This window comes from Peromyscus eremicus, chromosome 3 (genome assembly GCF_949786415.1).
Source record: "Peromyscus eremicus chromosome 3, PerEre_H2_v1, whole genome shotgun sequence".
Taxonomy (NCBI): Eukaryota; Metazoa; Chordata; class Mammalia; order Rodentia; family Cricetidae; genus Peromyscus; species Peromyscus eremicus.
The window spans coordinates 104,904,979-105,193,336 of record NC_081418.1 but is presented as its reverse complement, the minus strand read 5'-3'; the positions used below and the strand labels follow the sequence as shown (position 1 = coordinate 105,193,336).

Below are 288,358 nucleotides of genomic sequence, written 5' to 3'. Positions count from 1 at the left end.
ATACTGGTTTCCTTGGTTAATTCTGCATCCAGGATTATTAGCCTTTGAAAGGACACTCTCCTTTTCTAGCATGGCTTTTATTGTTTGGACATCCTTGGTGTCAGGCTTGTGCTATTGAGTCATGGCTTTACAAGCAAGGCATCACCTTGGTTTTAAGGAGCTTCCTACTCAAAAGTTGGTAGGTTATTTCCTGCAAAGGTTTCCACACTTCGGGGGATATCTAGAAGGTAAAAAGGAGGCAGGAAATTGCTTCTCATGGACACATTCTCTAAAAGCAAATTATTTTCCATTGTATTTTATACTGATGTGTTGATAAGACAATTGCACCCATTAAAATAAGAAAATGTTAAAGAAGTAGCACCGTTGTGGAGGGAAATGTATGAAACATCAATGGCCACATGGCAGAAAGCTAGGGAAGGTGCCCAGAGTCTCTTATCATCTGTGAGCTGTACTCCTCACTCTACAAATATTGTAAAGGTCACCATCCGTGTTATGTCCCCTGATGCTACAACTGTTCGTGTGGCCCACCTGATCCTAACAACTGATTTGACCATCCAAGGAGCTAAGGAATACCAATTCCTGGCACAGAGCAGTACGGGGTGATGTTCTGTCCACTTTGATTCCCCCAGATGATCTATTCTAATTTGGCCTCTGTGCTGTGACAGTTTAATTGACTGCTCAGAGCTCCTTTGTTTAACTGTACTCCGGCCAGCTCCTGAAGGAGAGGTCATTCTCAAGCCTCTTTTGTAAACAGAAGCATTTACTCTTCTATTAGCTAGCTTCTCTGTGTTTTGTCTGGGAGCTAACCTGCATGAGGTTTGTGGGTCTTTGAACTATAGTGTCTGCACCTTTGACCTATAATGGCCATATTTCAGCTCTCTTTCAGCTTTTAGCCTTCAGAGGATGAACTGCAAGAGACTCAGAGGAGACCAGAAAAGGCCTGGAAGATCCTACAGCCAGTCAAGCTTAGGCATCATATTTCACCCTCCCTTCCATGGACCTTTCTCTTTATCTCCCAAGTATGAATTTCTAACATCTCTAGATACCCGCCTTGTACTGAGTATAACCCTTTTCAGGTTGATTGAAATTCTTTCTGTACGTTTGTCCCCAACTATATTTTATGGTCTAGAGGACAAGGATTGTGGTTAGTGTTGAAGGATATATACTACACCTTATGCAGTTCCCAGGAGACATTTACTCTCTATAGCAGTTCCCCCTTATCCATGAGTTTACTTTGCACAGTTTCAGTTGTGGCCGACTATGGTCCAAGAATGTTAAATGGAAAATTGCAGAATAACATGTAAGTGTTAGATTATGCATTGCCCTGACTTAATGAAATCCCAAGCATCTTGCTCACCCGTGAATCAGCTTTGTCTAGCATATGTCCATCCTGCATTCACTACCCATTTGGCATCCAGACGCCATCTTGATTATCTGGTTGACAACCACAGTGCTTGAGTTCAAGTAACTGTTACTTAATGGTGGCTCCAGAAATAGGAAGCAATGATGCATCTCAGATGGGGTGGGGATGGGGTATAAAGGGATTCTATTAACTGAAAAGGTGAAAGTTTCCTATTAAAGAAAATACGTGCTGGGATTACGAAAATTTATCTTAAGAATGAATAGAAACTATGGCATGGAGGGCTGTCTTACCTGTGTATGGTGAGAGTGTTTGCAGTGTGTTCCTGGTGGTAAAGGAATGTCTTCCTCACATGCTGTCACCGATGAACCTCCAGCAGAACATTGTCACTGAGTCCACACTGACACCTTCCTCTCAGAGCCAGACTGTTCATGACCGACTCCAGCTTACTCTGCCCTGTCTTCCCCTCACTGCTTGCCAATGTTAAGGTTGACCACAAGCTGCCCCTCATCTTCATGAATATCTTGGCCTATGAACTTTGCTATCATCCTGAAACTTATTTACCACTACTAAATGATAATGCCTGTCCCAAAAGGAATGTATACGGAGTGCTGATCACACAGCAAGCTGGAGGTCATGGGCTTTGCGTGTGCGGTCTCTTCCCATAACCGCCTTGCACAGTGGTTTTGATTATCCTTTCAGGTAAGAAATCAAAAGCTAAAGAAAGTTAATTTCCAAAAATATATAGACCCAATAAGGCATAAACTCCGCTTTCCCCCCCTCACATTCTCTTCTCTTTACACTCTGAGTTAAAATGTTAACTGAGTTAACCAGTGTGGGGGCGGTTGGCTTTATGGAGAGTCTGGCTGGATCTTTGGACCCCGTTGAGCACCCTATAGCTGAAGGAAGCAACAAATAGTGAGGAGCACATGGACGCAGGTGCACGTGGCCAGGAATGGTCAATTACATAGTCCTTCAAGCTGCCTTCCAAGAAGCGCCTTTCAACTGAGGGGGAACCCGAATAGAGTCATTTTGTAACCCCTCAAAGCAAGCTTTGATTTCTGCATGCTGGCAACTCTGAAACAACAGAGCACCCTTAGCACTGTCCACACCAAAGTCTGGATAGTTAACGTTTGTGAAGACACACAGAGTGTACTCCGCAGCAGCCTTCGCCACATAGTGCGCTATGACGTGTCTTCATGTACCAATGTATTCAAACACTTCTGTCTGTCTCCCAGTCTCCCACCTCTCTTTTCCTTCCTTTTCTCCCTCCTTTTTTTTTTCATGTAGTATTGGGAATACAGACTTACTCAAAGGCCCAACCACGGAGCTAAACTTCCAGCCTCCGCATTCCCATTGTATATAGAGTAGGAAGGAAAAGAGTAATGATAGCGTGTATCTCATAGGGTGTATTTGGGATTAGATGAATCGAAGAAAACCGTGACCTTCACTGCTGACGACAGTGCATTTAAACCGTGTGAGGGGACAGTTTTAGTTTTCTTACCACGGGAAGCCTAACAGGTGTCTAGTTTGAAGAGACAAACGGTGGTGCTGAGCCTCCTGACACGCGCAGGACGAGCCCCTCAGGGAAGAATTATCAGGGCAAAGCTCGCATCGTGTTCGGGCCAAGAAAGCATGGGGTATATCTCAGAAACACCTGAAAACCTCCTTGGAAATACGGGCTTTGTGACACTCAGATGAAAAGACAGAGGGGACTATGACTGTTTCACTCTTTATCTAAATATTTTGAAGTCATGGAAACTACATTTCTGTCCCTCTGCTGGAGTATGCGGAGTTTTTTGTCCGATGTTGAAGAGCTTCGCAAAGCTGGCCTCTCTGCCTCTCCCATTTCCAAAGTCTCTTACCATGTGACATCACTAGGGGAAGTGGAGTTTTATTTGTTTTTATCCATTTTGTGTGACTTAAAAGCATCTTGAATTATTAAACCAGTTATTTTCCAGGCCTGAAAATGTTTTCAGTGTGTTGCCCCACATTTCCTGAGTCAGCACATGGACTGATCTTAAAAGACCTCAGGCAGGCAGGCCTCCTCCTCATACTGGTATGCTTTTTCTGGATTGATATTTGGGGTGTCCACACAAACTGGAAAGAACGTATGTTTCTCCCAGACCCCCATGGGGCTTCTGCTCAGGACGAAAAGTTTTACCACATTATTTTAGTCTAATGAAGAGAAGAAAGAGGGAAGGATCCAGGCAGTCATTTAACATTTTTCCCCATGCCTTGGACTTAGTCTAGCCAGAAGCCAAATGGTAAGGTAAACCCTCTAACTCATATTTTATGGGAGACAATAAGAAAATACTTGGAATTACAATGAAAGAACTTTTTTTCCTTCCCAGAGTCAAATGTTTTTAGAAGAGGCAGAGGGAAAAATGAGAAAGAAAGGAAGAAAAATTACTTGAGTTAAATTGAAAAACAGTCAAAATATGGCCTTGTTGCGGCTGATACACCTCGCCTGACTAGTCCCGAAACACAGAAGGCATTTGCAGGCACGGCTTTCTTTGCTAACTGAATGAGATATCTATATCAAGAGCTTGAACGCTGCAGTATTTAGCCCCACATTTCCTGAGTATATTATTGAAAATTATCAGATCTGTTTTGTTCATTACTAGGAAACTGAAAAATGACTTGAAAGAAAAGGCCACAAGGCATTCTGTAGCTGGCACAGGCTGACTCTTAAACAGATGTCTCTAGAGCTCTTGAGTCCATCATGGAGGGTCTTAAGCCTCAGGAAAGTCATCATTCATAATAACCCCGTGGGAACTTCTACTAAAACCCACTGGCTCCTAAGGGATGGATAGTTTCCCAGCCAAGTGTACTTGCTTCTGAAGTATTCTGGGCATGTAATTTGCTTTCCAGGGGTAAATGTAGGCACTCTTGGTTATTGTTTTACTGACAGACAGTCAAACTAAATAATGCTATCTCCTCATGTCTATCTGAATCCTGGATATTGAAATCCAGCAATTATATCCCCAAAGAACTAGGGAGGACATAACATAAATCCCAACTGAGATTTACAGATCCAGGGAGGCCCCTAATCACCTGCATGGAGCATCAGGGACCCCAGACAGGGGCCTTGTGCCGAGATACATATGGCAGCTGAGTTCTTGCTCCTATTGACTGGTTGGCTTTGTTGTTTCTGTCTAAGACGCAAGTGCACAGCTCTTACTTCTCCTCTTATTCCTAACAGTTCATTAATAACCCTGGTTCCTTCTCCCCCAACTGACTTTGAAGAACCTGAATTCATCTAGGCTTTCATTAGCGGTAATTCTTTAGCTGTCAGAGCCCAGCTGGACTGCATTGCTGAAGGGAGTCACATCACTTTGCTTCTAAGCACTGCCTCCAAACAATTAAAGCAGAGGAGCACCTGTGTAAATAATGCACTATTCGGCGATAAGAAAATGATTAGGCAATAGAATCTGAGCTGAATTTGTTAAAAATAGTATTTCCCTGCTGGGGTGTTTTATACAACAGGCCTTTAAGCTGCGCTGGTCCCAAGAACAAGGTCAAGTTTTTCCCACCCGTCCTCCACATTGTTTGCTGGGAAGCTAAGCTAACTGCTGTCCCTAGATTTGAGTTTGGTTGTGAAAAACTAAAATGTTAAGGAACTGTCTTGTAGATAAGCTGAAAGTGGGGTTATAAGGTAAACCATTAAAGAGTAATTTTTCTGAAGCCAAAACATCTATATCAACAGATTGAGAATGGAAACTGATGCTGGACAATGGTCTTTGTCCTTGTTTATATTGGGGACCTCTGTAGTGGCAGTTGAACAGTAAAAATAGCAAGAACTTTGTAGTCAGAGAAGCCAGGTGTTTGGATCCTAACTCACCTTTGGGGACTATGTGATGTGTGACACAGTGTGAGCCTTAAGTTCTAGGTCTGTGAGAAAGTCATCATCCTAACCCTACTCCCGCACCACCCCTCATGTCCAGTGGCAGGCCTGGTGCCTGGTGGACAACACACACATAACAGTAAGTCAGAAAACCCATCACCTTTAGCTCGCTCACCATTCGGAGGCTGAGTTTGTTTGTGTTTCAAGTTGTTCTTTGGTGAAGAATACCTTTCAGCAGTGTGAAGTGCCATCATGAAGGGATTCTGAAATCCCCTCAACTCTCTTATGGTGCTCTATCCTGTTTCAGAAACTTCTTTTCTCCTGTGCCACAGGAGTCTGTGTAGACTAACCATCAGAAGACATTTTTCAGGCCTGCCGTTGGACACTGAAAAGTGTCGATCCTTCCTATCCATCTGTTGATGCAGGTTTTGCTTTCACTGAGATATGTCTGTTTAGCTGAAGGACATCCACAAAGGTGTGCTTTTTGGACTTTTTTCTTTTTCTTTTCTTTCTTTTGTCCCCCTCCCTCATTCCAGTTGTCTGTGTGGATATCATGTTTTTGTTTTTTTTAAAAACTTTCTTAGATTCTTGTTTTTAATGTAATTCTTTATTGATTCTTTGGCAATTTCACATCATGCACCCCAATCCTGCTCAGCTCACAGTCCCTCCATATCTACCAGTCACTCCTGCAGTAATGTGCCCCCAAATTAATTAGGTGTGTGTCACACAGCATACCCTTTTGTTCAGTCAGCTCCACCCACAAAATGTTCATTGGTCTGTATGGTAGTTTGAATGTAATTGGCTCTCATAATCTCATAGGGGGTGCCACTATTAGGAGGTGTGGCTTTGTTGGAGTGGTATGGCCTTGTTGAAGAAAGTGTATCACTGTGGGGCAGGCTTTGAGGTTTCCTGTGCTCAGGATACCACCCAGTGTCTCAGTTGACTTCCTGTTGCCTGCAAGATGTAGGACTCTCAGCTACTACTTAAGCACAATGTCTGCCTACATTCTACTATACTCCTAGACATGATGATAATAGACTGAACCTCTGAAACTATAACTGAGCCACCCTGATTAAATGTTTTCTTTATAAGAGTTGCTATGATCATGGTGTCTCATGACAACAATAGAAACCCTAACTAAGACAGACTAGCTCAAAGCATCTGGCACATCATCATCCCTGGACTCTCACCGAAACTCCTCTCAGATAACCTGTTGTTGCCTCCAGCCATGGAGATCCTGTGGTTATCATTCCATGGGACCAGTCCCTTTATCCACTCCAGCAGGTCATAGATAGGGTAGATGTTAGAGTGTGCCAACCTAAGGCTCAGGATGTGGGTCTGGGTGGTAGCTGAGCTGGTCAGTCAGGGCGATTGGACTGTCCCCTTCAGGCAAGAGGCAGAGCCAGCTCTCCAAAACCCATGGGGAGGGGTGAGGCCTTCTCTCCCAACTAAAGGGGCAAACTCTCCAATGAAAGGCAAGACCAGAGAGGGGCTGGGCTAGCTCAGCATAGCCTTTAGATTTCAACACACATGGTTCCTATGACCCTCTGTGGTAACAAGGATCATGGACCCCAGCTGCAGCAGAAACATGGACCCAGACATGGCCCTCCACAACAGCTAAGGCCTGGAAGTCACCATGGCCCCCTGGTGGCAGCACAGACCACCCAGGTCAGTCTGGCCTCAGTGGCAGCAAGGCCCTCGAACACCAACATCATCTCAGGTGTCTGTCTAGACCCTGAGCATCTGTACAGCACCGCACCCCCACCACCACCACCCTCGCGGCAACAGGACCAACCAGATCCTGGCTGCTACTGGGCCACAGACACAGACATGACCCACAGCAGCATTGTGGGCCCAGATGACACCATGACTCCATGTGGAAGTGCAGGCCACCCAGATCAGCATGGCCCCAGTGGTGGTATGGCCCTCAGACACCAACGTGGTCACACGTTGCATCCCAGATCCTGGACATCTGTTGGCCTTTGGTGGTACAATGGACCATAGACACCAACACAGAGCCCAACTATGGTAGGACTATGGACCCAGACATGGTCCTCCTTAGCAGCCCAGGTGCAGATGTCATCATGGCCTCAGGGGGCAGCACAGGCCACTTATTTTGAAAAAGGCCTCACGGTAGCATGGCCCTTGGACTCCAACATGGCCCCAGGTGGTGGCTAAGACCCCTGGCATGGGCATGGCCTTTGATGGTATCAGGAGTCATGGACATCAACATTGTTTGGTTCTTTTAAGGGTCAAAGTTCATTCTTCATGCTTCAGTTTCTCCATGTTGAGTGATGACAGCTAATAAACAATATTATTCAGAAAATTCAATGAGTTGAATGTTATTTGAAAAGAGAAGCAGCCATAAAAGCTTGGTTGTAGTTGTGGTTCTTATTATTACTGGGAGAGATGGAGGCAGCCAACAGTACAGCTGGTCTACTGGAAAGAGCTGGTGTGTGTGACATAACAATCAACCCTCAATCAAGTCTTCTTGAGTCAAAAAAGTCAGTATTAAACATGGTGTTCTCTTTATACAAGTCAGACATGGTTTGTATCAGATTTAAAATAGTGGTTTATACTCGTGGCTTCTGAACAAGACAAAGAGAAGTGGGAAATCCTTCGTGGTGATGCTGAATTATTTCTACAGGAAGATTCAACGGGGTTTAGACCTTGAGTCTAAAATTAAATAGTCACTAGCTTGAAAATTCACACGATTTATTCTCTGACTTCAAGTTGATATATTTACAAGGCTAGGGAAGGGGGAATAAACAGAAAATGGTTGTAAAAAGTCAATATTTCTTTACTCTCAGGTTTTAAATACATACGTTGAAACAGCAGAACGTAATATTGATGTGAGTAGACACATTGTATTCTTCAGAACTGTGTACCTAAGTTGCCTTAAACCTGGTTATGTAGTTACTTTAATGGCATTTTCTAATTTCGGTGACCCCACTTGCTAATTTTCACTATGTGATATGAGCATAAAACATGAACAACCTAAACAGTTAAGAAGTCCCTGAAGACAAAGATGGCCTCTTCAGTTGAGACAGCGGAACTAATACAGATCTATAGAAGACTGAAAAGAGTTCTAAACACAAAACTTACAGATAAGAGGAAACATCACTTGATTTAGCCTGAGCACTTTTACTTCCTAATTCTTTAAGCAAACTGATCAGTACTGAATGAAGAGACAGGCTGAGATGATTCTCGCTGGAACAGGAAAGGCACTCTTAATGATTAAGCTTCTTCCACATTCAAAACATAAATTTTCCTTAAGATTCCCCTCAAGTCATATTGAATTCACTGAGCGATGAGCTTGCCTTGTTTCTTTTAATGGCTGTATATTCCCAAGGGTGTTAACGACTCATTGTGCTGGAGTACAGCTCTAATGTGCTTCTTCCCTGGGGCCTTATCACTTATCTAGCCTGTTGATTAACTTTGTACATCAATATACCATGGTCCAATTGAGGAGGCTATATGTGTGATAAGCATGACAATGATAACCCTGTAACATCTAAGCTGAGAAATGGATGGTGTGTTGATGAATGCAAGTGCAGGGAGTGAATTTCCAAGATGTGTTTACTTTCTGTTCTTTCAAAGCCATAGTTGACAAACCCAAATGTTCCTTTCCTTGTATTTGTCAATGTATGATTCTTAAGGTTTGTGCCACTTTCATAAATATTGGTTAAGTTTTCCGAGGAAATTGAGGAAGTTATTACTCTAATTCTACTTTTTTAACACTTTATAATTAAACTTAATTGTTTTCCCCAATCTGGTTTAAATATTCTGCCTGTACCTCTCACACCTGACTTCCTGGTCAATTTCCATTTAAGTCTGTGCAGCTGCAAACTCTCAGACAGCTATTGATTCAGAGTCTCCTTGCTAAAGGTTACTAACTTTATCCTCAGTGATGCTGTAAATCACATCTGGTACTATCTTCTTATTCCTTGTCAGTGGCTTACAATGAACTTTTAGTTTCAGGCTGTTTAATGTGTTGACATCCATTCAACTGTCACTCTTCAAAGACCTAAACTATTACTGGAGACTATTGCTAAATTAACACACCTTTGGCTACTGGATCATAAGTCAGATTTTTTTTGTTGGTTTGGGTTTTTTTGTTTGTTTGTTTGCTTATTTTTTGTTTTGGTTTTACATCCTGACCAAACTGCTTCCTCCCCACTCTCCTTCCAGTCCCTCCCTCCCACCCTACCCCCATTCACTACTCCTTCTTTGTTTCTCTTCAGAAAAAGGGCAGGCCTCCCATGAATATCAGCCAGCCATGATTATATCAACTTGCAGTGAGACTAGGCACCTCCTCTTCTATGAAGGCTGGACAAGGCAATCTGGTAGGAGGAAAGGGTCCCAAAAGCAGACAACAGAGTCAGAGACAGCCCCTGCTCTCACCGTTAGGAGTCTCACAAGAAGACCAAGTTACACAACTGTAACATATATACAGAGGGCCTATCTCAGTCCCATGCAGGCTCCCTGGTTGTTGGTTCAGTCTCTGTGAGCCTCTATGAGCCAAAATTGGTTGGTGCTATGGGTTTTTTTGTGGTGCCCTTGACACCACTGGCTCCTACAATCCTTCCTCCCCCTCTTCCCAGGATTCCCCAAGCTTTGCCTAATGTTCAGCTGTGGGTCTCTGCATCTGTTCCCATCAGTTGCTGGATTAAGCCTCTCTAATGATTGTTGGTCTAGGTACCAGTCTATGAGTATAGCATAATATCATTTTATTGACCTTTTTGTTGTTATTATTGTTTTTGCCAGTCATGTTTGGTTCTATCCTGGGTTTCTGGGCTATCAGGGACCTCATGAAACTTAAAAACTTCTGTAAGGCAAAGAACGCTGTCAAAAGGACAAAATGGCAGCCTATAGAATGAGAAAAGATCTTCACCAACCCCATATCTGACAGAGGGCTGATATCTAAAATATATAAAGAACTCAAGAAACTAGCCATCAAAATGCCAAATAATCCAATTTAAAATGGGGTACAGATCTAAACAGAGAATTCTCAACAGATAAATCTCAAATGGCTGAGAATCACTTAAAGAAATGTTCAACATCCTTAGCCATCAGGGAAACACAAATCAAAATAACACTGAGATGTAGTGGATGTCTGTTCTGCCTATGAACTTAAAGTACAGGCCCTAGAAATGTAGTAGGTATCAGTTCTACCTATGACCTTGAAGTACCAGCACCTGGGGTATGGCCTTGGGGCTACCCGTAAGACCAGAGAGGCATGTAGAGTGCTCTCTTCACTCTCCCTTGTGGACATGGATGGTGTGGACTGACACAGGCAACCGAACAGCATGGGACAGTACCTCAGCCTTCCAAGACCCTATGACAATTCTCTTATTCTGTTTAGTGAATTTTCTTTCCTAATAAATTCCTTTAAGCAGACTCCCATGAATTTCTCATTACACTGAGATCCCATCTTACACCTATCAGAATGGCTGATAAAAAAACACAAGTGACAGCTCATACTTGTGAGGATGTGGAGCAAGGGGAACACACCTCCACTGCTGGTGGGAGTGAAAATGTACAGCCACTTTGGAAATCAATATGGTGGTTCATAGCAGCTTTATTCATAGTACCCAGGAACTGGAAACAATCTAGATGCCCCTCAACCAAAGAATATTTAAAGAAAATGTGGTACACTTACACAATGGAGTGTTACTCAGCTGTTCAAAACAATGACATCATGAAACTTATTGGCAAATGAATGGAACTAGAAAAGATTATCCTGCATGAGGTATCTCAAACCCAGAAAGACAAACATGGTATGTACTCACTTATAGGTGAATATTAGCTGTAAAGGAAAACCATGCTATAATCCACAGACCCAAAGAAGCGAAGAAACAAGAGGGCTCAAGAGGGGACATATGAATCTCACTGTGAAGGGGAAATAGAATAGACAATGCTGTTGGATGAGGGGAGGGTTCTGATGGGGGAGTGGGAATGGGAACTGCTGTGGAATAATCCTCTTGTGAACTGTAAAGATTGTCACTTGAATTGGTTAATAAAAAGCTGACAGGCCTATAGCTGGGCAGGAAATTAGTCAGGAAAGCCAAACTGAGAATGCTGGGAAGGAGAAGGGCAGGGTCAGAAAGTCACCAGCCAGACACAGAGGAAGCAAGTTAGAATGCCATGCTGAGAAAAGGTACCAAGCCACATGGCTAAACATAGATAAGAATTATGGGTTAATTTAAGTGTAAGAGCTAGTTAGTAATAAGCCTGAGCTACTGGCTGATCATTTATGAGTAATATTAAGCCTCTGAGTCATTATTCAGGAACTGGTGGGCAGAAGAGAACTGTCTGCTTATAGGGAACAGGAGGGATAGGTGGAGGGGATAGAAGGATGGAGTGCTGGGAGACACAACTGGAATCCGGGGGTGAGCTAGAAACCTAGAGCAATGGAAACTCCCAGGAATCTATGAAGTTTACCTAAGACTCTTCATAAAGAGGATCCAGAGCATGAACTGGTCATCTCCTGTAGCCAGGCAAGACTTCAGTGGAGGGATTGGGACACCAACCCAGGCACAAAACCTTTGACTTACAATAAGATGTGCTGGGGTAAATGTGGCATAGACATTGTGCGAGTGACTGTCTTCTAGCAGCCATCAATTGCCCATAGCTCCTCAGATAGGAGTGGGATTTCTTGGCCACTTCCTTGCACCAATGCTGAGATTTTTTTCTGGCTTGATCTTGTGCAGGTCTTATGCACACACCCATAGTCACTGTCAGTTCATATGTACAACTGCCCTGTTGTGTTCAGAAAACATTGTTTAGCTCTAGTTATACACTGCCTCTGACTCATAATTTTTCTGCTCCCTCTTCCATGATGATCTCTGAACCCAGAAAGGAGTAGGTCTAATGTAGAAGCCCACATTCAGGGCTGAATACTTTGAAATCTCTTATTCTCTGCATATTAACCAGTTGTGAGTCTCTGTTAATCACTATTTACTGCAAAAATAAGCTTCTTTGATGAGGGCTGAGACATGTACTAATCTGTGAGTGTAATGATTGGACATTAGGAATCAGTTTAATACCATGTCCATTTAGCAAAGTAATAGTAATAGGCTCTCCCTTCGGGTCTGTGATCTACCTAGCCTTGGGTTCTTAGCCTCTTTAATGGTACATGGCATGAGTTCTCTCTTTTGGAGTGGCCTTAAATCTACTCAGAAAGTGTTGGTTACTCTAATAACACTTGTACCATATTTGCACCACTGGACATATCTTACCGGGCCAGTCTTTATTTGTAGTTCACAGCATTCACAGTTAGGTAAGACTGATGATCTCTTTTCTTCTCTGGTAGCATGCATATCAACTTCTACAAGAGCTAGCCAGTAAGGAAAAAGCTTCCAGGTCAGTATCAGTTTGATTTCTCCATGTTCTAGGACTCAGTCAGGTATGTGCTGTCTTCAGGATTAGGGTCTTACTGTCAAGTTTGGGGAGGTAACCAAAAGCATTGTCAATAGACTGCAATGTTCACAGGTTGAAGGGACCCTACTGACTAACAACTCCAAGAGAGCTAACCTGAAGGCTTTGGAAAAAGCAAAATTAGGCAACATCCAAGAACCACAGATGGAGAGAGATAATTAAAACTAGGGTTTAAATGAATGAGGTAGAAGTGGAAAAACAATGCAAAGACTCAATGAAACAAAGAATTAGCTCTGAAAAGATTAAGAATATTGGCAGATGGGCTGGAGAGATGGCTCAGTGGTTAAGAGTGCTAACTGCTCTTCCAGAGGACCTGAGTTCAATTCCCAGCACTCTCAAACTGCAAGACCTGACCCCCTCACACAAAATACACGCAGGCAAAATACCAATGCAAATAAAATTAAATAAATTACCAAAAAAGAATATTGGCAGACTTCTATTCAAATTTTTAAAAAGGTGAAAGAAGATCCAAATGAATAAAATCAGAGATGATAAGGGAGACATTGCATCAGACACTGAGGAAATAAAGAGAATCATAAGGACACACTTTCAAAATCTCTATCAACTAAACCAGAATATCTAAAAGAAGTAGATGAATTTCCGTATGTATGTACTTATCAAAATTAAGTCAATATGAAGTTAATAATTTAAACAAACTCATCAAAACCAATGACATAGTGGCAGTATTTGAAACTGCTACTACTAAAATGAGTCTAAGACCAAATGGATTCAGTGCAGAATTCTCCTAGATCATCAAAAAGATTAAAACTAATAATCCTCAAAATTATCTGTAAAATAGAAAATAAAGGAACACTTCTAAATTATTTTTATAAAAGCAGTATTACCCTGAGACCAAAACTGGATAAAGAAAAAAAAACGGGGGGTTAGGTCAATCTTTCTGATGAACATAGATGCAAAAAATGAAAAATCTCAAAAAAATTCTTACAAACCTAATTCAAGAACCCATTTCAAAAACTCCTGCACATGAGCAAAATCCCAGAGCTGAAGGAGGGCTGACTCAGCATGTACAAAGAAAGCAACAAATGTGATCCACCATGTAAACAGACTGAAGGGCAGAAACCACGTGATCATCTCATTAGATGCAGAAATGGCCTTCGACAACATTCACAACCTTTTTATGGTTAAAGTTCTGAGGAGAACAAGGATACAGAACACATCTCAACACAGTAAAGACAATATATGAAAATCCCACAGTTAATATCATGCTAACCTGAGAAAGACCTCAAAGAATTTCCATTAAAATTAGAAACAAGAAAAGGATGTCCACTCTTTCCCCTCCTGTTGACACAGTGTTTGAAGTCTTAGCTAGAATGAGAAGACAAGTGAAGGAGATAGAGGGATACAAGGAAGAAATCAATATGTCCTTATTTGCAGAGGTTACGGTTCTATAAATAAAAAACCCTAAAGACTTCACCAGAAATTTCCTTCAGCTGATAAACACACTTAGCAAAACAGAAGATGCAAAGTTAGCCCACAAAAATCAGTAGACTGCCTATTTAACAGCAACAAATGTATGAAGAAAGAAACTGGAAACAATCCAGGTAGTTTTAACTCATGTTCCTTCATGGCTAATGAGGTTGACCATTAGGGTCTCAAACTCCAAGCTTGCCTCACATGGCTGGTTTCCCTAACTAGCTTTCTCTGGGGATTCCCCTTCTCTGTCTTCTGAGGCTGGAATTATAGGTGGCTGCCACACCCACCTGATATTTATATGGTTTCTTGGGAACCACCACAGGGGTGCTAGGAACTGAATCCATGTCCTCTATAAGACCAGTCAGTGCTTTTAACCTCTGAACCATCTCTCCAGATACATGGATTCTTGGCATATGAACTCCTGCCCTTGTGTTTGTGAAATACGAACTTTAACCAGCCAGTAAATCTATTTTTTACTAGTTTGGGTCCTCAGATGTCTTTCCTGCTCAAGTTCATAAAGTTTTATAGTTTTGGGTTTTATGATTTGTTTGTAGTGTATGTTGTGTATAGTAAGAGGTAAGAGGAAAGTTGATAGTTTTCAATGCATGTTTCATTTTTATAGCATTGGTGGTTGGAAAGAGCATATTTTGCCTTTTGTGTTCCATTCAAGATTATTGACTTTCTTTGATATTGAATTGCTGTTGCAAGCTTCCTGTGCATTTTTCTAATTGTTTTTCATAGGTGACTTCTTCAATATAAGTTTGTGTCTATGGCCAGAAACAGAGCAAGTATATTTTTTGAATGCACAAAAAGGGATATAGGGTGCCAAAAGATCCTCCAGTTACTTCAAGTGCCACTTCAAAGCTAATCCAGCACCTTTGAAAATACTAGTCACAGTCAGGTTTGAGGAATACCAATAGAGATAGCTCTTTCTAAAATAGTAATTGTTTTTGTTGATTTATTAATATGTGTGTTTCATTTGAATTATAATTAAAATAGCTTAGTTCACTGACTCATAATAAAACATTTGAAAAGTAAATTCTTCAATATTATCCTAATTGGAATCAAGAAAGTCATTCTGTTTTTCCAGCAAACGTTAAAATCAACAAGGGACTCTTTACAAAGAAGCAGATATGTTTAAACAAATGATGTGTTCTTACATCCATTGGGCCCATCTTCCTACACATAGCCATGCTGTAATAGCTCTCACAGTCAAAGAATGAAGGGCCCAGTGACCGATGGGATGCAAAGAGGAACTGTTACTTTTTATTTGTACTTTTAGCCATTAACATTTCATCTAGAATGAGCATAAAAAAATGCCCAGGCAAGATTCTTTCTCACCCAGGGTTACTAAGTGCTGAACATTTCCTCAGAGCTGATATCGAAACAGCAAATAAAACATCCCCCCCTCTCTCTCCTTGATTTCTTGGAGTTTGTTGTCTAATGGTGAATCTTTCTTTGATCCCATGTCTAGTTTCATATTATCTAATGGCCTACTGACTACTGACCACCAGAGATACTTCCTGTTTACTTATTCACACATTGTCCCAAACACTCAGGAAAGTAAAGATTTCTCTACAAATAATTTCTTAACTATATTAGCGTAATCCACTGGAAACACCCTAAGTTACTTCATGCTTCCTACTGAGGCCACTCCTTATGCTTTTAGGCAGTAGTTGTAATGTTTGGAGGAAGGCCTCACTTTCTACAAGAAAGTACCCACAATCCACTGTAACCACATAACCTCCAATCTTTCTAGAATGCAATGTATGTTGTTGCTGGTAGACAGCCTTGTTGGGTGGGTACTTCTTCCATTCAGCTTTATGTTCATTTTCTTGCTTTATTTTTTTCATCTCTTGGTAGATTACTTGCCCTAAGTGTCAGTGTCCATTATCTGTATCAGTTATCAGTTTCTCTCTCCCTACTCAGCTTCATGCAGAGCTGGAAACTCTTCCTCCTTAAGCTCCTCTGGTATAAGGAAAAGACTGTATTCTGACATTCCAGTCCTGAAAGGTGACTCTCTCTGAAATTTTCAATGCTTTTCACAGGCACAGCCACCCCCAGAGTGGCTGCGAGGGGAGGATGGAAGAAATCCTCAAAAATGTGTTTGGGCACACTTGACTCTCTTTTGACTTACGATCAGTGGAATTAGTGAAGACTACTATGAACTCATGGAATTTTCAGCCTTTAGAATCCCCAGATGGCTTCAAGTTGTCTTTGAAGCATTCTTATTTTACAATGTGTGTTTTTCCTTAGAGAAGGAGAAAAACAGATTGGGTCTTGTTAGAGGAGTTACTGAGACTTGAGGCTAGCTCCTTATTGTGGATTCGCTGTATCCCAGTCGTTCCATTATTCGCTATGGGTTTGACCTGGAAAACAAAAAAATATCTAACAAATGAGAAAGTAGGATTTTTTGGGAAACACTTAATTTCCCTGAAGCGGAGTCAAGACCCAGTTCTGATTGGTACTAATAAAGCTTTTCTATAGTAAGCTTGTTAATATTAATGTTGGGGTAAAAATCATGAACACAAAAATATATAGAATTTTCCTTCATACATTTGTTTTGTAGCTGGACAAACTGAATTAAACAGTGTTGGGTTTGCCTCAAATTAACTGTGTGTCAATATGAATGAGAACTCCAGGTCCTTGAATTTTATTTATTTCATACACACACACACACACACACACACACACACACACACACACACACACACATACACACACACCACATACATATGCACAAACATTCAAATCATTCATCATTGATTTGGGAAAGATTGCTTAATCAAACTGAGAAGATCAACCATTACAAAGAATTCTAAGGGCAGAGTGATAACAGTAGCCTTGCAAAGATACTTAATTTCATTTTAGTCAACCAATGTTTATTTCAATATTAAATTATTATATGCTCTGCACCTTGGCTGCTCAGATATCCCAAATAAACCAGACAAAAATAAATGTTAAGATTCCATCTCAAACTCAAGGAGAGTTTTGGTCTGTGTAGATTAACTATGACATCAAGAAAAATGTGCAGATGGGCAGCAGGTGAAAATACAAGAGAAAATGTCTCTTTAATCAAAATGTCCTGTTAAGAGAGCTGTTTAAAATGTAAAAAAAAAAAAAAAATCTAATTAGAGGAGGTACATTGTCATGGAAGACCGGCGTGTTCAGTCACTCTCACTGCAAATGCAATTATGGCCAATTCCCATGAGTCTACCTAATAGGAGGAGGGTGTGTCGAGCATGGCTAACAAGGGAAGCCAATCATTGTAACTTCTTTTCAACATTTCCCTCGGCTAAACCTGTTTAGCAGAGTTGCTGCAAGGACTGAGACTGGCTGGCTCTAGTTCCTTCCTTTCCCCCCCCACACCCAGCATCCCTCAGCCAGCCCCCTTCACCCTTTGATGGAGAAGTTAGGAAGCCATGCAGTAGCCAAAACTGTGGGAGGAAGAAGAAGGAAGAAAAGTCGGCCAAAACCTTGAAAAGAAATGCAAGCTATTTTTATATATGCAAAATGGAAATGAACATACTGTTTTTATATCACTATTCTGATCATACATACACGCACAACCAACACTTTGCAAATACAATTTATTAAAGCCCTGTGTATAAGTGAAAAAGAAATCCAGTTTTGTTTTAAAACATGAAAAAATATAGATATGGTGGACATTTCCTTTTGATCTTTATTCTAAAAATTTAGATCAGTTGTTTTTCTTTCAGCAGGAACTCTGCCATCTAGACCCTTGCTTATTACACCAAAATGCCCAGTTTTGATGCAGTTTTGATGTTTACATAGAAATTTAGTCCGAGAAAATGACTATGTTCTTTTCTTGTACGGTAGTAATTGACTTCCTACGAAGCACAGCAGTGCACGATCCAGCTGCAGTGACCAACTCATTGCCTTAGCTGTAAGTGTTGCCAACAGATGTTTTCAGTTGTGCAGAGAGACACCAGAGCTGTCTCCTCCTCTGGGAGTCAAGTACATCCAAAGACTGACCCAGTTTCATTTGATGCCCATGCGCTGGCTCTTCAAGTTCGTATACTTGCCTTGCTGGGATAGTCCAAGTTGTCGCAGCTTAAAAGGACCTTCTCAGCTCCTGAGGACCCTGTGGGGTGACAGCCTACTCCTGGTTCTATCCACAGCTCTTGTCCCCCTGCCCAATTCTGCCTCTTCAGATGCTGACCTTAAGAATATTTCTAATAAACATTCTGAACAATTTCATTTTGTAGTCCACTTTCTGAGGGAGCTCCCTCTGAGTTGCTTGTTCGTTTTTCTGTCCAGTAGAGTGTCTTGTAATGCCTGTTCCTTAAGAAACACAGATCCCTCTTTTAATATTGCAATGTCTATGTCAGAATTTGATAGTTTTCTGTTTTCCTTTCTCCCTGAACCTCTATATAAACTACGTTGTGATTGGATGTGTCTAAATTACCAAGTTCTGACAGTAAACTGTGGACGAAGGAGACAGGTGACTCTTTCTGGCCTGGTCTAGTAAATGCTCATGAGGGCCCCAGCACCCCTTCTTCTGCCCTGGTCAGCAGATTGACTGAAAGGACCTAGAGGAGCTTTCCAAAGTCTGGGGGATAACAGGGGTAGAAGACGGAGAGAAGGTGGATCGATGAGACCAGGATGGATTATCACTCTCTTGAATTATGTGAGGGTACTTTTTATAGAAATTAGCCTTATTTACTCATTTATTTCTACATTACATATGCTAGGCAATTTCTTCTATCCCCTTAAAAGCTAAACAACTCATTGCTTCCTGTATATTATAAACCATACTTTCCTGAGTGTGTTATCATGCCTCCTTAGTTACAAGCGTTTGTCTCTGATGTAAATTCAGAGAAGTGAAGCTGCTAGGTCTGGAGATGTACCAGGTTTAAAATTCAATCAGTATTTTTATACAAATTTTCAAGGCAATTGTAGCAGCTTATATTTTCTCTAGGAGTATGGTAGAGCACCTCTCTCTTGTATTTTCCAAGCATGGCATATGCAAGGTCCAGTGCCAAGCGTTTTACCTGTATGAACTTATTTGAGCCTTGCCAAAACCTCTGATACGTCACCTTCTATTGTTTGCTTCTGCTTCTCAGATGAGTAAACTGAGGTCAAGTTAATTTAATGTACAAATGAAATAGCGAAGAATATCCTGAGGCTTAGGGCTAGCTCTCTTTTTAGTCATGCTATATTGCTAATGAGTAACACTTGTTCAGAGTCCAAGGCTGTCAGATAGATTGTTTAATCAAATTATACTATATCTCATTTTTATGGGGCTAACATGGTTATGAATATATATTTCTTATGCATGCCCAAAATATATTTTCATGGGTAGAAACACATATAGGAAGGTTAAACCTTTTCTCTCAGCTTTGAGGAAAAAAATATAAAACCATAGAGATCTATAAATTGTTTAAAAGTTTAAAACAGTGAATAAAACACAACCAGCAATAAAATCTGCATCTGCATATCTATTGTCAAAACAGCTGTAATCACTTGGCCACATCACAACTTGCTCAGTGTTTCTCCCTGAACTTCCTTTGTCCTAACCCTGAACATCATACAGGGAGGGCTGTGTGAGCCTCAGACAAGATGGAATTTGGCCCAGCTGTTTTCAAAGGTTACACTAGAAACTCAAAAGGCCCAAAAGGGTTGCTGTGAAAACTGTCTTTGAAACCTCCATGCCGTGTCATGTGTCTGTTCCAAGAACTGTGGTGAGGGTAAGATGGGTAGTACACAACACAGAAGAAGTCCTTGGGCCCATCCTGGAGGCCCAAGAACACATTTGACTTCTCAGATTTCTCCCATTTTTGTGGTTTTTGAGGTTGCAACAGAATTCAGCCCTCTCTGGGTACAAGTTCACGCTGTCTTGACAAACTATGACTTCCTATGGCAGTGAAAGGAGGTTTTGATTTTTTTGTTAAATGAGGATAATTTGATGAAATAAATAGTTTTTACCGACTGTAAGTGAATTGAGATTAGATTTTGTTAACATACACAGGGATGGATCCACGCGGGAATGAAGCACAGGCAGGGACCCTATTTGAGGGTGCCTTTGCTTTGTCATTCCAGAAAATTCAGAATTCCTGTTTCAAACTTGGTAAGGTAGCAAAAGGGCACAGAAAAAAAAAAAAACATAGGAGGTTAAATGGGCATATCATTCATTGTCAGTCAGGGGACTTAAGTTTGAGCTCAGGTACCCAAGTTGTTACCTTCTTTCTGGGATGATATGTATTTATTCATTAAATCCAGGGCTTGTGTTGACTCATGAATGCGTTAGAAATTTGCTCTACAGTGGGATGGGAAGATTTTGAAATACATTAGTAAGTTCAATTCATAAACTGGTCTCTATAAACTGAAAGAGCTGCAAATAAGATAGTAAGTGGACTGTACCAATCAAGAATGAGAGGTAGCCTATGTGGAAAAGGTTCTCCAAATTCGTAAGTGTGAAGGGAAATGGACTACACTAACTTCTCAGGAGAAACAAAGACAGAGAAGGGTTGGGGCCATTTGGAGTTTGTAGCTAGAGTATCCTGCAAAAATCATTTAGGATAACATTGAGGGTAGCATTGACTAAATGATCCCAGACAGTGGAATGTTACTGGAGAATTTTAAGCAAGGAGACAATGAGGTCTGATTCACTCTTCAGAAACCTTATTCCAATGATAATGCATATACTACATTTAGAGGAAGAGATGAAAGAGAAAAGTGGGAGGAAGCAGGGGAGAGGCGATCTTTAAAAAGCGAGACAGGCAAGAAACAAAAGCAAAGTGCACGTATTCATCTGTTCCTTTGCCATTGGCTGGACTCTTTTGGAACTCTGTCCAAACTGACACGAATATGCAGTGTTTGAATCCATGTAGCATGGATTCCATTAGTACCCTTGGTAAATTACAGGCAGGCTGGGAGGAAATTTTAACGTTTGTGAATTGTTTAAGGCCACAAGAATTCAAAGTATCTTTGTCTGTGGTTATATCAATGTGCAAAAATATTTGAATATCTGTGTTTGGGCCAGTGTGTACACATGTGATGCTGAAGGTCATCATGATAGTGGGCCCCTCTGACAGGAGTGTTAGGAGATGCTCTTGGCCTTGGACCAGTTACCATTTAATGGAGAAGCCAGTCAGTATCAAGTATAGCGAGTTTCTGATTGTTCTGTGTTTGTGTTTATAGAATATATGGAAAGAAAGACATGGCGTCTGTTGCCTAGTGGCTGTGCTAGAAGAGTTAAGATCCTTCATGGAAAAGCTCTAGTGGAAATTTTTGACTGGCTCTCACATGTTCCACTGTGTGTAGATATGATACACCACATGGACACACTGGCATAAGTTGTGTTGGGCTGATTTTTCTTTTAAGTATTTCACAGTCCTCCATAGATATCTGTGACATTGCTTAGGTTTATCCATGGATTAGCTATTCTGGACATTGAAAGTCTCATGTTGCTCCTATGATCTTGACAAGTGCTGCTGAACCCCCATTTGAGATCTGTGTCTGTAAATTTCAGGTGAAACCAGTTGCTTTTTTAAAATGTTAAGGTACCCTAGACCTAGAGAGACAAACATCATTTCTTATTTGTGGATCCTAGCTCTGGTTTGGATATTTAACCAGAAATAACCCTTAAAGCCAGGAAAGTAGAGGGGCACCATGGGGAAAACAGGGAAGAGGGATTGTAGAAGACAGGTGGATGAAAAAATGGGGAGGACTTTAACTGGAGAGGAGTAAATAACACAAAAGATAACTGGAAAAATCATAGGGAAACATTATTTACTAAGCATACTTAAAATACATATATGTGCATACACATTTGTACTTATACATGTGTGCATAATAATGTTGAATTAAACTTAAGGTCCCTTCAACAGGAAGGAGTTTATGCCTGTTACTGTAAGCACAGTCAACTACCCATGGCTAGAGAGGTCTTAGACCCTAAAGGAGAACATTATATTGCCATTTTCCTAGAGCAGTATAATTTCTAACTGTATTCTAAACACTTAACCACAAATAAGTGTGATGCTCAAAGAAGCTTCTTTTGCAAGAGAGACTACTACAGAAACCCCATAACTGGACAAAATGCAGCAAATAAATGACTGTGGGGTGCCCAGCCCCAATGGACATATTTACAGTGCACCCCAACCCTGATTGACATGTCTACAATGCAACCCCCCAATCCCAACGGACACATCTACAGTGCCACCCCTCAACCCCAACGGACACATCTACAGTGCAACCCCCCAACCCCAACTGACACATCTACAGTGCACCCCCCAACCCCAACTGACACATCTACAGTGCAACCCCCCAACCCAATGGACATATCTACAGTGCACCCTTCAACCCCAACGGACACATCTACAGTGCAACCCCCCAACCCCATGGACACATCTACAGTGCACCCCTCAACCCAACGGACACATCTACAGTGCACCCCCAACCACAACTGACACATCTACAGTGCAACCCCTCAACCCCAACGGACACATCTACAGTGCAACCCCCCAACCCAATGGACACATCTACAGTGCACCCTTCAACCCCAACGGACACATCTACAGTACAACCCCCCAACCCAATGGACACATCTACAGTGCAACGCCCCAACCCAATGGACACATCTACAGTGCACCCCTCAACCCAACAGACACATCTACAGTACAACCCCCCAACCCCAACTGACACATCTACAGTGCAACCCCCCAACCCAAGGGACACATCTACAGTGCACCCCTCAACCCAACGGACACATCTACAGTGCACCCCTCAACCCCAACGGACACATCTACAGTGCAACCCCTCAACCCAACGGACACATCTACAGTGCAACCCCCCAGCCCAATGGACGCATCTACAGTGCACCCTTCAACCCCAACAGACACATCTACAGTGCAACCCCCCAACCCAATGGACATATCTACAGTGCACCCCTCAACCCAACGGACACATCTACAGTGCAACCCCCCAACCCAACGGACACATCTACAGTGCACCCCTCAACCCCAACGGACACATCTACAGTGCAACCTCTCAACCCCAATGGACACATTTACAGTGCACCCCCCAACCCCAACTGACACATCTACAGTGCAACCCCTCAACCAAATGGACACATCCACAGTGCACCTCTCATACCTAAGTGTCAAGGAGATTTGTCACAGAAGGGGAAGAATGACTGACTATAAAGGACAAAGACAAAATTGCCTGTGGCATCTATGAAATCCCAACAATATGGTTGCCTAAACAAAAGTGGCACAATAATGTGCTGATGTGCTAACATGGACAGGGGAAAATTGACAAGGTCCCACACCTAGATGAAGAGCTGCAAGGAATCATTGGGTACTGAGAAATGGAGACTGTTTTCTTCAGGGACAAGCTTCCTGATATCCAATGCAGTCCCAAGTGGTCAAATGATTAGTACTAGATGGACTAAGATGTCTGTACATGTATACATATATGCATATACACATATATGAATTCCTATGTAACAATAATAACTAAAGAGGAAGAGGTCATGAATTTGAGAGGGAGTCAGGTGGATGGGAGGTGTAAGGGGGAAGGAGGGAAGAAATGGTGTAAATACAGCACCCACAGAAGAAATTCTGAACACAAATGTAAAATAAAAGTCTCAATATCATGTTCTTGCAAGGGAAAAAAATATATATTCAATAATGAGTTTGTTTAGGACTGAAGAGATAACTCAGTCAGAAAAATTCTACCTCTGGAATCCAGATGTGGTAGCCTGGTAGTTCCAGCATTGGTGAGTGAGGCCAAGACAGGCTGATCACTGGCCTGGTTAAGTTAGCTCCAAGCCGATGAGAAGTCCTTCCTCAGAAAAGGAATAAAGGAGTGGACATGGATAATGACAGAGAAACAACACATAAAGCTGTCCTCTGGTCTCCTCATGCATGTACACATGTGTATGTGCACCTACACATATGTACCTGCACTCACGTGTACACACACACACAGTTTGTCTAATTTATTTCCCTTAGCTGTGGCTCGGGTCTTTCACTGGGCTGCAGTCCTTGAGCGCCTGTTAAAAGCTAACCCTGCAGATCTCTGTGAGTTCGAGGCCAGCCTGGGCTACCAAGTGAGTTCCAGGAAAGGCGCAAAGCTATACAGAGAAACCTTGTCTCGAAAAACCAAAAAAAAAAAAAAAACAACAAAAAAACAAACAAACAAACAAAAAAAGCTTAACCCTGTGTGGACGGAATCCCCAGCATTAAGCGAAGGGAAGCAGAACTAGGGTCGGGGGAGACAGAAGTCACGAGAGAGATGGAAATAACATAAGTGAAGGAATTCTAAATTTCTTCCTCTTCACTTCCTCTGTCACTTCCGGTCTAGTTGACATGAGTGACTCTTTACTTCATGTTTATGCTGCCTTTTTAAAATCCGAATGCTTAATTGGGTATGATGGCTCATCTCTTTTTTACTGCAGGACTCGGGGAAAGGCAGGCAGGTCTTCGTGAGTTTGAAACTAGCCTGGTCTGCATAGCAGAGTTCCAGGCCAGCCAGGGCTTCAGAGTGAGATCTATCTCAAAACAAATTCAATTTGGAGGTTTAACGAAGCATCTGAGTTCTTGGCAGGTTCTGAGGGAATGGTGTGATCCAAGTGGTACTTACAGCATAGTTCATATCCCCCAGAGCACCGAAACAAGTAAAGCTTAAGGATTTGAACATCTTTTATCTTTACAATTGCATTTCTCTCCATCCTCCTCCTCTTCTACCTCCTTCCCCCTCTCTCTCCCTCCTCCATCACCTCTCCCCACACTCCGTTCATGCGTGTGTGTGTGTGTGTGTGTGTGTGTGTGTGTGTGTGTGTGTGTGTAGAAATCAGAGGACAATTTCATGAGTCAGTCCCACCATATGGGACCTGGGAGTCCCGTTCAGGTTGTCAGCAAACTCCTTTACCTCTTGAGCTATCTCACTGGTCTAGATTTAGGCAGCTTATTTAATAAAAAACAACAGCTAATAACTTTGATAAAGTTCTCCTCAGATGCTATGTCCTGAGCTCTCAGTGACATCTTCTCTTCCCAAGGGATAAAAAAAAAAAAGAAAAAGAAACTGCTGTTCAATGGGTTTGTGTGCTACAACTTTTTGCTGTCTCGTTGAGAAAGCAATCCCACAATTTGGATATTCTCTCTCTCTCTCTCTCTCTCTCTCTCTCTCTCTCTCTCTCTCTCTCTCTCTCTCTCTCTCTCTGTAGAGTTCTATATAATTTGATGCAATTTTGACAAAATTATTAAATATTAGCAGCAGTGGCCTCAAAGCCCCCTCTCATTTGCATTTTCTTTCGTCTATTTCTAGCTCTTTGCATTGGTGCTGTTCTTGATGGTGATTTCATCAAGTGGGGCTCATCTAGGCACTAACAGCAGCAGGCCACAGGCCTCTGTAGGGAACTTTCGGACGTCTCTGCAGTTTTCCCAGGAGAATGATGAAAATGTCCCTCCTGTAAGGTAGAAAGAGCATGGACAGATCTAAGACAGAACTTTCTGGCCCCCATGGTGAGCCTTTTACAGTTCGTGTAGGCCTGCATGTTCTAGGGAACAGTGCTTCTTAGTCTGAGGCAACAGGGACTCCCAGAGGGTGAATGCAATGCCTAGACATTTTTTGATTGTCAAGGAAGGGAAGGAAATGTAGGCAGAGACCAGAGGTGTGGCTAAATTTCCCAAATTGCACATGGCAGCCCCCGACAGCTAGAAATTATTTGATACAAAATGTAGTGGTGATATCCTCCTCACTATTTGAATGTGTTCCCCACAGGACAGCGTGTGGAAGGCTTGTTCGTCAGTCTGTGAAGCTATTAGAGGGTCATAGAGCTGTTGAGAAATAGAGTCTAGTGTGGAGAAATGAAGTCACTGTGGGGGGAGCCGTTGAAGGGAGTGCTGGGACCCTCACCTCTTCACCTATCTTTTTTTCCTAGCTGTCATCCGGTGAGCAATGTCCCTCCACTGTGCACTTCAGCCGGGAGACATTGTCTCACCACAGATGCCAAAGCCAGGTGACAGATCTGAAGTGAAACACCCAGAATAAGTCTTTCCACATAAAGTGAGCTAGGCACAAAGGACAGTCATTGCGGGACTCTGCTTTTACAAAGGGTCTAGAGTAGACAAATTCCCAGAGTTAGAGGCTGTTCCCAGGAGTGAGCTCAAGGGAGAGCACAGAGTAATTTCTGATGGGGCCAGAGTTTTGGTCTGGGGTAATTAAAATGTTCCAGAAGAATGGTGTCAAGGGCTTTACAACCTCAGTGTCCTTATGCCACCGAAGTGTATGCTGAACAACAGGTGCCTCGTATACTTTCTTACGAATACTTATTCTGGTAAAGTATTTTAAAATAATCATAGTATAATAATAAGATTATTTTTTAAACACATATGCTTGAGGAAATAAGCATACCATAATTTGTTGGATATATGCTATATACCATGCTGATCATTTTAGATAGCTTAATTAATTCAATCCTTTAAGTAATTAATGATACATTAACTAATTTACTTCAAGGATTCAAACACTCTTGTAGATCATTATTCCCATGCAGCAATAAGGTAACCCCAGTTCACACAGGTAGGAGGGGGTAGATCTGGGATTAAAACATAGTTATCTACTTCCATTTTTTTTAAAGACAAATGATTTCTTTTTTAAAAGGTACTTTAAAAATGCCACACATGATTATTCACTACAAACTCTGAAGCAATGTGAATGAAGATTAGAAATGGATGAGTTGAAGATCCATACAAGCCAAGATGATCCCCAGTTGATGGAAAACCTCAATCACAATGCTGTCAGTAGTGGAAAGGGAAAGAGACGAAATGTAGGCCATAACTCCATTGAGCTCTGTCCACCTCACCCTCACCAATGGTGCCGGTCACATACTAATGGTGTTGGAGAGATCTGCATTCTTCACTCTGGCTTTAAACTCCATGGAAAACACTCTTGAATGATGTCAAAGTCACCAACAGTCTGCAAGGCGTATATGGTGTATCCAGTACCATTCCTACTCTGATGTAAATAACCTATCTGGCTTGGCTTAGCACACAGAGTTAGACTAAGTACATTTAAAAGCAGTGGTGGTTACAGGGAGGTCTCTGAGGGCAGACAGAACCCAGCAGGTCTTTATTCTGCATAACAACATTGCTAAATAATGACTTCTTAGGTACATTATTTGTCTTCTGGCTTAGATGAAGACCAAAGAATGTCCTAACCTCATTTCCATTTGGTCTGTAAGACTGGTCTATTTGAAGAACATAGCAGTTTCCTCTTTTTAAAGGATATTTTCAAGTGTTTTTCTTCATACCCTGGGGCAGGAAAACCATCCCACACTCTCAACAGATGATTTTGCAGCTCAGTCATCACAAATGTCAGACCATGCAAGAAAATTATCAAATGGAGACCTCCTATGGCCTGACTTGCTCTTGACTACACAGTGGATATAGACACGAGGGTTGGGCAGAGGTCTTAGACCATGTAGACTCTGGCTGTCCCTTCTCTGAATGGAATTCCCACAGCAGCACCTACTAGGCTGATTAGCTGGAAAGGAACCACAGCCGTAGTGTCCAATGCTTCTCTTGAGTTCCTTCACCAGTGGCCTGGCATCCAAAGCACCACATGTGTTTATGGATCTTGGGCATCATTGAGAACTATGATGGGGACCTTGGCCTTCAGTACACACAGTTGGGCAGGAGTCTGATGGGGTTTCTTTGCTCTACTCTTTCCTGAAGATATCTGAAATGCTTTGCCATATTAATTGAGTGTGCTTTCAAGGCTAAGTGGCATCTGGTATCTGAAGTGTCCTTGCTATTGGAGCTCTGCATCACCATGGACACTGCCACAGTCCTCCAGTTCACAAATGACTTCCACTCAGCATCATTTTTGGATGCAGCTCTCCATAAGGTTACTCTGCCAACGTTGATTGGCTCAACAGCTACAGTAACAGCTATATCTGGAGAAGCCAGGATCTTCACGAATGCAAACAGGTTAAAATAAAGTCTGGCCATATTGACATTATCTTCTGGAATACTGTGTGCCAGCATGGACTGAAAGCACCACCCACTCCCCATTTTAGGAAACCCCATTTAGCTCAGATACATTTCTGACTGCTAGGCCAGCATCCCGGAGAGCTTTTTACCATTCCTCTAGATTCCAACTAACAGAGGCAAGGTTTCTGGAAAATTCTAGGAGGCTAGTTTTGTGAGACATTGAACAGAGAGAGGTGGCTGGGAGCCATGGCGGGAGGTCTGAGGACCAGGCACACAGGCCACATACACATGCAGGCAAGCATTGCTGCTCCACCTTACAGTTCAGGAAGTGGGGGGCGGGGCGGGGCGGGGCGGGGCGAGGCACTATGTTTACTTCATCGCCTGGTCCCTATGTGTACATATAGTCCCATGTTTTCTGTTTAGTCCAGACCTTAGAAGAATATTACTTCTTGCCTCCTGAAAGTAATTGGGAAGGAGTTCCCATGTTCTCGACACAAAGGTGAGCACAGAAGCTCTGGAAGGGAGAAAGACTTGCTCATGCCTCATCTGGAGCAGAACTGGGATTCCAACCCAATTTAAAGCCAGAGTCTTGATATAACTTCCAACCTGAACAGCTCCCTACTCAGATATATTCTTTTCACATTTAACATTTTCTGAGCTGCAGATTCACCTTATTTCATCAACACAGTACTTTCCAACACTCCGATATTAATTTGCTTGATATCATCAGAGAGTTCGGGAGTGGAGGCCCACGAGTATAGGGCATTATACGTTCGCTTTAAAGTAGGACCTGTGTGAAGAGTACCAAAAGCTAGCCCTTCGGTGACAGATACAAGAGGAAAGAACTCAGGTGACAAGAATGGTTGCTGGAGAGAACCTTCTAAAATCCTCCAGTGAGGTGCTGCTGAGGCCAGAAATCTGTGCTCAGGCTAAGATTAGGTCATATGCCAATTATTTCAACATTAGTACTCTTTAAGTGCATATGATATGTCTAGATGAGAATATACATAATTTGAGAAAGTTTAAGTCTTCCTATGGTCCCTCCAGTTACTGTTCCCTGAGCCCCAGTGTGGTACTTTCTCTCTTTGTGGGGTTATCTTTGCCCCACTCTTGAGGCCCCTGACAGAGAGAGAGCCCTGGGTCTTTGCATACACATTGTTAGCTTGCTTCTTTTAGAGGTTCACAATTGCCCCCAGATTACAGGAAATGGGGCAGGACAACTTGGAGCCAAGTAAGAGGCTCTACAGCCTATATCCTTGACCTGTGCAGATCTTAAGACATGCCCGGGAAAGACCAATGACTCAGATTTGTTTTGCTGTGAGTTCTCTATCAACCCCTGCTCCTTAGGCATCATAGGGAAGAGGCCAGTTTTCCTACAGCAATGCAACCTTTTATTAAAATCAAGTAGTCCCAGTGTCTTGACTAGAAAGAATAAATAACCTGAATGCAGCAAAAGAAATAAGAAAAAGGTTAGCACAATCTCTCCGTCCCTCCCTTTCCCTTCTTCCTTCCTTTCTGCCTGCCTTCTTCCTGCCTGCCTTCCTGACTGCCTGCCTTCCTGCTTTCCTTCCTTCCTTCTCTCCCTCCCTCCCTCCCTCTCTCCCTCCCTCCCTCCCTCCCTCCCTCCTTCCTTCCTCCCTCCCTCTCTCCCTTCCTTCTTTCCTTCCTTCCTTCCTTTCTGCCTGCCTCTTTTTCTCTCCTCTTCATCGCCCCCCACCACCACCTAGAATATCTTTCAGGAACCCACAACTAGATCTTGAAAATTTTACTTAAGAGAATAATTGGGGCTGAGCGGTGGTGGTGCATGCCTTTAATCCCAGCACTCGGGAGGCAGAGGCAGGAGGATCTCTGTGAGTTCGAGGAAAGCCTGGTCTACAGAGTGAGTTCCAGGAAAGGCACAAAGCTACACAGAGAAACCCTGTCTCAAAAAAAACCAAAAGAGAGAGAGAGAGAGAGAGAGAGAGAGAGAGAGAGAGAGAGAAGAGGAGAAGAGAAGAGAGAGAAAGAATAATTGGGAATCCCTTGGCAATTAAAATGTTTAAAAACTGCTGGTAGAAAAGGGAATCGCTTCCCAAGGACAATCATTTTTGGTGGCTCTAGAAATCAAATCCAGGAGCTACATCTCCAGTCTTTCTATTGTTGTTGAAAAAAATTATATCATTTCACAAAATACAGCCCAAGTTTGGGTGGCTAGCTTAAAGCACTCCCCAAATTTCCAAAGTGTTGCTGATACTGTCAAGCCACAGTGCAGCTGAGATTTCAGGGCTGACCCCGCTGTCCTGTAATATGAGCCTATTTCCTGCACAGGGTTTTGAATTATCCTCATCATCTAATATTCATGCTATAAAAACTCTGCAAAATGCTATTTCCTAAATAAATGTCAAGAGTCTAGGTGGCATTCAGTGAGTGATTCCGAGAAGAGTGCAAACAGTGTTTCCTTAATTAAAAGCAAGCAAAAATGATAGTTAATGAAATGTCATCATGTGAAAGGGAATGAGTAGGAGAAAGAAAGAGCTCCAGGGGAGACCGTGTCAGAAAACGGGGTGCAATTCTAAGATGAGCCCACATGAGAGGCTGGGAGAGAGTACCCTAACTGCTGTAGGGCCACGTCCAACAATTGCCCACATGCTAAAATAGGAGTCAAAACTGAGTCCTCAGAGGAATGACCTGAAGTACACATCCATCCACCCACCCCTCCCTTCGTCCCTCCCTCTGTCTCTCCTTATTTCCCTAGTGAGACAAGATCTCACTATGTGGGCCAAGTTGGCCTGGAATTCTTGATGCTCCTACTTCCAGTTGCTGGAATTATAGGTATGTGGCGCCCTGTTCAGTGTTAGCATCCTTTTAAAGCAAAGCAAACCGTAGTAAATTACTGGGAGTCTATGCTATTCTTATTAAAATAATAGCAAGCTACACTGGGCCACTATGTTTTCTGTGCTGAGGAATTTCTAATCGTGTTACTGAACATCATCATTTCACCAGATGAAGTTTGTGAAGGGGGCCAATACAGCACACCAAATCTTTTTTTTTTTTATTTATTTATTTTTTTTTGCCAGAAATTGGTGTTTTGTGTTTCCTCCAAAGCATCAATCCACATCAGAAGAAAATTTAAGACATTGCTGAGGTTGTCTGGAGGACACTACCTTCCTTCCCATTTTGAATCAGAACTGTTATTTCACATGATGTAATGGGTGGGTAGGCAGTACCACAATCTTTTTAGCATTCCAAAGCTCCCAAGCACTAGCCAGAGCCACTGGGTCTCCAATTACCATTTCTCTGTCTGTAGCAGCCACCAGGTACTTCCATGGACAGGAGAAAGAAAGGCACATGACTTTGCATTAGCTTGTGTGATGATCCTGGCAGGAGTGAAGATATTCTAAAGCAAGTGACACCTTGCCCTTGGCTTTGGCTCCCAAACTATTGAAACAATGGTCCCCAAGGAATTAGAATTTCCCTAAAAGTTTCATGCTGAGAAAAGGAAAATGCAGAAATCTCCTGCCAGTCAGAAGAAACGCTATGTTCTGGAAAGAGATTTCATCCAGTTCTGACTGCTGCTCAGGCCACTTTGCAAGACAGACCAAAGCTGAGACACCGATGGGTCAGTGATGGGCAGGACCACACCTTGATCAGCACTTCACGGTTGTACATACCCCTCTAAGCCTTTGATTTAAACCCAAACCCCAGGTCAGGATCCTGAGATTGACTTGCTGGTGGTGGGAGAGCCACTGGACCTCTTTGCTTCTCTGGTTGCATTGAATAAATTCCCTTCCTCTGATATTCACTATTGTCTTTCACCTACTGAGGCTGAGCCTAGCTTGTTAGGGTTGCCTAGGCCCGGACCCTAACAGCTCTGACAGTAAGACACGATTCTCCCTCCAGGCCTAAACTTGCTCTGAGCCACATGACTGTATAGTGCCGGCTGAAGGTTCCCTTTGTTGTTAGTCTGTGCCCTTTGTGCCTCATTCCATATCATCACTCAGGCTATTTCTTCCCAGGTTGCAAACACACATCCTACTTCCAGGCATCTGCCTCGGGTTTCCTGGATGGCCGGGTGATGCGTTTGCATAACTCACTTAGCCTTAGACCATAGACTTTGCCAGTGGCCTTTGGCACACCGGCCTCAGGATGTTTGTTTTTGTAAGTTCTGCCTTATCTTTACTTCCTCTGAAAAAGTCTCACTTTTCACATCTCAGCTGAAGCTTGAGCCAGCAGCTAGCTCTCCGAGCCCTGCCTAGAGAGCTTGCCCAAGTGTGAGGCTAAAAGATCTGCAGTTTGAAAAATCATAAGCTCTCTGCCTTGTAGTGTTTCAGAAGGTGAGAAGACCAACCCAAGAGTGCGGTTGGGACACAGAGACCTGTATTAGCAGCATTCTGTTTCTGCCCACGGCTTAGTCTCTCTCGCCAGTGTGGGGAAGCTGGCTGAAGTTCTGAGATTCTCATAGACATGGGATGCATGTGGGCAGCATGATAAAATTCAAATTCCCAACTCACATCTTCTGAGAGTCCAACTTCAAACAGCTGGAGGGGTCTAGGGCAATTATTAATTGATTCATAATTATTTTACTTCTTCTGGGCGGTGTCTTTAGTTGAAATATTCCTCTACCAGTCATTTTGGTGAAATATAGATCTGAACAGGAGAAATCGCAGTAAAGTGGTGGGAAACTGGCATTTGAACATCTCCTACCTGACTCTGAACCCTGTGTTAACTCCTATCCAAATGACCGGAACCCATCGTCTTCAAGTGTGGACAGAAGTTAATGTTGTATGAGGGTCTCGTGGATTTGGCACAGTATGTTCAAGAGTAGTTTTTACTTTTATGTTGTTTTTCAAAAGCAGCACAAGAGAAATGAAAACAGATTTTGAATGTACAGATGGTGGGCCTAGAAACTAAAAGTAACATGCACAGAGACTGCAGTATGAACGACAGAATGAATTGCCTTCCTCTGCCATTTCTGACGATCTATAGCGCATATTTCTTCTTGGCTTGGCACTGTCGTGAGCATCTTTCAGTAGTCTCCACTTCTTCAGGGAGGGGAGCTTCTAGACACCTAGGTTAAACCGACAGCGGTAGTTAATTCTCTCCATGTGCTCCTCAAGTCTTACTGCTGATTTCTAACTTGATGTCTGTCTTCCTGGTAGAGACTGAATTCCATGAAGGGATGGGATCTTGTTGCCCACATTTGCCTTCATTCCCGATGAGCCTGGTATACAACGTCTGGGGATAAAAGTGTTTTAGGATGTGCTTTGCAGAAAGTCATCAGTGCTGTTCAGCTTTGGAATGGAAAGTCTAGAGACATCAGCTTGCCTGCCACAGCAGGTTCATTCAGATGGAAGGCTTGGATGTCCTTGCCATGAACTTATTGACTCTTAAATTTTCTTCCAGCCAGCCCAAAAGTTTTCTGGAACATCTGAAGGAAATTTGGGGCCATTTATTAAAGAAGGGCAAAACCATAATGAGTTGGAGGAGTTAGACAAACTGCACAAGGAAACCCCAGATAACAACATCAATTTTTGTTCATTTTCCATGGATGAGCTATCTAAATGATGCATTGCTACAGCCCACAGGACCTCTCAGGGGTGGGGGGAGAGTTAGTGGGGTTCAGACAAAATTATTTTATTTACCAATCTTCAAAGCTTCGCTGGGTTTCAATTCTTTCCCCTTCCTCACGTGGAGAAATTTCCTATCAGTGTTAATATCCCTCAAAGAAACAGCGATTCACTGGGAGATTGAATTAAACATTATGACAGACCCACTCTGAAATGTTGGGAGAAACAGCAAAATTCACACATCATTTCCAATCTAGAATAGCTGAGCTGGAGTTTTTCTCCGTTGTCTTTTGATTTCTGGTTCTAGCCCCAAACAGAAAGGCACTTTTATATCCTTTGACACATGTTTCTTGTGAGGAAAGAAACCTTTCAAGTGGAAGTAGACTCAGGAAGAAATATGAAGTCCTATTTCTTTTGGCATGGAGTCTTTGTTTCAATTCTGTTCATCTGGCTGAAGTTTACGTTGCTACGCTATAGAAGGACACCTGGGATAAAGTGAGGGAGGCTATGTAATCCTTTACCCTGTGTTTTCAATCAGCTTAGTTCTTACTATAATTTAATCCACGAGACAGTCCCTTAGACTGAATGTTTACTCTTCGTTATGAGTAAAGAAATCAGTACAACGCCATAAAGACCCCCAGGTCCATGTTAACAAGTATGTGAATGTGCACACAAGTACACCTCCATTCTTTGTTTATTTTGCAAAGCCATAGAGATGCCATATTTAAGGTTTTCTACAGATTTCTGTTTATTTCTTTGAACCCTTTTGTTTTCTTTCTTCCAGTAAAGAAAACACACTGAAAGGGAAGAAACGTTTTAGTCTCTGGCCAAATGCTGACAGCTTCAACTCCAGACTACCCCCAAGTTCTGTGAGGTCATTTTGCAGAGGCCGGGAACTCAGCCAGATTGATTAAACCCTACACTCTTTGTTGTTGTTTCAAGTTTATCAGGCTTGCCACTCGCCACTAGTAAGGACCAAGCCAGTGTGGGCTTCCCCTGCTATCAGATGGGCTAGGGTAGGATGCTGTGTGGGGACAGTTATGCTTTCTCTCACACCTTTAAAGAAGTCTACCAGGGAAAATATCCCATCCTTCTCTAAGTGGGTAGAGAACTAAGATGCTTTCACTGTAGCAATTTGCAAGGTGTGTTCTTCAAGTGATAGTTCCCAGTTAGAGTTTCCTGCAATAACCCCATACTACTTTTACTTCTGGAAGGCACAGTGTGTTCTACTCAGTTCTGAAACAACATATGTTTTATTTAAATTGGCCCTTTCCAAATTCACTGGCTTCAATGGGTCAGCCCACCTGCTTTCCAGCATATCTCTTAAAAATTACAGGCCTCCATTGAAAATTCCTGTCTCAAGTCACCAGCCCCTTCCTTACTCACCTACCCTGTCCTCGCGTTAGGCCTTGTTTATTATGAAGATTAATCATGATAGTCTCCGAATTGCCAATATTCTGCAAGTCATAGAAGGCCTGATAAAAATGGGAACTCTTGCTCATTTCATACACTGTAATAGTTACTTATCAATACCCCTTCTACTTTATGTCATTCTTCTGTATTGCCTTAGTTTCCTTATGTGCCATAAAACTGTTAATTTTATAAATTCTTGATGTGTGACATGCTTTGCTTTTAGAAGTGTTGGCCTGAAGGTGAGGCCACTCTCCCTAGAGTCAAGAGGACCCATCTCATGGGGGGAAACCCGTACACACAACTTACCAATTGGGAAATTCTACCCCAAGGAGTTAGCAGATGTGTAGAAGGTAACCCCCATTTCATCTGCTGAAAAGATCCAGGCGGATAAAGGGGTCCTTTCTACTGACTCATTGCTGGCTTCCTGTCTGTGCCAGATACCCACTGTGAAGTCAGGCACTGGGCTGACGTCTTCTGGCTTGTTGCCCACTCCACCTGAAACTGTTCCCAGAGTAGCAATGCTCTCTGTCATGGGAATGACCACCTCTTTGCTGACACGTGTCAAGCACATTTCATCTTTCCTGTCTTGGTCTCTGCTAGAGGGAGCAGAGAGAGGAGGTCTGAGGGAGGGTCAGTCCATTCTCTGCCATGGTTAGGGACTTTTCATTTCCTTTCAATTAGAGTCAGGCTATCCTCTCTGTCTCTCGCTCTCTCTGTTTGCTTGTCTACCTCTCTCTCTCTCTCTCTCTCTCTCTCTCTCTCTCTCTCTCTCTCTCTCTCTCTCTCTCTCTCTCTCTCTCTGTGTGTGTGTGTGTGTGCATATGAGCCCCACAAAAATGTGTGTGCAGGTGCACTTGTGTGTGCACATGTGTGTGGACATGAGAAGACAATCTCAATTACTGTTCCTCAGTTGCCGTTAACATTGACTTTTTTGAGACAAAGTTTCTCACTGTCCTGGAACTTTCCATGGGGGTTAGGCTGCCTGGCCAGTGTGAGCCCTTTAGGGATCTTCTAACATTTGTCCTTGTGTACCTCCAAACCAACAACTGGAGCTGATTTTCAATGCCAGGATCTGACTGCAAATGCCAGAGACAAACATAGCCAGGTGGGTGGCCCTTGGCAGAGAAAAGTCACATTCAGATGGGCTTGTGGGTATTGGTAGGATTCCAGGTGTTTTCCAAATATGTCTTTAAACTCTAATTCTTGCCCCACTTTTAAATCTCTAGACTCTTTTGTCATTATTGTTTTCAATTAAATAGTTTATCTTCTTTTCATTTCTGTCCAAAGTAGCCCATACCCATTGCTCTGAACTCATCTACAAATGAGCAAAACAAAATAAAACCCAGAGCCACCGATAACACCATCATGTAACTAGAACTCTAGTTAACACTATATGTTCCTCCCAGTCTTCCCATGCATAAGATGTTCATAATGGGAACATCTGTGTATAATGTATTGGAAACATCTCCTACTTGCTGATGCATCTTGACTCCTTTTAGAGGCTGAGGAATGCTATTGGGTGCTATCACTTCTGGAATCTGGGTTCTGCTCTGTGGCTCTTCATGTGGTGATATATTTGATTCATATACTGTGGTAGCATGGCATGCTGTGGCTTAATACCTTGCAGTTTTCCTCCTGCTATAAGATGAGGGTATAGCTAGTATCTTTATAACAACATCTTTACATTGTACCCTCAGGTTTGTTCTATCTTTTTTTTTTTTTTAGTCTTCTTTAAAATATCAAAAGCACAGGATGTTATCATTTGATTCTGAAGTGTCTTCCACATGCTTGAGTTTTAAATGTGTCTTTCTCGGTGAGTGGCAACTTAAAGAATGTGGACTCTTCAGCAGGGCCTGGCTTGTGGAAGCAGGTCACTAGGAGTGAGCCTTTGAAGATCACACCCTGCTCCCCAGTTCTGGAGCTCTCCTGCTTTGCCCTGGTGTCAGGAGTCTCTGCCATACACTGTTGTTGCCGGGAACTCTGTTGTGTATTTCCTGCCATGATGGACTGAGTCCTTCTGAATCCAGAGGGCAAAGTATACCTTTCTTCCAAGCTTGTCAAGTATTGTGGTTCCCAGGGACACAACAGACCACATTCAGTGATGTTTCATATCTCATCTCACACGACAGGCCAAGGTTAAAAGTCAGGTGCCCCTGGAATTGGTGCCACGTCTATTCTACCACTTTCAATTAATTAAAGTAAGTCAGAGGACAGCCCAGAGTCAGTGAAGAGCGCGTCAAACAAGGCTTTGGTGCCAGCTTCCATGTTTAGAGTGAGTGGCCTGTATTAATATAGCTAACTGCATCAGTTTTATTCTCGAATGTTTACTTGTTCCTTTGATAACTGCAAGAGACCAACTTAACTTTGTCACAAGGAATTACCTTCTGTATGTATGGTGTGTTTGTGTGAGTGCACGTTTGTGTGGGTGCACACGTATGGGGAAGCCAGGGGCCAACCTTGGATATCGTTCCTCAGAAGCTTTCAGACTTCTTGTTTTTGTGAGATGGAGTATTTTATTGGTCTGGATATTAGGAGTAAGCCAAGTTGGCTGTTGAGTGGGCCCCAGGGATCTACCTGCCTCCCTAGTGCTGGACCTGTAAGTGTGCACCATCACACCCTACATTTTTGTGTGGGTTCTGGGGATCAAACTCAGATTTTTATGTTCAAGCAGCAAGCACTTTCCTAACTCTGTTATCCCCAGGTGATAGTGAATTATTTTTTAAGTACAGTGTATTATTTGCTTGCATCGTTTGTTATATTCCTTCTGTCATACAGTTTTAATGATGAGTTATCTTTTGCTTAAAAAGAATTCAGTATCACCCTTATATGCCAGTAGTTGAGGCACTACATTCTCTCCTTGCCCTATGGACATCCGAAGACTGGGTTGCCTTGATCTTTACGTCCCATTGAGCCAGCCCCACTTCTCTGAGGCTGGCAGAACCTTAGAAGCCATGATTTCACCCAGTGACTCATTCCGTTCCTTGTGGACGGTGCCACCTTCACACAAAAGCATTCATCACACCCATCACAGGCAATGAAATGAATCTCCCGGGAAGCCCCCTCTTCTATACAGCCCCACAATAGCTGCATTGGAAGGATTCTGACAGCAGCTTCCTGCAGTCTGATGCTGCTCAGCAAATACAGGGTGACTAATGCCTCCCACAGGGAAGGAGATGCTTTTTTCAGTGATTACCATGGTCTCTCTCTTTCTTTTTATTTACTCATGTGCTGATCATAACTTCCATTAATTTTATGAAAAGATCAGAATACCACCATGATGTTATTATAATACCATTTGGTTATTGTTACAATAGATGCTGTTTGAAATATTATAATTTAATATGCTAGACATTTTGCCACATGCTTTATAAATGATGTTGGACTAAACACAAAACTGGAGCATCATTCCTCCATTGGAGAGGTGACTGTGCTGGACAGTTTTATGTCAACTTGACATAAGCTAAAGTCATCTGAGAGGAGGGAACCACAATTAAGAAAATTCATCCATAAGATTGGATCATAGGCAAGCCTATAGGGTATTTTCTTAATTAGTGATTGATGTCGGAGGGCTCAGTCCATTGTGGGTGTTATCATGGCTGAGCTGGTGTCCTGGGTTCTTAAGAAATCAGGCTGAGCAACCCACGAGGAGCAAACCAATCAGTAGCACTCTGCATCAGCTCCTGCCTCCAGGCTCCTGCCCTGTTTCAGTTCCTGTCCTGACTCTTTGATGATTGTCTTAGTCAATGTTCTATTGCAGTGAAAAAACACTGTGACATATAAAGGTCTTAGAAAGGAAAGTCTTACGAAGGGGAGCATGGTGACATACAGGCAGGCATGGTGCTGGAGAGGTAGCCGAGGGTTCTATATCTGAATTGGCAGGAGAGAGAGAGAGAGAGAGAGAGAGAGAGAGCGCCTCCAACAAGGTCACACCTCCTAGTCCAAATGACCAAGCATTCAAATATATGAGTCTATGTGACCATTTCTATTCAAACCACCACAATGATGATGGAAGTGTAAGCCAAATAAACCCTTTCCCCCCAACTTCCTTTTTTGTCATGGTGTTTTACCACAGCAGTAGAAACTCTAACTATGACACTCTTATGTCTGCAAGGTACTGGAACTGCTTTGAGCAGGAAAATAAGAAGAACGTGATATTGAACCTATTTGTAGGTCCAGGCCTTAATAGACTTAAATGTCTACTTCCTCTCCCTTAGAGTCCTCATTCAAGGGTGAGGCTAGCTTCCAAGTGGGAAGTTCAACATCCCATGCTTTGGGAAAGCCCACATTAGCCACAGACAGCAGACAGACCTAACCAACCATGATCCACCTACTCTAGCCATCTGTCTTAGGGTTTCTATTGATGTGAAGAGACACTATGATCACAGCATCTCTTATAAAGGAAAACATTTAATTGGGGCTAGATTACAGTTTTATAAGTTCAATCCATTATCATCATGGTGGGGAGCACAGGGGCCTTCTGCAGCAGACATGGCCCAGGCTACATCTGGATTAGAAGACAACAGGAAAACAAAGCTTGAGCAAAGGAGACCTCAAAGCCCAACCTCACAGTGACACATTTCCTCCAGCAAGGCCACACCTACTTCAACAAGGCCACACCTCCTAATAGTGCCACTCTCTTTGGGATTATGGGGGCCAATTACATAAACTACCACACCATCTCGGCCCAGCTACCAGGCTTCCTAGTGGAGAAGCCCTCGGATGGGTCAGCTTTACTGCCTTCCGACTATGTCCTGGAAAGGACTTGTGGGGAGGAACACCCATGATCCCACTTGTCAATGTATGTAACTGAACAAGCTCATGAGAAAAGTCTTCCTTAAGCAACTACAGGCTGACTTAACAGGAAACACGATAAGGTATCATCTTATTTAACTTCTGTTAAATCTTTTGGAGGCAGAGGCTACCATGATGACTATTTCACAGATCAACAAAGAGAGATTATATGTTTGCCCACATTTGGTCTAGAAAGGCACAGCATAGAGAAAAGCTGCCTCCATGACTATACCACCTTCAAGTGCTCAGGAGGTCAGGGCACATGTTTTGATGTTTCTTTCTTCATTGGAACTAAAAGCATCTGTTTTATGCTCACAGAACTCTTCCAGCATAATAAATAAAAACAACAGTAGTAAAAATAAATGAGGCAATATCTAGTGAATGAAGTCGATTGGTTGAACAGAAATAACCTGTGTCTAATCTGAAACTTTTTCCTGAGAGGTCCCTGACAACTCACAGGTTCAGGAGGTGGGAGGGGAGGTTCTTGGGCCACAGTCGTTCCCTGTGTTCCATATACTTTTTCTTTAAAACCATGGTATTCCCATAGTCAGTGGGAATTTGATGCTTAAGATAAGTATCAGCAATTAACTCTCTCTTTAGATCAGCTATTTTGGGAACTTCTTCTGTGAGTAACATTGCCTGGTAGCTCTAGAGTTTGACTGAAGTCATTGACTAGAGAAACTCGGTGCTGGAGAGGCAGAGACAGATGAGTCCCTGGGACTTACTGGTGGGCTAGACTAGCCTTGTTGGCAAGCTCCAGGCCAGTGAGAGATCCTCTCTCTTACAAAATGGGTAATACTCGAGGAATAATACCCAAGGTTGTCCTCTGACTGCCACAATGTACATACACACATATAAATGCACACTTGTACACACACACACACACACACACACACACATAAGAAATTGCAAGAGGCCCACGCAATGATGGCCTCAGTTTCAGTAACTCCTGGATAGCTGCTTTCAACTGGGATGCAGAAGACAATCCACAGGGAAATCTTCGAATAACCTGGACACCTGGACTGTATCCCATCAAACCACATCAGGAGTGGAGGAGATGATTCCATTATGCAGGTGAGGTTGAGGGCTGCCCCCTTGAAATAGGCCCAGAAGTGCTAAAGGCATCCTTCCCTGGCACACTACTTTCCAGCCCTCCTCCCTGCCTTATTCTCCTTTTCATTTGGTTCCAGAACTTTAATTTATTAACTTGTTCATTCAGATGTCTGATGGTTACTGACTAGACAGGTAGCCTGTACCAGTGTGGTGCCATATTGATGCCTGCTAACATGGACAATGGAGAAGAATCTAACTTGTTTATAGACAAAGACAAGTTGGATTTTGGTTGCATTGTGTTTGAGTTGTTGCCTTCATAGAGTAGAGATGCTTGAGATTTGAGCTGAAGGTTAGGGTGAATGAGCCCCCACCCCACCCCCTGCCCAAGTGTGCATATGGTTGGCTTAGGCACTGTTGGTTGTAGCCCTATCTTGTAGGGAAAGATTGTTCACTGTGAACAAGGGTTACATTATAGTGTAAGAGGTTCAGATAGAAAGGGAGAGGGAGAGAGAGAGAGGGAGAGGGAGAAGGAGAGAGAGAGAGAGAGAGAGAGAGAGAGAGAGAGAGAGAGAGAGAGAGAGGTGATACACTTCACACAACTCTACCCATTCCCAAAGCAATTCTTGTGTCCCCAAGGAAAACTATTAACTCTGCCACTCCTATAAAACTAAAGTGAAATATAAAATTGGAAAGCACTCTTTTAGAACATTGGCCACTGCTTATGGGAATGGCATGGTCTTTTGTGCAGACATTTTTCCCAGGGTGAAGCTTATTTGAAAAGTTATTGCTTCCTGCATCTTTTTTCATGGCTTATGAAGACCTACCCAATACAGTCCTTGACTTTTGATGGGGCCTCATTTACTTCCACAGGTGTCCCTCTTCACTTTTCTCTAGCCACCCTGAGCTTTCAGGACGCATGGCTCCTTCCTTCTTTCCTCCTTCCTCTTCTTTATTTTTGGAGAGAGAGAGAGGGAGGGAGAGAGAGAGAGAGAGAGAGAGAGAGAGAGAGAGAGAGAGAGAGAGAGAGAGAGATCGTTCATGTATGCATGTTCATGTGTGCTATGTGTGTGGTGTATTTATGCCAATGTGCACATACATGCAGAGATCAGAAACTGATGGTTGATATCTCTTAGCTCAGTCTCCATCTTGCATATTGAGACAGTGATCCTCATTTGAACCCAGAGATCAACCAATCAGCTGATCTAGCTTTCTCTCTTACTCTGGAGTTCCCCTGCCTCAGCCTCCCAAATGCTGAGCTTCCAGGTGGGCCACCACACCTGCCCAGCATTTACCCAGGTGCTGGGGATGTGAACTCCATCCCTCATACTTTCAGAGTATTTATCTTTCCCACTGAGCCATCTCCCCACAGGCCTTCCCAGGTGCCTCTTGCTAAGCCAAGAATGAACCTAGAACAGAGCTAGCATCATCTCAGAGAGGCTGTGTCTACACTTAACAGTCACACTTGCCTTCCATTTGGAAAAAGCATCTGTTTGTCTCTGACACTTTCTTTGTATTTGTCATACTGTTACCTCTACAATGTCGGGACTTTAGAGATTCTCATTCCTGGAAACTAACTGTACATAGGTGTCCAGTAAGTAGCTTACCTGAAGCTCCCTGCTGGTGAGAGAGATCCCCTCCTTAGTAAAACGGGATGCATTTTTTTCCTGATCCTCATGTAGCATCCTTCATAAGCAATATAGTCTTCTGAGAGACTATAACAGTAGTCACAAGGCAATGCCAATCACTAAAGATACCCCCCAAATGCTTAGACTAGGGGTAAAACTGGACTGCTGGTGTTGACCTTAAGCATCAAATTCCCATTGCCTGGTGAGACTGTTTTGTAAGAAAAAAAAGTACACAGAGCTTTTGCTGGAGGGCAAAGCAGGGGTGGTATATATGCCAAATTCAGAATTTTCCACATTAGTGTCTTTCTTGGATATTACATGTTAAAATAAGATAGGAAAGTAACTGAGCCGTCCTCTTGGGAACAGAGATTTTGGCATTTTAAAGGTCACATCTGTACTCCAAGGGAAGTGTATAGAAAATAGAAGCAGGTTCATTCCCCAAGCTCATGACTGGGGCAGTTTGTGGACCATGCTAATGTGACTGATGGACAATGTGGAACAACACAGGTTGACTAATCAGCAAAAGCAAAGCAGATATATCTTCTTCTCAGAGGAAATCAAACTGTAATCCCAGTCCTAAAGCTGATCAAAGCATAGGAGCTCTGTTTGAAGTGGATTTGTAGCCCGGAGGCCCGGCTCTGTTGGGTAGCCTTACACAATCCCCATCCCCAGGAGACCCTGGAGGACTGAAGCCTCGTGCTCCACTGAGTGTGATTTGGAAAGCATTATCCCAGATACTGCTTCTCAGATCTCTCCTAGCTAAGAAAACCTGCTATAAGGAAGTTTGAGCTAATGAATGGCAGATACAGCAGGAGTCTGCTTTCTTTGGTTTCATTATCACCGGTGACACTAGATTGGCCAATTGGATCCTTCAGAAGGCATCTCGGTGTGCTGAAGCATCTTCTGGAGAGCCTCGATAGATCTGAGATATGGCCCCAGATCTGCGTTTCTGACTAGCTGCCAAGGCCTGCTACAAGATTGGGCTCACATATTGAGACATCATGAGGCAGAGAGAAAGAAAATTGGGAATGTGTCTGGCTTTTGAAACCTCAAAGCTCACCCCTAGTGACACACCTATTCCATTAAGACCACACCTCCTAATCCTTCCCAGGCAGTTTTACCAACCAGAGACCATGCATTTAAACACACGAGCCTATGGGAGACATTCAAACTTCCACATTCCACTTCCTGGGCCCTGTAGGCTGGGGGCCATCACTGGGGGTGTGCTTTGAGAGTTCAAAGGCCCACGTCATTCCCAGTTATCTCTCACTTTTTGCCTCCTTCTTGTGGATCAAGACGTAGCTCTCAGTTTATGCTCCAGCACCATGCCTGCCTGGCTGCTGCCAGGTTCCCTGACTATGAGATGGTCATGGACTCACCATCTGAAACTGTAAATTCCTGATAAACTCTTTCTTCTAGAAGTTGCTTTGGTCCTCATGTTTTGTTGTAGTAGTTAAAGAGTAATTAAGCATGAAGCTTTGCTGTGACTGGCCGGACCACCTGTGTTTGGGAGGAATGTGGAAGGCTTTGGTATTTTAGGCTAAGAAAGCAGTTGAACTCTGTAAGCAGGGCTTAACTGGCCATTGTCATAGGAGCTTGGAAGATGGTCATGCTAAGAGCAATATGGACTCTGGAGGCCCTGCTCAAGAGGTTTCAGAGGGGAAATTAATATTAGTAACGGGGCTAGAAACGGTTGTGATACTTTGCCAAAGAATGTGGCTGCTTTTTGCCCTTGTCTTAAGAATCTGCTTGAGGCTAAACTGAAGAGTTCTGGATTAATTTCACTGGCAGAGGAGATTTCAAGACAGCCTAATAATAACTCTGTCACTTGGTTATTAGTAATCACTCCTGTGAAGATCTGCCATGAAAAAGAGCAGTTAGGACAAAAAGAAACACAAAATGTACAGTTTAGAAAAAGGGCACCAGGAAATTTAACACTGGAGACAAGGCTTGGGCTAAGGAGATGAGAGGCTTGATGGAAAGTGGAATGAAGGAAGTGGTAACCTCAGGGCAAGACCCCACCCAGCTAAACCTCTACCTTGTAATAAGAAAAGGCCTAAGGAAAACTGCTACTAAAGCAACAACCAAAACATATCTTATGTAATTCAAGGAGATGGCCAGGTTCTATCCTAAACAGAGAGTGGAACATGACAGCTTCTGCCACGCGGTTCTGGGTTTAGAGTCATGGAGAATACAGGAGCAAAGGTCTTGTAGAATCTTTCCTTGTAGATGAGGAGAGGCACTGAGGCCAGACATGTAGGGGGGCATCCCCTGCATTCAGGCCCAGAAAGCCCATTGCATGAAGCTGCGAAAGTGAAGCCTGGATTGTGTTAGAGATCCAAAGATGTTGGAGATGCCAGAGCTGTGGGATATCTGCCAAGGAGAGTTGCAGACAGGGTGTAGAATTAGACTAAGAGAGGGAAGCGTGTTACAGTCAGCAAAGCTGTAAGATAGAGCCACCCATTAGCCTGTTAGCATTCAACGTGGAGCTGCAGGATATAGTTTTCCCTGCTATGGTCCAACGTTTCCTGACTATGTCCCCTTTCCTCCCTTATGGAATGGCAATATATATTTTGTGTCATTATATGTTGGAAATGTGCAATTTGCTTTTTGATTTTTACAGGGGGTTATAATTAAAAGAGTGCCTTGAGTTTCAGAAGAGACATTGAACTTTTAAACTTTGTTGAGATTGTGAAAAACTATGGGGACTTCTGAAGTTGAACTAAATGCATTTTGCATTATGATGTGGCCACGTGCCTATGGGGGCCAGGGAGTGGAATGTAGTAGTTTGAATCAGAATGACCTCCATAGGCTCATAGATCTGAATTTTTGGTCATAGTGGTGCAACTGTGTGAGAAAGATTAGGAAGTGTGACCTTGTTGGAGGAGGTGTGTCACTGGAGCTAAGTTTTGAGGTTTCAAAAGTCCAAGCCATTCTCAGTTAGCCTTCTCTGCCTCCTGCTTATGGATAATATGTAAGCTCTCAGCAACTGCTCCAGCACCATGCTGGCCTGCCTGTTGCCAAGCTCCTGATCACGATGGTCGTGGACTCTAATTCTCTGGAATTCTGATCCCCCAAATTAAATGCTTCCTTTTATAAGTTGCCTTGATCATGGAGCATTGTCATGGCAATAGGAAAGTAACTAAGACAGAGTCTTACCTCCTACTTCTAGGGACCGAGGAAGGGCAGCAGCAATAGTCTGTAATGTTTTGGGAGTCTCTTGGACAACCCTGGTCCCTACCTACATTCTAAATATTTCTCCTTGTATACACAGATAAGTGGTGTCTTCATCTTTCATCAAGGAAACTTCTTTTTGCAACAGATGGAAACCATTACAGAAAGCTACAACCAATAAAATGGTTGGCACTGTAAAAATGAGATCTGAAGTTGTCCTCTGGCCTCTTTGTGCATATGTGCACACATGTACACATCCCCATGCACACAAGTACATCCACATCCGCACCAACATACATACCCCACTATAATGAGTCTTTCTCTGGATCGCCAGCTCCCAAACAACAACATGGAGTTATGAAAGCTCAGACTTAGCTTAGGCTTGTCCCACTAGCTCTTATAACTTAAATTAACCAATTTATTTTAATCTACATCCTGTTGCATGGCTCATTACCACACCTCTCCATACTGCTCATGCTGCTTCCTCTGCATCTGGCTGGTGACTGCCTTCTTCTTCCCAGAGTTTGCTCTCTGCCCTGAAGTCCTGCCTGTACCTTGTGCCTAGCTATTGGCCATTCAGCATTTTGTTACACAAATCACAGCCATACATTTTCACACAGTGCACAAATATCCCACAACAGCCCACACAAAGAGTGGAAATACAGTAGGCATAACAACAATGGCCTACAGATAGCAGGGGAAATGAACTGGAACCTGGCTCTGTCTCCCCATTTATGCAGGGTGTAATCTTAATTTTGCTCCACTGCTTTGACTTTTTCTCAAGAATGAATTGGAGACACCAATAGATGTAATGTCACGAGGTTTTGTGACTGCTTACTTAATGGTTACTGTAAAATGTTTAACCCGTAGTCTACAGTACACAGTCAGAGCTGAATCCAGTAGTAGCCCTGTGGATGACCAAAGCAAGACAAATGATGCTATCAGTGCCAGCAAAGTCCACCGTGGGGGCTCCTATTAAGAGTTGCAGGTAGATTAGCTGTGAACCGCCCACGTCCTGGGCTTATGTAACAGGACAGAGTGGACAAACCTGGTTTTGCACAGCTTCCAGGTAAACCTTCCTATAAGGTAAATGATGTTACTACTGTAGGGCCACAAGTTTATTGAGATACTGAGGAATGGAGTTACTGCTTGGAGGCCAGAGGACAACCATATAGAGACAGTCAGGGGGTGGAAACAGTAGGGTGTGTAAAATGAATTCTCCATAGGCCTCTTTCTACAAGGTCCAAATATTGGCAGCCCAGCTTAGAGCCTGCTACAGATAATTGGTACAAGGGTTTCTGGGGTAATGTGTTTCAATCATCGGCCAGACATTGTACTCAAGTTATTTTTAGCCTGATTACTAAACGGAAGAATGTGACTTTGAAAGGCATGCCTTAAGAGTTCTCTTGGGTAGCCAAACTTGTGTGATCATTACTAGCAGGAAGTGTGTTTTCTCAAGTGTTCCAAGTTTTTGATATAGTTGTGATCTTCAAACACTCTGCTCCCTTACTATGTGAGTAAAATTCTGTTGGTCTAATCAGATACCTTGAGTTTTTGGGGAAGTACTTGAGGAAATATGAGCAGCATAGACTAACATAGATATTACATTAAATATTCTAGGTGTGTTGAGGTAAAAGTACTGCATATTATAAATCTGCATGACTTTTCCTGTACCTCAGTTATGAGTCAGAGTTGCTTTTTGTTTTGTTTTTGCAGTTGTAAGTGATAGAGACTAATTCGAACCAGCTTAGACTAAGGAAAAGTTACCAGATTTATAACTGAAAAATCCTGAGGATTCATGGCTGGCTGGCTGCATGCTCTCAAACAATGACCTGGTTAATGGACCTCTTTACCTCTTGGCTTCCTGTCCACTGTGTTGGCCTTACACTCTTGTGTTGACTCATCTTTGAATGTCCCCAGAAGACCTTGGCATAGTCTACCAACTTAGCACCCACACAAGAAAAAACAAAACCAGTAACTTCTTGAACTGTATCATCACAATCTCTGGCTGAGCCTGGTTCATTTGGTGTCCTTCTGTCAGTCAGAGAACTGTGTGAACCACACAGAAGACACATCCCACTTCCCACCATCAAAGATACTGAGCCTGTGGTATCTGTTAGGATTTGAATGAGAAATGCTCTTTACGGGCTCATGCATAGAATACTCAGTCACAGCTTGTGCCATTGTCCTTGATGGTTATAGATCCTTTACTACCTAGGACATACCAGGCAAATATGGGCAAATAACAAACTTTGAAGCTGAGAGGCCATCCCTTGCTCTCAGACCCATCTCTGATTTCCTGATCTGCCAAGATGTGAACAAACCAAGCTACGTGCCTCCCCATTGCCTCTTTCTGCCAGGATGGCTACACTCACTGAGATCATAAGCCAAAATAAATCCCTCCTTCTTTAAATTGCTTGAGTCAGGATATTCTGTCACAGTAAAAACATAATACCCAGAGAGGATGGCATGGTCACTAGGAAGGGACCCAGTATATCCCTCCCTGGGTATCCTTCCATCCCTACCCTGGGAGTCAGAATTTCTCATTGCTTCTTTATGGCTAGTTTTCCTGAAGTGAACTCCCCCTCTCACACCATTGTGATCTACCTGCAAGAGATCTGCCCCTTGCCCACTGATGCTACTCCTCTGGCAGCCGACTGTCTGGAGCACATGAAGCCCTTTGAGCACTGTGCTCTGGATGCTGACTGTCTCTATGTGAGTGAATATTCCTTAGAGATTTTCTTCCTGACACGTTGACTTCCTTTGGCTTCCTTAGTCTCCATGAAGGTCTGTCACTCAACTCCTGCAACCCTTTCACGGTTATAGAAAGAAGGGAGATGCTTGCAGCTGTGGGCTGGAAATAAGTACTGCTTCTGGGCTTTCCTAGGAAACATGGAGATGTTGCTCTGCATCATCTATGCAGTGTTTCCTGCAACATAAGAATGGGCCCACAGTCTGTCTTAGCCAGAGCTTCCAGAACGATCTACTCATAGCCAATCTGCAAATGCATTTACAGAACTAATTACTGAGGCATTTTCAAATGAGAATCGTTGTCTTTATGTGGAACAATTTACTTTACTCATTGAGTACTGACATAGTACATGGAAAAAAAAAACACCACCTTCGCGTATTAATGAGGCAGAAGGAAGAATTCCATTTGTCCAGTGTTTAACTGAAGATCTGAGGATTTAGAAAGGGCCTGAGAGATAAAACAGGGACACTTCAATAAAATGTATACTTTTACTTAATGCAGTGAATTAAGCCTCGTGGGAGGCTGATTGTAAAGGACCAACATTAGTGTTGTGTGTTGTGGAATATTCTTTACACTGTGTAAAGATGTGTCACTGTGATTGGTTTAATAAAAAGTTAAACAGCCAATACCTAGGCAGGAGGTATACCAGGAACATCTGGACAGAGAGAGCTCTGGGAAGAAAAGAGGTGGAGTCGCCAGCTAGATGCAGAGAGAGAGAGAGAAAGAGAGAGAGAGAGAGAGAGAGAGAGACAGAGACAGAGAGACATTGAGAGACAGAGACAGAGAGAGACAGAGAGACAGAGACAGAGACAGAGAGATATGCAGGAGGAGAGATAAAAGCCACAACTCACGTGACAAGCATATGAACAAGTTAATTTAGGTTATTAGAGCTAGTGGGACAAGCCTAAGCTATAGGCTGAGCTTTCCCAATTAATAATAGGTCTCCATGTAATCTTTGGTGAGCTGGCAGCCCAAAGAAAAAATCCATCTACACACTAGGGGCTGAAGAGATGATTCAGAAGTTAAGAGCATTTGGCTGCCCTTGCTGACCACTCAGGTTCAGTTCCCAGCACTCATGACAGGCAGTTCACAAACACCTGTATCTCCAGCTCCATGTGATCTGATGTCCTCTTCTGGTCTCTTCAGACACCCATACTTATGTGTGCATATGCACACACAGACAGTTATACATGTATTCTAAAATAACAATAAATAAAAGTAATTTTAAAAAAAGTCAATAGTTATGTACTGCTTGCTGTCTGTCAACCCATTCACTAACTCTACTTTTTGGAAGGGAAAATACTATTATTATTTCCATTTTCTAGTTAAGGAAACTGAGGTACTATGAGTGCCATCTGCAAGAACAGCACTGCATGGAACCTTCAGGCCATTGTTATTTGGATCCTGGGCTCTAACACACTAGGAATATCAGATAGTTTGGCAATTCATAGGCCATTTATTTTTAAATTTTAAATTAAATATTGAAGGCCTTTGCAGTGCCAGAGATTAGATGTGTGTGATACACTGAGAATTTTTGAAAAATAATTTCCAGATAGTACCTGAGAGGAAAAGCAACAATACCTAAAACTTACAGACACTTTGAGGTATAGCTTTTATAAAAACTTCACAGGTTCCATTCTCTGACCTCACCCAGCTTCCTGAGTTAGGGACTGTCCCCAGTTTAGAGTAAGGAATGAGGTTCATTGAGAAACTTACTGATGAGGTCTGTGGAGTGAGGGGTGGAGCTGTGAATTGAACCACCCAGCTGCAACCTTTGCCTTTGATTTCTTGTTCTATGACAACCAACTGGATCCTGTCATCTCCTAGCAGAGACAATCACACCCTCTTAGGATCCAATTACTGTGTGTGTATATGTGTGCATGTGCCTGCATGTGAGCATGGGTGTAGAGGTCAGAGGTCAACCTCAGGTATCATTCCTCAGATGCCATCCACCTTTTTAGGGGTAGGGCAGGGTCTCTCGCCAGCCTGGAACTCTTCAATTTAAGTAGGCTAGCTGGCCAGAGAGCCCCAGGGATCTGTCTGTCTCTACCTCCCAAGCACTGACATTACAAGGGTGTGCCACCCTACCAAGCTTTTTCATGTGGCATATGAGAATCTGAACTCAGGTCCTCATGCTTGTTAAACAAGAACTTTACTGACTGGGCCATTTCTCTAGCTCCTAATTTACCAGGTGTTAGTCATCAAACAATATTATTCCCTGCTGAGAGAAGGAGAGAGAGTCTTGCTCAGTAGCCCAGCCTAGCCTCTGATTGTGATCCTCCTGCCTCTGCCTCCTGACAACTGAGATTCACAGGTGTGGATCATCACATCTTGCTTAATCTTGAAATTTTTTTTAAAGTCCTTCAAAACAACCCACGATGAATGTTCCATATTAAAATTCAATTGTAAAAAGAAATGAAGTGGAGTAAGATTTGTGTTGTTGAGGAAAGGGGCAGTGCTGTGTGCTGCAGAATAATGCTTTTGTACACCGGTTTAATAAAATGCTGATTGGCCAGCAGCCAGGCAGGGCGAGCAGACTAAAGGGATGCTGGGAAGAGGAAGAGCAGAGTCAGGAGTTGCCAGCCAGACACAGAGGAAGCAAGAGGACAAGGCAGAACTAAGAAAAGGTACCAAGCCACATGTCTAAACATAGATAAGAATTAAGGGTTAATTTAAGTGTAAGAGCTAGTCAGTAATAAGCCTGAGCTAATGGCTGAGCAGTTATAATTAATATAAGCTTCTGAGTGATTATTTTATAAGCAGCCTGGCCGGGCAGGGTCTGGCAGGGTCGGGCAGGACTGAAGGAACTCAGGAACTGAGAAACTTTCCAGCTACAGCTGTGTTTTCATTCACCCTACACATTTCCCAACAGCTTTGGCTATCATGGTCTGTGTGGGGTGCAAGACGCTGACATGTATTCATAAAACACGCTCTGGTGACAGGCATCTAAAGAAGTACAGGACCTTTGCTACATTTTGACCTAGAGGAAAGGTAGCACCGCATTGGGAGGTTTGCCAGATGCACTTGTCCGAGCCAGTGAAGGCATCTTCCAACAGCTGGTTATGGAAGACGTGTTCCACCAAAGGAATATGATACTTATAAAACTGTCTATTGGAGAACAACTTCAACTGCACACTTTAAAGAATATCACCTAGCAGATCCTGAAACAGTGCACCATCGGGTGGTTTCCAGTACTGGCTCGGGGCCCCCTGGTCCCACCAGGTCCTTTATGTCTGCTGTGTTAGTCAGTTGTTAATAATTTGCCATCCATGCATCTTCCCCATTATCACAACATGGCTGCCGTTACTCCAAATGACATCAAGGTAGAAAGTGGGCAACAGAATGGTGGTGGAAAAAAGTATCTCTCTTGTGATGGTACTCTCTTTTTATCAATGAAGAAGGAAGTTGTACCAGAGGTTTCCCAGAAGACTTCACAGTAGATTGGTTATAATTGTGTCACACAATGACTTAGACCCACAAAGAAGGCAGGGAAAGAAGTGGGTGCTCAGCTTCTTCCTAGCTTCATTGGGAGAGCTGAACAGGAAGACACTATTGTGGTGATATATTGTGTACCCTAATAAACTTGCTGGGGACTGGAGGACAGAGTCAGGCACTAGATTAGACACAGAGGCCAGGCAGTGGTGACACACACCTTTAATCCTATCACTTGGGAGGCAGAGATCCGCCTGGATCTCTGTGAGTTCAAGGCCACACTGGGGACAGAGCCAGGCGTGGTGGCACACATCTTTAATCCCAGCACTTGAGATGGCATGTCTTTGCTTGGGAAGGACACATGCCTTTAATCCCAGGAAGTAATGTGGTAGGACACAGAAAGGTATATAAGGCATGAGAAAATAGGAACTCATCCTCTTGAGGCTGAGGATTTCATAGAGGTAAGAACGTGGCTAGCTTGTTCTGTTTCACTGCCCTTCCAGCTTTCACCCCAATATCTGGCTCTGGTTTTTTTTTTTTTTTTTTTTTTTTTTTAATAAGACCATTTAGCAGTTCGTGATACACACCACAGCTGACTTGGCCAACCTAGTGGTTTCTGCTACAGAGTGCAACAGTGTGATCTACTGTAAGCATCTTCAACTGATGTAACCATGAGTACAGTGGCCACCTACTCACTGCCATGCACCCAGGTAGTTTGGTGAAGTTAACCATGAAGAAGTGGCGAACAAGTGGGAGACAGGGAAACATATGTGCTATTTATTGCCTGTGAGGTTTGAAACTCTCCCCAGGGAAGTTAACAGACTGAAATCTGGGGGCTTACATCTTCCCATGGGATTTAAAATAAGACATGATTTTTGCAGTGGTTTGAATGAAAATGGCCCCCATAGACTCATAAGGAGTGCCATGATTGGAGTTGTAGCCTTGGAGTAGGTGTGGTCTTGTTGGAGGAAGTGCGTCACTGGGGGCAAGCTCTGAGGTTTCAGAAGCTCAAGCCAGGTTCCTGTCATTCTCTCTTCCTGCTGCCTGTGGATCCAGATGTAGAACTCTCAGTTCCTCTCCAGCACTGTGTCAGCCTGTGTGCTGCCATGCTTCCTGCCATGATGACAATGGACTAACCCTCTGAACTGTAAGCCAGCCCCAAGTAAATGTTTTCCTTTTTAAAAGTTTCCATGGTCATTGTGTCTACTCACAGCAATAAAACCCCAACTAAGACAAATTTAAAAACAAAATTGCAGTGTGGGACTGGGTAACACACTGCTAGCTTCCAGGAACTTCCTTTAGTCAGCAGTTGGCCTGAATTAACTTTCAAAGCTTCATGTCAGTTGTGATTTACAAGCTACAGAAAGCTCTGACTGGAGTTGGTGAATCTCAGAGAAAAATGAAAACTTGGGGCATCTCAATAGGAATGATCAAGAGTTTCAAGTCTGTGGAAGCAGTGCTCTATGGCTAACACACAGCCATATGTAATGCCCAGGTTCCAACACTGGTGGAGGGCTTTTGGTTTGCTGCTGGTACCTAGATGTGGGAGGATGGAAGATTATTGTGGAGTAGTTATGGAGGTAGGGTCAGCTTTTCAGAGGTACCATATGGTGGCTAAGAGTTCAGGCATCCAGATAAGATTATTCTGGATTCTGTTCTCTGCTACTTAATTCTACAGTGGTTTTAGAAACTTTTTCAGCCTTCCAAAGCATCTCTTCACTCTCTATAAAGGTGGTCAGGGACAGAGAATATAGCTCAGTGACTAAATACTTACCTAACATGTACAAAGTACTTGGTTGAATCCCTACTATTGTAAAATTTAATTTACTAATCAATAAGTAAAATAAATAGCCATGCATAGTGACACACATCTTCAATCTCAGCACTCCAAAGGCAGAGGCAGGAGGATCTCTATAAATCTGAGGTCACCCTCATCTGCATAACAAGTTCCAGGCCAGCCTGGGCTGCACAGTGAGACTCTGTTTCTAAATAAAGAAATGAATAAATAGGTAGATGGAATCAACCTATCTGCCATGTATAATTTAGTAGAGGGATGAAATAATAGCGTCTGCCTTTCTAGCAGCAGATTCCAGCAGACACTGTGCTATGCTCTGTCAAGCATTGCTACGATTTGTAACTTTGCTGATCTAAGAACTCAGTCTGGTCATGTCATATAGAACATGTCAGATTCAGAGGCACAGGCCTTCTCAAACTAAGCTTATAAGAGAGTGGTTTACAAATCTAAATGTCCATGGATTCTTATGGCAAGAACTGGTTGGACTCAATGTGGCACATAATGTTAGTCTTTATTCAGAATCAACTTTTATAAATGTTGTTTAGATTGGTAAGCAGGTTTCTCAGCACAGAATCATTATTTGCCTCAAATGCACATGTCTTGAGGTCCCAAGGATTAAACAGTCTGAAATACTTTGGCTTTAGTCAGTTTCCAATCACTTTATAACACTTGTCAAAGCCTTTCACATCTCTATCAGCCTTCTGAGTTCTCTAGAGGACTTCCAAACTTGCCTGTGTTACAGGATCATGTGGGGATTAACTTAAACGTTACCCTCAACATAAACAGGATAGTGTTATATGTAGGTGCTTGCATGTGTAAACCCAGGAGGCAAACTTAGGTAGCATTTAAAGAACTATCAACAAGAATCTTTTCTCAGATGTTTTGGATGCTTCTGCTCTAATGGTTAACACAGACTTGGTTAATTTGCAAATGAGAAATTATAAATACATCTTTTATAGTTAAAGGCAGTGATTCATGATGACTGTTCCTCCTTCCATAAACACGGTATGTGAGTGGGAAAACCTAGCCACCTCTGTCTTCTGGCACTTAAGATGAAGTTTCTGGACTTAATGTAAGACTGTCACCTGACAGAGTTCTGTGTTCAGCTGCCCCACCCACCCCAGACATTCATAGGCAAGGTGAACATTTTATGAAAGAGGTGAGGTGAGGTTCTGAACACTGAATAGGGTTCTCCTGAGCTTGTCACCTTCGTGCTTATCTGCTAAGATATGCATGTGCATGAGCGTAGGCTTTGATCTAAGACTTGCTTGCACAGTGACTTCTTATCGGGAAACAAGTTTGAATCATAAAGAGCCCGTCTGAAGGATAAAAGTATTTATGAAAATAACTATGTTGTTCAGCCAAGTAGGCTGAAGGCTTTCGCCATGGAACTGGCGTTCTTACAACATAATTTAGAGAACAGAGGTGATAACTCATGAGCAGGGAGTTCAGAGAATACACATTTGGTTCTTTTTTTATTTGGAATATTTCCCATTTTCTGATTTATTGGGTAATCTGCAAGGAAAATCTTAGCTATCAAAATGAAATCCCATTTGATTTTGTATCTAATGGCCTGATTTATTGAAATTTTTGAGGAAATTCAGGGGAAAAAAATCAAAACCAGTTGCTCTACCTCTTCACTGGTAATGGTGATTTGCTAAGACGCTAGGCTCTTGGGCATCAGCTAGACTCTTCTGCAGGCTTCCATGGTTTCCTGTTTATAGAGTATCATTTAACTGATTGGGGAAATCTCAATTTTAGAGGCATGGTGCTTGCTGTAAGATGGATGCTGGGCAAGAAAGTCCTTTGTGGGAATAACACTGCTTTTCTGTAGCATCCACATATTTAGTACTCAGCTGGAACATGGAGAGCCTCTGGGAATAAATGCAGTAGTTGATCCTGCCCAAATCCTTTTGAGGAGAGGAAGTGGGTCCTTTCTAATCTTTGACACACAAAAGCACATTGCTTGATAACGGATATTCCACTGAAAAAGCAAAATCCAAACAAACAGCTTCATTTTGCTCTAGCCTACATACAGTGTGAGTGAGATTCCAACTATGCGAATGGTGGGAGGAGACGAAGGGCTTTCTCACTATCCTAGTCAGTGGCCACTGTCCACAATACGAGCATTGAGCTCACAAGGAGTCATCCACATCCACTGCCACTTCTTCCTGCACTTGCTCCGGAATTTGGACTTTAGTCCGTGTTTGTTGTTCCTGCTGTGGCTGTGGTGCTTGGGTGGGGGTGGAGCAGGGCTGCACTGGTGCTAGGCAGGCACTCATCCCTCAGTCTAACCTTTTCTTTGTGTCTGTGTATCTGTGGTGTGTATGCGTATATGTGTGAATGCACGTGTGTGTGGGTGCCTGTGCACATGAGTATGAGTGCATTTAGAGGCCCTGGACCTCATAGCTCGCCCCTTTATTCAATGAGGCAGGGTCCTTCAACTGAATCCAGAGTGCACCAGTATGGCTAGTTTTGCTAGCTGGCTTGCTCCAGGGATTCCCCATTGCAGCCTCCTGAGTGCTAAACTTCTAAGCAGGCCTCCACACCCAGCCAGCACTTATGTGGGTGCTAATGATCCATACTTTAGTCCTCCTGCGTGCTCAGCAAGCACCTTATCCACTGAGTCATCTCCTCAGCCTCCTCACCCGTCTGACTTTTTATCTTCTATATCTTCATGCTCTTGTTTTATGTGTGTACATGTGTGGGTGAATGGGTGTGTGTGTGTGCGTGTGGAGGCTAGACATCAGCATCAATTTTCTTCTTCAGTTGCTTCTGTTTTATTTTTTAAGATTGAGTCGCTCGCTGAATCTGGAACTCACCCATTGTCTAGAGTGTCTGGCCAGCAAGCCCCAGGCATCCTTCTGGCTCCACATCCTCAGAGCTGGGATTCCAAGAGCCCCATATCACCAAGTGCAGCATTTTATAGAGGGTTTAGGAGATGCAAAAACTCAGGTTCTCTTGCTCATGGGGCAAGCACTTTACCAACTGTGTTACATCCAAAGCTCCTTGATTGCTCTTCTACAGAGAACTATAGTGTTCTTTTTCTAGACAATTTATCTTTGTGTCAGTACTTCTAAGGCTTGGTCTTGTCTGTCATGAGCATCATTTTGAAGGCAAGTGTTACCATAGTCATTTCTTCTGGTTAAGGTATAAATGAGATCTGTGTCATTTTACCTCAATGTTGGCCAACCAGGTGCTCCTGTGCCTAGTTTGGAGCCACGCAGCTGCAGACACATAGTCTTCTGTCTTCCCATCACACCAAGCCCTTGACCAAGGCCTTTCCTTGAGTTAGGTTCTATGCTAACATCTTCACTTTAGACAGGGACCTTGAACACTGGCCTTTGTGTCTCGGGCCCTAAGGATGTTAACCAGAGCTTTCTCCCAAGGAAACATCAGATATTCATTAGCCATATAAACTCATTTTTAGCACTGTTTAGGGCACTGTTGAAGGGGAAAGGCGTTGGCTTTGCTGGAGCCATACATAGGGGAGGAGGCTTGGTCCTATCACTACAGCAAAGTGAAGTGCCAGGAAGAAGACTGTTCAGAAAACTGGAGGTAGAGAGTGCAGGGTAAAAAATGGTGTGTGGGGATGGAAACAGAGGTGTAGCTCTGTCTTTGGGACTGAGCTCATTGAGGTTGTATGTGAACATCAAGAATTCAACAGCAGTAGGATTTCAAATGTCTTGGACTTCACTGTCTATCATAACAATCAGTAGCCAGATGTTATTTAAACTTAAAATTAATTAAAATGGGATGAAGTGAAAAATCTAGTTTGTGAGTTGTACTAAGCACCACATATCAGATACTCAGTAACCCCTGGGGACTAGGAACTGTGCAGAACAAAAGCACAAACAGCATTTCCACTTTCCCAGAACATGTCTGGGACAGCATTACTCCTGTTTGCTCTTGATTCTAGAAGCATTAGTTGAGCATCATCTTTGTCCTTGGCCCCGTTCCAAGGAGGGTTTCAAAGCAGAAGTTCTGCAGCAGTCCAGTTCAGGTACTCACAGCATGACCACGGGCAAGCCACTTATCTTTATTTTTATCAGCTATACAATCAAGAGTAATTTATGCAGTTCAGGGAGTTGTTGAAGGAGTGTGTTTGTCTAATGTGCCTGTTTATGTATACACATGTATATGCATATATTCATGCAAATATATTTAATGCATTTGTGTGTGCTTACACATAGATATTTATATGTGCCTTATCACAGTTTCTGAATGGATTCACTGATGGCAGAATATGAAGTCTTATCGTGGTGTTTCTTAGAGTGATGTTGATAACAACTGTGGCTCCCCCTGCCCAGTTTATCATCCAGCAAATTGATAATTGTACACTAAGCCAGGCATGAGGCCCACGACTGGAATTCTAGTGTTCAGGATGCTTAGACATGAGGATAACCATGTGTTTGAGGCAATCCTAGACTATCTGAATTTGAGGTCAATCAGAGCCACTCAGTGAGACTATATTTAAAAAACAACACCAACTTAATAATGATAAACCATGTAATGTAGAGGAAATGAATGGGCTGAAGAAGGAGAGAGTGCTATAGGAAAAGCTTTTTAAAGGAGGTGCCATTGACACTGAGACGAAGTGAGGTGGGGGAGATGCTAGCCTTGCAGAGCGTGGAGGAGTGGAAGAATGCCTGGAAGGGGGAAGTGCAGTTACTGCACAGGAGGACGTTGTAACCATAACACAGGGAACAGTGTGCAGTAGCTGGCTGGGGTGGAAGGTGATGCTAGAAAGCCTGCAGCAGAGAAAGGTGTCTAAATGTTCCTCCCCGGGCTATGTGAGGCCCATAGTGGAGGAGAAGCGAGAATGAACTTCAAAAACTTCAGGAGAAGGAAGAATTCAGACTCAGCTGAAAGCATGGAAATGGAGAGAAATGGTTAATTGCTAAGCATGTTTGGGGTAAAGAGCCAAAGAGACTTGCTGGAGAGTTGGGAAGCAGCATTCAGGTGATATTAGTGTTTGACCTAATAAACTAGGCTAGTGGGATTTTCATCTCCTGAGATAAGACTTGCAGGGAATGTTGTTGAAGGAGAGCTAAAATCACTTAAAGGCAAGAGTCTACAAAATCTGGTTTCCAGATAAAAGTCTTCGGCTAGCTGAAGAGGATGTCGGCATCATTGGTGTCTAGGTGACACTGTGCATGAATGACATTTCATGAATGACATATTGTAGGATAGGGGACTGGTTTTCAACAGTTGGGCTAAAAGTCAAAGAAGGGAAAAGGAAACCAGTGGAACATAAGAAAATGTCATAAATAAAAACCTTGATGGAGATATGCTTAGTATTCAGGATGTGTCAAAAACCTTACAATATAAGAGCATCTCAATTAAGCAACAGAAAAAAAGACTTGAATGGTTATTTGTCTAAAGAAGATATACTGTCTTTGTACATTACAAAAACATAAATGAAAGTCACAAGGAGATGCCAGTCCACTAGGATGCTGTCTTAGTTGGGGTTTCTATTGCTGTGTTAAAATACCATGGCCAAAAGCAACTTGAGGAAGAAAGAGTTCATTTCAGTTTGCAGTTTACAGCTCATCCTCGGGGCAGGAACTCAAGGCAGGCACTCGGTAAGCAGTAACTGAAGCAGAGATCACAGAGGAACAGTTTCCTGGCTTGCTCCTCAGGGCTTGCTCAATTTGCTTTTTTATACATCCAAAGGACCATCAACCTCACAGGTGGCATCACCCACAGTGGTCTGGGTTCTCCTCTGTCAACTAACCACAAGCAGATCTGGTAGAGGTGTTTTCTCAATTGAAGAATTCCCTCTTCTCAAAGGACTCCAGCTTGGGTCAAGTTGACAATGTGCTAACCAGGACATATGCTGTCAAGAGTAAATGTTGGCAAAAATGTGAAGATGTTGGAACCTTTTTCAGTTGCTATAGAAGTGTAAAATGATTCTACTGCTATGAAAAGAATTTTAATCAAATCATTATAATTCTTATTAGCTATCATACTAGTGGATTTCTGTTAAGTCTTCTTCATGTATCGAAAGGCTAAAAATGGTGGTCTGAATGAAAATGGCCTCCTGTAGGCCCATAGGGAGCTGTGATGTAGGAGGTGTGGCCTTGTTGGAGTAGATATGGCTTTGTTGGAGGAAGTGTGTCACTGGGGGTGGGCTTTGAGGTTGCAGAAGCTCAAGCCAGACTCATGTCATTCTCTTTTCTGGCTGCCTGCTGATCCAGATGTAGACCTCTCAGTTCCTTCTCCAGCACTATGTCGGCCTGCATGCTGCCATGTCCCTCCATGATGATAATGGACTAAACTTCTGAAACTATAAGCTAGCCCCAATTAAATGTTTTCCTTTATAAGAGTTTACTCTTGATCTTATTCTTTACAGCTGAGTAATATTTCGTTTGTGTATATGAATCACATTTTCTTTATCTGTTTATCAGTTGACAGACATCTTGGTTAATTCCATTTCCTGAGTACTGTGAACTGAACCACAGTGAACATGGATTTGCAAGTGTCTCTGTGGTAGACTATAAAGTCCTTTCTACCCAGGAGTTACATAGCTGGGTCCAGTGGATTCTGTGTCTAGGTGTTTGTTTGTTTCTTGTTTATTTAGAAACCTCCAGAGTGCTTTCCCAGTGGCTACAGTAGTTACTAGTTTACATTCCCATGAACACTGTGTATGGATTCTCCTTTTCTCCATCCTCATCAGCATTTGTTGTCATTTGCATTCCTGATCTTGGCCATTCTGACTGCCATGAGATTAAATTTTAAAGTAGTTCAAATCTTCAGTTCCCTGATAGCTAAGGATATTAAAGACTTTTCTTTCTTTCTCTCTTTTTAAAAAATTTTTATTTTATGTACATCGGTGTTTTGCCTGCAAGTATGTATGGAGGAGTCAGACAGCTGTGAGCTGCCATGTGGGTGCTGGGAATTGAACCTGGGTCCTCTGGAAGAGCAGCCAGTGCTCTTCACTGCTGAGCCATCTCTCCAGCCCCCAATTTCTTTCTTTAGTGTCTTAAAGTTTCCATTGTGGAGGTCTTTCATTTCCTTGGTTATGTTTATTCCTGAGTTATTTTTGTTTGATTTTTGGATGGTGTGGGTACTGTGAATGAGATTATTTCCCTGATATATTTTTTTAGTGTGTTTGTCATTGGTACATAGGAAGTCACTGATTTGTGTGTGTTAATTAAAAAAAAAAAAGACGGGGCAGTTGATGGATGGAGAGTATGAATTGAAGTACCCTGCACGGGTGAACAATGCTGCTCCCAGAGGACATGGATTGTTAGTGAAAATTTCAGAGCCAGGCATAGGTTACCTCCCTGTGGGTTATCCTACAGGATTGGATAGGCCCCAGAGGCACCCAAACAGTACAGGATATTGCCATTGTTCCTGGATGCAAATGAGAACTAGATAGTAAGACCCTGTTGCTGAAGACACCACTCACTTTGAATCAGTACAGAAAGAGACCAATTTTGAATTAATCAGAAAATATTCACCTTGCTTACTAGTTTACATAGTTCCAGAATATGCTATGCAGGCTGCTGGGGGAGAAAAATCATTGTTCTTACCCTGCTCTGGACCATTCATGATACAATACCAACCTGCTGGCAAGATGTGTCCACTGGTGTGAGAGTGGCATGATGGGTCAAGGGTTAATTGCCTGCTTTCTAATTGGATATGAGGCATGCCCTATAGGAGGGATTTCATACCTAGTACTAGAAACATGGACAAAAGCCCATGACTGGGAGATCATGGGCCCAGGGAACCTATTGATGTTTTGTTAAGTGATCATGCTGTGAAACTACCTTCTTTGTGTGAATATGTGTAGATTTGTGCTGCTGTCAGTTTTGATCAGAGAAGCTTCTTTTTGCAGTGGGTGGTGGTTCAAATGCCCATTTGTATATAACTGAGCACTCAGCTTTGGATGGATCATCTGTATCAATCTCCTACCATCCAAAGCTCTAGGAACTTCACAGAAGGAGAAGAACACAAAAGTGAACAGAAGGAGAGAGCTATGAAATGCTTTCTCTGGACATGACCATGCATGCATCAAATCAAAGCAGCTGCAGTTGCCTGCAGAAGACCCATACATGATCAAGCCAGTACATTTCCAACATGGTTGGGGGGGGGGGCTCCTGAGGCTCTATCCATAGCAGAGGAGCTATGGGCAGTCAGAGCTGCTGCAGGAAGGAGAATCACTCTTCTTTGAATATAGAACCACTGCTAGGGTGTTTGTGCCCCAGTGAATGGCCGTACACACAAACACACACACACACACACACACACACACACACACACACACACACACACACATTCATATGGGCACTGACTGGACTCAGGGGAGGACTTATAAAAAAATTAAAAAGAGGACATAAATTTGGGAAAGAAATGGGGTGGTCCACAGGGAGTTGCAGGGAGGTAGTGGTGGATGGATATGGTCAATGTACATTGTATGAATATATAAAACTTTCAAGGAATAAAACATTATTGTTTTTAAACATTAAAGACAGAGTATCACATGATCCAGCATTTTCACCTGTGTTTCTGCATTCAAGAGAAATAAAAACAATTGTTTGCACAAAATCTTGTACATGAATGTTGATAACAGCAGTTATTCATCATAGCCCAGAGGGAAAAAGACCAATGCTTATGACCATCAACGGATGAACAGATAAGCACATTTTGTTATATACATAAAGTGAAATATTATCCAACCATAAAAAGGAATGAAGTACTTATGGGTGAACCTTGAAAACACTCTAAGCGAAAAGCAGACATAAGTCACATAATGCATGAATTTTTAAATAAAATATCTATAATAGATATATCGCAAGGCAGAAAGGCTGGTGTTTGCAAAGAATTCAAACTAAAGAATGTGATGGTTGTACAACATGATGAGTGTGATAAATGCTATTAGATTCTACATTTTAATATGTTTAGCACTATATGAATTTCACCTCAGTTAAAACATGATTTAAAAAAACACCATTGGATGTGTATTCCTGGCAAGAAATGCATAATAAAACAGTATATATATAAGTGCTATCAGACTTACAGTATGCTGAAATGTCATACATTTGAAAATAGCAACATAAAGGACATGGACAAAAATTAAACAGCTTATAGTTTAAATAAAGATATCAGACAGCAACTGAAATCTCCAGGAAGAAATGGAGCAAATCAGACACGGTGAATGGGAGGAACAATCTAATACTCTGCAGACATGATCTTACTTTATTCTAGAGCCTATATAATACACACAACTATATGATTACTAGAATGCATATGGGTTTGGTAACATGTAAATAAATGACAGTATATAAAACAATAAGGTTACAAAATCTGGGAAGGGTGGTTATATATTAGGTACAAATATTCTCCACTGCATTAGAATCAAATTAGTATGAATTTGATATTATATTTTAAAAAGCTAAAATGTATGTTGCCAGAAAAACTGTAACTGGTCTGAAAATGATTTTTAAATAGAGTTAAATATTGAAGAAATTGGAACACTAGAAAAATACCCATTTGCTATAAAGGAAGACAGCAAGGGAGGGATGGAACCAATGGCAACATTATACTGAGGGTGGTGGCCCAAGCACAGAAAGAGAAGTGTTGATGTTCACAGTTATACAGATCTTTACATCAAATCTTTAGATCTGTGTGTTTAACTTGGAATAGCTGTAGAATCCAGGAAAGGGGTCATCGGTGGGGAGGAGGAAGAAATACCATATGGAGACAGGGATAGTAGAACACAGGGGATATGAAGAAAACAAAGGGAATAACAGCTTTAAGTGGGGAGAGGGATGGGAGGGTAGGGCAGAGGAGGGGTAGGCAGAGGGATAACTAACACTACAGATATATGGAAAAAGCCATATGGAAGCTTAATAGTTAAAACTTTATATATATATATATATATATATATATATGAATACGGATATATATGAATATAGAAGGATTTAACTGGAGTTACTAAGAGGACAGTGCTTCTCTAAGAACCCAAGAGTTACCAAATAAAAAGCCATATGTATATATGTGTGTATGTGTGTATGTACATATTTAAAGAACACAAAGTTGGAGTTGTAGGGAGGAGGCTAGATTTGGAAGGAGTTAGGGAAAAGGAGGGAGTGACTATGATCAAAACATAGTGTATGAAATTGGTAAAAAAAAAAAAATAAAAATAAAAATACTTTAAAAGAAAAATAAAAAGCTCAAGTACCAGGTGAGGTCAGGGGTGTCCTGGGAAATCCCCAAACATAAGAGGCAACTGCTATTACTCATACTTGTCCACCAGAACTTGATATTAAGACCCTATTGCTGAAGACGCCATACCCTTTGGTCACAGGACATGGAGAAATGAAGCTGATACTGACCAGGAAGCTTCCTCCCTGCTGGTGAGCTCTCATAGTCTTGGAAGATGCTATGCAGGCTGTTGGGAGAAAGAAGTCATCCACACTCTTACTCAGCTGTGAACATCTGGAGCTACAGGAACAGCTGTGTGACAAGAAATGTTGATGGGTGAAGTAGTGGTACAAATACTATGGCATAAACCACTGCCTTCTGATTGGACTTCAGGCCTGCTCTAGAGGAGAAATACCTGCCTGAAATTATACATCTGGCCAAGAACCCATGGTTGGGGAGCTCACAGGCTCCATGGGAGAACTTACTACTATTTTTTTTTCTAGATGGACATTGTAGTAAATGGACATCTTTATACCCCACAGTTCTCACATCTCACAGGAGAAGTTTCTTTGTGCAGTAAATAGCAGTTAATGTAGAAACTCACAGTCAAAGTGCAGAGAATAAGAATCTGTGGAGTACTCAGTCCTGAGTGGGACACCTGTATCACATCCATTTCCCCGGAGTACTCAGTCCTGAGTGGGACACCTGGATCACACCATTTCCCCAGAGTACTCAGTCCTGAGTGGGACACCTGGGTCACACCCATTTCCCCAGAGTACTCAGTCCTGAATGGGACACCTGGGTCACACCCATTTCCCCAGAGCACTCAGTTCTGAGTGGGACTTCTAGATCACACCCATTTCCCCAGAGCACTCAGTCCTGAGTGGGACTTCTGGATCACACCCATTTCCCTAGATCACTCAGTCCTGAGTGGGACTTCTGGATCACACCTATTTCCCCAGAGTACTCAGTCCTAAGTGGGACACCTGGGTCACACCCATTTCCCCAGAGCACTCAGTCCTGAGTGGGACTTCTGGATCACACCCATTTCCCCAGAGCACTCAGTCCTGAGTGGGACTTCTGGATCACACCCATTTCCCTAGAGCACTCAGTCCTGAGTGGGACTTCTGGATCACACCCATTTCCCCAGAGTACTCAGTCCTAAGTGGGGCACCTGGATCACACCATTTCCCCAGAGTACTCAGTCCTGAGTGGGACACCTGGATCACACCATTTCCCCAGAGTACTCAGCCCTGAGTGGGACACCTGGATCATACCTCTTCCCCCAAAGCTCAGGGTCCTTTGGCAGAGGGAGCAGACGGGTTATCAAGGCAAAAGGTTGGGGAGGACTGGAGGGCGACAATGCCTTCTGGATATGACAAGACCAGAGCCCTCACAAACTCGCAGCAGCTACGGTTGTCTGCATAAGACCTGCACAAGATCAAGCCACTCAACATTCCAGCATGGAGAGGGAAGGTGTCCTGAGTTCCACCCCTCGACGAGGAGCTGTTGACAGCTGATGGCTGCTGGAGTCTGTTTTCTTTGAGGGTGTGACTGCTAGTGTGATAACCACGCACTGGAGTGTGCTTCCACACCCATGGGTATATAGGCAGCATCAACTGGACTGTCTATTATTAAAAAGAAGAAGAAGAAGAAGAAGACTTCAAGTTGAGGGAACAGAGAGTGGAAATAGGTACGGGAAGAGGTAGAGGTAGGAAGGGTGGTAAATATGATTGAAAACACATTGTATTTATGTATGACATTCTCAAAGAATTAATAAAAACATACTTTAATTTTTTAAATCAAAGAAATGAAAATGCCATACTATACAATATAAAATATCTACCCTTTATAAAGGAAGACAGCAAAAGAGGGATAAAAATCTATGAACAACATTTGAAGCTTTGAAAGCCAAAAGCAAAGTGGCAGAAGTAAATTGAACCTTAATTACAAATAATTACCCAATCCAGTCAGAAGGCAGGGATTATCAGACCATATTAAAACATGAAACAAGACCCAAGTATACGCTGCATAAAGGAAACACACTTTAGATCCAAAGATACAAATAGGCTGAAAGCCATAAGAAGGGAAAGATAAACCATACAAACAGCAACCCTGAGCAAGCTGGAGAGGCTGCATTAATATCAGACAAAGGGGACTTTGAAATAAGAGCTAGAAAAGGGGAGACCACCCAGGAAGAAGACGGTAGCAGCAAGGAGCAGAAAGTTTGGGGTGAGACTCTGGGAATTCTCAAATTAAGAAGTAGGACAAAGAGGAAAGATTTTTGCAAAAGAAAACCCATATGATTGCATTTCCCTGGCCATGGTATGAAGTACGCGCATTAGAACCCCTGGCCCCCGCTTGCTCGCTGACCCTGCTGTGTTTGACAAATGAGGAAAGGAGAAATAGGAATAGTGACTTCCCAAGCCAGAGGAACAACAGCAGAGCTGAACCTAAAACTTTCTATTTTCTTTCTGTCTCTTTCTGTTTTACCCTCCCTCCCTTCTCTCTGTTCCCTGCCCACCCTGCTTCTTCAGATCCCTTCCTCTCTCATGCTCAGAGGTCTTTGTGTTAGCCAGGGTGCTCTAGAGGAACAGAACTTACAGAATGAATCTCTACTTATAGAGAAAGGGGATTTATTAGAACAGCTTATAGGCTGTGGTCCAGCTAGTCCAACAATGACTGTCTATGAATAGAATGTTTAAGAATCTAGTAGTTGTTTAGTCCACAAGGCTGGATGTCTCAGCTGGTCTTCAGTAGACACTGGAATCCCAAAGAAGTAGGCTCTAATGTCAGTGAAGGAATGTACTTGCTTCAGAGGCAAGGGCAAGCAGGCAAAGAGTAAAATCTTCCTTCTTCCATGTCTGTATATAGGCTTCTAGCAGAAGGCATGGCCCAGATTAGAGGTATCTCTTCCCACCTCAAAGATCCAGATTAGAAGGGGATCTTTGACTTTAAGCAAAAAATCCCTCACAGATGTTCCCTGTTTAGGGGCTTTAGTTAATTCTAGATGTAGTCAAGTTGACAACCAAGAACAGCCATCACGGTCTATCCCACTGTTTTTGGACCCACGAAAGTATACAGGTGCAGTCTGCTGGGGTCTTTGTAGAACATTGTCAAGATTTCAAATCAATGGAAGTAATTCAAGGTGTCCTTCAATTATCTGTTCCTCCATGGATGACTGGCTAGCTTCCCTGGGTTTTAGTTTCCTTATCTTTCAAATGGAAAGTCACACTCCTCAAGAGATATAACTGCTAAGGATGAATAAGGAAAACACCCTATTTTAGGAGTCCGTGCACTGGATTGAAGAACACAGCCACCTTATCAAAGATCTTGAAGACCTGGGGAGACCCTAAGGGACATTTAAGAAGTAATGCTCCTGCAGTAAAAACTTGCTCCATGGGCAGAAAAAAACAATTAGGGAGAGTCTAGAGACTCTATGACGTTGTGGTTTAGATGCCAAAGAAGAGCCATTGCAAATATCCCAATGACTCCAGATGTTAGAACCCACCAATGACTATGGGAAAGCAAGTGCATGGCCACTATCTTCTGGAAATGCCAATGACTCCTTATGGCCTGGACACTGCAAGTGTTTGTTGATGTTGACGCATGACATCAGTGCCCTTGGGTGGCTTTTATTTGGGAAAACCATCAACAGACAAATCCTCTCATTCTCAGAGGTCCCTGAGAATTCAACAGAGATAAGCTAAGTTTATGGTTTATATCCTTCATAATGGTTTCCATGCTTCCTCACTGGCATTATCTGCGATAAGAATCTGACCCCAGGGCTAGTCCTGAGTCACCACAGTAGAATCAAATTCCTTTATTTAAGGAGGGGGAAAAGGAGGAGGAGGGGATAAAAAGGCTCTTATATACAGAATTGTTTTTAGTAATGGTAAATAGTAATTGTTTAGAATAGTAAATCATTGTCACAATAAATACAAATGGAGCCAGCTCCTCTTGGAACATAAGCAGTGATGAGGAAAAAGATTAGGTGACTTGGGAAACCATAGAGCTTGAGGGAAGGTCTTAGAGCAGAAGGTCTCATCTAACTCACAAATGAGGAGTGAATTTGACATGGGACAATGTAAGGAGATTTATTGGTATCTTCCCACTGTTATGTGAGCATGGGAGGTTGAGCTAAACATTTTGTTTATTTATAAACTCCCTGCATGTTATGCTATTGCTCTGGGCTCAAGTTGCATTTCACACATCTCACTTCCTTTTTCAATTCTTAGCATTTGGGCACAGTAAGAATTCTGACGCTCAGTGGAAGGTGACCTTGAGGGTTGTTGGCAACTTTCCTTATTACTGTCAATAGAAGAAAGAAATTATAGATGCATAAGTCTGCTTTTCTGCTGATGCCATATAGAAAACTCTCAGATAGCTCGGTGCTCATGAAAGAAATGAAGTTACTATTGACCATGCTCTCTGTAGGACATTGTAAGTCAACTAAATTGGACTACTTAAGTGCCCTTAGTGAGATACGGGTTTGCATGTTTATGTGAGTGCATATGGGCACCTGCACATTCGTGGAAACCAGAGATCAACTGCAAGGATAAGTCTTCAGGAGGCATTCACCTTGTTTTCTGAGACAAGACCCTCACTTGAACCCGTAGTTCATCTATTCAATCAGATTGGATGGTCAGCAAGCCCCAGGACCCAGCTGTCTCTACCCACTCAGCACTGGGATTACAAATGCATGCCATCATTCCTGACTTTTTTATGTGGGTTCTGGAAATGGAACTTGGGTCCTCATGCTTATTCTTCACGTACTTTACCAACGGAACCATCTCCTCCACCCCTCAGTCCTCTCTCAGTTTGGCGTTCATGATGTGGAAAGTAAGGAGCATCATGACTTCTTAAAAGAAAGTATAATGGTGGAGGGGGAATGGAAGGTGGAAACCCTAATCACCCTCATTGCTATAATTCATCACCTCTTTAAATGTTTAAAAATCTTTGGTTTTTTTTTCTTTTTAATTAAGCATGGATGGTACTATGAAGAAAGAGAAAACAAACTTGCTGGCATTTATAGTCACCTTCTATCACCAAAAGTGTTTACTTCTGTGTATGCAACTTATTCATATTAAAGTATAATGTCCATTCTTATTTCTTGAGGACTACAAGCCAGCTAAGTATAACACATTTCTCTAAGTGTAAATGAAAGCCAACAGTGTTGAATATAGAAAACCACTCTTAAAACCTAACTTGCTTTTACTAGAGCCTAGTCTTTTCTTGAGACCTTATTTCATTGTAAAGATTTTATCCCCTAAAACTCCATTCAGAACGCACTAAGCAGAAAGTCATTAATGAGGGCCCTGTATCGTGGTACTCTGCTGGACTCCACACTGGAGCTTTAGAATGGTGGTGCTTCCCAGTCACAACAGCGGTATCCCAAACTGCTCACACGGATGTGCCAATGGGCCTGTGGCATATCACTCTAAGTCCCCCAAATCTGAGAACCCACTGATTGTATCTATTCAACAAAAACATTGCCTATTTAGAGAGATAACCAGAGAAGCAGAAGCAAATCAGTTTCCCAAGTGCTTTCCCCGACACTATCTAGTTATTCTCTGTAACCTACCACAGAGGCATTGCTAATGCGGCTACTTAAAAAAGGAAGCGGGGGTTATGTGTGTGAGGGGGTAGTTTCCAGAAAGGGCTGCTATATCAGGAACTACTCACTGCCCATGTCAAATTGGGATGAGCAGGAAGTGCCTTTCAGTGGTTTGTCCCTGGGAATGGGCGTTTCCTCCTCAGCACTAATGATATGATCAACAGGGCTTCTTAAACTGTCCAGGAATCCCAAGCTGCATTGACAGGAAGGAGTTTCTTTTCTTCTCATTCTGACAAATAGAATAGCCATAGGCTTCCTACAAGGAGGCAACATCAGTAAATAACACAGTAGTGTCAAATAGTCCAGGTGTCATTCCAGCTTTGGAGGTCCTCAGGATCTCAGAATTACCTCTTCTAAAGTAATGGAACATGACCCACTGGTACCCATCTCATCTTGGAACATGGACTCCTTTGAGAATCCGCAGAAGTAATGCTTAGCTTCTCCTCCCTGAAAAACACACAAAAATAAAAAACTTCCATTAATTATTCCTATTCACAAAACCTACTTTTGCCTATTCAGGTGAGGGAAAACAGACACAATAACGCCAAGTTGCCTGCCCGTGTTCCTGTAAACCTGAACTTGGTCCTCTTCCAATTACTCATCGCTGCCTTTTACACTGGATTATACCCGGGGGTCCCACAGCCACCTGAGGAAGTCACATCCAGGTTCTGTGTGGTCCAGCTTTCTTCATCCCTGGAACAATGTCTCTTGAATGTATCTATACATCAGGTACTATGCCAGCTCATTCTTTTCTTCTATATCCCTGACCTCAAACCAAAGAATCAAAACAGAAATCTTGCCTATTGGTTTCACTGTTGGAAAAGTCCCACAGAATATTGTTTTGCTGGTGTCTTCTGTGATTAAGGTGAAGCCCTTTCAAATGGTTATGGCTGTACCCAGAACACTCAGTATTTTTCTGATCAAACCTAGTTCCCTTCTCAGTACTGGAAGCATGTGCTTACACTCGACATTTGTGTCCATTTTCATGTTGACAGAGTTGTGACCTCCACATGACTTTCCCGAAGAGACATTTCTACATCACACTATTTTTTTCTTTAAGTCAGTGCAATTGGGCAGGGAAGATCGACAGGTGGGTAATAGCGCTTATATTCACAAGCAGGAGAACTTGAGTCCAAATCCCTGGCACTCACATAAAAAGTGGGGTGTGACTGTGTGTGCCTGTCACCCCAGGCCTGGGGTGGCCAATGACGAGAGGATCACTGAGGTTTGCTGGTCACCAGCCTCACTCCAGGTTTGATAAGAGACCCTGTCTCAAAGTAATAAGTCTGTCTCAAAGTGATAGACACACAAAGGTCTCCTTTACCCTCCAAACATATACAGTGTCCTGTGTACCAGCATACACACACACTACACACACACACACACACACACACACACACACACACACACACACACACACCATGCACACAATACACATTATATAAACACACACAATACAAAACTAAAAAATATCAGTACTGCTGCTTAATCAAGCGGTTCCCCTTCAGAAATACAGTTTTATCCTTTTTTCAAAGCAGAGATCACTTCTCCCTGGATCCTCCTTTGATTGCCATGTTAAAATCCCCATCCACTTTTCTTCTTCCCAATTCTTATAGCTCATGGTGCTATGTTCATGTGGGGGTTAGTGGTTGGTCCTGTTTTTCTCTTCATGCATCCTGTCACTTAGTACAGTCAGGTAGGTTTACAGCTCATTGTAGACTCCCCTCTTGATGGGTCAGTTTAAATGAAGGTTGGTTAAAAGAAAGAAAGAAAGAAAGAAAGAAAGAAAGAAAGAAAGAAAGAAAGAAAGAAAGAGAGAGAGAGAAAGAAAGGAAGAAAGGAAAAGAGAAAAAGAAAAGAAGAAAGAAGAAAAGGCCATTCTTTAAATGAGCCCAAATTCTCAGGTGTTTTAGTAATGGACTATTAACAGCAGCCCAGTTTGTCCCCATACATGCTGAAAACACGGAGCCTGCCTTGGATATGGAGGCTTTAGCTAAGAATATTCCTCTCACTTCTATTTTCTTGCACTGCTGAGAAGACTTTAGAAGGTTGCCTTTCAGAGTGATAGCATGAATACTCCGACCAAACCAAGCAGGCTCTTTCTATAAATGAACATTCCACGAGCCTAACGTGGAGTAGCATCCATTTCACAGCTCAGCCCTAAATGCCTCCTGGTTGTAATTAAGTACTTCAAAGTCTTCCAAACACCCTTTTAGAAATGACTGCCCCAAACACAAAATGATGTCCAATCAGATGTAAATCATCCCACAGCAGGGAGGGAGAGGCATGGGAAGCAGTCATCAGCACTTGGACTAATCAGAAAGTCTGGTCCCCTGATGAGGATTTGCGTCTTCTCATTTGTCATTCTAGCCACTGAGGTCTCAAGTGGCCAATTTGCTCCCTATTGGCAATCAGCTGGTTATTTTTACTCATTGCTCCCTCTGGGACTGTCAGACTACTTGGAGCAATTCATCACCCATTGGGGCCAAACTCTTGTATGACGGGAAGTGAGGGAAGAAAGATAGTATTCTGAGAAAGAAAATCGAAGAGTATTTCATCATTTACATTCAGTTTTTAAACAATGATTTCCCCAATGAGGTAAGTAAAATAATGACACAACCGGGTAGATGGGGCGGGGGGGGGGGGGGGGGGGGGGAGAAAACCAGCTCCAGGCTAAACACATTATGCAATGGAAATTGTCTCCGGCTGTGAAGTTTGTTACTCTGAAATGACGTGTTCCTAGATTGTCTTTACAACTCCCCAAAGAGTGTCATCTTACATTCATTACTTACTTTGCAGGAAGCTGCCTCTATGAAAATTAGAAATGCAGAAAGGAGCCTATTAAGGCTGTAGGAGACATTAGTGGTTATCCTAAACCATGCTACCCTGCCACCTGGGAGGAAGGTAGCCTTTGAAGGTTATTTGGTCCGAAACAGGACAGTGACTGTGTTCCAGAACATCCCTCCTTCCACTGGCCCCCACCAGGACCTCTCACTTACAGCACCTCACTTGAGAGTGTCTCCTTCATTTTCCTCCTTACCTCCAGCAGTTGCTGTCTCTAACAAAATCACTTCCAAACACGTTTTTAGGTGTTTCATTTCTCCGAGGTCACCTTGGGAGCCACACCAAGGTTGACTGTGCTTCTCATTGCAAAGGTGTCTCTGATGTCGGTACACTTTCTAACTAGTGGGTGTCTGTGTCCCTCTCCTCTCCGATTTCCCTCAGCCATTCTGAAGAAGCAAATTTCAACCCCTCAGGGCCGACTGTTCCCCATAGCCAGTGGTTCATATTCCCCTAGTGCAGGCTCAGCCTTGAAAAAGATGTTAGTATGACAGAAATTGGCATTTTTCTGGCATTTCCTTTGCCCATAGCCAGCTCTTTATTCCTTGGAAGGAAGCTAAGAGTTGAACAGCTCTTCTAGCTGTTTCCTTAGAGACTGCATCTGGGCAGCAACATGATCTGAATCTTGAAATGCTTGCCTTCCTCCACCAATTTCACTGTCTTGAACCTCTTCTTGTGTCTTTACACTCTATAAATGCTGTCCTGGGTGACTTTACTTTTAGGTGTGCCTTTCTATAAAGGGAATGCAAAGAGACAGAGAAAGCACGTTTACACACCCATATCAAGTGTTCTAGCTTTTCATCTGCTAATTCCCTCCAAGCACGGCTGTTTGCACACTAAGTGATGTCACCCAGCAGCTGTCTTGGACTAGAAACTGAAATGCCTGTGGATTTCCAGTCTTTTGTCTTACCGATCCAACGATCTGTCTCCTTTCCAAAATACTAGAGTAATAAAGAAATGCTTGGCTCTCTTTGCTGAGAATTGAATCCTACAGCTTTAAAGAAAATCTTTCACAATTTACTCACCTAATATCTTATTGTAATTGTCTGATTCAGTTTGTAATTGTCCAATTTAATTCTAAATTTGCTTTCAAGAATCATTAACTATGATTTCTTATGGAAATGAACTTTTATATTTAGTGAAAAATAGATTTTTATACAAGTCTATTTTCCAATTTGCAGTTTTGGGAGAGGAAGTTTGTGTGTGTGTGTGTGTCCCCATTAGAAAGTGTACATTAGGGTGGAAGAGATTATAATTTATCTGCCCAGTGTCCCCAGGTTTACCTAAATGAGAACCTTTATATCTGGTGTAGTATAGGCTTGTGGATCTCTTAGTACAGTGAGCAGAGCTCTCTGTATCCCATTTTACACAAAAATTAGTCAGTTTAATTACTTATTATCTTTTAATGAGTATCCTTATTATTCATTCTTACTAAATGGCATACTATTACACACACACACACACACACACACACACACACACACACACACACACACGCTTTACCAGTGAAATCCCGATGTCTAAGATTCTCTCCCTTCCTCCTGATCTTCTACATCCTGGTCTCTGTCACCATGACAATTTGCATCCTCTACTCCTTGGCCCTGTTTTGGTGATTGTGTTCATTCTCTATTCCCCCAAATGTTTGTTTATGCAAGACTGAGACAGTTGCCAGTGAGTGTTTCTCCAGACTGCATTGGATTACCTGGGGGCCATGCAGACACTGCTTGAAGCACAACACAGTCTTATACACTTTATCTGTTTAACCAACACCCAGACTGAGGCAAGAATCCTGCAATTGGAGGGCACTTGACCTAATCATAACAAACAAAACAGGAGCTCCTATTTTGCTATCTCCCCACTCCCCTTTAGGTCATCCATCTTTTATAGATGTAAAACAAAAACTGTTAGCTGGTGAAGGTTCAGAAAGAACCATCCAAGCCAAATGAAATGAAAGAACAGGACCATCCTTTGTCTCAGATCAGTTGAAAAGAACTCACGCCGATGACCTAAGATCCTATCAGATTTTGTGCCTGGCTATTCTCAGTTGCCAAGGGAGCCTTCCTGTGAGATGGATCCATCCTTCGCAGGGAAGCCAGCTCTCCCGAACAGTCAGGAGCACACCACTACAAAGTGCTTCCTCACAGGAGGCTGTCACACTTTCTACAAAGCCATTTCTTTGCGTTTAGATGAAGTTAAAATAGCATGTCTCTTCAGGGACTTAAAATCTTGCTTTCCCTTGGGATCCTTGCCTTGAAAACGTCAGCGAAGCTCAGAAATGACTAGGGAAAGGCTCCCTGGCTGAAGGCCAACCTCAAGTACAATGATTACATCATGAGCTACGCCATAGGAATTACCTTCCTGGTTCTTGTATAGAAGCTGACACACAGGGCTGTGCTTTTCCTCCTCTCGTGTTACGATCATCTGCAGATGTCAAACTTTCCTGTCCTGAATGGGTACAAGCTGTGATATTACCATTCAAGGACTTCCAGTAGCAGCAAAAGGAAAATTACGAACCAACTCCCCTCGGAGAGGAAGTGCCTATTCAAACAGCCGATGTTGGCCATGAGCACAGGCAGCGGCTACCTCCTTCCTACCAGGAATGGCCCAGTCTCCAGCGCTGCTGCCTCTCCAATCACGGGCTGTTAAGATTGGCATGGTCGGAGGATGCTTGGCAAAAGCAGTATTTGGCACAGTCTCACTTATCCCATAAGCACTCAGGGAACGAATTGGCTACGTGCATTTCCCCCAAAGACAGAATTGTGCTTGTTCATTGATTCTGTTTAATTTATAACAAATGCCTTAAAAAAAAAAATGGGACGCACACAGCTTGGAAGTCTTCTGCACATTCTAATGACAAATGTCCCCAGGATTACAATCTGCTTTCCTCTACTGGAATGGGTTGTGGCCAGGGAAGAGGTAGAGCATATACTGCAGACAGGAAGGTCCTTTGCTGGGTCAGCTAATACATCCTTCTCTCATTTTGAATCCAAGACTGAAGAGAGCGTCATTGGTGCTACCATTCTGTTCATATTTTATTATCTCCCAAGAACCTTAATTTCTAAGCTCTGGTGCCTGCTCTTTGCCCAGTTCACATTTGGGATGGAATAACTTGAGGTTCCCAGAAGGGGAGCCCCTCCCTAAATGCCTTTCCCTTCACCTTTCCCACACTCCTTGTTTTTAGGGTCAGGACAAGACACTCTTTTTTTTTTAATGGCTTATTTATTTTTATTTTAAGTGCATTGGTGTTTTGCCTGCATTTATGTCTATATGAGGGTGTCGAATCATTTGGAGCTGGATTACAAACGGCTGTGAGTTGTCATATGGGTACTGGGAATTGAACCTGGGTCAACTGGAAAAGCAACAGTGCTTCCAACCCCTGGGCCATCATCTCTCCAACCCCAAGACAAGATACTCATGTTTAGAGTGGTGGGGCTGCCTTCCTGCCAAGGGCTCTGCCTGGGTGACACTTGAAAAATACTGGATAGTTGGATTCTTCTCATTGCTAATAACTCCAAATGGAATGCCTTCTGTGACAATAGTGATAAAGGTTCAATGTGACCTTTTCAAATCTCTTTTCAAAACACAAGTAACCCTGATGAAGATCGTGCATTACTCTTGTAGTTGTGTGAGGAGACACCCAATAAACAACTTAAGAGAGGAAGGCTTTGTTCGGCATGGAGTTTGAGGGTGCAATGAGTTCATCATGGAAGGTAGTGTGGCAGGAGATCAATGCATCCACAGTCAGGAAGCAGAGAGAGGTGGAAGCTGCTGCTCTGTCACCTTCTTCTTATGGGCGGGGCTTTCCACCATCTTCACCTAACGTAGAAGCTTGCTCACAGACATGCCCAGAAGTTTCTCTCCTGAGTCCAGATACTGGCTAAACTGGCACTATTAACTGTCCCAGATGGCATGTAAGTCATTGATATCAACATCATTGCTTTACTCCTTCGTGCAGTTTACCCTCACATTTGTAGGCCTATGCTCTGCACCAAGAGGACAGCTTTTAAGAGGGTTACACATAGTCCCTTTCCTGTACAGCCCCATTTGCTAGGACAGACACTGGAACAGCAGATATATCAAAGTGTGATATGTGTAGGAGTCTTAGCAAGAGGGTCTTCTAAAGACTGGGCCCGGGACCTTAACTACACAACGTGGGTCACCTCTCTCTGTTTGTTATCAGATTCTTCCCTGTGTGCTGCCCCTGATGAGGATGGTACCTACTGGCAGGCATCAGGGCACACAAAGGCCCTATTACCATGTCTCCCCTGGGATCTCAGCTCTACTATGACACCTTAAGTTGGCCTCCTAACGAAATTCACATTCCACCTTGGAGTAAACATAAATTCAAATTAAGATAGAGGAAGGGGAACAGACAGACAGTGACAAGAAGATAAGAGAATCAACAATAGAGACCCAGGGGAAAAAAGATACATGGAAACGAGAGAGAGAGAGAGAGAGAGAGAGAGAGAGAGAGAGAGAGAGAACATGATCATGCTGAACTTTCTAGTAATCCTACTGACAGACATTCTTCTTTATCTAGGAGAACACATATATAAAGCTTGACACAGGACACCTGGACATGAGTCATATGCCACACTCTCATCACACACAAACTGTCTTTAGACACATTGTCTCTGTATCCTCATTTGCAAAATAGGGGTTGTAAAGATTCAATCCCACAGAATGGGCTGTTTCGGCACTGGAATAAGATCAGCAAGTTCCTGCCCACCAGCCGGGCTCTCAGTGGGTAGAAACGCTTTAAAACACTCCCACTCGTTGCTCTTCATGTAAGTGTGCGTATGCACAGCTCATATCAAGGACTACTCTCTGCCTTGGAGTTGCTAGAGTTAAAAGGTAAACCAAGGCTGTGAAACTCTGGGGTACCAGAAAGATGGGATGTGGACATTTTTCTCTCAAACGTTTTCTTTCTCATCATCTCCAGTGTGCGACCATGGTGTTCCTAATGTCTCCAAGCTCTCACACATCAGTCATTTCCCATCTGTGCTGGTCTGTCTTGATAAGCTTGTTATCTAGTGATCACATCCAAGTTTGCAGGAGTCTACATGTGTGTTCTTTGGCACGTGTTCATGAACATCCTCATGAGGCTGTAGGGAGATCGAACATACTTGCTGTCTGAGTATACTTATACTTGGCAGGCAAAGTCCTACATTGTGTGGCTCTAAGAGCCCATGGGGAAGGAGAATTGCAACATGAGGAGATGAGGTCAGACTTAGGGGAGACATCAATGAAAGCCATGCTTGCCAAGTCGAAAGCAATCAAGTTTGTGAACAGTTGGTTCCTGATGAGCACCTAGAAGGATGATAAACTAACTTCTTACCTTTGGTGCCTGGGAGTCTACAGTTCATCAGCAGAAGAGAGTTCATCTTAGGAAACTGAGAGCAATGAACTTTTAGAAACTGTTCCAGGTTGGATTTCAGGTAACCCCCCAAAAAGACTCATTGTAAAAGTTTTGCTCTCCAGCTTCTAGTGCTACTGAAAGCTGATTGGACCACAAAGACTTCATAGTCTATTGATGGATTAATAATGTGAATGACATGATGCTATCATTGGGAATGGCAGAGACTTAGAAGGTGGAGCTGGCTTGGAGGAAACAAATTTCTAGAGTGTGTTCTTGGGGGCCATGTCTTGTCGATGGGTCACCCACGAGGTGAACAGCTGTGTTCCACTATGCTCTTCCACTGTGACATTCCATCTTACCACAGGCCCATAAACAATGGAGCCAGCTGAATGTGGACTGTAGCATCTTAAACTGTAAGCCAAAATAAACCTTTCCTCCTGTTCAATATTCTCTCATGCTTCTCCACACCTGTTGTCTGCCCCGCTAAAGAACAAGACCATTAGGACCATGCTGCCAGAGAGCATGAGCAGGAGGACTGAGCAGGGAGAGAGGCAAGCGAACACCCAGGTTCAGATCTCCTGGTCTCTCGGGAAGTGAAATAAGGTGACACACTCGAGTCAGGGCCGACAGTGCACAGTTCTTCCTGGATTTACAGTCCTCATCAGTCCAGGACAGAGGAATGAATGAGGAATGTACTAGAAGGCAGAAGGTCGGCATGGTAAAGGGGCAGCCAGATAGGAGAGAAGGCAGCTCAGTTGAAGGAAGGGCAGGACAGTGGCAGGCTGAAGAACAGCGATGAGCTGGACCTGAGTTTACAACCCAGCCACACATCACTTATTAACTGAATGATCTTGAACAGTCTGTGTTATTCTTGTTGAAACCCAACTTCCTCAACTGAGAAATAAATGATACTGTTCTACAGCTACTGTAAGAATTCCAAGAGAAACTATGAGAAAGTACTCAATCTGTTCCCTAATTTGCAGTAGGTCTTTATTTCTCATTAATCCACTTGAGAGGGTTAATGACCACAGTATAATTTAGACCTCTTAAAAATCTTTCCTTCTTTCCTCAAAGGTGACTTTATTACTGACTCTTGTCAAAATTGCTCTATTTAGACTGTGAGCTTGTGTCATAGGCTCATTGCCACAGCTACTCCACCCCCAACCAAACTCTCCACCCTTTGGTGCTGCCTTACTTCTATCCCGTGGGACCTTCATGTCTGGTGGGTCACATAGTTGACTTAGATTCATTATGTCCATTCCATGTCATACTGGCATGAACTTTTGCCTCTAACACATTTTTTTTTGTAAGTAGAAAGCAACATGACAAATAGTAGATGCTAAGCAATATCTACTGGATACATCACAGAATAATCAAATAATCACTTAGGTATGGGTCCAAGGCTGGTGTTTCCTGGCACTATGAATGTAATGTTTTGGAAATTCCTGTTAGAGCCTGTTTTCTCCCCCACAAAATAATAATGATGCTCTTTTTCTCAGGCTAGATTCAGAGCATGGCAGACCAAGCATGCCTACCAAGAGCAGCCTACCATCTTTCAAAATGAGAAGAGGATCTGGCAGAAAATAGCAAGGAGAAGCTTCCTCCATACTGCAAGAACATCAGTGTAGGCTTCAAGATGCCCAGGGAAACAACCAAGACACATACACTGACAAGAAAACTTCCTGCAAATGTCTCCAACTGAGGGAGGCTCGTGTCCGGTATGGTGACCAAGACGAAGAGGCAGAGGGGCGTTGCCATCTTTCAGGACCATCTCCACTGCATCCATAGGGAGGGCTGTTCCAGGAGACAATGTAAGAATGTGCCTGTGTGCCCTTTGCCTGCTTCAGGGAAGTGAAGATGGGCAACATCGTTACTGTGGCCCAGTGCAGGGTCCTGAACAGGACTGTATCCTTCAATATCTGGGGTTACTAAGGGCACTGACACCAAGAAGCAGTTCTATGAAGTCTGAGACCCAATGGTATCTGACCCCAAACAGAGTTATTCTCCCACTCAAAGAAAACAAAAGAGCAACAACTATTGATTGTAGTGGTTTCCAAGCTCAGAGAGTGAAGTGAGATAATCCCTGAGGAGCACTGGGCAGTACCTCCGGGGTGTAATCACTACTAACCAGAGCAACTAAAATACATGTTGAAGAGTTTCTTGATTTACACGCTAGAATCTACAAGAAGACAATAAACTTTCTTTCAGACTTCTGGACGCTGGGCCTACACAGTCAGTCATATGACTGCCTTTCCTCTGCACCCCTTTTTTCACACACTCCTCCAAAACTGCATACCACGTGGTGGCCAGTGGGAGGCTCAGGGCCTGTCACAGGTTTGTCCCACTGTTTGACTGGTGCTGGGATCAGGTCAGTGCAGCTGCCCACAGCTTTGTCACGCTCCTATGAGTCTATCTTGCGATGGGAATGAGAATCATTGTCACCGGCCTTAAGAACCTGATAACTCCACATTTTCTCAAACACAGACCAAGGCTCTTCATGCCAGCAGACATCATCATCTGGAAATGTGTGTGTGCTCATGCACGATTGCATCCCTGAGGCTGGGGATGTGCAAGAGCCACATAAGTTTCTGGCTAATGGGGAAGGCAGCTGTCACATTTTCCTACATCCCTTCCACTCATACATAAACCTTAAGGTAGATTACTGGAATGCATTAAAAATGAAGCCTGAAGCCAGCTCAATTCTTAGCTGTTTTGCTTCTTTGGGGAAGAAGCTTAACCTTTCTAAAAGTAATTAAAACTAACATTTGTTTACGTGTCAAGTACTTTATATGTATTAGTCATCCAGCCAGCCATTTGCTTGTTTAACCAGCATTGATTGAATGCTAGCTTTATGCCAGGTCCTGTGGACACAACGTTGAATTGGACATCTTTGCATCTTATATCATAAAATTTTAATATTGATGATGGAGGTAGGGAATGAGCAGTCATTTGCATATCTATTTAATCATAATTTGTTGTCAGTTCATTCATAAGGACGTGGTAAGCTTCAATTGCTTGACTGATGAATTGTGATCAATACTATAAAGCAGGTTCTAGGGTGATTTCTGTTTCCAGGTTGGTAGGCAATGGCCTAATCTGAAAACTTGGCCAAGACTTCTAAGGAGAAATAACCTTTGCATTATAAATTTGAAAATTAGATGAAGTTTATATGTGTAGTCTTATTTTGGAGATCAAAAAATAGTAACTCAGAAAGGTCATATAACTTGTTGAAAGAGCTGGAGTCTAAAACAAAACAAAAGAAAAGAAAAAACAAACAAACAAACCCAGGACTGAGTACTTAGTCTAGAGGAGACTGCAGTTCTAGAAGTAGGGAAGTTCAAGACCAGGGACAACCTCTGAGGGAGCACCATAGCATGTCATAAGATGGCGTATGGCATCACATGGCAGAGCAAACGTCAGAGCTGAGCGACACTCCTGCAGGAGACAGGGTTGCATGGCGAGAAGGAAGCAGCTGAGCAATCCCAGGAACCTGATGTGCTTTTACAGAAACCAACTCAGTTCCTTGAGACTCAGCCTAGCTACAGGCGAGCATCCATCCTTCAGGAATGGATCTGAAGGCTCAGCTGGGAAAGCACTTGCTCACAAATACAAGGGCCTAGTTCAGATCCCCAATATCCACATAAAAAGCTGTGCCTGGAATCCTAGCCCTGGGGAGACAGACAGGAGAATCCCGGGGGTTTCTGGTCACCCAGTCTAACTGAATCAGTGAAGTCCAGGTTCAGTTAGAGACCTTATCCCAAAGATAAGGTAGAGGTCAAAAGAAGGAGATGCCCAACATTGACCTCTGACTGCCATGAACATACCCACATTTGTGCATAGGCACCCATACAGAAAAATATTCACATACATGAATACACACACACACACACCACAAAGAACTGAGCCCCATAATCTAACCACCTATTCTGCTCCCATCTCTTAAACGTTCCAACACTTTTCAACTGGGGGCATGAAACCTTAAAGGAACAAATAAGTCCTGAGCCCTAACACACTGTACTTCCTGGTGTCCATTTTTGATAGATCCAGTTCTAACTCCAGACCTGGTGTTCTTTCTGGCTGGCTGTGGCTGATGTAATTAGAAATATATTTTAATATTGCTAAAAAGATTTTTTTTCTGAAGCCTATAAAATCTGTGGCTGGGGTCTCTGAAGAGATTCTGGTGAATCTGGTCCAGTAGACTAAGAAAAGCCAGTGCACATTTGTGTGGGCTCCACAAGTGATTGGGTGCAGAACACTGGGGGAAACGTTGTCTGGGCCTCCCCGCCACTCTACTCCAGGACTTACAGCCCTTCACAGTGAAGGAAATACTACCATAAATCAAGGCTCTCAACGTCCCTCTCAGCCCCAGCACTCTGGACCTTGGGATCTCTATGAAGCTATGGCTACATCAGTGCTTCTCAACCCTCAGTAAACGACGGTCATCTGCCCCAGTCTGGACAACTGGCCCTGAATCTCCAGGGAAAGAGTCCAGGAATAGGCACTTACTGGAAGTTTCCATTTGATGGAGTCGTAGATGATCTCAAAGGTCCCTTCTGACTTGGAAATCCTCTGCATCTACGGAAGAAATAAGTCAACACTCCAGAACAGTGGCGAACACAGGCAACACTTGAGAGAGCTCAGCTCTGGGGAGTGGGGCTGGGTGCTGACGCATTGCCAAGACCCGCTGCTCTCCTTGGCAGTGTCTTTGTGAAAATAGTAACCCTTTTTTTTTTTTCTTTCTCCCTGACTGATTTATGTGACAGTCAGAAGGCAGCTTCCAGAACAGCATGTTCCTCCCCTCAGACTATTAACATAAACGTGCGCATGGGCTCCGGGCTCCCACTTCTCTGTGTACACTAGGCTTAAGGGGCCTTGAAAGCCGCAGGCCAGCTGAAGAAAAACCTGAGAGAGGAAGTGTTGTTAGAGACACAAGAATGAAAAGGGGAAAAGGACAGGAGGTTGCTAAGAGACAATGTCAAGCTGGGCCATGGGATTAACAGCCGAAATCAAAGCAAGAACTTAATGGTATATTCTTGCAGTAGCAGCCTTCTCCAAGCCCAATGGGGAGAGGGTGATTACCCAAGTAATTCCACTCCAAATCAGGCGGAAAGGGCCCCCTTTCCTTCTTGGCCAGATGAAATGTAAAAACCAAGTGATTTAAAAAAATAATACTAGCTAATACCATCCTCAGGCTTAACTGAAGGCTGCCTTGCGATCTTTTGTTTGCTACTGAGTACTAAGAATCATTAATGCTGAAATTATTTGCAACCTGTTGGTTGAGAGTGGTCAAACATTTTCCAAGATGTGTTTGGGAGGCTATGGTTTACCAAATGACTATGATGATATTTCATAGCCCTGTGCTTTTGTTTCACATAAATCAGTTTATTGGATTTAAGCAACAGCCTTGTGAATTGGTTATTTGCCCCCCAACCCGGCACCTTTGCAGAAGCAAAGGCGTCAAGAGGCTCAGCAATTTGTTCAAAATGACTCAGCCACTGGGGAATAAGGAACTGGGGTCGGAGTTTCTAGGAACTGGATTTAAATCTTGCTCCAGCTGACACCTCACACTCTGACTCAGTTTTCACATGTGAAAAAATGGAGACACAACGTACAGAGCTGCTGAGCTTAAAGATAATACAATACACACACTATATATTCCAAAAGTAACTGTAGATACTATGCTCCTCCTCCTTATATCATTATCATCACCACCATCACCACCACCATCATCATCACCATTATCATCATCCTTGTTTTGCATTTCATGCTTAGAATTCTGAGATACACAGCAAGGAACATGTGTTTTAGTAGGTTTAGGTATGCAAGAGGCTAGTTAAATGGTGAACCTCTTTAGAGAAATGGAAAATCTTGCTGCCATTCATTGGGCCAAACACCCACCAGCTACCAAGGCAGCATCCTTTTGGGGTTTATGAAGGACCAAGAGCAAGAGACTTCATGGGGTCAGGTTCTGTTTTACAGCAGGTGCTTGGTAGAGCAGGAGGAACTGGTGACTTCTGTCTGACTAGCTACCAGAATCCTTTAGGGGCTTGGTCACACAACTTTCTAAGCCCTGGCCCTTGAGTGCCTGAAGCCACAGATCTGTGATGGCTCCTGAGAAACACAGGCAAATGGAAACTTGCAGCTAACACTAATCATCAGCCTGCTTCTGAAGCCACTGGACATGGCGCACAAGCTTTAGATCCAGTGCTTGGGAAGGAGAGGCAAAGACAGAGGCAGATGCAGGCCAGTCTCTATGAGTCTGAGGCCAGTTCACACAGTGAGTTCAAGATCACCCAGGGCTACATAATAAAAACCTGTCAAAAACCAAAACAAAGCAAACTAAACAAACGAAGGAATGAACAAATCCTACCACCCCCTGGTTGATAAGACTTGGAAAGCCTTCCTATTCATTTACCCCTGGAGGATTCAGAGGAACTGGTGGAATTATGTTTTGATCCAGAGAGACTATCACAGTCTTCCATTGTGCAGGTACACAACAACTTTCAGCCGTCCTGGGCTCCATGCTTCATGTTTAATACAGTGGCCTGCACTGGTGGAAGGAAAGAGCTTGAGAAGGGTTTGTGTGAGGGCAGTACACAGACTTGTATACGACAGGCCTGGGTTCAGATCCCAGTGTGGAATTAGGAGGGAGAGAGGACACACTCTAGCTAGGAAAAAGAAAGATATGGAGTATGGGGGCCGTGGGCCCACCCTCGAAGGCCATGCTATTCAGAGTATTTAATGTCACCGCCATCAGCTACATAATGCAAGTGAAAAGCCAGCAGGAGAAATAAAATCCTCAGTTATGGTTTAGTAATTGCTTTCAAGACAGCAGGAAATAAAAACGTTCCCAAGTCCTTGTATAGTGGCATGTTTCCCTTCGTGGACTAGCATGCACATGAGTTACATTTTCATGGCTGGCTTTAAATTAGCCTTGATTTCTCTGTCAAGTAGAGTTAAAGTTCACTGTAAGATATTTCATGGCTTGTCTAAAAGTGATGATTTCAAGTCTTCTAAATATTTATGCCAGTGTTATTATTTAGGAAAATAATCAAAAATAAAAGGCTAGCCTTCACCGCTATTATTGGCCTGGGGTTCTAACATATGTCCTAAAATAGTTCATACTTGGAAATTGAGTTCTTCATTAAAATGCCACTGCAATTATATATGTACTGGAAAAGAATATGAATGCTGGCCTCTTTCTAGCTATATAATCAGAGACAATATTCATAAACTCTTTAAATATTTTTTTCATTTTGATTCAAAGATAATTGTATCTGATTTTTGATGGTTTCAAGGAAGGTAGAATGAGAGACCCAATATTAAGTGCTGGCAAAAGTTTGGCACATACTAAAGGCTTAAAAAAATAGTAGCACTCATCTTTGTTTTGGTCCAACTCAATTTACACTAGGTATCTGTCTCCTGTGGCTAAGCACCAGTACTTCCCTGGATTTATGTCCTGTCATCTGTGAAATGGGAATAATGATATATATTTACAATGTTGTCAATGTGACATGGGTGATGACTCCATGCAAAACAGCTTGCATCCTGCGTATTAATCAGTGTTGACTTACATGCAATTTGCAGGGATGATGTGCTATCTTTTTTGTCCAAAACTCTTAAATCTTTCATTCAAAAACCATACCATACATTCATTGGTATCTCCATCTATTTTGGAGCCCTAGAAACATAGTAGCCCAAAGGTATGATGTCACCACTTTCTGTTCTCAGGGAGGGCTTCCCCTTACTGAGGAAGAGGCCAAGAGCCAAGTGTAAAGAAGCAGTGTTGCACCTAGTGAGACCTCGGGCCCTTTTGCCTAGGGAACTTCCGTTATTATCTTCTAAAATGTTATCATCAACCATAACACTGACTGACACCAGATACAATGCAAGAGACCAAGGGCAGAGTGATTGTGTTGGAGATTTTATGTCAACTTGACAGAAGCTAAAGTCATCTGAGGGGAAGGAACCTCAACTGAGAAAATGTCTTCATATGTCAGGCTGTAGGCAAACTTGTGGGGAATTTTCTTAACTAGTCATTGATGGGAGAGAGCCCAACCCAGTGTGGGTGATACCACTCTAGGCTGGTGGTCTTGGGTTCTATTTTTTAAAAAAGAGCAGCCTGAGCAAGCAATGGGAAGCAAGCCAGTAAGCAGCACCCCTCCGTACCCTCTGCATCAGGTACTGCATCTCTGCTCCTACCTCCAGGTTTCTGGTCTGTTTGAGTTCTGTCCTGACTTTCATCAGTGATGGACAGTGATGTGGAAGTATAAGCCAAATAAACCCTTTCCTCCCCAAGTTGCTTCTGTCATGACATTTCATCACAGAAACGATCAACCTAACTGGAACAGTGATAAACCACTAGCATTCTCTCTCCCCCATGGACACTCTGGACGAGAGAAGGAGTGTTCATTTATCTGGGGGGGATGGGGCTTGAGGAGGACAGAATTTGATAGGGAGATGGGGAGAGAAAATGGCTTGCTTAAAAGAATACCCAGAGCATACGCATGGCTGATGACATGGAGTCAACTAGAGGTGATGTGAGAACAATGAGACAGGACAGGGAATCCAGGCCGGTACCCAAGACCTCCAGACTCATGATAAGATGTGTGATAGACACCATGAGCCACTGAAAAATTCTGAACAGGGGTTGTCATGATCAGATCTGAGTTTTAGGAAATCCATCCTAGCTGCTTCATGGTGAAAAGGATAAGTAATATGGAGCAGAAGACGGAACCTTCAGTTTCTTTTCACTGCTATCATAGTGAGTGCTCTGTCCTCTGAAGTGAGTGTAAGAGGCAAGAGGATAGGGAAATGTGAAATTCAGTGTGGCTATTCTTTCCTGGGGCGTTTAGAGGAAGTACATACGGTGCTCACTAGACATGACACATAATTTCTGCGGGAGACAGTTTCCAAGATTGTGATCAATGGACTTCACATCCTGATGTCCCTACCCTTGAATAACCCTTTCCTCATGAAGGGGTGCTATACCCGATACTTCCTTTTAGCAAGAAGAATGTAGCTAAAATAATGAGAGGAGACTTCCATGGTTGTGCTGCCCAAGACGGCTGGCATGGTTTCCCTCTCCTCACTTGCTAACCCCACCCTCTCCTTCGAGTGTTCACCTTGATGAAGCTCCCAGTAGAGAGGCCCCACATGACAAGGAACTGAGCAGTCCAACCACGTTCAAGAAACCAGACTCCATCACTCGTCACTGAGGAAGCCTGAGGACAGCGCCAACCTTAGCTGGGAGAATCACAGAAAGAGGCAGCACCTCCTTGTTGCTTGAGGGACATCCCAGTACCAATGAGTTAGATAAGCTATGCCTGGCTTCCTGACCCACAGAAAATGTTAGATCAGAATTTGTCCCATTTTAAGCTCCTAAACTGGGACCAGTGTGTTACACGACACCTGGCTGGATCCTCTCCTGTGACGTCAGACATCAAGAGAAGGCACAACACTGAGAAGCGTGAATGACAAATGTTATCATAGATGGCCAAGAAAGCAGAAGTAACAGAGGATGACAAGGCAGGAGAAAGCTTTACTTCTGGCCAGTAGGCAGGTGCTGTGATTCACAAAGAAATCATGTGAGCATTCTGGGCTGGGTTGGGGAAGAAAGGGTGTCAGGGTCCGTGTGGGCTTACACACACCCCTTAAGTGAGGCTCTCAAGGTTAAACTCTAGTTTCCACTACAGGTAGTAGCGTGACTTTTTGAGGATTAACAATATGATCTGGTTTTGCTTTCTATGTTGTGTTCAAATTCTTGTTTGGATATTATGATCTTGCATTCCTAAATGCTCTCCCAAAGACATTTATTAATGAGTTTAGCAGCTGGCTGTGCAGTCCCCTCCACATTCTTCTTTCCCTGTCTCTGGATTCTGAACCCAATGGTGCAGTCCACAAACCCTTAGCGCGCGTGTCTTTTCTATTCATCATCTGTCATTTTTTGAGCTGACTTGGAAACAGTGTGGAAAGTCTAGACTCAGTAAGACCTGAGTGTACAGTCAGAATGTCCCCAGCTACTGGGTCAAGTTCCATGCTTGTTTGTGGCCCATCAGGAGTTCGTGGGTTGTGACAGGTTGCTGCTCTCTCCAGCCTAAGCGGTCTCATTCAGCTTAGAACAGAACTGTCAAGGGGTAGGGAGCTACCACTTCATTGCTGTGTGGGTTCAAGGAAACGTGTTAACCTTTCTGAGGCTATCTATGGGACCGTCTTGAGGAGGGTAGCAGAGCTAAGCAAAGGCCGAGCACAAACTCCCAAATGCGCAGATCTGCGATAAAGCAGCTAACCTTTGTGGTTTCTTACCTGCCTGGCAAACACTACGCTCCTCTAGAAGCTGCCAAGCCGGCAGCTGCCTGAGACATGTCATAAATAGCCTGCAGAGCAATTTGCTTTCAAAGAGAACCAGGCAAGGGGGTGGGAGGAGGCGGCCAGCAGTGGGCCCAGCCCTAAGTCTGGACAAATTTGGCAGCAGCAAGATGCACGCTGCTCTGTGTGTGTCTCTGCAGGGCCTCACCAGCTCAATACTGTCCTGAACCCCTACCCCTGCATTCGTGAGCAAGATCAGCTGGGGCTATTCCACGGCACCTATACCTATCTATTCTAAAGCCGGAGTTGCCTGAAATCGCCTTGCTTGATTTCTTTCTTTTTAGTGCCACCACGGCCTTCCCCACCTTCTGCCAAATTTGTTTCTCTTCTTTACTTCTCTTGATGCAGGAGGAACAGATGCAGGGACTATTTGAAAAACTATGCAGCACACCAAACAGCTGTTGCTGGCACTCCACACCGTTGAGCTTAGAAAATGATGTGATGCTGGTGGCCGCACAGGTCACACAACAGCGTCTCCTGTCACCAGATACTCGGCTTCTTCATTTTCATTCTGGAAAATGACACTGGTCTCCTAGCCCTGGGCTGTCATTTGGTTGGCTCCATCTTACTGTTGAGATCCAGGGTAAATAACGGACAGCCTCCTCCAAGAGGCTCTTCCTGATAACCCACAGCGTTCGGTCCTCCCCATCCTTGCCATCATTATTACCTGCTCTTCAGTAACCTATTACATTTTCTTCTCAACACCATAAGAGTGTGTCTATATTTAGGGTCAAAGCACTGGTTAGTAGCAGCACCAGGATTGGAATTTTTAAAGCATACTTATGCCATCCAACATGTTCGTCAAGTATTGCTGTTGAGCACTTGAACCGTGGCTAGTCCAAACTGAAGTATTCTATAAATACAAAATACATCCGAGAGTTGAAAGACTTAATCCAGTTGGGTAAGCCTTATGCAAAATGCTTGGGACCCAAAGTGCTCCGTTTTCCAGGTTTTTCACGTTTGGGGATATTTGCATAGACTTATTGATTGAGCACACTTAATTTGAAAATCTGAACATCTTCAGAGCTGATGTGATCCTCAGAAGGTTTTTGTATTGGAGCATTTCAGATTTCTGAGTTTTTCATTAGGCATGGCCAACCTGTGTGATAATGAGGAGGTGGTTATTAAACTATGCCATTAATGTATTTTACATTGATTGCAGTATAATGATAATTTTATACATTAGGTTAAATAAAGTAGAATATTGTGATTAATTTTGGCAGCGTCTTACATTTCAGTTGTATTTCTGTGGACAGCACTAATCTATCCCTTTCATCACTGTACCAGTAAGAACTGAAATGCCAGTAGACTTGACAAAGTGTCTCTATGGGTACTACTGGCACCAATAATTTGGACTCCTTTCTATGGGTTTCAAAGTTCATTTGTTTAAAAAGAATAGAAATAGTGTCTTTTTAACATTGCACATCCATTAGGTATCTACTCTATACAAACCAGTATGCAAGATGCTTCTTCCTGCAGGTACAACCTAAGTTAATCAGGAAGGACCAGAAACCTAGCACAAGCTGCCCAGTATAAAAGGTTGAGTGCATAGAAGACTTGTGATATAGTTCATACATTTGAAGGGAGAGCTGAGTGAACATCAGAGATGAGGATCCAAGGTTATACCCTTCCTCTCTCAATTCTACCTCTGTGTGAGTTGATTCCACGTTTTCTTAACCTTTTCCTCCTGTGGACATAGCTAGAGGCAAGTTGGAGGTAGTTTTCAGGGATGTCTTGAGTATGAACTCCAAACAGCACTCTTACTCATTGGCTGTGTTGATCCTGTGAGGATCCCTGGTACCAATCACAGGTGGAATATGGTGACAGGTCAGTCAGGCCAACCAACCAGGTGGTATCCTGTGTTCAATCACCTAAACAAACAGGTTGGTTAAGTTGATGGTGAACCCACATTAAAACCAAATAACTAAAGCCAGGGAAAGTGCATTTCCAAAGCAAAGGGGGCTATTTTTGAATTAAGGAAATCTGCTTACCACACAGAGAGACATGTTCATGAGACCCGCATTACTGTTTATCTAGGGAGAAATTATGGACGTCTTGGCTGAAAGTAAAGACTGTGACACTGGCATTGAAGCTTCCGAACAAGAGGAAAATGTAACAGGAGATTAAAAAAACAAAGGTGCTGTTTGAGGGGTGTGTGTGTGTGTGTGTGTGTGTGTGTGTGTGTGTGTGTGCGCGCGCGCGTTGTATGAGAATAATGAGCCTTAGACATGAACCTTCCTTTAAAACGATAGTTCTCAACCTGAGGGTCACGACCCCTTAGGAGGCTCAAACAACTATTTCACAGGGGTCACCTAAGACCATCGGAAAACACAGATCTTTACATTACAATTCATAACAGTAGCAAAATTATAGTTAGAAAGTAGCAAAGAGAATAATTTTATGCTTGGGGTTAACACAGCTTGAGGAACAGCATTAAAGGGTGGCAACATTAGGAAGGCTGAAAATCGCTGCTCTAAAGGCATCTTTGCCCATGATGTCTGTTCAGGATCCCAACATGTATGTGCACGCAGTCGCTGCTGCAAGGAGTGAGCTTGACCTCTGCACCTCTGACTTTTGCGCTGCTGTCAGGAAAATGCCAGACAGAAACAACTTGGCAGAGGAAGAGTTTGCTTTGGGTGACTGCTTCCGAGGTTCTCTGGCCGTGGTGGTGGGGAAGGCATGGCTGTAGGAGTGTGTGGCAGAGGCTTGTCACACAAGAGATCAGGTAACACAGAGTGTAGCTTAGAACTAGGGGCCAGGCTCCAACCTGCAGAGATGCACCTCCCTGGTCCACTCCTGCCAACCAGGCCCCACGTCGGAAGGGCTCCAGGACTTCCCAAAACAGCACCATGGACTGGGAACACCTCACACATGAACCTGTCCGGGACAGTTTATATCCAAGCTCTAACAATGTCTTATCACCTCTGGAACACCGCTGCTAACAATTTATTGAGTTCTAACAGTGCAGAACAGAATTAAAACCAGTTCTGGTCTGCTAGACAAATGGAGCATCTCACTAATATTATCTGACCATGCCCTGCAGAGAAACAGAAAGTTTTTGCTCTCTCTGTCTCTGTCTGTCTGTCTGTCTGTCTGTCTGTCTGTCTCTCTCTCTCTCTCTCTCTCTCTCTCTCTCTCTCTCTCTCTCTCTCTCTCTGTGTGTGTGTGTGTGTGTGTGTGTGTGTGTGTGTGTGTGTGTGTGTGTGAAAAAGAGACTTTTTGGTCCCTCCACAGGAAATGTGTTTTCTCTTTGTTGGGGGTTGGGTTTCCCATTTCCAGCTTCATGCTTTAAAGCTGTCAACTCACCACTCACCTTCCCCCATCTCCATGAACACAGACTCTTTCCCACAAGAGTCACATTTGGACACATTTCCTTAGGATGGAGAATACTGGGCTTCAGGACCAGGTGAAACTGCAGATACTGAATAGATCTTGGCGTGGTTGATAAGCCCACCCATGTCTTGGAAGCCCAGTGGATATGTTGAAATACATATGTGTATCTTATTCTCACTTCATGAAGAAATGTTTGGAAATGTGTGTGTTACCTTCCTGTATTTCTGGAATGATAAATCGTGAGTTTTTAACTCTCCTGTTTTCTTTCTGGCTATTCAGTTCCATCAGTCAAAGAGATGAGACTCTAACTTTTCAGCCAGGATGCTGGGGGTCTTGTCTCAGCTACTAGGGCAGAAAGAGTGGGGTTTGCTGTGCATGTCTGAAACTTCATAAAAATAAGGGTTGGTTTGTGGCTGGGAGGCTCTCGTTTCAAGAAAAGGGTGGGGAATAAGGTTTGTTTGCATGGTAACTCAGGGCTAGTGTGTACTGCACCCAGTCATCGTGTTCTTGGACCCCTTGGAGCTTACATTTCCACTATGTCACCTTCACTGTGCTTTGTGGAAGTCACAAACAGGTGGGCACCAAAGGCTGACTTAGCATCAATCGCGTGCTAATGTTGGATAAATCTGGGGAGTTTTCTTTACATTAATCCTCATGACACAGGATGCAGGTTTTCTGATGTGGGGCACACTGATCCTTTCTACAGATCACTGGAAGTTAGGTCTCTAATATGTGCAGTGTCTCGGGAATGGAGCTATAGAGAGATGTTCTTAAAAAGGGGTGAGTAGTAGTTGGGGAAAATGTTTTCTTTCCTGGAAGCTTTCATGTTTAATTAAATCTGTGAATTCCACATTTTTCCCCTTCTTATTTTAAATCCCAGCCAACTGGGGCCTTGCCTTTCTGGCCCAGACAGCAACCTACATGTCTAGCTTTGCAGGTAATGGTGGTGATTCATTGTTGTAACCGAGGGAGGGAAGAAACACACACAGAGGGCTTCTTCTCTCTCGACAGAGCACAGAGTGTCATTTTTGGAACAGCCGGTAACTTCTAGTTAAACATTGCCAGGTTTACTTTAAAGGGACATTCCATGGCTTTGTTTGTGTGCATTTTTGATTTTTATGTTTGAAGTTATTTCAGAGCAAAGAAAAAAAAAGTTAATGATTCATACATGTAACCAAGTGTGGGGTTGTAATTATTTGCCTAGGTAAAACACCGGTAACCATGAGATCAGAGTACCCCATTCTGTTGAATTTTAGGCATTAAAAACAGACAGAGCTTTTAGAGATAAAATCCTTGGTTATTTTTTGTTGTAACTCTATTATTTTTATTATTCTATAATGTATGAGTTCTTTTCTACAATGTGATCTACAACATTGCCTTGATGATTTGAGTATCCAGAAAACAAGTAATTTGGTTTTTATCCTGAGGTGAAAGAGGAAATAATTTGGCATTCAATGAATAATATGTTTATCTCCGTAATTAAACACCAGGCCAAGTGAATCAGATTATTATTGAATCCCAAAATATTAGGCAAGGAATTCAGGATTCGGAGTTCTCTGCCTTGTTACTACCCCGTGGCCTTTGAACAAGCTGTTCCACTGCCGACACCTCCCTGTTCACTCCCTTTTCTCTGAGTATCTCCTACTCATCATTTCTCAATTTAGTATCATGTCCCAGAGACTGCCTGGCGAGTTTAGTCCTCATGGAGTACTCTCATTTTTCTTACAAAAAATTATAACTCATCACATCTGGTCAACGTTTATGGTCTGTGTCGAGGCAGTTATCGTGAGGTGAGGATGGCTGGAATGTCAAGTGTCTGCATTTATAAAGACTCTGTTGATATTAATTAATCCATTTAACTGATATTCCATTCCATCTTGGTGCAAGGCAGAAGTGGAAAATGATTCCCACTTAAAACCCACGTAAACCTTAGAGGTTAAGGAGTCCAACCTCTGTCTCCAGACGAGGTCTATCACCTCTGTCTCCAGACGAGGTCTATCTTGGCTTTATGATTAGCTAAAACTTCCATCCCATAAAGGGTGCTGATGACCTCTGCAAGTGTATTATGCCACTTCAACACTGCTTCTAATGCAGACTCAAGAAACTGTCAGTACACATAGGTGACTGTGATCACCCCCATGATCCTCCTCTTAATCCCTCCCTGTGTTTGCCTCCCACGGTGAGCGGGTGAGTGGTGAGTTAGGACTGGCCTCTGCTAACTTCCTAGATTGCTATGCAACTCCAAGGTTAGACCACTTCAATGGTTAATCTTGATTATCAGTTTGATTGGATTCATGGGTGCCTTGGAGATTAGTAAAGCCTATTTCTAGGGTGTGTCTGAGAGTGTTTCCAGAGAGACTTAAGGGAAGAAGACCTGCCCTGAATGTGGGAAATGGGAGTTGTGGGAGTCCCGTCCCAAGTCTTGGGCCCCTTACAGACTAAAGACAGACAGAAAGAGACATCCCACTCACACAAGCATGCAATCTTCCTCTCTGTGTCTCTGTCTCTCTGTGTCTCTGTTTCTCTCTGTCTCTGGTCTCTCTGTCTCTCCTGAGTCTCTCTCTCTGTCTCTTCTCTCTAATGTGTCTCTGTCTCTCTCTGTCTCTTCTCTCTCTCTCTCTCTCTCTCTCTCTCTCTCTCTCTCTCTCTCTCTCTCTCTCTCTCTCTCTCTCTGCTTCTTCCTATGAAATCTCTGAAACTGTGGCACATAGTGAAGCTTTCCTTTGTTAAGTTGCTTTGTTCAGGTGTTTTGCACAACAATGACATAGCTAGGTCCTTAAAGGCATGGCCATGGCAGCCCTTGCCTGGATCTCTAGAGCCCAGTTGCGTGAACTGTCTGTCATCACCCCACACAGTGTTTCATAACTGAATATGGAGGGCACACACACACACAAAATCATCAACAGTAAAGGATTTCTGAATGCACAAAAGGTTAGTTGGAATCAAACATAATGAACCTGAAATGTTTCTGGCGAGTCTCACCCTTGGTGTCCTATGATGTCACTGCAGCCTTGGTTTTGAACTCACACGTCCATCATGCCACAACACAATGCCAGCACACTCAGATTCCAGACTATCGTACATTATAAACTGCAGTGATATATATTCTCTCCCTCTCTCCCTCTCTCTCTCTCTCTCTCTATATATATATATATATATATATATATTCTCTGCTCCATTGAAATATAATGATTTCATTTTGGAAAAACCAAGATTAAAGCCGGGCGGTGGTGGCGCACGCCTTTAATCCCAGCACTCGGGAGGCAGAGCCAGGTGGATCTTTGTGAGTTCGAGGCCAGCCTGGTCTACAGAGTGAGTTCCAGGAAAGGCGCAAAGCTACACAGAGAAACCCTGTCTTGAAAAACTAAAAAAAAAAAAAAAAAAAAAAGGAAAAACCAAGATTTTCAAACATGTTCCCACTGTCATGCCTTAACATGTAAATATTAAATGATCTATCCTTGGATTGCATTATACTAGAATGTTTGCTACTAAATAACACTGTGTTGCTGACTGAAGTATCACTAAAAACAAACAAACTAAAATGTTCAGTGAATTTTGCCTTGAGATTAAGACAGAATTGTCAACAATTTCTGAAGTGGTCTTAAACATGCTTCTGCTATTCTGTACTGCAGAGTTATAAGAAACCTGCTCGGCCGGGCGGTGGTGGCGCACGCCTTTAATCCCAGCACTCGGGAGGCAGAGGCAGGCGGATCTCTGTGAGTTCGAGGCCAGCCTGGTCTCCAAAGCGAGTTCCAGGAAAGGCACAAAGCTACACAGAGAAACCCTGTCTCGAAAAAAAAAAAAAAAAAAAAAAGAAGAAGAAGAAGAAACCTGCTCAATGTTGATGATCACAAAATCAAAATACTAATCAACTCTGAAAAGTACTGATATTCTGCATCTTGTACTAGTAAATATTCATGAAAATATATGTATACAAAATAATTATCTTTAAATAAAATTAATGGTTATTATCAGCAAATGTTTGGTTTATATTCTTATCTTATATACCTACATATACAGGATAATATAGAAAGTTCTTATGGGTAAAGGGGCCATAAGTGGAAAACATTTAAGAAGCCCTAATTCAGAGAACACATTTTGACCAAATCCAGCTGTCATGCTAGCAAGCATAGGAGCTGTCCTTTTGTCTCACTGCCATGACAGAAAGAACTTAAGGAAGACCTGATTTGGATTCACAATTGGAGGGCACTGTCCACTCTGGCGGTGAGGTCATGGCAGCAGGAGTTTGAGGCAGGTGTCACACTGTGGACACCATCAGGAAGCAGAAAGTGACGAGTGCTTGGCTCCCTTCCCCTTTTTATTCAGGACCCAGCCCATGAAACAGTGCCATCCAGTGCGTGCGAGAGTCTTCCCACCTCAGGTAACCTAATCTAAATAATCCATCACAGGCATGCCTAGAGGTTTATCTCCTAGATAAGTGGTTCTCAATCTTCCTAATACTTCGACCCTTTAGTACAATTCCTCATGTTGTGGTGACCACTCCCCAACTATAAAATTATTTCATTGCTATTTCATAACTAATTTTGCTACTGTTAAGAATTGTAATGCAAATATCTTCGCTTTCCAATGGTCTTAGGTGACCCCTTGTAAAAGAATCGTTTGACTCCTCCTCCAAGGGGCCATTGATTCACAGGTTGAGAACCACTGCCCTAAATGATTCTAGAGCCTTTCAAGTTGACAATGGAGATTAACAGGTTCTATGGAGAGGTCCATATAGAAAGAAGCTGAGGCCTTCATTACCAGCTAGGGACAGGATCCTTCAGCCTTGGAGCAGCTGCAGAACCTTGAGCTCGAGGTTTCAGGAAGAAATCAAAATATGTCTAATAGAATTTTTAATACTTCATACCTTGTCAGTAGCCTCTTCAGAAGGCTTCCAGAAATGAACATGCGAATGCACCTCCAACGTAGCACTTGCCTAGAGTGCTTAATGTCTTGGATTCAATACTCAAGACCAGGAAAAATGGAGAAGGTATTTTATAGGAACGGAGATATTAGCTCAATAGGTGAATGCTTGCCCAGCAGGTTCAAGACCTTGAAGTCTACCCCAAGGCCTTGGGTGGTGTGAACAATAATAATGGTAGCAAAGAAAAGTTGTTTTCATTTGTCTAATATTTATGGAAAGCTCAAACATTGACTATTCTTCACAACTAGACTAGTGGGATGAATTCTTTTCAGTTAAAATCAGTTTCTTGGGTCAAACAATAGTTTCAATAACCTCAGTCACACCAGCAAGCTGGTCTTTATATTTTTCATAATTAATTTTTAGTTCCCAGAATACTTCAGTCAATGGTGGCTTTGTATGCCACACCTGGAATTGGGTTTTTTGCATTATAACCGATGGTTTCTGAGAGCATTAACCCTCAGGGTAGGAGAACTTCAATTAAAGCTCAATGTGTATTATGAAGCTTATGAAATTGTTGGTCTCCATACAGCTTTTTAGATCCCTAGCGTCAGTCATTCTTTCCTCTTCCCAAGTTCCTGTTCATGTAGCAAGTATGCTCTGACCTTTCCTCTCCTGAGAAGTTTTTTTCAGGCTCCAAATAACTCAAGTGAAGGGCAGGCATGGCGGCGGACAGAATGAACACCACCTTCACGGGAGAGAGTACTGAGCCCTTCGTCTGGTAAAAAAGGCAGACGATGCTGGGCTGCATCTACTCCTGGCTTAAAGGACATGTGTGTTGTGGTGCTGCTTCACACCTGGCCCTGTTTTGTGTCATGGAGCACTTGTCCTTCTTGTTTCTATTCTTTGTTTTGCAAAGTTGTTTTTGTTTGCTCGTGGTTTTCATTTTTGTTGTTGTTGTTTGGTTTGTTTGTTTTTTTGTATTTTTTTAGACTGGCTTTGGTTGGGGCCATCTGATCCTTTGCAGTAGCTAGCCTGTGTTAGACTGCACATTATACTTTAAGGTTAGAGTTGTTCCTTTTATACTTTTCTATTTCCTGTCTTATACTCTTATTATAGAGATAAAAAATCTCAAGTGATACATAAGTATTTAAGGCAGATAAAAGCCACTTCTGTCCCCTATGATTAATAGTTTGGGTTCCATATCTTTCAAAGTTCTAATGTTTGTGTTTACTTTGTATAAGTAAGAATACATGTAAATTTTTAAATAGATGATTTTTTTGTATAAACAAGATCACTTAATAGTATTCTAAACATTAAAAAATCTCAACAATATAAGGATATTTATTTAACAGCAGTAACTTACATTTACTGAGCTATTCGGATGCAAAATCATCTTCCCTAGTTCTCAAAACAGTGCCATGTGAGGGCTACTGTGAATGTCTCTGCTTTACAGATAGTGATGGGGTCTTAGAGAGGTTCAGTGTCCTGTCTGGTGCCATATAGCTAGTAAGAGGCGAGCCAGGACTCAGCTTCCAGCAGTTGTACATTAGAGACAAACCTTAGCCACCATCCATCTCTCTATCTAGAACTGTGTCTCTTCAGAGCAGTTCCCAAATCCCTCTGATTTACCTGTGCTGCACTCTGTGGGCATTTTTCCTGCCCTTGAGTGGGCATTATCCTTCTCAGCACCCTCCAATCACCTCCCTACGCTGGTTACAGTTTTGCTCTCCTGAGGCCTCAGAGCACAGAGCAGCGCTAGTCCTTTCTCTCAAGGTATACTTTGCCCTCTTAAGTTGTCTGAAGGTAGAGTTAAGAACTCTATACAATTTGGGAGTCCTATTCATGAAATTTGCTGGGCCTCATCTCTTAGAAATAAATACATCTGAAGGGCAATAGTCCCTTCTTTTTCTTTCCTACTCTGTCTTGGACTGTTCATGCCTGACTCAGTTCATTCATGGTCTCTTGCTGAATGTTTCCAGCAATGCTTTGGGCTTGTTCCCATAGCTTTAAATTCTTCTCTTGAGAAAGAAGGAAATCTGTTTGCTCTGTGGCCTGGAATTAAAAGGAGGATGGGAGGAGATCTAGGGGCATAAAGATGTGAAGTAACTGCACTTGGTTTACAGACTAAGAAGCCAGTGTAATGAGTCTCTAAATCCATACCATGTCATGACCCGGGCCACTCCCAGATAGGACCCAGTGGTTATACAGGGAAAAGCACATTTTCTGAGAATAGATGTAAGCCCTCGGACAGGAGGTGGGCCTTTTGCTTTGTTCTTGGCACAGGGTAGTATGTAGTTTTCCTTTTCTGGGATGTGAAAGGCCATCATAATTTGGGAAGTTGGTAGCTTCCCAACTGGCTTGGTGGCAGGGAACTCTGGGACTTTACAAAAGAGGTTGATCTGCAGCTTGTGGAGGGCCAAGTGTCTGATGATTTCTGATTCTGGAACTTACCAAGCAGTCCTCATAAAGCAACACCAATCACACAGTGTGTACAGGTAACTGTGCAGTGTTGTCATGGTAACCGTGCAATGTTGTCATAGAATCTGTTTAGATAAGGGAACTAAGCAGAAGTTGTGGCTGGAGGAGAGAATAGACTTAATTCTGAAGGCGAGCTGCAATAAGCCAGTACTGGCTCTCCACAATAACAGAAAGAGAAGGAAGGATTCTGCAGTCATTCCCAGAATCCAAGGGAAACAGCTCTAAATTTGACTTGTAATGTCTAAAAAATCATGTTGCAGAGTGTGTGTCATAAGGACTAGTGGAGGAGTCCTTTTGAGATTGAACTCAGCTCTATTCCTTGTTAGCTGGAATTAGAACCTTGTATAATTGACTTAATTTTATATCCTCAGTTTTTCCATATTTGTTTATTGACTATTCTTTTGGAATGATAAATTTTTATTAAGGTATCTAAACAATAAAAATTGATAAGTGTAAACTGGACAAATGAGTGGAAACTTTATCAATAGAGAAATATCACTTAGGCCAAGACTAAAGCAGATATGTATGATTTTAGCATTAACTACTAAATTTGAAGTTAATTTCTCCTTCTGCCTTTTATTTTCATACTGACTAGGCTTATGGATCTGTGTGACTGTGTCATAAGCTTTAGTGTAAGTCTGCCTTGTTATTAACAGAAGTTTGAATTAGGTTCTAGACTTGGGTAGTATTTTCTTAATTTACTAACTTCAAAAAAATTTATTTTATGTGTCTAAGTTTTTGCCTGCAAGTATGTCTGTGTACCACATGTGTGCCTGGTGCCTGCAGTGGCCAGAAGAAAGCATCAGATTCTGTGGAACTGGAGTCAAAGACAGTTGTAAGCTGTTGAGTAGATTCTGGGAATCAAACCCAAGGCCTCTGGAAGTGTTCTGAACTACTGAGCTATCTCTCCAGAATTATTTCCATAATTTTAAAACCTGAGTTGCAAAAGACAGACATAATAGTGTAATGCCAGTGTCGGAGGTGGGTAGAGTAGAGACAGGTGGATCCTTGGAGCTCATTGGCTAGTCAGCCTAGGAAAATTGGTGAACTCCCAAATTCAGAAAGAGACCCTGTGTCAAAATGTAAAGTAGAGAGCAATTGAAGAAAACACCTGCCATTGACCTTCGACCTCTTCATGTACACACACACACACACACACACACACACACACATACACAATTACACACGTACAGGTGCACACATGCACATATGCATATACTACATATGTACTACACATATATGTACACAAAACCTTTATTTGCAATAGGGTGTCTCTTATATTACTAGAGGCTAAAATGAGATACTCTGGTTTTTGTTGTGTCTTTGGGAAAATTATTGAATGGCTCTGAGGTTTAGTTTTCTCTTTAATTAATTAAATATTATTTATTATAGCAGATTGTCCTGACAGTTTATTTAAATAATTCAATCCTTTTGAAAGTATCAGAGGGACTATTTATGGAATTAATAGCATCAGTTATTCTTTTCCTGCAAATAGCTTATGATTTCAGTTGGTCTAGGAACAGGTGAAAACAAATTTCAGAATGACATGAAATTGACCACCCCTGTGACCTGCTTGAGGCCTGCGTCTCTTATGCCTACCCAGCAAGCTCCTTTTCTAGGTAGAGATCTCAGAGTTGTACCAACTTCATCTACCTGTATGCCATTCCTGCCTGTCCCCCTTTTCAAGGTAGAGACCTTTGAAAGACTCTTACCACTTGAAGATGAGACCTGAGCACCTCCTCCAAACACCAGATGATTGCCTGTGAGAATCCTCTAACTACAAAATGTCTGCTTTTAGACTTAGAAATGTCACCCATCCCTAGTTAATCTGGGACCACTTCTGATACCAAGTATCAACACTGAATTATCCCAAGACTGAACGTTAAGTATCATTCAGTTGGTCTACAACCTGACAAGTTGGGATAATAGGAAACAAAGATCCAAACACCCACTGAAGAAAAGGAGATGAAATACCCAGACCAAGAAACATTAATAATTACCTAACTCCAGATGTGCAGGTCCCATCGCAAAAACACAAACAAATAATGAAGACAGTTTGTCTCCTCCAAAATTCTGTACTCCCGTAGTAATGTTCCCTGAGAAAGGAAATTTAGATGTTGTACAAGACAAAGATTTCAAAATAGTAATAATAAATATTATCAAGAAACTCAAGAAAGATAAGAATAAATTCTGAAGTGAAGACCATGAAAACACAAGGAATTGAGTGAAATAATGAAAACAATTCATGATATGAAAATAGAACTTAATTAAGATAGAATTTCTGAAGTAAAGCCAAGCAGAAATAAAACTTAAAATGAAAGATTCAGGAAGTCAATTAAAAAAAAAAAAACTAGAGTCAAAACGTCAACAATAGGATGGATAAAATGGAAGAGAGAATATCAGGGGGTTTATTATTATTATTTTATTGATGTTTTGCCTGTATGTATGTCTGTGTAAGGGTGTTGGATCCTGGAGTTACAGACAGTTGTGAGCACCATGTGGGTGCCGAGAATTGAACCTGGGTTCTCTAGAAGAACAGTCAGTGCTCTTAATCACTGAGCCATCTCTCCTGCCCCAAGATTATCAGGTTTTAAAGACAAACTAGAGGAATTGAATCACTCAGTTAAAAAAAAAAGTTAAAACTGGAAAAAAATAAAACAACTATGAACAGAGCATACGGGAACTCTGGGACGTGATAAAAAACACTGAATCTATGAATTGTAGGTAGAGAAAAGGAAAAGAGATCCAAATAAAAAGCACAGGAAATACTTTCAATAATGATGGGGAGGGGGACTCTTCTCTAAGGAAAGAAATGTTTGTCAAGGTGCTAGGAGCATGTAGAAAGGTAAATAGAGAGGATCAGAAAGAAACTCATGTCGCCATACAAAACCCGAAACACTACATACATTGAACAAGGAAAGGATACTGAAAGCTTCTAGGAAGAGCAAGTCACGTATAAAGGTCCATCAGAATAACAACTGAGTTTTCAAGAGACTAGAAAGCCCTCCAAGGCTTGCACTGATGTTCTCAAGTTATGAAGGACCACAGATGCCAGCCCAGACTTCTGTACACAAAACAATCAGTCATAAAATAAGCAAAAAGGACATCTTTCCATGATAAAAACAGATTTAAGGAATTTATGACCACTAAGCCAGGTTTACAGAAGATACTAGAAGAAATATCTCAGTGTGAAAAAGTTAAAAGTTTCCAGCACCTAGGTTCTGATGCCTTCCTCTGAATTTCAAGGACACTGGGTAGGCACATCATCACACACACACACACACACACACACACGTACACACACGTACACACACACACACACACACACACAGAGAGAGAGAGAGAGAGAGAGAGAGAGAGAGAGAGAGAGGACTGGGATGTTCAGACACATAAAATAAAAGCAAATGAACACTTTTTAAAAGAATTTGCACAACAAATTCATTATAAAATGAGATCTAAAAAAAACACAACAAAATAACAGGAACTAATACACATTATTCAGTAATAAGTCTCAATATTAACAGTATCATTTCCCCCAATATAGAGACACAGGCTATCAGAGTGATTAGAAAATAGGGTCTCCAAGAAACATATCTTACCATCAAAGATTGACACCACCTCTGGGGAAAGCATTCCATGAAACTAAGAAACAAGCAAAGGTAGCTATTTCAATATCCAGCAAAATACACTTCAAGCAACTAGTTGAAGACATAAGGAGGGTCACTTCATGCTCATTGAAGATAGATCCACCTACAGGATGTTACAATCCTAAACATATATTCTCCCCAGTTTCATAAAAGCAATACTATTAAATCTAAAATCACAGATTAAACATGGCGTATTATTAGTAGGCAACCTCACTACTTTATTCTCACCAATGGAAAGGTCATCTGGAAAAAACTAAGCAGAGAAACTCTGGAGTTGAATTAAATCATAAATCAAATAGATCTAACAGATATCTACAGAAAATTCCACACAAGCACTAAAGAATACAGGATATTCTCAGCAGCCCATGGAACTTTCTCCAAGATCAACCACATATTAGGATATAAAGCAAGTCTTAACAAATATAGGAAAATTGAAATCACATCCTGCATTCTGTCCAAACACAATGGAATAAAGCTGGATATCAACAACAATAGAAACTACAAAGAGTACACAAACTCATGGAAACTAAGCAGCATACTACCAAATGTTAATAGGGTAATGAAAGAAATCAAGGAGGAAGTTCAAAAAGTCCTAGAACTGAATTTTAAAAATATAAATACGCCTGTTACATGATACATTATTCATATATAAATATGTATTCCCACATATATAACTGAAAGACTTATATAATAAGAGTTTTTAGACACTAAACTAAAAACAACTGAAGATACTAAAAGATGGAAAGTCTCATGGATTTATAGAATATCATGAAAATGACCATCCCACCAAAAGCAATCTATGGATTCAATGCAATTCTCATCAAAATTCCAATGCATATCTTCACAGAAATTGAAAAACTAATCTTAAATTTCAAATGGAAACAAAAAATGCCAAAAGGAGCCAAAACAATCTTTAACAAATAATTGTTGGAGGGATCACAATCTCAGATATCAAGTTGTGCTTCAAAGATGCAGTAGTAAAAATAGCATGATACTGGCTTAACCACAAACTTGTTGATCAATGGAATGATATTGAGGACCTGTGGTGGTATTGTGTTCCCCAAAATATTATGCTCGCTAATAAACTTATCTGGGGTCAGAAAAGAGAACAGCCACAATATTAAACATAAAGAATAGGCAGTGGTAGCACACGCCTTTAATCCTAGCATTCCAGAGGCAGAAATCCCTCTGCATCTCTGTGTGTTCAAGGATACAGCCAAGCATGGTGACTCACGCCTTTAATCCCAGAAAGCGAGCCTTTAATCCCAGGGAGTGATGGCAGAAAGCAGAAAGATATATAAGATGTGAGGACCAGAAACTAGAAGCTTTAGGCTGGTTAAGCTTTCAGGCTTTGGAGCAGCAGTTCAGCTGAGATCCATTTGGATGAGGACACAGAAGCTTCCAGTCTGAGAAAACAGGATCAGCTGAGGAATTGGCGAGGTGAGGTAGCTGTGGCATGTTCTGCTTCTATGGTTTTCCAGCATTCACACCAATAACTGGCCTCAGGTTTGATTTTATTAATAAGACCTTTTAAGATTCATGCTACAAGGACCCACATAGAAGGCCACACTCCTAAAGCCACCTGATTTTTGACAAAGAAACCAACAATATTCAATGGAGAAAATACATCATCTTCAACAATGGTGCTGGTCAAACTGAATGGCTCCACATAGATGAATGAAACCTCATCATTATCTCTCATCCTGCACAAAACTCAACTCCAAATGGGTCAAAGACCTTGTGGTAGTTTGAATAGGGATGGCCCCCATAGACTCTTATGTTTGAATGCTTGGTCGATGGGGAGTGGCACTATTAGAAGGTATAGGCTTGTTGGAGGAAGTATGGCCTCGTTGGAGGAAGTGTGTCACTGTGGACGCAGGCTTTGAGGTCTCACAAGCTCAAGCTAGGCCTAGTATCACAGCCTCCTTCTGCTGCCAGTGGATCAAGATGTAGAACTCTAATTTAGTTCTCCAGCAACATGTCTGCTTACAGGCTGCCATGTTTCCCACCACAACGATAATGGGCTAAATTCCTGAAACTGTAAGCCAGCCCCAATTAAATGTTTTCCTTTATAAGAGTTGCCATGGTCATGGTGTTTCTTTACAACAAGAGAAACCCTAACTAAGACAGGCCTCAACATAGTGCCTGATACCCTGAATCTGGTAGAGGAGAATATAGGGAATATACTTCAACCATGGGCAGAGGAAAGGGTTTTTAGAATGAGACCCTGGTACACAGGCATTAAGATCAACAATTAATAAATGGGACCTTATGAAACTGAAAAAGCTTCTGTTCAAGCAAGTACACCATCACTTGAGAGAGGAGGCAGCCTACAGAATGAGAAGCAATCCCAGCATGGAGAAGAAAGGTAGGTGTGGAGTCCCAACTTAGCCGAGGAGCTGATGGAAGTGAGGCCATTAGTTTTCTTTAATAGTATGGTCTCTGGTAGGTTGACCACACACCCAAGACTTATAGAGACAGCACATATTGGACTTGATGGGTTTTTTTTTAAATGGAGGGTGAAAGTTAGGGGTGTGTGGAATAGTGTGTAGATCTTGGAGGAACTAGAGAAGAGGGATAAATATGATCAAAATACAATGTATGAAATTCTAAAATAATTATTTACAAAAAATGAAAATATGACATTAAATGACCATAGTACCACATCTTATAGCTTCTTAAGTGTCTGTCAGTAAGATGATCTAGAGCAGTGGTTCTCAACCTTCCTAATACTGTGACCCTTCAATACATCCTCATGTTGTGGTGACCCCCAACCATAAAATTATTTTCACTGCTACTGCATAACTATAATTTTACTACTATTGTGAATCATAACGTAATTATCTGATATTTCTAATGGTCTTAGGTGACCCCTGTGAAAGGATCATTTGACCCCAAAGGGTCACGACCCATAGGTTGAGAAACACTGCTCTAAAGTCATTCCTGTCCAACCACCCAAGAATAGGCTACCATATAAAATGTGGGAATCTCAGTTCATTTTAATTTTTAGTTTTAGATAAGCAATCAGTGGAACATATTTACAATTTTTTTTAATTTATCTGAAAATCAAGTCTTATTTCTGTGGTCTATATGTGTCCCCTTTAAAAGTTCATGTGTTGGAAACTCAGCCCCAAATTAATCTGTTAATAATATTTGGAAATGAGGTGATTGAGAAGAAATTAGGGTACAATCAGGTCAATAATGATGACATGAATTGTTTTACAGGAAGAGGAAGGGTCGTCAAGGTGGTATTATGGGTAACAGCACATGTGGTGAAGTCCACTGAGTGAGCTGAGTTTAATTCCTGGGACCCAGGTCTTGGACGGAGAGAACCAATTCCTTCAAGTTGTCTTCTGACCTCCGCACACTCACTGTGGCAATCTTTTCCCCAAATAAACACGTGATGATAATAATAATAATACAAAATTAAAGTAGAGAGACACCAGTGCTGGCACACTTGCTCTATTTCATCAGAGCTGGCATGCCTGCTCTGTCTCACCAGGGGATACCCTACCCTGGTAAAGGTAGGGTAGGTATAATGAAGCAAGCTGGCCCTCAGCAGATGCTGAGATGATGCCAGCATCCTTTTGAGCTTACCAGGCTCCAGGATGCCGAGCCACTATAAAATGCCATTCTTAGACATTACCTGGACCCAGGTCTTTTCTATAACAACTCAAAATGAACTAACCCTGAGTAGCTGAGATCTGTGACATTATTGAGTAGGAGAAGTGGTTAAAACTATGACACCTATTGGATGAATTAATAGTAGTATGTAAATTATGGGGCCCACTGTCTAGCATCAGGGCATTGAAATTCATCATATTTGTAAGAACACCCAAATATTTTCAAGCATATTATCTCCTTTGCTCTTTTCCCCAGCTTCTGAGCGGGCAGGGTTGGCATTTTCGTACCACTGGCAGAGGGAGGAATTTAGAATCCAGAACGAAGAGGCAACTTAGTCCAGGTCACCTCGCACAATAAGGAGTGGGTATGACCCACAAGCTTGGTTCCAAAGTCCATGTTTATTTTCTGACCTGTGACTTCTTTCCTTGTAGATACATTCTTGCATCAGAACTTCCGACAGGGTCTGATTTCGTTTTTATTAAATTAAGATCAGCATTCACATCCAAAGACAACTGGAGTGTTCTTTGTTATAAAAATTCCCTCTATGTTGGATTTTTCATCCCTATTTATCTATAAGGTAATAAAAGCAAATAATTCACAAATCCTGGGGAGAGATCAGAAAAACAAATCTCGCTGCTATTTTTGTGCTATAAGCACAGTGAGCAAGTGCTGTAATTGGTAGCAAATGTTCTGTAGCCTGTGCTATTTCACCATGCTAACCATAAAGCAAAGGGCGCTTCACCTCAGAAGTCTTTAAGACTCACAACTATCATTTCCCCATGTTATTACAGCAGTTTAAATTTTCAGTAGAACTCCAAACGGTCATTTGGAAGTCAATTGCCTCCTTGTGCTGTGTGTCTCTGGATTATCACTAATACATGATTTGCCCATCTTTGAATTTCTTTCTACTTAAAAAAAGAAAAGAAAAAATGTTTATGGAAAATGCTGTGTTTGGAAACCTTAAGCGGAAAGAGCTTTGAAAGATCAGGCAGGCATCCAAGCTGACCTCAGGCCAAAGTCTCTATGAAAGCTGATGGTCTCCAGCCCACTGGTACAGGACAGTGTGGGAGGAATGGACAATGAGCGGAGCCATGAGCATTTTTGTCCTTCTGGAATACCTGCTGTTGGGGCAAAGGGTGGGAGGCAGGGGGATTAGTGACAGGCAGCAATCTTGTGCTTCTGTACAAGGACTAGAAGCTCAACACCCACAGTACATGTAAGATCAGCAAGGAAAGAAAGTAATTAAATGTGTGGATTAATGCCATTATTCATTTAAAAACAAGCAGAGAGAATAAAAGAAGAAGAAGAAGAAGAAGAAGAAGAAGAAGAAGAAGAAGAAGAAGAAGAAGAAGAAGAAGAAGAAGAAGAAGAAGAAGAAGAAAAGGAGGAGGAAGAGGAGGAGGAGGAGGAGGAGGAGGAGGAGGAGGAGGAGGAGGAGGAGGAGGAGGAAGCCTGAAAGGGTAGAACACACAAATTGAAACGGTTCTTTTTGAGTGACTGGTCAATATGATTCCACTTGTAAGCAACAGATTTCCAGACGAGACAAGTCTACATGAACACAATGCAAAGGAACCCACTGGATCATGTATAGAGGCAACTGATAATAACTGACAGAGCTAGATTGGTGTCTTTAAAGTGTCTCTGGGCTAGCTCACTTCCTACTCCTTCTAGCAAACTGGCACCCCTTCTCTGTTCTTCAGACTTACTAATCCTGTCTTCCAGAACCCCAGGAGATGAGAACGTCTTTCAGTAGCTTCAACAGAAGCCCCAGGCAAGAGATTTGTCAATGGGAGCTTTGGGAGCCCCTGTCCCATACCTAGGGTAGAGAGTCAGCTCCAGACCATCCATGTAGATCAAGTGGGACGACAGAACAATCTGGAGACTTGGCACCCTAAAGAAAGAGATGAAGGCCAAGCAAAACCGTGTACTCTGGACTCAGACTTTTACCTGCTTTTTGCTAGACTGTTATTTTCAGAATGACTTGTAACAATCCTGTATTATATATTGTAATTTATCACAACGCTGTGATAAGATTCAAGGTTTTATTTTGAAAGGTATTTTGAAGCAGGGAAGGGTCTAGCACCTACAGGGTCCTACACTTTAAAGCCTACAGTTGCCTTCTAAGTAGATAGCTGACAGCTCACAGTATCAACAGTGGCTACTCTGACCACATTTGGGGTTTCCATAGATAACTACCCTAAAAATAAAAAGAGCACAGGCAGGCCCTGTTGATGCTCACCTGTGCAGAGGAGGATGCAAACAGCACTTTGCCAACTATGCAGCACTATGCCTCCAGGCCCTCGCATACTTCCTAGGAGAAATGTGTGTGTGGGGGGCTATTAATTTGTGAGACAAAGGAAACAGAGTGCTGTGTGCATCTGCAGTGTCAATTAGCTGCTCTCAAACCTTTAGCAGGAATCTTAAATGTTCTTATTAATAAAACAAACCTGGAGCCAGATATTCGGGTGAATGCTGGAAGATCAGAGAAGCAGAACAAGCCACAGCTTCCTCACTTCAACAGTTCCTCAGCTGATCCTGTTTCCTCAGACTGGATGCCTCTGAGTCCTCATCTGAATGGATCTCAGCTGAACTGCTGCTCCAAAGCCTGAAACCTTAACCAGCTAAAAGCTTCTAGTTTCTGGTCTTCACAATTTATGTATCTTTCTGTTTTTGCCATCACTCCCTGGGATTAAAGGCTCACTTCTTGGGATTAAAGGCATGCCTGGCTGTTTCCAATGTGGCCTTGAACTCACAGAGATCCAGAGGGATTTCTACCTCTGGAATGCTAGGATTAAAGGTGTGTGTGCCACCATTTTCTAGCCTTTGTATCTAGTGGCTGTTCTGTCTCTGACCCTAGATAAGTTTATTAGGGTGCACATTATTTTGGGGAACACAATACCACCACACAAACCTAAGGAGCCAGTGAGCAAAATCACTTCTCTTTCTGTGCTCCTGAAGTTCCCAATTTGGATGTATCTTCTGACATTGATTTCATTGTGCTTGCAACTATTAGGTGGTCAAATATGTCTTTCCTTTTCAAGGGGCCGTTGTAACTGGCACCTGGGACCTGTGACTTACTCCTTCCTAGGGGACATATAGCAGGTATGCAATAGCTGTGGTGACAGAGAATTGGGATTGAGCCAGGCTCCTGAGTAATGCTTCCATGGAGGACAGACACCTCTGTTATAATTTCAGCCCCAGGGCAAGGCTCTTCCCTCTCTGCTCCCAAACCTAGCCTTGCTAGATACTATAGAACCAACAACCAACATTGCCATTCAGGGAAATGATCCATCACAACCATCCTCATGGCACAGAGTGATATGTTGTAGCTGCATCATGGGAATCCTGCCTCCAGCTACTTACAGTCCAAGGAGTGTTTGCATTGCCTGGGTTGAGACTATACATCAGAAGCATCTCTATAGAGATACTGAGCGCAGCTCCTTCCAACAAAAAAAGGTCATATTAAGAATGTGTCCTGTTTCCTGAAGCTATTGCCTTTTGGAACTGGGACTGGAGAGCCTTTGAAGGGAAGGTTGAAGTGCAGTTTGTAAGGACTGGTTTTAATTTGTGAGATGGCTTGAGATCTTGGGAAGAAGCGTAAAAGAGCAGGATGAGCCCTACTGGCCTGGTCTTCCAGAAACACTTCGGGAAACTTCCTTCTGGAGGTGGCTCAGAAGTCCAGGCTTGTGGAGCAGTGAGAGTGTGATTTGTTGCTTTGGGAAGCTACTTCCTTAGAGACTAAGAAATTTGGGGAAGAATATATTAAATTTCCACCTCCATTAAAGAAGCGGGTCATAGTGATGGAGGACACTTGTCATCACCCCTAGTCCTAGGGAAGAGGGGACTGGTGGATCCCTAGGGATCCCTGGCCAGCCAGCCTAGATAGTAAGAGATCCTGTCTGGAGAAGAACATAAATGGCACCGGAGGGATGACATCTGAGGTTGGCCTCTACACACACACACACACACACACACACACACACACACACACACACTGCCAACTTCTGACTACAGCCTTCCTCACCTAACTTTCTCTAATCACAGACTGCCTTCCTCTATTCCTGAACTATTCCAGTTCTATCCACATCATGGGGTCTTTGCCTTCACCGTCTCCTCCCCCCCAACACATACCGGAGATGCCCTTTCTCCTGTTCCATCCTATCAAGGTGAGGTCAGCTAACAATTTTCTTCCTCCAAGATGTCATTCTGGGTCACTATGTCAGACATCATTCTCCCCTGGCTCCTCTGTCCTCATTATCCTTTTTAAGGTCTTTGCTATGCTTACCACTCTCTATGGTTGTTTTGCTCTACAGGGTTGATATTCCTAGACTTTAGCAGAATGCAGTTTTGTTAAGAAAGGGGCCTCAGAGCCTTTATGCCTATGCTTTCTAAGTAACATCCTGTGCTCATCATCCCCAGGGCTCAGTTAGAATACTATCCTCTGCCCGTGGCTGTGAAGAGATGTCTGCTGTTTCACAGACAGATAAAGTTAGAACCTGACTACATTTGGAGTTTTGAAGCCTTTTTCCTGTGGCAACACCCTACACGTTATGATTTTCCAAGGATATTTCTGCTGAGCCTGAAGTTTATGTGCCTGGTATTTGGTGGCATTTGTGGGAATTCCTTTTGGAGTTCTACCAGCTATAGAATAATGTTGTCTCTGTGTGTCAAGCTAAATCAGAGCCTTTTAGAATTCATAAGACCGCTCCGATGCATTGGGCATTCTGTTCTCCAGTTTTTGTTTCTCAAATACTATTTCTACCGGGCCTTACCATGATTCCTGTCTGAAACCGAGAAAGGGGAGGAGGACGGCATGCCTCACACGTTATTGTTACTCTCCCATCAACTCTGTCAGTGCTCCTGCACAATGACTCAAAGACACCATGGCAAGCACCTGCTGTGACCATCATCATTGTTAGCTAGGTAAAATGGAGAGACCATAGAGTTGGTTCCTTTCCCCAGAAGAGGCTACCCATTTACTATGGCTGCTGAGCTTTAGTGGTAAGTCACCAGCTACTTGCTCCTTAGACAAAACATCTGTGAAGCACGTTCCTCAACACAGTCCCGAGTACTGGTTGTCCAAAAATTTAAATCAGCTCCTTAGTGCAACTTGAGTTGGTTTCTATTTCCAGCCAAGCTTCCTGTCTCCCCTGCTAAAACTTTTTACACATTCACCTTCTAAATAAAACTGCTTACATGAAATCCTTATCTTGAGATTTGTTTTTGGTGCAGTCTAATCTAAGACAGCATTCTATAGCTAAACATGAAAAATGAACTTAGATACATGTGCTACAACACTCCTCCCCAAGCCCTCCCTTCCATGACCTTTGGCTTCTCTAATGGGCTAATATGCCTTGTGAAATTCCCAGTCAGGGCTTGTGGCAGCGTTTCCTTCAACTGTGGAATCTGAAGGGATATTACCCTTTCTAAAGGAAGTGTGTGTAATTGGTATACCTTAGAACAACACACACATTAGCAGTTACTTATCCCAGCCAAGGATATTCAGAAGTATGCATCTGGAATCCCAGAACTCAGAAGGCTGAGGCAAGAGGATTATGAGTTCAAGGCCAATAATGAGATATTATCACAGTAACAACAACAACAACAACAACAACAATAATAATAATAATAATAATAATAATAATAATAACCACTTATCCCATTCCTCCTGCACACATTTTGGTAGTAGTCCCCTGAGCTTGGAGTTTTGTGTTGTTGCAATTGAAGGGCAGGAGCATCCCTTCCACAACAGTCTGCGTATTTGCTTGGCAAAAGTGGCTTTGGGTAGACTTGGGTAGACTAAAGCTTCTGGTCCAAAAGCAACAAGATGGAAGAATCTTCCAGAGTCCCCCTTTTTCCAAGCAAGTCTCATACTGTAGTTGAACAGCCAACCTTGTCCCTCATCCTTCGTCTTTGTCATGTTGAACACCACAGGATTAGATATGAACTGATGATAGGAGCCGGCATATCGTTGGTTAAAAGGGTGAGGATGGTACCTACTGCACTCACAAGTGAGACAGATGCAGGGCCTCATAGAGCCTCAGCCGAGGACAGGATGGCAAACATAGAACTGAGCTGTGAAAATAACCCATCTCCACCCTGATCATGGAGTGTACCTTTTCAAGAGATGATGGGTCAGGACCTAGTCTCGAAGCAGGGACATATAAGGGGAGATGTGAAGGACGAGGAGGGGTGACTGTTGGTAGGGAGCCTGGAGCCTAAGGGTAGGAAGACACAAGCCTTTAGGGGACCCGTTTCCACTGTCTGAAGATGGTATTGATGCAGTGGTGGAGATGAGCGTGGGCCAGGTTCAGTTCCCTGTCCTGGCTTTCTGAACTCAGCTTCCTGCTTGATCCTGCTCTGGGGAGGCGGGGAAGAACAGCTGCCTGGGGTTTGTAAGGAGGACATAAAATTAACATTTGTAAACTTAACAAATATCCTGCTATGAAGCAGGCTCTCAGTAAGTGCTTGTCACATTCGTTTACATATTGCTCACATGCCCCTTTCTTCAGGGAGAGCCAAGACTCAAAGTTGGGTCTTTCTGGTGGGTCCTTCCCTATTAGCAGTACCGATGTATGCTTCAGGTTGACTGTATTGACTTTCTCTCATGAGATTCTATGAATTATTAAGTGGCCCCTGTATAAAATGATTTTGAAAATATCTAGAAATTAAACATGCAGGAAAAGTGGTTCTAATATTTTAGAAAGAAAATGCATTCTTTAGATTTTAATTATCATTATTATGATTTTATTTTTTTGAGATAGGTAGAATAGAATAGTTTTTGTTTTTAATTTAAGGTGGTAAAAATGCTATTGCTACACAACAGAACTCTGGATGACTTAATGTCATATTTATAACTCTTCCTCCCAGAACATGAAAGACCTGCTAAAGCTCTAGGTGTTCCTCCTGGCCCAATACTTAGGAGTTACTCATTTCCCTGGTTCTGGAAAGGAAAGCCATGTGTAGGATTCACCTTCTACCAGGAATTGACTTCAAAGACTATGAATCAAACTCAAGAAAAAGTCCAGCCAGTGCTGAAATTCCTCTTTAAAGAGGAAGGGGTACTTCCTGCTTTTAAGGGAATTCAATATGAAGTATAGGAGTGGTCCACTTCTGGTCCTGGCAAGCATCCCACTGCTCAGAGCATCTGCGGATCCACTGGCTAGCAGCAGCTACATGTGTGTATGTGTGCACAAGTACACTCACATGCAGGCACACTCACACTCATGTCCCACACACACACACACACACACACACACACACACACACACACACAACACAAGGCAGCTACATTTGCTTCATTTTTTTACTCTGGCTGAAAGGCTTAAGGCATTTTCCTGAATACATTAGATCCAGAACTTGGTAACACCTTAGAGTTATTAGAGAAATCATTTTGACCCAGAGAAAAAGCATGTGCATGAAGGGCCTTATTTGCAAGGTGGTAGCCACAAATATACCACTAGGCTGTGGGGTCAAGCCCACCAAAAGTATGGCTCAGGCTTCATAAAGAACAAATAGTTACATGAGCCCTTCAAGGTCTGAACATTCCTCTTCAAGCATTCATCCTCCCCCCCCCCCCCCCCGTGTGTGTGTGTGTGTGTGTGTGTGTGTGTGTGTGTGTGTGTGCTCATGTTCATGTGTGTGAATGTGGAGCTATACCGTAAGATACAGAGGGAGATCAGCGGACAACAACAGATGTGGGTCCTCATCTTTCACCTTGTTTGAGACAGAGTGTCTTCGCCGTGGTCTAGGCTAGTCTAGCTGGTCCATAGGCTTTGGGGGTGGGGGGCGGTTCTCCTATTTTAGGCTCCCATCTCACTTGCATGCTCTGGGATTACAGACATATGTTTCTAGACCCAACTTTACACGGATTCTGGGGATCTGAACTCAGTTTCTTAGGTTTGCATGGCAAGTGTGGTACCCGCTAAGCAGTGTCTTGAGCCCCACTTGTCTCTTTGGGTTTTGGTTTTTCTATACAGATACATCATCCGATCACAGTGTGTCTCAGACTGACAAATTCCATGAGCCAGAAAGTGTTTGGTGAAGAAACTGCTGTGGTATTGAGTCAGAATACTGATGCCAAATGGGAAACTTTTATGTGGATTAGGATGTTTCAGCAAGGGGGGGGAGGAGGAGGAGGAGGAGGAGGAGGAGGAGGAGAAGGAAAGAGGGAGGGAAGAAAGCAAGCAAGGAAGGATGGAAAGAAGGAAGGGAGGGAGGGAGGGAGGGAGAGAGGGAGGGAGGGAGGAAGGAAGGAAGGAAAGAAGGAAGGGAGGGAGGCAGAAAGGAAGGAAGGGAGGGAGGGAGGGAGGGAGGGAGGAAGGAAGGAAGGAAGGAAGGAAGGAAGGAAGGAAGGAAGGAAGGAAGGAAGGAAGGGAGAAAGGAAGAAAAAACTTTCTTGTCAGATTCACCCCTCCCTCTCTCCTCAGAAAACCTGCAGCTTGGGTTGCCCAGCCTTTGTCTCCCAATTAGTACTTCTTGTAGCATCCTGAAACATCTCAGGGGGCAAGCATTTATTACATGTCTACTATATTTCCTATACTGCACAGACATGCTCAGAGAGGAGAGAGAAATTAGCCACTTCTCCAGCAGGCAGACTCTTGGCAATTATTTCTGAGGTAAATCAGGATTTATTTGAAGCTTAAGACGAGGATGTGGGCTCCAGATGGCACTGGCGTGAGTATAAACTTTTAAGTAAAACATGACTGACCTCAGAGTGTAAGGAGCACGTTCTTGCAAATTATTAGACCATCTGTCATTTGAGGACATCTGAATAATGCCTTCCATAGGAAATTGGAGGAAATTATATGCCTGTTTTTGAAGGTCTCATTTCTGACAGAATATGCTCATGAGGCATTTCATTGATTTCAGAGGGCAGACCCTCAGGGTATCTAAAAGGTGTGCTGAAATCCTCAGAACCTCATGATTCCCTTCAACAGCCATGATCAGTCACTGCATTAAAACAATAAATAAATAGAAGAATATTTCCATGTGTTGGCGTGCAAAGATATTTACAATGGTCGGCTTAGTGCCTGGAACTTGGATATTCCCAGACTTGCTGGTGTTCTATTTGGAAGGATCTGAGGCCATCGAGAGAAAGAAAGAGAGAGAGAGAGAGAGAGAGAGAGAGAGAGGAGAGAGAGGAGAGAGAGAGAGAGAGGATATATTCTGAGGACTTTAAAATTGGCAGTCACGTCTCTTAAGGCCTGGATTTATACTCAAAAGCATCATCTTTCCTGTGTTTTTTCTATGATACCTCCTTCTTCATCTCCTCCCTGGATGATTCTTTCACTGTGCAAGATTCTCTTAGGCAAATCTCATTCACCCAGGCAGGCATCACTTGATTCTCTAGATGACAGTCCCACTGTGATCATGGAAGCATGTATCTGCTCTGAGTACTGTTCGGGGATAGTGTTAATCATCCCTGTACCTCACTGACACACACGACAGAGTCTGAAGCAGCTGTGATGGGATGAACTGGAAAATGGAGATTTGTCTAAGACACTAATGCTGTTCTCATTTGTGTGTGCGTGTGTGTGTGTGTGTGTGTGTGTGTGTGTGTGTGTGTGTGAAAGAAGAACAATGATATATACTTAATGATTACCTGAAAAATGTTTTGAAATAAAATTCAAACATCACCTGGCATAGTTCTTAACTATTATAAGCATATTTTATGAACCTCTTTTAATCTATTTATTATTATGGGCGGGGGCATATACATTCCTCAGCATGAATGTGGAGGTCAGGGGACAATTTTGGATTACATTTCTTCTTCCGGGAACCAGACTAAGGTTGTCAGGCTCCAAGGCTCTTTCACCCACAGGGTCGTCTTGCCAGGCCCTCAGGTCAAGTTTTTATGAACAGCCAATGTAGTGGTTCAAAGTGTAGTTTTATGGGTCGGAATGGTTGGGTTGGGTCCCATGACCTTGTACAAATAATCTGTGCTGTCTCTGGATTTCAACATTAACAACTGTGACTGGGGACATCTTTAGCTCATGAAATTATTATTTCGGTGGAATCAGTGTAAGTGAACTGCCTACCTTCGCACATGGCCCAGAGTCACTGCTCAATAAATATTAGCTATTTTCATTATCAAGCAATAATCTGCGGTGGCATTTGGGAATCAAATAGGTTTTGAATGAAAATATATAGCTTTGTTCAACTCAACAAACTTCTCACTCATGTTCGTTGTGTTGAGTAGCATGCTGTGTGCAGGATGATGAACTTGGGATGACGGACGGTCTTCTCATTGAAGTCTCAGATATCATGGAAGTATATCATGGAAAACCAAACAGAAGCAAGTCATTAACATAGGGTATCTATGTGCTATTTCTAGAGTCGTAAACAAGATGTTGTGACAGACATGCCAAACAGATATGTTGTTAATTATGGTTGAGACTGGCTGCCTTGGAATGATGTTGAGAAGAGGTCTGTGATCAATTAATAATTTTTAATAATTAATAAGTCAGGAAACATAAGGGTTCTAGTACTATATACAGATCTATTGAGAAACAGATAACAGGAAAAACATCCAAAAAGAACAGACATTTCCACCCTATGGTAGTTCATATTCTTGGGTGAGTAAAGAACGGTAAAGAGATAAAGTGAGGCCCGGTAGAGATAATTTGATCAGTGATTCATCATGGATTGGACAGCTCCAAACCAGAAGCGGCGCGGAAGTCCCTAGAAGGGAATGTAAACTGAGGATTTTGCAGGACGAACACAGAAGTAAAACAGAGAAAATATTTGGTTACAGTCATATAGCTGTTGTAATTGGTCTACCTCATTGCAAAGTCCCTAGCGATATAATTGTGAGTTTGTTTGTTGCTTCTGATTCATTGAGCATAAGTTCTCTTCCTGGTTTTCTTATAATATAAGCATTTATAAGGAACAGATCACTTTGCATAAATAACCAAGGTTGTGGCCAAGAGTGTAGCTCCATGGTAGAGCTCATGCTTAGCATGTTCAAAGCCCTAGGTTCAATCCAGAAAAAACAACAACAGAGCCATCAACAAAAAAGCAGCAAGTTTGAGCTTTGTCTGCTGAGAGAGGCTTCAGGACTTGTTTACATTGGAATTTACTTTAACGGGGATCATAGCAGATCCTGGGTCTGTTTTACTGCTTATTTGCTCGATTGCTTGAGTCAGCTAACTCGAGCTAGGTAGGCCCTGCTATGTTGTCCCTACTCATCTTGAACTCATGGGGCTCAAGAAAATTCTCCTGCCCCTCTGCCTTCCAAATAACTGGGGATACGGGAGGGAGTGTACCACCCTGCTCACCTGTGAGCTCGAATTGGCACTTGCTGCCTTTGTTTTGTACAAGTTGCTAAGCATTTCTGAACCTAATTGGTCACCAAGGTAACGCAGAGATGCTTATTGTGTGGATTTCATGCAAATACTTGGCAATGGACTTGGCTCTGAAAAGGTGCTTAACAAATGATATTAATCATTGCTACCATGATCAAGGACTTCCTAAACCACTCTGGAATCATGATGTTGCCACTTTATTTTCTGTTCACTGAAATCAAAGACTCAACCCCATTTAATATTAAACTGATAAGAACAGATACTACATTTGATTTTAGCAAAAACGCTGAGAAGCGATTCAACCCCGTTTGAAATTCAGGAAAGTGGCTCAATTTTTATCTCATCCAAACCACAGCTCCCTCTATTGTCATTGTCCTCAGCTGCCTTCCAGAAATTGAAGGCATTATTGCTGAAGACATCACACATGTTGGGTGGAGGACTTGGAGCTGGAACTGACCAGAAGCCTCTACTCTGAGGATTAGCTCTTACAGTACCATATAAGCTGCCAAGGGAGAAATGTTTCACCCTGCTGTGACACCCACAAACCCCAATGACTAGAATGACAAGATATCCCAAAAGGAGAGTTAGTGGCCCTTCTATCCTAGGGTAACAATAGTCATCTAACTGGATGTCAGGACTGCTCAGTAGGATGGAATTCATTCCTTGTACTGTAAATCTAGCCACTACCCTTGGCTGGAGAGGTATGAGCCCTAGAGGACAGCCACTACTGCCACTTCCTAAACCACTATAATTTAAAGTTCCATTCTAAATACTTATACCTAGAGATTAGTGTAGCAGGCAGAAACCGTTACAGGAAGACACAACCGGTCAAAATCCAGAGAAGAGTTGACTACGGGTTACCCAACTCCATTTGACAGATTTACAACAGAATCTCTGCACTTAAGTCTCAAAGAACATCTCAGAAGAGCAAGCAGAAGGATTGGCTGTAGGAGCCAGGAGACCAGGGCATGTAGAAGACCCCGGGGTCTTCTACATAAGACAGGGAGGCTGCACCTGGGAAATCTTAGCAACATGGTCACCTAAACAAGACTTGAACAATGACGACACCAATTGATAAGCAAACACAGATGGAGGAAATCTCACAGAACCCTACCTTTAGAGGTGCTACAGTCAATTAATAGGTGCTGAGAGTAGGAGAAAGAGTCTTCTCCAGGGAAGAGCTCCCTGATAGAATATCCAATCCCAGGTGGTCAGCCCTAAGCACATATATATGAGCAATACTAGATGAGCTCATCAGTTGTATTTCTGAATATGTGTGTGAATATATTCACATGTGTGTAATGATAATAACTAAAGAATATGAGGCTGTGGATTTGAGGAGGAATGGAGGGGTCATGGGAAGACGTGGAAGGAGGAGAAAGAGAGAGGAAATGATATAAATATAGTAAGCTAATTAAAAAAATAATTGGGTCCCAAAGAGGAGACCTGGAGAGAGAACTGGGCAAACCTACCTACTTTCCAGTACAAAGGTTAGTGTCAAATAGTTCTCCTTTTCAATGACTCTCTTTAAAGAATGCATCATACCTTTTCTCTAAGTAAATTGTAAAAGTCAGAATTGTATTATCCATGAGTTCTATAGATCCTCAAGTGCACAGAGTGAGTATTTAATAAGTGATAACAATGAGAATAACCTAAGAAAATATTGAGTATTAAAACTGTTTTGTTCAGGCTATGAGTCATGAAAAGTCAAACTTCAAGTATCTAACACTGCCTTGTTCCTAACCAGCTTTCTGCCATGCGCCCATTCCTCTTAAACATGATAGGCAAGAGAATCATCCATATCAATGGCATCCATATCAATCTGTTAGAAATAATTCATTTTCTGTGTCATGCAGACAGCCTTGTGTTCCAGAGATGCACAAAGGGCTCCCGACATAGCATGGTCTGACTAACTCCTTTCAGCTTCATGGTGGTGTCAAAGCTTCACTCATTCAGGAAAAGCCTCACTTTGAGTTACTCATTCCGATCACTTCCTGGACTGTAGTTCTTTTCTGTGAATTTGGTCAATGACAGTGAGTCACAACTCCCAGGCAGCCTCATGACATAACTGAGATTTTTGCATATTGTGTTTTGTGTTTTTTGTGTCCCATAATTTCTGAAAGATGCCCATCTGCATGTAAATAAGCTATTTAATACTTTATTATAAAGTGGGTTTTGCGTTAGGTGATGTTGGCAAATGGAAGCAGCCAGGACACAGCTTATTTAAGGTACACCAGACTCATCAATGATGTTCAGTCATTTAGAAGTAGCAAATGCATTTTGACCATATGGAACGTTCAGCTTCTGATGGGCTTACTAGAAGGTGTAATCCCATGGTAAATCAAGAATATCTGTCTGTCACATATAGACCCCGAACCCACACCACATGCTTGAATCCAGCAAGGCTTGAGATGGTTAAATCTTGGGCACTTGAACACAACTCTCTAACATACTTTTATTGTCTTCTAAGTTATGGATGCTGGCTGTGGAGATAGGTCAGTCTGTTAAGTGCTCGCACTCAAGCCTGAGGTCCTGAGTCCACTCCTCATCCAGGAACTGATAAACCTGATACTAAGGAAGTAGAAACAAGTGGATCCTTGGGGCTCCCTGACAAAGTGCCTACCTTGCTCAATGAGTACTAGGCCGTGAAAGACCCATCTCAACAAGCCAGGCAGTGACTCCTGAGGAGCATCTGAGATAGCCATCTGCCCTCCGTATGAATAGGCATACATATATTCACCCATGTACCCCCCCACATACACACACATATACACATCACAAATTATGTAGATCATGAACTCAGGGTTACATTAAGTTCAAAGACTCAAAATTCAGTGCTTCTGATTCCAAATCCCATGTCCCATGCTGTACACTCCAAGAGATGCATGTGTAGTTTTAATGTTTATAAAAATCAAACATTCTTATAGTTTGTTGTTTTAAGGCCTCAACAATGTGTTTGTGTAGCTCTTGCTATATTTGTTCAGTTTATTCAGACTTTCCTATCTGAAGTTTGATTGACTCAGAGCACACCTAGGATGACTTACAAATTCTGAACTTGTGAGTGTCTAGCAGAATGCTGACACACTCACCTTGTAAGTCATGGCTATAAAAAACGAAAAATTAGCTGATTGAAATCACTCAGTGCAGCACATTTAACTGTGTGAATATTCACTTTATCAGTGCCAGGAACTCTTACACTTAGATGTTTTTAACCATCAAAGTATTTCACAACTATTTTGGGAATTTAGTTCATCTTTATCAGGACATTATCAGCTCTATGTCTGTGAACATACTGTGTCTTACATCATGACTGGCACTGTAATAATTGTGTACATCATTTCCTCTTTGGGAAAGTGGACAATAGGAACTTAATTAGGAAAGTAGTTTACCCACGGCCAATAGACATATTTTGCTCTGTAATACACCCTTCATTACTTGATTTCAAAACTTTTGTCTTCCACAAAAGGAAACTGGGGCCACTATGTGATTCTTAGAGATTCTACACAAATACAATCCTCAGCTGCCTTGTCAGGTTATAAAACCAAAAAATCAGCTTAAAACAGATCTATCACAAGATCCAGCTATACCATTCTCGGGTATATACCCAAGACCAAAAGACTTACGTCTTGTTACAAGGTATTTGTTCATTCATGTTCATTGCTGCTCTTTTCATAATAGCTAGAAATTGGAAACAGACTAGATTTCCATTAAATGGTGAATGGGTAGTGAAAATGTGGTACATTTACACAATAGAATATTATTTAGCTGTTAAGAAAAATGAAACTACAAAATTTCCAAGTAAATGGATGGAGCTAGAAATAATCGTCCTGAGTGAGGTAAACCAGACCCACAAAGATGTTTCATGTTTTCTCTCATATGTGGATTCTAGTTTTTATGCTTTTTATATTCCATTCAGAATATCCACAATATTCAGCTAGAAAAGGACCAGGGGAAATAGGAGGCTATCCCAAGGAAAAGGAACTAGAATATAATGTTATAAAAGGATAAGGAAGAAATCAGAATAAGAGAATGAAGTAGGGTGGGGATGGGAGGGAAGGATAGAGGAGGGGATGTGAGGCGGGATAACCAACACTAAAAGCCTTTTTAAAAAGCCATATGGAAAAGCACTACTGTAGAAACTCCCTAAAATACATACATATATAAAAGGAGTTTAAATGGGATTACCATAAAATGACAAGACAACACCCCAACTAGATACCTTATGTTACCAATTAAAACCCCCAGTTCCAGGAATGGGTCACATCTTTTTGACTTGTTGGCCAATGGGATTCTAACGACAACCTGCACCCCCAAATATCACAGACTGCTCCAGTGCTATTAGTTACCCTCCCAAACTTGACAATAAGATCTTATTGCTAAAGGCACCACATACTTATGGCAGAGAACATGGAGAAATCCAGTTGGTACTCAACTAGAAGGTTCACCCATACTGGTTAGTATTCATAGTTCTGGAAGGTATTACACGTGCTACCAAAGGAGAAAAGTAATCATTAGTGTCATCCAGCTGTGAACTCTGAGCTACAATAACAACCTGCCTGCAAGATGTGCCCACTAGTGGAACAGTGGCATGGATGTAGGGGAGTAACCAATCCCTTCTGAAAATCAGATTTCAGGCCCGGTCCATGAGATAGAAGCAACAGATGAAACTGTCAATGAAGCCAAGACCCTAAGGTTAGGTAGCTCAGAGGCCCTAAGGGAAATGCCACTACTTATATTCTGGTAAGTAAACATAGCAAAAAAAAAAGAAAGACTCCTAATGACATACTGCTAAACCTATAGATCTGTGTATCACTCAACCTTCATCAGAGAAGCTTCTTGCAGTAAACAATAATTAAGATAGAAACTCTCAACTGGTCAATGTGTAGAGAATAAGAGACTTTAGAATGTTTAGTCCTAAATGGGATGTCTATGTTACACTCCTCTATTCAAGGTTCAGGCATCTTTGCAAAAATAGGGGCAGGATGATTGTAAGTCTGAAGTGGTGGATGATTTCAAGGAAACAGCGTTTTACATACACAACAGGACAGATCCACATAGGAACTCACAGCGCTTGTGGCGGCATCCACAAGGCCTGTATAAGTTCAAGCTAGAGAAAATCCCAGAATGGAGAAGGAAGGGAGCAGGAAGTCCTACCCCTAATCAAGGAGCTATTGGGAATTGATAGCTGCTGGGAGAGGGAAAATCAGTTTTCCTCAATGGAGTGACCATGTATCACTCATACTCCAGGGCAGGAGCCAAGCTCAGGATCAGTGGGCCAACTCAAAATGGACTCTCTTTTCTTTTCTTTTCTTTTCTTTTCTTTTCTTTTCTTTTCTTTTCTTTTCTTTTCTTTTCTTTTCTTTTCTTTTCTTCTTTTGAGAGAGATGGGGAGAGGAAGGGGGAGAGAGAGAGACATTTAAATGCCTATTAATTCACATTATAGACTTGGTCACATATGTGTTTAATTAGGTAGTGTACATTGTCTATATGTTTTCTAATTATGTGAAAGAACTGAATAGATGTAGTGAGCTCTATACAAAGACACATTGTTGAGTTCTGTATGAACACACATTATGTATACATACTATGTGCACAAACATATACATGCACACACACATACATATGCACACACACATGCACTATGCACACACACAATCAATCAATCAGTCATTTTCTTTATCTCATTTTTTACTTCAGGACAAACATTAAAATCACTCTACACCTATTGTTAATGTGAAAAGTGGTTCTTTCCCATTCGAAGACTGTGAATACAATGGGTATTTGGCATGGTTCAGGAATTCATCCTATCTGAAGTTTCTATCTATGCAGTTTGCAGATAACAAGTGTCACAGAGATGATAATGCAATGCTCTGTAAAGCCCCTCTGTGGAATCTGGCCCCAGCTAAGGTGGAGTAAGCACACTCCTCCTGGTTTCACCCACTGAATGTAGCTGAAAACCTCAGACAGAGGACAGGCAGCAAACAGAAGAAGCAGCATGGCATGTATGATCTAGACATGGAGTTTCCTGGGTCCACTAATCTGGGCCCAGTAGCAACGTGAGTCCTGAATTAGTGCATGGGGCACAAAAGAGGCCACCCCAGCAGAAGTTGTCCCCCTAGTCTGGGCAACAAGGAGGGAGCTCTAAGAGACAGAGAAAATAATGGAATGTGTTGAGTTCTTTTTTTTCCTTTCTCATTCTGGTCCAGAAGCTATAATCCCAGACAGTGGTATGCACTAGAGAGTCCAATCAGGCATCACCAAACGCAGAAGGAAGAGAATCTGCTGGCTGAGCAAAGCAAGTGGGCTCTGGAGAGAGGAGAAAGGGAAGGTTCTGGGGGATTTTCTTTTTATTCCTCTATCTATTTGCTGGTTTCCCTGGCAGCAGCTCCAGCTGTGAGTAGAAGGAAGACTGAAGTCTTTGTTTCTAGTAAAAGGACGGGACAGTGTAGTGGCCCCTGTCAGTCAAAGAGCATCCAGTAGAAATAATGTGTTTTGTGCAGTCCATTGTATCTAAACAACATTTTGAACAACAAAAATATTAGTTGATGTATCAATTTACACATACACATATAGCAGATTTAATTTCATGTATATGTAATATATATATACACTTTTATGTGCATGCATATGCATGCATATATGTGTGTGTGTGTATGTACTAAGGCCTCTGCTACTCTAGTTCTGTGTGACTTTTGGGCATACAAAATGTGGCAAGTAAAAATTGAGATGTACTCTCAGGATAAAATTCATATTAGATTTCAAAATGCATTTTGAAATATATTCTCTAAAGTCAGTGCCACTGATTACTTTTTTCTTTAGTCAGATCACTAGATATACAATGAGTTCCAATCACATTGCAATATTGTGCTGTGACAGAAGTCAGTATTTCACTACAGGACATTTGGGAAGATATTGATTCAGGCTAGGGACCGGGGGACAGTGCCACTGAGTGCCATGGATCCTTGAGAACAGAGTAGAGTTGGAATTACTAGTCATCTGGGGGACTGCTTTCCTGTTGAGCAGGTGGGAGTTGACTTGGGAAACTCTAAAACAGTGGTTCTCAACCTGTGGGTCAAGACACCCACAGGGGGTCGCATATCAGATATCCTGCATTTCCTATATTTACATTACGATTCATAACAGTAGCAAAGTTACAGTATGAAGTAGCAATGAAATAATTTCATCGTTGGGGGTCACCACAACATATGGAACTGTATTAAAGGGCCACAGCATTAGGAAGGTTGAGAACCACTGATATAGAAGGAGGAAAGGTGTGGACATTCCTAGGACCTCTGGTGCAAGGCTGACAACGTTTGCTACTACCAATAAACTTAGAAGGAGACAGGCTGGGGGTCCCTGTGGGACTAAGAATGCTGTCAAGAGAGCTTGCCCTTCAAAGCCAGGAGCCAACTAACAAACAGTGTCTGCAGAGCTAGTAGGTCACACACACACACACACACACACACACACACACACACACACACACACCCAGCTAAGGAGTATCTGTTCACTAGCATAACACAAAGCCTGGTAGATAGCAATCTGGTCTAGAAGTTGTCAGGCCCCAATTTACTGACTTTTTTTTTCCTCTAGGAAACAGTCCTTTGGAAAAGCTGCTTTAGGTGACTGTCTCCCCATCCCTCAATTATGTTGAACTGAGTGTTAAAAATAATAACCCTGCTTATAATGTTTCTGGGACTGTATTGGGGGCTCTCTCATTCATGCTCCCAGGGCACACTGGTCTGTAGATATTAATAATTTCCTTTTCTAGTAAGAGAAGAGAAGCTCAGCTCAATATTCCTAGTCAATCAGCTATGCAGCCGTGGGGTCTGACTGGAGTATGGGAGGCTGGCTGCCAACAAGCTGCCCCACTGCAGCCTCAGTGGTGGGCTGCTTTCTCAGCTACCACAGCCTCCAGGCTCCTCAGCAACCCCAAACAGCCTCGCAGACACAAGGATGCCTGCCGTTTCCAGCCTGCCAGAATCAAGTTCCTGTGTTGCCCCTGAGATCTGTGCTTATGTCAGAATCCAGGGTGTACTCTGAGTCGGCGGTGCTACTTCGGAAGGGTGAGCAAGGAGACCTGCTCCCGCCCATTCTTTGGGTAAATGGAGTCTTGTTCTATCACTATGGAAGTTTCTTTTGCCCAGGGCAAAGGCTGGATTTTGCTAAATCCCAATTCAGATGCATGGAGACTCCACCCTGAGGAAGGATTGCTATACCCACACACTCTCAACTTCTTCTCTGCCTCTGTGCTTTGAGAGTCTGGAATTGGTCTATTTACCTCACCAGCTTTGTGATTGTTTTAAATAGATGCTGATTTTCATCTCCACCTGTCTCTACCTACCCTCGCCGCTCCCATGCCATAGCAAATATAAAAACATATCTGCTTCTTAAGTCCCTAAGAAGTAAAACAATAAATGAAATTCGGAAGCTGAGTAGGAAGGAGGCATCACCACTAAGTGTGTCTAAGGAGGAAAGGGGGTGGGGCACAGCCTGAAATCATTAGGAACCAAGGAAACCCGAGTGTGGGAACAGCCTCCAGACGTGAGGGTGCTCCAGAGGCTTCCTGAAGGACTCGCATGAGAACTATTGAACTCTGTGTTTTCCAAACTGGAGGTCATGATCTTCGGGTCAGGAAACCATTTTCATGAATCATGACCAGAAATATTTTTTATCATAAAGCTTAATCAAATAGGATGTAGAATGCCATATATATTTCTGTTTCACAGCATAAAGATTACTTCTCTAGGAAGCTGTAATCGGAGAGATGAAAATCCATTGCTCTGTTTTCTGATTCCTGAGAGGTTGCCACTCCCTCGTCTGTATTCGCCACACCCTGCTGACAATGATCTTTTCCAATGCTGGTAAAGGTGATGGGAGAGTACAATACTCTCATCCCCCAAATCACCTTTCCCCTTTCCCCTGTCTCTTCCTCCAGTGAACAAATCATGATAGAGCATTTTGTTGATGAGGATAAGAGCTAATACACGTGTTCCCTCAATTATAGGCAATTTATACATATGATCCATATTTAATCTTCCTCTCATTGCCTTCTAAGCTGATAGCTGCCACTACAAGGCAACGCGGCCCCTCTCTGCACCCATGTGAAGAATATGGGTCAGGCTCGATGTCATTATTGATAGTCACTTTCTAGGAAGTTGGTTAGGATAAGATTTGAACCCTCTCCTGCTTGTGTACATGTGCGTGGTGTGCATGTGTGGTGCATATGGTGTGCATGGTGTGTGTGTGTGTGTGTGCATGTGTGTGTGCATGTGTGTGTATGATATGTGTGTGATACATGTATATTATGTGCTTGAGTGTGTGAGTGTGGTATACATGTGTGTGGGAGTGTGCCTGCATGTGTGTGTATGATGTGTATGATACATGTGTGGTATGCATGTGTGTATGTGTGATGTGTGTGATACAAATGTGTGATGTGATGTGCATGTGTGTGTATGGTATGTGTGGCGTGGGTGTACATGTATGTGCACGTGGAGGCTTATAACAGCTGTTTTCCCTGACTACTTTCACTTTGTTTATTGGGCCATGGTCTCTTGATAAACCCAAACTCATGGACTCCAGCTAAACTAGCTCCCAGCTTGCCCCAGGGGCTCTGTCTCTGCTTCCTTAGTGCTGGGATGACAGGTGACCACCACCTCCCTGCTGCTTTTGATGCTAGTGAAAAGTGCCTGTACTGGGCAAAGTTTAAAATGTGGCAGCAACGATATGCAAATGTTATTAGCATTGGCCAGTCAAACTATGCAGCCTGTTTTCTGTCTTTGGGTCTCTGTCAACTCTCGTTTTAGAAGAACGGAGTTTTGCATTTCCTGGTTCCGGATCAAATGTTGCTGTCTTGCCTAGCCTCTACACCAGATCCTCAGCAGGGTGTGGTCACGTTCACAGTTTATCACACAGGAACATCCCAGCACCACATCTTGCCAGATCGCCTGTACTAGCTTTTCATGTTCTCTCTACTGTCTAGTCTCTTCTGGTCTTTGTCAAATGCAAGCCCTATCAACTGCCTGTTCCTGTGTTTCAATGGCTTCTCTTTGCTGGGACATAAAGACAGTCTTTGTTAGGGCAGCTTAATGTCACCATGGTCTAACTACCTTGTCCCTCTCAGCTTTCTTTTTTTCCAAATGTAATTATATATTTATTCTGTCACTTTTGGCATCATTTCAGCAAAAATTACTAGTGAGTATCATAAAGGTTTTCAGGTTTTTTGTTTGTTTGTTTTTTACATTTTAAACTTAAACTTCTTGGTTGGCAAAGAAATGAATTCCATTATATTAATATTCTTTCTCTCTCATTTTTATTAGATCTTCGATAATTTCATACAATGCATTTTTTATTTTATTCATCCCCCTCCCCCAACCCCTCCCGGATCCATCCTTCTTCTCTCCCTAGCCGATTTTGTGCCCTGTCTCTTTTTATTTTTAAGACCTATCAAGTCCAGTCTGTGCCATCTATATATTCTTAGAGCTGTGGTCTTCCACTGGAGTGTGGGCCTCTTACTGGGGTCTATACTATTAAAGAGAGCTGACTCTCCCACTCTCTGCAGCTGTCAATTCTCAGCTAGGGGGTCAGACGTCTTGGTATTATACTGTTTGCTCAGGACTTCTTTCACTTCCAGTGATGATCCTTGGTCCTTCTGTGTCATAGGCTGCGCTTTCTCCTGGCATCATTAGTTTTGTTGACTCCACTGGAAGAGGTCCCTGTCTTTCTAAGCAGGTGGCTTACCATGCTATCTCAGAGCACCTGGGGCTTTGCTTCATACTATTGTTCCCCTTCATTTTACATGTAATATAGTTCTTTGACTGATGTCTGTCTCCCTCACTAGACTATGAGCTCTGGTAGGGTAAGTATACTGTGTGCGTGCTTTTTGCCCCAGGATCTAGAACTGTGCTCACAGAGTATGGAGGCAGACATTTCACACTCAACTTTTTTGACCTCTTTAGAAGCAGGTGTGTGAAAAGTCCCCAGGTGCTCACATTTGTCCTAGACTCTCAGAGCAGTGAGGGAATACCCAAAGGCAAATCTCCAAGGGATTAAAGAGCCAGGTTGCAGAGCAGGAAGAACCTTTTGAGCATGAGTGGTGATGTCTCAAAGCCCTGGTATTTATGGTTTCTGCTTTATTTGGTTTGGACACAGGCATTCCCTCTATCCCCTTTGGAGTCTGCCATTTCCTTGTTTAGGGGTTTAATTAAGTCTGCTCCTAACATGCTACAAACAGCCAGGGAGAGAGAGAGGTGTCCACTTTATGGCACCGTGGGAACTGTTAGCTGTGCACAGTGCAACAAAGCTGAAGGATTTACTGTGTATATAACTCCACAGCAGATCCCATGTGCTGTTAGCCTAATCCCAAATTTCAAGCTCTTCCCTGCGTTTTGTGTTTCCGATGGGATGTAAGGATAAGTAGCAGCAAAAACAGAAATCAGACTTATCCACAAACAAAGACAATTATCTTCTTCAGGCCCCTTATTCCAGCAATGGATGGCCCATGCTGTGGGGATGCTAGCAATTAACTGCGGTAGTAACAATAATTGTCTGGAGTGATAGCCTTGATGGAGCTTCTATTTTAGAGTGTCAGTGCCTTATTTAACATCTCCAACCATCCTAGGCGGGGCTCCATTGGACCAGGGAGGAAAGCGCAGTAGAGAGAAGCCAGGCTCTTTTCTGGAGAGCACACAGGAAGCAACAGGTGGTAAAAGGATTGGGAGCGATGCGCAGGATCTTTCTGTCTCCTCCCCTGACCACCGTTTTATCTGCCCCTTTGGTCTTTCATCATCCCTTCCATAAATCTTTTATTTCCAGGAATTTATTGTATTATGGTCACTGGGGAATCCAAGGATGATGACTTATGAGTGGCCCTCTCCCTGGAAAAGCTGACCACCCTGTGGGGATGGAGACTCGCTAATTCCCTCGCTGACATCTTGTCTCTTCCCTCTCCTTTTCTTCCTTTTTAGTTAGTTGTTAATTCATTTTAATTTGTTTCAGCAGAATACTACTCATAGTCCAAGCTGGCCTAGACTTCATTATGTATCCCAAGCTGGCCTCGAACTGAAGGCAACTTTCTTTCGTCAGCCTCTCGGGTGCTGGGAGTGCAGGCATAAGCCCCCATGCCTGGTTTCTTACTAACCCTGACTGAGCACTGCTGTGAACTTAGGCTTGCGAGACCTTATTGAGTCTCAGAACTATTATGTCCAAGTTTATGCTCTTACCTGACACTTTTTATAAATGAGAAAATGGAAGCCTAAGGTGAAATATCTTACCCACAGATTCAGGAAGGCACCTAAGAGCTAGTTGATTTGGGTAATTTACTCAGGCCAGATGAAAGAGGGCTTCAGGTTTATCTGACTCAGTCACGTGTCCATACATAGTACTAAACTACAGCAATATGGAGAATACATGAATAGAGGGGCCTTTGGTAAATGTTAGGAGCACTGGGTAGGGTGCACGTAACTTTACCCAGAGAAGCTGGAGAAGGCCTCTTGAAGAATTCTCGTGCTGAGAAAATGTAAAAGTATAGAGTTTTAGTGGTAGCTTTGTCCTTTACATTGCATTAGCTGTACACACAGTCTGGTAGCTCTAGTTCCTTGGCTGTCCAGTTAACAGTCTATCTTCTTAGAGTGCGAAGAATCAAGTCGAAGGCCTTGCATAAACTAGAAATGTACTACTCTATGACTGAACTGTCCCCTGCCCTTCCCCTGGGTGTTCTGATTCAATAGGTCAGGACCAGATTCCAGACACATCTGCATTTGTAACAAGTTCTCAATGTGGTTCTTTACTTCCTGTTCACCGTGACATCACTGAGCCTCAAGTGAATAAATAGATAAACTATAGAATTCTTTTCAACATCACAGGTCTCAAAGCTAATGTTTCCCAGTGAATACGCCATTAAACCATTCAGCTTGAAATAGGATCAACTATCTTGTTCTTTGGAAAGCTAAACAGCAGAGAATTTAGATTTTCAAAATTGTCTTGTCTCTATCACAATGACTCAACTTGGAGCCACAGACAGTGTGTAAATAGGTGGGCTGGTTGTGTTCCATAACATTTTGTTTGCAAAGTAGGTGGTAAACCAGATCTAGCCTGTAGATTATACTTTGCTGACCCTAAACTATAAAAACCTGTGTTACAAAAATAAGATTATGAAAGCTGCAAACCATATGTCTTCATGAATATTGATAGTATATATTAGCCTTGGAAAGGTTCTGAGGAGGCCCAAGAAGTTAAAAAAAAAAAAAAAAAAAGGTTTAATTTTGGATAACCTTAATTTCTCAAATTTATTTAACCACGCAACTCCATAGTGAAATATTGACATTCTTTAGAATTGTAATTACATTCTTTACATTCCTGAGAGCACACTTATAAGTAGACAGCTTTTGAGAACTATTTGTATAGGGTGCTTCAACTTTGCCCACTAGAGGTAATGTCCATGCCTTAGAGAATGAGCCCAGGTTAAAATGAAAACATTCGCAGTGCAAATTCCTTTGCCTAGTTTTCTCCTCACAGGTACCTACTGGTTTTGCTTTGATGATTTGTTGTTTTTATTTTGTTTCTTTGTGTGTTTGTTAGATGATTCTTGTTCTGTTTCTGGAGACTATCTCAAATTTCTGGGCTCACGTGATCACTCTGCCTCAGTCTACCAAGTATTTTGTATCTGACCAAGAATGGTTTTGAAAGTAAATGATGAAACAGATATTTTAAAAGGGACGACAGAAGACATTATGGAAATGAAGTGGTGGGGTAAGCAATAATGGACTAATTAAGTACTTGCTGATTGTATGAAAGCTTTGATCTAGATTTGTAATTCTCACCTGGAATGAGTTTGCTAAGCGAGGTGTGGTGGAGTCATTTACAATTGTTGTGACAGGAGGAGGCATGTAGCATGAAGACCCCGTGGTGGACGCCAGCGATGCTGCTGGGTACCTACAGGTCAGGACAGTGCCAGATGTCCCTAGAGCCAGAGTCAATAACGTTGTCTGATTTCTGCCATGCTGGGAAGTTGCAGGGTGAGGAATATTTGCATGTTGGAGAAATCACAAAAAAAAAAAAAAAAAAAAAAAAGACTGGGGCAATAAGAAATGTAATCTTATTGCCTCAAGGCTCAATTACTCAAGTGAGTAACAGTGTGAACATACTCCTAAGAACTGGAGTATAGTTACTCATGGCAAAGGCAAACAACTTCCGTGGCCACTCAAAGCCCATGACTCCACAGTTTCTGCCACGGTCTTTCACATCACTCTCCCCTCCTGCCACTTCTTCCCTTTGTACCTCATCACCTTTTGTCTGCTGCTGATGCATTAGGTAACTGTTCTAGAATGTTGACCAGCCCACAAATGTCTCTACAATGACCACTAAAATACTCCTTATTAAAGCCTTGCATTCCATCTGATGACAGGCTGGCCACTTACAATGAATTACCTTTGTGACATTGGGCCAGTGATTTTAATCTACAGGTCTTGGTTTCACCATCTGGAATGGGAACAATACTTAATTCAGTCAGTTCCACTCAGACATAAGCCATAGGGCTCAAGATCGTGCCTGGAGAGTTGGGGGATCCCAGGAATGCAAAACCTCCCAGGGAGAATATGTTGAGGAGATGGGATCTCGTGGGAGGAGGAGGCAAATTCCTTGTTTTTATAAGCCAGCCCAGATCCAGTTTCCCCAGCAGCTAGAAGAATGCTGCAAAGTGTGAAAGTGGGCTTAAGAGGGTCTGGACAACATCAGCGAAGGACAATCATTAGCTCTGATGCACAGTCAGGGGATAAAATGAACCAGAAGTACATGAATGGCAGCACTTTAAGAAGTGAAAAGGTCCTAGAGCTGCCTCCAGAAGGACAGTGAGGATGGCTATGATCAAGATGCCTTGAGGACATCATCAGGGCCTCTGCTCTTGGAACAGCTAATTATTCTCGTGTCTGTTAATTAGGAAATATGATGCCCTTGTGCTTCATTTTTATCTTGTCTAAATTGAGCGGTCCGATTGAGACAGTCCGTGAATAAGGAGGCTGTTTCTGGAAACATGATGCCCCGTGGATTCTCATGAAACACAGAGAACAGTGCTCAGAAAATAAAAGCGACGGACTAGCAGGAGTCTTTCAAATGGCACTTCCTAGCTGTAGCATCTGGTATGGCTGGGAGTGGCGAAGCTCCCAGCCACAAGAGGTTAGGCGGTCCTTGCTGCCTTTCATCTTTTGCTCCTTTGGGTGACATCAGCTCCTTTGTTCTCTTTCCATCTATACCACTCTGGCAGTTCAATTATTTCACAGAGAGAGGAGAGATGCTCCTGGAATTGGAAATGACAAAAGAGAAGCCACAATCATGATGAAACTCCCTTTTCAAAATCTCGGAGTCTCGTGGAAATGAGCAACTGCTGAGCGCTATGTCCTCGCTATCCACAAACACCAGGAATTAAAAAATAAAGAAGGAATAATGAAAGACACAACTCTGATTCACTTATATCCTCTCCCTGACATTAACAAAAGAGCAAGAGGTAGTATGATGTGAGTGTGGGTCAAAGATTGAAGACATCCAGTAGAGTACTAAGCAAGGAACTTTAGGGACATCCCCAGGAGACTCACAGTGATTGCCCAACTCATGAATGGCTGGACAATATGAGTTTGTTTGTTATTTTATAGCAAGGACTATGTCCTAGATGATGGATGTTTGTGGCAAGTCCTAATTTATTTGTGCCAGAGTCTCCTCTTTGTTTTTCTTAAGTCTATTTTCTACAGTCTTTCTAGGAAGATGATAAAGAGAGTGAAAAGATATCATTGGAATAGAGAAAACCTGAGGTTCTTATCTTGGCTCTACCCTTGGTTAACTGAGTGCTTTGGTGGACCCATGGCTTCACCTCTCTGGGATTTAATTTTCTTAATCTTCCAGTGAGGAGATTTTACTTATCTCACTGGCTTTTCTGGAGGAATGAAGGAAATGATGCGCTTTTAAGTGGCAACTTATTTTCTAGTCAAATAAAAATGAAATTATATTGATATCCCAGGTGAACTGTTTATTGAAGATACTTGAGCTGGAAGTGGTTCTATGATTGAAGTGCTTCCTGTGTGAGTAGAAGGACAGTGTTCAGGTCCACAGAACCCATGTAAATTTGGGATAGATGTAGCAGCCTCTCTGCAATTTCAGTCTCAAAAGGCAGAGACGGCTAGAGCAAGCTGGCTAGTAAGTCTAGCCTTTCAGGTAGCTGTGTGTTGACTGAGAAAGACTGCTAGTAACAGGTTACTTTCTCCTTGCTGTGATAAGACATCATGATCAAGACCATTTCCAGATTGAAGAGTTTATTTGGGCTTACGGTTTTAGAGGGTAAGAGTCCATGATAGTGGAGTAGAGCCGTGGTAACAAGCATGGAGTCTGAGAGCTCACATCTTGAACTTCAAGCACAAAATAGAGAGAGAGAACTGGAAATGGCATGGGTTTTTTTCCAGTGACATACAAGGCCAACAAAGCCACCTCCCTAACCTCCCCAAACAGAGCCACCAACTGGGACCAAGTATCCAAACATTTGAGTCTATGGGAGACATTCTCATTCATGCCACTACCTTTATTAATACGATGAGAGAGCAATCAAGTAAGAATCCACAAATTGGCCTTGGTTTTCACAAATACAGACATATGTGCACAAGTGAGTGCATGTGTATGTGTGCACACACACACAAACATACACACACACACACATACACACACAGAAAGAGAGTAAAAGGTATCTAACATACATCATAAAGAAGGTGAACTTATCTTTGGTGTACCTGCTCATCAGTGGCAAACCACATTGATCAATGTTTTGACCTGTTGCTTAGTTAGGTGGGTGTTCAAAGTGGGAAGACACAGTGCAGGGGAGCAGAGCCAGCAGCTGGGGTCAGTGCACTTGCAGGAATCCAGATCTGAGGGCAGATAAATGATTTTTAAGGAATCCTTGTAAACACAGGGTTAATCTCCCACAGGTCAGATCTGGTTCGTGTTATCATTTCTGGGTTTCCTAAAACCAGTGACTCAAATCTGGGCCGCCCTTTTAGCCTGGGAAATCTGTAAAGCGGAAACTAGGGGGAAAGGGCCCTTTGTGATTCGTCTCCAAATGAATCACTAGTGCTTAGAGCCAAATTCAATTTGGGATTCATTCAGCTATGTTACCTTGAAAAGTGGAAGCACCCTGCCTTTCCCTTTTCCTCTCTTTGTTCCCTCCCAGCCAGGGCTCCCTCCCTCCACTACACCCTTCACCTTTTGCACAAAGACCTTCAGAATTCCAAAATTTCAGTGGCTCCCTGGGGAAGAGGCCAGTGGACCTCCCACTCCAGGACCACCCTCTAGTCTTTCCTCCCAGGTGCCGAGAGGAAAACTTGACTCAGTTTTTCCTCGGCACAACAGTGGTAGTCTGCTTCTCCTCTCTTTCAGTAACCCCCATGAGTCAGGTAATCACCATTGTTCAGGAGAGTGAGCAAATGCTTGGGACGTGAGACTAGCCCTCATGGGTGAATGAGTCTCTGAGAGTTGTTGGTTAATTGTGTTAAAGGTAAGGTAAGTTTTTGCACATCTCCAAGGAGGCATTCCTGCTAGAAAACCCAGGCAGGACACATAATCAAACAAAGGCATCTGGGAATTATGGGAGCATAGACTCCTCCTGTCCCGTGGGACCCCTTGGGGGAGTGCTGGGGACAAGGATATCTGGGCTATTCCTAACTGTCCTCTGTTCTAAGACCAGCCACTACAGTGCTTTGAGGAGGGTAAGGGGAATTCTGGGGCAGGCTTTCTATGTTTTCTCACCTTCTTCAGTTCAGTCAACTCTCCCTGAATACGGGAGTTCTGGAACCTATGGCTCTTACTTTGGGCCCATTCTTACCCTCTGAGAACTGCCTTTGAGGGGGGAAACAGATAGAAAGACACCTGTATTACAACATATCCACCTTCTCGACAGTGCTGGCCTGCCTGATTGCACCCCACCTTCCCATGATTCCCTGGAAAAAATCAGTAACTAGACTACTGTTTTCCCCACCACTTTTCTTCAGGCTATCTTTCCTTTATTAAGTGTAGTTTCATCCTAACCAATATGCTCTGGGAAATTATAGGTAGATACACCATTACACTATTCTATGTGCACATTAAAATAAGTACATATACAAGGAAACCTGTTCGTCTGTGTACCTTACACCTAGTATACTCCCATCTTCCCCATGTGCTGCCCATAGGAGATCTTGGTCACGTGGTGTGCTATGTACAGCTATGAGTCAGATGTCTCACAGAGGCTAAGGCAGAGTAGGTCCGGGGAGCAGAGAGAAAGGAATAGGTGGAGTGGACTTCCTTAAGGGCTTTGAACTGACAGTCAAAACACAAATAGGAGTTTGCTAGAGATTCCCGGTGGGAAAGGGGGCTCCAAACACAAAGAACACAGATGTCTAGCTTTAAGGTAGTGGGAGAGGAGTAAGGACAGGATATTTATCTAATCAGTATTTTATGCCTGCTTACCTTAGTCACATGTCTATCAGTTTTTTCTGTGATGCTGAGACCATTTACTAGGAAATTTGATAAGCAGTCCCTCTCAGATTGTTTACACTGTAGTTAGTACACACACACACACACACACACACACACACACACACACACATATACACACACAGGACACAGCTCTCACTATCTGTGGACTCACAAGCCTTAGATTCAACCAATCAAAACAGAAATCTTTATGGAACAAATGAGGTCTTTGTTGTTGTTGTTTCTCCCTAAGCAAAATGGTATAACTGTGTCCATTTATATTATAGTGGGTGTTAGAAGTAACCTAGATGCCCGAAAGTGGGTGGGAAGATGTGCTGAGGCTATAGGCTTGAGCAACTGCAGACTTTCATATCCATGGGGGTTGCCCGAGTAAATCCCCTGCAGGCACAGAAGGAAAAGTGCACAGGCATCAGAGATAAGCATTCAAAGAGAGTGCACACTTGAGGACCAGAATAGCAACACAGATAAGCATTGGGGGGGGGGGGGAGCTCAGAGGGGGAGCGTCCCTAGAAGCCCAGATTGTGAAAGGCATCCCAGGAGCTGGGGACCATGAGGAATGAGGTGAAATCTGGAGAGCAGAGTAAACAATACTTCAGGCTGGAGGAACAGATGAGAAGAAACAGAGGAGGGGAGACAGCGGAGCTAAGATGACAGACCCACAGACCCTGCCTCCATCCTCGCTGTCCGCGAGGCGGATGCAGACGCTGGGAACAGCTCCTCACCCCAGCACTTAACCCTGTGCTCCGGTGGCTGTTGGGGTCTGTGAATTTTGTGAATTCTTGTGTGCACTGGGGGAGGGGGCTGCGAGTATCTCTTCTTCTTGCCATGGCCTCCAAAATCGCTTAGGAGTTTCTCGGTGTCTTCGGTTTCATGACCCCAGCCTCCTATTTTGTTTCTTTAGACATCTGATTTTTTTTTCTTTCATTACCAAAAGAATCCAGTTTTCACAATCTGGAAAGAACACAAAAGTTCTCAGAATGATTAGATTCACTTGCTCGTGGGTGCTCAGTAAAATCAGGCCTCTCAGTGAGGTCAAGGTCTAACACCCACCAGAGCTCTTTGCCAAGCTCTCGGCCTCCCTGGGTTTTCACGAGGTTTACATGCCTTCCCTGGCTCAGAGTCTCTCCTCCCCCATCAGGACTGTATCATCTCAGTTCAGGGAAACCCTCGTTGGGTATTTCTCCCGGTCACTGACCATGACTTGGGTGCACATTTTTTTCCCTTTGACACTTGGCTCTGCTACCTACTATGCCGTCCTCAAGAGTCGCTGGGACTTGTGGAAAGGGAGCTGGCTGGCTTGATGGGCCTTCAGCGCATCCCAGGCTTACAGTACGGTATTTCTTTGCACTAGCATGACATCAAATGATGTTGAAAAACAGCATGACCCTCTAAAAACCTAGCCCACTTGCAAGTCCACTGCGGCTGCATAATGATTACATCAACTGTCTTTCTCTCTTCAGTATGCAACAATCTGGTGAGGAAGATAGGCAAAGCTCACGTCCTCCCTTCCTCATCTCATTGAACAACTCATGGCCAGCCTTGATTGATCTTAGCCCTTCCATTCACAGTCCCTCCTCAGACTGTTTTTCAACAAATGCTATATATCATACAGTTTTGCCTTTAAACATTCCAGCATTGTTCAGGATTTTAAATAGACTTTGATATATATAAATAGCCTGGGGCACTTGCCAGGTCATAGAAAAGTCTGATGCTATACAATACCACATGGGGCAGGCTGATAGGAGCAGCCCTAAGGTTTTTCTCTGAAACATTTCTTTGTTCAGTTGTGTCGGTTAAAGTCTCTTGGATCCTGTGAACTCGGATCGTTTGAGTCAGCTCTGTGGGATTAGCCGTGCAAGCTCAGTTCTGGTATCTAGCTTGTTTTGTAAACAGGGGCCTGCTTCAGCACCATTAGGATGGTAAGGAATCATTTGGACATCAACTGGATTTCACATTCACTGACTCACAACTTAATCATGGAGATGCTCAGATGAATGCAGAAAGCAGTGTCCAATGGCCTGCACTTCATGGAAACAACGCCCTACACGCATAGGAACATCCTGCACCATCCACCATCCACCTCAGCTCACCAGGTGTAATGTACCACACCCATGCATGCCTGAGCTACATCTGGGGGTCAGAGAAGCCCCTTCCACCACTTCCCATTAACTCACAAACAGCAGCTCTGCTGGCACCCACTTCCACAGGCAAATGCCAGGTCATTGGCAAGGCTGATTGTAGTATATATTGCTTACTTACATATCTATGAAACATTTAGCACAAGTTAAATTGTACTAGTATTTAATCAGGTTTTATCTTTTTTTTTTTCCCTTTCTGTAATTTTTGAGTATTGTGCACAAATCTAGGGTTTCTCTGCCCCAGCCCTACTGAGCTGCTGGCTGGGTAATTCGTTGCTGGGGATAAATGGGGAGCCTGTGCATTAAAGGATATTTAGTAACCGTCTGTCCTGGCTGTTATTCACCAGGAATACCCAACTCTGAGCTCCCCCACCACACCTTAGCAACCAAAAAAAAAAAAAAAAATGATTATAGACATTGTAAATATCCCCTGGGGATAAGGGTCTAACTCACATAAGGTTTTTTCTAAGTGGTTGGGAATGGCTGCCCTAACTCGGTTTCCCATAATCTCTGTGGTATTTACCACACTACCCGAATAGTATGCTGAGTTTTAGGAATATGTGTACATTGTAACAGAGCCATTCTATAGCTTACCCAAATACCTCTAAACAGGTCCTCAGGCTAACATGATTTATGGTGTGCTATAAGATTCCACCAGCTGTGCGTAGAGCTAGAAATGCAAATCCACAATTTAATCATGGATGGCTAACAAGATCTTTCCTTTCAATGTCTACAAATCTTGAACCATACCAAGTCTTATAACAAAAACCATGCTGGTGGCAATGGCTACCATTTACTGAGCCAATTCACTCTGCTATACCCACCACAACCTGTGCTGCATTTTGACCTTCACAAGAGCTGCTTCTGGGGGCCAGTGTCCATTACTCCTCCCTCTTTACTAGACGAGCACCCACAGGAAGAAAATTGAGGCCCTGAAAATGGAGGTGATCTGCTTAATGTATGCCCTTTTTTACCTGAGAAAGAGAGGCATCAGGTCAGGCTGTAAGCTACCTTTAATGCTTCTGGAACCTCTTCTCTTAAGGATACCAGCAGCTACTTCCTAAATACCTGTGCAATTTCCCAAAGTAGTGACTATCATTTGTAATTCAGAAGAGTCAAAAGTTCCACCATCCTTACGCAAAGGCAGCTAAGTGAGACAAAAATTATCTCATAGGACTATGGAGAAACTGTAAAAATAAGACAACAGAAAGGGGGCTAATTTTATAGAAACGTGCCCATATGTTAGGATTTTTAAATTTATTATTATTGTATGTATGGGTGGTGACTGTGTGAGTGCAGGCATGTGCATACCACAGCGTGCATATGGAAATCAGGGGACCACTGTGTATATGTGTGTGTGTGGGGGGTGCTGGCTCTCTTCTTCCAAATCCAGGAAACCAGGTTGGAATGGCAAATGCCTTTAGACACTGAGCCATCTTGCCTGCTTTTCTTTTTTTTCTTTTTTTTTAAACAAACAAGCAAAACAAAGAAAACATAAAAACCTCGTTTGTTTGTTGAGACAGGAGCTCATATATCCCAGGCTGGACTTGACCTCACCACGTAGCTGAGGATGACCTGGACCTGTTGGTCTCCTTTCCTTTACCTCCCTGGTGCTGAGATTGCAGACCTGAGCCACCCACCCCCAGTTATTTGTGATGCGCGAGATCAAACCCAAGGCCTCTACATGCTAGACAAGCCCTCTGCTGTGTGACATCACCAGCTGCTCTCATGCTTTAACCATGCAACAGTGTATGTATCGGTTTCTACATTAACAAAACCCCAAAGACATTATCTCAAATGAAGAAGAACTGCTGTGTGCAAGAACAGGGGGGTGGGGGTTAAACTATAGTTCTTATACGCTCAGACAGGCACACACATTACATACATGTAGGTGGATTTTTTTGTTTTTTTAGAAACATCTTTAGAAAGGGGAACTGTAGAGAAAGATGTAGACAAAGACTGCACAAGAGGTAATAACAGAGGAACTAGATACTTAATGAGTTCAAGTTGGATTAAATTCTGGAATACAGAACAGACTTGCAGATGTGATTACAAAACCACTGTCAGTACGCTTAAAGGAATCAGGGACTGGGATCGAGGCCAGGGTACTGGAGACAAGAATATGCTACACCAGTTTTTAAAAATGAGAAAAATGTGGATTCTAAAAACTAGAAGGCAGTGATCGTAGGCTACGGCATCCGACTATTTACTCATATTTTAGGAGCTTTTAAGAAGGAGCGATCAGCAGAGATGGTTGGGAGCCTGAAGGGCTTCACTCAGCCCACTGCCCTAAGCTGCTTCCTCTTTCAATGGTTTGCTTTTGATAGATCAATAAAATATTCCAGACAGTGTGCATTCCTGCGAGCTCATTTGATACACAGATGTGTGTGCTTCTTTGTGAAAGCACGGGCTAGATAGGGATTTGGAGATTGGATCCGCAGCTAACTGAACTGTGAATAATCACTACCCAAGGCTCCAAACTGCCTCCGCTGTCTGCTCCGCTCAATACCTGGAACCCACAGCCCAAGCAGATGGCCACCGTGGCTTGTCTCACTTGCAAAGGTAGAGAACTTTGAGTGCTTCCAGCATGGAATCCTGTTCCTGAAGACACACCATTTCAATAGCTGAGCTGGTGTTTGTATTTTGACCTCACAAGGTCTCTACTGCCTTCTTAATAAGCAGTAAGGATTAAAATGAGGACTCTAATTAAGGCCAGAGTTTTTCTCCCATGCAGTATGTGGATAAAGGTTTCCTCAGAATTAGCCACCCTGTGCTGGGTTCTGTTTCCTCTCCTTTACTTGGACCTGGGTGGACTTTTCAACCGGTGTTGCTGGGCCAGACTCCCTGAGGGACCCCAATCCTCTTTTTCCAAAAACATCATCTCTAAGGCCAATATGAGGTTTGTGTTTTGCCTGAATAAGAAAAAAGGATTTAGCCCATTTATTTTACTAGTTCAGCCACAAACAGATCTTTAGGGATCAAAACCCCTTGGCTCTAAAAATGAAGGATTTCTTTCTGTCTTAAGCGTTCTCTCCTTTCCGTAGCACTTTGTTTTGGAAGTAAAGAAAAGGAGGAAAACGTGAGAAAGGAAAAGGGGGGATAGTAAAGAAGGGGGAGAAAGAAAAAAATTTTAAAGGAAAAAGGAAGAAAGGAAGAGACCCACAAAGCAAGGAATGAGCTGAGGAAGCCTCTCCCTTGTGTGGTATAACCAAATTCCTCTTCAAGTCAGCAGGGCAAATTTAAATGGTTACAGTTCCCCCAGCTGTTTGGTCTGAGATGCTGTGTAAACATGCCCGCCCCTCATCTGGCCCCCAGGAGGCTGGAACCTCGGGAGGGAATCCTGCTTTGCCAAAACCACCATGAACTCTGCAGTGGGGTCCTTTGCCTGCTTAGTCAGCAGAAGCCACCAGAGGAATTCAACTGTTTCCAATTTTGTTTCTTCTCAATGCCAAGAGGGGAGTGCTCAGGTGAAGGGTGAAGTTCGAGAACAATACAGGTCCAGCTTAGAAATGGGGACACCGTTCTCAGATCCTTCCTGGTATTGTGGAGTCCAAGTTTGTGGCAAGATTATTATTCCTCTCTGGTGTCATCCCACGTGCTCAGGGAGGAGGATTTGACTGGGTAGAAAACCCAGGCTTTGTGTTCTGCTGTTCTTTGTGTGATTTTTTTTTCTTCTCTCTCATTACTATATCCTGACATTTTTTTTTATCAATGGAAACTTCTGTGGTCATTAACGAATTTGACATACTATTGAGCAATATATATTATTTGTCACGAGAAGGGGCCTGAGATCTATTGGTTGCAGAAACACATTGTGTCATTACAATTCACATCAGTTATCTGTAGAAAGTGGTTTTGATGTTTCATATTTTTCTTTAGTTAGATTCTTTTGTTTAGGATTATAGATAACACGTACAAAGAGCTTCCTGTGCATGGGTACCATAGCATTCCATATGAATCACCCCAGTGCATCCTTGCAAAAGACCCATGAAGTAGCTGCTGTTCTATTTGATAAGGTGACATTCTAAAGAATGACAAAGTCAGTCAGCCTTGAACCTCAAACCCACACTAAAGGCCATTCCCCTAAGCACCTGTGATGATATTGTTTTCTTAAAAAAAAAAAAAAAAGCCCAAACAAACAAACAAACAAGAAAAGCAGACCGATTAAAATAAATTCATTCTGACAACTTTTCAAATCTGTTTCCAAACCAAATGCAGTTACTTAAAATGAATTGGCAAGCAAACTCCTACTAACATGCAAAATGTCCCTAGTGCTTAATTGTGTGGCCTGGCTGACCACAGGGATCATTCTGGTGTTTGTGTGCACACTTTTGTAGCCTCCCAAAAAACACAAAACTTCGATCTGGTATGCTAACTGCTACTCTTTTAGTGACAGGATGGTATAATTTTAGATTCTTCTTTTGATCCATGGTATTTTAAATTTTTCTGTCATAGCAAGTACTACTTTTGTAGGAGGCACAGGCAAAGGACAGGGGGCTTCAACCCCACCTTCTAGCCTCTCAGTGCACCACCACCTCAGTCCTCTGTCCTAAGGACCTACTTGAACAATTGCCCATCTTTCCCTTTTCTGTCTACCTGGGGCCCTGGGGACCTCAGGCCACGTGGGATTCAGCTTTCTTTAGACAAAACCTATGCTGGTGCCTTGAGGCAAGGCACACAATCCAAGACCTCCACAGAGTTGGCAAAATACTGAGAGATAAGGCTGACTAAGTTTTACATCTCCGGCCTGTCTACACTTTGGCAGCTCAGAGGCCAAGGACTGCTTATCCGATGGGGCTCATTAGTGGTAAAATCCCTTGATTTCTGGGGCTCAGGGGATAGGCTGATCATTAAAAAATCATGTTAAGATGCCTGAAAAGACCTCCATGAAGGCAACTTCATTTCTCTTGTTCCTGAAGGAGAGGCTGTGTACCAGGGAGAGCTGAAGGTGGGCAGGTGACCTGCCTCCCCATGCATCTGCTGCTCTTCTCTGTGTTCCAATGATGATGTATTTAGTGCGTGCCTACTATAGTCAAGATAATGTTCCACTTGATTGGCAGGGTCTATGGTTTGAATCTGAAATGTCTCCAGCAGGCTACATTTATCAGGTGTGGGAGAAATCATCCAGTTGCTTTTCATATAGGTCTTTGCGGACATTTTTAAATTTCCAGCCAGCCAGCCAGCAGCTAGAATTAAAAGAATGACTCTCTATAAAGGACATTCTGAATAAGGCAGCTCTCAAGAATGTAAGAGCAAGCCGGACGGTGGTGGCGCACGCCTTTAATCCCAGCACTCGGGAGGCAGAGCCAGGCGGATCTCTGTGAGTTCGAGGCCAGCCTGGGCTACCAAGTGAGTTCCAGGAAAAGGCGCAAAGCTACACAGAGAAACCCTGTCTCGAAAAACCAAAAAATAAAATAAAATAAAAAATAAAAAATAAATATGAAAAAAAGAATGTAAGAGCAAGCAAAGGTTACTAAAGGTGGAAATGAACGAAGGTCAGAGTTTACTACAAATAAGCAGAAACTTTGAAATGGTGGATGTGTTCCTCGTTTGATCACTGTAATGGTACACCATGGTCCACAGTGGTCCAAATTTGTAGGACTATTATTCTTCATAATTGTGTTTGGGGATGGGGAAGAAAGAAAACATGACATACAACACGAACCATCTTGGACTTTGTGCCTGTGGACATTTTATAATTAGAAAATGGGAAGCAGAAATAAAATCTTCTCCAGTACTTTACCTGGCATTTCAAAGGCTGACCCCACAATGGCAGCTCACATTCAATACCAGGAGTCAGCCCACTCAATAAGAAAATCACTCTTGCTCATGTCTCAGTCACACCTACTTTTACTTACTTCTGCCTCTTGGTGCTACAGCCATAATAAAACAGCATAAAAGGTTGTTTTTGTCTAAGCTCTGCTTTGAAAGGAACTTGGAGGAAGACACCAGCCATGTCTCTGTAACAGGCTTGCCAATAGAAATTGGGGCTGATTTGGTCCTGTGTGCCCCATAACATACTCTTCCCAAGTCTTCTTTCCTCTTTTCTTGGAGCTGGACCAAAGCTATAAACTGGACTAATGTAGGCTGAGAAGAGGCTTCAAGAGTGCAAGCGCTGGAACACTTGCCCAGCATGTTTACGTGCCCAGGTTTGACAACTCCACACACCCCCAAACTGCAAAAGAAAACACAAAACCCACATAGATAAATCCAGACATTCAAAGAGATGGGGGAATAATGATATGGCAGGATTTTGTTTAATAAGAATGACAGAAATCTGGACGTCGGAATGGAGCTTGGTTCATGGAGTGTTCACCTAGTATAAGGGAAGCTCTGCATCATCCCCAGCACCACAGTAAACCAGGTGCAGTGGTATGTGCCTACAATCCCAGCACTGAGAGGTGGAAGCAGGAAGACAGCAAGTTCAGAGGCATCTTTCATTAAACATTGAGTTCAAGGCCATCCTGGGAGATTTGAATGCCTGTCTCTTAATAAGTGAGATACTGAGATCTTCGTCTAAGGGAAGCTACTCTATTTTAAGGTCTTTTTTCTTAAAGCAACATAATCCTTAATCCTGCATATTATCACTGAAATTGCAACAACCTTAGGGGTACATGGGTGCTATCAGTAATGAATCTGGAATAAAGGACTGAAATTAATTCTCAATCTGTAGACAACTTCTCACTTCTAAGAAAATGCTGCACTTAGCTTTGTATTTACATGACCACAATTGGGAGGAAGGATGGAGAGTATTACTACCCCAAAAGCAGGGGACCAAATGAGAGTTTGGGGCTGGAAGTTGCTGGGTTTTATACATACAGCACTTTCCGTTCCAGGGAAATAGAGATGGAGTAGCTGATAGCCTTGGAGACACCAATATTTGAAGAAATCTAATAGATAAGAGGCACACAGGGCATCTGCACTTGGATTAGGGTTAAAGAGGAGTCTCTAAGTAGATCCTTATTTTTTTTTATTTGTATTTATATGCATTGGTGTTTCGCCTCCATGTATATCTGTATAGGGTGTTGGGTCCCCTGGAACTGAAATTATAGACAGTTGTGAGCTGCCATGTGGGACCTGGGAATTGAACTCGGGTCCTCAGGAAGAACAGCCAGTGCTCTTAACCACTGAGCCATCTCTCAAGCCCTCTAAGTGGATCTTATTTACTTGTTATTTACATTTTAATGTTTTCTTTACTGAGGGTGGAGTATGTGCCTGTGTGTGAGTATCTGGAGGCCCAGAAATCAACCTTGGTGTCTGGTGTCCTCTATTATGCTGTGCCACCTTGCTTTTTGAAACAGGCTCTCTCCCTGAACCTGGAGCTCACTGATTAGCTAGACTGGCTATCCAGGAGCTCCCTGGATCCTTCTGTCTCCACCCTGTCCCCCTCTCCCTGCCACCACAGTAGGGAATTATAGATGCCTAGGCTTAGCTTTTGGGGTAAGTTCCGGGGATTCAAACTCAGTCACCATCCTCACATGGTAAGCCCTTTATCCCTAGCCCTAGAAGTTAAATCTCAGAAGGGCTTCCCCAACAAGATGGTAGGAGGTAGGAGGTAGCCTATGGTCTAGTCTCCCTTCCTGGAGCTGAAGCATGTAAACTGGTGTGTGTGTGTGTGTGTGTGTGTGTGTGTGTGTGTGTGTGTGTACATTTGTGTGTTTAGGGGATGCATGTGGATGCCAGAGCACAACCTCAACCTCAGCCTCAGATGTCATCCCTCAGAAGCTATCCACCTTCATTTTATTTTTGAGTCAAGGTCACTGAGTAGGTTAGGCTGGCTGGCTAGTGAGCTGCAGGGGTCTGTCTTTGCCTATGCTAGTTGTGGGGTTACAGGCACATGTTTCCCTGCCCATCTTTTTTACGTGGCTCATGAGGGTCAAACACAGGTTCCCGTGCTTACAAAGGAAGCACTTTATTGACTGAGCTGTTTCAAAATTCCTTTTCTGACAATCTCCAGCTAGAGGAGGCAGCCCCAGGGTGGTGTGTGAGCCCAGGTAACAAAGTCTTCGCTGACCTTGAAAGATCATGGTTTCTACAGCTAGAACTTAATTAATAAGCAATGGGCAGGCGCCTCTGCTGCCCTGCTGGTAACTACAGCTCCATGCCAATGCCTCCTTGTCCTCCGTGTTGCCTGATGAATGTGGATAGCTTAGGGAATGAAATGACAACAGAAAATTAAGCCATGAGGGGAATCTAAGAATACATTGTTCCTCTAAGATCTATTTTATAACTTAAGAAATCCACACCATGTTTCTTCCTCTGTAAACACCACTGGTCCCAGATAAGGAACTTTATTCTAAGAAAACTCACATCCATCTCCCTCCTACTCCAGTACCTTTTGCCCCCCATTCAAACTGTCTTTTCTTTGTTTGCTTGGTTGGTTTTGGTTTTTCCAGACAGCATTTCTCTATGTAGCCCTGGCTGTCCTGGCTGTTGTGGAACTCACTCTGTAGACCAGGTTGGCCTCGAACTCAGAGGTTCCTCCTGCCTCTGCCTCCAGAGTGCTGGGATTAAAGGCGTGTGCCACCACTGCTCCGCTGTCTTTCATTCTTACTGTCTCATCTCATCAATACATGATGTAGCATTTTGTAAGACAAGCCCAGCTCAGGCTGAATTTCAGTCATAGGAGAAACCCCAGTGGGTACTGTCTGTAAGGATGCATTGCTAAAGTTACAAAGTAGTTAGCTGGAGAAAAGGAAGTGTCAACATTCAAATGCACAAGACTTTAAAATCATAATCTGCCAAACAAAATGCTTTCCTCAGAGCTGAGTCAATATCCTCTCAGGGACAGACCTGAGGAACCAGACAGCTGCCTCTGTTTAGAATTTCCCATGTGTCTCTGCTCTCCTTCCCAGCTCTACCCACAAGGCTGGGGCTTCCTTTTTTTAAGCCTCCTTATTCCCAGCATGGGACTCAAGTAGTGAACGAGAGAGCCAGCTGCCATGAAAACGTTCTTCCATCTGCCCCTCTCCTTGTCTTCCCCTCCTCAGCACACATTCAGATGTTTCTGTCTTGTTATCTGTCTGCAGGAAGAAGTTAGAGTTGACCTTGTCATCCTCGTGCTCTATTTACCAGACACGGCCGCCTCCTAAGCAGCATGTTTGTGAAAATAAATACATATAAATTACTTCAGATAAGCCTCAGCAAAGCTAACGAAGTAGTAAGCCTCCGTTTCCTGGTGGTAAAACGGAGGAGGAGGAGGAAGCTGACCGGACTTGCCAAAAGCCACACAGCTTAAGTGGGGTTTTCAGGAATTCGAACCTCTCCCTGAGAATCCTTTAGAAAATCATCAAGTATGTTCAAGTAGCTTTGGCACCCTTTCAATCATGCTTTTTTACGTTTTCAAAATTATTTTTAGAAAGGGCACGAAATAGTGGGTTTCTTGATGGCATTTCCTTACGCATGTATCAGTGCACTTTGCTCTTATTTGTCTCTCCACCCCCCTCCCCACCTCCCCTTCCGCCTAGTCCCTCTTCTCCCTCAAATCATCCTCCCATTGTGTTTGTGTCCGTCCCACACACATAAATGGACACATATGCATATGTGCGCTAACTCTGGGTTCCGCATTTGAGGGATCATGCAATATTGGTCTCCTTCTGTTACCACTGGCCTCTCTTGATCCCTCTTCCCTGTACCCCCCAAGTCCTCTTTCTGCCGGTGTAGGTATCACATTTTCCTTACCTATCCACCTGTTGATTGGGATCTAGACTGGTTCTCTATCTTGGCTGTTATAACTAGGGCTGCAGTGACCATACTCTGTGCAAGCATCTCTGAGGCACACTATTAGATTTCTTCGTGCATATGTCCTTGAACTACAGAGTTGGATGCACAGTAGCTGTATTTTTAGTTGTTTTAAGGAACCACCATACTGACTTGCATAGTGCCTAAACTAGTTTACAGTATGCTCTTTTCAAGTTAGAGAAATGCCCTTCCAACTTATGCTTTCTCCCAAACTGCCTAGGGTCTCAAGAATTCCAAGATTATCTTCTCTTAAAGACATTTATACTTGATAGGAAAGTCTTAGGGGACAAAAGACCTGAGAGCTCTAATGCATGGACCTGCTGTGAGTCTCAGAGCTTTTGAATCAGGCAGAGAAGAGCTGGCCTGCTCTGCTTTGGTGGTGGAGTCTTTCCTGAGACTCTTCAGTGAGGGCAGTGAGGGAGCTGCTACTTGATGTCTTAGCAAGCCCACACTCCCTGGCAACACTTCTCAAAACAGATACACACACATTCTCAACACTTCTCAAAACAGATACACACAAATTCTCTGATTTACTCAAACCAAAGCTATAATTCTTTAAGGCCACTGCTTTAAATCCACAGAGTCTGAGGAAGTAGCGGGGGCAGTTTTATAATACAGCAGTTTAGATCCCTGGCATGGCTCATGTCACATGGACCAGGTGGTGGTTTTCTAGCAAATAAAAACATGCTCTTTGGCTCTTCATCCCCTTGGGTCCCCAGAACATGTCTTCTCTCTGCTGTTGACAATCCAAAACATTCCAGTTGGCAGAACAATAGACTTTACTCCTGGTAGACCACTGTGAGTTGACTTTGGATAATGATTGTTCTATTTCCAGAAAGTTGCTGGGGATGGAGGAAGGAGGCCTCAGAAATCCAGCCACAGTTAGATACCACCTCAGGGGCTTTTGTACCACAGACCTTCAACCCCAAGCCTGGAACTGTGTGAGCAGATCGTTTCCAACTGCGTGTGCTGGCCTCCAATGCTGGAGGCCAGGGACTGTTTTCCAAAACACACTGCTCAGCTCTAGAATTATGCATCTGAATTCCTGGTCCAGAAGACCTTGTGTGTACTGACCTGTGAGCCACGAGATATGGTTCAACAATAAAGCAGTTGCTTGCTTTTCTTCCCACAACGTTCTGTTGTATGCAGGAAGAAAGTTTGGGTAAGAGGCGTTCTGGGCATGCTATTGGCTTTAGATGTAGGTTTGTGGGGGAAAAAATGTTTCCCTAGAGTTTTTCTATAGTAAGTACATTTTCCGCTGTTACTAAATGAGTAATTAATGTTTTAATATGGAGCTGGGCCTTATGCTGACAATTTATATGCATGAAACCACCCTCTTCTTTCCTCAAAGCAACTGGATTTTTACCCCTAAAACCCACTAGGAGGACAGCTTAAAATAAGTAAACATTTGGGTGGTCTGTTGATATTCACAGAGCACATTTGAAATGAACTAATTTGCCTTCTATGAGAAACAGATTTTAATGCTGTTCAAAGAGTTGCGTCTTTGAAATGAAGTAGCGCAAGTTGTCTTTGCATGCCCTCTGACTTGTTTAGGCTGTAGTCCTCACGGCAGCATGTGCTAATGAGGGGGAAGAGGTTGCCAGATCTAGGGCTAGAGGCCAAGAGGGTCTTAACCATGAGCAGCAAAGAGTAATAGCAGTCCCTGTATTTCTGATAACACCCTAGGGGACTGACCCTTGTAGAATGCATTCTTGATGCTCTGGGACTAGCTAGCTTCAAGTTGGGTTTACTAGAGCCAGACCCTAGCCAGAAAGCCACAAGGAAGGGGAATCATTACAGCCTTTTCTGCTCCCTCAGATTCTGTAACCCTTTACAATATACCAGTCCCTGGGTCTTCAGCCTAAGGGATCTTCGGGAATGCTGATCTTGCCAATCTCCGGACATCTTCCTAATGCTCCTGTTTCCTAAGCCACTCCCACCCCTCCCTTAGTTAACAACTTTCAGTACAATTGGTTAGCTGCCAGCGTCCTGAAAAGTGACTGCTGGCTCTTCCTGAGTAAGCCTAAGAAGTCCTAGGAGTGGTCTGCTAACGCTGGCTCTAGAGTGGACGGATCCGGAACAGTCCCCATGGATTGAACCTTTCCTAAGTTTTCTGGTGTTCTATGCTAAGCCTTGCAAGGTAGGATCTCAGAACTGGAGACTGAGCAAGTATCCTAAAGTCAGGGCTCATGGGACAGGAACCACTAACAAGGCACTTAGAGCCAAAGCTTGGCAATCTCTGAAGGAAAGAATTCTTAAACAGAAATATTACACATTACTTTTGTAGGTATTTTTATTAGTATACATTAATTATCCAAAACAATGGGCCTCTGTATGATATCTTCATACGGACCTATCCACCTTGCTTATTTCTCTATATTTATAAAATGTTTTCTATTAAGGGTACCGGGTGGATGTGGACCCTTTCTTTGGTTAATAGTGGTTATGAATTTGTCATTAACTCTTGCTGTTTCAATGGCAGTAACAGCTAAGCACCATTTGGCCCTGCAAATATGTTAGTGCTGAAGTAATGGTGACTTTTTCTTTTACTGAGATAGAACATGCCAGAAACTTCACCCCTTTTTGATGCAAATCATATAGATTTTAGGATGTTCTACAAAGTTGAGCAACCACTGCTGCTATGAAATTCCAGATTTCTGTCATCATTCCCAATTGAAATCCTATAAATGTTAGAGCCCTCTCCTCCCAGACCCTAGAAACCACTAACTTCTAGTCCCTATGGATTTGCCTACTCTAGAATTTCATGTAAGTGGAACTATGCCGACTTTCACAACTGGATTCTTACACATAGCTTATTATCTTCAGGATATATTTGTGTTATAAATATAGTCTTTGGCTGGGCATTGGTGGTGCAAGCCTTTAATCCCAGCACTTGGGAAGCAGAGAGAGGCAGATTTCTGTGAGTTTGGGGCCAGCCTGGTCCACAGAGCGAGTTCCAGGACAGGCTCCAAAGCTACAGAGAAACCCTGTCTCAAAAAAACTAAAATAAACAAACAAACAAATAAATGTAGTCTTTCACCCTTCATGGCTGAGCAGCCTCTCACAGTATGATTATACAGTTTACCTTTTCATTGTGTGATAGGCATTCAGATTGTGTACAGTGCTTAATACTACTATCAACATTTGGGTAAAGATTCTATGTGGGCATGCAAATAGTTCCAAATCTCTTAGGAACTATGTGCTTTTGACTACTCACCCAGTCCCTTCTTCATCCTCATGGTCAGTGCTCATGGTTCATATGTGCTTAATTAATACCAGGGATGGCCATTTGATCAAAATTAGCCAATGAAAGAATTCTGTACTCCTGGTCATGGTTATCAGTTCATTCACTAAGGATCATTTAAGGTAAGCCAATGTCCTTTGCTGGACTATTATGACTGCCCAGATATAGGCAGAAGATATGATCTCCCAGAAGGGTAGCTAATCATGTAGATATGAGAGTTCCCCCAGTGGGACGGAGAGAAGTATTTGAATGCCTATATCCTCCTGGTTCTGAAGTTACAGGACCGAGTTGACACTTGTTCCTGAGTGCTAAAGAGTGCTTTCTCACTACTGTCTGCTTCCTAACTCCTCCCCTAACTCCTTCCTTAGGAACCAGGAGCATATACAGAACCATCTCCTGCTATGTGCTGAACAACAGAAAGGGTTGTTTCTGTGCTCCTCAAGCCTGGTGAAGAGAGATTCCAGGCTCCTAGGGGTACCTGCCAGACTGCTTCAGGTTTTGACATTCTTGTTTTTGTGGCAGTGATGAAGCTAGGAAGAGAAAGGGATTCTTCCTGGCTGCCCCCTAACCTCTTGCATTTTCTCTTGGAACTTGTGTTTTTCTCTTACCTTTAGAAAGCAAGTTTGGGGGGCTGGAGAGATGGCTCAGTGGTTAAGAGCACTGGCTGTTCTTCCAGAGGTCCTGAGTTCAATTCCCAGCAACCACATGGTGGCTCACAACCATCTGTAATGAGATCTGGCGCCCTCTTCTGACCTGCAGGAATACATGCAGGCAGAACATGGAACACATAACAAATAAATAAATCTTTAAAAAAAAAAAAAAGAAAGAAAGCAAGTTTGGGGGGTAGTATTTGGAGCATGCTTGCAGTTCCGGTGCCAGGGGCAGTGGTTTGCACGTTCTTTCTGTGTTATGGCGATTTTATGATTACCAAATGAAGTTTTTAAAGCTATTTTTGTTCTGTTAGTTTTCAGAGAACTCCGGTGTGATATCTCTCATAGGCATGGGCATTTCTGATGACACACTGAGCTTAGGAAGAACAAGCAAAGTCAGGACTGAGGTGGCACTTTAATGTTAGAAGAATTAAAAGGAAAGTGTGTTCAAATCAAAATGAGATAAGTCAATGGGAAGAATGTAGGCTTGTAAGATCAGATGGATCAGAGGCAGTAAATATTACTCCTCCCCCACGGTCTTGTTGGCTTTCTTTTTTTTTTTTTTTTTGTTTTTTTTTTGTTTTTTTTTGGTTTTTGGAGACAGGGTTTCTCTGTGTAGCTTTGCGCCTTTCCTGGAACTCACTTGGTAGCCCAGGCTGGCCTCGAACTCACAGAGATCCGCCTAGCTCTGCCTCCCAAGTGCTGGGATTAAAGGCGTCCGCCGCCGCCGCCGCCGCCGCCGCCGCCACCACCACCGCCCGGCTCTTGTCGGCTTTCTAATGTGATAGAACAAGTGACACAATTAGCGACCATTGACATGATCTAATTTCATCATTGCAACATTTCTGTGATCTAGTTATTGTCATTACCAGATGAGAAAACTGATGTTCAAAGAAATTAGAAAAATGGCCCAAGATCATATAGCTCATATATAGCATTAATCTCCATCTGTATGTACCAAAGCCTTCAAAACAATAATAATAAAATTCCGTATATGTACAGCTTAGGTTTTATTTTCAGTTGTGTAGTTTTTGATTACTCAAAAGTAATCAAGTCATAAGTATTATGTAAATAAAAAGAGAAAAGTCCCCATCATTCTCATTATTATTTTCTGTGCCATCTCTAACTTCTTGCATTGTCCTGGCTGTAGCTTCATGGACCCTGACCCAGTCTTCAATGTCTGTAGCCCACTGTTGACTTGTTAGGGAAGCTGAGTGTTTTTCCAAGAGAATAATCTGCCCAGTATTTAATGTTGACTCTGTTTAAATCAAATTCCTACTGTGTGTAACTGTTCAATCTCTTTGTCAGAGTATACTTTGTAAAGTATGAGAAACAAACTACCTCAGATATATACATCTAGTACTTAACTCCATAACAAAAGACACAGGAGGATGACTAAGAGGGCTTAAGGATAATCTATCAGGTTGATTATACATCTGCAGTCAGTTAAAAAGGCTAGACATGGATAAAGGAGAGCCCCATAGCTAGCTGATGAACTATTAGCTGGAGAAAGAAGAATCATTTTTCTTCAGTGATGTATCTACTGATAAGCTGTCCATTCTTCAGTAAATATAACTCTACGCCATGTTCGTTCAAGCAACCCTAATTAAACCCAGTAGGCCATTAAAAAATAAGGTAAGAGGGGGACTTGCTGAGAAGAAGTGGGTATAGATTATAAAATAAATTATAGACATGTATGAAGTTATCACAGAGTGAATAAATGAATGTTTTTAATTTCAGAACAAGATTGTGAATTTTGATCCCAAACTGATTAATTTTAGGGCAATTAACTGCAATCTATAAGTTTGTCCTTTTCTTGAACAGAAATTATTTTCACAGCTAAAATCAGGCAACCATCCAACTTTAGGAAGTCTGGACTCTGATTAATAGTCAAATTTAGGGCAACTTTACATCCCCTTAGAGAAATTATCTGAACAAATTTTCTGTAATGAAGGAAATATTCTCTGTCTCATCTGCCTATGATAGCCACTGGCTAGCTTCATGCAGTCCTTCAGCTTTGGATATGAGTGACCAGGGAACTAGAGTTTTAACTTCATTTAATTTTGTTTGATTAATGTTTAAATTTGAAGAGCCCTATGGGACTAGTGACCACATCATTGTATAGTCAACTCTTGAACTGAACATCAGATGACCTAGCTATATGAACTAACTAGAACAGTTAGTATGACTTTGAAAGAGCTCAGGGTAATGTTTGCCTTATTTCTAAGCTTGGAGATTGTCATATACTTTTGTCAACTTGACACAAACCTAAACACATATGGGAAGAGGGAACCTCAGTTAGCAATTGACTCCATAGGAGTGGCCTGTGGGCATATCTGTGGGGGATTTTCTTGATTGCTAATTGATGTCGGAGGACCCAGCCCAGTGTGGGCAAACAGGTCTGAGTTGTAGAAGGATGTGAGCCCAGCGTGAGCCAAGGAAAGCAAGCCAGAAAGCAAGATTCCTGCATGGTCTCTGTTCAATTCCTACGTTTAGGCTCCTTCCACGGCTTTCTTAGGTCATAGACTATAAGCTGTAAGGCACGCATACCCTTGCCTCCCCAAGTTCATTATGGTCAGCAGTGTTTCATCACAGCAGCCGAGAAACAAAGGCAGTCAGGGCTATTTTTTTCTAAGACCTTTTTCTCCCTCCTGTATTTCCTTCTGTCAATCTACGTATTTTTTTCTCTGCTGAAAAAAGTGGGAAGAGACGAGTCTGTTTATAGATGGTTGCCAATGGTGGCTCCCTTCCAGCTTTCAGATCCTACTAATGCCTCTCTGGGGAAGAGGATGCAGTCTTGGGGGCACAGCAGTCAGAATGGTTACAGGCTCAGCTGGGGACAGAGAGAACTGACATGTCCCCAGGAGGTGAGGAGTAAATGTCACGAGAAAGCCCTTGGAAATGGTTCTCATCCCGTTTCTTCATCAAGGACATTGGAGGATGAACTGTTCTCCAAGGCTGGACTTCAGTGTTATTGGTGCTTGAGATGGGATTTTGCTGAGGGAATCCCAGAATAAGGAGGTCACTGGATTGAATTGTTCATCAGTGAATAAGGGTCTTCATACAGGGACCGGTATTATCTCGTAAGAAAGTGGGGGTGGGGAGGGAAGAAAAAAATATTTTCTTTGTGGTAAACCCATGCAAAAGTAATTGTGGGTAGGGCAGCATTATTTATGAAGCAGGGACATTTTCAAAAAGAAAGAGGTAAGAAAGTGGGGTACTGGGAGAATGCCCCTTCTAGAGGACTTGGCATACTTCCCTTAGAATGGACCAGGTAATTGTGTTTTAGGAACTTTCACCTGGTCTGTGTTCCCAGCTCTCTCAGAGTCTTTTGTCCTTATTGAACTCCTCCTCGCTGGCTCCTCAGCCCCCTCACACTTTCCTTCTTAGAGATGCCCATGGCTCTTTTCAGGGTTTGCTCAGCATGGGATCCCAACACTGACGTTTGGCTTGCTTTGCCTTGAAGATGGCCTACAAATAGTTTGTTGTGCCCTGGATTTGGGGGTAGCCTGTCTCTAAATAGGACATAAGGCCCAAGGAGTCTGAGTTTGGACCTTTTCCAGGCCTAGCATCCCGTGAGGCTGCTGGGGCCTTCACTGGAAGGTTAAGTAAACTTTGATGGAAGTCACAAGAAGTCCCAGAGAAAGAAAGAGAGTTAACGCAGGAATCCTGGCTGCTTTCAAATAACCTTGGAAAATTTCTCTTTAGTATTTCTAAGCCCCACTAACTTTAAAAGGAAGACTCTGGAGATACATGTCAACTATATCATAAAACCAGAATGCCTCTCATCCCCCCCACCCAAGATAATGAAACTAAACAATGGGTTTATTGCTCTGCTGCTCCTTCTTCACCAACACAGTTCCTGAGTTATAATAAACACGGTTTATTGAGTAATTACTGTGACTCAGCCAATGTGTAAGAACTGTCAATGAAAGATCTCCTTTAATACTTAACACACAGAGCTAGTAGTGTGTTTCCCTCAGAAAAGTTAAATGTTTCACCCAAGATTACTCATCTAGCCAGTATGAGAACGAAACCCACAGGCTAAACTCTAGGTGTGCTCCATCCTATGACCCAGCTCAACAAGGTCTTGAGTTCCAATCCAAGCTTTGAGTTTTAGAGAACAAATAAATTGTTTGGCCTCATGAGTATCTGGTCACTTAATTGTAAAATGAAGATAATGATATTCCCTTAAAAGGTTAAGGAGTTGAGTGAGACTTGTGAGAATTTATTCCTGGACTTTAAAATGGTGGACATTATGTACTCTGTTATCATTTTACACAACCATTAGTTAGTGGCATATTGAGTTAATAGGATTCTAATTGATTGACAAAGTACACTCAGAGTGTAGGTGCAAAGCCTCACTATCTATAAATGGAAGACATTGGTGTAAAACCTCCTGGCTTTGGACTTGATCCAGCATGACTTAGCTCTGAACGACAATGAGTAGTTCACTTAAAGCTGGCCTGGCTAATGAAATAGCCAAGTCCCAGTTCCCTTGTTTTGTCCTGGGTTTTGACACTCTAATTTATTTTACAAAGTGTGTAAACACACAGGTGTCCAAATAAGAGACAAGACAATGGCACTGCTTGTTTTATATGTGTTCGGGGTCTAGGCTAGAAAACGCAGCATGAATTTGAAGAATGAAATAATTTTTGCTTTATTCTAAGTTTTAGATGATTTTTCTGACTCTGCCTGTCCTACATTATTACTGCTATTCCAATGATTCAGATGATCTTCCTAATTTTGAATGAGACTTCTCCTGATTTAGGATTCTCTTTTCTGACCCAGAGCAAAAAAAAAAAAAAAAAAGAAAAAAAAAAAAAAAGAAAAATGGACCTAATTGAGATCACTTTTTGATAGCAAAGTGCTGTATTGTTTCAGAAAAGCTAATGTCATGTGCCCATAATCAGAGAGATGCCCCTCTGAAACCATCCCAGACAGGAGGACACATTTTTGGAGGGACATAAAATTCAACACATTGTAGAATTGTTCCACATGGTATTGGTACTTAACTTGTAATTTTTCAACTTCAGGAAAAAATGCTTTCCTAGTTTAAACAAAGCCTTCTTTAAGAGAAACTGCAGAGAAATGACTAAGTCACTGGAAACTGACTTGGCAGCACTGCTGAATATTCATGAGGTTGAATTTTTAAATCACTCTCAAGTCAAATTTCGTTAGCACATCAGATTTCAGCAACCGAGATGCAAACAAGTCAAATATATCCACAGATATTATCACAGAATCCGATCTATGCTCCATGTCTTCCCTAGTGAGCCACTGTGAGAGAATCTGCACTGTCCTGTAACTTGCAATTAGCAAGATGGTACTGAAACGTTTGTTAATGATGATGATGATGATGATGATGACGATGATGATGATGAAGAAGGAGGGGAGGAGGAGAATAAAAAGAAGAAGAGGAGAAAGAGGAAAAGGAGGAGGAGGAGGAAAGAAAGAAAAGATGCCTAGCACTGGTAGGGTAAGTGAGACATGGCAGGCAGAGTTACATTCTTTTCTTTCTCAATAAATTTGACTCTTCTTTTCTCCGGGTATTAGTAATGCTCAGAAGACATTTTCAAACACCTGACCTCCCTATCTAAGGCCAGCTAAGGGTAAATGACCAGGGATAGGGATTAAGCAAAAGGACAAACCAAAAATCAAAACAACCTAGGAACATTTAGCTTGGACTTTGCTTCAGGGAGAGGTTAAGTACAATATATGGCCAAAGAAATATTTACCCAGTAACTCCTACCTGTCAACATCACCAACTTGGTATTAAAACCCCCGTCCTGTATTTAGGAAGCCAGGAAAAAGCTAAGGAAAGACAAACTAAAGCAGCCATCTACTTGCATTCCAAAGGACACCAAACTTTCCATAGTAAATTCTCTAGGTCTGCTTAGAATGGGATTGATCTTGCATCTTGGGAGAAGAAAGGCAGGAGAGAAAACTTAAACCCTTGAAGTTGACGCATACCATGCGATGAAACAAAGCCTTAGAAATTTGATTAAGCAGACCCTTGATTTTCTCTTCTGAAGGAAAAAGACTATCTTGATTGTTTTTGCTGACTGTAAAAGCCAAGCCTACCTCTAATCATGTTTCTTACTGACGAAGCCTCAGAGGGTATGGGAAAAGATCAATCTTATCATGATATGGCTTCCTGTTTTAATTTGATTGATGCAGAAAAAGCTGTATCGTGTGGAAGCTTTCAAAGGGCCTTCAAACACAGGCGGGCCATTTCCTTGGCCCCAGCAGGGCTCCTGAGTCATGGGCCTTAAGGTTTTCTTTCTGCTTTTTTCCTCCCTCTCTGGGTTCTGCATATGAATCAGAACACTTTGTACCATGGAGAAATAATATAAATAAATCATGTGATAAAATGACCTTTTTGAAATCACGTTTTGGCTGGAAGATGCTTTTTACAGCTGTCTCCCTGCTCTGACTGCAGACACCAGTGGGAGTGGAGCTTTTACAAGTCCCACACTGAAGTCTGACATCCAGTTGAATCCAATTCTAGGGAAGCTAAATTCAACACACTTCCCTTTCACTTTTTTTTCTTTTCTTTTTGGCAGTTTGAAAACGCATACTGCCAGCGAACTGGCATGTGTACAAATAATATCCTTATCTTTGGCCTTCAGCATTGCTTCTGGACAGAAGAAGGGGGTTCTGGGAGAAGGGGCCTGCGAAAAGGATCTGGAAACAGATTGTTTACTTATTTATTGCATTTGTTTACCGGCATGATTATGCTAGCTAGCTGTGAATTGTTGGCTACAGTGGCATGTAAGGAAGGCAGTGGCCTGAGAAGGGACATGGGAGTCCCCTTTGTCTGCTGTACTTTCACTGAAAAGCATGACAGGTCTCCATATGCCAGGAGCTGAGACACAGATCATGGGGACGGGGCGGGAGAAGAATGCCCCCCCCCCCCCCCCCCCCCCCGCATCTCTCCAGGTGTCAGAGCTTTGAGGAGGTATCTGACAGACCACTCTATTTGTCAACATTGCCTAATCCACATGTCAAACAACATTTTCTCCCTGGTTCCAGGACATGTCCTGTTTGTGTTCCTTTCCAGAAGGATTAGAAGTCACAGATGTGTGAGTCCCCAAAAGGACTGGAGAGGCCGCGAGAGAGGAAAGCATGGCCAGCCACCGGCTGGCCTTCCTACCTTCCATTTTATCTCAGTAAGTTTTTTAATATAGTTATGGCTGAACCATCTTCTATCATTGGGAGCAGAACAAGAAGTAGAAATTAAACATTCTCTCTCTCCAAGCAGTTCCGGAATGTCCCTGTCCCTTTGCTCTCCTAGGCACTCTACGTTCTTTTGGAAGGATGCAAGGAATAAGTCATAATTTAAAAGCAAGAAACATTTACTTTCCTCTAAGTGACCCATGTGTGACTCCTGCCTGGAAGCTAGCCCCTCCCATCCCCCATTCTCCTTGTGATTTTTCTCTGGTTCCCTCCTTCGGCTCACTCAGCTCTTCTTCCACTTCTCAGAATTCTTCAAGTGCTATTTACCCCCTTCCTTTTCCATCCACTTCTAATTCTCCTTCCTCCTCCTCCTCTTCTCTCTCCCTCTTTTCAAAACAGCCTCCATATCTAGTCTCTTTACTTTCTAACATAGGGATTGAGTTTATAGATTTCCTCAGAATCCCAGCGCAAGACACAGCATGCTGAGGTGGACATGGAAGAAGGATGGAACCCACCCCTTCTGTCCCTGCCCTGGACTTCTTCCTGATCATTAAGCTGGAAATACAGCTCATCATGGGCCAGTTCCACCAGGAACTGTTGAAAACTCTACAGCAAAAATAAATAAATGAATGAATAAACATATGGTAAACTAAAGCAGTCTTGGAAACTGAGTTAGCCATATCTCAGCAGTCAAACTTCCTTTTGGACAAGAAAAAAGTGCTTTTGTGTGTTTTGAGGTCAAGTCATAAAAAGCAGATGCTTATCGTTTTGTTTACAGTTTGAAATTTGGTTATGCCTTGCATTGGGGAAAAAGATGCTGATAAAAAAACTCAATGTCAACCATTTAATAAATGTAATAACTAGATAAAATACTTCCTTTCCATTAAGGACAGTTGACATGCTAGCTAAAGTCCTCTACAGATTCTATAATGTTGCCACCAGTCAGCCATTTTTGAACTACAAAAATCAGACTTTCACATGGTTCCACACAATGGACCGGCTTTCTGTAAAATTTTGATTTGGGCTAAGTATTTCTGTAGTTTCTAAGTCTTGGAGAACCCACAAGGACTTCATCCCTCACTCCTGTTGTCAATCCTCAGAATTCCTAGGGGTTGGATCTTTTTCTCTGATAATGTGATGGTACAGTTCACCTAAAGATGCCAATCACAGGTCAACAGCTTAACTCTTACTGATCTGGCACAGGTTAGAAATACATCAGGAGACTCAATGTCTTGACCCAAACTATGCAATTCTAACAGCTGCACGTGATGTGCCTTAGGAAGACGTGATTGTATAGATTAGAGATGGCACGCCATATTGTTTAGGATGGGATCAGCCTAAAATACTCATTTTCACCAACCCTATATTTTTAAAATGAGAAAACAAGGACTGGAGCTGAAGCTCAGGTGGTAGAGGGCTAGCCTAGCATACACAACACCCTGAGGTCAGTTCCCAGGACTGAATGAATGAGACAGGTGACACATGCCTAGAGTCCCAGCATTCTGAAGGCAGGAGGGTCAGGAAGTTGTTCTCAGCTACATACTAAGTTAGAAACTAGCCTGAGCTAAAGGAGAACCAGTCTCAACAAATAATAAAAATCAGTAAAAGAAAAAAAAAAAAAGAAACTACAACACACTTGTAAGTGAGTTAGTTAAGGTTTCTATTGCTGTGAAGATGTGAAGAGACACCATGGCCCAAGGAAAAGACCTAATTGGGTTTGGCTTGCAGGTTCAGAGATTTAATGCAATATTATCATGACAGGAAACATGGCAGCATGCGAGCAGGCATGGTGCTGGAGCAGAGAGTTCTACATTTGGATTTCCGGGCAGCAGGAAGTGGGGGCGGGGGAGAGGGGAGAGAGATTGGGCCTGGCTTGAGGATCTGAAGCCTCAAAGCCCACCCCCAGTGGCACAAATCCCCCAACAAGAAAACTGAAAACTCTACAGTAAGGCCACATGCCCTAATCCTTTCAAATAGTGCTACTCCCTAAGAGCCTTTGGGGGCCATTTTCATTAAAAAAAAAAAAAAAAAACACCACAGTAAGCATCAGGACCAGCCCCTCACATGGTACCTCAGGGTGCAAATGTTTGTACCTTTGTGCTTAGCCTTAACTGTTGCTGAATGTACAAAACCAGAGAGAAACTTTCCCTGGGTTGATTACCTGTGGGGAAACCCCAGAAAATAGAAATTTCCATTACACTGAGGTAAAACTCCAGGCCAGCAAGTGTTGAGAAGATTCATTTGCTGTCTATCAACTTCCATGTTTCTTCCCCAGCCCAGGCTGAGTGACAGCCCTTGCCCCTCTCTTGGTCCTACACCAGTTTTTTATCAATTCACAAGGAACTTGTGAAGCCATTCTTCCCTACTCACTTCACCCCAAAGAGATTTTAAAACTGTATATATACTGTACATCTGTTTATACAATGAACATGTGTGATTTGAATGTAAAATGAGTAAGAGAATTTGCTATAAGGAATATCAGATATTTGATACATTCAGATTTCCACAGTACTTTTCCTTCCTACAAAGCTATTTACAGTTTGTTAAAGCCTCTGCTTGGTTTTGGCTGATTTAGAAACATATTGGACACAGCACTAAGCAGTTTACCAAGCCAAAAATAAATAAATACCACATATCAAATTATAATTATTTTAGTTTCCCACATTATGAAGTATGAATTTGAAGAGAGATACAAACTTGTTTGAACAAATGTGATTGGCTTGAATAGAAGTATTCATACTCAGTCGACCTTTGTTTAGTTATTGCTCATACCTTTGATGCTGGTTATTTTATACAGAAAGAGATATATTTTGCTCACAGTCTTGAGAGTTGACAATCCAGATCTGCTGGCCCCACATTTTCAAGAAAACCCACTGGGTACCACAATGTGGCAGAAGGGCAGAAGAGACCTGACACACAGCTTCTTTGTAACAGCCCATTCTTGAGAACTAACTCTTCAAGATTAGCATTCATCCTTCCCAAGAGTAAAGCCCCAGGAACCCACCTCACAGTATGATCTGCCTTAGAGGTGCCATTGCCTCATGATTGACACACCGAGGACCAGGCTCCTACCACATCAAAACTAGAGCAACTGTCTAATAAGATGGCATGCCTTCTAATCCCAACAATATAGCAACTGTAAGCAGAAATTAAGATGTGCATCATCTTTGTGATATTTTTAAAGACTTAGCTCCAAATATATGGCATGAAAAGACTACAAAGGAGTGCTCACCAGCTCATAGTAAGAGTTTTCTTCTGAAGTGCAGTAGCACCTTGACCCACATGGAAATGGATAATTAATAGTCTTGTCTATTTGCCAGAAGAGAGCCAATGACTCCTTCTATGTGATTCTATTTTTGCCCAGTTGATATCATTATATCCTTTCCATGTTGGAGTTTGATTAATCAATGAATCAAATATCAAAAAGGATAATGACTTCCTCTTTTAAACTCATTTTTTGTTTGTTTTGTTTTGTTTTTCGAGACAGGGTTTCTTTGTGTAGCCTTGTACCTTTCCTGGATCTCGCTTCTGTAGACCAGGCTGGCCTCGAACTCACAAAGATCCGCCTGCCTCAGCCTCCCAAGTGCTGGGATTAAAGGTGTGCGCCACCACCGCCCTAAACTCATATTTTAATTACAGTATTTTATTAATTTCCAATTGTCTTCCCCTTCAATAGCTCTAATTTAGTGAATTCTTCCTTTGAAACTATTTTTAACATCTTTCTTAGCTTGGGCCTATTGGTGTTGGGATGGTTTGGTTGATTCAGATGGCAGCTTCCTTTTTCAAAATGAGCAATCAGAATGTCCTTTGATGAACAAGAAACCTAGAAAAATAAATGATGTTTGTCTAGAAACTTTTAGGTTATATTAAGAAAAAAATATGTAGATAATACGAAGGATGACTCACTCATGACTAGGCTGATGGACAGGAGGAGGTCCTCAGGCAGCAGCAAAGTGCCCCATGCTGTGCACATGCAGTGAGCAGGCCCTTGAGTGGCAGGGGGCTAGTTCCAGACTTGCAGGTCAGATTCTTTTATACATATACAAGTATATTTTTAGGAAGCTTCTCTAGCACTGGGTTTCCATATGACTTTTTCATGTAGAACTTTTTAAGAATTTCCAATTCCCCAGGATCTGATGTCTAAACAATCAAACTTGTCATGGTCTCAGCCCTTGAGTTGTTTAAACACAGAAGCCTAAAGTCATGGATAAGGTGATGGGACAGCAGAACTCAAAGTCTCAAGGCTTCCTGTTGCCACATCATCTAATCCAGAACTCTTTAGGTAGGGCTGGGGCTCAAGGTCCTAACCTTTAATGTGTTTTCACTCTCCAGCAAATGACCTGCCTACAGTACTTAACAGACACAAAACCCTAAGAAAATACATTTTTGTTGTTTTTCTTCCCCAATGAGGAAATTTAAGCTCAAGGTGTTTAAAGCTACCTGCACAAGTCCTCTGTCGGATCACAAACCCTAGGCTGAGACCAGGGCATTCATTCTCAACTAGGGCAGATTCTTTTTCCTTTTGCAATGGTCATCGGGCATCGTCTGGAAATGTTTCTGGTTGCTCCCACTGGGGAATAGTGCTACTGTGACCAGTGGCTGCTGGCTGCTCAGCGTCCTCTATTCCAGTGGTTCTCAACCTTGTTAATGCTGCGACCCTGTAATGCAGTTCCTCATGTTGTGGTGATCCCCAACCACGAAATTATTTCATTGCTACCTCTTCCTAACTGTAATTTTGATATTTTTATGAATCACAATGTAAATACCTAATATAGAAGATATCTGATATGTGACCCCTGTGAAACGGTTATTCGACCCTCCCAAAAGGGTCATGGCCCACATGTTGAGAACCACTGTTCTAGATCATAGGACCATCACTGTGTACATACAATAGGCCAGAGTATCACTGTTGAGCAAAGTAGGCCTAAGGTCTCCAGCGCTGTCCAACAGAGCCCTTGCAATGATGGATATGTTCCACAAATCACTTGAAGTGCTAACTGACATGGCTGGGATGAACTGAATGTCAGTTCCTTTCATTCATGAATACTATGAGTTGTCCATTGTTATTGACCCAGACACCTCAGGTCTTAGCTATACTAGTCAGTCCTTCCTTGTTTGTGACACCATGATAGTAACACTTTCACAAAGTTATGATTAGAACTGAATACAAGAAGCATGTATGGATTAGGCGAGTAGCTGCTGTGTTAGTATCTAGACATGAAATCTATACAATTTGAGTGTCTTTATTCCAAAAGCTTAGGAACAGAAGTTTTTTTTTGTTTTTGGACTTTTTTCCCCCAGATTTTGTACTACTTGGATAGTTATAATGAGATATCTTACATATGGAATCTGAGTTTCAACTCAAAATTCATTTGTGTTTATATATATGTATGTATGTGTATATACACACTATACAAACACACACATTCTCTAGAGGTAATTTTGTACAGTATTTTAGTAATTTTGTGCATGACACAAAGTTTGAATACATTGAAGTGTAAGAGGTCAGGTATTAAATCTTCCACTTGTCTAATTGTATTGGCATTCATATTTCAGATATTGAAGCATTTTTTTATTTTTTAATTTTAGGTGTTCAGATTAGAGATGTTTGACCTGTATCTGAATACTGCTGCTAAATGTTTGCATTTGTTTATTAGATACACACACATCCCTGAAGCAATTTCCCAAAGCATAGTTTTACATAATAACTACATGTTTAGAAATTCTACAGATGAGTAAATGATTAGTTACCTAATCCTGCTTAGTCCCTATGTGCCACCTCCTGCAGCTGCCACACATGCCAGGACCCCAGATACGGGAGACTCACTTTTCTAGATCCATGAACAGCAAAACTGGAATAAATACATGAGGATATTAGTGTTAGCAGGGCCCCTTTCTCCTATCACCAAGGGCAGGTTTCCTTAAACATTAGTACTGTTGATATAACCATAGCAAGATCTGAAAATTAAGCTGCATGTATACATTGCAGAAGTGCATCATTTGATGCCTTTCAGTGTTCTGGAGGCCAAATCTACTTCTGTAGCTTCAAGGTGATCCTGAGAGAAAAGAGAAGCGACCCTTTAGGACATCGTGTGGGCCCAGGGGACCAGGCAAGTTCTCTAGTGATGGCCCTTGGAGGCTGATGCTGGGGGCTGGACTCAGATCTTTCTGCTGTGCAGGAGTAAAATTGGTCCTTAAATCTCAAGGTGTCCATGTCTCAGAGAAAGGAATTGGTTGATGAAAAGTCTTCTAAACTTAATATTGGACTAAGACCAGTTAGATTCTCTTTGCATTTATGTTCCCATGATCTTTGGGTTGAGCTTCCTCTGGAACAATGTCTAAACTCAGAAAAGAGTCCAGGACTAAAGAATGAGTCAGAAGAAAGATAGATGGTCTTTCTTTCCCCCTCTCTCTTCTGGGTTTTGTATCCCTTGTCAACTGTCTAGAAAAGCCCATTCCAAGCAGCGTGCATGTGAACCAGGCTTCTCTTTGTACTTATCTGCTTATTGTTTTTACCTTAGTAAGTTTCTTCATAACCTTCAGGAATCATGACTACATGTTTGTAGAGCCACTGCCCAGTGTCTCAATGTCTAACCATTGCTATAATGTGCCTGAAGGTGGAGACAGTTTCTAACCTCTTCACCAAGGCATCTTCACAAGCTAGCACAGTATCCGAATCACAGTCTGTGTTTATTGAACATTATTTGGATGAAGGAATAAATGTAAACCAAATGGATTTGCACTGAAACACAGCCAATTCCTTTTCTTACTCACGTAAGCCATAAACCACTGCCAAAAGATAGTTTTCCATAGTCTACGAATGAATATTCACAACTTATGCTTCTCCCCGGACACGAGATAAGTTTGATTTAGAAGCAGTTTTCCAAATCATAACTGTCTCTAACTTTAAGATCTAGAAATAAGGCCTCCTAGGATGAGGCCCTTAAAGAGAAAACTACTCAAGCAGTTATGTAAAACATGCAAATGTTAAGTCTAAAGCCCACTTAGATGTGAGTTCCCGGGGATTCTATTTCTGGTAAGAGGTTGCAGTAGGTCCTCAGATCAACGATGTTCAACAAAGCCCCTATTTCAGAACCTTTGGATATATAGTTGCCGAGACAGCCTTCTTGCAAGCACTTAGTACTTATAATAATTCTACTATGCCTATTGGACCAGGGGTCAGGGATAAGTCACAACAAATACCAAGGTGATGCAGCTTCATTTAAGCTGGTAAATCTTCTGATGGAATGGTCCTGTATAGTCAGTGGGTAGACAAACGACTTTTTTTTTTTTTTTTTTTTTTTTTTTTTTTTGCGTATGTGAGGGTGTTAAAGCGGGCTGCTAAGGTAGTTCCTCTCTTTGGTACATTCTCTCCCCTCTGCAGAGGAAACAACTGAGGCTTATTCATAACGAAATGAATGGATGGTCACTGAGTCACCCAGAGACTCCTCGTTGGCAGCTGCAGAATGCTTTTTCCTGTTTCATGTCTGTTTGTAATATATCCATATAGCACTGTTCCTGGGCAGAGAAAACCTTTAATTGTGAAAGAATTCTAGAACCCTGCGGCCTGACGTCAGCATAAACATTAGGAGGAAGGAAATGGAAATATCTTCCTTGGAACACACCTGTGAGCCTCTGGTACTAGAGCTTTGTGAATGAATGGCCTGTTCTCTCTCTCCTGGTGGTGTGGTCTTTGTGAATGAATGGCCCGTTCTCTCTCTCCTGGTGGTGTGGTCAGAGCTAAACTGGCACCAACACAGCTGTTCACAGCTGCTCACAAGATGTGAGCAAGCCATGGTGTCAGCCATTTGTCCTCACTTGGTGCAGCTTCATTCGGTTCCTTTGAGAATGGACCCTGACACTGTGTTCTAGCAAGGATCTAATCTGCACATCTGAAAGGCATGCACGGGCCAGATACCCTGGAAGGAGGTGATGCTCTCTGTATGACTCTCCTCTCAGTACCCACCCCCACCCTTGGAACACAGTGAGTCCTCAGTACCCACTCTGACCCTCAGAACACAGTGAGTCCTCAGTACCCACCCCCACCCTCGGAACACAGTGAGTCCTCAGTACCCACCCCCACCCTCCCTTGGAACACAGTGAGTCCTCAGTACCCACTCTGACCCTCAGAACACAGTGAGTCCTCAGTACCCACCCCCACCCTCGGAACACAGTGAGTCCTCAGTACCCGCCCCCACCCTCGGAACACAGTGAGTCCTCAGTACCCGCCCCCACCCTCGGAACACACTGAGTTGAGAGGGAATCTTGACAGTGTGTTTTTAGTAGACCCTGAGCAGGAAGTGAATTGAGGTAGAACAAATGTCCTCATTATTTGAGGAAGAGTCACAACTGCCCTGAACTGCTCAGCTGTGTTAACTGACACCAGAATGCTCTTCACCAAACAGTTCAATGTAGTATGACAACCAAAAGAAAAAGAAAAAATTGAAAAATTGAGCGTTTACTACATGCCAAAAAGGGCAACCAAAACATTTTCTATTTGCTAGAGTGCAAGTTTCATATTCTGCTCCTAAATGCCTTTAACATGGCTGGCACAGTTTTCATGTTCAATAAATGGTGAATAAATGAATAATAATGCACACAGAAAATCAATCTACTGAGCCACCCATGATAGACTGGTAGTAGCCCCCTCGTGAGCTGTACCCAAGAAGATCAGGGAGCCGCATCCAGGTACAGCAGAACTGTGACCTTGAAAGCAGTGTTTCTCAAGGGCGGGAAAAGATCAGATCTAGTGAGTGCACTGTGTGTCTGCCCTTGGTGTGCTAAACAGAACTGACACAGCTCTTCTTCCCCTTCCACCTGTCAGTTTGGGGTTTTATTGTTTTTTTTTTTTTTTTTTTTTTTATGCTTTGCTCTTAATTTCTGAACTGAGTGGCTATCAGGGTCTAATTATAATAAAACTCTCTACCTTCACAGTTCCCAGCTCTTCTCCATCCATGTACTTCCTCTTTACACCCCCAAAGCTTGTGGTTTTGTTTTGGTAAGTTTCACAGTGTATCCTGTTAAATAGAAGAGCATTAAAACACATTTAATCAGGCATGGGGGACCATGCCCACTGTCCTAGCATGTAGGAGATGATGGCAGAATCAGGAGCTCGAGACCAGCCTGAGGTACAGGAGACTTTGTCTCAAAAACAGTGGGGATGAGATGGCAGAGGGAGATAGCTTGAGAGCCTAGTACCTGCTGAAACAAGCGTGGAGCCCAGAGTTCAACTCTCCACACCCATGTAAGTGCCAGGCTCTAGTCCCAACACACAGAAGGCAGAGAGATATGAGATCCCCAGAGCAAGATGGCTAGCTGGATCAGCCAAGTTAGTGGGCTCAAGTGAGAGATCTTGTCTCAAAACATAATGTAAAGAGACCAAGAAGATGCCTGCCAGCAAACTCTGGCCTCTTACACGTCCACACAAGTAAGCATGCATGCACAATCACATACACAATAAACCCAAACACATAAAACATAAGTGTCTAAAACTCGTGCTCAATTAACAATGCAGCCCTCTTGCATTTAACTCTATCAGAGTCAAAAGAACGTGTTTGGGCATTACTTATAAGAAGAAACTGCAAAACAACGCTATTTCCTGACTATTACCTAGAGTTTCTCAGTTAGGGGTTCAACTAAACCCATCCGAAGGCCCTTGGAGAGTAACTGTCGTGCCAGTCATTGGGGGCAGAAATCATCCACCATACCTTCTGGCTGCAGAAGCCAATCTAGTTGATCTCTGAACGGTTAGGTCCGAAGGTTTGCCAACAAAGCAGAGCCAACTTTTCATTCAGCTTTTGAATTTTTAGTAAGTGTGCATTAATTCACAAATTGGAGAAAAGAAGTCATGTGAATATACGAAAAAATACGTGTGATATATAATTAGATGGTAGTGTTTTTACTGACATCTTTCTTTAACATTAGGAGAAAATGAACCAAAGGATTCATAAGTGGATATCTAGTTGTTCTTCGTTAAAACTAAGACCTAATGTGATGGAAAACTTGAACTTAGCTATTTTAAATTGTAAAGAGAAGTAAAGGATGGATTCCACTTTCAAGTTGCATAGCATATTATTCCCATAAGTTAACATAGCGTAATATCTGATTGATAAAATTCCTCATTCCCTATTTTTTTCCTGGAAATATTTGTTGGAGAAGTAAATAAGGATATATCTATACTTAGAAACATATCTTACTGGTATAAAAAAGATTTGTTTATTTTATTCATTGTGTTTGTGTGTTGCCATGGAACAGTCTTTGTACACTGTAAATATGTATTACTCTCATTGGTTAATAAAGAGCTGATGGGCCTCTAGCTGGGCAGGAAGGGATTGGGCAGGAGAGTTAAACTAAGAGAATTCTGGAAAGAAGGACAGAGTCAGAAGAGATGCCAGCAGACACAGAGGAAGCATGACATGTATAAAGTGAGGTAACAAGCCATGAGCCACATGGCAGAGAGTAAATAAGAAATATGGGTGAATTTAAAATGTAAGAATTAGCTAGTAACAAGCTTGAGCCATTGGCCAAGCATTTACAATTAATTATAAGCTTCAGTGTGTTTATTTGGGAGATGCCAGCAGGACAGAAACTTTCACCTACTGTGTGTGTGTGTGTGTGTGTGTGTGCGCGTGTGTATGTGCCTGGGTGTTTTATGTATGCACCATGTGTGTGCAACAGCCTACGGAGGTAAGAAGAGGGCATCAGATCCCATTTAGAACTAGAGTTATAGGCTATTGTGAGCTGCCATATGGGTGCTAGGAACTGAACACTGGTCCTCTGTAAGAGCAACATGTGCTCCTAAGTGCTGAGCCATCTCTCCAGCTCCTTGGGTTTTTGGATTCTGAAACAAAGGTTTAAATTCGTGTACCATACTGATAGCAGAGAACATGAACAGTATTTAAGCCTCCTTGATTCCTGAGCATTCTCACTTTGAAACTTTCACAATCAAATAAGTACACAGTAAAATAAATACATAATTAAGTCACTAAAAAAAGTTGCAGTATTCATTAACTACTGCAGTGGGGATAAGAGGACATATTGTAATTCCTTTAAGTTGCTTGTATTAGCACTGACTGTTTAAAGCTACAATTACACATGCTGCCACTCATAGAGTGAGACTGAGAGAACCCCTTAGCCAATGAGACAATGGAACCTACAGCAACATGGCAAACAGGAAATAGACCCAGTTATGTACAAAGCATCCATCTCAAGCCTAATTAATGCCTCTTGGGGACTAATTTCTCAGTTTGGGATTCTATTCCATGTATCAGGATGAATTTGTGAAATGTGCTTCCTAACACTAAGAAAACAAAAGCCTCTCACATGTGAATGACTTATTGATCGATCAGTGGGGATGAGAAAGAAGAAATAATTTGAGATCCAAACCTATGAACAGAATTGGAAAGATGCCAGAAGAGGAAGGATGGGGTTGGGTGGTAGCTAACTAGTTAATACACAAATAACTACCATGCTAAGAGGAGGTCTAGGGAATTGGTTTATGTATTAGTTATTTTTTTTTTTCTGATTGCCATGACAAAATGTCTGGCGAGGAGAAACTAAGAGAGGAAGGGTCTGTTTCATGTATTCTTCCAGGAGCTACAGTCCATCATGGCTGAAAGGTGGCGTTTGAGGCACTGGGTCACATTGCATCCACGGGCAGGAAGCACAGAGGTGAACGTTGGTGCTCAGCTCACTACCTCCTCGTTCCTCAGTCCAGGACCCTAGCTCATGTCATGGTGCCACCCACATTTAGTGTGGGTCTTCCAATCCAAAACTATTCCTCACTGAGATGCCTAGATGCTTGTCTCCTGGTTGATTGTAGATCCTGTCTACAATGACCATTAACCACAGTCTAGCTCAAGGCTTATGGCTGAGGATGGCTGTCATTGGCTCATGTGTTGAGATCTGGCTCCCTGAGCCATCTTTGTGTTCCCTTGCTTCATAGGTCTGGGTTTCCGGTCAGAAAGATAAAACTCAGCCCTGGAGAACCTCCATCTGTTGTCCCAAGTCTGTCTATGGGACAGCCTTCTGTAACTGGTTGGGACTGAACCTGATCTTACCAGACTGGAGCAGGAACTCGCTGAGCAAGCTTAATTTTAGAGACAAGGCACTGTATTCTCTCCCTGTTCCAGGGCTGGAGTGTGATCCTCACTCTTGCTCACTCAATTTGGAGGATGAGACACTATTCTGGAGACCATGTCAGTGCTTCTGGAATTTTAATATTCATAAGAATTGCCTGACGGTCTTTGTGAAATAGACTGTTGGCCCTTGCCTCAGAATCCACAGTTCAGTGCGTCTGGGGCCCAGTGATTTATTCAAACAAATTCCTAGGTATTGTTTTTCTCTAGGAACAAACTTCTGAGGACCACTGTTTTAGAAATTATTTAAAATGAGGTTTATTTTATTTTTCCTTAATACTCCTTTAACCCAGACTGTTTCTATAAAGTACAATAAAATAAGCTGCTAGAAAAGTGAAATGATGCAGAGTTATATGCATATAAACTCCATTGACAGTCTGGATCCCACAAGCAACATTTACTGTTCTAATTACTATAAAAATTTCCAAAAGTGTCTCAATTCTTCTTAGTGTCAGGCCTTGGCTCTGGGTCTGCCACAGCTCCCTGTCTGATGGGCAAGCACTGTTTAGACATCCCTTCAGTGATTAATTGCCTCACAAATTTCTGAGTAAAATCCAAAGACCCCAAACAGAAACCACAATGTCCCATGCTGGCAGTGGAAACTAGCAGCCTTCTTTTAAAAGCTGTTTCGACAGTTTCATGTACATGCAATGTGTGGCTGTATTCAACACCCTATTATCCTGGTATTACCCCCCCCCACACACACACACACACTTTTCTTCTCACCATCTCTTTCCCAACTAGTCCTCCAATGACTGCACCATCCAAGAAAATGATACTTCCTCCTGTAGCAATCATCAACATGTAACAGTCAATAGCTCCCCAGGAGAGTGAGTCCTTTGGGTGCCCCTCTGCTCATGATGCAGTGCTGAGGCCCCAGTCTTGGGCAGTGTTCACCACTGTTTGTGGTTGCAGTGGCCATGCCACAGGTGGATGGCAGCATTTCATGACACTCCTCTCTACCCTACTGTTCTTACGGTCTTTCCACTCTTTTCCTGAAGTTCTCTGGGCCTTGGAGGGATGATGGAGATGTCCCATTTATGGTTGAGTGCCCAGCAGTCACCTGCTCTCAGCACTGTGACCAGATCAGTCTTTCATGGTCTCATTGTTAAAGATAAATATGGTGAGTTACTTTCGGGCTGATTCAGTATTACAAAAGAAAAAATATTAGTGTTGCTCACTGCACAGCATTCTCAAGATGTATCTGTTGACAAACTTTTTATTGTTGCTTTTTAAATATTTAAATATAAACATACACATTCATGAAATATCTATGTTTGATATAGGTATACATTACATGATGTTTCATCATATCCTCAATTACTAGTCACTTGAAAATTTCATAGCATGCACTTCCAGATCCTTTTCCTGTAGCTTGTCGTGGGTAATATGCATTATTATTTGCAATCATACCAATGTGCTGTAGCATCAGAATGTGATGCCACCATTGAGATGCAACTCAGTATTTACTCATCAGTCCATATTCTCTTCAGTCTCTAGCCATCCTTGCTCTGCTCTCAATTTCTGTGAGTTCTACATGAGTGAGGTCACATGGTACTTCTCTTCCTCTGCCTGACATATTTAATTTGACACAATTATCTCCAAATCCATCTACGCCACAAATGCCACAATTTCTTTTTTAATGGATGAATAGTATCCAACTATGTATATGTCTTTTTTTATTCATTGGGGAGGGGGCAATTGCATTTCTCTGTATTTCTTGGTTTCTATGTATAGTGTTACACTTGACATGGAAGTGTAGATATCTCATTATACTGCTTTCATTTTCTTTGGATATATATGAAAGTGTGGGGTTACTGCATTATGAACTAGTTCTCTACTTTGTTATTGAGGAATCTTCACATTCTTTTCCATCACCACTGTACTGTTTACACTCTCACCAACAATGAATGGGGTTCCATTTCTCCACATCTCACAGTGCTTGTTATATAGTTGGTGTTTTTGATAGTAACCATCCTTGAAAGAGTGAGGTCCTATGTTATTGTGAGTTTTATTTGTATTACTCTGGTGATTTTTTATGAGTCCTTTTTCCCATCCTGTTGGCCATTTGATAGACTATTGAGAAGTATCTGGTAAAATCTGTAGTCCAACTTCCAGCCAGGACTTTTTATTTTCACTACAGAATTTTTAAAAGTCCTTTCAGAGGAAGGTGCCAGCAAACAAGTAGCTGTCATCAGATCTTCTTTGCTGTCTATGACACGGGCCTCCCCTTTAAACACTGTCGATGACGGGCAGCGTATTCTGAACCCCTGCTGTGCTGGGAACACCGTGTTGTTGCTAATGCATGTGCTTTACCTCTGCTCTTTACTATAGTCTAAGCAGCTCCCAGGCAAGACAGTCATCCTCAGCACAGAGGAGGAAGGTGAGGCCCTAGAAGTGCAGCATCTTGCATGAGATAACCCAGAGTGCAGGTGCACTGGTGCCTTGTCTGCCTGTGTCCTCACACCTGGGTTCCACTCCAGGCTTTTCCTTCAGAAACCTAGGCCAGGGCAAGCTGTGTGCTTTATGCAAAGCCTCCTAGGAAAGCACTGGGAGACTTGGACTACAGGTAGAGCTCTACTCTTGCTAATTAAGGCTGGAGGCTTCACTTTCTTTTGTGAACAGCAGTGAGTTCTCAGACAGTTTTCAAGAATGAATGCTCCTGAGAGACCAGGAGACATCCTACAACAGATGGGTCCTGTGGTCAGGTCACTTGGGAGGGTGTGTTGTCTAGCGTTACCATCATATTCTGAGCTGCTATTATGAGCCAGGAACAACGGTAGATTGTTTATGCGTTGTTTATTATGGTGTTTATGTGTGCGTCTCTCTGACCAAAATACCTGGGAGCAACAGCTTAAGGGAAGAAAGTTTTATTTTGGCACACAACTTCAAAGTTGTGTACAATCCGCCCTTATGGAGAAGACATGACTCAACTCAGTGGTGATGGGAGCCCATGGCTGAGCCTTGTTCACATTCTGGCTGTAGAGAAGGTTAGAATCAGAAGAGAGCATCATCTTCCCATCCACCCCACACACTGACATCCACAGTATCCAAGGCCTTCAAAATGATGCCAGAATCAAGCTTTAAAAATAAGAACCTGTGGGAAGGGTTCAGATCCCACCATCATAGAGACTGACTAGAATATGGGCTCTTTTGAAATGGATGCAGCTAGCCACCATATTAAAGGATTGATTTTATTTAACTTAACATTTCCCCAAACTTACAGGTAAAGGAATCCCCTTCTTATATAATCAATATCTTAAATGACATAGATGCACATGAAAACAGACTAGAAATAAAACTCTAAAGGTTTTTTTCAGCTCCCACATTCTATAAATGTATGAATGTTTTTCTTGCTCAACACAGCAGAAAACCAAAAATAATCTCAAAAATAATAATAGCTACACTTTATAGTACGTGCTGTCATTAAAATCCTACACTAGACCGGACACCCAAATGCTGTGCAGGGTGCTTTATATAGACTGACTCACTTAACAGCTATAGCCACTACACTATGACAATTAGAGTAGTTATTATCTATAACAGGTATAGACAGCATTATCCCATTTTACAGATGGGGAAGCTGAGGCCCACAAGGAACAGCTGTCCTCTGAAAATGAGCTCTCTTAGAGACTTAGGTTTTTCTGCTGCCCCAAGGGCAGGGTTAGAAAACACTCAGACATACAAGCCCTTCCTATTTGGATTTGATTGCCCTGTGATCATTAGCATATCAAAGCCCCTAATGTGACTATAATCTGTACTGTTGAACATTTCTGACTTTTTCTACTGTCCCTCTGCTTAAAAACCTGGCTCACATTCATTACTCCCTTGATCAAATTACAGACAAAAGCAGCCTTCAAATTAGGCTTATTAAGATTTATTTTTAATGAGGAGATAATTCCTCTAACAACACAAGCCAGACTCGTGTGGGTATGATTACACAATCAGACTGTTTTCAAAAAAGTAAAGAAAAGCAGGTTTGTACCTCCCTTTACTCGCAAGGAGTTCAGCCGGCCTTGATTAACTCCATGTTACTTAAAAGCCACACAGTACAGGGGAGAGTATTTGGGAACCCCCTGACCCAGGATTAAACCATCACTGTGACAGAGGGAGTTTCTGGTTCAGGAATGTGGACAGCTTAGAAGGTGCATGTCCTGAGCTGTGGTGCTGGAAGTCACCAGAGGAAGGCCAACCTGTTCCTTCTCCTGGCTTCACTGTCCTACATTCCCTGAATTCCCTGCCCAACCTTCTGTGGTTTTCCTGAGTCATTCCATAGAAAAGATTTGATAACTAACTCAAACGTTTTGGGGTCTCTCTGCATGATTTTTATGTTTATTTTAGTAGTAGAAAATGAAATAAAAAGAAACTTCTCATACTTGCTTTCTAAATTACCCTCGAAGTCATCTTTAGACATCTATAGCCTACGGCCATTCCTTTTTAACTCCAGGTAAACAAATCACTTTACTTTAAGAAGTAATTTATCCAGTAATCTCTTTATATTTAAAAACTACCCAAAAGAGTCACTGATGAAATGATCTTATTATATAGTTCATAACAAGGAGAACTCGGGCCAGCGTAGACTCTGTGATCCCCAATGTTCCTCTCTGGCTCTTTTGGTCTCTCACTGTGACACTGCTAAGAGAGTCGATCAGCTTACCAAGGAGTAGACGAGATTGAGCAACAGCACATTGTTGAAGATGTTTGCGCAGAACTGTACTTAGCAAGAACATCAAGGCATAGCTCCTAACCACAGGAAGGGCAGACAGATAACGGCAGCCCTCGGGAAGAACAAGAGCTATCAGCATGCCGAAAGATGCTTCTCCTTGTAATCCCAGACTCAGCCAAGTGGTTAACCTGTTTGTGTAAACATGGCAGGAAGTGATGTGCAGCATTCAGGGGATAAGGGGATGGATCACGGATAATGGAATGGTCCAAAACCAGGAGACCAAGTCTAACTTGTCCTAGGATACCGTGGCTCCTATTCCTACCAGATGTGCGTACACATTTACACACTCACACGTGACTCATCGTGGACTCTTGCACACTTCATCTGTGTAGTAAATGTGTCCTCCTCTGGTTCTGTCAACACTCAGTGTTTGTTTTTGTTTTTGCCCACTAGCTTGTGATCTTTTTTACATACTGTGTTGGATTTCTAGAAGTCTCTTCATTCCAGCATTCACGTGGCTTTTTTCCCCCTCTCGGTTCTCCTTTGCTAGCTCAAGTAAATCATGAACAGTCACTTGAGGCACCATTTCTAAAGCCATCCACCCCCCTGGTCCTCCGTCTCTTTGAATTAGTTATCTTCAGATGTAGCACTGAGTTATTGGGTTTATTCTTGCATTCTTTTTGATGGTAAAGAATACATCCATCCTGCCCTTTCCTATATCTCCTACCCACAAAGAATATGATAAAAATAAATACCTTATGTTTACCTTGCTTGGCATAAGTTACTTACTGGTTCAAATTCCATCAGTCATTTTGGTTTTCATTTTCTGCTATAAATTCCCTTCACTGGAGGTAAAAGCTGAGTTTTTAATGTGAATCCCAACCAGCTTTTAAGGAATGCCTCTCACCTCCATTCATGTGCTTTGAGTGTGGTTTTACTCACCGTCTTTCAGTGAGTGCTGTAGGTAAAAATGCTGGAGACCTTCATCCTTTGAAACTTCACTTAATATTTCTCCCAGATGAATGTATTGCCTCACAATAGGGCTCTTTGTCTCTCCCATTTAACAGGCTCTTTGTCTAGGCTGGTATCCAGCATCCCAGAGGAAAATGTCAGCGCTCTCTGCTTAATCAGTGTTTGATTCTTGGCTTGTATTTCAATAAGGGGGGTGAAATGGTAATTCAAATGTCGTCGTAGATACGTCTTTGTCCCCTCTCCTGATATATGTTATGTGAATCTCAACAACACAGAATTTATTTTTAACCTGTACCAATCCCCTGGAGAAATGTGCTATTCATTTGCCAAAGGGCGGAACAGCTGCACTGACATGTCAGACACCAAAAGCATGCATATCTCCCCCCATCAACAAGGTCATTTGATTGCACTTAGCTGCTTCTTCCTTCTTCTTTCCTCCTCCTCCTTCTCCTCCTCCCTTTTTCAATTCAAAATCGGCAGTCTCTGTTGTTTAAAGACTACTAGTTCCCAAAGTCCATTTTGTGGAACATAATCCATAATAGAACTTTTCTAAAGCATCGTTTGTGTGGATCAAAGTGTTTGAATAACCAAACATTAGTATCTTCAAGATGGAGAAAACATATCAGAAGAACATCCTGATTCATTTGATTGACTAGTTCCTCAGTCTCTTTGGCTGTAGTAGTGGCTCACAGACAGAGGTCTCCAGGTCACCAGGTAACTTGTTAGAAATGCAAAGTATTGGATCCCAACACCAAATTACGGGATCCAAAACCCTAGAAGGGGAAGGAGGCCTTGCAATCGGTTTCCCCAGCTCGCATAGGGATTTTGGTGCATGTTTAGCTTTAAGAACCCCTGGAGGGGCTGGAGAGATGGCTCAGTGGTTAAGAGCACTTCTTCTTGCAGTGGACCCAGGTTCAGTTCCTAGCACCTACATGGTGGCTCACCACCATCTGTCACTCCATTCCAGGGGATCCAATGCCCTTTTTTGACTTCTGTGGGCATCAGGCATATGTGTAGTACATAGACATACATGAAGGCAAGATGCTCATACTCATAAATTAAAAATAAATAGCCAGGTGGAGGTAGCGCATGCCTTTAATCCCAGCACTCAGGAGGCAGAGCCAAGCAGATCTCAGTGAGTTCGAGGCCAACCTGGTCTACAGAGCGAGATCCAGGACAGGCACCAAAACTACACAGAGAAACCCTGTCTTGAACCCCCCCCCCCAAAAAAAAAGAAAAAGAAATAAATGTAAACATTTTTAAAAAGTGAAAAGAGTGAATATGAAATTCTTAGGTTAGGACTAGCTTCCATGGTCTTGGGGCATCATCACGTTTCCATCATCTAAGGAAACCACCCAGTAGATCTGAGTGTGGCCCAAGATTTAACACATGACACAAGTTGATAGGTAACACTGATACTGGGAGTACACATTGAATAGCAAGACCTTAAGACACTTATAGCCTGAGACAGGCATGGCTGATGTGGATAAAGGAGACTATTTGGACAGGTTCTTATAATGAAAATCACAGGCGAAGTATTTCCTATTGTCCATCTAACCAGACGTCCTCCAGTTCTCCACACACAGATGTTGAAAGATGAGTGGAAATGGCAACCAGATGTTCCCTTATCAGGCCACACCAGGTGGCAAAGGAGGAGGTGGGGCTAGAGATTCTCGAACAGGGGAATTGTTCTTGCAATTACAAGTGGAAAGGTAACATTGTATGACATTGACAACTTGCATAACTACCTAGAGACTCAGTTTCCCCAATCAAAGCAGTACCTGTGCTCTTAGCTATAGTAAGAGCAAACATCACACTCTTACAAGATGCTGACAAAAATAGCGATGATGTCATTAAAATGAAGTAGCTAGAAGTCACCTCATGATTGAAGAGGATGCGAAAGCCAAAGTCGGGTCGCCTTGTGTTCTCTGTCCCTGGGGAATACAAACTGCCTTTCCATCGTGAATCTCTTTGTGTAGTGCTGTGTGTCATGAGAACCTAAGGACATACACACCACTTTTTTAACTGCAGACTTTACAGGCATTTGAATTGCCTTTGATCCATTATTTTTAAAAAAAGTGTGTGTGTGGAGAAAAGACAAAACCCGTAGTCCCCCCTAAGGGTTTATAACTTCCCCTCATCTCTAAACATTCCAAGGAACATTTCCTATTTACCTGGGCTCTGTGCCTGCTGCTGTGTGGGCTAGGTGACGGGCAAGCTTGCTCCATGGGAAGAAGTTAGCTGAATACAAACTAGAAAGACCAAGGACCTACACATGAGAAAACCAGGTCTGTGGATACTAAGGTTTGGTCAAGGAGAGGAGTCCGTAGAGGTCAGTGGCTGAGGTCACGTTTGAAGATTAAGGGAGAATGGTACACTAGCAGCTGCTGTTAGTAGAGACACTAACAGAGGGATGTAAGGCTACATCAGTGGCCATGAGCTACATTTTCCATTGCTACATCTCTTAGAAAAAAGTTCTAGAAGAATGTAAAATTTATTTTTATTGATTTGGGGATGTCAGAATTCTGCTTTTATTTATTAAAACAGCATGGACACTAACTTTGAGGTGATATATTATTACCTGAGTAGCATGTTTCCATATTTTATCAGTACAAGGATTTGTTATATTTATAATAAGAATGACTAACATCTACTTCCTCCCTTAATAAAGGAACTATCCCTTTAAAATTTAAACATCTAGATTTATCTAAATGAGAGTTTTTCAACTGAGGCCTCCTTTACCACCCTCACCAGAAGATATTTGACAAGAGATAGATATCATTTATTTGTTGTTGTGTTACTATTTATAAAAGATTTACTTATTTATATTTATGTGTGTGCCTAAGTGTACATATGTGTACCCTGTCCATTCAGGCATCTGTAGAGGCCAGAAGAAGGTATTGTATCTCCTGGAATTGGAGTTACAGGTGGTTGTGAGCCTCTTGACTTGGATGCTGGGACCCTAACTTGGATCCTCTTTAAGAGTGGCCGGTGCTCTTCATCCCGGGCCATCTCTCTAGCTCCTTTTCTTGCTATCTTTGAGACAGGATCTCATGGAGGCCAGGATGGCCTTGAATTGGTGATCTTTCTGTCTCCACTTCCTGAGAGCTGGGACTGCAGGTGTATACACTGTGCTTGATTTATGTGGTGCTAGAGATAGAACGTGGAACTTCGTGCACACTAGAAACCCAAAGCATTATGCTTACTAGGCAAGTGTGCTACTAACTGAGCTGGAGCCAAAGTTCCAAAGCTTTGCCCAGGTTTACCTTGAGCTCTTTGTTATTGTTCTCGTTGTTTTTAGAGTTGTTTCTCTGTGTAGCCCTGGCTGTCCTGGAACTTGATCAGCAGACCAGGCTGCCCTCAAACTCAGAGACCTGTCTGCCTCTGCCTCCCAATTTCTGGAATCACAGGCATGAGCCACCCACTATGCCTAATTTATCCAATCTTTATAATTGAGACCAAGGCTTTGTGTCATATCAAATGTTCCATCAGCCAACTGAGCTACATTAGAAGCTCCAGGTACCATTTTGATTACCACAGCTTGGGGGAGTTGCTAGCATCTGGCAGGGAGAAGCCAAGGAAGCTGCTAAACATCTGTAATCATAATTAAGCCCTTGCTGAACAAGGAATCGTCTGGCTCAAAATGTCTGTGGCACTGGAGATTCCACTTAGAATATGCTTTGGGGACAAAATCACCTCTATATAATTTAGGTACTTTCAGTAATTGTAACTCTAAGGGACATTTTCTACATGTATCAGATAAGGGGGTACGTTCTTTTATTCTAGTCATGTCAATCCCGATAATGAGCAGTTTCGGGGGACAGTCTTATCATAATAAACTCAATTGACAAAGAAAATGTCTAATTCTATGCCATCATATTTTAAAGTTTTCTTGCAAGTAACAAAATGTATCCTGTTAGATCTGTCTGGTGTGGTCAGTGCTTCCCATGCATCTGCCACCTTGGCAAAGTTATTGCCAAGCAGGTGAGGGGGCAGTACTGCCTAATGGTGAGAGCTCCAAGGAGTTTGTGTGCAGGCTCAGCCCTGCCACCCTTAAGCCTGGTTCCTTCCCATTTCCTCTAAGGCTCCCTCTAAACTCTGAACTGTTCAATCTGAAGTCTGGCTGAGAGCCTTCTCCATGAGGAATGATGCCCTTCAGTTCATCTTTGAAACAACATTAAATAAAGACCAGGTCAGCCTCAAGTTCAAGAAAGCGTTCCTGCTGCTCCTGAAGAATAAAAGGGTTTTTTTTAAGAAAAAAAAAGGAAAGGAAAGGAGGACTTGCCAGTGTTAAATTATGTCTAAATGGAAACATAGTGTTTTCCCTACTATGAGAAATCTGTATCCAAATAGAATTTGAAAAATAACAAAGTGTAGCTTCCCACAACACAACAGTGAATCAACACTAACATCTGTTGGGTTTGTTTTTTCATATGCCAGACCAACATCACATTACAAGCCATGGCTAGTACTCACTCACTCTCCTTGTTATCCCCCTCCAAAACCAAGAAAAATAGTTCTAAACACACAAAACAATTTGCATTGACTTCATTGTAACAGAATGTAAAGCAAAACACATCTTTGAAGTTCCCCACACAGATGGCTCCTCTGGGCTCTCCCATAGTAAATGCTTAGCGTAAAAAGTGACTGAACCACAGGAAGCTGAGGAGACCACAAGTATCTTATACCACACAGAGAAGGCCCCAGAATGCCACCGACCTACGGGAAACGCACTGAGCCCAGACATCGCTATAAACCACTCCATCACTGGGTCTTCTGCAGCAACTCTGTCTCTTAATGTGAACTTGCTGGTAGGCTTTTACATCTGAGCAACAGGGCCTGCTCTCCTGAGTCTCATTTTTCAGTAGGAGAAAGGGATATGTGTGCTGCTTTGGTGACATCTACTACCTGGTTCCCATGGTAACACGCAGCAGGTATCTTGCAAGGCTTCCTCAGGTCTGGAGTCATACTGGGCAAACTGTTTTGACCTCATCACTTAGGAATATGTTAGAGTGTTATCCAGTACACACAGCTAGCTGCACAGACTCTCAAAAGAGCCTATAAATTCACCATTAATCTTTATGTGTAGTGTATAGTAAAGTTCTTCTCTTCTGTTCTTGGCTTCCTTTTAGTTCACATGCTGGTTAGCAGCCCTTACATTGACTTCGTAGCCCAGTATGAGAAGTTAAAGAAAAAGATTATGATCTTCACAACAACTTTTAGTACTAGCAGCACTCACCGGCATAAGCCATGGTCTCACACAGTCCTAATCTGCACTGCAGCCAAGCCATCCTCTGCCCTTCCTCTGGAGCCATGTTTTCACTGTGTAAAATGGAGCTTGTTTTTCATCTGCTTCACACTCTTTAGTGGGGACCAGGAGGATTTGATCAGTAAAGCACTTGGTGCGTAAGCATAAGGATCTGAGTTTGGATCCCCAGCACCCATTTAAAAAGCTGGGCACTGTGCTACATGCCTGTAGTTCCAGTACAGGGCAGAGACAGGCAGATAAATTTCCCTAGGCCAAATCAGTGAACTCCAGCTCTCCAGGTTCAGTGAGAGACCCTCTCTCAAAAATCGAAGTGCCGAGCAATAGACAAAGACACTCAATGTCAATTTCTGGCCTCCTGACCCACACACGCATCAACACCTGCAAATATGAACAAGTACTCACATATACACGAACACACATGTGCTTTCCAACGGGTCCTCGTTCTCCTTTGGACAAATGCCTTCATACAGGCTTCAAAGCTTGTTGATATATGGTTAGCACTCAACTTCTCTATCTTTAGCTCTCGATGACAAGTCCTGTGTCTGCCATCCACTTCTGTGTACACATGTGCACAGAGCTGCCAGTGTCCTAAGCGATCATTGACTTTTCCTACTAGGACTTATGTAACCAGCGCCTTCTGCCGGATCCCGGGTCCCAAAATGTGCATTATGCACATCAAAGAAAGGCGTAAAGTTTTGTTTTTATTTTAGAAAGAAGTCGGTTGATGTTCTCTAAGTCTTCCGAAATAGTACTCTTAGAGACTGTGAACATTTTTATGGTGGTCATTTTTTGCATGTACTTTGTTTTTCCCTGAGACAGAGTCTCCTGTCATCTAGGCTAGCCCCAGACTTTCTATGACTGAGGACACCATTGAGCTTCTGTTCCTTTTGCCAACACCTGCCAAGTGCTGAGTTTACAAGCATGTGCAACTGCACCATGCCATGTGTATGCAGTGCTGAGGATCACACCCGGGGCTCATGCTGAGCTGCACCTTCGTACCATGGTAGGGGCTGTTAGCTACAGAGAGGATCCTAGGGAACTCAGCTGACAAGACAGTTGTGGAAAGGCATCTTAAGAAGGACACAAGAAGAGAGGAGGCAAGGAAGGTCCCATTCTTTCAGCAGCAAAAGTAAAGGAACCTTAGTCTCAAAAGTGGAATTGGAGCAAAGTCCCATAGCACGAGCCTGGTAAGGATCTTGGTGAGAAGTAATGGTTACCTCAACACAATTCTTAAAGTGCAAATGAAAATTCTAAAATCAATGTGTGCTATAAAAAAAAATCATACCCAAAAGACAATTGATGAATATTAAATGCAAGTTAGGTTTTTAAAAAATGAAACTATAGTGAATTTTATGTCATCATATTACTGTGGTTATTGCTTTTTCTTGTAGGCATATTTGTATGCATGTCCTCATGTGGCTAAGTGCATGTGTGTGTACCAGTATATGCAAGGCCAGAGGTTAACACTGGGTGTCTTCTTTGGTCACGTTCCATCTTATATATTGATGCAGGGTCTCTCACTGGAATCCAGAGATCACCAATTCAGCTATTCTAGCTAGTGAGCTTGTTTCAGAAATGCCCCGCCTCTGACTTCTGAGAGCTAGGGGCTGCCACACCCACCCAGCATTCACTTGGATGGTTGGAATCCAGCCTCCTATCCTCATGGTTTCATGGCAAGAAATTTACCCCCAGATCTTTGTTAGATAAACTGAAGTATCTATGGGTGAAGTTGCATTAAAAGAACACATTTTAGAAAACAGATAAAAATGAAAATGCCAAGATGACAATAAGACTAATGAGTTATTTTCTTAGTTCTTATGTTTTATGCATATCCTAATAAAAAAATGTTTAAGTGAAATCATTATGAGATAGATTAGGAAGGAATATGCTTGATATCTTAGATTGGGTTTCTTGGAAAATGGGCTCTGAGGTAGAGAAGTGCATAGGAGCTAGTTCTGTATTCTCTTGAAGAGGTTACAGGAAGTGGAAACAGGCAGAAAGTGATGTTAAACTATGACACAGTCCCAGGAAAGACCACAACTCCCACAATGGGAACTTTGGAGCTGGCATGAGGAAATCAGGTTCTCGGGCACCTCTTCTTACCCTCCTACTCACATACATATGCAGGCCAACCACTGAAGGGACACGGTCTAGGACAAGGCACTCTGGCTGAGGATAAGCCCTACAGAGTGACTTCTGGAACCAAGACCATGAGCGTTCAACAACAGGGCTGGCAGGAACCTTAATCCCCAAAGGGGAAACTGGGCAAAATACCATGACATCCACTCCACTCATCACCTCCTCACTCTTTCTTCTCTTTGTCTACTGTGTGTGTGTGTGTGTGTGTGTGTACATGGGCATGCATGCATGTACATTTGTTTTATATCCACATGCATGTGTGCTTGTGTGTACACAGAGGCCAGAAGGACAACAATGATTATCTTCCTCTGCTCTGCCTTGTTTCTCTGAGAGGCTATCTCAAGGAATCTGGAGCCCCTGTTTTTGGTTAGTCAGGAAGCCAGGGAGAAATACTGTCTCTGTTCCACTACCCTCAGCAGCAGGATTGTAGGCACAAATGGCCATGTCTGTTTTGTTTTGTTTTCTTTTGTTTTGATGTGAGTACTGGGGATCCTAACTCAGATCCTCATGCTTGCACAGTCACGCTCTTACCCACCGAACCATCTTCCCAGCCTCATCTCTTCGTTCTTACACATTTACAATGATGACCTGTTTTCCCCGTGTGTCACCTGGAACCAATGATTGTGTTTGTGCATTGCTGGCTATTGCAAAGAGTGGTATATTTGCATAAAGAGGGCATGTTTTGACAAGACAGATCTACTGCTTTAAATTCTTCTTGCAAGTGGTTTTCATTGAAATAGCAGGAAACTAATGTCCTCTTAAAACTTTATTAAAATCATCTGGATATACTCAGCCTAATAAAAGCACAGAGCATGGCTGCTGGACTTCCTGTAGCTGTAGATAGGGAGAAAAAGGGTTTAAGCAGCATCCTACATTTGCAACCATGTAGACAGATATGTTGTAGGCATACGGAAATATGTCTTTAATGAGGTACACTTACTAATAGCATCCCTGCTCCATTTCTGGAGCAGAACATTTGGTGTCCTATGGTATTCTGTCTCACATGGTCCTTTTGTTGCCTGTGTGTTCATAAACATCAGCACCATCTTGTTGACCTGTCACCTCATCTTGTTTAGTCCCAGGCATTTCACCTCTGGACTGGAGAAAGCCTACTTACCAAGTGTGTCTTCAGGCTTCCGAACCATGTCTGCTTTTTCTTCTAAACACCAGAGGCCAGTTCCATCATCTTAACTCAATGCTACGCAGCCATGTTAAGACTAATTGTTAATCAGAGGGATGAGGCAGCCATATTTAAAGAGCTCATTCACATGGAAGTGGCCAGGCTTTCCTCTCTCCTTTCCCCCTCAGCCTCCACTTTCTCCCCTCTCTCTCATCAGTTCCTCTCTCTCCTCTTCTTTTTCCTTCTCTTTCCTTTCTTTATTTTTTGAAATCTGGCAAAAAAAAAAAAAGAAGGAAAAAAAAACCTTTTTGAACAGTTTTAGAAAAATGGTACCACTATTCATTAAGGACACAAATGTATATAAATCACAAACACGCTCTCCAACTCCAACATAAAACCTTAATTGCATTTTATTCTAGACCTTTGAAATGCAAAGGGAAACATAGAACACAGTAGGGAGAAAAGTCCTTTGCAACCAGGAACTAGGAGGAAGTCTTGAATAACATCACTGTGGCCAATGTACACAAGCTGAACACTACTTTTTAACCTATGGCCATGGGCATTAAAGATGAATATTTTGCCTGTGAAAAACCAATGTCCCAGACTACTTAGAACTGTTGTTTCTTTGTGTGGTGAAGTTTGTAAGATGTCTTTTAAAAAGGCAACCTTTGGGGGAGTAGATTGCTTCTCTCCCCTGGCCTGTGCAACTAGTTGGGAAGGGACCTGAAACAAGTGAGCAGATTACAGGTAGAGAACGTGGAAACGGCAGAGCTGGCGAGTGAGACGGTTCACCTTCATGTGAAAAAATAAAACATCTCTTCTGTTTTCTTTTGATCTTGCAAAAACATAAAGGCTTGTTTGCTCTTTTCTTGGCTAATAGATTGAGTCTGAAACAAAGAAATCTCATTTTGAAAGTTAAAGTCAGAAGAGCTCCACTGAGGAGGATGGGGCTGGCCTGGAAACGGTACAAGCTATTAGATTTATGTTGTGTCTGGCAGAGAGACTATGATAACCGAGTCTCCAGGGGCCTTCTACAGTTTAATTTTGACGAATGACCAGTTTGGTAAATATTATTTACATTACTGCAGTTGATGCCGTTTCATTCATGTTTGAGCAACCCACGTCGTCTTCTGTGAAATACTTTCTCAAGTTAATCCCCACAGGCCGCCTCTCCCCATTGTTAATTCACAATTAGGAGGATGATTGGTAATGAGCGAGCTTTGCTTTGAACTAAAAATGAGAACATGAGCTCATCACTCAGTAATCTAGAATCGTAACTTTTTTTTTTTAGCCTGAAAAACTTCAAAAGTATATTTCTGATGATCTACAGAGATGGAACTAATATTTTTTAAATTTGCTTCTACTTTTAAAATACAAATATAGTGTGTGTGCATGTGTGCATGTGTGTGTGTGTGTGTGTGTGTGTGTGTGTGTGTGTGTGTGTGTACAATATGCACATGGTGCACATGTGAGCATGTGAGGTGAATGTTTACCCATGGGTACTCTTGTTCCTACATGAGCATTTGGAGGTCAGAGTTCAGCATCTGGTGTTTTCTTCTCTCTCTCTCCACAGTACTTTCGGAGGAAGGGTCTCACACTGAACCTGCTGCTGTCCTGTGTGGCAAGGCTAGGAGACCCACCCATGCTGGGGTTACAAACATCATCACATCTAGCTTTCACATGGGCATTGGGGATTCGAATTCAGATTCTCATGCTTGCACAGGCCAGCGATCACTTCATGTACTGAGCCAGATCCCTAGCCCTAAAAACAATAGCAAGCAAAAGAGGATTTAAGCAAGACATTCCAAGTATAGTCTCATTCCTTAATCCACTTGCATTTGTGTCCTCTACTCTTTATACTGGTGTGTTCATCCGTTTATTGGTTGTTTGTAAAGCACTTCATGTATGTCCTCCCGTTTTTTGGGCAAGGGTCAGTGAACACATTCATCATAGGCCAGGTGGTATTAGATTTAGAGGGTCCCATGGTGTCTGACACAACCACTTAGCCCCCACATGGAAAGCTGTTGCAGATAACACGTGAACAAAGGGGCTGACAATGTTCTAATAAAACTTTATTCACAAAACAGTGGGTCAGAATTAGCCTATTGCTAACTACATGGGCTAACTGTAGTGCTACCACAGACTGTGAAACTGTAGACACAAGTTAAAGAAAAAAGTCTTATTGGATACTGCAATGTGTGTGTGTGTGTGTGTGTGTGTGTGTGTGTGTGTGTGTGTGTGGCAGGGGGGCGTGTTGATAACTACTAACAAAAGAGAGTGACTAACGTTTTTCTCATATTAAATTAAATTAATTCAATTAAACTTCAGTGTGATGCTTTACTCAGTTATTTTGTGAGTATTCTCTGTACCTAGTCAGTCATCATGTTCACTGATTTTTCTGCCTCCTAATAGCCTGCCTAACTAACTGGTATCCCACATCTCAGTTCAACCTAACTTATGGGAATATAAATGAGAGAGCAACTCTTATCAATGGGTCTGTCTTATAATTGATTCCTCCTCTATTCTTTGCTTCCACTTTGAACAGGGAAACCCAAAAATTCTGCTCAGAAAAAAAAAAAAAAAACGATAAATGCAAAAGGTGTTGACTGTTGGCTGTGGAGTTAGTTCCTGTTTCTGGTGCTTTCCTACAGCTTTAGGGGACCCTGAAAACCAGATCCTGAAGGCTGGAAGTTCAGAAAAACTTAAGGGAACAGACACTCAGGACCCCACACTTCCCAGTCAGAGTTTGGATACTGTGACCACGTACCAGCCCCTTGCCATTTATTCACTTGGGAAGAAAGTCTCCTCTTGGAGGCAAGCGTGTTCTTCTTCAAACTCATCATGCATTATTTTAATGCCAAGTGGATACAGAGGACAGTGAGTGGGCTCCTGTTGGGAAAGTCTCTCTGATAGCATGACACAATCCCTCTGTCTAGGAGATAGAGTCGTGAAGGGAGGGGACAGGTTTGAGGTAGATGGGGATAGAAGACAAAACAGGCGGGACAAATCCTTCTTCCTCTCTGCTTGACATTTGGTGCCAACTCTGTCCCAGGAAGCGGGAGCACCAGAGAGCTGCTGTGTCCAGTCTGCTTGCTAGCTTTTCTCTTTGGAGAGGAGTTTTCCTGGAGCTCTCCAATAGGGCGATGGGATTCTCCAGATAATAATAATGACAAAAATATCTGATTTTCCATGCATGAGTTACAAATGTTACTCAATCCTCATATCTGACTTACTAGGTAGCACCATTATCATCCTCACTTCATACACGGAGAAGCAGAGTCACAGCAATACAGAGAGACTTGTACAACCAAGCCTCCTGATGTACCTAGCCCTGGGATTTGTGTTTTCCATGTCACTTCTCCATGACTCCTATGAGACTGAGAATATGCTACTAAATTCTTCCATGGAAGAACACATCCAAGTCATAGCTAGTACCCAGGCCTTGCTCAAAGTTTCACTATCTCTGACAAAGGCATTGGAAAAAGTAGCATCTATAGATACCCAGTGTTGCTGTGCTACGTGTACTAATCACTGCATTTGGCAGATGTGAACACAAAAGCCAATGTGTGCCAATAGATTCAGCCATTTGGGGAAGAAAACTAGAATTGTCATCTCTCTTGCTTTGGATCTTGTATCTATTTTCTCAAATTGTGGTACCCAATATTGAGGAACAACGATGTAATTAATTCTCATCCCATGACCCCAACATAATGTATGGGCAATAGCAATAGTAAAAAGGAAAAATAACTGTGCCCTAGTAGGCATTGTTCAGAGTAGACCATATGCATTATTACTATTCCATTGAGGGAACTACTTCAAGTTATAGAAGGCAAAGGAGGAATGAAATTTGAGGTTGTCAAGTGGGCTTTTGGTATATAAAAGGGCAATGACTATTTTATTGGCTACATGACGTCTTAATAGACAAGTCGAAGATTTGATTACAGTGGTCTTTGATGTTAACATCAAGTAATTTTGCCTTTCATGGAGCCACTCACAATAGTTGGTAATTAGCATTGTCTGGGAGCATTTAAAGGTAGAAGTAGCTCAGAGGTACTGACTGCAAAACAGCAATTTGAGATTAGATCAGGTCATTGCACTTGAAGCCCATTTTGATCTGTGCACCTCTTCGGCATGTGGACATACCCGATAGCAAGCCACTAACACCTGTCACTTGCACTATGCACACAGCTCCCATACTTTCAGCCCCCTCCATATAGTCTAGTCTACTCATAGGCTGCTTTCACAATACACATACTGGAACCTTGCTAAAAGCCGTGGCTCTCCAATATAGGACGTCTAATGCCAGCCTTTGTCTTAGGATGAGAAGGAAAATCTGCAGCACACTGCTGTCTTTGAATCCCTGCTCCAGTCTCCTTCCATCTCTGCACCATTTCTTCTTCCTTGGCTGCCTCATGCTTCTTCCTGACTTGGGTTTCATTCTCTCCTGAACCCTCCTCCTCTGTTGTGGTTGTCCTATTCATAAACATTGCTCAGGCTCCAGCCTGAACGCTGCCTGCACCTTAGACGTTCTTCCCTGTTAGCTTAGAAGCAGTTCCCTTGCTGGAAGTTCATACACCATTCCCTTCTCATATTTCTTAGCACATATCTCAATCTGTATTTATTTGGGTTTTGTAGCTACTAATTCTTCTGTCTGATGTCACAGCACCAGAAGTCTGTCTTGCTCACTGCTCTAATCTCAGTACCTCACATCACACCTGGTACATGCCTGGGACTATCTGTGGACACTGAATCTTGGTGATGTTGTGAGCCTCTCTAAGTTTTGCCACCCAGGCTTCCATGACCAGGTGTGGTCAGTACTGATACCATTGATGAGTAATTTAAATGCTGTTGATTTGTATCTAGTGGATATGGTTGCATGGACTGTGAACTATCCAGCTCCATTACTGGATTAGAAACATAAAGCACAATGGCTCTTCATTGGGTAAATGAATGAATAAATGAATGAAGGAATGGGAGAAACCATTGATTGGTCATTAATACAGGTATCTACTGAGGTAAGCCATATTTGACAGACAATAATTCCTAAAAAACTACAAGTTTCCATGTGGATATAAATGTCTTTATATGTCATATGTCAGAGCTCCAATTATTTTGATACTACATGTGTTCCAAATGAAAACTTTTCCCTCTTCATTTGAATTCCACAAGTACTTTTTATAATCTTGAACTTCACCCTCCAGGTGACAGTATGACATCCTGTTTTGACTTTTTAAGCGTACAGGGACCTCATTTTTGATTTGCAGTGAGAAGGAGCTAAAAGCTGCTCTCATTTGGGAGCCAGAATGCACTTTCAATACAGCATTTTCTCCAGTGGGACCCCTTGAGTGACAGCTGCAGTATTACAGTATGATAGTGAATTAAATGCAATCATCAGGGGAAGAAAAATGTGACATCCAGAAGAAATGTCTAGATCCTGGTGCTGAGAGTCGAATCAGCAACTTCAGATGGCCTATGGTGCCATTCTCCAGGTCCTCTCACACAGGCCCTTCTGTGTCTACCCCAGGCTTTAGTGCATCTGAAACTGATCTGTGCTTGTTAGAACACCATTTATCATAACACTTAAAAAGGGGAATGATGCAAGAATAAAACAAGGTCTTCAAAACAAAATGATTCAGCTCAGCAGTGAACAATTTGCCTACCAGGCATAAGGCTATGGTTCTGATCACCAGCAGGGCAAAAATCCCGTCCTTCCCTCTCCCCTCACCCTCATTTTTATTTATTTTTTGATTGATTGATTGATTGACTGATTGATTGATTGATTGATTGACTGTGGGGCGGGGGGTTGGGATTGTTTTGGACAGAGTCTCATGTATCGCATACTAGCTTTGAACTCACAATGTAGATAAAGTTGACACTGAATTTAGGATTATCCAAACTCTACCTCTTGGGTGCTGAGGCTACAGATACAAACACCATGCCTGCTTTATGCACTGATAGAGGAAGACACCTGACTGACCTCTGGCCTCGGGACAAGCACACACACATTTACATACACACAAATACCTATAAACACATGTAATGCACTATTGATGACATGCTAAGTAAAGGCATTTAATAACAATATTCGGACAATGGTATTCTTACAGGGATCAGCAAACGAGAGGTTCAAGAAATGGAGGCCACTGAGGGGAGAACCGGGCTACATCTCCATGTTTACTGACTGTTGGTGACGGCTGTCATGGTACCATGACAGATGGAATCAGAGTCAACTAGTTAGGACGGACCTTACCCAGCCTACAAAGTCTAACGTACAGTTTGTCTCATCACAGAAGAATTTCACTGAGCCCATTCTATAATGACATTAGATGTCTCTAAGAGAACGTTCAGTGAGATGCACACACAGAGGAGGAGAGTAATGCTTTCTGTGTAGGTAGCAAGAAAAGTTCTCATCACTGGATGCTGAGGTTAGAGACATAATCTGCATTTCACTCTTTTTGCTCTGTAGTTTCTACAAGAAACATGCATTGCATTTATAGTAAGCACATGAATAAATGCTATGGGTATCTCTTTAAAAAATCACCCTGTTGTCCTGAGCATTTTCTTCACCACCACTAAGAATTTTGTGATGAGCTGGCTGTGTAGAAAGCTGCTCTGAGTGGAAGGGGGGTGAATGCGGAAGAATTTGTTTCCTAATACACCCCCACTGCCACCCCCACCCCAAGTCAAAGGAGAATATGGAAACAATGTAGTAGAGATAGGAAAGCCTCACTAGCTTTGGGGTAAGCAGCCAACTGGCCATCGTAAGTTTTTTGTGGTTATTCCCATGTCTCATTTCTTTCTGTTTCCCCCTAAACGACAACAGGGATCCTGAGTTGTTTTTGCAACAGCTTGCTGTATATGGCTTACACATACTATGCTGAGAAAAAATGGTTTTATTTAGCCTATGGGTGGCAGTGCTTTTGAAATTCCTCAGTGAATGCAGAATAACAGCCCATTTCTGGCTATAACAATAACATAGCCACCATTACAATAATATAACTAACGATTTTGGAACAATTCTCTTAAGAAACAGCAAGCTCACAATCAGTGCATTTTATCCTCTTAATGAATTTTTGAGAAAGATCCTGCCAGCCCATTTTCACCTGAGAAAGTAAAGCTCTAGGAAAGGTGAGCAGGTAGCCAAAAAGTACCCCCCTAAACAGAGAAGGAGAGAGAGAGAGAGAGAGAGAGAGAGAGAGAGAGAGAGAGAGAGAGAGAGAGAGAGAGAGAATATCATGGATGGCATGACACTAAGAAGTGGTGAGAATGTCTGATTTTTTCTCATTAAATCACTGAGAGTATTATCTAGAGTGGATAGAAAACACAAGCAGATTAATTTTAGGTGATGCTAAGAGACTTCTTATTTAAAATAGCAATTTGGGGAAGCTTTTTGGTAACATGTGCTATAAATCCAAATTGATGTTTTTGTTCAAGTAAATACTGAATTTCACACAGCAGTCACAGTGCTGATGCTCACACTTCAGCTGACATTATTTATTAGTGCCACATGGAAAAACACAGACTAGGTGGATATGTCCATTTTGTTCTAATCAGGGAATTCCGAGAAGTGTATTCTCACCAACTGAAACCTTTGTTTTTGGTTTGCTGTCTAAATTAAAGCAAGTGTTGCTGGAATGCTGACTTAGCGACCATAGGTCTGCTGAGATGTTGGGAGATGTCTGTATCTGTCATTGGCCATTTCGTAGTACTAAATGGAAACAGAATTATTTTAGCATTTTGAAATTAGTATTCCCTAGTTATGCCAAACAAACACCTAATTTTTGGCAAATACTTCTATCTCATAGGTAGAACTGAAAGTCTTTTTCTATCTGTCCACAAATGCAGTAAAAGAAAATATTAACTTGGCCTTTAGAACCAAAATATAAATGCTGGGATATCATCTTATTCCAGCAGTGTGGTAGTGCTTAAAAAATGCTGCTAAGGATCTGGACAAAGAGGATGCTTTCTGTGCTGGTGGTGGAAATGTAGACTAGTATAGCCATTGTGGAAAATGGCACAGAGGTTCCTCAGACAGCTAGGGCTAGAACAAGCATATGTTCAGCATACGTCCAAAGAAAATGTGCTCACCATACTGTTGGTACATCTGCTATTCCAATACCCACAATAACCAAGACATGTCTACCAAGGGGTCCATTGATAGATGAGTAAACAGAAGCTCCCCACCACACATAAATACACACACACACACACACACACACACACACACACACACACACACACACTGAGGTACAAGAATGAATTGCTGCCGTCTGTGTCAAAATGGATAAAATTGAAAGACACTTTCTTCAATGAACTATCCAGGCACAGAAAGACAAATATGGCATGTTCTCAATAATTGTGGAGGCTAAAAACATTGACTTCTTAAACTAGACTACAGGTCATTAGGGGCTGGGAGGGAGAGTGGCTACAAAGAGGCTGTGCAATAGCCACCAATACACAGGAATATACCGAGATTGGTATATTTAATAAGCAGGAGGAATGGCTTCCTGTGTTTTATGCGCAAGTGGGGTAACTATGGCCTGCAACAGTTCATGATATACTTCAAAATAATCAGAAGGCCTTGATGCGTCCCAGTGCATAGGATGATAAATGAGGAACTGGAAATGCAAAATACCCTAACTTGATCATTACTCATTATATATGCATGCATTAACTTACTGTGCTGAACTCCATAAATAGGGACAAAGATGTACTAATTGAGAACATGTCAAGCCAACAGTTTACCCCCAACTCACGGGAACTTCTACTTGAAACATACTAGGAGATAAATAAAAACAGAGTATATTTTTAAACCCTTTACAGCTTCTGTCATTGAACATTAATAAAATTAGATATACTACTGTTATCTTCATTTTATAGAAAAAGAACAACTTGAAGTTCAGATGGCTCAGGGAACATGCCAAGAGTACTGGGTATGCTTGCAATCCCAGTGCTGAGGAGACGGCGATAGGTAGATCCCTGGCCAGTCAGCCTAGCCTGCTTGCTACATTCCATGCCAGTGAGAGAGCACTTAACACCCTGTTCCTTGACCTCTGCGTGGACATGCATACATGCTTGCATGCCCAAACACGCACATAAAGACATACAAAGAAATAAACATGCAAAGGACGCACAACCACCAAGAGGCAACATAAGATACAACTTCTAGACTGCAGGGCTGGATTTCTGAGTTTGGGTACTGTTGACATGGAGCCTGGATAGTCCTTTGTGTCCTGGGCAGTGACATGTTCCTTCAAGAGTGCTCAGCAGCCATTTGATGGCAGTAGTAGTTTTTCTTTTTCCCCAAGCTATAACCATCAAATGTCTCTGGACTTCTAGGTCCTTCAGGGGCCAAATGTCCCTGGTTTAGAACCCCTGCTGGGAGTCCCTTATCTTCAACACTGTGTTTTTTGTCTTTTCAAGACAGGTCAAGGTCACCTCTATTCAGTGACCCAGGCAAGCTCTTCTCCACGTGTGCACATCTGGATCCCAGCCAACTTCAATTCTCTCTCATTTACCTTGGAAGGAAATGCCAGGCGCCCACAATCTGAGGTGACTTGGGATATGGATCCAAAGCTAAATGAATAAAAAATAATGAATTGCCCTGCTCTCATTACCAGAAATCTGAGCTAGAACTGGATCCATGTGCTCAGGGTGGGGACTGTTAAAGGGGAGCCTGGGTGGGAAGACTTCAAGTTCTGAGTATTCACCGTTTCACTTGGAGTTAATTTGATGAGGAAATAGAATAAGAATTGCAAAGTCATCAAAGATGATGGGTTTTTCTTTATGACCCTTGGCACTAGAACAGAGGGTCTATTTTTGTGGGTTTTTGAATTTCCAGAATAAAGGGAATAAGAATGTTTAGGTAATGTTTGGATGGTTTGGAGACTGTTCTTACATTAGTGATAGGTCAATTAATATCAGAACAGTTCAAAGAAGCAATTATTTTAATTTATAAATTACTTCAGAGGTAGGAAGCTGCCATCCATTAATGTGGTTTGCACAAATCAGAGAACTCATGGTTATGTGTGTTTGTGTGTGCACCTCTCTCTTCATGTCACCCTATCTGGCCTGAGTTTCCAGACCAGATTACAGACCTCCCTGATTACATATTTGTCTCTAGGGCTAAAAACATAAAGCATTGCATTTTGCCAATTTGAGGCCTGGCTGAAACTTCCTTCCTTTTTGAGTTTTTGCTGAGAAGTAGCGAGCACCACAGATGATGTGGTTTCTAAAAATCACCTTCTAACCTTACTCTGTAAATGGCAGGGTCTGTGAGTGGAGGCTCCTCAGTAGGTTACCTTGCTTCTTGGGGATTGTGCAAAAAAGAGAGAGCCAGAGTGATTTCTGGGTAGAGGGAGCATAGTGGACAATTAGCTGGTGAGCTGCCTCCAAATGTCATTTAAAGTCATGCAAATCAAGCATTTTCCTTTCTTTCTTTTCTTTTTTTTAATGTTGTTTTTTATTTTTATGTGTTTTGTTTTGTTTTTTCCTAGACAGGGTTTCTCTCTGTAGCCCTGGCTGTCCTGGACTCACTTTGTAGATCAGGCTGGCCTTGAACTCACAGAGATTTGCCTGCCCTGCACCACTATGCCTGGCCTCTTTCTTTCTTTCTTTCTTTCTTTCTTTCTTTCTTTCTTTCTTTCTTTCTTTCTTTTTTTTCTTTCTTTCTCTTTCTTTCTTTCTTTCCTTCCTTCCTTTTTTCTTTTTCTTTCTTTCCTCCCTCCCTCCTTCCCTCCCTTCCCTTCCCTTCTCTTCTCTTTCTTTTTTAAGTCCTTTCATTATTATTTAAATTCTTGAGTGACTGGAACTGGAGATCTAGATGGCTTGGTAGTTAAGAGCACTTGCTGCTCTTGCTGAGGACTGGGACTCAGTTACCAGCACCCACACGAAGTGGCTCGCAAACACCAGGAATGCTACTTCCAGGGAATCTAAAACATGCTTCTGGCTTCTGTGGCACCCACATAACATTAAAAAAACAAAACAAAAGATCCCAAACAAACAAACAAACATAACTCCTGTGTAGCAAGAATCTTATCAGGTCTTATTAATGAAACAAACCTGGAGCCAAGTACTGGGGTGAATACTGGAAGATCAGAGAGACAGAACAAGCCACAGCTAACCTCACCTGGCCAACTTCTCAGCTGATCTTGTTTCCTCAGACTGGAAGCTTCTCAGTCCTCATCCAGAATGAATCTCAGCTGAACTGTGCTGCTCAAAACCTAAAAGCTTAACCAGCCAAATGCTTAACCAGGCCAAATGCTTCTAGTTCCTGGTCCTCACGCCTTATATATCTTTCTGCCTTCTACCATCACTCCTTGGGATTAAAGGCTAACTCCTTGGGATTAAAGGTGTGTGTCACCATGCTTGGGTATAATCTTGAACAGATGGATTTCTGCCTCTGGAATGCTAGGATTAAAGATGTGTGCTACCACTGCCTATCCTAAGTATCTAGTGGCTTTTCTGTTCTCTGACCCCAGATAAGTTTATTAGGGTACACAATATTTTGGGGAACACAGTACCACCACACTCCTGAGTGACAGCAAAGTACCAATCATTGTGCCCAACACTAGAGCTATGAAAAGATTCAGGTCAAATGCAGACTTAATGGGAAGCAAACTAGGAAGCCGGGTATTGGGGGAAAACTGCTTGCTGTCATGGGTAAAATACAAGGTGTCGGAGGCCCCATACCTATTCTAGAAGTTTTCAGAAGGAAAGGACTATCAGTTCAATGCTGAAATGAACAGATGTTAGCCCAGTGACCTGGAGCATAGGAGGTGGGAGCTGGGGAGGAATGGGAAGGCATCGCAAGGAGCAGGTGCCAAGGTCCAGAAGCAAGAAAGTTTCTGGCAATCTCAGAAAGCAGAGTTCAAGAGAAAACAGTTCAGGGGAAAGAAGGGGGTGGGGAGTGGAGCCAGCAATGTGAGTAGGCACAAGAACATTAAATATTTCCTAAATCATGGTAGAAGACATTGGCATATGTCATCAGAATATGGCATATTGGCACCTCCTTTGAGCTGAGGAATACTTGGGTATGCAAGATTAATGGAAAACAATTCAAACAAAAGAGCACGGCTGAGAAAGGGATGCAGGAATGTGGTGGGGGAGGTGGGACTGGGCCCATGCCAGTGAGTGTGAGACCAGAAAGAGGAGCCTCTGAGGCCTCATGGAACCTTCAGAATTTAGTTGTGACCCAATCCAGCTAATAAGAAATCCACCAGTAACCCTTTCTTTACATATCTTTCTCCCCCTAATAATTTAGGATAGAATTCTGTTGTCAGAGACCAAGATGAGAGAGAGAGAGAAAGAGAGAGAGAGAGAGAGAGAGAGAGAGAGAGAGAGAGAGAGAGAGAGAGAGAGAGAGAGAGAGATTGTATTTATGGGCTGCACTAATAAAATTTTCAGGCATTTGTTGAGTTTGTTGAGTCCCCGCTCCATGCCTGGTGGTACTGCTCTAGGGCTGACTACTGACTATCTTGCTTTCAGAGAACACTCCTCTTAGTAATGGGGCTGGTCCCAGGAGAGCCAAGCGTGTTCACACCACAGTCAGCTCTAAAGACGAGAAACAGCAAGGTTACTTAGCAGATCATTCTTTACAGAAAGGAAGTCTCTTCAAAGGTGACACTTCAGCTAAGATCATAGCAAAGAAGAGCCCACCAAGCTAATTCCGACACATGACCAAGGCCTTGGGATGAAGCGATGGTGAGCTGGAGACTTGGGAAGAATATTAGGAGGGACATGGTAAACCATAGTGTGGCACCTAGAGACCACCCTGGGGGGACATGTGGATGTTAAAGTCACTTCCTTAATGATTAGACATTGGCAGACCCATTCCAAAGGTTGAAATAAACCGTCTGCTTTGAGCTATGACGTTATCTGTGTGATTGGCGCAAATTGTTTATTGTGAGATTCCTACATTCTACCTCCAGGTGAGAAAGCCTTTGCTGTGATATATTTCGGTGGGAAAGCAAAGCAGATGGCCTGAGGAAAAACCCTTAATTAGAACAATGACTACACCACAAGTCCAGGCTGCTAGGTGTGTCCAGGCTGCCAGGTGTCGGTCAATAGTCCAGACCTTTTCTGGAAAGAAGAGCAAAATGAAGCGGCAGAACTTTCCACTTAGACAGAGGAACACACCCAACACCACCAGGACCTGTGTGAACTGTGGGCCAGGTGCCTCATCAGTAATTAACTCAACTCTTTAATTACAAAGAGTGTTTAGGAAACTGAAGTGATGAGAAGATTAGCCTTGGGGATGTCTCCGCTCCAAGGACTGTTCTGCCATTGCCAAGTCTCCCATGCCAGCCGGGAAGGGGTACAAGGATTTATAAGAAGGAGACAGTTCAGTGTGTTAAGCACTTGCCACACAAGTGTGCGGACCTCAGTGTATATACCTAGACGCCACATAAAATCGAAACACGTTTGTAATCCCTGTGCTCCCATGGGAAGATGGGCAGTGGAGACATAAGAATCTTGAGAAGTTTGAAGTACAGCCTGCTAAATGCAGCAGTGAGACCTGAAGCAAACAGTGGAAATGGAAGACGAGTATCTATGATTAGCCTCTGACCTCCACATCCTACACCCACACCCACACAAACACCCTCATACTCTCCATACTCTCCATACTCTCTCTCTCTCTCTCTCTCTCTCTCTCTCTCTCTCTCTCTCTCTCTCTGTCTCTCTCTCTCTCTCTCATACACACACACACACACACACACACACACACACACACACACAGGAATTTATAGGCAGACAGTTGTGGGTGTGAGACTGGTTTCCACTTCCTACTCAGGGACAAAACGTCTTAGCATCTTAGCATCAGTTTTCTGAGTCTATAAACTGGGGATCATTGTGCTCGGCTCAAACAGCTGATGAGAGAAACCCCAGCACATGGTGTAGACCCTGTCACTTACATTTGCTTGGCTTCTCAGCTCCATCAGCCCTGCCTTTTCGGGAGAAGACCAGGCTTTACAGCCTCCAACTATAGCACTGGTTATTTCTTCCACAGCCCTCACCTTTCCCTGGAAGAGAGAGCAGACTCCTGTCGACTTGGCTTCACTTTATCACCACCAAAGGATGGCAGTTAATCAAGGCATGGCGTGAAGAAAACCATGAGATGCTCTTCATGATGAAAGCCTTACCTAAAGGCTCTTGTTTGTTATTGAAGTACTGTTAGTGTCTAGCAAAATTTAAAAATACAAAACAAGAGGTGGGCTTGTGAGTACGTGGAGGCTGAGGAGGAGAATTCTTAGCACTGTTAATTTATGTTTGGCTCATATAACAAGTTACATCACACTGTTTTGAAAACATTACCATAGTACCATTAAGTTTAATCTTCTGGTCCAATGACATTATCACATCCAAGTCGAGAATACTTGTTGCTGTGAAGGTATATTAACAGCTAGAAACTTAAATAATCATTTTATTTGGATAAATTTCAACATCGGCACTCCCTGCTTGGTGTATGTTTTATGAAATCTTAATATTCAGAGACAACAGGAAACTGAGTGATCTTGAAAGAATATGGGCATGGACCTGCTTGGTAATTAACTGCTAACCCTTCCCACGACTTGGACACAGTTTTGTAGTAAACTCGGCACCTGTGAAGTCTGGCATTTGAGTCCCAGCTCTACCTTTTATCAGATATTTGATCTTGGCACAAACTGTGTTGTCTCTAAACCTCAGTTTCCTTCTCTGTAAAATGTGGAAACAACAATAATATTCACCTTATGAGCTGTTATTAGACTAGAGCCCCAGGAGAGTGGTCGGAACAGAATCCACCGCATAGTAAGAGGTCAGAGAAGGAAGCCATCATCCACCGTTAGCTGTGCTGCCCTTAGCAGGCTGCCCTAAGCAACCTGGACTCTAAAAACTTCCTCTGTAAAATACAAGCTCCCTCCTGGCCCCTCTTCATGCCCTGGCCCCCCTCCCTTTCTCTGCTATTCCGTCTTACTATAAAGCCTGGAGTGGCCTTGAACTCCTAATCTTCTTGCCTCAGCATCTTTCATACCAGTGTAATACAGGTTTTGGATTAGAATCAATGTTTCCCAAACGTAATTATTCTTAGATGGCCTTCAAATTATTTGTCATTTTTTTGTGAAAAATATAGTTTAAAAATAATGAAATTGCCCTTGGTGTAGCTGTGTAAATTTATGAATTTAAAATAAATATGTCATTCTGTGTGGTCAAGTGACTGTTTGATATGGGGATCAGAGGAAGCCTTGAGTGAATGAAGTCCTTAGTGAATCTGTGGGTTTGACATGGATATGGCTATGTCAAGGACCCCAGAGCCTTAGCCCCGTGAGAAATGGCAAAGCTTTCCATGGGCTAGGCTCAGGGAAATGCCAAAGTCTTACTTCCTGGTCCAAGTGTTAACAGTGTGTGCAGAAAATGCCCACCATAGCTTTCTCCCCACCATGGATACTTACAGCTTGAAGACTGCTTCCTTCCAGAGACTGCGTCTACTGGGATTAGCTAACCTGCCTCCTTGGTTCAGCTGTATGCAACAACCCCTGCTGTGGAATGCTCTTTCTGTATGCTGTGAATATGTGTTACTACTATTGGTTAATAAAGAAGCTGCTCTGGCCTATGGCAAGACAGGTTATAGCTAGGCAGGAAATCCAAGAAAGATTCAGAGAGAAGAAAGGCAGAGTCGGGGAGACGCCAGCCCACCCCACAAGGAGCAAGATGCCAGCAGACTGGTAACACCACAGCCACGTGGCAATATATAGATTAATAGAAATGGGTTAATTTAATATCTACTAGCTAGCTAGCAATAAGCCTGAGCCATAGATCAAACAATTTGTAATTAATATTAAGCCTCTGAGTGATTATTTTATAAGCTGCTGCAGGACCGCAGGACAGAGAAGTGTCTGGCTACAAACCCCGCCTCCCTGTCCAGCTGTATATAGTGAACATGCTGAGCTTCTAGGGTGCGGCAGCTTCTCCATCCGATCCCCCCAGCTTTCCTGCCTGTGTGTCTTTTCTTTGTTTATTTCCTCTCTGTATCAATAAGGCCAAGTACCTGGAGCCCTGCAAGGATACGGCAGCTTATTTTTCTTTCATTTTGGTTTTTTGAGGCAGCTTCTTCCTATAACCTACTCAGACTCACTATGTAACCCAGGATGGCCTTGAACTTGTTTGGTCCTTCTTCCTTCAGTCTCCTGAGTGCAGGAATTACAAGGCAATACCAACATGCCCAACTAATGGAACTGACTTTCAGAGCACAGAGGATCACACCACCCACCTTTCCAATGTGCAGTTGTACAAGACTCCATCGCTGGAAGGCAGACCCAGCCACAGACATCATGCTTGTATCCAATGAGTTACCAGAAGCCCACACCCCCGAGGCACCTGTGAAGCAACTGTGCTAACTGTCTTTTAATTCAAAGGTAGCACAATAGAAACGCCTGTGAAAAGTAACGTTTTCTGAGGCAGAGGAGGGGGCAGAGCTTGAAGCCAGACAGCTCACAACCAAATGACACTCTCTGTTTCATGACCTGTTTCATTAACAACTGTGTGCCTCCCTTTCCCTGTCTACAAACTCAGGGCAAGAAAGCTGTCTACTCCCAGAGTCAATGACACCTTTAGATGAGTTAACACATGAAATGAATGGTCTTAGCATACCGTAAGCCACCACCGTAAGCAACTATACCGTACTATAACCAGTAGGAGTGTTTATCATCTCAGAATTCCATTTTATCCCTGAAGTGTCCAGGCACCTAATTCTATAATAAACGCGTGATATATCTGGCTGAGATGTTTCTTCCCACAAAGTTGTTAGAATAGTCTCTCCCTTGAAGGATTGTAAGTAAGGTAATAGCTACACTAGATAGCTGGTCTATATCTGAGCAGCTTTAAATACTCCAACAGTCCAGAAGAGCCTATGGAGGAACGTGTAGCCAGGTGGCTAGTTAGCCTAAACAGAGCATCGATGTGAGACCCAAATGCTGATTGGTAATTCTCCCCTGCTTAAGCAAAAGCGCAAGGGAAGAGAAACCCATTTCTGTTGCTACAGTTTTCCCACCAAAGGCACTGAAGAAAATTAGACACAATGTGAGCCCCAGATGTCCAAACAGATCACTCATTCACTTGGTTATATAAAAAATAAGTCTCGCTGGCCTACCATATCTGAATCCCTTTCTATCTCATACTCAGACTCTGCCTCTAAATCTTCACACACCTGCATCATGTGACATCCAAAGTGAACATGATTCCTTGAAGTCTGTGGGATTTTTGCCCCAGAAGAAGTTCCATTAGAGGAGAAGCACCGTGTACCGAGATTGGAAATAGAATGCACAGATGACTTCGTGTGGCAAAGCGACGCAACCTTCGTATTGGGAGAAGCTGGAGGGGTAAATGAAGTGTTTCAACTGCTCGAGCAGAATTACCGCGTGCTGAATTATTCTGTCTCCAGGAGAAAGTTTGAAAATTACAGTGCACTGGTAATTACCCTCTCAGACTCACTGCAGCAAATTTGAATAGACTATGCCTTTAGGTTGGATGGGACCAGGTTTTACCCTGTGGTCAATAAGTTCCTGTGTCAGAGAACTATAGATATATAGGTGGCTGAACAAATCCCAACCAAGGTAACACTGAGGGTGAGGATGGCAAAGCCAAATGCACTGTGCTTTTGTTCTGCTTGAAAGGAAGAATCCGAAGCTGCCGGGTGCTGCTTTGGTTTCTGTTATCAGGGGACTAACTGTGAGGCAACAATTTTCTCTTCAGAGATTCCCTGATCTCCCAGAATCCACTTGGCATGTTTCTCATGGTGAATTTGCCATTTCTGTGCTTGTAGTCTGTCTATTTCCAAATAAATTAGTAAAATTTTTTTTTGAAAAAGCATAGTGTAGTCATGAATTGCTTGGTAACTGTAGTGGGTAGCCATTTTTGCTTTGATCTGGAAGTTCCAATCCCCATTGAGACTTCGGCAACTGTGACCCCTACAAGGCGGAGCCAAGGGAGGCACCTGGAGACCTGAGATCTGGATCAGCCAGCGCTCTCTCTGTTCCGGTACCCTGGACGGTGGAGGTGGGCGAAGCAGAGCTCCAGAGAACACCACTGGACTGCGATACACCTTCCCCAGACACCGTGACCTACCTATCCCTTCATTTGTAAGTTACACCATTAAATAAATCTTCTTTTAACTATGTGGAGTGGCCTTAATAATTTCACCAATAGTAACAAGTACAAATTCTAAGAGATGTATGAGTAGATGATGTTGTATGACCACCATTGAATGTGTTCACACAGAGCTGTATGGCACAGTTCACTACATATCCACTGGACGGTGTGTACTTCGTATTTGTGGTTCATCTCTAGCAAACATCATGGGTGTGCAGAGCTGTGCAGATAAGATGTTATTAATTCAGAACCCACCCAGTTAACCCTATCATTCTACTGGGTTATGGTTAGCTGTTGAGATGTGTAACACTGTTCTCCAATTCCGTTTTTCTAAACCAAATCCATCCTTTTGACCTACTCAGATTATTAACCCAGATGCATTAATCTTTTCATCTCTTGCATTGTCTTGTTATCATTTTTCTTTCTGAAGCTTTTCTTTTTTCCTCCCACCCTGCCTAGTCCTGCGTGGACGAGACTGGGGCATATTCCAAACATAATCAGTTTCCTGATTCAGATTCTTCAAAGAGAGCTCTGCAACCCTCAAAAAGATCCGATTTGTCTAAGCCAAGCAAGATTTGGCTATATTTATTATGCCCAAACAACTCCACTGAATGTAAGAGACTAACAAAATTTTCATATGTATTATAGCTACATATTACATACATTATTTATGAAAAAATTATCATGCCAGGCACCATTTTAAGTTTTTAGCATGTCATAAGTCCCCCATGCTTATACATTTATTGAAATTCCCCACTCGGCAATGCTTTGCCACCTCTATTTTTTTTATGAAACACTGTCTTATTCTTTGAAAATTTCAGTGTTCAATGTAAATTGGTCATACTTACCCTCTGTCTCCACCTCCCTCTGGCCTCTCCCCAGTTAATCTCCCTTCCTGCCTTAAATCCATATCTATCTGTCTATCTATCTATCTATCTATCTATCTATCTATCTATCTATCTATCTGTCTTATCTATCTACACATATATAACCCATGGAATCCATTATCATTACCCAATGCAATGTTTTCTATTTTTAAATGAATTTATTGATATCCAACAAATCCATCAATATTCTTACTACTTATTCTTTATCTACTGGAATATAAATTCACTGATATGTCTCTAATGTCTAGAGTAGTCTTTGACACATAGCAGGACTTTAATAAATAAGTGTTTATTTATAAAACTGTTTAATGACTGAAGCTGAAGAAGTAGCTCAGAAGTTAAGAGCACTGACTGCTCTTTCAGAGGACCCAGGTTCAATTCCCAGCACCCACATGACAGCTAACAATCTCTAATTCCAATTCCAGGGGATCTGATGCCTTCTTCTGGCCTCAGTGGATACCAGGCATGCACAGACATACATGCAGGCAAAACACACACATAAAATAAAAATAAATAAATTTAATGGAAGTGAATCTTTAAAAACTGATTAATGAATTGTATTGCATTTTTAATGAATATCTTTTGAATTCCACAAGGTCCTCTAGCCCATCTTGCAAGATTCACAATCGTGCATAGGTAAAATGTTTGCTTCCCAAGAGTCCTTTTAAATGAAGGCTTGATTTTCACATCTGTGCTCTTGCCCAGCAACAGAGGACTAGATCGAATGACCTCCTGAGAGCCCCCTGGCCCTTGACATTCTAATTCAATTCCACTTAAATGTCCTAAAAGTAATTTGTGGAGAAATTCTTTTCCTCCTCCTTTCTGGATTGGAGTTTGCATTTATCTAATTATTTCCTTGGTGGATTGACCCAGCTTGAAAGGAGCACCATGTCATCTCCCCTGGAAATGCTCTAAGCCCTCACTTTATAAACCGGGAAGACTAAAGACTCAGCTCTCTAGGGAATTAAATTGCATTCGAATAAGATTAAGGCTTTTTGACTGACAAAAGCAAGGACAATCAGAGGCTGACCAAGCCAAAGCAATTGTCCAGCAAACTAATCCAGACATGTTATTCACAAAAGGACTCTCACAACTGGTTAGCGAAGAAAAAAGGGTGCCCAGAAAGGAATGCTGGGCTGGATTGAGTTAGGGCAGAGTTCTTCCTTCAGATCTGAAACCTTGTCCCTCCCCTCCAAGGTGCCGAAGGTGTCTGTCCTTCCTCAGTTCTGTTGACTGTGTCCCAACACCTCCCAATGACCTCAGTGAGAATCTTTAATGGGGATGGAGGGCGTTGGTCCTCTGCAGTGTTGGATAAGTGGAGAGCCAAGGTGGAAACAGTGTCACCAGGCGTCAGAGGATGAGTGTGCGTCACTCCTTGATTTGAAGCATGATATTTTGATCTCTTACAGGATATAGATGCCTTCCAAAAAAACACTATTTGGGGATAATAAAATAAAGAGCATAAAATTGCAAAAAACAAACAAACAAACAAACAAAAAACCCAACCCCTAATTCTATTAGAATCCATGTAGCAAAATACACCCTCCCAAAAAAAAAAAACAGGTGAGTAGTATATTTATTCATTAACATATTAAATTGAGGGGCAGCTAAATACAGTAATTTTACAGTGGTGACAAGTTTAAATGATAGTTTGAAGTATTTCAACAAACAGCAGTATGATATCAAAATATCCACAGTTGTACACATTTTGTATGAAAAGTACAGATGTCACAGGTAAAGCCAATGCTACTGTGGCTTGTTCTCTACATTCATAATGGAAGGAAGTGTTTAATTTCAGGTACATTTGAGTGTAAGTAATGATGAACGCAATCTTCCCATTCAAGTTCAGGGATACCCCTCACCTTCTATCTTGAGTTGGGAACCCCTGATGTAGACACTAGAGAGTTCTCAAACCCTTCCATAGCTAATAAACAGTATCCCCACCTTCACTTGTACTTAATGATGTTTACTCTCACCATTCCCAGTCTTCTTGTTGGCCAGGTCAGTGAGGAGAAGGCTTGAATAACTGGAAGGCGACCAGCCCTGTCCTGTGTGCTTTATGCTTAGAGAATAGACCTCTTCAGACTGATGCAGGATTGCCGGTTGCCATAGAATTCTGGCTCTGGGTTGCTCAACTTGCCCCTAATGTGGCCACAAGTATTGCTCAAGAAAAACAAGCCCTGTACCCTAGAAGCAGCTCAATCCTTGACAAAGCAGGATGATTAGTGGGTGCTTTAGAGTTAGAACAGAACTGTGCGATCTCCACCAGTGCATTTAGCTCTCTGAAGCTGAGCCTCTTAATTTCCATATTGGAATCACAACACTGTCAAGGCTGTAACGAGAAGGAGGTGAGGTTGTATATGGAATGCGGTGTCTGTCATAGTCTACACGCTTAAGACATGCTGTCATGTGTAATCATTGCTGCCGCTGTTGGAGCAGCTTCCTTCTTTCTATTGGTCTTACCTTCCTGTGTGCCAAGGTAATACGCAGAATTCAAGACCCTCCACAAAGTCTGCCTTTTCCTGAAGACTTTGGTAATTTCAGATACACATGAAATAGCATGATCCGCTAAACCCATGAACGTGACAATCACGATTGATAATGTCTCACAGTCCAATGTAGTATATGATGTCTCTAGCAGGGACTGGTATACAGGAGGCTGTCTCTGTAAAGCATCTTCCTCCCTCCCTCTCTCCCCCCTCCCTTCTTCCCTCCCTCCCTCCCTCCCTCTCTCCCTCCCTTTCTTCCTTCCTTCCTTCCTGATTCCGCCCATTCTTCCATGATCATTCTCAACTCATCCTTTCCACAGTTACCCCTGAGGTTCAGTGAGGTTTCTGGTTTTCTGTTATGAAACTCTTTTCTATTAAGACAGTTACTTGAATGCTTAATAAAGTTATTCTTAACATTATATAAGCTACATGAAAAAACCATAATAAATCAAACAGAACCTGGTGGGTAGATGCATGCATGCCTGTCATCCCAGCACTCAGGAGGCTGAGGCAGGCTACTTAGTAAAACCGTCTTCAAAAAAATAATAAATCAAAAGAGAGATTCTTAGGAATTGTGTGTTAGCTCTACACAGCAGCCACTGATCCATCTTCACTTTGAGCTAAGAAGTGGTAGCACTGCGTGTTATTTCTTTGCCTCATTTGCACATGTGTGGCTCTGTAAATGTGGTTAAGTATATGTTCCTATATCTTTTATATAGTCATTGTTATAAAGAAGCACATTAACTGAGGATGACAGAAAAAGAGGGTTTAAATACCATGTAAAATAAATGAAGAAGTTATATAATTAAGTTTGGGGACTCAAAATAACATCATTGCTGTGAGATCGGTCAACTAAGTATTGAGAATAGCACCGTCCTACAGGGAAAGCTCAGCTTCATGTGCCTCTGAAGTCCCTGAAAGGCAGTTAGGCAGAAGTGATGTGTGGCTATGCACTAAAACACTGCAGAATGAAATACACACTAGATTTCAAAGACTAGGTAGTAAATAAAGGATGTAAAAGGCATCATTAATCATCTGCATTGTGATCACACAGTGAGAGCACAGTAATTTGGACATATCGGGTTAAACATATCTAGTATTACCACAAATCCAAAGTTTAGCCAATAGCACAAAAACAGTGATAAAATGGCTTCTCTCTCTGGCTCTTTCCAGTGTGGCTACTGGAACACTTAACGCCTCATACACGAAACAGCCAAGAGTTCCTTGACAGATGAGTGAGTAAGTGAGTGAAATGAAGAATCATGAAGTAGAACAGTAGCCTTAAGGAGGAGTGAATTCCCTCCACTCTGACATGGATAACCTTTAAAAGCACATCCTGGGAAGGTGAGCAAGTCAAGCCCAGCATAGGAAATAGTGTTGGATTCTGCTTTACATAGCACCAGTCATAGGTAAATCCCCAGAGAACGAAAAGGACGGTTGAGTGATTGAGGGGAAAGGGAAGAACAAACAGAAAACTTGTCGAATGGCTGTGGAATTTGTATCGGGAGCTCTGGAAATGCGGAGTGGAGAGGCATATACTGAATAATGCTCAACTGTGCTAAAACGGATGGAATGGTAAATTTTATGTTATACGCATCTTGTCACAATCAAGAACCTCCATATGGCGCACTCATTTGGCTCCCATTTCTGTGGGTGAGGCTGCTCTAGAGCTTAACAAAGGACTGAGAGGCAAGTCCTACCTGCACCTTACTGTGGTCACCGAGCTCATCCTTTGCTATAGGAAACCACAGGACTTGAGTGCTGAGCAGCTCAAAGAGCTTGGGCCGTGCCAGGGCCATGACACCTTTAGTCTCCCCATCTGAAAAATAGGGACAGCATGTTGCTCATGGTGCTATTTTAGGCCTAAAAGAGTGTGTCTGTTCAGTGAGTGGCACAAACAGAAGCGATGCTGGACAAGTGCCACTCACTGTCAACACAGGGGAAACCAGGGCCTGTGGGTGCTGCCGAGATGCCACTATTGTAAAAACGCCTAAGGAACGCCTCAAAGGTCCAGGCGGTGTCACCCAGTGTTTCTGGGCAAAAACTTCTTCAGCAAGCATAGCTTCCACTCTGGGCACTGTGAGAGAAGGGCGGAGCTCTCTTCCATAGGAAATGTGGACTCTGGGGCTGGGCAGATAGCTCAGTACATCAAGTGTTTGCCACATAAGCACTTGAACCTGACTCCCATTCCCTGGATGCAGGTCCTGTGGCATGTGCTTGTGATTCTGGTTCTGGGGAGGACACAGAATAAGGCCTCAGGTCCCTGAGGCTCCCTAGCCAGCCAGCTGAACTGAATCAGCAAGCCTCAGGCCAACGAGAGCACCTGACTCAAAACACAAGGTGAGGTGTTTCTGAAGAACAGCAAGATAGGTTGTCCTTTGGCCTTCCCACACACGTATCCATGTGTGTTTGTGCATCCTTACACACATGTGTGCACCTCCCACAGCAGTGTTCTCTTTGAATCCCTGATTCTAATGTGCATAGGCAGAGCAGCTTATAATGTGACGTAGACGTTCCTAAATAAAAATTCCTCCTGTCCCCAAATGTGCACCAACAACAGCCAAGCTAGAGAGGTGCAGATTGTGCCAAAATGCCTCCTTTTGTCACTAACAAAAACAGTGCGTTCCATGGGGACCAGGCCAGGCAAGCCAGTCAGCATGGCTGCAGCTGCTGTGGTGGGCTTTTAAAATGCATACCCTCATATGTGCCCGCACTGGCAAGAGAGGGTGAGCCAGGCAGTTCAGCAGCCTCACCAGGGTGACGGCCAAGAGAATGCAGGTAGAAGCAGTGCTCCAAGCCATCGGACTGCCACAGAGCTGGGCACCACGGGAAATGCAACCTGCCAGGAGCCAAGAGTCAAGCTCACCTTGGGGCGCCTGTTTCTGAAGACGGCCCAGATTAAGACACTTGTGTTACTGCCTCCCAACGACAATGTATTATTGCAGGGCAAGCTGAGGTTATTCTTTAGGATTCTTACTGTCCCAATGTGCCTTGCTTATGGAAAGGAAACACCACGGAAGAATTCCTTCCACATGCCCAGTGTAGACAGCGTTCTGCTTATACTAAAGGTTCACTGCATCAGAGATCAGAACCAAAGTGTCTGTACTTGCTTTGTTCTAACAACTGTGCTACACAGATCATCCCACTTGATACTTTCAATACCTGTGCAGTTTGCAGTAGGCCGCTTTACTCAACAATCCCATAGCAATTGAGTTACTTTAGGATTCACATCCAGTCTGCTAACCCCCAAAACCATTCTCTTAGGCACTGTACTGTATAGTGTGTTCATTTTTAGGCCACTAGAGTTATAACACACATGACCAGAACCTTGTGTACACTCACTCCTTAGCCCCTTCTGAATTTCCTGTTAACTATAGTACTGGGGAAGACAATTTAAATGACCCATGACTTGTCCATTTACGTTTTCACTGTTGTTTGAGAGACAGGGTCTCATATTGAAGGCCAAGCTAGCCTCTAACTCATAGCAATGCCCCTGCCTCAGCCTTGCAATTGTTGGGATTAAAAGTGTAAGCTGTTCCATCCAGCTGATCCAAGGCCATTTCTTTTCTAAAATTAACAATGGAGACAGAAAGGAAGATCTTCATCTTAGTGGGTCTCTATCTCTGGGGCTATTTTTGTGAGTTTATCACCTGTCAAGTAAGAAGAAGAAAGCCCCTGGCTGATTGCAGATATCAAGCAGCTTGTGTAAGCAAGATTGTCCATATCCAGCCCCCACAGCAGTTACTGATGAGCTTCACAATGAGCAATCACATCTTCAAAGCTAGCAAAAAGTCTAAGGAGGAAAGTTATTGGCTGGAATTCAAAATTTGCTGCTCCGGGGTATTCAGTTAATGTAGCCACACTAGCCAGTGAGATAGTTCAAATGTAGTCAGTAAGTCCCCATCTCGCAAGCCCTCCAAATGCTCCTTCTACAAGATGGCCATAGCCACTGGAACTTCTGGAACTACATGTCTCACTTCCTGCGCACGTCCCAGTTTTTCAAATGGACAATCTCATTAACCAGTGCTTCCCCCCATACTGTCTATCCCTTGTTTCCAGCCTTGTCCCTGGCTTTCTCCCACTCTCTAGCTAAACTCCTGAGATCACAGTAGCCCATCCATATTCATGTTCACAGCACAAGGAATAGAGAGGAAAGAACACACTGGAACACATCATGACCCTGCTACTTGCATCATTTAGCTACCATTTGAGCTATTGTTTGAGCACAGGTGTGTGTGTGTGTGTGTGTGTGTGTGTGTGTGTGTGTGTGTGTGTGTTCACATGAATATACACATGCACTTATGAAAAACCTCTAAAAGTTTGAAGTCCTGTGGATTGACTAGATATGATCTGTAGATAAGCTTTTTTAAATATTCAAGAGTGTGTATAGCTATTAATTCAGTGCTGAAGTATAACTCACTTGTTAGCATGCGTGAAGCCCTGAGTTTGATTTTTCAGCATCTTGAATTTTTTTTTCAGCTCAAAGATTAAGCCAAAGAAATAAAGGAAAGAAGGAAAGCAGGGAGGGAGAGAGGGAGGGAGGGACGGAGGGATGGAGGAAGAGAGGGAAGAAAAAAGGAAGGAAGGAAGGAAGGAAGGAAGGAAGGAAGGAAGGAAGGAAGTTGGTTGAGTATTCTTTCCCTTCACCCCTTTATCTTCTACAGCTCCCCCTTGGATACTCAGAATCTCAGATTGTCCACCAAAGGTGCTCAAGTTTGCATCCTCTCCTCTAAGTACACTTGGTCCTCTGTCCTAGTCGAACCTGCAAGTCAGTTGGGCTGACCCCAGCAAGCTGTCCACACTGAGCTATGCTGCTTCTACTTGGTATTGAGAAATGGATATTAAAAAAAAATCTCTTGGGCTATGGCGCACCTATTTGTGTTGAGCAACACCTATGAAAATCACTCTGGAGAGGTGGCCAATTCGATTTAATTAACCGTTTTGTCAGACTTAGGCAGGTCTAATTAGATTTGATTCATCTCTAATTTAGTACCAATGAGCATATTTCGATGATTCTTTTAAGTCTTGTGGGCTTTGCAGAAGACACGTGCTCATCTCTTCCCCTTGGGCTCTTTCCTCCCTGTCTTAAGGGATGCCATGATGATTCATCCTAAAGTCTAGTCTGTGTTCTCCCTGTCTCCCTGAGAGCTGAAGATGGGATCTGGGGCACTGGGGTAGCTCCTGGCTGGAGGCCACCTCCCCAGATTATTCATGTGGAGCCAAGACTGGTGTGTGTCCAGCCACAAAGAACCAAAACCAAGGCCCAGGGGGAGACTCTGGTCAGAAATAATTGCGGACAGCTCAGCTGGCGCCTCTGACTTGGAAGCTTCAAGGAGAACCACATGACTTCAGTCCAAGTCCAAGAAGCCTTAGACCCTCTGCCCAGCTCTTATGCTCACCAGGAGAGGCTCTCCAAGGAGCGAGTGTCTCTCTGATCTGGCTAAAGCCTGGCTTTTGAGTCATCTTTTTTTTTTGAGCCACCCTGCAAGAGATTTTAGAAAGTCTTGAGATTTTAGAATAAACAGCAATCTCCAACCTCTAATTTTCTCCTTCTGAACTCCTTTAATTATCTGATTGGTGTGAAGTTGATTGTATACTGTTAGTATAACCACTGAGTACCTATTTCACACACACACAGTGTTGGGAGAGGCATGAGGGGGCCATAGAGGTGGAGAAGACACTGTAATGGTAACTTTACACTGGGGCCACCTTGAGAGCTGATGTTAAAGACAAAGTCTTTAGGAAAAGCTTTTAGAATTCTGAGGTTCCACAAAGACCATGGCATGGAATGGTGGGATCTAGTCTTGCTGTCTGTGGCGGAGAATCCTTTCTGACAGCCCCTTATATAAGAGAGATGGTGTGCTTCTTTGTCACCCACTCCACTGTAGTAACTTGTCAGCCGAAGGAAAACAGCTGCTACTATTTCCTGGGCATGAGGTCTATGTAAGATGTTAGGTAGGTATTTAATAAACAGTTATTTTCATATTTTAAGAACAGTCAGTATTGTCCCATCAGGGTCACTAGTAACTGTTTTTTATGCCTGCAGTTTGATATATGGCATCTTCATCCAAGCTCCAGATGCAGATACACAACTTTCTATTTATCCAGTGTGTGATAAAAGAAGTACTCAGCATGCTCAAAAGCCATCTCACACTTCAGTCTCCTGTTCTCAGAAAGTCAGCTGTTGGTAGCACCTTAATTTCTTCAGTCCATTCCAACTCCACAAGCCACATCGCATCTCCTTCCTGTGTAGACGGGCTGAACCAACGGATCTGACAGAAAGTGATCAAAACCATGCACAAAGTCCTGTCTGTAAATAGCTCAGAGGCTTATTGGCTGTCATCCTGAAGAAAGAAAGGGATGCTTGCTGCTAAGTGACCACACACAGCCTATCTTAGTAGAGTTTGGGCTCTCCTAGGTTTGGGGAGGTCACAGTCAGGGAAGTTGCCCAGGGTGTAGTAACTCAAGGACACGGAGTGACATATGAGATTTACTCATCTCTCATAGTTATGACCAGGTCACGGAAGGCATGTGGGGGGGGGGGGGGAGAATATGTTCTGATAAAGGCTACAAAATTGTTACCACTTGTAATTATGCTCGGGACACACAGCATCGTGGATGAACTGAGTGGACGTTACTGAAACCCTTGTCAGCTGTCATTCCGTTCCTCGGCCAGCCAAGGAAGCTCTTGGGAACCTCAGCTCCGTCCTTTCTTTGGGTTGTTTGTCTATCTGTGTGACTTTAGGAATGCTCTTTTGAACAATACGACAGCTGTTGACTGACCCAAACAAACGATAGCTTTTAATTCTAGAGTATCCTTTCTCACATAATGGTTAGACCAAATGATAAAGAGGAATAGCCCTTGCTCTATTTTGCTATCATTTCCAGAATACAGTCTCAGAGGAAAACAGAACCAGTTGATATATGGGAGAACGAAGACAGATTTGTTTCCTCAACCTGTCTTAGAAAACACATTGAAACTTAAAGAGCTGGAAGACACTGTTTCTTATTTTATTGTTATGTTTGCCATGCATTCATTCATACTTGAGTTGAAGCAATATTTTTTATGATTTTTTAAAAAGAGCTGGATATGGTAGTAGCCACCTGCCCCCCATATTTGGGAGGGCTGAGCAAGAAAGAAGGTTCACGTGTAACAACAGGCCAGCCTAGGCTACCTGGCAAGGTCCTATCTCAAAAACAAACAAACAAAGGAAAGAAAACACCAACCAGCCAAAATAGAAAGATAAAACACCGCAAACGTCACATTAAAATTTGAAATCCAGAAGAAAGGATTTACACCACTAAAGGAAAATCACTTACAGTTACACTCCAGCTAAAGGCGATACCCTGAAACTTGTTGTGTTTGTTAGTCCTTGATATTTGTTCTGGGGCGGCAGTTTTAGTGTTAGACCGCGTGTAAGGAGGAGTTGCTTGTGTTGATGTGTAAAGGTATGACCCAAAAGACCCGGAGGCTTCCCTTCCCAGCGATCCCTTGATGTCAAGTGAGTGAACAGACCAAAGATTTGAGCCCTCCAAACAGCCTCCAGAGGAAATAGTGGAAATGGGTTTTATTTCCCTACACTTGCACATTCTTCTCAGCTCTCAAGCCAGAGTGAACCCAGTATGACCTTCCAAAGAAGAACTAAGCAGTGTCTAGGAAAACCAGAGAGGCAGGGGGCCCTCTGTGTTTCTCAAACTGTATCATTACTTTCTCTCTCCATCCTGCCTTTCAGCCTCAGACAGAAACAGGCAACTGCTGAAATATTACAGGGACACCGGGAAGTCTCTGCATTTACATTCTTCTAATCAGACTTTTGGTTATTGCTGTATCCAAGGCTTCTAGCACCCACTTTAATTGATCATCCCGGTGTTTGGTCAGCTAGGTGGCTCTTCTGTAGGTTTTATGTGATATTGTGGCCTTAGAGGGCTAGATGCTATAAGATGACCTCGCCACCATAGGCAGCATTTCACACTAGCTCAGCTTGACTCATCTCTCTAGAAAGAGGCTCTGGGTCTTTACCTGGGTAACATCATGCTGAGGGGCAACAGTGACTCATGATTCATTGTTGGGGGCTGCAGAACTCTTAACAACCTAATCCAGCTGGCAAAGATGGGTAGCAGGAAAGACATTATAATTGACTTTGAAGTGTTGTTAAAGGAACAGAGGACAAGGCTCCGAGACTCGGAGTTATTACCTCCAAGGTAAGGCAAGGAAGGGTGATGTAGACATGTGTTCATACACGGAGTCCTTCAGTCCTGCCGTAGAAGAGTGGCCTGCAGAAAACGAGTCGAGTATTTCCAAAAAAATTCCTTTCCCTTCACTGGTTTAACATCAGAATGAGTACTGGTTTTGTATTCTGCCCAATTATCTATTTTTCATGGTCTGAATTAGTACCCAGATAGTCTCCAAAGCACCTGTTGCACATTATAAAACAAAACTTTTTTTTGTAACTGAGGTTATGGAGTGGTAGCGGTGTGAGCAGAAAGTTAGACATTAGAGAGTTGAGATTTTCAAAAGCATCACTAAGCCACTCTTGGGACTTCAACAGTGAGGAATTGCCTTAGCCCAGCCGACTTGAACACCACAGCTGTGTAATGGACATGCTCACACACAATTGCTTTTGAGCTATTTGTCTGGAGGACCATGTGTGAGATCAGAGACTCTCCAAGTCAGAAAGAATCTCAGCACTTTCCTCTTTGATACTCTACTGTGGTCTAAATTATTCAAGACAGATGGACTTAGCTTGAACCGATGTTCTCCTCACGCCAAGTCCCCCCCCCCCCATGGCCACCCTGCCCCCTATGATTTAAAAGGAGTTTTATCCTCTGGGTTTTTTAATCCATTTATAAATCTGTAAGATAAATGGAATCTGAAGGTGCTTTAGAACCTGGGCAAATGAGATAGAGGGAGAGAGAGACAGCATGGGAGGTAGAGAGCGGGAAGGAGGGAGAGAGAAAAAGAGCGGTGATATGTTGAAAGGGTGCAGAGGGAGAGAGAGACAGAGGTTTGGGCCGCCTTCCAAAAACAGCCTGACTTTACTTTCCCCATGTTCCAAGGAACTGCAGGCTCCTCACATGGCTGCAGTGTGAGAACATTGTCTTCCAGATGCATTTCTTCCCCTCCATGAGGCACACAGACAGCAAAAGATGACAGTGCACACGACAGCATTGCCTGCAATGTCCCGCAAACCCTTGCTTCAATTTAGGTCACTCTATTCCCTACCTTGGTTTTCCCGTCATTATAAAATGGCGGTGCACAATCATTTCACCCAGGAGTGGGGGCCTCCCTTGTACCTGCCCAGTTTTGAAACCAAGAGCATGAGCAGTCCAGCATCCACTGGGGCAGTGTTCTGCTGAGTGGAGTCCCTTCACAGGGAGATGCCTTCTGTATACAGCCCCTTCTGGGGCCGGAGGAAGCAAAAAATGCGAAACTCTCAGACTGGGGAGAGAGCTCAACCAGTAAAGCCTTCCCAGCATAAGGACCTGAGTTCTAGCTCCAGAACCCACGTCAAAAAGCTGGGAGTAATACAGTGCACCCGTGAGCCTGCTGCTGGGGAAGCTGGGGAGGAAACAGATCCATGGGCTCAGGGCTATTCAATCTATTCTAACTGGCAAGTTCGGGGCTAATGAGAGACTCTGTCCATCTCCATACAAAGGTGGGCAGTACCTAAAGAATGACACCTGAGGGTGTCCTTCACACTTCACTTTCATGTGAATACATAGGCACGTGCACTCACACACACCACAAGAACACACACACACACACACACACACACACACACACACACACACACGTGCATGCAAAACACTCAAGGGACTGAACTTTTCCAGCAGAACTCATTAAAGATAGTTTTCCTGGCAAAGATTCACAATGGAAGCTTTCAGCTTCCCTGGAATAATCAATGTGTATACATTTGTTTCCCTAATTGCCACAAATACTGAAATTGTTATCAGTGGATTGCAATATATATTTATTTAGGACTATCATTTCTAGTAGTTTCCCCTAATTGGAACAAAGCAGCTGGTTTGCCCTTCCAAGAATAAGACTTGTCCCCTTGACTGATCATTTACAGTGGATAGGGATTACAAGCATTTGCTTAGCACTTTTAAAAATAGGGCTGGGGTCAGTTCTTTGCAGAATGGAAATGATCTTCTGCAGGGAGAGTACCACAGAGAATGGAGAAGCAGTAATTTGAGATTAAATGGCACTCCACTGGTTCAAACACTATGTAGATGGTGTTTCCATCTGAATGTGCCACTTCCTGGGTCATGGTCTTCGCTGTCAGTGACTGATAGTGACCACGTGAATCTATGAGATTGCTGATTTGTTAAATAGTCTGCTAGCTAGCAACATGAGAACATTCTCTGAGATTGATTGTTCACTCCAAAAAGAAAAATAAATACCTCTTTTATGGGCTCGCCATTAATTCAAACTATAAAAACATAAAAAATAAAATGTCCAGATTTTTAATGGATGATTTGCATTGTTTTACTGTGCACAAATAAAGGAAAATGACTTAAAACCAAACTTTGTTTTTAAAATTTAAAGTGGATAGAAAGCCAACATTCTTGCTTGTGTTTATGTACAGGAACTATAAAATATATGATGAATATTGGCTTTTCCCACATAAAAAAACGTACTGTTTATATATGAGAAACTGCTATACTTTTAGGAGGGAAAACTTAAAAGTGAGTTGACTCTTAGTGTAACTATATTAATGTAAGAGGAAATTGCTGTGTTTACTAATGGCATGGTTAACAGTGTGTGAAGTTTAATTTAAAAATCATATACAAGTAGTTTATTGTTTACAAATTGCTCAGTTGAAAACAATCTTAAAGCAGAGATTTAAGTAGACTTCTATCAACAGAGCAATCCCACCCAGTTATCATTCAATTATTTCAGACTATCTTCAAAGGAAATATTTTTTTTTATTTACCCAGTGATAAACACAGTATAGCAGTCTACTTTGAGAGGGAAGGAGGGTTGGGAATAGGCATGGGCATGGCTTTCCACTGCAGTTCATGACATTAGACAATTTTGAATGTAGCCAAAGGTTCTTTTCCATGTCAGGAAGTTAGTGAGTCTGTGTTCTCACTTTTCACTATTTAGAAGTGGGCTTGGAACCAAACTCTTAAGGGAAGAGACAAGTCAAGTCAGTGTTGTAGACTCCAGGAATGGCCTGCAGGCTCTTTTCAGAATTCCCACACAGTGAAAACACTCAAAGAGTCAGGAAAACTAAACAATGGAACCAAATAGCAGTGGTAAGAAAGTACGCCCTTGAAGATCGCCGTCTGAAGAGACAGGCATGGTGCGCTTCAATAACGGTGGGAAAACCAGATCTGGAGGCTGGCCTCCTCCTTGTCACCAGTCTCCAACGTCAGCAGCCCCAGATCAAAAGCCAGACTTTTACATCGTCTGTGGTCTGGGACTCCTCATGTACTTTCTCTCCAGGTGATTTTTCTTGTTTCTGCAACAACTATGGTAACACCATGTGCCTCTCTTGGGTAGGACACATTTAATATAAAATGTTTTTTGGTTTTTATTTTTTTGAGACAGATTCTTGTGGAGGTGAGAATGGACTTAAACTCTTAATTTCTCTGCCTCCACCTTTTAAATGCAGGCATTACAGATGTGTATAACCACACCCAGTGTATGCAGCGCTAGGGACTGGACCTAGGGCTTCATGCATGTGAACACTGCTATATGTGTCTCTTCTTTAAGTCAGTCCTTGCAACCTCAGCGTCATTCACATGTCTGATATTAAGAAGATACTCAGTGAAGAAATGTTGAATAAGGTGTAGTTTCAATGGCTGGAGCTGTTGCTCAGTGATAGAGCACTTGCCTAGAGTCTGTGATACCTGGGGTTTCATTCCTAGCTCTACTATACAAGCAACAACAACCAAAAAATAGTAATAAAAACCTTATTTCAATGTGAAAATTTTTGCAAAGAGCAAATGAAACAAGTCACATAAAGTATACATCTAGTGCTGTGTCTGCACAGAGCACATAGTCAATGTACAAGAGACGCCATTGTTATTATTATTGGCCTTAGAGCAGTTTCTGTTACATAGATTTATACACACCAGACTCTTCAGACTTTTGGGGTCAAGTTCACCAAACAATTCAATCTTGGAGACCTGAAGAGCTTTAAGCTCTATCCTTTGTGGCGGTCAGACCTGAGGAAAACACAGGCATCTGGTTTCTCAGCCGGAATGACAGTCTATCAATGTAGAACAGATCTAATTCTCCAAGAGTCGAGGTTCACGGAATCAAGTTCAGAATCATAGAGTTAGTAACCAAAAGGCCTGTCTGTGTGTCTCTAGCTCAGAGAAAAGGACATTACCTATATGGTCATAGGCTGCAGGCCAAAGGCCACTCTGATTGTTTCATTATTTGTCATTTTCTGGGTGTTCTAAAGTTTGCATCCACCCAATATCAGAAACTGTCTCCACTATTAAGAGAATAAGAGACAAGCTCATCTGCAGCTACTATGCCTATGTGATTTTCACAATGGAAGGAAACTTATGAATCATCTAGGTTCTTCAAAGCCACACCTTTGCTATAGATGAGGAGGGTGAGGCCAAAGCTGGCTTTCTCAGGGAGAGCTAGATAGACAGTGGCCCAGCAAGGACTTGACTCTGGTTCACTCAATTTTAGTCCTTCAAGCTTACCTCTCCTCTTTAGTTGACAGTCCCTACCATATCAGACTGAAAGATGCCAACAGTATTACCAATTGAATTCCTGGAATCAGTAAATGTACTTTGAAGATGTGAAGAAACTAAGTATCCTGAGATCAGGGGATGACACTGAACTATTGGATTGAGCCCTAAATGCAAGCATATGTATTCTTACAAGGTATGAACACTGGATGATTAGGAGCACATGGAGGCAAGAGAGGTTTGCTGGTGCTGGCCTTGAAGACTGGGGCATGACATGGCCCCAAATCCAAGAACGGCAGCCTGGAGAAGCAGAGAGAGATGAGGAGACAAATGTTCTCCCTAGAGCACCAGAGAGGGCGTGGCCCTGCCAACACCTCAGTTTTGGCTGGGAGGACACCGATTCCAGGCTTTGGGACTCCAACACTGTGAGAGAATTAGTTTCTGATGCTGTGAGCAACAAGTTGACAGTTCTTTTTTTTTTTTTTTTTAATAGTATCTATAGGGAGCTAATACACCTATGAAATGGAGAAATTGTATTTTCACTTTAAAAAAACATTGGGCACATGATATAACTACTGTCCAAAATATTTAATAGACAAACTATTCCAGCAATACCATATAACTTTTCATTCAAACCCAATGAATTATTAGCACAAATATTTCAGAGCTGACTGGAGTATATTTTATATTTTGTACGTATTTAGAAGGGATTTTTCCTGACAAAACTCATAAATGCCTCCAAGAGACTCTATATCTTATAAGCAATATGTGTAAGCAGTATCATTTATTATACATCATTTGCAAAGAAATTCATATGATATTATGCTACCATTACTAGCTTTGATTTTTTTCAGAGGATGGTTTATTTATTTATTACTTTTAAATGAATTATAAATTATAATTACATCATTTTCTTCTCCCCTTTCTCCCTCCAACCTCTCACAAGCCCCCCAGCTCCCTTTAAAATTCATGGCCTGTTTTTCTTTATTATTGATATATATAATATATATATATATATATATATATATGCAAATAAATATATAAATGCAACCTGCTGGGTCTGTTTAGTGTTACTTGAATGTATATGTTTCTAGGGCTGACCACTCGGGATTGGATAATCTTTCGGGGTTCATTTCTGGGGAAGACGTTCTTCCTCTCTTAGCAGCTTTTAACTGCCTGTAGCTCTTCAACAGGGGTAGGTCCCTATGTGATTTTCTGCAAACTGTCCCCAAAGCAGAACATGCTCCCTCTGGAGGAGATAGGCTCCAGATGGTCCACATAGCAATAGACTTTCATCATTCTTCCCAAGTATGGAATCAGATCTGACGCATCATCTTGGCTTGGATATATCAGTTGTTTGGTTTTGTCTTTAACAAAGCACGTCTACATATAAGTTTAAATCTTAAACATGTATGCGCCAGCGCTGCAAAGGAGGTGGCAATATCTGCTGCTTATTCATATGCTGACTCTTTGCTATACAAGGAAGCACAATTGAAAGCAAACATAAAACAAAAGAATAATTATTGCCGAATATGTGTTTTTCTAAATCAATTATGACTAAGGGTAGGATTTTTAGTGTCCAGAGCATGTTGCCCTTAGGGTGCAGATTGCTAAGCATTAGCTTCCCAGAGCAATTGGGTTTCATCTTCTGGGAGTGTACTGACTTTTGTGATACATTTATCCACAGTTCCCATATGGTAAACACAGAAAACAAACTTGCTAAAACTTATAAAATTAACTCATTACCAAAACAATGCATGTTATGATAAACTTTGCATACTCATCTGCCAGATATCTCAGCACAGAAAGGGAAAGAATGTAGTGTCTACAGCTAGTGTAAGGAGACATTCCCAAGGGACATAGGCAGAATGAAGATTATATTTTCCTAGAGAACGAGAGTCACTTGTTTATTGCTGTTGACTGGTAGAGTGGAAGAGATCCCACATCAAATCAGGGCAATATGGGTGGCACGATTCCATGGGATGGAGACACAGAAGTCTTGTTGAAAGTGGTTATTAGAGGAGAGATTAAGGAAAACGTAATTGATAGAGGTGTGGGCAGAGTAAAAAGAGGCCACAAGGGATGATGTCCTTTGTAGGGCTAGTAATGGTGATTATGGAACCGCTCAATCTGAAGAAGTACATGATTATCAAGATGGAGAGAATGTAACAGAAGGACGGGCTAGGAGAGGACTGGAGCAGCCTCTCTGACAAGAAGTGTGACAACTCTGCAGAAAACAAAATCTTTGGAATAAAAACTCCAAATTCTCCTTCCCCTCTACAGATCTTAGTATCATAACTCTGTTAGGCAAAGGGCATGAGAATCGGGCATTGTCATTCATAAAAGTCGGCCTCCTGGGTACCAAACAGTGGAAAAGGATCAAGGGGACTAAGAAAGATATTCAGGACAGTTTCTAATATTTACACACCAACTAGTCAGAGCTAGCTTTGAATACCAGGGCAACAAGTGTAGTGCACGTATTACAACAAATAAATCTCATGTTCTTTTGTTAGAACCAGAGGAGATGGTTACATGAGGATATGGGAGAGAAAGCAGTGGAGTAATGACTGAGTGTTATTGTGTCTTAGATGGCACTTCGGGTGATTTGAACAGGTAATCTCAGCTAATCCTCCCAAAGCGACACCTGATAGCTATATTGTCATAAGAACATGCAGGCTAAAAAACTCAATGTATTTTGCTAAGATCATAAATCTCATAGGTGGCTGACCTGTGATTCATACCTAGGACTGACAGAATTCAGAGACACTGCTAATATCACAATTGCACATAATATATTCATGTGTGGTTTGTGCGTGTGTGTGTGTGTGTGTGTGTGTGTGTGTAGAAAGAGAGAGATTGAGAGAGAGAGAGTTGTAGGCCTATGATTATGGATATTCAGTAACAGCAGAGAAACAGCTCTGAGAAATGTCATATTTGTGTCAATCTACACATCTGATGCACAATGGCCCAATAGTTTACAAAACATAGCGTTTTCTTCCCTCTGCCCATCATGTTGGACTCCAATTCCTTCCTCCCATGTTTGTAAATGAAAATCTTCATATCCATTGAGACCCAATACGGATGCCTTGTCTAAAAATCAAAACAAAAAAATCCCTCTTGTTGATTTATAAATTTCTCCAAACTAATGACTTTTCATCTTTTTTTCTCCAAATGGCTCACCTGGAATACCTATGATCCCGAGGCTTTTATGATAGCAAGTATTGTGTGTGTGTCCTTCTTTTTCAGCATATGACACCTGTAGGGTTTCCCTTCTGTGATGTCAATTGTCAACTTGACAAGATCTAAAATCATGAGAAATGGTTCTACAGGAGAAATTTAAAGCCCCAGGTGCCTACATTAAAAAGTCAGAAAGAGCATCAATAAACAACTTAATCATATAATTCAGAGATTTGGATAAATAAGAGCAAACCAGAACCAAGCCCATCAGCCAGCAAAAACTAAAACTCAGAGATGAAATGAATGAAACAGAAACAAAGAAGACAGCACAGGAGTCAATAGTCTAAGAGCTGCTTCTTGGAGAAGAACACAAGGTCAACAGACCCTTGCTTCAACTAAGCAACAGAAAGAAAGAGAGAACCCAAATGGACAGAATCGGAAAGGAGCTGGGAAACATCACAACAGGTACCAGAGAAACAGAACACGAAAAGGGAATAATTAAAAATCCTGCATTCCCTTAAGTCAGAAAGCTTAAAAGAAATACACTTATTTCTAGATTCAGCCAAACTAGCAAAATTAAACCAACAAGAGATCAACAACCTGAACAGATTCATAACAGACGAGAATATTGAATCAATAACAAAAAGTCTTCTGAATAGAAGCCTCCAGTATCAGATGGATTCACAAAAGAATTCGGTCAGACTTTAAAAGAGTATCTATAGTCAATCCTTCTTAAACTATTAAAAAAATTAAAAATTGAACAGAAGGAGCACGCCCAAAGTCCTTCTTTGGAACTAGGATCATGCTAATTCCCAGACTGCATAAAGGCACAACAAAAAACCACAGGCCAATATTTCTATTGAACATATATTGAAACATGCTCAATAAAATACTTTCAAACTGCCAGGCGGTGGTGGCGTATGCCTTTAATCCCAGCACTTGGGAGGCAGAGGCAGGCAGATCTTTGTGAGTTCGAGGCCAGCCTGGTCTACAGAGTGAGATCCAGGAAAGGCACAAAGCTATACAAAAAAACCCTGTCTCAAAAAACCAACAAACAAACCAACAAACAAACAAAACAAAAACCAAAAAAAAAACTTTCAAACTGATTATAGACATACATCAAAAGTATTATTCACCATGACCAAGTTTGGTTTATTCCAGCAATGTGAGGATGGTTCAGCAGAAATGGACTTAAAATCAAAAATCACACAGTAACTTCAATAGACTCAGAAAAAAACCTTTGACAAATTCCAACATGCCTTCATGATAAAAGTCCTAGAGAACTAGAGGAAACATACCTCTACATAATAAAAGCTATATTGGAGAAATCTACTTCCAACATGATCATAAATGGAAAAAGTCTTAAACCAATCCCACTGAAATCCAGAAAGAAACAGGCTGTTCACTATCCCCACTCCTTTTCAATATTGTGCTTGAAGCGCTAGCTGGAGCAATAAGACAAGAGAAAGAGGTTAAAGGAATACAAATAGGAAATTAGAAAACTCTCCCTATTTGCAGATGACAGGATATAATACATAAGAAATCCCAAGAATTCTACCAGAAAACTTCCAGAACCAATAAACAATCTCAGCAACATGTCAGGATACAGAATCAACTTGCACAATTCAATAGCTTTTCTGTACATCACCAACAAACATACAGAGAAGAAGGTCATGGGCACACTCCCCTTCACAATAGTCCCAACAAAAATAAAATATCTGGGAATAATCCTAACCAAGGAAGTGAAGGACCTTTACAATGAAGACTATAAACCTCTGAAGAAAGAGATAAAGGCACTAGAAAATGGAAAGACACCCTTTGATCATGGATTGATACAATTAATATTGTGGAAATGAACATTATACAAAATCCATTTACAGACTCAATGCAGTCCCACTCAAAATTATTATCTCTTTCTTCACAGAAACAGAAAAAAATATCTTGAAGTACATGTGGAATCACAAAAGACCCTGGATAGCCAAAACAATCCTGAGCAGAAAGAACAAAGCTGGAGGGATTAACATTTCAGCCCTCAGATATAGTACAGAGACATAGTAATAAAAATAATATGGTATTGGCACAAAAACAGACATGTAGACCAATGAAAGAAAACTGAAGATCCAAACATGAGTAAATAAAACTACAGCCATCTAATAGTTGACAAAAATGCCAAAAACATACACTGGAGAAAAGACAGCATCTTCAACAAATGGTCAGGGTTGTTGAGGAGACTCCCCAAGCATTGTAGGCTATTGCTGTTGCCTCTGGTTGCCTCCCAGAGGTGGAAGGTTAGTCCCTATTGGTGAAGACACCATGCTCTTTAGACAAAGGACCCACAACACGTCAGCAGGATCTGACTGACAGCCTCCTCCTTGAGGACTAGCATCCATGGTACCAGAGGGCTCCATATAAGGTTACCAGGGACAGAAGTAACCAATAGTTCTACTCAGTTATGACCAACATGGCATAATAACCCTAAGGGTGTGATACTGACACATAAAGCTTGGTGATAACTGACATCTTTCTAATTAGTTTTTAGGGCCCATCCAATGAGAGGGAAATATTGCCTAGTATTAGAAACCTAGCAGCTACCTGGGGCTAGTGAAGTCATGGATCCTGGAGGAGAACCTACAACAGCCACTTTACTAAACCAACGTGATATAACTGCATAATAAATATTTATCTCTATGCCCACAAATAAGTGTAGCTCCCATCCCTCCTCAAAGAAACTTCTCTTCACAACAGATAAGGAGGCCATTACAGAAAACCACAACGGATCAAAATTCAGAGAACAAGTTGGTGTCCAGTCCCAACTGATACATCAAAACATGATTCCTGTACCTAAGGCTCAGGGATCATTATGGAAGAAGGCACAGAAAAATTTTCAGAGGCAGAAAAACAGGAAGTTTGTTGTGAGGTTGTGTCTACTAGAAATGTCAAAGAGGCTGCCCCCCTGAAGTCTCACCAACATGGCTGCCTAACTAAGACCTGTACAATGACGACACCAATGGACATGCTAACATGTAAGGGTGAAAGGCTTTAATCCTAAACAAAGAACTACAGACAACTGTCTTTCCCAGGGAAAATCCTCCCAATTGGTTATCTAATACCAAGATCAGGTAACATTATACAGACTGAGAAGGTTGCATTTATGTATTTAGGAATATACATATATACATGTAATATATATAATGACAACTGAAGAAAAAGAGCCCATGGATATGAGAAAGAGCAAGGGGTAATGCATAGGAGATGTTTCAGGAAACAGAAGAAAACAAAATGATATAATTAATTTGTAATTTCAAAAAATGAAAAAAATTATTATAAATAAAACAAAATCATAAAAGATAAGTCTCTGGGTATGTCTGTGAGGGACTTTCAAGACTAGGTTAATTAAGGTAAGAATATCAACCCTAAATGTGGGTAGCACCATTCTATGGGACTGGAGTCCCAGACTGCATAAAAAGGAAAATGTAATGTTGTTGGGGGTTTTCACTCTTTTCTCAGGAGCCCGCCACCCAGCTTCCAAATAAATCACACACATAGATGCTTATTCTTAATTATGAATGCCCGGCCTTAGCTTGGCTTAGCTTCTTGCCAGCTTTCCTTAACTTATGCCGACTACCTTTTACCTCTAGGCTTTTCCATTCCCTTAAATCCTACTCTTACTCCATGGCTTGCTGTGTAGGTGGGTGGCTACCCCTTAGAGTTCCCCTCCTTCTCTGGCTGCTTCCTTCTTCCTCCTCTCCCAGATTTCTCCCTCTATATATTCTCTCTGCCTGCCAGCCCCACCTACCCTTCCTCCTGCCTTGCTATTGGCTGTTCAGTTCTTTATTAGACCATCAGGCGTTTTACACAGGCACAGTAACACAGCTTCACAGCATTAAACAAATGCAACACAAGCAAAAGTAACACACCTTAAACTAATATTCTACTATAATGCAAGCCAAGCAAGAGCATTCTCTGCTCTCTGCTTCCTGAGCGTGGCTGCAATGTTGACTAGCTGCTGAAAGTTCCTGCTACCATCATTCTTTCTCTCCCATGGAGGACTGTCTCCTCTCAAACTGTAAGCTAAAATAAAACCTTCCTTCCTTAACAGCTTTTTTGTCAGGTATTTGGTCACAGTGATCAGAACAGTAACTAATACACCCTCTCAGCCTCATTTCTTCCATATTTGGACATCAGTATCTGGACTTCGTTTGGGAGAATGCTGCTTCCTTTATTGTCTATTACTGTGGTAATTTTAGAGATGTGTCTATTCCAACTCCATGATTGGGCACGTGACAGAGTCCTAATCGATCAATCAGAACCTCATCCAAGGCTCAGTGGTTGGCTGGTGACCCAGTAACTACTAATTCAGCATTATCTGTGGACTTTTGCTTGAATGTGCAATAGAAGTAGTTGGGAGTGAGTGGAGGCATGAAAGTCTGCTTTTTCACATGCTGTGAAATATAAATAATATAAAAATCAATAAAAGCAACATGAAACCTGGAGCCTCTCTCTAGCTAAAGTCGTACAGAAGAGAAGTAGATGCAGAGGGAATTGAAGTGAAGAGATTTGGAGAGGCCATTCTGGTGACATGTTTGAATGTCCTGTGTTAGCCAGTGAGTGGCACCTCGACTTCTTCAAGCCCACGAGTCAGAACATTTCAGTTTTCAGATGCTTCCAACAAAACATTTCTAACTTCAGCTACCCAGAAGAGCATCTGACTGGAAAAGCCTAGAAAGCCTCCCTGTAGTAAAGTGAATGGAATCCTTTCAGACTCATTTGTCCACACAACAAGTTTCTAAAACCAAATTCAAAACCATAGTTATTTCTTTCTGGACTCCGAGGGAGCACTTGACATGCATCTGGTGAAGACTCACAGAACTCTATGTTCTCCTTCAGTACATAACACAATTGCAGGGAGATACAGTGTGGTTGAAGAGATGCATGTGGCAGCCAGAGCCACGCCTGATGTTTGTAAGGCGTTGAAAACTGGTGATAAACCTGCTGATGTGTCCACCCCATCTGCTGAGCTGTTCCCATGGACTGTTTGTCATGTGTGTGGGATAAAGATGTTTGAGATACTAACTGCACAGGAATAATAAGATTGGGATTTTCCCTTCTAGTGTCTTCTTATTGGCCCTTATGTAAATTTTCTTGTTCTTGGACTTCTCTTCCAAGTAGAGTATATGACATTTCTTGGTTTATAAGACCACTTTACAATTAATTATTAACTAATGTTCACCCAATCAATAGCAAAAGACCAACAGAAGCCATGTCTGTGGATTTCACAGCCAATTGGAACAGGGATGGGAGCCTGAAGTGGGCCAGGTCACTGTTTCCTAGATAAAGAATAGTGTTGACTCAGTCATTCCATGTGGCTGGAGCTCCCACATGTGGTCTTGGGAGCTGTGGGTGGGCATCTCTTCCCACTGTGGGAAATAAGCAGAGAAAACCAGCAGATGAATATACAGCAGAGCTGGACCTTGCCTTGGGCCCTGTCAACTCTTCCCTTGCTAATTCTAGTCTTTCCCGGGCCCTCACTGCTTTCTTCACACTATTACACAGCAGGACCTTTGTGTCTTTATACCAGACAATGATTTTATGTTGATGCTGCCCAAGCTGATCTCAAACTACCTAGGCTGAGGACCACCCTGTATTAATCACTCAAGTAACTAAGACTACATGTGCACACCTAGATAGCTTTTCATTTATTGATTGAGTTAACCCAAGGTAATGCCTGGTTCATTCCATCCCTCCCCTCAGACAAAACTCATACATTAGCCAAAACTTTCTTAAGATAGGGAATTACCCAGTTGAGAAGGTCAATAGTCAGTTCCAAAACCACCAAAGACATTTCTCTCAGCACCAAGAAGAGGAAAATAAAGCTGCCCCATATCCATCGTGCAGAACTGAAATAACATGCATGGACCTACTCCATGGGTTTATGGAACTGCTGAAAGTGAATTCCTTCTCACAGTCTTCAGCCTGCTGATAAGCTGGGGAATTTATTCCTAAATTCCATCCCATGACTTCATAACAGCATTGGCACACCGTAGAGACTGCCAAGTTGAGATATCATGTTTGCATTATCACTGATAGGGAGATAAACATTCGGATGATCAATAAAGCCAGTGTCCCTTACAAGTACATCAGGTAGTTTGACAATCCTGTGTCTACATGGCCTCCGTGTAGTAGGAATTCCCCAGTTTGGCTCATTAAGAAGAAACAGACATGATAACTATGTCAAAACACATTCGTGGATTTTCCTTTTCCATTACTGTTGTTCATGGTATTTGTGGGAGATAACAGATTTCAGGTTATGAAACCTACATTTCTGGCCTGCTGTTGTTTCAAAATTATGTGGTAAAAGGGAGCACCATCACCTCTAACACACAAATGAATTGGCATCGCCATAAAAACATCTATCTTTGGTCCTTTGCAGCTGAGCAGATGAACCATTCAAAACAATAGGATTTTTTTTGTCCTTCAAACAATGACCTTTCACTTGCCTTAACTGTAAGATGATCCACATATTATTTGATAACCTTTCTTAAGTTCCTGGATGAAGTTATGGATGTCACGTTAATGACATCTACAGATGATACTAAATTGGGAAATGCTGCCTTTGTTTTCAAAGACAATGATGTATAAGGCTGCCAGATACAACAGCATCAGTAAGAGAGAAGAATGAAATAAGAAAGTTGTATTCTTAAGAAAGAGAATCGGAGCTATGAAAAATTAAAATATCCACAATGTAGGAATAGAGTGAGCGGCAGACAGATGAGCCCTGAGAACGTCTCATATCTACATAGACACATAGTGGACAGCAATTAGTTCAAATACCCTGGGGAATGAGAACGGGGCTATTTTTAGTTCCACAAGCCCAGGCATTGTGTCTCAGAACAGATAGTCTTTTCTTCTGAAACTTTAATAAGGCTGCACCTGGCATGGGGTGTTTGGTTCTGGAACTGTACCAGAATGACATAAAAACATTCTAAAATGGAAATTTTCAGGTTTTTGTTCTTCTAAGAAAGAAAGGCAGCCATCTTTATCCCCCCCCCCTCCAGCTCTTTCTGACAACATAGCAACTGCGTTTTTTGATTGGCTCATAACTGAGCATATCCAAAAGAAATGTGAATGCCTAGTAAGTAAATTATCCCCAAATTATCATTTCCAAGCCCAAGCTCTGGCCTGCTTCCCATACGCCTGTTGAAGCCTGCCTACTGCTCAGTGTTTCCCATCTCAATTACTGAACTCTAGGACTCCAGTTGGTCCAACTTTAGAACATTCTGAGACTCCACTCTTTAAACAACACATCTTATTCATAATCAATTATTATTAGCTTTACCTGCAAACAGACCCAGACTATAACCATATATCTTACCCTCCAATGCTACCACACGGATGCAGATCACTTGGGCTGCCTTCTCAGAAGAGCCCACTGAGCCAGTAAGATCCTAAAGGGTCTGCCAGCCCTTGCCTCACTGCTCACATTTCTATTCCTGCCTTGTACTCTCTACTTCACCACACTCTGGCATCCCTGCTCTTCCTATAACACCCAAGGCAAATCTACTCGTGTCTTTACCTTTGAGATTCCCTATGCCTGGAATTGTCTTGTCTGGATAAACACATGGCTTCCCTGCCTCAGATTTTATTTCAAAATTGCCTTTCTTTTCAGGGTGGTGGGGTGGTGGTGTCATTTCGTGGCCATCCTAGGACAGCTGTATTCATACCACATATGGTCTTTCCTCTTCTTCATACTTTATCTTTCCCCATCATCATCTCTGTACAATGCAAGTGACTCCCACTAAAGTTAAGTAGCACTTCCTTGTCTGGTCTTGTCTAGCTGGAACACTGCTCTGTGAATTGAATTTTTTTAATCCTTGGGAAGATATTCACAGAAGTGGGCAATAGCTAAGGTAAACGTCCTCTTTAAAAATCCCAGAAATAAGGAGCATGGAGTTTCTGAGAGTGACTCTAGTGGGAAGAACATTCATTCAAGAACTGGACAAGAGCCAGCATGGGCACTGGTGTTTGAAGAGACTGTTGGTGTCAACTCCCTCAAAATTCACAAGCATTGTTAGACTAGAACTACGGTTGCTGTTCCCTTCACATAGAAAGAAAGCCAAGGCAGAGTATCGGGAACACTGCTTAGTGTCCAAAATCTCTTAACAGATGATGGTGTAGGTCTCCCAGGAGGATGTGGCTACAGAGGCCATGTTCTTACACAAAAATCTTCAAATGTGTGGGCTCAAGACTCCCTTACATATCTAAAAATATCAATGCAGACCCAGAATAGTTTCATTTCTATATAATACATGATTGATGTTTATTGTTTTCAAAATTAGAGCTTTTATAGAATGTCTTCATTAAATTATTTTAAACAATAAAAACTCACTATATACTAACACATATTTTAAAGAGAAATTACTATATTTTCCAAAAAATAAAACAAAAACAAAAGCAACCAAACACTTGGTGTGATAGATGCTAATCTTGGTTGTCAACTTGACCACATCTGGGTCAACAAAAACCCAAGCAGCTGGACATGCCTGTGGGGGATTTTCTTGATTGGATCATTTGAGGTTGGAAGACCCACCTTAAATTGAGATCACTTGGGTCAGAAGACCCATCTAAATCTGGGCCATGCCTTCTGGTGGTAGCCCACAGAAAAGGACATGGAACAGGGAAGCTTTTGGGTTTTGCCTGCTTGCCCTCACTCTCCCTGGCAAGTTCATCTGTCTCGTTGCTGAGACATTACTATGTTGGGATTATAACCTACCTCTTCAGGATTCCAATGTAGAACGGAGACCAGCAGCTCTCTAGGCATTCCCCAGAACTCCAGCATCATATTGGGACTGATGAGAGAGCCAGACTTGTGGACTAAACAGCTACCAGATCCTTGGCCTTTCTGACAGTAGACAGCCATTGCTGGACTACACAGCCCACAGCCTGTCAGCCACTCTAATAAATTACACACATTCATCCTATCAGTTCTGTTCCTTTGGAGAACTCTGACTAACACACTTGGTCAAAAGAGTAGTATCTACTTGCCTGTAGTATCTGGTTTAATAGAAAGCAGCTTGATGATCCTATCTACTTCTGTTTTCAATCTGCTGTGATGGGTTGTTTTGACTGAAGTCTGGGAAGACAGTTCAGCTCCGTAGATGCATAATTGGAAAAGGCAGTTAGTTTAATGGCTTTTTAAGTCGCTGTAGCCGTACTTGAACGGCACGCAGCACCTGGCGAGTGATATTCTCAAAAAGGTTAGTTGCAGTGTGGAATCTGAAAGCGCAGCAGTGAACTTTTCATGGTCTGTTTCAGTAGAAGCCATGTCCTTTCTGTACTGTCACCAGCTCCTCAACCAAGAAGAGACCCCTTTAATGTATGCAGTGGATGTTTGAAGGTACCGGTTCACTGAGTTTCACCAATCTTCCCAAAATTGTTTTTAGAAGTCACTTTTTTAATATCGCCACAGCTCTCACTTAAAAAGGCCTGAAGAGGTGAAAAGTTTACAAGGTCCTTGTTGGAGCTGCATGCTTTCTAAAATTCTATTTTTTAAGTACAAATTTAAATCACATTATTGATGATTGTATGTGGTTGTCCCAAAGGCCTTTGTAATCGTGGATACTATTTCTAGGCATTAGCTTCCAGATGTAGTCATGTTTATCTTCTGATACTTTGTGTGTCTGTGTTTATATAAAATCGTCATCTATCTAAGAAAAAACCTACTTCAACTCCATGATTAACATCGCTAATAAAAAATTAAACATGTTGCTGAGGTGGAGACAGCTTTTTATTCACCCTTGCTCCTGACTCATGGCTGCAAATGCCAACACAATAAAAAAGATAAATAACGTCTCAGCACTATTAGGAGAGTTGTTGACCACTTGCCCCTTGTAAAGGCCTTGGGCATCACAGAGCATGCACAGGCCACTCACTGGGGACCGGTTCACAGTGCTAAACAACTTTAGAAGCCCACACTCTACGTTACACAAATTGTGCCATTTCCCTTCTCCAGGGTACAATTTCCCTACCATAAACCAAAGATATATACAGTGTGTGTGTGTGTGTGTGTGTGTGTGTGTGTGTGTGTGTGTATGTGTGATATCACTCTGGTTTTGCAATACTATCATGGCAATTTGATACATTCATAAGTCAAGTTCTTGGGAAAATATGTGGCACACAGAAGGTTCTTGAAAAGTAGTATCCGTTACTCATGATCATAACTAAACCAGTGCAAATATTAGAGAGGCATTCTGGTTTGCCCTGTTGTATCACACCCCATGAGCACAGTGAACCTCAGTGTGGCTAGGGTTGCAGAAGGAGCAGAGGAGCTCATTCTTTTCAGTAGATCAGGGATCTTCCTGGTGAAAGTTGGCTGGATGATTATGGCAGCAGTCAGGTGATGTTGACATTGTGAAAACTACGCTCTGTTCTTGGGTTCTAAGTGTGTCATGTGCCAGCTGTGTGACCTTGTACAAACTCTCTGAGCTGCTGATCTTTCTAGTGTAATTTCAAACTTGGATAATGATAACATCCTGGGAGGTTGCTAGGAGAATTAAATGAGATAATACACAGGTATATGCTTAGTAATATATGTGCCCCAAATAAGTGGTCAACTAATGGTTAGCTTCTTGTTTTTAAAATGACAGGGCTCAGTGGGTAAAAGTACCTGCTGCCAAGCCTGGTGACCTCAGTTCAATCTCAGGGACCTACACAGTGGAAGGAGAACACCAGTTCCTGAAAGCTGTTCTCTAACTTCCACATGTGAGTCTCGGCATGAGTGCCTAGAAACACACACGTACACAGAGGTGTAAAATCAGTCAGTCAATCAAACAATATGATAAAAAAAAATAGCAATAGATACCTTTTGTTAGGGTCCGATCTCAGTTCAATATCCACTTCCTCTGAGAGACTTTTATGGCCATTCCATGAAGGTTACCCATTTTCATATCTCATTGATCCCTATACCTCTCCTTCATTAGATGTATAGCAACAGCAGCACCATATCTTGTTGTACATGTGATTGAAGTGCCATATACACTAGGCTCCAAGTTCAATGAAGATAGACAGAGTCTGTTTTGCTCCCTATTATATGCTTGGTGCTGGCTCAGGGCCCAGCACAAAGCAGGTTTCAATAAGTACTTATTGAAAGAATGAATGAAATAACCAATTTACTAGCTTGGCAAAGCATAGCTCAACTCTATCACAACTTTATCTGAACTTCCTCTAGCACTTGTGACTCCAGTGTGGTCTGTGGATCAGGACCAGCAACCATACAGATTTCAGCCCTGACTTCAGACCTACCCGGTTAAAAGCTTACATTTTAACACAGTCCCAAGGTAACGTCTATGTTCAAAGTACTGACACACACACACACACACACACACACACACACACACACACACACACACATACTCACACACTTCTCTTCTTCCTGGCCAGTCTGGTGGAGAGAGAAAAAAAGACTCAGGGGAGGAGAGAGAAAAGAGGGAGGACAAAGTGAGGAGGTAAGGCAGAGAAGAAAGAAGAGGACTCCCCGATTCCCCGTGAGGAGCAGCCCTCCCTCCCTCCCACAGGTCCAGGTCCATTCCATTCCAGACACAAACCCTGCTGCAAACATTGCCTTCTCCCAGCCCCGGCTGATTCTTTGTTCAGCTAGTCCTCCTCCCATTTTATATATATTGGTTTATTTTTCCAAGAAGACTATTTTAGCCTAGGTTAAATAATTTATTATAGACTTTAAATTCTAAAATATTATCCAGAGGCTGAAGAACCACCACCCATGCCTACTCCTGGATAAACATCACCAGACCATGTTTTAGTGTTGCCAACTCTGAATGTCTGCTTGTCTGTCCATTGCAAAAGACAGCACAAACGCTTCCATTCTAGCACCAAAGCAACACAGAGGAATTTTTAAGTAAACAAACAACTTCCTGCTACCTGTTTGGTACCCCTGCTGACACCCCCCACCCCACCCCCCGCGTGTGCACCCGGGTCGGGGAGGCACCTAGCTCTCTGTAATAGGAAGGTTATTGGCTTTGGGATTTATCCCCACATGTACATAGCAAAGCACACCCAAAGATTTGATGAAGGCTCCGTTTTCCCATGCTCAATCTTCCTCACATTGTGGGGCCTGGCTTTGGTATTCCTCTTGCTGCCATGGTGTGGTTCCTGCTCCCCAAGGAGGAAGCAGCCTAGCCAAAAGCCAAGCTGCATTTCAGCTCTAGGGTCATGCTGTGGGATGGTCTGTATGTCAAGTGTGTTGCTGATTGGTCAATAAATAAATCACTGATTGGCCAGTGGCCAGGCAGGAGGAAGTATAGGCAGGACAAGGAGGAGAAAGAGCTGGGAAGTGGAAGGCTGAGTCAGAGACACTGCCAGCCACCACGATGACAAACAGCATGTGAAGATGCCGGTAAGCCACGAGTCACGTGGCAAGGTATAGATTTATAGAAATGGATTAATTTAAGCTGTAAGAACAGTTAACAAGAAGCCTGCCATGGCCATACAGTTTGTAACCAATATAAATCTGTGTTTACTTGGTTGGGTCTGAGCGGCTGTGGGACTGGCAGGTGAGAGAGATTTGTCCTGACTGTGGGCCAGGCAGGAAAACTCTAGCTACAGGGTCATCTCAAGATGACCTGTTGTGTTGTGTTGTGTTGTGTTGTGTGTGATGTGTTGACCTGGCTAGAGCCAATGGCTCAGGGCTGACTGGCAAACAGCATGGTGCTGGCAAACACTGGCTGCTGGCTCCCCAGAGCTGTTGCTCGCTGGGCTCCCATCTTTGACTCGCTCCCTTCTCTCTCCTACAGACACACAGGAGACCCCCTGCTCTAGAGCTGCTGGGTTTTCAGAATCAGCCCCTAGCGTGGTTTGTAGAGTTGTCCCACCAAGTCCTCTAACTCTTCATCTGGGTTCCCTCTGGTATCTCAGGCATGGTCAGACTGAGAAGAAAATGCCTGGGGTTACAGTAAAAGCTGGAGACCCGAACTGAAATTCAAGCTGTTCTGACAGGTGAGCCAGGCGATTTCTCCTCCATCTATGTACACATCGAAGAGCACAGTTCAGGGGCTGTAGAGCTCTAAACCTGAATCCTGGCTTTAATATTGCCAGCACTGTGTCTTTTGCAAGATTATATTTTATTACCAAAACCTGGTTTCTGTATCATAAACAATGTGTGCATGGTATCCCTTTGTTATGTTTTGTAATGATAAAAGGGTCTGTGTTACCCAACAAACCCGGAACATAAGCAAGTCTTGAGATGTGTTGGTTGGCATCTCTCTCTCTCTCTTCTCTTCTGGTTTTATTGTATTTTCCTTGGGCCTAGAAGTGATGACTGACAGAGGCAGAGGTAGCTCAGCTGCTAAAGAACTTGCTATGTAAGTATAAGGACTTGGGTTCAACCCCTGGCACCCACATACGAAACCGGGAGCAGTAGGGCACACCTATACTCCAAGAGGATCCCTAGGGCTCGCTGACCAGCCAGTTTAACCAAATCAGTGAGCTCCAGGTTCAGTGAGAGACCCTCTCTCAAAAAATAAGAGCGAGAGAGATTGGGGAGGACAGCCAGTCTTGAGCCATGCTCACACATATGCACTCTCGGGAACACTTACGCACCCAGAGAGATGAAAGAAATGCTGATGGGAAGAGACAGAAGAACAAGGGAGGCTTAAGAGGAGAAGAGAGAAAGCAAAGAGTCTGAGCTGGAACTGATCGGCAGACGGAACTTACAGAGAGCGTGGCTGCCTAACTCACTACATCTCCTTCTCCAAGGTTAGAAGGTTAAGCAGGATTTTTAAATTAAATAATAAATAAATAAATACATAAACAAACAAACAAATAAATAAAACCTACCACAACTTTGTCTGTTTTTCTGTCTCTTCCCTTTACCTATTTGAGGGTTATTTTTAAAAAACTATGGGTTCCTCTACTGAAATATGTTTCTTTTTGGTCTTTATGAACTCACTCATAGTCAGAGCTTTGAGCCTTGCTGTAAAGGCCCAGGGACCCTGGCCCAAGGAGGCATCTTGCTGTAATCATAGGATGGTTGAGCTCTGTTGTCAGCAAAGTGGTGCCCAGAGAAAATAACACTTGGGGAGACTGATGGGAAATCACAAGAGGACTCTTCACCTGTGGACTTCTTGGTGGCAAGCAACACAGATAGTCTGTGATAGTCTCTTTGTAGCTGAAAGAGAGAACACCAGTCCCAAAATAGCTACTGACCCTCTCTCATCCGTAGACATGGGTATCTCAGAGGAAAAACTATACGGTCAGGAAGGGTATCTCCCTCCAGTCTTCTGAGGCACTGGTGACAATGGATCGAGTTGGTTTTCCTGGGAAGATGGTAAGAGGAGAGGGCAGTGTAGCCTGGAGAATGAGCTACAGAAGGCTGTGCATTGGCTATGAGTGCCATTGAAATGCTATTCAGATGTTTAAAGTCTAGGCATCATTCTATCAGGAAAGGACTTGCTAACTTAGAACACTACACCACTTGCAACATCTTGCAGGCAGTTAGGTTGTTGGACTAATGTGCTGTGACCAACCTCTCACTACACATTAATTTTGTGAAAAGTGGCAAGAGTTGTCTATTTACTTGAGTAGCTGTACTGAGCCACAAGTGACGCTTCCTGTGAGTCTTCTGATGTGCTACTAAGAAACATGGCTAGAGGGGCCAGAGAGATGATGGGTCAGGCAGTAATCTGTTTGCCTTGCAAGCGTGAGGACCTGACCTTGATCCCTAAAACTCATGTTTTAAAACCCTGATATGGCACGCATTTGTAATCCCATCATTGGGGAGGCTGAAAGAGGCACATCCCTGGGACTCACTGGCCCAGCAAGGTAGCCTACTTGGCAAGCTGCAGATGTGGCAGACTCTGTCTACAAACCAAAACAAAGAAAACCAAATGGAAAAAGGGGACAAGCAACACCTGAGAAATGATACCAGAGGCTATCCTCTGGCCTCCACATACAGGCGTATGTATGTGCACATGAATGAGCTCGCATACACATGTACCGGAACACACAAAGGAATTTACAAAACAGGAAGTGGAGTGGTGTTGCACATTGGAAGCACCTGGGAGACCCAATGCCCATGTCACACACCATGCCAGCCAAAGCTGAGTCTTTGAGAGATGTGGGAGCAGGCTTTGTTTGAAAGTGTTCCAAATGATTCTAATGTGAAACCAAGTTACAGCTTCTAATATTCTAATATGAACCAGAGTTACAGCTTAAAGATGTTATGAGTGGGGTAATGGTGGACAGATCTAATATCATTTTAAATGACTCAGCCAGGACTCTCGGCAGTGATGGATCCCGGGCAATCGAGAAAGGCAATTTAGAAGACATCGACACTGTTTTAGTATATTTTATGAAAAGTCAACTTTGCCTACAGTAAGTGTCAGCACTAGGGGAGTATAGAGATAAGCCCACAACCTTGATCTTTAAAACAAACAAACAAACAAACCTTCACAGATGCTTTGGCCTGTGTTCCCTACTCCAGGCCCAGTAAACACTGCTAATGACGTGCTAGTGAGGATGAAGATGACCACGACCGTAACATGACTTCAGAGAGCAGCAGCAACTGACATTCACAACACGTCTTCACTGGCCAGCTACTGTGCTAAGCGACGCACCGTTCGCCGTCTAGTCACACTGGGTAAACATTACCAGTGTTTCCTCATTACACACGATAATTATAGAGGTCAGATCGCTACCTCAGTCTACAGAGCCAGCATATGTCAGAGGTGAGGCTTTAAGCCCCGGATAGGATCTAAAATTGTATTTTGGCATGACCAGAAACGAAAGGATAGTCTCCCAATATTCTATATAAAGCATTTGTTGATGTAAACATGTTCATATTTCTGAGCCTGGTACAGAACATGGGAGCTTGGTGGTTTTAACAAAATATATCAGTAGGTTCCCCAAATGTCAGGACCCAAACTAGGGGACATTTTACTCACTTAGGTAGAAAGGATGGTGGCAAACTTACATGTAGAGGATATTTTAGAGGATGTAAAGACTGAATAGGAGCCTGCCAGACAGAAACTAAAGGAAGTATGCCAAAGGGAGTGAAAAGACCCCACAGACAACAATAAAAGTCTGCAGTGTCCTGACAAAATAAATGCCTCGCCTAGATCACTAATCCTCATGATTTAGTTGAACTGAAATCACTTGCAGCTTTTTCAATGAACTAAGGAGCCAGCCAAGTCCCGGGCCTTCTGATGATGCGAGCATTTGCATTTCTAGTGAATTCTCATGTGCAGCTTTGGACTACTCTGTGTGGAGAGCCTCTTCCCCAAACCAAAGAACTGTCTGGAACCCCCACCACTCGCTCGTGTGTAAACCGGGAGAGGGACGCTAGGGTCAGCGAGCACTGCTCCAGAATTCCCAGAAGACCTGAGGGTTTCTTTGCCTGCAAGGACTGGTAGTGAAATTTTACTGTTGGTTTTGGGAGCAATTAATACTGAAGCTGTCCAGTGGGCGGAAATGGGAAACCACAGCTCGAGGCTGAGCGGAGGGAACCCAGGATTTTATGGTGTTTCTGTCCCCTCAGTGCCCCTATTCACAGGCGGGTAAGGGCCTGAGGCAAGAGCGTTGAGAAACACTAGTTCTTTTGTTGTGGGAGTGAGGAGGGTGTCCAATTTGCAGGGAAATAATGTTTTCCCAGTTCCTCCTCCAATTCTGAGGCTGCGTCTGCTGACTACAGCTCAGTTTGTATGCTTGTCTCAAGGTGCTTCTGCCGACCTCAGTGCCCAGCCAAGAGCTAGGAGGGATAAGCAGGAATCCTAGCTGGGAATGACAGGAGCAAGGCCAGGCCAGGCTCTGTGGATGCAGCTGAGACAGATGAGAGCCTTGGGAAATCCTTCCACTTCTAATTCAATTTCTATGCTCAGTTCTTATTTTCCAGGATGGAAAAAATCTCGACTCTGAAAGGTCAGCCTCCAACTGTTGAATCTCCCTCTCAGACCACACCCACTGACTCCCACAAACCCCTGCAGCTCTGAAGGTCATGTCAGCCCAAGAACTGAGGAATAGGAAGCCCACTCTTCTTTTCACCGGGCTCTTTTACCAGTTGACAGCCTTCAGCCGTGTTAAGATTCCTGCCCGGTCCCCCCGAACCCGCCATTATTGGCATGGAGGGTAGAGAAGAGAGGGCATTGGCTCCTAGAGAGCGGGGAAGGAGATGAAATCAAGACACTGGGGTTCTGTGTTTCATCTCCGAGCTCATTTGTGTCACCATTCCTTGTCGCTCTGCAGACGTCTTGTGGGACTTTCTCGAAATCTACTTGGCAGTCCCCTTAGCTACTAGACCATTATGGTCCCAAAGGCACTTAGTTCAGGATTTTCTTTGTCCTACTGTTGACCAAGAAGGAAGAATCTGGCAATTACCTAGAAGACAAATACTGCGGGAGACAGCGCAACCCCGGCTCCTTTTCACCGGGGACTGAGACTGTGACTACCAAGGTTACGGAGGTCCACACTTTCTTTCCAGAGAGGTAGCATTTTTGTCATCATGTCAATTTCACACGAGAACACAATTAGGGGAGATGGCCTCAACAGAGGAAGCTGATTAAGTTCACAGATTTATTGCAAAACCATTTGGGAGTTGTGGAAAATGAGTTTCACTGCCACTGCTAAGCTTTAAAAAAAAAAAAAAAGCAAGCTGCACCTTGAATTATCCATCTACAACAGATCATAAAATACCCATAGTCTTCCACATAATTTACTCATCTCAAGAGAGATGCTGAATACTTCTTCCAGGCTCTTAGTACCTTCCCAAGAGTTCCGTGATTTTATGGGATGTGGGGGCGGTGGAGGGGTGGTTCTAACCCTACAGGAGGGTTGGGCAGACAGTGGCATGCTGCCAGGACACATGTCACAGTAGAAGACTGTACTTTGCAGAGCTTGCAAGCCAGTGGGTGAGTGAGCCTTGTTTTATTCGCGTCCTGGGAAAGCTGCTGTAAATAGGACTGATGTAAACGGAATCCATTTTCAATAGCAATGAAGATGTGCTTTTGACCCAGATGCCCAAGGTTCTGGAGAAACAATCAGAAGCCATCCTTCAAAATCCTTGCTTTAATGGGGGTCTCAACACACACAGTTTCAGCTTTCATTTATTTAAGACAGTATCTTCCATGTTGTTTCTGACCGAACACTGGCTTCACCAGCTTCTTCAGAATATATGAGATTTTATGGAGATAAAGTTCAATGGCGCTCCATGTGGTGTGCCCCTTCATTCAGAATCCTTAACAATTGAATAAAAGGGAACAGTTCATAAAACTCTACCTGAACTAAGCACTTTTGTTCATTTTATCAAATCAAATTTTCAAGAATACTGAGGTGAGCATTATCTCATTTCCCATAAGCAGGGGTTGACTGTTGGATTGGTTTATTGAAATGAACAGTTAAATTGGCAAGTTGGCTTCAAATCCATTCTTATTCCGAAGTCTGTGATCATCAGCCACTAAGCTTATCTCATTTCTGATACTCTATCATGTGGTTGCTAATGTACCTTAATTCACCATTGCTTTGTTTTCCTTTTCTTTTTGTAAACACAGTTGAGTCCATTTCTAGCCCTGACAGTAGATCATGTTTTGCTGATATCTGCAGGTTTTCACTCATAGAGCCCACCTGCTGTCACTTTAGACAATAGCTTCCCCAACATCATATTGTTCTCTTCCCATCTTCCAGGGCCTCCCTTCCCATAATCCCTTCAAGCATGCTTTCTAGGATTCCCATCTGCACTTTTGTTGGGTACACAAAGATGTAAGGGAACAGGCTGGTGCTGAGTTTGTAATCTACCTTTGGTAAAGCAAACTTGCTCAGCACAAGTAAAGGGTGTAAATCATGATAAAAACGATGTTCAATGTCTAGAGTGCTGTGAGATTTACATTTCTTTCCTCTTCCTTTCTTCCTCCCTCTCCTCCTCCTCTCCTTCTCTCCTCCTCCTCCTTCTTCTATATAGCAGTAATTTAGAAGTGCAAGTAGAGCTGTTCTCTCTAAACAAGAACAATAGACCACTGAGCCTCCCTGCCTTGCTGCCTCCTGGTCATCACTCTGTAAGAAGTGCCAAGTTCAGGGCATCACTGATGCTGAGGCAGAGAGAGAGAGAGAGAGAGAGAGAGAGAGAGAGAGAGAGAGAGAGAGAGAGAAGCAATGGCACGGGAAGAAACACCACCCACAGCTAAAACACAGGGGCACAAGAGCCCACTGGCAGATGCACAGATGTGGGAACTCCTGACTCACGTTTTATAATATGGAATCTGAGATTTTGATTTCTCATATTATCACGATCTTATGGTAAAACTATATAAGGGGAGAAAGAGGATTGGGGAGAGGCAAAGAGTGATTATGAATCCTTCAGTTAACCTCAAGTTAACTGTTGACCAGCATTGGGAAACACACACACACACACACACACACACACACACACACACACGGCAGTAGAGATGGCTCTAACAGTAAAGTATTTGCAACGCAAGCATGAGGACCTGAGTTTAGATCCCCTAAAACCCAATTTAAAAGCCTAGAATGTTAAGGCACACCTATAATTCCAGTCACAAGTGGCAAGAGGATTTCTGGGGCTAGGCAGCCAGCTAGTCTTACCACAAAGTGAACTCCAGATTCTACGAGAGACCCTGTCTCAAAACAATGAGATGGGGACAATTTTGGAAGATCTCTAAAATCAATCTCTGGTCTCCACACACAAGTACATACATGTGCTCAAGCATGTGCATATGTGTGCGTACACACACACCTTACTTGGGAATCATGCTATCTGCTAATGACCTCTCCAGTGCAGACACTTATTTGCTCAGGAAATGGGACTTTTGAGGCAGGCAGAGTGAAGATTGCAAGTTATTATCAGTGGCCCTGTTGTAGCAGGGGTAGAGCCCACAAAGGAAAATTGGTGTACTCAATTCTGTAACGTTTCACATGGCCCCTGACCTTTCCATTTCCCTTCACCTCAGTGAAGCTGACTTCTTGGACAGACTTAGCTATCTAGGAACACATCTGTGACAGGATTAACCCTGCTTTTGCCCCTGTAGACTAATTTAATGAGCACCTAAATGGACTCAGCCCTTCCTTTCTCCATGGACCAGAGGCCCTGTACAGCTTGCTGCTGTTTGCCGAGGGTTTTTGTTGTTGCTTTTGCTGTTGATACGCTCCATGGGTTTTCCCCTTTGACCTCCAGAACAGTCTTAGAAGGTGGAAACTATCATTAGTTGTGGTTTATGGATGAATACACCGAGTCTTGGGGGGAACTGGATGCTTAAGAACACTAATCTCTTCAGGCATGGCAAGGACATTCAGCTTCGGCCCTGGCATCCTATGAGCCATACACTCCACAGTGAGCTCCCATCCCAGCCTCTGTGTTACAGTGTAACTGAACAGGAACACCTCTTACCATACTGCTTTCCTGGACAGATTAGGTATGTTCTGTTCCAGAAATGTAAATAGAAATGAAAAATGTTTGACCAATGTATTAAAAGTGAGTTTGTGAACATTATTACTAACTGTAAGTGGGACCTCCTGTGTTGCTGGGGAAAAAACCAGGAGATCATTTATTCCAGGAGAAACACTAATTATATGACTATCAATTCATCTGGATACAATTGCCATGAACCTCGATGCTGCCTGAAGCTCAAGCCAACTTAATCTAGTCGGATCACAGTTGATGTATGACAATTTGCTGTTTCTCTACCTTACAAAAAAGCACTTGAAACTGCTTTTTTAGTCATTTTAGTTCTTGAAATAACACATACAACAAGGATTTTTCTAAAATTTAGGTTATCTCATAGGAAATAATGAAAAAATTGGGAGACAGGACCAAGAATTTTAGTTGTTACACGAAAGGCTTTTAAAGTAAGGCAGAAACTGTTGGGCAATATAAGGTCTGGATGTTGTTCCATGGCACACCATTTGCCCATCATGTGAAAGGCCTTGGGTTCAACTCCCAGCACTTCAAGAAACTACTGAGTAGTAAAAAGAAATGAGCTCTCAAGCCACACAAGCAGGGGGGAATAGTTATCCCAATGCCACGTGAAAGATGCTTGTCTGAGTGACCATAGAGATGATTCCAACTCTATGACATTCGGGAACAGGTGAAAGCATTGGCACCTGCCTGGGGACAGTGGAAGGTGAGAATGAGGGGTGAGCTGGTAGAATACACAAGACTTTCAGGTAGTAAAACTCCTCCATATTGTTCCATACAGTGGTAGGTATGTGTCATAATGTTGACCAAACCGGCAACGTGTACAATGCAGAGTAACCTAAGTAAACCGTGTACTTGTGATGTAATCTAATATAATTAGTATAATAAAGTATTGGTACTGCCTCCTCACTATTTTAGCAAACCATAAGTGTAAATGATATCATTAGGGAAAATTAGAAGAAGGTGTTGGGGAAAAGGAGACAATTTGTTGTACTTTCTTTGTATTTTTAATATAAACACGAATTTACTAAAGGGATTGCATTCCTAATTTTAAAAATTAGAAGTGAAGCTGAAGAGAAGCACACTGCTTCTCAGCCCCACAGCATCTCTGTAGATGGCATGCCCCTTGTGGGAGTACAGGAGAATATTCTCAAGGCACCCCAACACCTTGCTTGGCACTTGGCTTGTGACACCCGTAGAGTATATGAAAGGTCAATTTAATCATCTCAGTGAGTTGGAAAAAACAACGCAGACTTTGTCCTCAGTAGAATTCACCCATTGAGACCTTAGTGATGGCAGGAGATAAAACAATACTCTTTATCAGGGCAGATTAACTAGCAAAGACACGTTTTCTCTCCATTTATCCTATAGGCTCCTAAGGACAATGGGCCTTTTGTCCTTGTACCTGCTGTGAGGGCAAGAGCCAGGATAGAGGCTGATGAGGGTTAGATGAGGTCATTTGCTTCAGGTTTCTTACCTGCATCTCCAGTGATACATTCCATTTCATGACATGCCTTCCATGAGCTTAGGATGCAGAGGGATGTGAGTAGGTCCCCGTCTGATTGGAGAAGAAAGATGAAATGAAAATCCCAGCTGGTGAGAAATAGAACATGGCTGGAGCATGGTTCAGTTTCCAGGCAGACTTCAGGCCCAGGTGCCTTGAAGGTCTTGTTGCTGCGTCGACCTCAGCATCTAGCATAGCACCAGGCATGGGGCAGGGGGCTCACTAGAGGCTCAGCAAGTGAAGGGACCTTGAGGTCCTGTCTGTAAGAAAAGAACACAGAAAAAGAGTTCATCCGCATCAACATCAGGTTTACCCAGCTGCTGCACTAACGTTTCTTGGCTCACAGTTTTACAGGCATGTGTGTGCTGATGTCCTTCGTTCTGAACCCTTGCTTGGAATGGGATCTGTCAGTTTTGACTTTCTCTTTGCCTTCTTGGGGAACAATGCTCCAATTTTACTTTGAAGCCACCAACTGTTCCCCTCCTCTTAAAATGTGAAGGCTGAATTCAATACTTCTATTTCACCTATTGTGTCTGGCCAGCCAATCAGGGTGCTGTTTCCATTTTCTCAGAGAACAACACATAATTCACGCTGGACCCGTGAAAATCCCCTCCTGGAAACTCAGTGGATGGTTTGTAGCATTCTTTCTGCTGATGACCTGGTAAGCCTAAAGTGTAAGGGCTGGGAGAAGGCTCCATGAGGAGAGCCCTTGCTGCTCAAGCAGGAGGATGTGAGTGAAATCTCTGGAATCCACAGAAGTAGCAGGTGGGGGTGGTGTCCTGCCTGTAATCCTGCTGCTTGAGAGACACACAGACAAGGAAACCAGGGCCTGCTGCCTAGCTAAACTAGCTGAAGCAGCAACTCTGGTACAATGGAGAGACTGTCTCAATGAATAAGTGAAGAGTGATTAGAGTGATTAACCAAGACTCCTAGTATCAGCTTTGAGTCTATCTACCTACGCGCGCGCATGCACGCACGCACGTGCGCGCGCTCGCACATACACACACACAAGTGCAAGTAGACTTAGCTACCATGGGGTGGGGACTCTTTCAAAATAAAACCCAAACAGAAGGAAAGTAAGGTACAATTTGCAGAAGAACAGCCCCGGTGAAAATAGTAGAACAATATGAACTGGCCAAGTCGGAAGTCAAGGAATTTACTGGATCTTACCATGAGACCATCAGATTCTCAGAACTTGGGTTGCCTATTGTAATAGACCCATCTGCTCCTCTCCCTTGTATTGAAGTCTCTATGGTTATCCCATGTAGTCCTGCCATTCTGGTTAGAAATCAATAGGAAAATTGGAATTCGAGTGGTTGTGCCCAAAGCCTCATCCATCTTTCTTGGTCCCTGTCACACCTCTAAACAGACAAAGAACATCTGAAATGGAGTGCTGGAAGTACTGCTCCTGAGTTCCAACAAAAGGTACATGTCACATCTTCATTGTTGAACATTGCACAGCAACCACCATGGATGTGAAATTTCTAGTGGCTTGGAAGCTTGCATGTAGCACAGTCCTGGCTAGAACCACTTCATGAGGACAGGGCCCTGTGCCACTGCTCCTCCTCTGCTCTGTGCTCCATTTCAGAGTGGAGGAGAGCTCAAGAGTGATGGAAATCTGGATTCAGAAATGACCTCAATCCATGGATGAGCCAAAAGGAGGGTGAAATATTGGCTTTACTACACTTCCATCACTCACCCTTGTAGAAAGTTCTATGCACCAAGTACTACTATAGCACTCAGGGTGCTTATGGCCCTCCTGGGTCTTCATTTCACTGTCCTTCACAATGCTTTGTGGTAGGTCCTGCTATAATCCCTGCTTTACAATACAAGGAATATACCCAGAAAACTTAGAAAATCGACCCTGATTCCCGAGTGGGATTCAAACCAAGTATGAGCGTGAGCCAGGCTTTCAACCACAGCCTGACCTTGCCTTTTGTAGCAGCAAAGACTGAAACTGTGCATCTATCATTAGCTTAAGAATTGTGACAGGCCGGGCGGTGGTGGCACACGCCTTTAATCCCAGCACTCGGGAGGCAGAGCCAGGCGGATCTCTGTGAGTTCGAGGCCAGCCTGGGCTACCAAGTGAGTCCCAGGAAAGGTGCAAAGCTACACAGAGAAACTCTGTCTCGAAAAACCAAAAAAAAAAAAAAAAAAAAAAAAATTGTGACAGCTTGGTTTGTACCTAGAAGTTAGTCTCAACATCAGTAAACCTGATGGGAGAGCTGGGATGGAGAGAGAGAGAGAGAGAGAGAGAGAGAGAGAGAGAGAGAGAGAGAGAGAGAGAGAGAGGACTTCCATCAAGTTAAAGAGCCAGGCTCTGAGCATCTTTTCCAGTGCATACCTCTTGCTTTGGAAAATGCACACCTTGCTCCACACACCCACCTGTTCAGCAGGCACCATCAGTATAGATACAACAGATATATCTCCAAACAAGTTCCTGATCACTTAGCAAGCATCCACTGTCTTGAAAATGCCCCCCTCTCTCACCAAGTTTTATGGGTCATTCCACCATTCAGAAATCAGAGAGTAAGTATGTGGTCTTATAGAGTCCAGGACCCCTGTCCATCTGAGGAGCCAGCATCCATTCTGGTGAGTCAAGCTTCTGCACTTTTACTTAAGTATTTGAATGTGAACTCTTCATTAGCCTGACACTCAGCACAGATAATGGCAACATCCTGGTGAATTTTAGGTCCCACCTTAATTATTAACCTGGTTATCTCAAGTTAAGAAGTAGACTGTTCCCAAGACAACGACAGGGAGGCCAGGTGGAAGGAAGGCATGCTCTAGTGTTCAGGATTCAAGGGCTCTAAAGAAGCCTTTTCGTCTTCTTCCTACAAAAGACCCTCACCACATAGAGGACTTAAGCCATCTGACTGTCTGTGGGAGGCAAGATATGTCTTCCTCTCTCACCTTCCCATTTTATTTATGGAGTAGCACAGCCATCCCACACACCACAGACCTGGTGTTACAAGTGGAAAATATGGAGCACAAAGATCTCCAACCACAGGGACATTCAGGGTGAGACTTCTTTTGGAGTTCACAGATGGCAGAATAATATATTATCTGTGTAAGTGGCTAGATATAAAAAGTCCAGATACAAAATGTATAGATATATAGAGCCCCAGTTGCAAAGATACAGAGAGGAATTGTTAATGGTGAGAGGACTTCACACACAGAACCTCCAGTCTGATGCTCCTGTATGGTCCTGGCAGGTGAGCAAATCAATTTACTCACAACACCAGCCATTTAAAGTAACTGTTTGCAGAGGACTGACCCTGGTGAGTACAATACGTGTCCTTCTGCAGTAAGAAGGGAGAACATTTTGTAAGATTTATTGTTAAACAAATTCCCAAACATGACTGGATATCAACATTCATATCTCATCCACCGAAAGCATTCTTCTGTAGAACAAAAATTGATTTCAATGTAGTAACAACTTTCTTATGTACTATTTGAAACACAAGGAACCATGCAGTATTTGGAAGAAAACAAAGGAAAAGCCCACGAACTCTCACACTCTGCCTTTCTTTAGTATCCCCTTCTTAGTTTCTGGGTGTTAGGTTTCCCTCATCCATTCCTTGTTCTAGCTCCTTCTCGAGATTGTTGGCATTTCCACAGCACCCTATGGTCTTCTCCTAGTCCTCATTGCATTTGTAACAATTTGGATAGTACCCTGCTACAACTTGTAATGCCCTGGAGAGCTGATGCTGTATTATTATTACAGTCAGATCCCCCAGGCCTGGCAGAGTCTGTAGCTCCATAATAAGTATCATTGAAAATGACTACATGAATAAACACCACCATTGAGTCCTAGGTGTTTATAGAGGTGTGTTTTGTCATTAGAATATATACAAAGAACACCTAAGAAGACACAAAGTCATCAAACATATCACACATTTTGACTTCACGAGACCCTCCTTCCAACTTGACTTCCTGTTCCTTTGAGCACGTTCTCACCTGTGCTGTAATGTAAGAAAACCTCTGTTCCACATTATACAAGTTAGTTACTATGACAAGTGCATTACTGCATTTTTCTCCTGGGGGGACCACAAAGGAGTGGGGCCTGGCTTACTTCTCCTAAAGGCTCTGTGTCTTTAAAGTGATGTAGCCTGTCTTACTTAGTTTTTTGTTAACTGGACATAAACTAGAGTCATTTGAGGAAAGGAACTTCGACTGAGAAAATGCCCCATCAGATTAGCCTTTGATAAGCTGGTGATACATTTTCCTGATTGATAATTGATGAAGAAGGTCCCAGCCCAATGTAGGTGATAATCCTCCACTGGGCTGCTGGTCCTGGGTACTATAAGAAGGAAAGATGAGCAAGCCAGTCAGCAGCATTCTTCTATGTCCTCTGTATCCATTTGTGACTCCAGGTTTCCGCCCTGCTAACTTCCTGCCTTGACTTGCCTCAGAGATGGACTGTTACCTGAAAGTGTAGGATGAAATGAACCCTTTCTCTCCCAAGTTGCTTTTGGTCCTGGTGTTCTGTAACAGCAGTAGAAACCCTGACTAAGACATAGTCTATAAGGAATCAATCATACAGATGGCATCCTAAAATTCAGCATGAACACACAATTTTTAAGTGTTCTGGTGACTTCAAAATGTATTACAAATTTCCTCACACCTTTCACTGCAAAAGATGAAACTTAACTTTCCTGTCCTTGAAGGCTGGGAGGACTCACTTGAGCCCATATAAAAATGTCTCCCTGAGGCCATCAATGTGCATAGGTCAAATGCAGAGAGAGCTTACTGTTTTCTCTCTGGACAGCCCATTCACCAGGCATGTACTGACAAAGATTTGAGGTCATGGAATCTTCACTTATCATCTGAATATCAAAGCCCAAGCATATATCTCTAGATTCCTGACCCATGGAAACTAAGGGGGAGAACAAAGGATCATTTCTATATTAAGCCCCTGAGTTTAGGGTTATTTCTTTTTCCTTTTTCTTTTTCTTTTTGGTTTTTCAAGACAGGGTTTCTCTGTGTAGTTTTGGTGCCTGTCCTGGATCTCGCTCTGTAGATCAGGCTGGCCTCGAACTCACAGAAATCCACCTGACTCTGCCTCCCAAGTGCTGGGATTAAAGGTTTGCACCACTGCCACCAAGCTGGAGTTATTTCTTACAAAGTAACAGATATCATATGAGGTGACCTTATTCACATCTGAGTCTCTTACTGCATTGGAATTATAATGTTTTCAATAAGCTAGAAACATAGAATACAGATTGACTTAATAAATGAATTTCGAATTGGATACAATTTTCCTGGCAGTTCAGAAAAAAGTGAGAAGAAAGGAGCTCATTACCTCCAACTTGGGGTTTTAGAAGAGCTATTTTAAAAAGTATTGGCCATGACTATACTCATGAAGCAAGCAGCCACTGTGTTTAAACAAAATAACCTTGGCTTCTACATTTAGCAAACATGTGCAGTTCAAATCTTTGCTTTGCTTTTATCTATTCTCTGATTCCATTTTATCTATTTTATCTGTCTGCTCTGCTCTTATCTATTCCCTAATTCCATTTGACTTGTATCAATATTTGTATCTACCTCTGCATTAGACATCCGCATGCCGTTCTAATAAGTCAACACTAGAGAGCTGTGGTTAGTTTTCCTTTGAAAGAATCTCAAGTTTGAGAATCAATGGGGAAGGACCTAGTGAAAGAGACTGTGGTGAGTAAAGTGTTGGAGAGTTTCCTTATGATGAAAAGTGAACTGTGGCTCGCTGCTGGGGACACTGTAGCCACCACATGTGCTAGGGACCCAAGGTTGTAGTAGACCAAGTCCTACAGCTGCTGCCAGGGATAACCACCTTCTCTCAGCCCTTTTCCCTCCCTTTGGGCCTTTCCAGATCCCAACCAGGGAACCTTCAGCTATCATACATGACAGAGCCTGCCAGCTGTCTGACTAGGGCCCTCCATTGTTCCATCCAGCCTCGAACCACTAAACCAGTCCACACTGACAGGCTCCTTGACTAGACTGATGAAGGCCTCAGTCTGTAGCAGGGAAACAGAAGACCTGGATAGACAAACAGAGAAAACCAGGATCCCAATGCTGTAATGAGCCAACCTCATCCCGAATACTATAAACACCTCTGCCTAAAGAAGGTGAGTTAAAGAAAAAACAAAAGAAAACTCAATGAACAAATTGACTTCAGATGTGCAAATCCCAACACAGAAATAAAAACATTAAAAGAGTAAAATTCCATCTCAAAACAAACAAACAAACAACAAAAAAATAAAAAAACAAACACAATCCTATAGTCATGGTCAATAACGAAAATAACATGGAAGAAGAATTTACAGAGAAAATAATTCAAAAGAATAATTATAAATATGGTCAAACAACTTGAATGGTTTGATATGGGAAATATCACCCATAGTCTCAGGGATTTGAATACTTGGTCCCCAATCGTTGGTGGTGTTTGGGGTGGTTTAAGGCAGTGGTTCTCAACCTGTGGATCATGATCCCTGTAACAAATCTTTATCTCCAAAAATATTTGCATTACAATTTATGAAAGTAGCAGAATTACAGTTATGAGGGAACAACAAAAATAGTTTTATGATTGGGGGGTCACCACAACATGAGGAACTGTATTGAAGGGTCGCAGTGTTGGGAAGGTTGAGAACTACTGGTTTAAGGGGTGTAGTCTTGTTGGAGAAATTATATCACTGGAGGTAAGCTTTGAGATTTAAGAACCATGTTATTCCCAGCCTGTTCTCTCTGTTTTGTGCTTGTGATTCAAGATATGAGCTCTAGCTTGCTCCTCCCACTGTTGTGATCGAGGTTCCCTGCCATGACAGACTCTTTCTCTGGAACCATTAGTTCAAATAAACCCTTCCTTTGTGTAAGTTGGCTTCATCATGGTATTTTATCACAGCAACAGTAAAGTATTTAATACACAACTCAAAGAAGACAAAGACAAAGAGATGAATGAAATGAGGAAATCAATCCAAGACATGAAAACAGAGTTTGAATTTTTAAAGAAAATTTAGACTTCAATGGTTTTAGTCAATGTTCTAATGCTGTGAAGAGATGCCACGATCATGGTAACTTTTAGAAAATAAAGCATTTAATTGGTTTTAATCTTGCTTACAGTTTCAGACCTTTAGTCCATTGTCATCATGGCAGGGAACATGGCAGCATGCAGGCAGACATGGTGTTGAAGAAGCAGTTGAGAGTTCTACATATAGTTCCACAGGCAGCAGGAAGAAAGAGACACTGAGCCTGACTTGAGCTTTTGAAACCCAAAAGCCCACCCCAGTGACACACTTTCTTCAACAAGGCCATACCCACTCTAGCAAAGCCATATCTCCTAATCCCTCCCAAGTAGTGCCACTACCTGATGACTAAGCATTCAAATATTTGAGCAATGGGGGCCATTCTTATTCAAACCACCACATCAATATTGCTGAAATTAAATACTCAATAAATCAATTAAAAAATCACAGTGGAAAGTCTCGCCAATAACATGGATAATGTCAAAAATAAGAGTCAGGAACAAAAGATAAAGTAGAGGAAATTGTTCATTTGGTAAATATCAAGAAACTTTTTTAAAGATGTGAAAGGAACATGGGAGAGTTTTAGAATGGCATGAAAAGTCCTACCTTCTAAATCATGATCATGGAAGGAGAAGAAAACAATAGCAAAGGCATAGAAAATATCTATGGTAAAACCATAGAAGAAAATTACCAAAACCTAGAGAAAGAGATGCCTATCCAGGTAACGGAGGCCCACAGAACACCAATTCTCCACAACAAATAATAGATAAAATATTAAAGATACAGAATAAAGAAACAGTATTGGAAGATTCAAGAGAGAAAGATTAAGTCATTTATAAAAACAAGCCTATTAGAATAACACCTAACTATTTAATACAAGTCATTAAAGTCAGAAGGGACTGAAAAGATGTAGTCCAAGTCCTGAAAGACCATAATTCTCAACATGGACTATTATACTCAGCAAAAATATCACTTAAAATTGAAGGAGAAATAAAAATTTTTCACACAAAAACAGAGTAAAGGAATGTATGACTACATAGCCAGTGCTACAGAGGCTTCTAGAAGGAATGCTCCATTCTGAAGAAAAGGGCAAACACACTGAAGAGGTCACAAGGAACAAAAGCACAATGACAGGACAGGTAATCAGGAGAGATCTGAGACCCTTCCACTACATGGAATAGGACCTCTTGGAATCTGAAACTAGAGCACTAGCTAGAGTCACTCAGCCCCAGCCTACAACCCCACTTACTCATGCATCAGAAACCCCACTCACTGTGCCTATCTGGGGCCACTTGGAGTCTGAACCTGATGTCTGAAACAGAATCTCAGGTAAGAATTTCCAGAGCCAGATTACCTACCCACCCAAATGTCAGCCACCCCACCACCACTGGGCTTCAGGACCATGTGGAACAAGTCCTGAAACCAGAGTTAGAGTTATACAGAGCCAGGCCTCTGAAGGAAGAGATGTCTGTTAAGATAGATACAAGAGGCATACAGAGTAACATTAAGACAGAATCAGAATAGAAACTCTCCACGGTACATAATAATACAAACATTAAATATACAGAATGAAGGAAGGATATTAAAAGCTGGAAGAGAAAAGGACCAAGTTGCATGTAAAAACAAGCTTATCAGAATAACACCACCTAATTTCTCAATGGAGAATATGAATTCTAGAAGGGCCAAGATTAATGCTCTACAAGTTCTGGAAGACCACAGGTGCTAGCCCCAGACTATTATACCTAGAAAAGCTATCAGTTATAATTGAAGGAGATAGAAAAATTTTCCATGATAAAAAGAGGTTTAAGGAATAAACTTAAAACAGTTATATGAAGGATAATAGAAGGGAATACTTCAGTCTGAAGTGAATATTAAACACACCCAAAAAGACACATAAGCAACACTTGAACTGTTACCAAAAATAAGTCTAAGAAAACAATACCATAAAATAACAAGAATTAGTAAAGTTGTTCACAAGTAACTCTCAGTTAATAATAGTCTGAATTCCACAATAAAAAGACACAGATTAACAGATTGGATTAGAAAACAGGATCCATCTTTCTGCAGCCTCCACAAAATACATCTCGCAATCAAGGGCAGAAACTACCTTAAGGTAAAAGGATGGAGAAAGGTATTCTAAGCAAGTGGAACTAAGAAACAAGCAGGCACAGCCGTTCTAATATCTGATCAAATAGACTTCAAACCACAAATATTCAGAAAAGATGGAAAAGTTCACTGTACACTCACTGAAGGAAAAAATCATCAAGAGGATATTACAAAGCTAAATATTTATACACCAAACATAGTAGTATCCAATTTCATAACAGAGAAATGATTATACCTAAAATCACATATTAACCCTAACACAGTTATAGTGGATGACTATAGTACCACAGTCTCACCAACAGACAAGTCATTCAGATGGAACTTAAATAGAGAAATGTTGGAATTAAATAACACCATAAATCAAATGATCTAACAGATATCTGCAGAACACCATGAAAACACTAAAAAATATACTTCCTTCTCAGCAGCCATAGAACTTTCTCCAAATTTGACCACATATTAGGACACAAAGCAAATATCAACAAATACAAAACAACTGAAATAACATTCTGCATTCAATCTTACTATGAAGAAATAAAGCTGGATTTCAACAAAAATAGAAATAGCAAAAAAGTATACACCCATGGAAAGTAAATAGCACACTACTGAGTGAAAATTGGGTCACGGGAGAAATCAAGAAATTAAAATGTATGAGACACAATGAAGGCTATTCTAACTGGAGCATTTATAGCTCTAAGGAGCCTATATTAAAATAAATAAACAAATAAATAAATACATGTAAGACGAAGTGCTAAACAGTCTTATTAATAAAAAAAACCCCGAGTCAGATATTGGGGTTAAAACGGAGAGATCAGAAAAGCAGAAAGAAGCTAGCCACATTCTCACCACTTGGAGATCCTCAGATCAAAGAGACTTACTTCCTGTATACCTATGCCTATATGCCTTTCTGTTCTGCATCTCACTTCCTCTCTCTGCCCAGCTACATCATTTCCTGTCTGTCTGTCTATACAGACCACCAGACCTTTATAGTTAACTAGTGCTGAAAGTTAAGGCATGTGCACCTGGGTCTGTTCCCAGTGTGGCCTTGAACTCACAGAGATGCAGATGGATCCCTGTCTCCCAAGTGATAGGATTAAAGGCCTGTGCTACCATTGCCTGACCTCTATGTTTACTATAGTGACTGTTTTTTTCCTCTGATCCTCAGATAAACTTTATTAGGGTGCATGATATTGGGGGACACAATACATCCCACAAATAAATATTTTAATAATCCAATATTAATTAAATATTAAATATTAATAACTTAATGATATCCTTGAGAGCTTTAGAAAAACAAGACCATTTGATAGAGGGTTAGTGTCTAGAATACATAAAGATATAAAACAACTGAACATCATGAAAACAAGTAACACAATTAAAAATGAGCTAAGGAACTAAGCAGAGAATTCTCAAAAGATGAAACACACAAATAATTGGGACATATCTAAAGAAACATTCAATATCCTTAGCCCTTGGGAGTACAAATTAAAACTACTTTGAGGTTTCCTCTTACACCAGCCAGAATGGCCAAGATCAATACAACAAATGACAGCACATGCTGCTACAGATGCAAAAGGGAAGCACTTGGGCATTTCTGGTGGAAGTGCAAACTGGCACAACAACTGTGGAAATCAGTGTGTCATTTCCCCCAGGAAGCTGGGTATGGATCTACCTCAAGATCCAGCTAGAGAGCTCTTAGGCATATATCCAAAGGACTCTACTGCCTACTAGAGACACTTGCTCATCCATGTTCATTGCTGCTCTATTCATAACTGTCAGAAACTGGAAACAACCTAGATATCCTCCCTCAACAGATGAATAGATAAAGAAAATGTGCTACATTTAAACAGTGGAATATTATTCAGCTGTTAAGAAAAATAAAATTATGAAATTCAAAGGTAAATGGGTGGAGCTGGAATCAATCATTCTGAGTGAGATAACTCAGACCCAGAAAAACAAATGTCATGCATTTTCTCTCATTTGGGGATTCGAGCTTTGAATTTTCATTGTAATACCCATAGAGGTCATGGAATTAGTAAGCGTATATAGGATATTTCGGGGTGGAGGGAGAGAGAACAAAGAGGTATAAAGGGGAATAATGAAGCAAGAGTGCTTAAATGGAGAGGGGAATAAGAAGCCAGGTAGAGTAGTGAATAGGAAAAGATAATTAATACTGAAGACATTTTGAGAAAGTCATGTGGAAACTTATTACTGTAGAAACTTGCTAAAATATATATTTACACATTTATAAAAAAGAATTTAAATTGAGTTTTTCCTATAACGGATCAGCTATACCCCTAGTAAACACCATAGGATAACAAATGGAAGCCCAATGCCAGAGGTGCAGTAAACCTCTTTTGCAGTTGTGGTGAGTGAGGTCACATAGACCTCCAAATATTACAAGGTATTGCCAGTGCTCTTGGTTGCCCTCTAGAACCTGACAGTAAGACATCACGTGCTGAATCATAGAACAAGGAGAAAACAAGCTGGTATTCACCTGAAAGTTTCATTCCTACTGTCTATCTTTCATAGTGCTGGAAGGGGCAATGTATGTTACCAGATGAGAAAAGTAATAATCTCTTCCAGCTGTGAATCCTATAAGCTACAAAATGACCAGCTTGGCAAGATAGCCCCACTGGTGCAATAATGGCACAAACATTATGGAGCAAACAATCACTTTCTGCTTGCATTTAAGGCCCACTCCACAAGATGGAACCCACAGCTGGCACAGTTATTGGGAACAAAAAAATCTGTGGTGTGGTCAGGCCAAAGGCTCTAGGGGAAAACCTACTGCCATTATTCTGCTAAATAGACATAGTATTAAACTGACTGCTAGTGACTACTTCTTATACACACAGAGTAGTGCATCTGTTAACCTTCATTAGAGAAGCTAGCTTTTCTTCTTTCAGTATGTGGTAATTAACTCAAATACCCACAACTGGCCAGGGTGCAGAGAATAAGAGACTTCAATATTTTCAACCCTAAATGGAATATCTATTTCATCACTACCCATACCTGCCCCAGGCCTCAGGAGGAAGAGGGGCTGAATGATTGTAAGAGCAAAGATGATAAATAACAACTACAAAGAAACAGTATTTTCCTACACAGAAGGATATTTGCACAATACGAATTCACAGTGGTTGTGACAATATCTGCACAAGGTCAAGGCAGACAAAATCCCAGCATGGAGCTAGGGAGGTGCTAATGGAGTCTCTTTGGCTTAGAGCTATTGACAATTAGAGCTGTTGGGAGAGGAAGAGTCAGTTTTCTTTAAAAGTCCAGTCCCTGGTGGGTTGAGCAGCAAAAATTGTATTTGACATGTTTTTTTTGTTGTTGTTGTTTGTTTGTTTTGTTTTGTTTTTTAATAGCAAGGTAGGATGGGTAGAGAAGAGACATGGATCTGGTGGGAGTCCGGGAGAGGTGAATACCATCAAATGTACTGTATGAAATTTTCAAAGAATTAATTTTAAAAAAGGGGGGGATAAATTTACTTTTACAGCAACCCATGTGTAGAGAGTCTAGGTCAGTTCCATGCAAGTTCTCTGCTTGGTGGTTCAGTTTCTGTGAGCCCCCATGAGCCTAGGTCAGTTGACTTGTATGTTTTCCTGTGGTATTCTTGGCCTCTCTGGCTCCCATAATTCTTCTTCTCCCTCTTCCACAGGAATTCCCTAGGTCTGTCTAATGTTTGGCTGTGGGCAACTGTTTCCATCAGTTGCTGGGTGAAACCTTTCTGATGACAATTTGGCTAGGCAATGATCTATGAGTATAGCAGAATATCATTAGGAATCATTACAATGACTTTTTTCTTTTTTGCCAGTCATGTTTGGTTCTACCCTAGGTCTCTGTGCAGTTCAGCCTCTGGGTTCTGGCCCTCTAGGCCCTGTTAAGGCTGGGCTCACTCTCATGATATGGGTCTCAAGATGGACCAGTTATTGGTTGGCCACCTTTGTCCTAGCATATCTTGTAGGCAGGGCAAATTGTTGACACAGGGAGTAGGGGCTGTCTTTGACTCTGTTGCCTGCTCTTGGGACCCTTTTCTCCTACTGGGTTGACTCACCCAGCTGTAATAGGAGAGGAGGTGCCTAGTCTTGCTGCAACTTGGTATGCCATGGCAGGCTGATATACATAGGAGGCCTGCACTTTTCTGAAGGGAAGGGAGAGGAAGTGGATGAGGGAAGGGGAAGGCTGAGGGGAGGGACTGGAAGGAGAGGAAGGAGGGAGGGGAAACTGATTGGGCTAGGAATAATTAATTAATTGATTAATAAAAAATTACTTTTACAATGTTTAATGCTAGGATTTAGGAGATAAAATACAAAAAAATCTAAAAAATTTTAGATTGAGGGAAATATATTATTTGTGTATGTGTGTGTGTGTGTGTGTGTATGTGTGTGTAAATAATCAGAAGACAGTGTAGCTCTTATCACTGTGTAATTAGGGACTATTATGAACCAATCTTATTCACAGAAAGAATACTGTGTTAAATACCTTCTAGGGAAATACTGTATTCTTTCTTGAACACCTTTATGAAACATTGTAGTGGGTAGCCATTTCTACCATTTCTCAGGTACCATTATATTCTTTCTCAGGTCTTTGATGGGACTGAAGACTAGCAGTTATAGTTACAATTTAGGATATATATATATATATATATATATATATATATATATATATATATATAATCTTAGAACATATTAAGTATTAGATTCAGGTTCTTTAGGATAGGACACCTTTTGGAATGATCTTTGTAACATGCCATTTACTTACACTCTAGACTTCTCTGGATTTTAGTATGTGTTTCTTGCTTGATATTGTTCGCATTGGTTGTAGTTCCATCTTATCTAGGTCATTAACCCTCTTTACCCCTGGACAACATTTGATAACCTTTCCTTGTATATAGTCTTGTATTAGGTTAGAACCTTCTTATTTAGACAAAAGGGGGAGATGTAGTGGGTAGCTATTCCAACCTTGATCTGGAAGGTAACTGTCATACCTACAAGGCGGGGCCAAGAGAGGACCTTGAAGACCTGAGATCCAGATGTGCCATCTCTCTTGTTTCCTGGACCCTGGACGCTGGAGGTAGACTGAGCAGAGTTCTCCAGAGAACACCGCCGGACTACGCTGTGTCTTTCCCAGACCCTGCAACCTACCTATCCCTTCATTTGTAAGTTACGCCACTAAATAAATCTCCCTTTTAACTACGTGGAGTGGCCTTAATAATTTCACTAATAAAACATATTCTGCATTCTTTGGTTAAAAATACAATCATATTGTAAAAAAATAAATTGATATTAGCTTCAAATTGCCAGTTTTAGCTACGAGGTGTTCTATGTAAGCATTATGATAACCCTGCAGCAGATGCCCAAAAAGAAGGCATGAGTGCATAGAACAAATGGCCATCTTGATATCCATCATCAAGTAGAAAAAAATCTACTGGGATTAGCCCTTAAGTGTTACTCCCTGCCTCACTGTGTGTAAGGCCATCCATTGTATGTCTTGGAGCTAGTACAATTGCTTTTAAGTCTTATCGTGTTATAATGTTTGCTGTTATTGGTGATAGTGGTGTTTTCTGTGATTGTTAATAAGTTAGGTTTAACTTCTTTGATTGACATTCGTTTTTTATAAGGTTGTGCTGGAAGATGCCCATTTGTCTTTTCAGTTCCCCAGGCTTCCAACCTTACATTTTTAAATGGGGCACTGAGGTTATTCTTAAGTCAGACCATTATCACATCAGTGGCTATCAATACTTAATATTTCATACCAACAAAATATAAATGCTTGATAAATGTCTAAGGCTAATGTATTTTATACACACACTTTTCTTCTTTAATTGAAAATAAGTTTAAATTTTTAATTAAACTACAATTAGATCATTTTCCCTTTCTTTTTCCTCCCTCCAGGTCCTCTCATAACCCACACTCAAATACATGGCCTTTTTTCCTTTAATTATTAATTTTAAACAAACATACAGCCATATGTAAATGCATAAATATATAAATACAATCTGCTTCATCCAAGAAACACACCTTAATTTTAAGGATAGACAGCACCTCAGAATAAAAGAATGAAGAGATATTCCAAGTAAATGGATCTAAAAAGCCAGCCAGTGTAGCCACTTTAATATTTGACAAAATAGATTTCAAACCAAAAATAATAGAAAGAGATAGGGAAGATCACTACCTCATAGCAAAAGAAAAATCCACCAAGAGGATATTGAAATTCTTAACATCTCTTCACCAAACACAAGGGCACCAAAGTTCATAAAAGTAACACTATTGTAGCTTAAATCACATATTGACCCTCACATAATGATAGTGGATGACTTCAATACTCTACTCTTGACAATAGACAGGTCATCTGGGCAAAGACTAAGCAGAGAAATGCTGGAGCTAACTAATGTTGCTAACCAAATAGTTCTAACAGATATCTACAGAACATTTCACCCAAATACAAAAGAATATACCCAATTTCAAATTGTACTACTGAACTATAGTAATAAAAACAGTATGGTATTGGCACAAAAACAGAAACCCTGATAGACTTGAATAACAGAAATGAGTCTACACACCTATGGACATCTGGTTTTCAATAAAGAGCTGGAAATATACATTGGAAAAAAATAGCATCTTCAACAAATGGTGCTGGCCTCACTGGATATCTGTGTGTAGATGAATCCAAATAGATCTGTACTCATCACCCTGCACAAAACTCAATTCCAGAAAGCTCAAAGTCTTCAACGTAAGACCAGATACACTGAACCTTAGAAAGTAGGCAATATTCTTGAACTCATTGGCACAGGGAAATATTTTTGAACAGAACACCAATAACACAGGCACTAAGATCAACAATGAATTAATGTGGCCTGAAACTGAAAAGCTTTTGCATGACAAAGAACACCATCATTCAGACAAAGCAGCAGCCTACAGAATGGGAAAAGAGTTTTACAACTACACATCTGATAGAGGGCTAATATCCAAAATATACAAAGACCTCAAAAAACTGGACATCAAGAAAACAAATAACCCAATTAAAAAATAGGGTAGAGATATAAACAGAGACTTCTCAAAAGAAAGCTCAAATGGCCAAGAAGCACTTAAAGAAATGTTCAACATCCTTATTCATCAGGGAAATGCAAATCAAAACTACTTTGAGATTTCACTTTACATCAATCAGAATGGCCAAGATCAATAAAACAAACGGCAGATCATGCAGGCTAGGAAGTGGAGTAAGGGGCACACTCATCCATTGCTGGTGAGAGTGAATACTTGTAGAAATCTGTATAGCAGTTCCTCAGGAAGATGGGAATCAATCTACCTCAAGATCAAGCTATACTACTCTTGAACATATATCCAGGAAAGATGTTTCATCCTACTACAGAGATGCTTACTCAACCTTGTTAATTGCTGCTCTATTCATAATAGCTAGAAATCAAAAACATTCTAAATTTCTGTCAATGGATGAATGGATAAAGAAAATGTGGTACATTTATATAATAGAATATAACTCAACTGTGAAAATAATAAACTTTGCAGGTAAATGGATGGAACTAGAAAAAAATCATGCTGAGTGAGGTAACTCAGGCCCAGAAAGACAAATATGGTATGTGTTTGCTTATATGTGGATGTCAGCTGTTAAGTCACTGATAACCATACTACAATCCATAGAACCATAGAGGTTAGGTAGAGAGTAAGGGTCTACTGGGAAGAGTGAATCTCCCTAGGAAGGGGATATAGAATAGATAGTTATGGATGGACAGGGCAGGAGGACTGGAATGGGAAGATCAAACTGTGCATAGGGAGAGAGGAGGGACTCAAGGAAGGGAGCGGGGGAGGGACAGCTGAAACTAAGGGCCATTTTACAGTATATATATATATATAATATATTTTATATATTATTTATATATGTTAAGGCCATCTACATGAAATCTCAAGTAATGAGGGAGACAGAGCCCTGACTGGACATCCCATCACCAAATGAAGCTTCTAGTACTTGGACTGGGTTACATATAATTGGGTTGTTGGCCAAAGGGTTCCCATGGGAAACCCCAAACAATCCAGGCTATTGCCAAAACTATTGGTGGCTCTCCCCAGACAGTAAGGCCCTATTGCTGAAGATGACGCCTACCTACACAACTCATTGAACATAGAGAAGTCTAGATGGTGCCTACCTAGACCCTTCACCCCCTACAGACTAATATTCATGGTACTGGAAGGTACTTTTACATGCTACCAAAGGGGAAAGATAAACACCAACTGATCTACAAACCCTTCAGTCTACAGTGATGACCTGCCTATAAGATACACTGGTGCAATAGTGGTACAAAGCTTGTAGGAGTAACCAATCAACATCTGATTTTAGTTAAGGCCCACTCCATGAGATGAAATCCATACTCAATGCTGCTTGGATGGCCAAGAATCTAAGACTAGATAGGCCGAGGACCTAAGAGAAAACCAAATACTGCTGTTCTGCTAAAGGAATATAGCAATAAGATGAGTCTTAATGACATTCTGTTATGCTCATAGATCTGTACCTTGTTCAGCCATCATCAGAGAGGCTTCCTCCTGCAGCAGATTGGAACAAATACAGAAACCCACAGCTAGACGATATATAGTGTCTTAGTTAGGGTTTCTATTGCTATGAAGAGACACAATGACCACGGTAATTCTTATAAAAGAAAACATTTAATTGAGGTGGTGGCTTACAGTTTCAGAGGTTCAGTCCATTATCGTGGCAGGGAGCGTGGCAGTGTGCAGGGAGATGAGGTGCTGGAGTAGTAGCAGAGATTCCTACATCTTGCACGAAACAGGAAGTCAACTGAGACACTGGGAAGTATCCTGGGCATACTCAAACCTCAAACCTCAAAGCCTACTCCCACAGTGACACACTTCCTCCAACAAGGCCATACATCCTAATAGTGCCACTCCCTATGAGATTACAGGAACCAATTACATTCAAACCAGCACATACAGAGAGTGAGAGACCTCAGAACATTCAGCCTAAAAGAAATGTTTCTATCCAATCCCTCCCTTGGGGCTCAGGGACCTCTGAGGAAAAGAAGGCAGAAAGAGAGTAAGAAGGAATGGAGGACACCAAGGAATCAAGTCCTTCTTGACACAACAGCACTGGCGTGTACATGTGACCTCACAGAGACTGAGACAGCATCACAGGGCCTGCATGAGTCTGCACCAGATAGGGTCATACAGGCGAAAGACATGGACACATGCCCCCATCCCTAACCTAGAAGCAATCTCCAACTGATAGCCACTTGCAAATAAATATTAGTTTTCATCGGGAGAGTCTCATTGAGGAAACAAACCACACCTGAGGGTGGCCCTGTGCACTACAGTACATGGGCAACCCAAAGCAAACTCAGCAAAGTCTTTGGAGGGGCTGTGTCTCACAATAGTAAGTCAGGAACATGCTCGTTTTGTTTTGTTTCCTACCTTACAGGTCCTGTGTGTGTATAGTACGGCTTCCCGTTTGGGGTTCTAACGAGGATCCTGAGTGTAGGAAAGTGTGAGTCTCTGCATCGATGCACATTTCTTGTGCTTTTCCTTTGTCTCCATTTCTTGTCGGGTTGCCTTGTTCTATTCAGATTTGTTTTGATCTTATTTTATTCTTATTCCTCAGAAGACTGTTTATTTTCTAACAAGAGACAAAAAAAGGGTATGGATCCAGAGGGGAAGGGAGTGGGGAGAAGGAACAGAGGAGTAGCGGAAGAGGAGAACATAATCAGAACAGATTGTATAAAAAAAAAAAAAATCTATTTTTGATAAAAAAAATTTAAAGATAACAAAATTATATGACAAAACAAAAAAATATATACACATCTTAAAGAAAAAGAAATGTGTAGATAAATGGGTGGACTAGAAAATATTATACTGTATGAGGGAACTCACCAGAAAGACAAATGCCTTTCTCTTGCTTATCCTGTTGCTCTGAATTTTCAGATTTGAATATGGAAGTTGGCATAACAGCAGAAGCCAGGAAACCAGGAAGGGTCCATGGGAGGAGGACAGAAGAAGGAGGGCTTGAGAGGGATAGTAGAACTCAGGTGCTATAAAGGGAGAAGTAAGAAAGGTGTGGGGAGGGTGGGGTGGGGATTTCCCTGGGGAGGGGAGGGTAACTCAGAGGATGCTTAAAAAAGCCCTAGGGAAACATATGACTTTAAAACTTACTTAAACACACACACACACACACACACACACACACATGCATGTATGTGTAAAACAACAATAATTCAAGAAGAGGTCATGGAAAGACATAGGAGCAAGTGGAGGGGAGAGAGGGAAGGGAGGAAATTACGGAAATATAGTACTTGTGTATGTGTTTCACAAAAAGAATAAAAAACTAAATAAAAATACAAGTTAGAATCAGTGATATTGGTATTATGTTATTTCCTATAAACCATGTTGAGAACCAATAATCATAATTAAAGGAGTGAGTTACAGTGTTTTGGTGACGTTGGGCATTCAGGCCTATATCAAACCTCAGAGTGGGCTTGGTATTCTCTAGTTACACTGTATTTCCTTGCTGACCACTTATGGTAACAGATTGACATTGCGCAGTCGAGGGGTGGGGTTTAGACCATTTAGACATCTTTTTCAAAGTCACTTTGATTCTGAAGTGGCAAAGCCAAGATATGACTTTAATATTTCTAACATGAAACCGCATTCTGTCATGTGCTGTGTGACACTACCATCCACACAAACACATGCATGAGGATCAGCTAATATTATTAATGATCCTTAGCATGTGCTGTGTAATAAGGCACACAGGAAGAGATAAATCACCTTCCCTACCCCACTCCCCTGCAGCCTGCAAGACTGTAAAGTACAGCCAATGTGGACTCTCACTCTTCTTCCCCAAGACTGAGTATTAACAACAATCCTCAGGCACTGATCTGAAGGTCAGGGGTCAATATGCCTTGCAGCTTGGCATAAATCATTTGAGCAGCCATTTTGCTTTTAAGGTTTCTGGGGAATTATTTATAAAATGACCATAACACTTGTTGTGTTGTCTTAGAAGATTCATATTCATTCATTCTTTCTTTCTCTTTTTTTTCCTATCCCAACAATCAGAACATTGCATCTTGGCAATCATTCCACAGGAAATTAATGTGACTTCCTTTACATGTTTATGGCTCATAGTATGAAAGAAAAGAATATATGCATTATGCATTTGTCCTGTGTTTTATCAAATGCAAAAGACGGTATTATTCAGCTGCTGCCCTATGATAATTATTTTGCTTTTAAAAACAAGAAACTGCAGCAATCTCTCAATTTTTTTAGGGGAATTCATTTTACCTGCATGAATACCAAAACCCTAGGGTAGCTGAGTGCATTGAGTAAATGAGATGATGTTTACATAACCTATACAGACCCTTCTGTGAACCTTCAGAACAACACTTTCTATAATTCAAACACTAGATAGATATGTTCATTGGTTTTGTTTTTTAAAACTTTATTATTTAGGGAATAATGGCAGAGGAAACGTGCAGATACAATTTAGTTTTAAGATTTTAAATCCAGGGATCGTTGAGTCTGAGGATATGGAGGGCCAACTGAAATTGCCAAGGAACTGTGAGTTTACATTTGAATTAGGAGTCCAGTGGCAAAGTGTTGTAATATTGCCAAGGTGACTTGTAAACTTTATGTTATACGGGTAAGGAATTCATGAGTTTCTCATAACACAAAGCTAGGTAGTTGTGTGTGTACTTGTGTGTGTAAGTGAGCTTGTGTGTGTGTGTGTGTGTGTGTATGTATGTATGTGTGTGTGCAAAGGGGTGTGGGTGCATGTGTGCAGACATTGTCTTACCTGGCCAGAAAACCCCAGGGATCCTCCTGCCTCTGCCTTTCCAGTGATGAGATTAAAAAAATGCACACCACCACACCTGAACACTTTATATAGCTTCTGGGGATTGAGAAAAGCACTTTTCCAACTGAAGTGTCTTGCCAGCCCCCCCCCCAACAGCTTTTATTGTTAGGATGTGGGTTTGAAGCTTTCATTTAAATACATCTCACACGTAGAGAGGGTACTCAGTGTCATTTAACAATTTAGTCCAGGTGTTTGGAAACAAGAAGGGAACCTCTGACATTTTCAGAGCTTGTGAGACTCCAGACCTAGACTTTGCTGACAAACTGTCTCAACAGGTTGTGAACCATTGTCTAGGCAAATGGGTTGCATCAGATAAGAATATACATCTGGATACATCTACAAAACAACTCCCACACCTAAGGCTCAGGGAACATTGTGGAAGAGAGGACGGAAAGATTGTGAAAGCCAGATGATTGGGGATTTTGCTATGAGACTGTCTCTTAGAAATGTACAGGCCACACGCATAAAGTCTTACCAACATGACTGCCTAAAGATGAACTGAACAAGCACACCACAAATAGGCAAGTCCAAGTGGACTAGAGTTGGAAGAGCCCAAGAGACCCCCAACTCTACACAAAGAACTGTAAGCAACTAAGGAATGTGGAGAGTAGGAGAAACAGGCTTCCCCTAGGAAGAGCACACCAATTGGTTATCCAGTACCAAATACCAAATGGTCATCCCTGAAAACATACATACAAGCAACATTATACAGAGTGAGTAGGGTTATATTCAGAAGAGTACAAGGAAGGGTATATGGGAGGATTTGGATAAAGAAAAGGAAAGGGGGAGTTGATGTAATAATATTGTATGTAATCCCAATCATAAAAGGGAGAAAAAAGAATATACATCTGCACTTTGTCCCATCAGCCCAAGCGTTGGTATCTGACAACACCATCTCCACCCTACACATGAAATCGTGCTAGCACATTTACATTCTTTTATTCTACCCAATTAATCTTCAAGTGTTACTAATTCTACTTGATTATTAGCTCTACAATCTGTTGGCTGCCCCACCCCAACAACCCACACCTCCAGTCAGGACCATAGCCCATCTAAACAATTGCATCAGCCTCTACGTGAGTTACCTGATCCTTTCTGCCTTTGGCCCCGCTGCTTGTTAAGTGAAAAGTCTAATCATATCACTCTCCCGCTTAATCTCTTCAATGGCTTCCTGTAGCTCTTCAGATAAAGCCCCAAGTCCATTGTACAGCTAACAGGCCCTGCAGGAGGGGCCTCATTAATTGTCTGAGCCCCCATGTCCCTCCCCTCCATTTCTCCGCTTCAGTCAAGTAAAACTAATTTCAACAATTCCAGTGCCCCATTTTCAGACTCTTATACATGTGTAAAACACCCTCCCTTTTCAAATCCATAGCTAGGTTTTGCATCCTGATCATGGCTTGCTCCACTCCCAGACTAGTTTTCACGTCTCCTACTCCCGGGCTGCTTTCTTCTTTAGGATTATCCTCTCCAGCCATCAATTTCTTGAGATCAGGAGCAGTCTGTTATTCTCTGCCGTACATCAGAATACACCAGTGTGTACGTCTACTTGGTCAGTGCTTGTTCCTTGTGCTGTCTCCGGTTTTTTGTTCTCATGAACAACAGCGCTCTGTATATTCATGTGCCTAACTCCTACACATACGCAAGATTTTCCCTGTAAATGTTGAGTTGTGGGATAAAGAAATGAATCATGAACTCAGAGACGTGGATTTTAAATCCAGTGAAGTAAAACCTGTGTTTACTCCTATCAGTGGCATCCATGAAATCCTATGGCTCCACAGCCTTAGCAGTACTTTGAGTGGTCAATCTTTTCATTTGGGCCATGTCAGAATCTACAAAAGTGTGTCTCATGTGATCCTGATTTGTATTTCTCTAATCACAAATAATATTGGGCATTTCTTCATTTAGTGTCTATGTTTATCTCTGCACATTTTAACAGTTTTAATTTCTGTCCATGTTTCTGTTTATTTGTCCTGTTCTTACTGGTTTCTTGGAACTGGAGCACATATTATTGTGTAGGCTTTTCTGCTGCAGTTGATACCTTGCCTCTGGGATAGCTTCCGAGTGTCCTAGCCAGCGTACAGCAAACACATGTCATTATGAACTTTTATCTGTCTTTTATAGTTACTGCTTTTTGTGTATTGTTTTTCCCAATTGGAAGTGGTTTACTTTTTTTTTTTTTTTTGGTGGTGCTGGTGGTTTTTCAAGACAAGGTTTCTGTGTGTAACACCCTTGGCTGTCCTGGAACTCACTTTGAAGACCAAACTAGCCTAGAACTCACAGAGATATGCCTGCCTCTGCCTCCTGGGTGCTGGGATTAAAGGTGTGCACCAAATTGCCTGGCTTGGGAATGGTTTACTTTTTTAGGAAGATAATGTACTTGAGTGAAAATGAGATTTTAGAAGGGAAAATTACTTAAAATATTATGAATGAATATGACAAAATACATATTAAATTCCACACTACCACACTACGCAAGACACTGAACTATATTGAAGTAGATGTCTAGGAAATGAAATTACTCAATTTGAGGACTCAAAAAGTCAACAGCTGCTTCTCAGCTGGGGCACACTGCTGTCCCCACTTTCTTACCATGCATCATGGGATTTTACCAGAATTTTCTGGAATGTACTAAAATGCTGGATGGGGAAAAAAAGCAAGCTAATAAGAACATTCACTGTCCAAATTGTTCACACGGATGGCTTATTTTTGAAAGAGCACAAATGTATTATAGAAACTAAAAATAGGATTGATCCTCGTTGATTCTGCTGCTGTGGGCCTCTTCCTGTCAGGGTCTGACCTGTGGGAAGGTTTGACGATTCTCTCCTGTCTTCTAAGACATGTTTTTTAGAACCTTGACAGGTTTGTTTTTCGTTTTGTTTTGTTTTGTTTTTTTGTGTGTGTGCGTTTTAACTTTTACTGAATCATTATTTTAAGTTTTTAGTTTAAAAACTATTGTTTTTATCATTGTGTGCATGTGTACATGCACACATGCATGTACAAGGGAGGGCAACCTGAACCACATCACAAGCATCTTACTGATTCATCTTAAAAATTTTTTGCACATTGTATTAGTTACTTTTCTCATAGCTGGGACGAAAATACTTGTCAAAAGCCACTTCTGGAAGAGCTGATGGATATGGGCTCACAGAGTCTGGAGATGGTCTATTGTGGTATGGAAATCGCAACAACCCCAGCTTGAGGCAGCTGGTCACATGGCATCTGTAGTCAGGAAGCACAGATGAATAGTTCTTAGCTAGTTTCTTACTTTCTGTTCAGTCTGGGACACTGACTAATGGGATAGCACTGTCCACATTTAAGATAGGTGTCCCTGCCTCAGTTTACCTAATCTAAATACCCCCTTACAGACCTGCTCAAAGATTTGTTTCCATGGTGACACTAAGGCCCATCAAGTCAATAGCTAGGATTACCTATCACATGTATTATTGTGAAATTTAATAGTGAGGCTAAAGAAAAGTAAAATTTAAACACTGCTTCATATAGACAGCTACTCTTGCTTTAAGAAAAGTCCTTAAAACCCACACTTCTCTCTCCTCACTCTTTAGCACAAAGCAGGACTTAGGAGCATAGCCATTTTGATATAAAATTATAAGTCTGCTGTTCATGGAAACTGTGGGACCCTCAATCTCTCTGAGACTCCTCATGTGACTATTATCCATCCTACCCAGAACTCCCATCTTACTCCCAGGAGTGTGGTGATATTTTATTTGTGCTCTAACAAATAAAGCTTGCCTGGAGATCAGAGGGAAAAGTCAGCCACTGTATTAAACATAGAGGTCAGGCAGTGGTAGCACACGCCTTTAATCCTAGCATTTGGGAGGCAAAGATTCATCTGGATCTCTGTGAGTTCAGGGCCACACTGGGAACAGAGCCAGGCGTGGTGGCACATGCCTTTAATCCCAGCACTAGTTAACCATAGAGGTCTGGAGGTCTGTACAGACAGGAAGTGATAGAGCTGGGTGGAAAGAGGAAGTGATGTAGCTGGGTTGAGAGAGGAAGTAAGATGGCAGGGCACAGAAAGGTATATAGGCGTGAGTATACAGGAAACAGCTGTCTCTTGGGCTGAGGATTTCCCAGCGATAAGACTCGTGGTTTGGCTTGTTCTATCCCTCTGATCTCTCAGTTCACATCCTAATATCTGGTTCCAGATTTTTCCATTAATAAGACCTTTTTAAATTCGTGTTACATAGGAGGGCCAAGGAAAGACTCAAGAAGCAAAAATAACTGGTATCTGGAGGGTGACGTGAAGATGTCTCTTCTGTACCTCACTTGGTCATGTTTTCCACTGTGGAAGTTCAGTGGTGAACTTTAAAATTGTTAAAGGTACTCTATCTATTCTGTAATCCCGAAGACTGTAACATTGCATATATGTAGTGTAAGGATAGCTGCTCCACACGCCCTGCATGTATGTCCACGGCTGGTAATAGAGCAAGAGCAGCTCCAGTGCAACTGTCTGCATCAACCCCCATCTCCCTTCGTTTGTTTTGCTCAAAAGTATTCTAGTGATTCCCGATGTCAGGCACTCTTCTGGACACTGGAATAATGGACAGAAAACTGAAATAATGGACAGAAAAGCAAATTGCTGATTTATGGAGCTTCTTCTCATGTCACAGAACTGCTTTGTGAGCTCAGGATGTAAGTCCACTGTAGAACACTGGTTTAGATGTGCGGTACCCTAGGTCTCACTGCTAGCATCAGAAACAAATAATAGTTTTTTAAAGTTACTCTTCTGAATTTGGGTTCATCCTTCTCCTTAACCTTATAGTTCTATTGTGTAACTGTGACTCTCCAAACTGTTTGTACTGGCTGGTTGTGTGTGTCAATTTGACACAAGCTAGAGTCATCGGAGAGGAAGGAGCCTCAGTTGAGGAAATGCCTCCATGAGATCCAGCTGTAAGGCATTTTCTCAATTAGTGATTGATGGAGAGGGTCCATCCCATTGTGGGAGGTGCCATCCTTGGGCTAGTGGTCTTGAGTTCCATAGGAAAGCAGGTTGAGAAAGCCAGGGGAAGCAAGCCAATAAGCAACAACACCCCTCTATGGCCTCTGCATCAGCTCCTACCTCCAGGATCCTGCTCTGTTTGAATTCTTGTCCTGACTTCCTTTGGAGATGAACAGCAATGTGGAAATGTAAGCCAAATAAACCCTTTCCTCTCCAACTTGCTTTTTGGTCATGGTGTTTTGTTGCAGCAATGGAAACCCTAACTGAGACACTATTAGGGAGCTTAGCACCATATGTGTTCTTGTAAGCTGTTTTATCATTTAATGGTCTTACACAGGAAATACTAGTCTACTTATTTTTAGTCTCTGAGGTTTTCTATTGTGTGCCTTTGTCACAGCTTACCTATCTTCTTGCTTCTGAATGTTTCAGTGTCTTTAAATTTTTACTATTGCAAACAATGCTTCTATAAAATGTATTGCATAAATAAATATATTCAGCTTACTATATGTGCATTTAACCCTTGGACTTATTATAGCATTTATTTCATGCAACGTTTCTGATATTCCACACAAATACGGAGGGCACATTTGTGTGGAGTAAAGCTGAGTATTAAGGTAGGTATACTCTATTTTAGTAGCCACTGTTGGAGGATCATCAGAAGTGGTCATGTACTCTGCGCTCCCACCACAGAACTTCCACATAAGCTCTTCTGGCACAGTGGAATGTGTGCATGCTACTGTGAATTTCAATCAGGCTGATACTTAATGATAGTGAGGACTTAGGCAGAAGCACATTGGTTATTTGATGGCTTCTTTCCTGATACACAAGTTCAACACTTTTTTCTTCTTTGTTCATTGTTACATATTATACATTCATTTTTTGATGATTTGGATATATAAAAGTTTATACATGAAATACATTTATTAATACATAAATATATTATGCACATATATACTTCTAAATATATGAAGGGCCACAGATAAACTGCTAAGTAAAGGTGCATATCTCATTCCCAATCTCAGAGGTAAGCAGTTCACTTAAATGACATTACTTTAGGTCTTAAATAGATTAACAAGTAGCAGAGATTCCTTTTCCTTCAGAGTTACAGTTTGTTGTGGAAGCATGCTGAATTTCAACAACTTTCTCTGTAACTATGGAGATAGTCATATGCATTGTTTCTTTTATTCTCTTAATATGCTTAGTTGCATTGATTAATTTCTATTTGCAACTTTGTAAACTGATAAAATACATATAATATGAAATTTGCTGTGTTGTTTTGGGTATAGAATTTGGTGATATTAATAACATTGACTTCCAATCATCTCTATGATTCTTTTATCTTATAAAATTAAAACTCTACCCATTAAGCAATAACCTGTCATCCACCCATGCCTGACAACCACTATTCCACTTTCTGCATCTGGAACTTGGTTATTTAATGTGTCTCAGATGAGTGAACTCATACAGTGTTTGTCTTTTTGAGATGGGCATATTTCTCTTAGTACAGTGCGCCAAATGTTCATCCATGTAGTGGAATAACACAGAATTTCTCACTTGAAAAGACAGGTAATAATAATACTCAGTTGTATAGATACAACATACTTTGCTTATCTGTCAGTGGATTCTTGGTGACTTCCATGTTCTATTATGAATAGTGATGCTTTGATGTGCATCTTAAGGCCCCAAAGTGGAACAGCTGCGCCATACGGTAATTCTGCTTTTCAATTTTGAAAACCCACCTTGTGGTTTTCTACAGCAGCTACACCGTTCTATATTTTTATATAATCTCACCAACAAGAATTCAACTTTCCCTACACTCTTGCTACAACGGCTTCTTTTCTATTTCATTTTAGACTTTTTGCATCAGCTATCCTAACAATTATGAGGTGGGACTAGCACTGTGATTCAGATTTGTGTTTCCCTGATGACTCACAGTATTGGATATTGTTTCGTGTGCATATGGGCTATCGGTGTCTCTTCACTGAGGCAGTGAAGTGTCTAGCTGAGTCCTTTGCCCATTTTTACATTTAGTTTTGTAGTTTGTTGGTGTGTGGTGGTGCATGCCACAGCCACGGAGTGTGTTTGGGGTCAGAGGACAACTTTCGGGAGCTGGTTCTCTCTTCTTATCATGTGGATGGAGACACTGAACACCAGGCCCAGCAGCGAGTGTCTGTCTACTAAGCCATCTTCCAGGCCTCGTTTGCCCGGGTTTGAAAAAGGACTTTTGTTGTTGCTGCTGCATTTTTGGAGTACTCATTTGGGATAGTAATCCCTTCTCAGATATATGATATTAAATTACAAAAATATTTCCTCACATTCTATGGGTGGCACTTTTTATTCAGTGGATAGTACCTTTGATGCACAACATTTTAAATTTCCGTGTAGTCCAATTTCTCTAATTATTCTATCATTGCCTATATATTTTGTACCATATCTAAAACTGGTTACCCAATCCAACCACATGAAGCTTTTGTTTTGTTTTTCTTCTAAGAGTTGCATTGGGGATTTTTTTTTTTAGCCATTTTCAGTTCATTTTTGTATAGAAAAATATCAAACTTCATATGGACAACCAGTTTTCCCAGTATCTTTACTTTTTAAGATAGCCCTTTCCTCACTAAACAGTCTTAGCACTTTTGTCAAAACCATTTGACCATTTACATAAGAGGTGTGTGTGTGTGTGTGTGTGTGTGTGTGTGTGTGTGTGTGTGTGTAGGCATCTGAGGTCCAGAGGACAACCTTATGTGTAATTCCATAGGTACAACCCACCTTTCTACTTTTTTGGACAGTGTCTCTCACTGGCCCAGAGATTACCAAGTAGCTAGCTGAGTATCCAGTAAACCCCAGGGATCTGCCTGTCTCCACCCTCCCAGTGCTGGGATCACCAGCGTGTGCCATTCCATCTAGCTTTTTTCTCCCAGTGCATTCTGGGTGATTGAACTCAGAGCCTTGTGTTTGTGAGGCAAACCTTTACAAACTGAACCATCTCGCTTGCTCCTGCAGTAGTTATTTCTGAACTCTCCATTGTATCTCTTTAGTCTGTATTATATTGAATTGTCTTTATACCTGGATTGCTTACTCTACATTTGTCATGAGTTTTGGTATCAGAAGATAGAATTCCTCCAGTTTTGTTCTTGTTCAAGATTATGCTGACTATTCAGCATTTTTAAGAGTCCATATGAGTTTTTAGGATGCTTTCCTATTCTTAGCAAAAAGGTCAGGGAGATTTTGATAAGAGTTGTGGAGACTGTTAATAATATTGGTTAGTGTGAACATTTCAATAATATTAAGTTTTTCAATCCAGGAAAATTGATGCACTTCAATTTTTAATCTTCCTGTATTGTTTCAGTAATTTTTATTATTTGTCTTTCACATCTTTGGTTGAGTTCATTATGAAATATTTGACTCTTTTTAAGGTAGTGAAGTACTTTTCACCATGTTTCTTTCTGATTGTTTATTGTTAGTATGTGGGAAGGCCACTGACTAGCCTTTCCATGATGACTATCTAGCTCCTTTGATCAATTGATTTCTTAGTTCTAGTGGATTTGTTGTTTTCACTTTTTCATAGCGCCCTCAGGGTTTCTATGTAGAAAATCATGTCATCTACAAACAGATAGAATTTTACTTCTCCTTCCCTTGCCTAATCTTAGAGAGGGTTGTAAATTTTTGGCCCCTGGATGTGATCCTGCCCACGAAGTTTTCAAGCACAGCCCTCAAGATCCTGACATACATTCCTTGTAGTCCCAGTCACTAAGTGTTAGGAAACAAGACGCTTTAAAGGACTCGCAAATGCCTTTTCTCCAGCAATGGAGATGATCATGAATTTCTTTTCTCTTCACTCTGCCAATGTAATGTTTCATACATTGACACATCTTTGCACTCTATGAATTAATCCTACTTGGCCGTAGTGTACAGACCATTTAATATGTTGCTGACTTCACTTTGCTAGTATTTTGCTAGGAATTTCTGTATTCATGTTTCAAAGGAATATTGAACTATACTTTTATTGTGGGGTGTTTTTCTCTGGCTTTGATGTCAAGGTAATGGCCTCATAGGATGTGTCTAGAAATACTACTTCCTCTTCAGTTTTGTTTGTTTGTTTTAAAAAGTTTGAGGAGGATTTGTGTAATTTCTTCTTTCAGAGTTTGATGTCATTTATGAATATAGCCATCAGATCCAGAGCTTTTGAGGGGATTTTTTTGTATTACTCATTCAATCCCTTACCAAGCAAAAAGGTATGTTCAATTTTAGATTTTGTTCCTGATACTTCTTCATGACATGGTAGATTTTATATTTCTAAGAATTTTTCCATTTGATGTGGGTTGTCTGGTTTATTGGGAACCCTTTGTTTCCCCCGTGGAATCACCAGCAATGTCCTCCGTTTTATTTCTAACTAGTGTAATTTGAGTCTTCTCTCGGTCTGTCGAGCTGAATGCTTGCAGGCTTGTTGGTCTTTGCAAACGATCACCTTTAGTTTCGATGATTTTTTTTTTTTTTTTTTTTTTGGCCTGTGTGTTTTTCTGTCCTCTGTTTTATCTCTGTTCTAATCTTTATTATTTCCTTCCTTCTGATAGCTTTGCTTTTGTTCTTTTCCTTGTTTCTTAAGTTGTAAAATCAGATCATTGAGTTGAGGTCTTTCTTATTTGTTAATATAAGCATTTATAACTGTGAATTTCCTCCTTGCTGCTTCCACAAAGTTACAGTACATTGTATTTTCATGCTCATTCATTTCGGCAGCAGTGGTGTTGTGTTTAGGTTTTTCTTTTGTTTTGTGATGTTTTTGAGACAGAGTCTCACTGAGTAGACCTGGGTGGCCCAGAACTCCCTATGTAGACCAGGCTAGCCTCAAAAGCATAGAGATCTGCCTACATCTGTCTCTCATTTGCTGGGATCAAGGGCATGTGCCACCACCCTTGGTGTTTGTTTTTGTTTTGTAGCCTACAACACCAGAATTCACCGCAGTATCCTATCCAAGTGCTAATCAGGGCTGACCCTGCTTAGCTTCTGAGATCCAGGCAAGATTGGGCACCTTCAGAGTGGTATAGCTATTTATGTTCATTCATTTCTTAATGCTTTTTAAAAAAAATTTTTTGCGTGGTTGTCCCCTTAGTGTACTGGTCATTAAGAGTATAGAGTTTAGCCGGGCAGTGGTGGCGCACGCCTTTAATCCCAGCACTCGGGAGGCAGAGGCAGGCGGATCTCTGTGAGTTCGAGGCCAGCCTGGTCTCCAAAGCGAGTTCCAGGAAAGGCGCAAAGCTACACAGAGAAACCCTGTCTTGAAAAACCAAAAAAAAAAAAAAGAGTATAGAGTTTAATTGCTGCAAATTTTTTAATGTTTTTAGTGTTACTTCCATAAGTAGTTTCTTACTTTATTCCATCACGTTTAGAGAAGATACTTTGTGTTCTCTTTTTAAAACTCTATTGAATGGTGGTGCACACCATAACCCCACCACTTGAGAGTCTGAAGAAGGAGGACCCCAGGTTTTCAGTAAGCATGGACTGCATAGCAAGATCTGAACTCAAAAAAAGTGTTGACACTTTATTTGGAAGATGACACATAGTCTGTCCTCGAAAGGTCCGAGTGTTACTGGGAAGAATGCGTATGTGTCCTTGAGTGCAGGTCTCTGTTTACATCTGCTACCTCATGTTAGTTTACTGTCTTACATACATTCTTCATTTGTGTATCTACTAGCATGTTGTTGTATCTGTTCTAGGAAGAGACATGTTGAGGTTTTCAACTGTTATTGTATAGCCATCTTTCCCCATTCATTGAGTTTTCCCTTTGTATGACCTGAGAACTTAGAGTGTTTATAATGGCTGTATACATTTGTGAACTGAATTTTCACTAACATAAAGTATCTGTCTTTCTTTTGTCTCACTTGAAATCTACTTTGTCTCATATTGGCATACTTACTTTCCTCTTTGGGTAATCACTTACACAGAATATCTTCCTTCATACATACTTTCAATTTGCTTGTGTCTTTAAATCTAAGTCTCTTACAGGTAACACATTCCTATTATCTGCTTCTATTCCTTCTATCAATTGTTGTCTTTTGATTAGGATGCCCAACCATTTGCATTTAAAATAACTACCAGTAAGGGGGAGTGACTTCTCTCATTTTACTGTTACATGCCTCGTGGATTTTTTTCCTTCATTGTCTGCCTTTCAGGCAAGTGAATGTTGGGATTTCATTCTCATTTTCTTAATTTCCTCTACTATGGGGTCTGTCTGCTGGCATCCAAAAGATTCCATCAGCCACACTCACTTCTTTAGAGTCTTTTTCTTTCTGTTTCTTAGAATCAATCATTTCTATTGTTTTATCTTCAAATACACTGATGAATTCTTCCACCTGCTCAAATCTTCTTGTGAAACCCTATAATGGATTTCAGTTACACCTCACTTCCAGATGTTTTTAAATGTGCTCTGTTTATTGGTTTCTTTTTCCTTAGTTCATTAATTTTTTTTTATTTTGAATAGCTTCAACCAAAAAATGTTTCATAAGGTTATTTACAATGCTGAATGTACAATTATGAATATCTACCTTTTTGACAGCAAGGTACCATTCTTGAGCAGCAATACAATTTAAAAAGTATAAAGATATGATGTCATTTCTGATATATAAAGTTACTTTAAAAAAAAATCCACGGCCTTAGGTAATTCACAAATCATAACAGGAAGTAACTTTTATTCATTTAACATGCATGTAACTAGCAAATTGTAATACATTAAAAATACCCAGATGGTACAAACATTAATCTATCTTGTTAAAAGTTCCCAGTGACCTCTCACCATAAATACACCAAACCCTTTTCTTAGAGTCATCGAACTGCGTGAGCTACTAATGTTCTCTGAAGCTTGAGGTTGCTCTTCTCTGGCTCTGAGCTTCTGCTGCTGTTTACTGATTTCTAGTCTTCTTCACTTCCTCTACATCTTCGAGCATCTTGAAGGCATTTTTAACGCCTCTGTAAAAGCTGAATTGTAAGTCTTTTCAAGGTCAGTTTTTGTAATTTGGGTTTTTGTTTTTGTTTTGTTTTGTTTGTTTGTTTGTTTAGATAATATCTCAGAAAATTTTTTATGCCTTTTATTGTTGAAAACTAGACACTTGAGTCTAAAAATCTGGTGACTGTGAGAATCAGATTCTCTTCCTCCTTGGGGCTTTTGTACTATTTTGCTATAGTTTTAACTTAGTATAGGCTCACTGTAACCTTAAGGTCTTCTCAGACCCCTTGTGAGTTCTTCTGGGCAGATCTTTCCAACCTTTCCTATGTATGTCACTGCTGGGGGTGGGTGGGTATTTATCTCAATTTTATTGTCAGTATTAATTCTTAGTTGGTGTCTTAGTTAGGGTTTCTATAGCTGTGAAGAGAACATGGCCATGGCAGCTCTTATAAAGGAGAACATTTAATTGAGTGGCTTACAGTTTCAGAGGTTAGTCCATTATCATCATGGTGGGACATGGCAGCATGCAGGCAGGCAGGCATGGTGCTGGAGAAGGAGCTGAGAGTTCTACAACTTGATTTGCCGGCCACAGGAAGTATACTGTCTACCACGCTGAGCATAGTTTGAGCAAAGAAGATCTCAAAGCCCACCCCTCCAGTGACACACTTCCTCCAACAAGGTCATACCTACTCCAATGAAGTCCCACCTCCTAATAGTGCCACTCCCTGTGGGGGCCATCCCTTACTATGTCTTTCTTAAAAAAGTTCCCTTTCTAGTTTCTGGCTTCCAATTGTGCTCCAAGTTAAACACAAAACAAAAGATTTGAAGTTGGGTCTGCCTATGAGAGAACATGTGGTGTCTGTAGTTTTTTTTTTTTTCTGGGTCTGAGTTATTTCACTTGGTATAATCTTTTTCCAGTTCCATCCATTTACCTGCAAAATTCATGATTACATTTTTCTTTACAGCTGGGTAATACTCCATGGTGAATATGTACAACATTTTCCTTATTTACTGGTGGATATTTAGGTTGATTCTGTTTCCTAGATATTGTGAATAGAGCAGCTATGAACATAGATGTGCAAGTGTCTCTTTGTAAAGTCTGTTGGGTACGTGACCTGAGTGATATAGAGCTGGATCATATAGCAGTTCTATTTCTAGTTTTTTAAGGATCTGCTGTGGGATGTATGGCAAATGTGTTGCTGATTAATCAATAAAACACTGATTGGCCATTGGCTAGGCAGGAAGTATAGACGGGGCAAGGAGGAGAATAAAGCTAGGAAGTGGAAGGCTGAGTCAGAGAGACACTGCCAGCCGCCACGATGAGAAACAGCTTGTGAAGATGCCGGTAAGCCACGAGCCATGTGGCAAGGTATAGATTAAAGGAAATGGATTAATTTAAGCTATAAGAACAGTTAGCAAGAAGCCTGCCACGGCCATACAGTTTGAAAGCAACATAAGTCTCTGTGTTTACTTGGTCGGGTCTGAGAGGCTGTGGGACTGGCAGGTGAAAGAGATTTGCCCTGACTGTGGGCCAGGCAGGAAAACTTAAGCTACAAGGATCCTTCAGGCTGATTGCCAGAATGGCTGTACTAGTTTTCCGTGCAACCAACAGCGCACAAGAGTCTCCCTTTGCCACATTCACTAGTATTTGTTGTTATGTGCATTCTTGATCTTGGCCATTCTGACTAGAGTGAGATAGAATTTTAAAGTGAATTTAATTTGCCTTTTCCTGATAGCCAAGGATGTTACCTTAGTGCTTCTCCTGGCTTTCTCAGTTTGCTTTCTTGTACACCCCAGGACAACCTGCCTAGGGATGGTACCACATACTTGGATTGAGTCCACATCAACCATCTATCATGAAAACACCCCTGCAGACTTGCCTACAGGCCAAACTGAAGGGGAAGTTTTCTTAATTAAGGTTGCCTCTTCTCAGATAACTCTAGCTTGCATAAAGTTGACAAACAATTAACCCACACATACGTTGGGCACTTTAGAAAAGTATTTCCTGGCTATTTTTAGTTCTTCTTTTGAGAATTTTCCATTTAGTTCTATAGCCCACTTTTAAATTGTGATACTTGTTTTCTTAATGTTTAGTTGTTTTACTTCTTTGTGCAATCTGAGCACAAACCCTCTGTTAGATAAACAGCTGGCAAAGAGGTTTCCTCATTCTGGGGGTGGGGGAGCTGCCTCTTCACTCACTTGGCACTTTCCTTTGCAGTCTAGAAGATTTCAAGTTGCATGAGACCCATTTGTGAGTTGCTGGTTTTATTTCATTAGAATGCACTTACTTGTTCCTAAGTTGAAGTATACTCCCCACTTTCCCTTCTACCTCTTAGGTTGAGGTCTTTAATACATTTGGAGTTTGGTTCTGTACAGGGTAAGACATCGGATCAAGTTTAATTTTTCTGTACGTTGAAATCCAGCCTTTCCGGTATCATTGGTTGAAAATGTTGTTTTTTCTCCAAATGTATACTTTTTGGCATCTTTTTCAAGAATTAGTTAACTGCAGTTGTATGGACTTATATCTGAATTCTCAATTTTATTCCATTGATCTGTATCTGGTTTTGGGCCAGTGACATGCTGTTTTTCTTACAATGACTCTATAGTATAATCTAAAATCAAGTTAGTGATACCTCCCACCTTATTTTCACTAAGATTACTTTGGCTTTCCTTGGTCTTTTGTGCTTCCATATAAATTTTTTTTGGATTGTGCTTTCTATGACTGTGAAGAATGACACTGGAAGTCTGGGATTGCATTGAATCTATATATTGCTTTTGGTAGGATGGTTGTTTCATAATATTATGTCTTCCAATACATGAGATGTCTCCCCATCTTCCTCCTATTTTGAGTTTAAAGTATGCTTTTTCAGTTATTAAAATACCTGTGCCTGCTTGTTTCTTAATTTCATTATCTTGGAGTAACATTTTTTTCAATCTTTTACTCTAAGATGGTATCTATCTTTTGCAGAGAGGTGTGTTTCTCAGAGGCATGATGGATCCTGTTTTCTAATTCAATCTGCTAGTATGTGTCTTTTTAGTGGATAATTATAACCATTAATATTCAGAATATTCTTAAAGGATGTATATTAATTCCTGTGGTTTTATTGATTTTTTGTAGTATTTTCTTAAACCATCTTTGAGTAGTTGTGCTGGTATTGTTTTTTACACTGTGCTCTTAATATCCTACTGTTTATTATCTGGATGAGAGATGAGCAAAGAGAGAAAAGAACACTGGACATTGACTTTTTTAAAGGTGTTGGAAGTGACTTCTGTTGGATGAAAGGATATAATGCTGGGTGGGTTAGGGACAACTCATCAAGCCTTGGTTTCTCATGGTTCTGGAGGCTGGGAAGTTCAAGATCAAGATGTTAATTGATTTGATGCCCAGTGAAGTCTATTCCTGGTTTGCATGTGGTTGCTTTCTGAGTGTGCCCCCACATGTAAGGAATGAGATATACAGGCAAACTCTTAGTGTCTCTTCCTTTAAGGGTACAGCTCCCATGGTGATGTTCCACCTTTACAATCTCACCCAAACCTAATCATTTTTCAAGGGTGCATCTTAGTACCACCACATTGGGGATTAATCCATCAACAACTGCATTTTGAGAACATGGAGATAAATTGTAGTACAGCAAATCCCAGCTGCAGCAGAAGCCATTACAAACATATGGATTTACTTTGCCAAAAGTTACACTAACAAAACACAGAACAAGGTATTCAAAATACACAGAGTCAAACACAACAGGAATCTTATTTAGTCATTTTAAATTAATTAATTAAGTACAAATGTATGTAAGCAATTTTGTGCTGCTGTGGGGTCAAACTCAGGGCCCTTTTGAATGCTAAGCAAGCCACCTGCCACTGAGCTACAGTTCTAGCCTTAGCCCCCTCTTCCCCTCCTTCTTAAACCATGTATGATCTAGCATGTATTCAGTTTGAATGTATAACTTATTCATTCCTGTATTCCTTTTTTGAAATGAGTAAACTAAGGTAGGTAACATAAGGTGACACAGGACAGGGCAAAGCAAACATTTCACTTTGGGTTCTCAACCCTTGCCCGTTAATTCATCCCATTTTTGCATGCTTCTTCACAAAGTGGAGTTCACAAGAGCTAGCTTTGTTCTAATATTTGGAACTTCAATCAGAATGAAAGACTTCAAGCCAAATAAATCTTAGGAGAGGTCTCTGATTGGACCAGCCATGAGTCACATGCCAACAGGCCCGAGGTCAGAGTGCTCTGATTGGATACTGTTATTGTTCAAAGGAGAAAATAAATGTTTAAAATCAAATATCCCAAACAAGAACTTTCCACCATTCCATGTAAGATTTAGGCCCTGGCTTAAAATATACCTGCCAGATGATAGCATCCAGTCAAAAGACAATAAGCAAAAGGAACCAATTGGTTCTTAGTCAATCTAGCCCATTGACCAGCCCCACTTGATTGGCAGATAGCATGATAAAGCAGATTGAAAGCCAAGACATGCCTATTGAGCCACAGTTTTTGTTTGTATCCTGATATATGTTCCACCTGAGACTTAATGTTCTACGCATAAACATAGCCATCGTCATAGGTCGTTCCCAAAGCCCTCCCAGCTCTCAGGTAGCTCTAACTTCCTATATTGGGTCATGGCTTTTGGATAGAGATTCCTAGAGAGCCAAGTATGGGAAAAGAGGAGCGTTTTATTCTGATTCCGTCGAAATGCCTCTCTCCTAACCCTTCTTTGGTCATGCAGTGCTGACTTGTTTTTAGGATTATAGACACCCTAGGTTTTCATAGGCATCACAGGGAGAGTACAAACCTGTGCAGGGCCCAGCTTACTCCACCAGAATCTCACAGAAGGAAAACTTAAACAAACAAAAGCAAACAAAACACCAAGTCATGTTCCGTGAATCGGATTCTGCAGAAAGGGAACTGAAGTCAACGCACAATTTGTAGCTTCCACTGGGCCAATGAGCCTTTAAAGAAAGGGAAAATCGCAGAATTCCAAGCTCGTTCCTTAAGAGTGGACACAGAGTTTTGTAGCCTTCTGGTGAACACCCCACACCGGCTCCCAGAGTTCCTGAAATTTCCACCCTGCAGTAAAAAAGTCAACTTCTCGAATTCTCCGTTAATAGTCAATAAAGCCTCCAATTTCACATACTGTCCTTGGCAAGACTTGTTAAAATTTGCTTGTCCCAGCTATGGAACTTCAATTTTTTTAATTAACTATGCAATTCTAACCCCCATCCATCCATCATTCCCCTACCCATGCAAAGGAGGGCCTACGATGGCCCCCTTTCTAGGAGAAAAGGTGCCTCCATGAGACTCATACTAACAATCTTCATTTGCTACAGACTCTCCTTTTCTCTCTGTATATTTTTTGTCTAACTTCTCCAAGGTGGTTTCTGAACATGATTCCTTCATGAATAAATGACACACAGTAAAGTTCCATGAAAATTGGTTGTGAAATTGCTGGGATGATTATTTGTGGAATATAATACAAAGCCAGTGACTGTTAGATTATGATGATCCATGCTGCTGTGCTTGAGCTGCTCACAGCTCAGCTCCCGGGGCTGCAAACCTAACTCCAGCGAAAGATGGCTCCTGTGATACATAGGCAATAATAGATATGTGGATAGATGAATGAGTAGGGGAGGGGGGAGATAGATGGGAAATGGTATTATTTTACATTCTCAATGAACTCTGTCCATTGCCCAAGACCAGGGTGACTGAATTACCCAGCCTCATTTTCTGCTCCTGCTGCACGGTATCATCAGCAGGGCAGGAAGTCCGAGCCAGCCAAGTATGCAGCATCAGGCCATCGGGATCCTAGCCAAGTGATTTCCCAGGCCAGCTTTCGAAAACGAATAGCATTTGTGACCCACAACGAATGGGAGTGAAGACATGAAACATCCCGAAGGGGCCACGTGAGGTCTTCTGCAACTTCTCAGGCTCCCAAGGAAAGGGCTTCTCTCATTTTAAATATTGGCTGTTTCGATCGGGATCACCCGAGAGCAGCTGCTGAATTGTACTGAGTGTACACAGAGGAGGGGAGCGCTCTCTTTTTGGGCCAGCGGTGAATGTCTGCTCTGCAGCCTGTGGGGATGGAAGTGTTTCATAACTGGAGATGCTTCAGTTCATGCTAGAGACGTGTGACCACAAAACAACTGGAAAGGACAGGACAAGTCAGAGCAAAGGGAGGATGTTCAATTCACCACAGGCTCCTGGACCATGTGTTTTATGGCATGAAACACTCCGAGAGGAATGTGACATTAAAGGAAATAAAGAGATCTGTGACCAAACAATATTAGTGTGGAGAATTCTAATTGGGCTTTCTACTCAGAGAAGTTCAAATACGTCCAGCTAGTGGGAAGCCTATCTCCCAGATCATCCACACGTGAAATCGGACTGCTAACGTCTCTTCCCTCTCATCCATTTCTTATTAACCCTAATACTGCCAAAGCTGGGCTTTCCACACCAGGGAATATCTAAGTATTTGGTTCTCTTTCAAAGGGGCATTCATTGCCCACCTACTATGTGCTGGGCAAAAGGGCTGCAAAGTAGGACTAAAATAAAAAGAAGTACACTTTCTACTGGAAGGCACACGGAATGGTCAGGAAGCTTGGCAAAAAGGAAAAATGCTTGTGCAGGGCAAGTGCGCAATCACCCAGTGATACCTACAGTCCTTTGAGAGCCATGGGCAATCAGGGAAAATAAGGCACAGATTGCCAATTTATTCTCATAGGAAATTTAAAAAGAACCTGATGACACAAGGCAATGTTGAATTTAGAACAGAATCCTATTTGCTGAGGAAAAGACACCCAGGGCGTCTCCAGGGAGATGCTCATCTGTAGCTTTTTTTAAAGTTGCATTTTCACCTGCTAAATTGAAGTTTCTATCGACTTGGTTTTACCTTAGACATTGGATCCACGATTAACTAATTGATGGAAGGAAAATTCATGCTTTAGTTAGATCTAATTCATGCGCTGAACTCAATTTATTTGGAAACCAGTGTGTCGACAGAGCCTTTGAAAATGCTTTCCTCCACCTTCATTCCTAACTACACAAACCTGTCACCCTACAGAAGTAATCACCTCTTTCAGGTGTGAATAGGAAAAACTGGCTAAATTTGGACCTGGACAAATGAAAGGTTATTGATACCAGTTTACTATCTTTGATATTTTAAAAGTGACCCATTAGGCAATAACAGGGTTGGAATTTTTAATGTTTTAAATTATTTTTTGAAATTAAAATATAATTACATAATTTCCCTCCCCCTTTAGCATTTCTCCCTCCAACTTCTCCTATATATCCCCCTCTTTCAAATTCATGTCCTCTGGAGTCTTCAATCATCATATATATATGAGGGCTGAAGAGATGGCTCAGAGGGTAAGAGCACTGGCTGCTCTTCCAGAGGTCCTGAGTTCAATTCCCAGCAACCACATGGTAGCTCACAACCATCTATAATTTGATCTAGTGCCCTCTTCTGGTATGTAGGCAGAACACTATATACATAACAAATAAATAAATCTTAAAAAAAGAATACATATATAACATTAGAAATAGACATAGTCCTAATGATATAAATATATGTTCCTAATTACGTAAATACAATCTGCTGCATTCCCTAGTTGGCTGTCATTTTTGGTCCAGGGTTGAGGCCCATGAGATTTCCTACTTCCAAGTTGGTAAGTCTATTGATATCACTCCTGTTCAGGTCTTGTTTAGGCAGCCATGTTGTTGAGACTTCATGGGTGTAGCTTTCCTAACATTTCTAGAAGGAGGCACACTCTCATAGCAGACATCCTCTTTCTCTGGCTTTTACAATCTCTTCTGACTCCTCATCTACAATGTGCCCTGAGCCTCAGTGTTGTACGTGGATCAGAACCACATGATCATTTGTTGTCTGCATTTTGACCAGTTGCTCTCTGTAAGAATTTCCATCTGCTGCAAAGAGAGGTTTCTTTGATGAGGGGTGAGAGTCACTGGGTATAAGGATGTCTCTGGGTATAAGGATAAATATTTTAATACAGTTAGGAATAATGCTGGTTTAGTAACGTATAGGTTCTCTTCCAAGATCCATGGCCTCACTAGCCTCAGGCAGTTAGCAAGTCTTTCAGTACCAGGCCTCTGTTCAGCAGGCCTTATGTCCAATTAGACAGCTGTTGGTTAGCGCCAAGATATGAGTGCCACTATTGCGCCCTTAGAGTTATCGTGCAGTGCATGATGCTGTGTAAGCTATTGTAGTTCAGAGGCGTAATAGACAAGTAGGACTACTGGTTGCATTCTTCCCTTGGAAGCTTGCATGGCATCTTATAGTATTGTAAAGCCTTGGGGAAGAGGCTGTGGATCAGATACTGTGTGTGTGCTATATATGAGTGCATGATGCTGTGTAAGCTATTGTAGTTCAGAGGCGTAATAGACAAGTAGGACTACTGGTTGCATTCTTCCCTTGGAAGCTTGCATGGCATCTTATAGTATTGTAAAGCCTTGGGGAAGAGGCTGTGGATCAGATACTGTGTGTGCTATATATGCCGTGTATGTGTGCATTTTCATATACATACGTGTGTATGTGAATATACAAACATGTGAAGGCTAGAGGTCAATGTGTCATGACTTCCTCTGTGGTTTTTCACCTTACATTTCTTTTTCATGCAGGATCTCTAACTAAACCTGAAGTTTACCATTTGACGGGGCTGAGTGGCCAGAGAATTCTAGGCATTCATCTGTGTCCACACTTCCCAGAAATGGGATTACAGCTGTGAACTGTGAACTGTCACACCTAGCTTTTCATATGGGTCTGAGAGATCTGAAGTCATATCCTCAAGTTTGCATGGCAGGTTCCTTACCAACTCAACCATCTTTACAACTATCCCCCCAGCTTTACAACTCCGGATATAGTTTGAATGCCATGCTGGCTCACTTATGACGCTATGTGTTTTCCCTGTGAGCCCCCAGTTCCTAAAATAAAGTGCAAATAACTGATCCCTGGTGGGCACTACCATCATGTGATGAGTGGGCTCTAGACACAAATACATATCAAAATATCATTCCCCTGCTGAAAGGTCCACAAAGAACTTACACTGTATTTCGAAGCAGAGTTAACTAAATCGTTGCTGAAAAATCATAATTTGTGATTTAGCAGCTCTGGCCTATGTGGTATTTTTTTCCCCATGAAATGAGAATATTCATACCAGTCTCATGGAACTGTGGAGATTCATAATTGATGATAAAGATGAGGTCACTGGAAAGGAGAACTGCTTAGTAAGGAGTGTGTTGGGTGAGCAGAGCTCCTGTTCTCAGCGTTTCTGTGGATTCACATCAGTGATGACAATTTGCCGACAACTGGATTCAAAGGATATAACATGGCCGCCTTCCCACTGCTCACCCCCCTCCTCACCTTCCCTAGGCTCACTGCTGTATCACAGTAGGATGAAAAGATCTGCAACTAGCTGCACAGCTCCTGGGCTGGCATAGGTGCAGAGCATCCATGGCTCCAAGTAGCCTCCTGTGCCTCCTTTCTATGCCCCGGGCTCCAGTGGGATGCTCCCCACTGCAGTGCCTCAGGTAGAAGCGCTCACACGGTGCTCCTCCAGCCCTCCTCCTTACGACCCATGCTTCCCCTCTCCAGTGTGCTGTGCTCCTACCACCAGCCCTCAAGCTTCCTTCCCTCCACCTGAGATGCCTCCCCTGAACCTGTGTACCCCCAAACCCATGCTCCCTCTCCTGCCTCCACTTAATATGGATCCTTGCAAAGTCCTACTATATTCAATTGCCCAGGACATTCTAGAAATACAGCCATACTGCCCTCCTCCCTACACAAGTGTAAGAGAAGACTCTTGGGCCTTGGGCCACTCAGGACTCCTCACCTTCCAAACACAGGGAGCATATTTCCAAGTTCTCTGAGGGCCCATGACCTCCCTCTCCACCAGCCTTGTGGGTAGACCAGGGTTTGTAAAAGTCTTCTCTCAGCTCCAGATGGTAAGGATTGCAGGCTTTATGAGACACACAGTCTCCACCATAGGGTGTATACTCTGCCTCCATAGAGTCAGGGCAGTTACATGGGAAGCATGTGCACACAGATAGTGTCTGTGGTCAGTAACGTCACAGAAAAGGACACTGTAGCTTAAATCCAGGTTCGTTTTCACATATTAGAAAATATTTTTTGTTTCCCTATGTCCCTATCTCAACCACTTGAAAGCAGTTTTGATCTCCCAGCACTAAAATAACTGGTCAACTAGAGTTCAACTGAATTGTTTGGAACTTGCTAACCCTAGGCGAGAAGGTAGAGCTCGCCCCTTTCCCTACAGCAGCATCTGCTACCATATCTATTTGCTGATTTGGCCTTATAGTCCCATTCTCTTCTCTGTAATTTCCCCACTTTTGATCCTCTCAAATTATGGTTTTGGGGTGGGACTAGGGATATAAGGCAATCTGCCAAGAACAATGCTAGTTGAATCTGTAATCTGTGGCAAGAGCAGGAAGATTGTGAGCCTTGGGCCAGCCTGGATTACATTGTGATACCCCGTCCTAGAAAATAAAAGCAAAATAAAACAATAGTGGATCAGTTTGCTACTCTATCTTAAACACCTTTAGGACAGTAACAGATACCAAAGTCTTACGAACAGTAAAATTTCTTACATAAAATGCTACGGAGTCTGGATATAATCTATACACAGCCTTTTCTATATATCTAGTCATCTGTACATTACTTATAATATTGAATGCAATATAAATGCTGTGAAAGGGCTGTATTGCTGAAGGAATAGTGGTAAAAGCTTAACATGTTCACTACAGGTTTATTGTGCTGTCTTTTGATCTGCAGTTGGTTGAACATGAGGAACCCACAAGTATTCTATACAAGTTTATCCTGCCCCCACCCAACCCCATGTGATGCTCCCACCACCCCTATCCAAGCTATTATTATTATTACTATTGCTGTTTTGTTTGTTATAATTGTGCGGAGAGATGGGGAGGGGAGCAAGTCACAGTCAGAGAATAACTTTGAGAAGTGGGTTTTTCTCCCCGACTTTTATATGGGATGTGGGGATTGAGCTCAGGTCCCCAGGCTAACACAGCAAGTGCCTTTACCACTGAGCCATTTCAGTGGCCCCTCTCATTTCTACACTGTCATATTCACCTGTCAGTTAATATTGAAATAGATCTCCATTCTGAATCTTGTTGCAGCAGCCATTGCTGTTGGTCCACCTCCACCACCTAGACTCTGATTAAAGGCAGAGCAGATGGAGTCAGGTGGGCTAAGA

At 42.2% G+C, this 288,358-nt stretch overlaps 1 long non-coding RNA gene, 1 other non-coding gene and 1 pseudogene across 2 annotated transcripts; all 3 read right to left on the bottom strand.

The window, feature by feature from the left end:
• Positions 1 to 27,521: 27,521 nt before the first annotated feature.
• LOC131906459 (bifunctional purine biosynthesis protein ATIC-like) lies at positions 27,522 to 35,572 on the bottom strand (annotated as a pseudogene).
• A 52,649-nt stretch (positions 35,573 to 88,221) lies between these two features.
• On the bottom strand, positions 88,222 to 244,614 carry LOC131906007 (uncharacterized). The gene is made up of 4 exons (XR_009378091.1): positions 244,213 to 244,614; positions 133,979 to 134,113; positions 89,587 to 89,831; positions 88,222 to 89,059 (listed from the first exon to the last, which is right to left on the bottom strand). It is a non-coding gene; the product is annotated as an uncharacterized LOC131906007 (long non-coding RNA).
• LOC131907589 (U2 spliceosomal RNA) lies at positions 117,326 to 117,510 on the bottom strand. The gene has a single exon (XR_009378487.1). It is a non-coding gene; the product is annotated as a U2 spliceosomal RNA (small nuclear RNA).
• Positions 244,615 to 288,358: the final 43,744 nt, after the last annotated feature.